The sequence below is a fragment of the Leuresthes tenuis genome, unplaced genomic scaffold (assembly GCF_036924035.1).
Source record: "Leuresthes tenuis unplaced genomic scaffold, fLeuTen1.0.hap1 SCAF_20, whole genome shotgun sequence".
NCBI classification, from domain to species: domain Eukaryota; kingdom Metazoa; phylum Chordata; class Actinopteri; order Atheriniformes; family Atherinopsidae; genus Leuresthes; species Leuresthes tenuis.
Window position 1 is genome coordinate 19,033,149 of NW_027325374.1, and position 288,358 is coordinate 19,321,506.

Here is a 288,358-nt window from a genome sequence, read left to right on the forward strand (position 1 = left end):
GTAGGTGTGATTGTTGTCCATATCTAGCAGAAATGACGTATCCATTCTACCTCAGTTCAACCACTGAAAATCAATAGAAAAAGTAGAACAAAAAGGGGACAAAAAAGCCTCAGTGACAGTGGCAGCTCAGAAGGAATTCCTCTGTGTGCAGAGTCACCCCTCGCTTCCTTGTCTTGGAGGTAAAAAGTTCTCAGAAGAGATGTGTAAACAACTCAACTGAAAAACCTGAAAATCTAACCAGGCTTTCCAGGATTCAGCAACTCATCAACTCCAGTGCATCCAGTCAATCGTGACTTCCCTTTATCCTAAAAAAAAAGTTTATCCCTCTGTGGAGGACACAGCACGTTTCTCTCTGATACACATCTGCGCTCTCTTGCACACACACTCAAACACTTGCATAAAATAGCAGGGTGGAGAAGAGCAGGACAGCCGCTCGGACGCTTGCCTGGCTGCTGTTTCTCCTCGGGAGTCCTTTTATATCTCTTCCCCCCTCGATGTGTGAGGAGTGTGTCGGCTGCTGTATGTGTGGGACACCCTCCCTTGCACCTCCCTCCTCTTGTTCATCAGTCTCAGAAGACTGTGATAAACTCCAGCTTAGCTCACGCCTGTCTGTGTTGGGGTTTCCAAGGTAAACCCTGGCCCCTTCTGCCGTAACACTGTTATTTCCATAACTTTTTCCTCTTTCCCCTTCATTTCTATTTACCTCACCCCTCCTCTTCTACCATCCATTTTGTGTCACCTCCCTCCACCCCTCTGTCCTTCTTTTCTGCCCCCTGTGTTCCTTCACAGTTCAGTAGGGGGTCACACAACTAAACTTGAACAGATAATATCCCTATCTCATAGGTCTGGCCACCCACCTTTGCAGCTCAGACTGAGTAAATCTGCCGACAGGAAGGAGAAACCCGCTATCTATTTTCTCAGCGCTTTTGTTTTTTTGACATTTGACATGGGATGCTATTCTTTTTCCTTCCATCATCCTCCAGCCCTCCCACCTTGTTTTTCTTACCGGGATGAAAAAAGTGGCTAAGAAATATAGGATGAAGAGGAGAGGAAGGACAGAAAAAGATGGAGGAAAGTTTACAGAGGGAGAAGGGAAGGGGTTGAAGGGTGGTGAAGACTGGATGAGCGATGACCTCCGTCCTGTTGCTGCTCCGACACGCATAGCTGGAATACCCCAGGAGTGTCCACCAGACAGTCCTCCATCACGTTCCGCCACCTCCCATCAACACTCAGTTTAAACTAGCCCGTTTTTCCCTTCATCGCTTCAGCATTCATTCACTGATCTAATCTCATTTCAGCGACACTCATCGCTCATCATGAAATCTATCATCTCGTTCATCAGATTTCCACAAATGTTTCTCAAGACACATCATCTCTCTTACTTTTAACTGGTCTCAGTTGACTCGAGGAAAATTAATGTCTAATGTCTAAACTCCTGATAAGGCTGGGACCGACACCTCTACATCCCAGCCCGAGCCCCCCCATAAAACCACCGCTCTAAACACTTTGTTTCATGGTGTTAAATTTGGACACATTTGACAGCTTCATATTTCACAGGCAGTACTTCAACTGTGATGTTTCGGCAGACATGCTGGCATCCATGTCCACGTGCTGCAGAGCTGTCTGCAGCAAGCGGATAAGCTATGTGGAGATCAAATGTCAATTCTGACACTGGCAAACTCAAAGCTACTTCCCTATGTATCAGAAAAAAAGAAGCTTTTCAAAATAATAATTAAATAAATCCTCTGCTTTCAGGTCTTATTTTGCCCCCAAGGACTTTGCTTTCTCGCATGATCACTTTGTGTACATGAAAGGATCTTTACTTCCACTGGCTGCAGCTTTGAACTCCATCTGCATTCTTTGTGCTCACTTGTTGTGTTGATGCTTTAAAAAGAGATCAAATAAGCCTGGGATGATTCTGACAGTCTCAAACTCTAATGTCACTGTTGCTCAGCACGAGTGAGTGTGATATTCTGTCATTGCAGCTGTCCCCATATCGAAACAATTATCACATGTCCTCCTTCTCTATGCGAGCAGCTTTTTACTGCCCCTGTGAGAGAACAGAGGAACAGCTATAAATGCTTTTGCCTTACAACTAGGTTTAACAAAACAATCTGACCTTAAAAGAAAAATTTGTTTTCTCTTGTGTTCAGGTGTAAAATAGGATCAGCACTGAGCAAGAACATAAGGACAGACAACCTCTACATAGTTACAGCATAATAACACTGGGCAAACATGGCAACATGCTTTTATTTGGAACCGACAGGCTCAGATTGATGTCAGTGTCTGACAACATCATGGAACGGACCTTTTATTAAGAGTCTGACTGATCTCCTTTAAAAGTCTGACAGGAGTGCTTTCCCACACCGGACAGCACAGTATTTATAACTCTAGAACTAGCAACATTTCTCACACGCAGGGTTTGTTAAAAAAGACCCACTTGCTTATGATATACTCGATTATAGTACAGTTAACCAGCCATTTCAGCCATTTCATAGAGCTGTTGGAATCTTCAGCCGTGAATTTCAATGATTCAACAGTGCCATACACCATCCTAACAAGGCACACTGCATATAGTGTGCAGAAGCTGAGCAAAAAACTGCTCAGATGTTTTAGCGCCGGAACGCCGACCAGAACTTTGGTGGCTCAGTCTAAAGTGTAAATAAAACTCTCCGTGCAAAGATTTGTGTTTTATCTCAGTGTTGCGAGTTTCTGTCAGTCACAGGGACTCATGCAGAAAGCAGCTACATTGTTTTGTGCACCGCCTCTGAAGGGTTGCAGATGTTCTGATGTTTATGTGACAGAGATAACAATGTCTGATGCATAAATATGTAGCTGCGTTCCACCCAAATAGTATCCGCAATCTTCTGTGTAGTAAGCACTGTGGTATGTGAGTGAGCACATGAACAAGAAGGACATTTTCCCAAGAGAATAGAACGTAACTGTTGTGTGGTATGAGTGTTTGGGTAATTCTTTTTTCCTTTCTCTGTGCATCAAGTGCCTCAATAACATTTTATAGTATTCATTGTTAAGTAACTGATGGTGCTATTGATACCTTAACTATGACTTTATTCACATTGAAGCGTTTAGATAAATCCTAATAGTAGGATTTAGATCTAATGTGTTCTCAGAACCAACAATAGTCGAGTTTCTGTTTTTTCCACTAATGCGCAAAAGAAACATTATACACTCACAAGAGGTGCTTTTTTTGTTGTTTTTTTCTTTTGCCTGCTTCAAACAAGACTCGAGGAGCTTTAGTGGGAATGGATATACAATTTGTACATCACGGCAGATGTTATTCTTGAAGAGGAGCTCTTGGATGTCCGTTTCAGCGGTTAGCACAGCTGCTGCCTCGACTGAATCACAACCACTGGCAATGTAACCTATGTTGCCACCTGCTGATGATACTGCTCTAGTTTATAAAGCCAGCTAATGTGAAAATGTCTGATTCACATTTCTTTTTGACTGTTTTTTTTTTACAAATATTACTGCTTTGATAGTGAATTGAAACCTGGCCTCTGACAGCACTTATTTATATTTATAGCAACTACGATTTACATTGTCCTTTAACACTTGTGAGAAAACAAGTAATTTCTGGCTTTTGAGTACAATGGGAAAGTGTTAATCAGCATTTAGTCCTGTGTCAAATGATTGCTGTAATTGCAGATAATAATCGGCTTCATACGTCATTGATTGATGCGGATTTATTGTAATGCGAACACAACACTGAGGTGCACGTGCTGGCTTTCAACGACAGTTAGCATCTGGGCTACAAGAGTGGAAACAGCTCACTGCCTTTTTAGAAAAACTAAGCTAATGTTTACCAGGCTTATTGTCTCAGACTCTACATCTGACAAAAAGAGACCAGGGATTGATTTCACCGAACTGAACGCTTGTTTGCAGCACATTCTGTGTCTTGCTGTGTGGGGCTGATGTCCATGGTCCAGTCAAAAGTGATAAACTAGCATTATCATCTCAGAAAGTCAAGCTTTTCAAAAAACTGTTATCTCACGCAGCCTACAGGGTACAGCGCATAGTCATACCTTTATCTTGTAACTTAAAGGCTGGGAGGTAGTTGTAGTTCATGCATGTAGTTCCAGTTCTGTGCACACTGTAGCCCTCAGAACACTCAGGGTAAACATATTACGACCAGCGACTGGAAAGGATTTAATCAGCTTGTTTTAGTGGGTGTACCCACGCTTAAAACATACCTTTTAAACATGCGGTTTTTGGTGTTAAAAAGCATTACTTTACATTGTTAACTTGCCAAAGAACAGCTGATGACGTAAAGGGATTCAGTTAGAGTTTGTAGACCTTTCTTTCTTTGAACAATGCGATTTTTGACCCGCTAATGGTGCCCTAATGTGGTCACCAAAGTGATTACACTTTATCCTCCACTGACCAGGATCTCTGCTGAACTTTCACACTAATCCACCCAGTAGTTTGTCTCTCTGAGTGTTTCACTCTGAACCAAAGTCGTCAGCTACTACGGTGCAAGAATAAAAGTCAATAATCATTAGTATCTCTCAAAGATTTTGTCCACCATTCTTATAGAAGTCAAACATTTTAACTGAATAGGAGGGTATTTTGGCCAGCTCTTAGCCATTATGAAAAAAACATCAGATGAAGTAAAGCCATTTGATTTAATCCTTAGTGGACCTAAATATCTATGCTAGATGTAATATATTAAGTCTAAACTGTTGCAGCTAAACAACAATGCTAAAAGAAAAGGTCAGGGGATCCTTAAAGATGCTGACGTTCATCCTTTTTAGGTCAATAATGGCTGCACAAAATTTCAAGGTGACCCATCCAATTGTTTTTTAGTTGTTTCAGTCCATACCAAAGTGGTAAAGCAACAGTCTAAATGTTTCACAGAGACAAGCTGCTGGTGTTACTAATAAAAGACTTAAACGAAATGCAGGGACCATCTGTAGCTTGCATGTGGTGCAACAATTATTCCAGCAAAATGTGAATCTGATAGTGTTACGAAGCTTTGGCTAAATGACTTCATATGTGAGCATTGCCAGTAAGATATCTTACGTGGAATGGAATGCTGCACATACTTTCAGCAAGCTGAAATCTGGAAAACATGCTTGTCTTGTTATGTTGTTCATTGTTTTGTTGGAACCGGGATATTTTCATCTTCCTATTGTTTCCCAGCAACACCGACTTTGTCGCTTGTGTGTGATGTAAATGTGGATTTAGTTGCCACACAAAGGAATGTTGCACTTGCATCAGTGCTTCATTATTAAGATAAAGCTTCCATGGTGTAATCTGAATAGTTCACTTGATGGGTTTATTGTGTCCGGTGTGACTTATTAACTCCTATGTTCTCTGAATTATTTTTAACAAGATCATTTAAAAAGGTAAAAATACAACACTTATTATGAACTGTGAGTGGAGATCCAGAATAGCATATCTGTGTGAGACAAATAAGTTTGTAAAACTTTACTTTCTGGTGTGACCCCAGTGTGCAATTGCTAACCATAACTAAATGTCTCCTTCAACTACTGGAACTGGTTTTGCCTCAATCCTCTGTAGAGCTTCAACTCTGGCATGTTTGTGGATTCCCTCACACACACTGCAAACTTCAGGTCCTTCCTCCACATTCCTTGTGTCGTAATATCGGGACTTTGATGTATAAAAACATATCTTGTACTTCTTCTACCACTTTATGAGAGTGACGTGTGTGCTTGGTGATTGTTGCCTTGCTGCATGACCTTCTCTTTCTTTAGATTCAGTTTGTAACTGATATAATCCAGAATTTAGTGTTGCATCAATGATGGAAAGCCATCCCGACTACCGCCATGTCTCACAAACCTGGGATGCAGTGTTTTCAATGTATCAAACGGTGTAGTCTGTGATATTGTGGTTTTCTAACCCCAACCGTATATTAGTGAATATGTAAACCTAACCTTGTATGTTAATTGTAACTCCAAGGATTAGCAGGTGGGAGCATGACCTTTTCTGAGGTTCTCTGTAAACTCCTTTGTTTTTTCCCATGATACACTTCCAAAAACATCTTGTGAGAATCAGACAAAATTTAAAAAAGGGGGGCGGGGACACCAAAAGCTTAAAAAAGCAACACTAATTATCAAGATTGCCCCTCTGGGATATTTTAGATGCAATGGTTTTGAAGTTGTATTTGCATAAAACAACAGGGCTCAAACACGTCATATGTCCAGATTCGTATTTGATGTCAGCTCCTCTTGATCAAAGGATGAGGACTAGTTTCTTCAGTTGCCCTTTTGGACAAGTGGTTCATAATCCTGTTTTGACAGAAATCCATTGAGGAATAGGCAGAAAGACTTTCATAGAAAACAAAAAAAAATGCAACATAGTTATTGAACAGTTGCATTTCAAGTTTATACCATTTATTCTACTACATTCTACTAGTTATTTGAATTTTTAGCCCGTTGTTAAATCAACTTGAGCTCTTGTCTTATTAGGCCACATAGTGGATCATCAAGTATTGGAGAAAATTACCCTGCTATTCAAATCTAAGTGCCAGGTAGTGATGATAATGAAGGTCATATGGACCAAAAGTTCATCAGGGCCGCCACAACTTACAAGAAAGAGCAACAATAATGATGCATTCAGATATGTATCCACAATCCAATATCCATCAACAGTTAGATGTTCGGGTGCAATTCAAGCATCTCAAGCTCGAAACAGAAAGCAGGGACAGAAATTCTCCTTGAATGGTTTGAATTTCAAATCTCTAGCTGATGGTGTCCAGCACTGTGGAGGTTTTTTTCTCTCAACCCCCTGCTGCGTCACTGAAGCACTTACTGGAACATTTTGAGTGATTTCTTTTAAATTAAAGAGTATCCCGGGACAAACATGATGAGTCAACTTTCTGTGGAAACAAAATAGTTTTTGCTTTAAATAACTGAATACAATAAATCCCACATTGGCAGTTTTATAAAGAAAAACAAGACTTCCAAACAAAGCCCCGTTAATTGGCTGGTATGATGGGTATGTCGCCTCTAACAGCCAGACTGATGACTGAACCCCCTAATAACTCATGTCAGATGTGTTAAAGGTCGGTGCTGTGGCGCTGTCAGGATATTCCAGGTTTGGGAAACAGGAAATTCTGAGCGAGGAGTAAAGCTCAAAATGTGTCTGATCAGTCTACAGGTCAGGGGTCAAGATACCCAGGAATTTCCTTGGAGAGATAAATGACAGCAGCAACTATGGAAATTTCTATAATAGTGAAAGAAAATTCCCCAGCGACGTCCTCAAAATCTGGTCCTCATCAAAGCACGGCAAACAGTTCAAACATTCATGTGCACTTGCAAAAGGAGTGGGAAAGTATTCACATCCTATTGAAAGAGAAAGGAAAATCTATTACAAGTAAAGTCCTCGATTGAGAATAGTACAGCAAACTACTACTTTAGGTGTAAAAAAGGAAGAAGGATATTACTAAGTGATTCATGTGTGATGTTTCAATGATCAGGTCATATTAGGTCTTGTTCTGCTGGAATGCTTATTATGAGCACATCACATGGTTTAATTGTAGAATGTTTATTAATTAGGTAACAAGGCTTCAAATAAAGATGGTGCAGTTTAAAGGACACTAGTTCCCTTTTAACTAAAGGGCTAAGTTTGAGTATCTCTCATTTATACTGACAGCAATATATCCCATCATGACCACTGACACACACATTTACTTTTTTATATATAATGACAGGTTTGCAAAAAATGTCCCCTGAAGTGGTCAGCATTTGCTCTTTATCAACGCCCCAAAAGTAACATAAACATTTATTTAATTGAACTGAATAGGTTAATTAATAGAACTGGGGTAGGTTCCAGTCCGCCCCCCCCCCCCCCCCCGCGACCCGACCGATGGATGAATAGAAAATTGATGGATGGATGGATGGATGAATTGAATTGTGTCCTGATTGAAAGCTTCCCCCACTGCTGCTTCTCGCCAAAGGATGGACCAATAGGCTGCGAGTAGAGGCGGGGCTTCGACTGTCATTGACACGTGTTCCTGGAAGCAGGAAGTAAATACACAGCAGTTACTGGAGCCACTGGGAACAAGTGAGTAGACCTGAAACTAATGGCAAACACTGCCTATAACGTAAACCAAAGATAAAATGTATCTGTGTCGAATTCATTTATATTGTTTCACGATAACACAAACCGCGTTTGAGTAAAATATTCCGCTAATGTAGTACCCTGCGGCCAAGAATTTAAAGTTAGCCGGCTGGCCCTCTCCTGTCTGAGCTCCTGCACACTGTGTATGTGTCAGTAGTATTTATGAGCCGACATTCACGAAGGTGTACGGAAACAAATTCTGTCAGACAGTGGAGCTTTAATGAAGTCATGTTTTAGCTGTAGATGCGACTCGTTTTGATGAAGAAAAAAAATACAAAAACAAAAACGCCTGAAATCTGTAATTTGATTGAATTTCATTAAATTGATATCATCAAATGCAACCTCGGACCACGTACACAAGAAGTATATGTAGCTTAGCGTCCCAAATTTATTCCAAGTATAATAAAGTAATGTCTAATGTACAAAATGCTTCCACAGCTGCTGAGTGGTAAATATTACCATTGCATGTTTTTTTTATTGTCACATATGCTCGTGAAAGTGACTTTTATGTGGAAAGATGAATTTCATAGGCAGTCGAAACAGGTTCCTGCTTATTTTGATACACAACAAGTTTGTTGTGGCTCTGTTACACCCAGTTACATCATTTTTGATCCTCTTATTGTAAGTAGACATTTAAGAAGTTGCTTTTGGCAAGTTTCTTGTGCTCGATTTAAAACAAGAGTGATCTGTACACACAATTTAGTTCAGGATGCACTAAACGAACAGGAATATTTAACAAACGAATACAGTTTATTTAGTAAAGCTGTATGAGTGCCAGAGAGACACGTACAATGTATTTACATGCTGAACATGTGTGCTGATGGATGACTAAGAGGAATAAAGCAACGGGGCAGCCCCATTGGATCTGGCCACAGAGATAGAAATGAAGAGGTCCAGGATATTACAATCCAGAGCAAACAGGATTTGATGCTCATTTGCAAAGTGGGAGTGAGCAAGATAGTTTAAGGTTTAAGGGTTTAAGAGGAGCCAGTATAAGTGTGTTTAGTCTTCTTTTCTTTTCTTTTGCCTGTGCACTTTGTCAGTCTTGAAGATACTTGGCCATCAAAGACAGAAACTGTCTGAAGGTGTTGCAGCTAAGGCTTTTATTATGGTGGGAGCGCTCCAAAGTGCTAAAGTTGCTGGAACGTTTAAAGCCACTCGCCCATAACACTATTCGTCCTGAAAGAAGGAAGAAAGATATCCTCTGCCTCTTCCTCAAGTACAGTGTTAGTCTGCCGTGTCTTTCTTCTAGGTCTGGCACCATGCTGGAAGGCTACAGCCCTGTGACCCAGGCCCTGCTGGGGACTCTGTTCACCTGGGCTCTGACCGCTGCTGGAGCTGCCCTCGTGTTCATCTTCTCCAGCCGACAGGTACGCACTCTTGCTCTTATCTCAAGTAACCAATTCAGACGTTGTTTGACAGGAATAGTTTTGAAATGCCTGATGTGAAATCCACACTCGTAAACATGTAGCTGGAGTCGGAAGCACTTAAGCCTAAAGCTCAACATAAAGGCTGGATGCAGAAGAAATGCCGTGTCTGGCTCTGTCCGAAGGAGGCGAAATCCTCCTGCCAGCATCTCTGAAGCTCCCTGATTGGCACGTTAGATCTGGGTGTTTGTGTACTATAAACAAAAAAAACTTTCAGTTTTGAAACAACAAGTTTAGATTCATCAGGTCACTCAAAACTCCTTCAATGCTTCAAGGAATTCCTTTCAATGTTGACGTCAGGATATTACAGCGCAACTTCAAGTGGTACAAATAAACGAGAAAATGTACGATTTTCAGGGTTTGAAAGTCAGCTTGAAGTGGATTCAGCTCATTCTTTAGCCATCATAAACTAAAGGTTTCAGGGAGAAGCTCATCGGGCCTTTAAGGTAGCGTGGCCACACTGAAGCCACTCATCGCTGAAATCTGCATGACAATGTTGGGACTTTGCCAAAAGGCACCGGATCCGATGACACAAAGATTATTTGGAGTATGGAGCATCACTGAATTCATATCATGGGCTGTTTTAATCGTAGAAACCGAAGCTATCTATCAGTTAATCTCATTCCCATTCTATAAAATAGATAAGTATCTTATTATTTCTATAAATACAATGGATAAAATCAAGGTGTCAAGGTCTACTTTAACTGAATGCCGACGAGGAAAGTTGGGTCTTCAGTTACGTCTGGAATATTTCTAAAGTCAGTTCTTATATGAATTGCTAAGTTGTTCCACAGATTACGAGGGGCAGCTGAAAGGGCATGTTTTCCTTTATTTTTGTGTTTAGATCAGAGGAAAAGTGATTAGTTGGCCTCGGCGTCTTAGCTTGAACACAATGATGCAAGAGTACCTCTTGAAGGAATGGAGCCAGACCATCTGGGCCCTTAAAGACTAGTGAATACATTTTGAAATCAGACAAACAGGAAGCCAATAAAGAGAAGCCAGTGCTGGTGTTATACAGAATGAAAGACTTTTTGTCTATGTCAAAGAAAAAAATAAAAAGCATGATTAGCTGCACTTTGAACCAGTTACAGGCAATGGAGAGATGACCGATCTATACCGATCTAAGGAATTACAATAATCTGGCCGAGTTTAAATAAGAGTACGCGTTACTGTCTTCCAAATCTCTGAGGGAGAGAAAGAGGTACCTGTTGGACTTAACCTTGGCTAAAAGTTTTATCTGACAGGATTTCTCAGTGAGGCTGTTACGGGGGAGAGAAAATATGGATGCTTAGTGTTGCATATTGGTACATCAGTGTCACCGCTTGTCATGTCAGCCTCCTCTGCAGATGGAGCTGTAGACACGGGCCTTTAATGTACTTTTGCGAGACAAGCTGCAGTTCCATCACTACCCTAATAATTAATGCATTATGCTGTTGGTGTGCTTTCCAACTTTTTCCTGTCTTTGAGTTGGGTGAATTTTTCCGACAGACGTTTTGCCCTGCAGAGAGTGCTGGGCCTACATACAGCACACCGAGTTCCTTGTAATACCTCAGCTGATTAGATTGTATGAGGCGTTCCTGTCAGGAAGGGTTCCTTGTATTATCCTCATAAAATATTTGTTACCGCCCTGCCGTAGGAAGTTCAAGTAAATCATCTCTACGAGTAATGGAGGAAAAAGTAACGGGCAGAGCTCAGCAGTCTGAGATTTGCGATCCTGGCAGGACTCCACCTTGCAACATCCTGAATTTTTGTCCCGATGATATCATCCACCATTCATCGTCGCTCAGCAGAGTAAGGTGTGAGAGAAGCAGGCAGCAAAGGGTGACAGAGAACGTTACGGGTTGGGCGTCAGACTCTGATTTGGGGGGAATTGGTGGAAAAGAGAAGGTCTCAGACTCGTTTCCACTTGGCTGCCCATCCAGCTGTGAAATGTGTCACGTCGCATGTGGATTCAGTGACACTGTGAAACATCAGTGGCCCGGTTCTGCCAGTTAAAAGAGCAGCTGAAAGATGACACCGCACACATGGCTCACAACTTTCTGTACCGTGCGTTCGTTACATTTTATTGACAGTTTAAACTTTTTTCCGGGTCAGCAGACACCTTTTTAAGGCAGATGGAGTTTGCCTGAAACGGGTCGCTGATAAAAACTCAAACGCGCTTTACTCCCTACATCAGTCACCGTTCACTCTGCCAAGGACAAGATAAAAGCGGATTTGCAGGAGGAGGACGAGATGACTCAATGCAGCAGAAAACCTTGAAGGAGAGCCGTTTCAGCCCCAGCCTGTGAGGAAAATCTTCCACCTCCCCAGCAACTGCAGCTGTCCAGGAGCCGGCGTCCCTGCCCTCCCAACTGAAACCCAGGTCACCGTCCTCCCACATCATGGAGTTGATCGAGTAGATGACAGAGCTGGTCACAGCTGGGACAAAACTTGCCCCATGCCCCTTTTCCCAGCCTGCATCCCTTTATCTTCTGACATATCCCCCCTCACTGTGAACCTTCGAAACCTGCATTAAATCTTAGAAAACAGGCTTACAGAAACCTCACCCTCGCCTTAGTGAAACTACAGTTCATAAGAAAGAGGGCGGACTTACTCTTCTGTTTAATGATTCCTTCGACTATAGGAAGATAATTTATGGAAACTTCACATCCCTTATATATGTATATACATATATATATATATATCTACCACTTTATCTGTACTATAGACCAACAAAATACACAGCAGTCTGAGTGTGTAGCTCTTGTTGTTATTGTTGACTTTAACATCCATGCTGATAATTCCCAGGACAAACCAACCAAATGTTACTTTGTGTTCTTGATAACTATGGATTGATTCAGCATGTTTCTGAGCCAACACACAACAAAAGCCACGCTCTAGATTCGGTTGTCTCCAAGGGCGTAAACATCTCTAAGGTTGCGGTGACTTATGTTGCTCATTTCTGTGTATTCTCTGAGGGTAATATCTGTGTACACGTAAATGATTCAGAAGAAACCCTTTTGAATTGGCATATTACTGAAAAGAACAATTAATTATTTATTCAGGCTCTCTCTTCCACAGCCTCCCGCTCCTTGGGGTTGTAGAAGTTCTCATTTCTAAAATTACAAAGGTTATTTATGCCACCGCACTCATTGAAGCGATGGTGATTTCTGGTAAGAAAAGGCAAAACACTGCCTCAGTCAGACTGGAAGAAGGAGAGTGATGCTGGGATGACTAAAACCTAAATCCAGATACACTGTGAGATCTACAAAGACGGTCCTTCTTTGCTGACATCATCACCAAGAGCAACAACCATGCGCACACCTTCCTTGCTAATGTTGACAGATTATCAAATCCAGTAGCCTCTGAATTTCAGTCTACCTGCAATGACCTTTCTGCCTTTTCACGGTCATAATCTTCACAGTCAATTCATGCTTGTTTTCCTTTTTACAGCTACTGAACCGTCCCAGTGTCCACAGGTCATGACAGTCCAATTTTAATTAAAATGATAAACCACCGCAGAGCCTCAGCTTGCTGGCTCGACATTTTGACGACAAACTTTCTCGAGAATGTTTCCAGACCTCCTGGATATTGTTAACTCATCTCTCCCATCAGGCGTTTGGTCCACAGGCTCTAAAGACAGCGATCTTTACTGGCCGATATCAAACCTTACTTTTTTTAGTTCAAATCAGAAAAAAACATGTGACACACAGTGAATGTTTTGGTGTCTTCCAGTCAGAGTTCCGTCCACACCGCAGTACTGAGACCACTCTTGTTAAAGTTATGAACAGCATCTAATTAAACACGACAATAGCACTGTATTAGTTTTCTTAGTTTTACTGGATCTCTGCTGGATTTGATCCAGTCGACCACAACATATTGCTCCCCAGACTGGATAACTGGGTGGGACTTTCTGCCACAGCGCTTAACTGGTTTAAATCTTCCTTAGAATACAGAGACTGGTAATAACGTATCTGAACAGGCCTTTTTTATTCATTTGATTTGCTAATTCTGATTATGCAAAGCAACGAGGTAAGTGACCACACTAATGCAGATGACGCATAAATCTACTACACCAGATTGCTTAGGGATAATAATCCTTAACACAGTCTCACCAGGTGAACCAAATAAAAACCGGTTGATTGAGAATTTAACTTCGGTCTCTCATGTCAGAAACCACAAACCAAGTCAGAAATCTGGATGTTACTCGGACCGGAAATTAGACATGAAGTCAGTTATGAAGGCGCCATGAAAGGACTAATGTGCCTTAGAAAAGCTGCTCCATGCATTTCTCCGCAGCAGACTTGATTACTACAACAGTGCATTTACTGGTCTGCATAAAGGTTCGATCAGACTGGAGCTGTTTCCGAACGCTGCTGCTCGAGTCCTCACCGAGACAGACTTTCTGTCCGCCAAAGAGCTGATTCACCTTCAAAACCTCCCAGGTCTTCAGGCACGGGTTTGCTTTGTGTTCCCAGAGTTAAAAACTACAGTTTTTACGCACTATAAATGCGAAACAAACTACCAGATAACTGCAGGTTTGCGTCTACCATCTAAGGTTGGATCTGACACAGGAACCAGACTTTTTAGAATTGGGGTTTGTGCTTTACAAAACCCTTAAGAAGGTTAACAGCCATATGAAAAGACAGCATTTGCTATTCGTTTTTCAGTGTCAGTAAGAATTCTTGAGACTGTGTTTCAGTTCTTCACATGAAATATTGATAGGACTGCATATTTATTTTGCTTTGCTACTAAGTTCTGCCACTTAAGTCGACAAAAAGGGGTTAATGGAATGTTTGCTCATATACTGTCAGGGTTTGAGGATATTGATTCAACTGACCTGCGTGCGTTCTGTTTTCTTTTTCTGCCCTTTTCAGAAGCGCATCTTGGATGGAAGTTTGGGCTTTGCAGCTGGGGTGAGTTTGATTTCTTCTGAACTGAGCAGTGCAGGTGGGAGGATGCTGCAATATGATGGTGTTCTGGATGTTTCATTGCAGACTCAGATAAAGTGTGACAGTTAACGATTCCACTTTATTTTGTTTAATTTGAGATAGGTGTTCCCCCGAGGAAGGACTCGGCCTTATCGCGTCTAAAGAGGCATTATGCTGCAATTGGAAACGCATCCTGCAAACCCCATCCATCTTTGATTTCCTGCAGGGGATGAGCAATAGTTTTTAAGTGTCTCAAAGCAGGAATCTAAAGTGGTAATCTGAACTGGCGCGGAAGCCTGAGGTTAAAGAACGATGATTAAAAAGATCAGGGATGAAAATTAGAATAACTTAATAAACTTGTTAAACCTATGAAAGTGATCTCGTACACGCTAAACTCACTCTAAACGGATTTAGAGGAGTTACATAACTGCTTCAACTTAGTGAAAGTTGATAGAGGAGGGATTGGACAAAAGTTTACACCCACCAAACCCAAAAACATTAAAGCTGTTTTTTTCTGTCACTGTCACACAAAGACATCCGAACACTTTACTTCTTCAACAAGTGCTCCCACTAAAAAGTGAACAAAACAGTCCTGGATCAGCAATGCCAGCACAGGTTTTTAACCATTTGGACCACATATACATTATTCAGTTTGCCTCTGTGTGTGAGTGTGTTCCTTGTTTGTAATACAGTCACACGACTTCTACGCATCGTGATTAGTGTCTTTTCCTTCCTCATCAAAGATGTTGATTTACCTTCAGCGGTTTTCGACATTCAGGCACTTGTGTGCGCTTTCACCTTTCAAATATGTTGCGACATAGTAGTAGCTTTAGTATTTTTAAGCAAAATATCCACAATTTAAAAACATATACGTACAGAGAGAAAATCAACTAAATGAAAACTAAATGAAAAAATACCTTTTTAATCCCAAAGAGAAATTATTTTGTAGCAGTTTTTATTTATTTATTGATATAATAACCATTATAAGGTTTGAATGGTTATGGCTGACAAGAATGACCTCATGTATCACTCTGTGTTCTAGCAGAACTGAAGAAGCCTCTGACTGAACATACTTTGTTGTTTCAATAGATCACAGAGCCAGCCTTTCTTCAGCAGTTTATTCAGTTATTTTGAGTCACTGGCTCTGATGCTGCTGCCCTAACATGTGGCTGAAAAGCGGATTGCACTCTCCACCGCAGACTTATAGAAAATATGTAACATCTTAGTCAAATGGTTTTTAATCAATGTTTCTGGTTTATTTAGAGGCTGAGAGATGAAATATTTAATGTCCCCTTTCATTTATTAAAAGACAGATTTTTATAGACGCTATTAACATAATGGCTGAGGATTTCGGCTTTGAATTTTCAAGAATAGTTTCAGAAAAGCAAGATATCAGACAGTATGTCTGTTCTACATGGCAGGATTGAAATAACCAGTTTTGACCACTGCAGGCTGTGTACAGTACAGCTATTTAAGCATGTGCAGTAAAGAACTGATTAAATGAGAAGCTAGCGCTAGCCTCTAGCTCCTGGAACTGGACCCAGACACGTTAGCAAGTGGACCCAAACCGTCGGGACTTGGCCTTAACTGCCAGGACTCAAATCTGGGTCAACCAGTTGCTAACTCACACTAGCCCCTTCTAACGATCTAACTTCTCCTCATAGTTTGAGCTAGCTTCTCATTTAATGGGCGCCAGAGATGAAAGCAGGACCAGATAAGTGTATTCATAGATCCCGATTAGCTGAATGAGGGAAAAGGGGGTAGAATCATACTCGGTTCACTTATTGTTAGATATGCTGTTGTTATCGATGATAACACAATAAAAATCAGTTGAGGTGTAGCAAAGAGAGGTGTGGTTGGAATCTTCAGAGATAGCCATGAATGGATTGAGGTGTTGTTTTTGTACCTCGCATGCGCAGCAGTTACACAGGGGAACAGCATGGGCAGGAACCCATAGCCATCAGCTCAACAACATCTGGGTTCCAGAGTAGCAACATGTTCAGGATTACATCATCAACTGCCAACAAGCACTGTATTCCCTCATCCTTCACTGTTACCTCTCTGTCTGTTGTCTCTAGTAGAGGTGTTCCTGCAGCCAGGTGTCCGTAAAGAAAAAGTAATATCGCTTCCCTGAGAATTCCTGCTCTGTTCTTGTCAGGGCTCTTAGCTCATCCATTATGTCTGCCAGTTATACCAAAGTGATACTAAAGTCATTTTAAGCCATTAGAAGTCTTTTTCACCCCCCTTTTTTTTTCGGTTAAAAACTTTAAAAATGTGCAGTTTTAGGGGGAACACAGATGAGTTTATAGGGGATCGATAACTGCCAGGGTGGTGAGGCTTTAAGTAGACCAGAAAAACAAAAGTTTTGGTTTTCAGGGGTTAATATTCGACGCAGCGAGCGCCGCATGGCCTCCATCTTAAAATAAAAGGTGATGCAGTTTATGAATCTGACTCAAGCTTTAGAAATAACTACCATACACTGGATCTGCTACTCTGTATTATATAAATCTTGGTCCTGAACATGTTGACAATTACAGACGGACATAATTGAGGCTGGAAAACTTAAAGCCAAATTACAAGAGCCCACGCTTCTTTGGGGGGGGGGGGAGAAAAGCTGGCAGGCATCTAATCTCAGCTCTCACCTCCATTATCTCTATTTTGGTCTTAACAGCTAATCAATTGCATCCCCAGCGTTGCTGTTGCTTTTCGACATTGTTATGAACAGAAAAGTGCTCCGACATTCCTGCCAAACTTATGCTGAATTGCTTTCCAATTTTCTGTGTTGGACGTCTTTCTGAAATGTATTTTTCATTAGTTTATCCACTCAGCACGGCTGTTGTGAATTATTGATGGAAACCGGCAGAGCCTCTCTAACTTTACAGCCTTACGTTGGCGCGATTTGCTTTTCAGTCATTTATGTAGAATGAATCAAACTCAGATGTTTAACGCTCCTCACAAATTGTAGCCTTTATATGTTTTTTGCCCTGATCGTCCCTAAACGGTCTTGGAAAATTAGTTTCAGCTTTCACAACAGAATTTGCCACTGTAGCTGTCAGAAGTACTTTTCCCACCCCAGTTTTGTCAAATTATCACCGCCTCGGCTCTGACTGAGCGTTCTGTACTTCAATTAAAAATGATTTGGGGCTTTTCAGAAAATGAGAGCATTTTTTTCAGAAGAAAATTCAGAAATGGAAGTCGGTGCGTGGGTTTTTAAACTGTGCCAACATTTGACGGATATATGGATGGAGATAGACGAAGTACTGCCACTGGAAGCTATCAACTTTGATTTTGTCCAGCTGTGTTGAACAAATCCAGTCATTCAGCCATATCGTGAAGGGTGTTGAGTGGAGATGAGGAAAAAAAAAAAAAGGAACAAAATCAGATTGCTCCTGATGTTACTTTCAAAGATTGACATCCTTTCCAGCAAGTGATTGCTTTTTGACTGCAGATGGAGAGTTGAAGAAGGTCAGGCGGGTCCGTCAGTTAAAAGACGGGAGGGAGATGTCGTGGGAGGGAGTGTAACACGGTCACTTCATCAGCCCTGGATAATAGACCGCAGGGAAATAAACACCTGTTGTCACTTTAAGCAATTCTCCCTGCTCTTTTGCTCTGTAACTTTCTCCTCGTTGGTGCAGAGTGGCTATTTGTTTGTCTCTGTGTTTGCCCTGGGATGGACTGGCGATGTGCCGAGGCCTCAGTGGAGGCTGGTGTAGACTGCACCCCCTCATCGCCCTGCATAGGTTAAAACAATACAAATTAAATACCATACATATGGTAAGCGAAGAATTCATCAGTCAGGCGACATTGATGTTGTGATTATATTTCATAGAAAGTAGTATAATGACACTGTAACGCAACTCCAAATCAGGAATAAATTGTGCTGCTACGAATGCCAGATAAAGTTGGGAGAGTAAAGCTTTTTACCGCTCTGTAATGTTGCCATTCCTTCTCAGCACTCACAGGATGTTCTGCCATTGAGGATACAATGGTCAAACAGTGGGAAGAATGTACCATTATTCTTGGAAACGTGTCTTAAGGTGTGCGACAGTTGCGTTTTTCATTTAAAAATTCTTCACACATTCTCTGTGTGAAGGGAATGTTTCCCTACAGTGCCCAGGCTCTTCCTCAGCCATGCCTCTGCAATGTGTGCTGAACGTGGGTTTGGAATGCCATGTTTAAAACTGTATGAGCAGGTTTCCTGCTTTAATCTCTCGCCCATGTGGTTGAATCAGAGATAGATGATGGATCTTGAGGCAGTGCTGTCTGAAGGGTCGGTGATCAGGAATGTACGCCTTTGCCCTTTTTGCACTTTAATCATTTAATGACATTATAAGGCGGCACGTCCGTCTGGTCTGCTCTTGGCTCTGTAAAAAGCTGATAACAAAAAAAACATCTTTCTATAAATGCACCGTGTCGTGCACCTCGACAGCAGTTGTTTTTGTTGCCACTGAAGAGGAGAACAATTATATAAATACGTTGGAATGGAATTGAATTCTAAATGCCTCTTTCCAAGTTTCCAATGAAATGTCAGAGTCCCGTTTATCTCTCAGTCACCACTTCCTTGAAAATCGTGAAAACTATTACCTCCATGAAAAAGATGATAATAGATAATGGACAAAGAACTGCAGCTGTTTGCACAAAGACACTTTATCCTTAGGAGCTCGGCTGAAGAATTTTAACTTCAGCACGCACTTTTAATACTTGCCTTCGTTCCAGCTTTTCTTTTTGGAAATGTGTCGAAGGCGTTAAATGCAGACATGGTGAAACAGTATATGAACAAATTAAACGGATTTAACAAGACAAAACATGATTTATCTTGAATTCTCACACCCTGCAACACCAAAGGATGGGATGGGCTTGAATCCTCTCAGCCGGGGCTCTGCTCAGTGAAGGTCTGCGTGTGTCATACTTTGTACATCTTGTGATTCAGATGCCATCGTGTTCCCATGCTTTACAGCTGATGTTCCCCCAACTCACACGTCCAACACATGCGACACACACACACACACACACGCAGATTTGGGTACAGATGGACACGCACGCACAAACCCACAGAATCCAGCCTTTGTCAGCCTATGGCGTCATGCTGTTTCAGAGCTCAGCATCTCTCAGCTGCGATTGTCGGTGAAGGATCACAACAACTTGCGCTTCTTTAATTATATATGTAACTATATAATTTCTTTCTTCATCCGGCTGCACTTCTGTTGGCACGCTGTCAAGCTAACGACGCTCTTCATTCTTGGATAGTAGCGTTAAGAGAAAGCATTTGCAGCCGGTGACGTTAATGGACACAGTTTGAGCCCAGGCCTTTGCCTCTTTAAGTCAGCAACCACAACAGTTTAAATAAACGTCCTTTTTCTCTTCAAGGCTCATTTGATACCGAACACATCGTGGCAAGTCTTTTGCTGCGTTCATAGACTAATAATTTTCATTGGCTGTGAGATTTCACTGCTGTGTACGAACGTCACACCACCTGCTGCATTGGAACACGCTGCTGCCAGTGAACAAAATACAAGCAGTCTAACATTTCCTTCAAGAAGTATTGGCCAGTGTCGACTCGTTGCATAGAGTGTGAGCGGAATTTGTTGGAGACATGGTACCGTAGGGTGTTCTGTGTCCTGGGGGTTGGAAAAAAACCCAAAAAAACCCCACTGTCCTGTGTTTTGTTAGTTGAAGACAGAAATACACCAATATAGCAAAGGATACACACTCCATCTTTAGAGAAAAAAACATGTTTCTTCGCACTTTGCTCCTACTTAACAAGTCTACCGAGTTGTAAAAAAACATACTAATTTCCTATTTCTACTTAGCACTTGCAACATAAAAATTTCAGTAGAAAATCATTTATTTACTATTTCATTTGAAATGAGATCACATATGTCACAACAGTGTGTTTAATGCACGTCAGAGCTCTTGCTTATTCAAAGAGCTTTCCATGAAATGTGCTTTAAAAACAAATTTTGGCTTCCCGGCCTTTATCACAAATAGTCTGATGTTTGGCGTTGGGCATAAAATGAGGACACAATCTAAATGAATGAGTGCCACTGCCTAAACTTACGTAATTCCTTATGTATGCATGATTTCCGACGTCGAAGCTAGATGCCCCGAATTCACATGACACACCGATGTGCCAGGATTATGAGAGCAGAAACGGCAGCACCAGAGCATCACGCAGACTCACACTGATTGTCTTTTGATACATCCAAATTCATCGTCATACCAGCTAAGCTGGGAAGGCCGAAGCACACCAAGCCGACGATCAGCTCTCGGGAAGAAACGCCGACTTTCTGTCGTCCTTTTTATTTCTGTCGGACCTGTTGAGGTTCTATTCAGCTGATTCAACACGTTGAATTTGAATTCGATCAGTTTGATTGGCTTTCAGGTAAATGCCTGAAAAAAGCGCAAATGCACACAATCGACATGATGGGGGAAGCACAGGCTCTTGAGTTATTCAAACACATTTCAGCTAGTCTTTGTCGATTATTCAGAGCTGTGTTTGACACAAAAAAATGAACTTTTAACCTACATGTTCGTGGCTGTAACACCGTGCTTGTAATGATAGTTTTTAGACAGAATGAACTTTTACAACTATGGTTACGCTCTGCCTGAGTCAGCAGCGACAGTGCCTGCTGCCTCTGGTGAGAGTGCGTCAGACATCGGTGGAGTAACACAGTTTTCTGCTGTGCATTTCGTGTAACTCCGTCTATGCCATCAGCTTAGGGCAAAGCTTCTCAGTGTGGGAGGCGGGCCTCCCCATGGGGCCTGCAAACACTTTCAGGGGAGGCTCGGTGACTGGAAGTGAAGAAATATTTCATTAGTTACCACATTATTTATTAAAGGGAGAACACATAGAATAACAGTGTGTTTGACATGGTCAACAAGTTAGCAGACAGACTTTAATTATGCGTTTGAAAGTGCTTTGGGGAGGAGTGGGGTAGGAGTTATTTGTTTACCATCTGCATAAGGCATTAGATGATTTATTTACATTAGAGAGGCTCTGTGTGTGTGTGTGTGTGTGTGCGTGCATGCGTGTCGAACTAAAGAAACATTTTAGTATCTTAGAATAATTTGTTTATACTTGAGAAAGAATGCTAATCATTCTCTTATGAGGACAAATGAAGTGATACATGTGTGAACTATGTTCTTTGTTAATCTATTCTAAATAACTATATTAGGTTGGCTGATAAACACACCCAGGCCGAGAAGGACAGAAATGTTTTTGTAGCCTAATTGCATCTGCACGGTGCTTCTGCTGAGGTCCTGTAATGTGTTGCAATGGCTTTTGGAAAGGTTTTTAGGCCAGACTATGTTCAGCCTTTACTGTGAATATTTTACTTTGCATGTTCAAAAAAACTACCACTGTTTTCAGATTTAGTTTGTCTGGTATTTTGACTTAGTCAGAGCCAAGCCCACATTCTCAGATAAATAAATGCAGAAATTGTGTGAATACCCACTGATTCATAGGGTACGTCATGCTACTTTAAGTACTGAATTTCATATCTTGTGAAAACAGATGGTCACATAAAGTTGTTTGAAGAACAACCTTTGCCTGGAGAACTATTTCTGAAGACTACTTAAAGAAATGCTCAAGACTTTTGCACATTACAGTATAGATTCAGTGATTCATCTGAATGTTTTTAATTGTTTTCCAATGAGTGGTGGTTGACAGCTCCATCTTCTCTATGCACTAACAATATAAATTGTCATTTAAACTAGAGACATTTCATATCCGGACTAAATCAATTCACACATGTGAATAAAGTAAATGAACATGGAACTCTGTTGCAGATAATGTCAGCGAAAACTACTGCACGACTACTGTCTGAATGGGGGAAAAATGCAATGAAACTTCTGAAAGCACCCAGCCAAGAGGAAACTTTACATGCATCCCCCTAAAAAGGAAAGGGAGGACCGAAACCTTTCGAACAGTTCTCATCGAGGTCAACATTTATTGGCGTGTCCTAACATTTGCATGGTGCTATTTAATCTTTGACATGTTGTCCTTTTGGATATCGGGTCACTCTTTACAGTCATGGACAGTTTGTTCTGGAGAGACCAGACTTATATGTGTCACTGTAACTCTCATCCTCAGGTCATCACAGAAAAGAAAACCGCAGAGTTCTCTCAGCCAGAAACAAAATAATTTCTTTCACAGCTCTGCTCAGTTAACTTTGGTTGCCAGTGCAAATACAGTAAAATGGTTTGTTTGACCCACTGATGTAAGCGATCTCAGGGCGACTGCTGAATGTGGTGTCGGGTGAGCTCTCATATGCTGGACTTGTGTTTGACTGCGCACTAAAACTACCGCTGATTGCCAACACTAAGATGTTTTTTTTTTTTATTATTTGATTCATTTGCTGAAACACAGTGAGGAGATTTATCACGGTGCAAAGCCTTTAGGATTTACCAGAAAACAACATTCTTCGTAATGTGGGTTTTCTGCCACATGGATGTGTTTATGACATGACTGAGAATGGCCATCCTGAGTCGTAGACATTACTTATCAGTAATGAGTATACTCAGCGTGAGTGGCAAGTAGTTTTTCTAAAGATGTGGACACACTAAATATAGATGCTTGAGTGTGTTGCAACTAAAATGATAAATGAGTCAAAATGACGATGAATAATTGTGGGACACTGAGTTGTTTCTATTTTGAAACTGGCTAATTGAAAGTGTGGAAACATGGATGACGCCGCGCTGATGCAGTAACAGACCGAGAGATACGCTGACTGCATTTTTCTCCTCCCGTTCTGATTTCCACATTTTGTCAAAGGTCTGGTTGGCCAGCTGAGAATGCTTGTCAGCCAGTTCATCAAGGTTTTCTTCCACAGTCCAAAAACATGCAGTGTCCCCGGGCAAGACATTGAACCCCACTTTTCCTCTGATGCATTCACTGACGAGTGAGTATGATACAGAAAAAAGAAGCCTGTAGCACTGCATAGACTGAGAAGTGCCGTGAGAGAGTGTGTGTGAATGGGTGAAGCTGGCCTGTAGTGTATAGTATGATATAAACGCAGTCCATTTACTATTTAAACTGAAGAGTCAGTAATGCATCGTTGCATTGAGATGTATGCTTGTTGGAAGAGACGTGGGTCTGAAGTCTATGCAAACTACCGATAGAAGATCAGTATTTCCCATACTGTGGCTGCTGTGTGCTTGGCTGTGTGGTGTGGTGTGGAGTATCAGTTGCAGGGTCAGCTTCAAGGCTTGGGCTGTATCGTGACATTCATAAATCCCCAAGGTAGAATCTTAAGTAATATCCAAAACATATGCTCCCTTTCTATTAAACTGACATTGAGATATTTAAATACTGTAATCTATCGCTGAGCTGGGTTGGAGGGTTCTTGCCAGTGGAGACACAGGACACCATCTTTGGGAATATTTGTGTTCAAATTCGGTAATACAGATGAGCAAGCTAACATGGAAAAAGCCGTGTGCCTTATTTATTTCAAGACAGTTGAAAGAAACTGGATATAACGTCAGCTTGTTGTTGTTCAGTGTGGCATGCGGATCCCTCTGGTCACAGTGACGCTGCCAAAGATGACAAAAGTCTCTTTGTAGCACAATTACTGGCTTCGATTAAGCCAATAATGATTCAGTGTAATGCCAACTTTGGATTTGTAGCTTATGTTCAGTCAGTAAGTTTCATGTGGCAGAAAAGGACAAACGTGATAAAAGATGATACGATTTTTGTATTGGAAATGTTAATGATGCATTTGCTGCTTTACGAACAGCGCATGTGATTTTCAGTGACCTTATTTTCACCTGGTCATCGCAGACGTCTTAATTTTTTGGGTTTTTCACACATTCTGTTGTAGATTTGCTGCTGTGTTTGGGATCGTCGTCGTGTTGACGACCCACTTTTAGCCAAGCTTCAGCTGTCAAACAGATGGCCCTAAATCTAGAATACTTTGGTATACAGAGGAGCTCGTGGTCACCACAATGACTGCCACCCAGGTCTTCTGGCCCAGATCATCAGCCCTCCACCACCGTGCTTGACAGTTGGTTTGAGGTGCTTTGTGCTGAAATGCTGTGTTTGGTTCTCACTAAACATAGTGCAGTGTGTGAATATTTTCCTCTTGTGAATACTCAGGTGATTTTAAAGTCTTGATTAATGTCCTGATTCCAGTTCTAAAAAAAGAATAATTAAAGGATGATTTCTCACTGACAAAAATACGTTTTAAGACTTTTTTCTTTAAGGATAGAGCAGTGCAGTCTCTGTGCATCTTACAGCATACCTGTGCACATCTTCTGCTTTATGAAAACAGGAAATGCTGAAACCACTTGCTGAATGTTAAAGATCAAATTAGTATTCAAAGATGGAGATTGTATTTAAAGGCTATGAACAGCATTGTCTGAAAATGGTGTAATGTAGCTGCTGCAGACTGTTGTGTGGGCTGTTAGATGTGTTTTTCTCTTCCCATCTCCTTTGTTCAGGCTCCTTGTTCATTTTTACAATCTTCTTTCACCGATGCGCCGCTGGATGGGCTTTTTCAGTGCTTTAACTCTTCGTTTGGCTCTCTGAATGCCAGCAGGACTGCACAACTTTGAGATGAGAATATGTGAAACTCTATATATTCATATGGTCAAGGGAACAAGAAAAGTTGAACATTTATTGGGACATTTCAGTGTTTCACAGTCTGACATATATTCAGGCAAGTATGCCATAAACATTTGTTCTAAAATACATTTATTTATGTCCCAGAGACTCAGTCAGGACCCTGATGAGAAAAGCGAAAATCAGGCCAAATAACAACTTTGTTCCTGTAAACTGCATTTTGCTCCAGTTTCTTTCATTTCTTTTGGGGAATTAATCCTAAATTTAGACAACACTTTCATTTCAAAATGACAAGTTACGCTTCGAAGGCCATGGGAACATTTTTGCAATGTCCACGACCTAAGCGGATTTGTCCGTGTTTTCCGGAGACCCTTGAAGCATCGTGTAGGCACGGCTTTCTAATTCTCAGTTGAATGAAAAGTATTACTGCTGCCTTCAGCTTTGTTGCGTGATGCTTTGCAGCCGCATGCTTTGAATACAAATGAATTTCATCAACACATTCTTTTATTTGACCAGAGCAGGAAGAGGCATTTTGAGATGCCATTGCTGAGGCTACATGATAACACAGAAAACGTGCCGTCTCACTGGCATTGAAACTTTATGGAACTGCAGGTCTAGAATGTGTTTGGGTTTGAGATGATGCAGGCAGACAGATGGTCTCAGACAGATCTTCTTTGAATATATATTCCGCATTCATGTATTCTGGAAGAGTTCCTTCGTCTCTCTAAATTCTAGTAGTTTTCTTCATTGATCTGTGAAAAACCTACTGTGGGCTTTGATGATTGGCTTCACAGTGCTGTTGGAATACAAAGTCAAGCTTCATCTGCGGCAGGCTTCGACATGCAGAGTGAACGCCACTTTCTGTTCAGCCGGGCTCTCGATGCGATCTCGTACTTTTCTATTTGATCTTACCTCAAAAGCCAAACAGGCGATCGAGTCTCACATTTTATTCCACTTCACTTAGTTTCTACGTTTTTAAAGGACATGCGGAGGGAAAAGATGACGCTGGCTGGAATATTCATGTTTCCCATGGTACAGTGCTTGGTGGAAGCTAATCTGTGCAGCTTGTGATTGTTTTATTCATCGCTCATTTCCGGGTACATTGATTATGTTCCTGTCTGTTGAAGGGTGTACTGTTCCTGCACAAAAAACAGAATTTTCTTTAAAGATAGAAGAAGATTTGAATCGTTCTTGCTCAGAATACATAGCATCTAAACACAGATGTTGAAACAGTAAAAGGCCTGCTTTTACAGTGTGAGCTCAACAAACAACTAAGTGATTAGAGATATGATGAAATTAGAGTTCTGAATAAATTTGAACATTATCCAGGTTGTAATAAACAGATAAAATCGTGTATAAGGTCATTATAGCTTTTATGGCGCACTGACTAAAATGAGAGCCAACAAATTCTTATCTTCTACTGCAGGTGGAAGCGAGCAGTCTTCATCAGATCACTATCTTGGCGGAGTTGTAATGGCTCAAGCTGCGTTAATGGCTCATGCACATTAGCTTGGACCAGTTAGTGATCGTTATTAGCAGCTGCAGGCAAGTTCTATGTGTGACGGTAGTCAATAACGACAGCTCCTAAACAGATAATATTAAAAGAGGGGAGTATTTCTTCATTTAAAGAAAAGCAAATAACGACTCAAGGCTTTTTTTCAATTGGAAACATAGGCCTTTTCCCCACAGGCCTCAACAAGGGCTGATTGCACTTATTCCATTCTATTTGATTAAACAGAGCATCTATTTGGTTAAGGGAGAAAATTTCCAAACAATTATATGCTTTGCTTTCAGCATGAAGTAATTCAGTTTAGTCCTAGTATGTATAGCTTGGGTCACCAGAACTGAGTGACTTATATCGGTGTTGAAACAAGAGGAATTGTAACCCCACAAAACCTGTGCTTGGTCGTTCAACAGCTAAAGTAAAACTTGTTCAACCCACGAAAAGATAAAAAATAAACCCGAATTGGATTTGTTCACCTAATGGAAACGAATTAATTCGACACAACAGAAGTACTTCCTTTATATTGAAAGAAAAACATTTATATTTTCAATGTTAACTGAACAAGTTATCACTTGGCAAACCTTTCTGGAGTGCAAATACCACTGTGTAAAAAACTCGATCCACTTTTTGTTGCCTGGCTTTGTATGAGTCAGGAAAAGCCAAAAGTCCCAATGTACAGCAGCTAAAATTAAAGCTAAGGAGAGCACACAGAGCCAGCAACCTCCTCTTTCTACCACCGGTGTCAGCTATGAAATAAGTAAAACCATTACCTGGAAAAGCCTGGAATTGCTGGCGCTGGATCACCAGCAGTTTTTCGGCAGTCAGGGATAGAGGATTTCACAATTTGACACATCCACGCATTTTAAGTTGAAGGGTTGCGAGGGAGAAAAAGAAAGCTGTTGAGTTATGTGAGGCCAGTTATTTTGAGATGTTTGGAAATGGGAAAAAGGATTCTAGCAATCTGGTGGAAGATATGAAATAACTCCCTTTCAGTTGAATTTCATCTGTACCAATACTTCAGTTGGGTAAGCTGGAAGACTATTTTTAGACTGCGGAGAGGGAACTCTAACCCAGTGCAGGGTCACAAAGTAAAAGTTTGTTTTACTAAGAACTTACTGTTGCATTTTCAGTTAAAAAAAAAACCCAAAACAAAACGATTTTTGTACTGTTATTTACTATTATGGTCCAAATTGCTTGGTCAAATCTTTAGAGAGAGAGAAGAAAAAAGGAATCAGTCAATGAAAAGATTAGAAGATCAAAACGCCTGTTCTCTGTTGAGAACTTCTATTTTCTTTACCATTGAAGCACTGGGGTTGGGCAGAGGAATGCAGATGTTCATTTGTGATTTAAAGGTAAATGTTGTGACTCAACTGACAAATTATTACAGCTTTGTTTGTTGCAGTCAATCGCTCTCCTTTTAAGCGTACAGATATCTGGGGTTCTATTCACTCGTGAAGCAAACCTGAAAAGATCTTTTGAAAAGCCCCAAAAGAAATGGGAATCGGAGGCGTTTTCATTGATTGGTTTGAGGAAAATTGTTGTAAGCTGTGTATTATCTCCGCAGGTTTCTTGTGGTAGAAATAGATGTCCGAACTGGAAACAAACCCTGAGGAATGAAACAAACAACAACTGCGGCAGAGAGCTCTTCTTCAGGATGTGCTTTAATCTCTAAGAATTTTTGACCTCATCTGGGATGTCATCAAGTCCTTTTCAAAACTGGCAAGAATCGTCTCAATATAGCGTGTAGACTTTTTGTATGTTGTTGCGCATTGGTAGAAAAATGACTATGAAAATCAAGCCGCTGTCAAGCCCCTGTTCCAATGTGATCGACTGTCAGACTGCTCTGAAACCAGTTCTTATTCTATGCATGTACCATAGTTTTACTGTGCAATTACTGTGGAAAACAGCTAAATATCCAGCACTGTGAAATTTTCCCTCGATGACTATGTACTAGAAAAAAAAAGAGAATGAGTCCTGTTAAAGACAATGGCTCCATCATGGTTGAAGCACAAAATGAAAGAAGATTAGCTGAGAGATAATGATAGATGAATGCAGGAACCGAGAAATGTGTCTGATTAAGGTTGGAAGAGAGCAGTGACGTGGGACAAAGTGGATTGCTCTAACATTAGTAGCTCTTGAAACAACAGAGGCTGGATGGATAGAATTGACAATAATCTCAGGAGGGAACATGCAATGTTCAGAGGGAAAACTAGAGAGAAGCGCTTTCTCTTCTGTGGGGGATTCTTCCCTGATGTGGCAATGCAGGCCCTTTAAATGAGACCCATGATAAGAGAACTGTCTATGCAGCGCCCCTCTCATGTTCAGTAAAGTTGAATCTACATCTGGAAAGATACTGGTACATAGAGTGTAAAATAGTATAGATGGCAAGATTAAAAATTTGATGATACCATCTGTTTTGCCCTTTTATATGTGAAGGGTGCGCATGCCTCAAGGTGCTTTTAATGTTTACTTTTTAAAATAGGTCTTCTATGTGGCAGCAATCAACCTAATTCATGTTAATCAGATCAGTCAAACTATCTAGATTTGCCATACAAAGACCGTGATTAGATGAGACACTATCTGCTGCAGGCAAAAAAAAATAGCCTGTTTTTTTTTTTTAGAGAGACCAGAAGAATTTAAGCGTTTAATAGGCAATGAATCACCTACATTACTGGGTCCACACAGCGGATTGACAGCACTCAGCTGCGAGTTCGATGAAGCTCAATTCAGCATGTACTTTTACAGTAATTGTGTCATATAGCTCACAGTATGTCGAACTGAGGCACAATACATGTAAGTTTTCTGTTTTCAAGGAGATGAAAATGAGCTAATATTGTATTGTTTAGAAAAATTTGCTCATTGTGCCCCATTGCTCTAATGTAAGTACCCATTAAAGGGAAAAAAAATTAAGTTAAGCTTATATTTGGTTGTCTGAAGCGATTACCTACTCAAAAAGTTTAAGTTCAAACATTTATTGTCCAACAGGGGGAAAATTGGTTTGCATCAGTGGTTAAAAAGACACAAAACAAGACTTAACATAGACATGTGACATGTTTGTTTGTTTCCATTTTTCCGGTTCAAAGGACAGATCACCAGTCCAATCAGCGACGATTCATGTCAAATCACACTGTCCCTTTAAAATCTTTCAGAAAATGATGTGTATTAAATCGTATTGAATCAAATCATATAAAATCGTATCGTATCGCTGAATGCCGTGTATCGTATCGTATCGTGAGATTAGTGTATCACTACAGCCCTACTCTTCATATATAATGGGTACGGTATTGTCACAGACCCATGTGCTGATAATGCTCTCAATCTAGGACAGATACGACGCAACAGTGAAGGCTGAGTCCGAGCAGGGACCTACGCAAACAGCAGCTATCACAGTACATGTATATATATTTCTAAAGTTAAGCTCAGCGATTATCAATCAGTTGCACCTGCATTCTCCCACATTATGTACAAAATATACAAGCAAATACAACAACAAAAAGGCAGCCATCAGTGTGTGTGCGAGAGAGGAGAAACTAAAAGGAACTACAAAACAAAATGGCAGCTGTACCAGGTGAGGTCTCGTGACAGAACAGAAATTCTAGACGAAGGACGGCCTGTTGGGCCTGCAGGTTTGGTAGCATCTGCAAGCTGCGGCACACGCACAACATGAAGCTAGATGAAGTTGTTTTTTCTATGTGTCTAGCTCAGGTTGATTAGCCAATTCAAACATTTGTGGGTGGCTGGAGGATGGATTAGCTTGCATGTTAGATTACAGCTAACATTAACCCAGCTGAAATGAACCTTACTATTTAGACATGATCACAAAACCAACTTTAAGGAACAAATTAAAACAGTACATGTACAGCACGGTTGCCAGTGTTGATGATACAGTGTGGTTCTAATGCTAATGCCCAACCCGTCTTTAAGAGACATCTCTCTCCTCTCGCCTCTTCAACGCTGTTCTCACTTCTGGAAGACAGAGTTGGAGATGGTCCGATTTCGCGTGAATGTCGAGTCTTTGCTGCTCAGTCTGTGTGTGCGGAAGAAGCTTTCAGTTTATCTGAGATTTACCACTCGTGCTAACGCTCTGTCATCTCTCTTTGAAGATTATAATCTGATCTTTGGAGAGTTGAAGAGTTGAAGAATTCAGCGGAGAAAGAGATAGAATAGTCAGAGCTCTGGGGGTGTCTCTGTTGAGTCGGGGTTGTGGCGACCTGGAAAGAAAGCTGCTGTGGCTAAACTGGCTTTCAGAAAGACAAAAATCTAGTTTGGCCAGTTTGAATGAATGATTTAAAGATTTCATCCCTGCCATATAGAACATGCACCAGAGATTTCATTAAAATTCTGTGATAAAGCTCTATTTGCCATCACTTTTACTGAACATTGCGTTTAGAACTTAACTTAAGTTAATTATAAGACGTCTAAATAAGGCATTGTTATTTACTGAGCCTGACTCGTATCGCTCACATAGAATCTCCCACTCAGCAGATTACGCTGATTACGGCATTGATTGTGCTGCATTCAGGTGATTGCTTCGAAGTATTGCAGGACCAAAGCGCCCCATTGTGTCTCGATGAGAGGCATTAATAATGAGAGCAACGATTGAACTACTTTGGGTTGTCTTTCTTTTCTCCTGTCTTAAAATGATTCACTAGGTGAAAAATAGAAAAAAGTGCCGCTGTGTTTTGCAAGAGATCACAGACCACACATTGGAAAATACCCTGCTGGTAATTGGGATGGCATTTTGCAACAGATGAAACAATGTTTCAAATATACACTTGGCAGGTTTATCAAGTATCTGGGGAAACACAGATTTCCTTTCTACTGCTTCATTTGATGAGAGGTGTTTTGAAAGTGACCCTTTTCTCAGCAGCCATGGATATACAGTTGGACCTGATACACTCAAGAGACTTGATCAATTCATTCTGTTTCCAAAGAGAGACAAGGCACAGCCTGCGGGCAGCCACTGACTGGCACACTGGAGAACCAGCTCCAAACCCACTGCTGTGTAAAAGGAATGAAAGCTGTCTGCTTCCTGATTGCCACTGATCAACTTTCTGGTGTTGCAATATTCATTTTCGCCTCCTCCTCTTTCTGTGGTTCCTCCATACGTTCCTCACTTATCGCAGCAGTATGCAAATTTCATGCCCAGAGCCACGGAGATAACGAGGGGGTGTCTGATTTATGGATGGAGTTGATATATATATATATATACGTGTATATGTTTAAAATTTGATGGCTTTTTGAGTGCATTTGGTGGTGTTTGTTTCTCTGATGTAGTCCAGCCCGCTCTGCCTCCAGCAGTGTCACATTCCCCTGTTTTGCCAGGACCCCTTGGCGTCACCAATCAGCACAGATGGAGGCTGTTGACATCAGCTGTCAACACGCCGAATAAAATGAAAATGAAACAAGGATGTGGAAACATAACTGTACTAAACTGATGTCAAGCTTGGGTCTACAGCCTGTAACAAGCTTGTTGCTTGTTTATGAGCAGATACTCATCGGTGACATCAGCTTTTGCTCTTGGCATCTAATATCGTCACATGTGGCGCACAAGGCCACGAACACTGTGGGGCAAAATGTCCTTATCTCACACATGCCATGTGCTTTGAAAAATTGCACTATTTAATGCTATGAATGTTTTCTTTTATAGTTTTTATAGTATAGCAAAGCTGTCACTCTGAGCCACATTTTAAGATTGTTTAAAAAAAAAAAGTTGCTTTAATTACCTTTGGCCTTGCCGAGCTGCGTTTTAGTTGTGGTCTTCAACTGGCCGTGTGTTTATCTTGTGTGTCAAGCTCGTGTTAACTGTGTTAGCATCCAGGGATTCACGCTGGCATCCCAAAAGGCGAGTGTTCTGATCAGTTGTGCTATGACAGCGCTCATCGACGCTCTGCAAACTCTTGTTTCTTATAAGATCCAAATGATTTTAGATTTTAGACACGTTCTCGTAATGCCTGACAACCCTCTCCGGGGCAAACACTTGCTGAGATATTTCAGCCTTGTCCAAAATGGGCTGACGAATCCACACATTATCTGGTATCATCTCTAGCATGACAAAAAAGATGCATTAAAAGGTTTCTGCTTTTCATTATAATGCGTTTGAATAAATGTACAGTGGAACACATGTTTGGGTCGAAGGCAGTGGAAGGAGAGTCCATCTGCAAAATTTCACCATGCCTCCTGACATGCATCCAGATGAATGCCAGCTCTACCTTTTATATGTACCTTGTATAATGTCTGAAATACAAAAAGCTTTATGTTTGGCAAGGAAAGGCATAAAGGGAAACTGGTAATTGGGTGCTAGCATCAGTGTTTGACAGGTTTTCCAGTAGCCTTGAGGGACTGTTTAATTCAGGCTTAATGAGTGAGCGTAGAGCCTGTGAAATTGACCTGTGTTTTAGCTGCGGCAAATCAAAGAGCAGGCATAGAGGGAGATGGAACAGAAAGTTTAGGCCGATAATAGGAAGGGGAAAACAAAAAGGATAATTGGAAATAAATTTGCAGAAAAAGTAGAGAGGATTTATTTTTCCACCCTTTTTGACTCGGGTGAATTTTTGCAGATCTAAGATTTAAATCAGATTTCTATCTATATACGTCTGTCTCCACTTATGTCTTTTTGAAATAGCAGCCATCAGGATAAGTTTCAGATGAGGCTATTGTCAGTTGAATTGGACATTGTGTCTCTTTCTGCCCTCTGCTGTCACAGATCACACAAATGAATGCATGTGTTCTCTGTGAGGTGAAGTGATGCCACGTTACCTCCCCCTCTCTGGCTTTTTAAGCTATATATTATTTATTAAAGGTATTTCATTTTGTTTGCTCTCACTATCATTTGTGCTGTCCCGTCGGCCAGCATCGCGGGGAGTCTGGATTCTATCCCAGCTGTGATTGGAACGAGTGGCGGGACTGATTGCCAACACGGAGACGAACAAGCGTTGCTCATATGGTCTATTCAGGACCAGTTAATCACCTGTTAACCTAACATGCTCGTCTTTGGGCGGTGGGAGGACACCAGAGAGATGCCTGAGCATGCACGGGGAGAACGTTCAAACTTCACACAGGAAGGTTGCTGCCGAGGTCTGTTGCTGTGAGATGAAATGCTAACCACCGCGCAACCGCTACTTGTATGGGGGTGGAACAAATAAGGAAATTACAATCTTTGGTTTGCCTTTCCATTGCTTGTGCAACAGGCTTTTGATTATGGTGCGCTCCACTTTGGCAGTATGTGCAGGCCTGTCTGATGAGTCCATTTCTTTCCTTGTTTTTGTGCCCTCACACGAGCACTGTTAGAATTTTAGGAGTTCTTATGGACTTTGACTTTAGATTTAACAAGCAAATGAGCGCCGTTGTACGGAAAAGTTTCTTCCAATTAAGACGAGTTCTGACATGGCAAGACTTCCTACAATGGTCTTTATGATGGGGTTAGCCAGGCTTCCCTTTCACGCCTCCAGCTTGTCCAGAATGCGACGGCTCGCCCTTTAACCGGAGCGCACAGGCGTGAGCATATTTCACCAATTCTGCGTGCTCTTCTTTAGCTTTCTGTGTGCTATAGGATTGATTTTTAGAATTCTCCCTCTGGCATACAAATGTCTGAAGGGTCTTACTCCACCCTGCCACTCTGATCTGCTTGAAGTTGTTTTCAGATGTTAGGCAGGCTCCTTCTCTTCCTGCTTTACAGTCATACGTGAAATTACACTTTTCAAATAATAAAGCAGTGAGCTGTCTGAGACACGTTTGTAAGACAAGTTGAGTGTAAATAAGGAGGTGTCAGTTTCCCTGATAGTGAAGATGAATGAATAAATAAGTAACTGCAAAGTCCATAAGCTGAATTCCATCTAAATCTACGAGCTCCAACCTCTTTCTTTATGGCTCTATCTGTAGTCATCCGAACATATCTCTGTGTGTGCATCTGACAGTAGTAATGGGAAATTTAATCGGTTAAACAATCCTGTAGCTGGTTTGCACACCCTGAAGGTTTAGCATCTTCAACAACGGTGTGTTAAATTGTCGATTATTGAATGTAGATATTTCCTCACCTCATCTCAAGGTTCCCCAGATTGCAGAAGTGCGCCTTTGATTGTCAGACGGCGGAAAGTGGATGTGAAGAGAGCCAGAGTGGGAAAAATAAAACCGCTTTTTCTGTGTGTTCAGGCTTATGCCACCTGTGTGGTCTGAGGTTCAAGTAGCAAGTTTCCCAGTTAACACACAAGCATGCACAGCAATGATAATGTGTTAGGCCAACACATTACGCTGAGGTGAAGCTGTCTGCTATGATAGAAAACAAATTGAAGAGGAACAGCATGGAGTGGGGGTCAACTTTGTGACCATTAGGCTACAAAATGGGCCTTCCTAACCAGTGGTTCCCTCAAATAGTTGTATGTATGATGGGTAAAAATCCATATCTAATCCTTTTCTGATGGCCTTACATCACATACGATGGCTGTTTATGTCCATTTTGCTTGACTCGCACAACAACAGATTCTAGAATGTTTGTCTTTATACCGACACTGTTATAAAAAAAAAAAAAAAGGGAGCCTATCCCAGCTGTCATCGGGCAAGGGGCACGATACACCCTGGACAGGTCGCCAGTCCATCACAGCGATTACTTAATGAAAAGTTATATTTTTTAAGTTTCAGGACATAATAGAATAAAATATTATGGTAAATATAACCTCATATAAACAACCCCACATGAACCATTACACTCTTATTATTTGTTGAACAAAAAGAAGCAATCGTTGGTGCCCATTGATCTGGGAAGGGTTATAAGTCCATCATTCCAGAGTGACAATGGTTGTCCACCGGTGGAAAAACATTCACGACCGTTGTCAGCCTTCCTGGTAGTGGACATCCCTGCAAGTTCACCTAAGGTCAGAGCGTGCAGTAATCCGAGAAATTACATCTCAGACTCTACAGGCCTCAATTAGCATGTTAAATGTTAAAGTTCATGACAGCACAATCAGAAAGAGACTGAACAAGTATGGCTTGTTTGGAAGGGTTGCAGGAGAAAGCCTCTTCTCTCTAAAAAGAACATGGCCGCACAGCTTCGGTTTGCAACGTTGCATCAGAAGAGACTTTTGGAACAATGTCCTCCGGACAGACGAGACCAACATCTAACGCCTCCAAACTATTCATTCATTTGGTGCTCTTGATTATAGACCTGGTAAAGACAATTTTTTTTAATTTCCTGACACATTGAACCTTTGACTTAAAAGAGGATATGCTCTCATTTTCAGATGACTAGTATTACATTTCATGGGGGTACAGGCTTGAAAGTGGCAGCGAATGACATCTCAGTAAATGGATAAAAGACTGTTTGAGGAGGGGCCAGAAAAGGGAGATGAAAACAGGATGGCAGCACCCTTGAAGGTGTCGGATCTTTAGGGGCGTAGAATCACGGTGAGAATTTGGTTGCTGCCAAGCTTTGACAATTTGACACAAATCAGACAGGAATAAAGTTTTTCTTTGCTCCTACAGTTCCATTCTGAGCCAAACTAAACAAGTTGCAATCAGCTTTTGTGTCGTTATGCTAAACTGAAAGCCTGCTGCTACCTAACAGTATGCTTCAATTTCCTCCTTTCTTTTGTCAGGTTGCTGCTCTGAGAGAAGGAGCAAGAGTCGAAATTGGCTGAAAAAATGGCATGGAGCAACATATGAATGGAGGTCAATGGAGGCAACAGAGTTCACAACAAAGCTCTGAAAAGCATTTTAATCACAGAGATTCAAAACTGCTCTCTGTCTGTTTGGACTTTGACAGCTCTTAGACTTTCAGGATAAATGACTTAAGGGGGAATCAAATACATCGAACACTTGCAGACAAAGAAACATCTCCCATAGTAGCACGCAAGTCAAGTGGGAGATGGCAACGCAGTCCACCTGCTGTCAAAGTCAAAGTGTTTAATCCATATTAGTGGGCTGAATTACCTTTTGAGTACATAACAAGCTACTTTGACCACTCCAAAGATGGAAGTTCTTCATTAGCAGCTTTCATCTGGAAACAGCCGCTCTAAATGTTTATTCTTATTTTGGACCTTCTCTACCCTGAATTTGTTTTTGCTCCTTTGACAAATTGATTCTCACCCTTCTTGCTTGTTTTTGCATCGTGCAGTAGGTGTGACCCTTAAAGGATGTTAAAAAAGTTGGAAATAACCGTACAAACACATCAAACCTTTTTGTCATTTAGATCAGCTATTCATTTGATTTGCTTTTGTCTCAAACCGCCACTAACTGCTACCTTGGTTTTCGAGCACTTCTCTAGATATTACTCGTTAACTGCTTACCTTATACAGGATCTTAACAATAGGATCTTAAATATCAACACATCTTTAGGCAGCTAGAGGATTTTGTGATATATACCAATATTACCAATAAACATATTAAATATTGATTTTATAATACATATGTTGTCATAGATTAACTTGTAATGTAATGTAAGATGGAACATGATATGATAACGGATTCATTTGGTGATTTCCTCATGAATCTTGTAATAATATTGTTTCGTGTGAACACTTTTGGGCATAATTAGCGAGTAGTGAAAATCTTGCACCTATGTATTAATTTGTATTTTTTCTTTTCAAAGGAATCCCTTCAAATACATGTCTTGCTTCTTGTAATGATGATTAATAATGGCATATCTTTCTGTCTGAAGGCATATCAGTTAATACATCTGTAAAACACCTGCACTGTTAAAGTCTGTTAGACTTTAGCTCTAACCGCAACAGCTTCCTGTATGTTTGGACCAGCGACCATCTAATATTTATCGCTTTTCTTACCTTTGCCTGTCTCTCTGTTTCCTGTGCATCTCAGGTAATGCTGGCCGCTTCCTATTGGTCGTTGCTGGCGCCGGCAATCAACATGGCGGAGGATTCCGGGAAGTACGGCTCATTTGCTTTCATGCCTGTGGCCGTGGGGTTCACACTCGGAGCAGCTTTTGTTTACTTCGCTGACCTGGCCTTGCCCCTGCTGGTAAGGAACTCTCACACATACCATAGAGTTCTGCGTATTGGCAGAAAAACAGAAGAATGACCTTGTTTGTGATTTCAGCAAGATGGTGAAGAGTTTTATAAAATGCAGTTTAAATGTATGGTTGGATGGATGGAGACGCCACTCATTCTCATAAAACCACCACAGTCTTCCATCCATCCATCCATTCATTTTCTATACCCGCTTAATCCGTCGGTCGGGTCACGGGGGGGGGGGGGGGGGGGGGGGGGGGCTGGAGCCTATCCCAGCGGTCATCAGGCGAGAGGCGGGGTACACCCTGGACAGGCCGCCAGTCCATCACAGGGCCACACAGAGACAAACGACACACACACCACCACCACAGTCTTTTCAGTCAAATTAGAAGCTTCCTATTAAAGTCGGTTTCTCTTTTTTCGAGAATTACATACTTTTTTTTTTTTTTTTTTTTTTTAAAAGCTCAGAAATCATTTTCAGAGAAGATGTTAAAAAGTGGTCACAAAATATCTTTTGATTAATGAAGGCGTTTAAAAGGGGAAAAGAAGTTAGTTTCTGAGATCGAACGCATCCCGTAGCAAAGTGTTTTAGATGGATCTATGTGCGCATGCCTCCAGGATTGTGCTATAGCCTCAAAAAACCTTTTTTCCACTCGGAGGATCATTTTGAAGTCTTTGTCTGACCTTGTATTTAGTCTTTCTTTCAGAATATGTGGCTTTGGCTCTCTGTCTGTGTCGCTGTATTTTCTTTAAGATCGGTGCAAGTGGCACAGTTTGCTTGCTGTTCGTGTGTCGTCGCTACAGAGATTGTTATACGGACCCGGTCCACGGCGCTGTCTGATGCCGAAGTGAAGCAGTGTGGAATTCCATATTACAGCATCGCTCAAAAGGAAAAATTTGATCTTCTCATGGCGTAGCTGTTAGCTTAGCTCTCCTGTTAGCGTTGGGAGTGCTCTAACTGTTGCCTTCTCATTTCTCATTTGTAACCTGCATAACCCCTCTTCAAAAAATGAAAATAATAGAAAAAAAACAACTGAATGACTTCCACTTAACTGAAGATCAACATTAGATCAGAGTAATCGCGAAAAAGAAGAAAACTGTTTCCGAACTGTTCACATGATGATGATTCTTTCTCTGGGACGTCAGACGCTCTCAGTGTGTCACTGCACATATTTACTGTCCGAATAGGACCTCTCCCTTATAAATGCTAGCTTCAACACTGTGATCATTTTCATTGAAACATGCCTTCATCTGATTTGAATTTAACACAACAGAGATGAAGATACATGGACTGAGAATGACAGAAATGTGTCGATACAGCTGGAGAAAACAGCTGTTGCCTTAAGCACCTGCAATCACACCAGGACAGCAGCAATGACACGAATTACTTATGAGGTATTATATATATATGTATATTATATATGTATTATATATATATATATATATGTATTATTATGTATATATATATGTATTATTATTATTATTATATATGTATTATAATATATACGATATTGCCGTCATTCACACACACACACACACATTCTTAAATGTAGCCTTTCAATTTGGGACCAATTTTACTGTTGGAAAAACCTTCCCCAAGTTACCATCAAGGAAATTGGACTTATTAAGCCGCTTTTCTTAATTGGAGATCAAAAACTCAGTTTGGCGTTACCAAGGAATGCAGTGTGACAGGAGAACATTTTAAGGGATTGAGACACAGACTATTAAGTCCACTTTTTGCGGATGGAGCATGTTAATATGCATGTAACGGCAGCTTGAATTTATCACAGTTATGTTTTTCACCCTATTATCTTCTGTCCCATTTATCCCCATCTCACCCTAATCCGATCTACCGCAAATTTTGCATCTTTGTTTCTTGGGACCTGAGTAACTGCTGGGTTGAATTTGGCAGTTGAGCTCATTCTGACAGCCTTCTCTCCTGTTGTATAGGTTGAGATTAGGATTTCAAATCTTTTTTTTGTTTGTTTACTTACACCAACACTCTCTGTGACATCAAGAACTCTGTAGTTGCCAGGCTACAAACACAACTGACTACTGTGTTTATGGCAATTTCTGGAGATTTCAACCTTGTTTATCTCCCTGTGGCACCTTACACCATTAAACAGCTCGTCAATTGCTCCACCAGATGAAATAAAAAGTTGGATTTATTCTATGCAAGCTCCTCTGCCCATCCTGCCTCCTGTGATCATATGGACTTTTATAAAGTGGTCTCAGAAGGATGGAGAAGACCTGCTGAGATATTTTGAGGCCACAGACGAGACTGCACTCAGTGAGCCCCACATGGAAGTGACATTAATGCCATGCGTGAGTGTGTGACAGACTACATTAACTTCTGTGGGAAGAGTACTATTCCCACAGGGATAGTGATGTTTTTCCCCAATAACAAACCCCCGGACCACTGTTACCTGAAAATGCTGCTGAAAAATGAAGAGGAAAGCCTTCAGGGAGGGAGATGGAAAGTTAAAAGAGTTGTTAAAAAACAGCTGAAAAAGAAGAGAGAAGAGAGAGCCGAGGTACAGAAAAAAGTGAGAAGAGAGCAAACTCAAGAAGGAGAGCCTAACACTGTTTCCATAGTGGAGGAAGAGGTGGATGACTGCAGTTACGTGAGAGCTAAATCTCAACAACAGAGGAGACTGGAAAGTGAACACTGAGCGGACAGAACAGGCTGTACTTACTGAGGAAGCTGCACCAAGATGTTGCATATCTTCAAAAAATCTGTGGTGGAGAGTGCAGTGTGCTCTGCAGATACCTGTGTTGCAGCAGCATCAGAGCCAATGACTCAAAGAAACTGAACAAACTGATGAACAAAGCTGACTCTGGGCCAGATCTGGAGAACTGATTGTCAAAGAAGAATGCTGCAAACGTACAGGAGGGAATTCCTACCAGCAGCAATAGCCATACTCTACAACTGCTTAGAGTTCAGAGAGGAAAACATGATAATTTCCCTTTAGCATTTATAAAGTGGTTTTTTTATCGTTTGATTTAATCCTCATTTAATTTCTTTATTTCAGTTTTGTTGGCAGAGTATCAGGGATCGCCCCAAGCAACATTCTTACAGGAACTATGACTTCATCATCAGACCAGATTAAAAAAAGAGCAGCATGTTATCAAGTAAGCTCACTGCAGATGAGATGCAACATGCGAGAAACGGAAAGAAAAAAGCGGCAGTGTGGTCGAGGGCTGCGTTAGCAATGGGATCCCTCAGGTTCTGACACCCGGGTCTCACAGAAGCAGTCGCTGCCATGGGTCAGAATAGGTGGTCAAAAAACAGGAATGAACAAATGAAGGTGATAGAAAGATTAAAGCAGGACATTCCAGTGCAAACTTTGAAGCTTAGTGGGTCTGTTAGAGGGACTAAGGATGATAAAAAGAGGTTGTTGCAATGTCTGTCCTTGTTTTGGTGTGCGTGTTAGATGTTGTTTTTGCAGATGCATTACCTTACATCTCTTTCTTTTTTCTGTGCTACTTGCGACACTTATACTTCTTTCTAATTGTAACTTTGTGCTTCTACTCTGCCAGGGTGTCATTAAACCTAATTATGTACATACTAATTGTTTGGGGCCTTCCTTTATCACCTCTGCATCTTGTTTCCATAAATAGCTGTGCTTTTGTTGGCTAATTAACACAGTAAGGTGCTATGATGGTCAGTGCATGTGCTCGTGTTGAGATCATTTTGCCCAGATAATTGCTATCACGGTGTCTTTGTTTGTGACATGCACATATATTCTTAATGGCTGTCAAAGGATCAACATTCAAATTAAGAAAACCTAAACGGTCTGATTCTCTGGCCAGAATCCACTGTCCATATTTACAGCCAGTGTTAGGTACATGGGTAAGCTTTACTATTTATCCGACAAAAACATGTTAAACACACCGAACATTTGGTAAAAGCCAAAAAAAAATCAATGGAACGATTGTATAAAACGTCAGAATGTGTGGGAGCGACTGGTCACGGTCTGCAAATCCAGCAGGAATTGAATTAAGAAAAGAAAAAATCCCATGCAGGGCTCGTTATAGAGCACAGTGTAAAATAATCATCATTAACCTGGCATTTATTTAAGCATTAGGATTAAGACAGGAATGAGAAAAGAAGTTATTGGTTTTTCCCAGGAAATGAATATCAGCCACAGTGGCTAAATGTCGCGGTCTTGCTGGTGACAATAATACATATTTCCCACTAAACACATACAGGAGAAAAAGTCTCAGCAGCAGCTAATGTCAGTTTAGCCTGTGAGGATCTAACTTTTGTTTCTTCCTGTCCTCTCACCTAAGTAAGCGCTCATTAGATGCATGACCTTCCTGTCCTCTATGCTTCCATGGAGTACCAACCCTCTATTGGTAGTAGAGTGAAGGCGATCCCTATCAGCAGTGATGGGCAAACAAGTTACACTTCCAGAGTATAGGCCTGCCATCCAATTGTGTTCAAAATGGGCCTCATTTCAGCAGATTTTAAAGCCTTACTTTAAGGGCTCAGGAGTAAAAGGCTTCACAGCTGGAAAGCACTTCACTCGTATACCACACTGTCTGATATGTCTTATGTGACCGCAACCTACTCTCATTTCAAGGCTGTGAAATAACTGCTGTTTTGTGGCAATCACGATTATCTCTTGCTTTCTTCTTGTATGTTCTCATGTTCTGTTCGCAAACTGCCATGAAACTTTTGAGGTTTGATTTATTCTTTTAGTGGCGGCTAGCTTGGCTCCCCCTTTAGGAGTGCTCCAAACAGAGAGTGCTCTGAGCGCTGCCTGCTGCAGATAAGGTACTGTCTACTCACAACTGTCACTCAACTGTCCCCTTCAGAGAAACCCAAACTATCCCCTGAAATACGCCTTTGCCCAACATGTACCCGGATCATTGAAATCTGGTTTTAAAAGGTGCTCTGTGTGTACAGTTGGAATGTTAACATATCCTGACCGAGGCTGTATGGGACAAACTGGGAGTGAGACGTAGGACTGCCTGTTGGCTCAGGTGTGGCTGTGCATTTTTGTTTGTGTTTTCCATGTGAATGAGCTCAGGCTTCATGTCACGTTTCAGACATCTACCATCTTACAGCTCTTCATCACAAGGTATTACTCTCGAAGCTGCTGCGTGGGACATTTTTCCAGCAGATTGCTCTTCTCTTCCCTCCTTCTTGTTTGCTGAATCCAAAGTTATACTCCTGAAATCTTCTCCTTTTTTATTCACATTTGATCTATGCATTTCTGAAACATTTCTAAAAACTATGCGTGAATGTACTTTTTCAAAGGCACTTATATTTGTGCTCTGTTTAAAGCTGGAGATGAATGCTTGCTGGCTTATGCTACACATCCTCCTTGACTCCTGTTTTCTTGCCACATCACATCATTTATGCCATTTTATCTTCCACGCTCCTTTCATTTCTGCCTCATGCCCCTCTCTCCTGGTTCCTCCTCAGCACCCTACAGCCTTCTTTTATTTTCATTTCACAAAATATTCCACCGCTCCTCTGTTGTCCTTTTTCTCCTGCCCTTTCTTTCCCTGGTGCCATGGTGACAGTAGTGGAAACGCTGGGCTGTGATAATAGATAGCTCAAAATCAACTGGGAACACGGTGGTGGTAAGAATGAGGCGTGGAGGGGGACTGATGGCCCCCCGCACACACTGTGGGGGGCCATCAGTGTTTGGACAGCTGCTGGTACCACTTTTACGGGCTCCTCGGCAAACACTGAGGCTGAATGAGAAGAACGATGGTGGAAGGACAAGATGGACAGAGAGTGGGAGCTGAGGTTGACAGGGAGAGAAGGACGAGGGCGATAAGGCAACAGATGGAGTAAGGGGGAGGATGAGAGAGGGAGAGGTGCCGAGGTTGGTAAAGAGTAGGAAGAAGCCGGGAGAGCCTTTAAGCTGGGTGATGGAATCAGGTAACCAAGTTACTGTGTGACTCTGTTCCAGTAAGACATTTTTATCACCACTCCTCCACTATTTCCATTTTACTTCCCACACATCTCAGTATTGTGCCCTTCCTGAAAAAGAGAATCTAAAGGTCGGGAAAGGCCAATTTAGGTGACTTACAAAAGCAAAAATTAATTTGGAACTTTTCTTTCCATTCTGAAGCCAGCTCCTGTCAGTGGGTGGTTATTTCTTCCAGAACAAAGCCCGAGCAGGAATACTGAAAGCAATCAGTCTCCACACCTGCAAAGTAATTGGTGAGCAATTAGTTTCTGTTTTAAAGAAAAAGAAAAACAAAAAGGAGGTGGAGTTTGTATATCATCGCAAATGTCCCGAAACCAATTTGTCTTCAGCATTTCTGCTTTTGTGATTTATTTATTTTCTCTTCATTTCATGGTACTTTTTCTCTGCTCTAAATGTCTTGTTTTTAGCGCCAGAAACGGCTGCAATCTAACGATGAGCACCCAACAGACTAATTGTTCCTCCGCGGTGAGAGCGAACCAAAGAGCTCACATTATATGTGCTGCTTTGCAACGTGCTGTGGAATGTAAATCAGATGTTTTTACATTTCATTATATCCTGAGCCAAGCTCTTTTTTTCTTGACACCTGTGCCATTTGCACACCAACACGTGTTTTTTTTTTTTTTTTTTTTTAATGTTAAGCAACATGGCATGTTAATCACAATAGTTGCACTGAACTTTTGCCTTGTTCTGGCTTCTGTCTTATGCCCTTTAACATTATCATGCTCTTCATTCAGCTCATAAACCTGCCAAGAAAGATGCGTAGCTGTACTCTAGTAGGGTTTCGCACTACTGTGAAAATTGCTGTATCTTTGAAAGAAATATTCAGTCCCCCTTGGTGACAGAAATTCAAGATACGTTTATATTTTTTTATTATTTTGATACAAAAGGGCACCCTGTAGAAACCCCGCTCGCACCTGCTGTCGGTTTAGAATCAATGGTTAACCAAACATGCATATTTTCAGACTTGAGGAGGAAGCTGAGGTAGCTGGAGAAAACTTAAAAAGGATATCAGTCATTTCAGCCTTTCATTTGTCCCTTGTTTGAAACCTGTGAGAGGACAGATGATATTAGAAGAGAATATTTGGGATCAGGGGTGGCAAAGTGCACAGGAGGAGGACTGACAGGTAGGGCAGACGGCTCCACTCTTCCATTTGCACTTACTGTTGAAACTCTGACTTGTGCTCTTCACATGATATGTGTGAAATTTGTGCTGCATGTATTCGTCGTGACTCAGATGTCTCCGCACACCTTTCACCCTATTATCTTCTGTCTCCCATCCCTCCGACCATCGCCATAACAACATGTAGTCATCAGAGGAAAGGGAAGTTCTGGCAGCCTGTGGCAGGAGCATTGCATCATGATGTACAGTAAATCACTTGATTTGTGTTCCGTGTTCTCGGTATACACGGGGCACTTAGCCAAGGGTAAAGCAGCAACAATGACCAAAAGCACAGCAAACACATGACATCTTCAGTGTTTACTGTGTCTGGGCAATAGCTGGTAACCCGGAGTTCTTCACCACTAAGACTGAGTAACTAGGATACTTGTACTGTAAAATGCCGCCTCAACTCCAAATAAAGTTGGCATCAAATCTCGTAAAGTGATACTTTATTCACAATAGAACAAAAAGAAACATATCTGAAAGGGTGAAATTTTACTAGTTCACAAAAAATATGAACTCATCTTATATGAACAACACATCTCAGAAAAGCTGGGATGGGGCAACAAAAGTCTAGAAAAGCACGCAGTGCTGCTAAAAGCTACGGCTGGAGAAATATGTTGCAACGAATTAGGTTAATTGGCAACAGGTCAGTAACATCACTGGGTATAAAAAGAGCACCGTAGAGAGTTGAAAAACTTTTTGGAAAACATGAACCTCACATCCTCCAAACCAACGGGGAGAGAAACCGTCGAGCTTGTTATCAGCGCTCAGTTCAGAAGCCTGTATCTCTGGTGTTGTTTCATTAGTGTATGTGGAACAGGCAACTTGTACAGGCTGTAGAGCAACACCAGCTCCCATCCAGGGGAAGCCTTTGCATATTTCAGCAAGACGATGCTAAATTTGCAGACTGCATCTGCCACAACATGACTTCGCAGTAGAAGCGTCCAGGTGCTGGACGGACCTTCCCGCAGTGCCGACCTTTCACCAACCCACATTTGACGCATCATGAAGCAAAAAAGATGACAAAGAAGACCCAAACCTGTTGAGCTACTAGAATCCTACATTAGACAACAATGAGATAACATTTCTCTCCCTATGGTCCAGCTGGGAAACATGACCCAGTCCCAACTCTTTTGAGACATGTGGCTGCCATCCAATTTGAGATGAGGTCATATTTGTCATGAAATAGTAAAATGTCTCACTTTCAACATTACATGATTTTATGAGAGAGATTTTATGAGAATTTCAAAGAATTTCTTTCTGTTCTACGCTTCCTATTTATTAACATTTTATACAGTGTCCCAACTTTTCTTGTAATTGGGATTGTACCAACAGAGCTTTGAGCAATTTCTTTTTAACTTTGCAACCTATTAGTTTTACTGACCAAGTCAGGGCAATGAAATCCATACTCCGTATCACAGAGACGGTCTCCTCCACAAAACGAGCAGTTCCAGTCAGTTCAACAAAATGATTTTGTTTTATGTGATACCGACCGAGTCCTCTAACAGCCATAAAGTCAAAGAAGCATTAAGTACAGGGAAGCGAATAATAGTTTCATCTTTGATCTGAGGATGGTGCCAAGGGATCTCTTCATGGTCACCAGACAGTATTTTATTAGGATAAACTTATGAAATTACCTGAATCTATCAGGCTTTCATAAATGTTAGTTGCAGAGCATCGTCGATTACATGTTTCACTCAGATGAAATCAAGCCATGACCAGGTTTCTTCCTCAGTCTGAGTTATAATGCAAATCCTTTTTGGCCTCTAACAGGCTGAACTTGTCTGAAAAGTTGATATATTAGCAACAACGTCACTAAATTGGCAACTGTTGTGATTGAGAAGAATGACGAGAATTTTTCTCAGTCCAAAAATTGGGAAACTAATTACCTATCCAAGTAACATTTGGATCCAGTTGCAATGTTAGGGACCATTAAAGAATATGTCTGGGATGCCACAGCAGATAACTTGGATGGATCTGTCATATATGAAAAGGGTTCATATGTGTTTAGTTGAGTGCCCTTTGGTGCTATACAGAAATAGACACAAGGCTTATCTCATGGATTAAGAAGTGTCACTGCAGGTTACAGCCATCTGTGAAGCCAGGATCAGGGCCAGAAAAACATGCTTCCCTTCCCTGTCTGCCATCAAACAGGGTCTCTCGGTGTCAGAGACTCCTCGTGATGTTATTTCTCTCACCGAATGCCACATCTTTCGAGGAGCGCCACACACTCGACTAAGCTGACTTTATTACATTGATTTGAATACAGAATGACATATTATGGAAATCAGCTAATTGCTTGCTCACATTACACTACTGTGCCACTTATTAAAGTAAGCATTATTGGTGGAACATTTAGAATACCCTTTCCATCTTTTTTTTTTTTTATCACTAGCAATTGTTTCAGGCAAAAAAGTACGAGTCTGTATGAGTCAGATTGTTATTTTAAGTTGGGTATAAAAACCTAACAATCTCTTTATGTGTGAGATTACTGTGAAGTTGTTTTTTGGAAGGAATGAAATGTATTTGCAGACATTAAGTCAATCCTCTCGTTGTATGGAGACTCTATTAGTCTGTTAGTAAAAGTAGCACAGAAAGGTCACAGCAATGTCTCAGGAGAGATATTTCTGCATCCATCCAAATTCACTATTTAAGCAGGCAAGGGGTGTGTTAATTCCCTCCTAGTGCGGCATTTGCATTTGGACATCATTGCTATGAATCCAAAGTAAACAGTCAAAGCAGTAGAAGTGAAACCTCCAAACAAAACAAAGCAAAATTCATGACAGACATAGCAAACACAGCAGGAGCGCACAAATCCGATTTGGAAAGCACCGCGGTGGTCACAACAGCCGTGGAAATAACTAACGAACAGCAACATCTCTACCTGTGCAGTAAACAAAAAAAAAAAAAAAATAGAAAATGTTCCGATGAAAGGAACATGCTAAGAGAACAAGCACCAAGCAGCGGCACATGTGGTTCTGTGAAGTAATGAGTAAAACACAGCTGAATCTGGTTCTTTACTATCAAATGCTTAATGTTTTATGTCTTTTGAGTTGTCTACCTTTAGGGGGGCGGCTCGCTCTGTTTTGCTTCTGTAAGAAAACTGTAAGAACAGCTTCAAGAGACACTTGGAAAAGCAATATTTTAACTGAAGGAGTTGTTCCAAGTAACGCTGACAACCCTTGACCTGAAGGGAGTCATATAGGGATCACCGCCTGGGTTTTTAATAAACTTGTTCTTTCCCACAAAGACAGCGCTGACAGGCTCTCCTGTGTCCTATCAGACCGTCAAAAGACAGACACTGGGAGTCATACACTGTGATAGATAAGAATGAAAACAGACACTGCAGTTAGGTGAATGGCTGATGTGTCTGACTTGCTATTAGACCAAAGTGGGCTTTGATAATGTGGCATATGCAGTTTTATGAGCTCTGTTCTCCACAAAGCCTTACAGTATTGAGGATGTGCATATTTAACAAGGGTGGGCCCAGTGGTAGTCCAGGACTCGTACCTTCTTGTAATCAGCGAGGTAGTTGGAACTGCTTTCAGCACTTGCACCCTTTTATTTCTGTGCATCTGCGTTAGTGAAATTTAGTCGGCGTTGCATAGAAACAGAGAATGGATTGGGAAACATCCATGTATAACACACGAAATGTATTATACTTGCTTAACAAGTAAGTATAATACATTTTGCATGATACGTCTTTTTTTATCTTCTCTCTTTTTAAATTTTTTTTATTAAGTGTCTTGATGATTTATATGATGCAAGGTACCCACTGTGAGAAATTTAAGAAATTCTTCAGGAAAAAAGCCCTGTGTCTTTCGTTTGAACAAACGCCTTGATGGCCGTTTCGAGCCAGTAAAATAATCTCTGCTGTTGCCTTGTTTTCTCATATCATTGTTGGATTCTTTTGGTTATGATGACAATCGTTCCATTCGACAATTTACAGTTTAATGTGTTTGTCATTACATTTTATATGTCATAATTGGCCAGATCAAAATGAGGAGTGTGAAAACTATCACAGGTGCATAGATATCTCATATCTGCAGGCAAGTTTTGGTGCTTTTATGACTCTCATTCTCTCGTTATTACAGACATATCCCACCCTCATCGATTATTAAACTAACAGTAATGTATTGTGTGGTGCCAGGTTCACTGACAGTGGTTGAGATTTCAGTTGATTCTCTGAATCTTGAGATAACAATAAGTACTATTAATGATGAAATCTCCAAATTCTTTGTAATTTTACATGGGCATCTTTCACATATGCCCTTTCAAGCCAGGACTGAAAGCCAATGTCATGTCAGGTGTGAATGCACTGAAGTGGAAGAGGGGGTCGAAGTTTACCCCCCTTGTGTGTGCTGACACATCATGCTGACATCCTGGAACTCGCCACCTAAACCGACAGTGCTTTTGTCGGCTTAATGTCTCTAAGGACGCGGCGATACTGGGCTGATCCGCCTCAGTTTGGCATGAGAAACCGCGGTAGATTAACAAGGACATCTATTTCTTTTGCTTATAAGGCGCAACCAATGTGTGACAGGCTACTGAGTAACAAATTCTTAAATAGCTGAACTATTTGCCCACAGTTTTTCCCAAATTAGTGACCTCAACATGTTTACTTCTGTACAACTAAATCTCTCTGAGCTGCTCTTTATAGACCCCATCATGTTACAGACAGTAAATGGCAATGGGTCAGTAATATTTGACTGATTCAAAGCATCTCTTGTAGCAAACTCCAGGTGTCTTACACCTGTCCACCCGTAGTTTCTTAAACTCACTCAATTATACAGGAGTTAATTTTGCAATATAAGATTTAAGCTTTCTCCAAGAGTTTGCAATAGGATACACAAGTCATTGCAAGCCACCTGAGTGTCTTTAACTTTCATTGTAACTATTTTTGGTGCTGCTCCAAATGGGCCTGCTTCAAGTGACAAGATTTTCCCCTTAAACCTAGTTTTTTTACACTGCGTAAAACTTTTCTCTCTCAAGTGCCTCTGTAACAATCTGTTTTCATCCTTCCTGGGATACATTTGAAGACTCTAGTGTCAGAGACATCACAAGCAGCCCTGCAACATGATAGAACTGTCTCCATGTTTTCCTGTAGCTACCTACAAGATACTTCTCTTCTTAGATTCAATAGGTTGCCAAAGAATGACATTGGCTAATCTGTGAAAGTGTTTCCAAACTTTTTCTTTTCTTTATTTAACCTGAAGGAGAATTCTGAAAATGTTTGTTCTTCTTCTTCCTTTTTGAGTTCTTGCTTTTCGTCTTTTTGTCATTATTATTATTATTGCGCAAGGCTTTTTGTTGTTTTGATCGCTTTTGCAAATATCATTGAAAAGAGTGTTCCAGGAGATATTTGAAGTTCTTTGCTTTTGATAAGGATTGCCAGTAGTTGTGACCAGCACTGCATTTTAACCCCAAAGCAACATTTTTCTGTAGCCTTAATTGTGTCTTTTTGGGCTTGGATCCAACCTTTGATCACAAAAAAAACTTCTTTTTTTTTTCACGCACTGAAACCGTATGTATTTTGCCAGTGAAGAATGAAACTATCTGTCCTAGTGTTAATTATTACCCAGACTTTCTCGTGCTTAGGGGTTCCTTTGGACATATTTGTTTTTAATGAAGATTGAAGCAGCTTTTGTTCTTTTTACAGAATTGAGCTTCTGAAGTTCTTGAATGCTAATGCAAACATCCAACCCATTTGCATAATTCTATTAGTCAGATTAATTTACATCGACAGTTCTTAAGCAAGAAGAATGGCACCATCTGTAAACCCCTGAGTGCACCTGTCATAAACCTGTTACCACTAATATTCCAATTAATCACCTTGTTGTTTAAGTTTATATTTAGAACGCAGTTCAGACAGTTATTTGCTCACACACATAAAGCGGCATTAACACCTTGAACGCTCTGTTTTTTTTGTTCTCATTTATTACTTTGTTGTTTATTTTCCATTCTTTTGTGCTAGAGGCCACATTTATTCTCTCTTTGATTGGCCATAGAGGCTTTTATCTGTTTTATCTTTTCACACTTCCATTCATCAAGGTCCTCTTCATCACTTGCTCTTTGACTCTCTCTTCCACCTTCCTTTTTGAAGTTGAACTGTCCCTGATATAATATTGTCTTGCTTCCAGTCTGGCGTGCAGTGGTTCACAGCGGTGGTTTAATGAGTGCACATCGTCTCGCTTGGCTCCATCTAATTCATATGTAATCTCCTCTCTGTGGTGGAGCTTTATGTTGGCCTTTGAATAAACAATGTCTCTCTATCTGTGGTGTCGGGCTGGTCTGTAGAGCACTTCTCTGGGCTTTTGTTTAGCGAATGACATCGGCGAATCACTGATATGCTATGTTGTCAATGTCTGGAGTGATTGGGCTGCCAAATGTTCATTGGATGCATTTTATAGCACCTGAAAACACTGGAAGTGGAAATTGGACTTACTTTGGCTACATGTCCATTGGGGACATTGATTTTTGTCTGAGGGAAGAATGCCTTTATGCTTCAAATGACAAAACGTAAAAATCAATCAATTTTCACTCACACAGAAGCGAACTGGGATGCCATGACTCAGCTCATTGCTTTGGTTATCACAAAAAAAGCACTAAAGGCAATATTTTCTTTGTTGAATTAAATTATATAGATTGAATTGTTACATTGAATTTCAGGAATTTGGAATTATCACTGCAAACATCCAACAGTTTATCAAAACTGATGGATTTCATCCAAATGACATCACATTAGAGAGCGCACTTCCTTGGGCTCCCAACATTCCAAGAACAGCAGAGGGCCACCGAGAATAACAAAGAACAGAAACACCAACATTAGCCTTGAACTTTTAGACTTAAATCTGTCATTTTTCAAACCAGACGTAAAATCAGATACCATCAATACTGTTTGTTCAGGTATTATCTGAAGCTAACTGTTCTCGGCAGGAAGGGGAGAGGAAAGAAAAAAACAAAGCATTGCTGTTATATAACCATGCTTTTTTTTTTTCAACAATTTTGTTTTACTTAAAAAGCATTTGTTAAAGTGACTGTTTATTTGCTTTAATTCTAAACCACTCTGCATCGGTTCCGTGAGCTGTTGCATGCAATGGGGATGAACGTCTTTCACAATAAAGCCCTGCTGAGAGCAGGGATGTTTTCTATCCCGGTTTCAGTTTGATATGGCGCCGAAAGTGTGTCGTCAGAGTTTGTCAGGCTAATAGTTCATTGTAAACAACAACAACTTCCATGTAAACACAAAGAGTTTATGTGCACTGTGCCAGATTTTGTCATTTAGAGAAGGCATTGGAGAAAAGGCCTTCCTCTGATAGATGCCTGGTACCCTAACCTCTTGAATTATAAAAAAGCCTCTATTAGAGGAAATATTTCCCCTCACTCACAGCACAGCCTCACCCCTGATTTTCCTCCATATTTATCAGCAACAAGATGAGCAGCAGGCTGTCTTACAGCATCTTCTCACCGTTGCCTAATTTGTCTGCACATTTTTTCTAAAAAGCTTCTTGTATTTAATGTAGCAACGTATTGGCTAAACTCCATTGAAGAGTGTCCCAAGAGCAGTCCTGTTTTCCTCCCTCATCTCTGCCTGCATGTTCACATGTGAATTAACATTCTTAGGCCAGCAATATACTTGCTTTTAATTATGGATACACGAAACAAGCTTGCAGAGGAAGTCCATAATTATCTATATCTTTACAATGTATCTTTGCCACTGCTCAGTGACAAATATCCTTGTTTATCAATGATATTTTTCACTGTCAATTTCACTCATTGGCAGAACACCATTGCTATGCCAACCTCACATGCCAACCAAATGCTGACTTCCTCTTCTGACGCCATTTTTGCCATTTATATCCTGCAAACCTGACAGATTGAGTCATCAGTTGTGCCCCCTAGTGGAATCCTCCGGTAACAAGCTTTACAATTTGCTTTTTCGTGAACGTGTGATTACAAAACAAGTGTATTCCTGGCCATAGAGCAATTTTACATTTCATTACAACTGAAATCAAAACAGATGTTGTCGAGCAATTTTACCAGACTATTTTGCGATTATAAAATCGGTGATTGCTGATTGAAGAGTAGTCTTAATGTAAAGAAGGTAAGTAAAATGTATATGTAAACAAATATTTGACAGCTTACAAAAATAAAACCTTATGGCGCAGTAAAAGAGCCAAAAATTAAGATTATACAACAGTCGGCAGAGGCTACATACTTGCTGTAGGAGGCTATATCCATGCCAAACCTATGGATCAGACACCAAAGATGGCAGCCATTACACTAAAAGGATGAATTCACTTTTATGTTTTTTTTTTTTTGTTTATTTTACCAGAAAGTGTCACTGAGATTCAATGTATCTTTTACAACAGACTTTGCAGCAAACGATTTCTAGTTTATGGCAGCTACTATTGACTGCAGGCACACCCACGCTAACAGTAGGTGGCAGTAGTGTACCACACAATCTGCTGCTAAATACAAGAGCCGACTCAGCAGTTAATCATGTTTGCTTTGGCAACCTAGTAACTAGGAATACACCGATACCACATTTTTTTTAGACCGAGTACAAGTACATGTACTTACCTTTTAGTAATTGCTGATACCGAGTACCGATATGACTACTAATCAAGGCCATTACAGTTCTTACAATTAAAGACGTTTTTTTTTTCTTTAGGCATATTCAACCCAAATACAACTTCACTTTGTGCATTTTAGTAATATAAAACTACTCTTAGTGCAACATATTGTTTTAACATTTTAACACAAACGCATTGCAGGAAAATTAAGCTCCTGTCACACTGGTACCAGGTCTGTAGTATGGGAACACTTTAATGGATACTGAGTACGAGTACATGCACATGGTATCACATGGCACCTCCTAGTAACCAAAGCAATAGAGGAATTAGTAGGTCATCAGCCTCACTGTGACGGTTAGCGGCCCGAGAAATGCTGATTGCTAGCCTCTCTATGCTAATGCTCAGCATCTAATGACTAGCTGCGTTAGATGCACAAGTTACTGACCAGAAATGAGTTACTATTTCATCCTTGGCCACTACTGGCCTCTCTGTTACCAGGGCCGACTTATCATTGGTCATATCAGTGGCTGGCTTGGCAGTGACATAGCCTCATTCTTCAAGTGCGTAGCCTCTGCCCAGTGCTCGATAGTCTTAATTTTAGCCCCATTACGATATTACGATCCCATACATTTTAAACTTATTTAGGCTCTACAGTGTACTCATTTTCACTATCATCAGTACTGTAATAGTTATTGTAGTTATAACATTTATGGAAATAATTAATATGTACTGTGTATCGCCATTCTGTATGAAAATACTGCATTATATACTATTTTGGCTCCCAGCCCTAACCCTCTGCATACAGAGAGCAGGCTACATGTATTGACCTTGATTTACATACATAGTTTACACATATAATAATTGTTTAATTGCAAACAAATTACAGGGCAGAACCTTTTGGAACTACGTCAATGATGATTCAGTCTGTGTTGGTGAAGACAAAATTGGATCCTCAGTTTTAATGCCCCGCTTCAAAATGCCAAAATGAGGGCATTAGGGATTTGTTTACAATTTTTGCACAACTGGCAAACTGCTTGATTAAAATTGAATCCAAGGATATTGTACACTCACGCATTGACTACCATGCTTAGTCATATCGAGCTAATCCTTTCATTTTGTGTGTGTGAAGGGGGCAGTTATTCCCTATTGCTGTGTCTGTATTGATTTGTCAGTCCCGGGCCACCTCTTTCACCTCTTCTGTGATGTTTCTATGTTGATACTTTCATACTTTTGCACTCATCCTCTTTCCTACACTCTTGGTTTGTCAAGCATCATATTCATTTCAGGATCTGAATTACTCTGCAGCTAAAGCTTGTTAACATAAATTGAGAATTTTCTGTCTGTCTTTGTGGTCTTCATGAGACCCTAACAGCACCTGGGAGGGAGGTATTCCCTGGGAACTCTGTTTAATTATGCAGCTTTTCTACATGGATAGAAGGAGGGCTGAAACATTAATCTTAATGAAGTTGAGATTTTCAGTCATAGCTCTGTGCAATCTCATTTGTTCACATAATGCTGTTGTTGTATTTATATCAGCTGAGGTGGCTGCTTGGATCAGACCAAACATTATATTCTCCCTGAGGTGCAATGCACAGTGAAACACAACAAATTTATACTGTACAGCTACATGGAAATGTACACAAGGGTCTAATTTGATAAGCCTGCCAGGCCAAATCTATGCTGCTTCAGCATACTTGAAGATTTACAACCTTAATCCATTCATCATAGTAATACATGATACACTCGGGTGCAGGAAGGTGAGTGCCGGGTTAGCGGTGACTTCTTCCTGTGCATGAAAATGCAACATTGCAACCTGCGTGTGCAGGCCTGTCCTCGAGAGCACGACTGCCACTGTGGTCCGGATGAAAGTACAAGAAATGACAGTGCCTTTCATGAAGTTTGAACTTAATCTGCATATGATTAACATCTGATTTTCTGCAGCAATTATGCAATCAGTGACTGGAGCTGCCTGTGCTACAGGCTGATTATGGAGTCTTTAAACTGTATTTTAGTCACAGTTGTCAGCCTGCTCAGAATAGCCTCGGTTCTTGCAAGGCAGCGTACGCATCATATGCAAATATCACATCACTCCATGGACTATATTAAGAGCTTGTTTTTCTTCAGAAGTATGACATTTGGCTAATGTGTTATCTACTTAAAGACATAGAATAATACATCTGTTTAAGGGGAAAATGTATCGCCTGGAAGTTGTAACTTTGATAGTATTGTCTCATTGGATCTATAGGAAAGGCATATTTTTAGCATTTCGAGCAGTAAGAACAGCACATTTCTTATATTTTAGAGAAAGATTATTTTGGATTCTAGTTGCATTGAATTTGATGTGATCTTATTAAACGTGCATGGAACTTTTCGTGGCTTGTTTGTGTTGTGCCCTGTTGTGAAGTGGCGCTGTATGAGTGAATGAATTGAATTGAATGAATTTTTTTTTCTTTTTCCGCCAAAGTAGAATCATTTTTAAATTTTGCAAAGAGCGAAACTTTATTTTCAAGCAAAAATTCCAAATATTTGCAGGTTTGATCTCCATCATTTCACCAGTATGTTTTGCTTACCTGGATGCCTTTGAGCTTATGGATGATGAGATTATTTTTTTTTTTTAGAGATGGGAGATCCACAAAGAAATTCTTAGCTACGTCATCGGTCTGAAACCAAAAGATTAATGAAGCATGACTGAAGTCCACGTCATGCTTGACCCTTTGGCCCCCCATTTTCTGCTGTTTACTCTTTGTTTGTGATCTATGCTTTATGACATTATGACACAAGACCGGTGAAAACCATGAGCAGATGCAGTCTTTAGTGAAACGTGACCTGCTGCTGTCATCAGCAGCAGATGATGATGCTACAGGTGATGCATTATTAACGACCCTTTTAACCACATCATGACCTCCTCTGCCGAGTGTGTGTGTGTGCACACGCATGATGCACTGTAGTTTAGCTTCTAAAGATCAGCCTGCCATTTCTTTACTTCACAATATCATCATTTCTCATTCATAATCATTTTGTATTCCAATATATTGCTCTGCTAATTGGTTAGAATTGTAATTAAAATACCTCCCTGGTGTCTCACATATGAAAATGTAAAGGAAACTGCTCCGTATAATCATGATGAAACGTTGGTTCCTTTAATTACAATCATTTAATGTTAGTGGGATAATACTGCACATCAAGCTGAACTGAGTGACAGTGTGTTTTGTCATGGCTTGTGTGAGGAAAGACAACAGGATGCTAACAGCGCTCTGTCTTTGTATTATTCATGTAAGAGGTAAGGAAATCCCAGCTTGAATTTTAGAGCGAGTTTCTGGAGTCAGACACAGAATGATGAATCCATCCCTCGCCTCTGTGTGGGGAGAAAGTGTGTAAATGGGCAGCTGTGTGGGAGCACTGATTGGGTTGTAGGTGGACATACTTGAACAATCAAATCACTAATGAGGTGCTTCACTTCAATTTGTGGTATTTTTGAATGCACATGTAATTTTATTCAAAGCAAAAAAACAAACAAAAAAACAATGAATGGGAGAATAATATGTGATACGATGACACTGTGGAGGATGATTTATTGTATTTAGTGTAATTCTCAAAGCTTAAGTGTTGCATTCCTGCTTTTCAGGGGATTCATCACTCTGTGACTGTATTCTGCTGAGTCACAGGATAAAGAAGCGATCCAGTCAAAATTAAATACAGGGCCTGTGCCAAGTGTATCTCTACAGGTCATCATCTCTACATGTCTGTAGGGACGGTTTTATCCGGAACAATTGAGTTTAGAGCTCAGTTCATCAAACAGAGACAGACATTCTGAAAAGAAGTAAGAAATGCTGATAATTGCTCTGTGACATAAGCCTGTCCATTTCTTGTCTAAGTACATTGGTTGTATCAGGTATTTCAGTTACTTGCCCCAGTACATTCAGTTTGTCAATGGGAGGGCCTCTTTCAGAGTCTCATTGGCACTGTTTCAGCTTTAATCTTTAGTTATTCACATCTCACTGTGTGAAAAGTAGTTGGGAGTGGTTTATACATCTGTCCCTGCAGCGTCTCACTGCTTTCTACACATCTGTGCATTACTTTACTATCATAAATCAACCAAAGGTATTGCATCGAGGCCTCGTTGAAAGTACAACTGTTAAATTAATCATCAGTCTGTTTCAGATATCCATGTACATTACACTTTATTGTGTGATGTGGTTGATATTTGACTTAATTAGAATTTTCGCACATTTAGACGTTACCCTTCTCTGCTAGCAACAGGATACATGTAGTCAAATACTGAATAAGTAAACACTTGATCAAAGCACTGCTTTTATACAGTTGATTACCCGGTTCATTTTAACATGTTTAATTCTACCCTCTCCTCTTGTGTTTTCGATCACCTTGCTGTACTGCAGGGATACCCACATCGGGTCCTGGAGGGCCGCTGTCCTGCAGGTTTCAGATGTTTCTCTGCTTCAACACACCTGATTCAGATTAAATGGATCTCTTCAAAAGATTATTAACTTCTGCACAAGCCTGCTAGTGATTCATTGATCTGAATCAGGTGGTTTGAAGCAGAGAAACTTCTAAAACATGTATGACAGCAGCCCCTCGATGACCGGATGTGGGTATCCCTGCTGTATTGCTTCGTTGCACTGATGATTTCACGTTCTTCTTCAAGATTTACAGTCAGTGAGTCAAAAGTCGTTTTCCCGCAGTGGTTGGACGTTGTCCTAACTTACTCCACATGATCATACTGCCACCAACATGCTTGACCAGTTCAGGATGATTTTTGTGGAATTTTTTGTTGAGTCTATGCCAGATGTAACGAAGCAGCCGTTTTCCAAAGAGTTCAACGTTCAACTCACCAGTACATCAGACCAACCGAAAGGGTTGGAGGGTAATTAAGAGGTAGACAAAGCTAGTTAAGAACATTAAGTCTTGGCTGCCATTTTTGCCCAGCGTCACCACTTTCTTACGGCTTCCATTTTTGCTTAGCATTTTCCAGAGAGCGGAGTCATGAAAACTGACCTTAACTGTTGCAGGATCTCCCTGAATAAGTTGTTGTGTTGGTCCTTGTAATTGGGAAGGTTGGCGCTTTCTGGGGGAGGGTTTACTTATTATTTTAATACTGGGCTTGCTGGTAATCGGTCAGATTCACTATTGGTTTGTGCCAGCACATACTCTATTTAGTGTTAGACAAAAACCATCATGGATTTACAGAAAATTGTATATCAATAAGCTAGCACCTGTAAGGTGACTTCAGCAAAGGTAAGGCAGATATAATGATCTTCTTTCTGTTAGAACAGCCTTAAATCTTCTTGTATTTCTACTTATTTATGTAGACTTTCACAGTCACTATTTCCACCTGATTTTTTTCCTCGTCCTTGTGTAGGTTTCACAGATTTTTACAATGCCCTAATTTTCCATTTTAACACTCAACATAGCCTTGTAACCCCCTCCAGAGTTCAATCCTAGTTTTATTCAGCTATTCTTGAATTTCTTTTGAATTTCAGCATGTGATAATGAGACCTTTTAGCTATCTGATGCTGTTGAAAAATGTTCTAATCAGGGAAAGATTTGATTGAACATGGCCGGTTTTACACAGACCTTTTTTCTTTTCAAAGGGTCTTTAGCTTCATTGGATACAGTTATCATCTCATTTAAAGCTTTTGTTTCTTGTTAGATTTGGTGTTTTAAGATTTGGCAGGGTTTATGAGATACTCACAAAATGGGTAAAATCAGAAATTGTTTGTTTTTTTACTGCACTGTAGACCAAGGAATCACAAAAACGATGTCTTTTACATTTTCTGACTAGTTTGGAAAGCCTTCAAAGCAACCGAAAAGGATTTAGCCAAGCACCAAAATAACTTGTGGGATTCCCTAAGGATTGATTTTGGGGCAGCTAATATAATTTAGAGGTAAGCCACGATGGTATCATCTGGAGACACGGCATAATGCAGTCCCAGGCAGAATGTTTTTGTTGAAATCCCGTCTCATCATGGTGCTGAAGAAAAACATCCTCCTTTGTGGTATGAGAGCTGCCCTGCATGAGCCCACAGACTGGAATACTTTAGATGGGCATTGGCTTATCAGCTCGCATGGGTGGACCAGCTTCCAGTGACCTATGTGAGTCAGTGCTTAAGAAAAGCAGCAAACTTTGCTCTTACTTTTTGGCACATACTGTTTGTCGAATGTAAGACAGCGATAGGTAATGAATGGTGTCGTTTAAAGGTTCTATACATCCACACAGAATTTTTTTATCTCCTTAACAAGTGGTTTAAACTCTTTTGCTGAGGTTTAACAGCTTTACATAGTTCAAGGAATTGTGGAGAATATTTAGCCATCAGCCAGTGTCAGATTAATTTCTGATCACTTCAGTATTCTCCATGCAGATATGCCAACTATGCCTCATCAACCTTGCAACTAAAGTAGCCTTGACTGATTGTAGAGGTTGCTCCCAGTAGATGATAGCTACACTGAATGTGTTTGTCTCGCTGTGTGTGCTTTGAAGCAGCAGTGTTTTCCCAGCAGTTAGTACCTGACAAGCTTTGCAGGTAGCAAAGGTCCAGCAGAGCTCCATGATTCATGCAGCCAACAGCAGTTCTCCACCTCATTTATTCACCGAATGGACACATAGCTCATGCTCCATACTGAATATCACATGACAAAAGACACGCAAGACACTGGATGTGTGTGCTTGTCTGTGTGCGTAGGTGGGTGTGTTTTTTTTCCCTACCGCCATGGCTGCTGTCCGGCTAACCTATGAATAATCATCCCCCTTTGAAATGTCACCTTCCAAACTCAGTGGCCCCAAACGGATCACACTGGAGGGTTTAGTGTGTCTGTGTGTGTGTTTGTGTCTGCGATCCATACCAGTGGAAACTATAATAAAGAGCAAGAAAAGCCATGTTCATAAGTGAAAACTCTTGAGATATACAAATGAGTCATACTTCTTAAGTGTATGCGTGCCACTTGTGTGTGAGTGTGCATGTGGAAACAAGGTGATAGCAACTCTATAGTCCTTGTTACAATCTCTGTCTCCGCACTCATGCCTCCGAGGGGACTTTGTTGCCATGGAAACATCGTTTAAAAGTCCTTCTCTGGTGTTGGACTGTTTGTGCCGAGAGGATGCCCTTTATTTTCATCCGACCAATAAAGAAACAATGCGTTTTGCCATCCTGCCAACCAGTTTGTACTGCGGTATGCTAGATGTCTAAAGCTTTTCTGTCATGGAATAATTGCTTTTATTCAAAGACAAATAATTACTTAGTTATAATTGAGAACATACCCGGGAGGGACCTTGCTTGTCTCAAGTTCTTTCACATTTAAAAGGATTATTTGAGCAGTTAATAGTGTGTAGGTGCAATTGTAACAACTCTGTAGCAGAAGTTGCAAGAAAGTTCTAAATTGTCTTTATTCTTGGTTATGTCTATTTTCGCTTTCAGTGGAATTCATGGTTGCAGTTTTAGTTATCTCTGGCCACTTCAGATCTCGAAGAACATCCATGTTACTCTGCTTCATTACAAACACTTTGGCTCCCGAACGTATATCCTGCTCCTTGGAGAGCTGACTGCCAGGCATTACTTTTGCCTATAAGTACTGCTTTTCTGGGCTTTTTATTCACTTTTACTGTCTTGTACCTGGTGTAAAATGAACAGATGTACAGGTGAAAAATAACGAGTCACTGATTAACAACAGGATATGTAGGCCTCGCCATGACATTGAGCAACATGGACGTTCTTTTGGATGAGAAAATAGCGACAATATGAACAACTATCTGATGCCAAAGGTTTTCTCAAACTGCCATTTTTGAGGCAAAAATTCACTCCTCTGTGCTCCTGTTCTGAGAAGCTCTTAGCTTAGGTCCCCTTTGAGTCCCTCCCTGGCTTTCCAAACTGAGAGCAATCTGACTGCTGAGTACTGCAGGTAAGAGGCTGACTGCTCATCAGTGCCTCACACAACAACTTCAAAGAAATAAGAAATAGAAATATGAATCGAGAGGAGCCGGATGAGGTGAGTTTGTGTTTATGCCCTATCTGGTTAGGATGCCTCCTGGTGAGGTGTTCTGGGCACGTCCCACTGGAGAGGAGACCCCGGGGAAGACCCAGGACACGTTGGAGAGACTATGTCTCTCGGCTGGCCTGATTGATTATGATTAAGGTTGAGGAGGGAAGTGTCCACTCATGTCACAATAATCAAGTTAACGTGTTCCAACACCAGGTGAATCCACACAACAAATCCAATTGTTATTGGTGACAAATCTTATTTCTTCACCTGACCAGAAAACATTCTGTGGGAAGTACAAAGCAACATATTAATTTAGAGTGCCGTTTCCAGAAAAAGCACCTTCCCATTTCCTGGCATAGTTGGAATTAAAAAGGAGCCGTAGATTTCAATCCATTCTTTTCAGTCTCACCCTGGACATGAAATACCCTTCTGAAAAAAAAAGCACTTTTCTGTTTCATTATATCACCCATCGTTGTAATTCTGGGGAGCTCAGACCCATTTCAATCATGTCGATTTTCTTGCAGTTAGCTATTTTCAAGAATGTGAAATTAATTTCAGGCCTTTCTATGAATAATGGAAAGGAGAACTGAAGAAAATGACTTTTGTTAAATGAGTTTAAAAGCCAAAACCTTTTTAAAAGTGAAAATATCTTATTCAGTTTGGCACTTTGTCATGCTGGAGATGCAGTATTGTTAGTCCAGAGCAGAGACATTTGCAGATCAAATGTGACTGAACTGTGTCTGAAAAATATGGAACTAATATAGAGACGTAAGTTTTTAGAATTGGTTTATATTGTGGGACTCCTTTCGCTATATTTGAATGTGTGTAAACAAGCACAAGTAAAAGCCAAATCTACATATCTGCAAGTACAGATCAAGTTCACAAGAACGGATCAGTTCTATAAGTCTGAGCATGCAAGTCCCCTCTGAAGGTACAAGGCTTTTGTCCTGCCCTTTGAATGTCGATCTAAATACCCAGAGGTGTTTACTTGGACTCGCCAGCCAGTTGTATGTAATCACCTTCCAATCATAGAGATGGGGGCGAGCCCTCTGTGTCTGCAATCACACCTTACACCGTGTGGAAAAGCACCGCTACAGTCATGGGTCAGATGGGTGATTGATTAGTGATTAGATAAATCTAATTGGCCAGTCAAACTGAGGATATTCAGTCAGGCGTGTAAAAGACTGAAGAAAAGCTTTGCACTTGCAGAGGTGAATTGTATGTTCAGACTTGTAGAATCGATTTGTATTTGAAGATGTGATCTTTGCTTGTACGTGTAATCAGTACCCACAGATGCATCGATTTGATTTGTGAGCCTGTTTTTTACTCACGCAAATAGGGTGACGCACATTACAGACACGTGTACATCTTACAAAACAAATGTCTCTATCGTAGCTCCATAGAAAATCTTAAAATGCCAAAAAAAAACAAACCCTGGATTTAAAGCTTTATTATAAGTACATAAGTGAAAAGTTTTCTCTCTAATGGCCCAAACATTTGACAACTCATTTGCCTCTTGTGACTCAGAGCACCATTAAGCTCTTCATTAGCTTCAAAGTGTTGGGCGGACTTGACAGCTATGCTCCTATCACAAATTCTGCACTCAGCTTCGTCGCTGTCAATTCAGTACACTGCTTATGCAAAACATGTTTACTCCCAGACATCCAGGAGATTAAAAGCACGTCGACTTTTGGACGGGATTGTTTTTCTTGCCTGTAGCAAGCAGCTACTTAGCGTAGCATTTAAGTATCAAAAGTGAGCATCCGGCCCATGTCTTCACATCATATATTAGTTGGCGGTATCTGTGTGACTCAACACTTCTGTGAGCCTGTTTGCACACTTTAAAGACTACCCTACACTGCGCAGCGGGAGCGAAGATGCCTCTGTTAGATAGTTTTTCATGGGCGAGGGAGGGGACCCTCTCAGCCCACACAGCCACATGCATTCACACCCACATAGATATTTGTGGTGGATGCTCTTGGCAGTGAATGGATGAAAAGGTATTGTCAGATCAAAGCTTTTCGCTCAGGGAATGCTTGCCCCGGTCCCCTCAGCGACACCTTATCTTTGAACAGACTAAATGGCCAGCAGGTTACTGAGTGGGTTAGTAAAGCCACCAAAGAGTGTAACTAAGAGCTTAGTGCAGGGGATGATGGAGCAGGCTCTGTAAGAGAGTGCCACACCTGATAAGCTCATGGTTTACTGTGAGCGTATGAAGGAAACAGCTAAACACACAGGAGGTTTATGATATTCATTCAGTTATAGTTCCCTACAGGTGAGATTTTTGACATCTAATTCCTCCGCTGTCAAAGATTTTACTAAGCCTTTGTAAAACCAACAAGGCTGCATAATTTGACATCACTTTTTTTTTTTTTTTTTTTCATGTTTTAATAGCGTTTGTCAACACCGCAGATAAATGTGAAGAGGCCAAACTGAATGCTAAGCTGTGTTACACGTCTTTCTCCTTTTATGCTTCATGGTCATTCCAGAAAAGGCGTGACAAATGTTTCGTATCCATTTCTTGTTCTTGACGTTGATCTGTTTAACGACTGTTAAACACATGTTTACACAATATTTCCAGAAAAAGTAGGCACATTTAGAAAAAGATAAAAACTATATAAACTTGTTTAGTTTGTTTATTAATCTGGACTTTCATTGAAAGCAGTCGCACATATGTTTTTCAACCTCCAAACTACGTGCTTTTGGCTGATTTTGAAGCGCTCTCACCATCGTGATGCACATTCCCAGGCCTGAAGGTGGCCTGGAGCCCCTGGGGACCGGGATACCGCAGTTTACAACAATGGTTCCCAGCACCTTATCGTTTTGCTTTACGGTTACTTGACATTTTTTGGGGGATTTTTATGTGGCCTTTGTGGCCTTTTCAACATGACAAAGAAGTGTTACTTTAACAGATGCAATTTCCTATACCCACTTAATGCAGGTGTGAGTTACGGAAGGGCTGGAGCTTATCCCAGTGACCACTGGATGAGGGGGGGGCGGGTGCTCTCTGGACAGGGCACCAGTCCATCACATTGTAACTGTTAACAGGCAATGGTGTCAGGATTGGCTATAAAAGAAAATGACAGTTACTAAAAATCTTCGTCTGTCTGTCAACATCTACATTGCGTAGGACGGCAGAACTTCTCAGGAGGTCTGGGGAGATCTCAGTCCGTTAAGGCTAAGGCCAGATGCCACTGCTGGATGCTCCTGACCTTGGAGCCCTCAGGCTGCACTACATGAGTTCTTTCGACACATTTGATGAGCAGAGAGACAGTAGACACGTGTTTCTGTGGTCAGATGACTCCACATTTCAGCTGCTTTTTGGGGGAAAAAAAGCACAGTTCCACATGCCAAAGATGAGAAAGAACCCTTTTTTTGGTGTTGCTGGCATCAAATGTTAACATTTGTTTCTTATCTCTAAATGCAATTTAATAGGTCAGCGAACAAATTGAAAACTCTTTCATGATATGTATTTGTGTCTGTTAACTAAAAGGTCAGTCGGATAAAGAATGAGCTAATCTTGTTTCGCGAAATGAAGTTTGTATGTAAAATGAGAAAAAAAATGAAATTGTAAAAGCTTGCAAATGCTTGATCATAAAGTCTTCAGCTGTATTTAAATCAGAATAATGCCAATAGAGTTTTACAACAATTATCTGTGATAGAGTTTCAAATACTTTAACGTTTAAATCCATGCTTGCAGTAAGACAGCTCGCGTTACCTTTTACTCTGCGAGCTCAGTTCACTTTTCGTCGCTCTCACATCTTCGACATGGTTCCACGTGGTTGACGGGCGTAAAAAGCACGAGATACTGATGGGAGACGGTAAAGGAGAGGGCTCTGACTGAAGGGGATCAACTCAGAACAGATTAAACAGAGATCTCTGATGGCTTCATTGCCTCCACTTGCGGGATAAACATTAATTATACCAAGTGTATGACCACAGAGAGACTAACACCTGCTTCTTCTCCGTCTTATTCACAGATTAGTATGGAAGATTAGATGAAGAAGAAAAAACACATCTGTCTCTCCATTTGAACCGTCACAACCTTTAATGCAGTGTTTTACACAACCGATTACTGCTGCAGTTTGTCTATTTTTGTGCAAAGTTTGATTTACTTTTGAATCAGCGTTTATCCCCTTGTGGTGTCCCCTTGGCATTCAAATTTCCTTTATTTCTATGGCACTTACTTTGCACATGGATAGTTCCCTCTATTATTGTTGTTCTGGTATTTTGGGAGCAGTGTGACCAAATGTGAGCAAAATTTGTATGCATGGCGAGCAACAAATGTAGCACGTTGGGTGCCATGTGTTGGTTTGAATGGCAGAGCCAGAGAGACATAAGAGGAAACGATATTTGGGGCTTTGGGGTCATAAAATCATTAGAGAAGGATTACTGTTGATAGATTAAGCTACTTTGTTGCATTTCTTTGTGATCGCTTGACACAACATGAGCTGTCTCTATCCAGAAAATGAGGGTGTGAGGTATTCTGAGTGCGCTTAGGGATGTTTTCCTTGTTTCCTTCAAATCAAAGAAGACGTGCATCACGACTCGCTAACAGGGCTGTGCAAAAATAGAGATAACGAAAAGGCTGAAAAAAATGGCCTTGTCTGTCTGCAGAAATAGAAGAACTGCTCTAAAATACATAAAGGGAGCTGTCATATTTACATGGTGGAAAGACTCAAAAATAAGTTTGAGTCCCTTGGACATATTTGTCACCCACAGCAAATGTTGCTTCAGGTTCTCTTATTTTCCACTTACATTGTTAACTGAGCCTCATATTTAGAAAAATACACATGCTTTAACAGAGAAAAATGACTAGAATGACTAAAATGACTGTTTAGAATTTAAGCAGGTCACGAAATGCAAATGTCATTTCCAGAAAAGTTCCAGTTTTTCTAAAACGCAATCAAGTACTTTGTCAATTGGTTTGAACCTTTATTTAACAGGCGCAAGCACAAAGAAGGATTTTCACCGACTCACTTTGTTGTCTTTAGAAAATGAAACAAAAACAAAATGTGATGCCAGAAACACACTTAAAATTCAGACGGGGACTGTTGAGGGTGTCAGGATTGGGTATAAAAGGAGGTGCTCCCAAAGAGGGATGGGTTTGTTGTAAACTCTGTTGTGAATCATCGTCAAATTGCAAAGAACTGTGGTCATTTTAACATCCACAGTGCATTGATTCAGGGAGTCTGGGGAAATCTCATTCTGCTGCTGCATCCAACAATGTCACCTGAGATTGTATTACTCAAGGAGGAAACCACGTGTCAACCCTCTGCAGAAACACCTTTGGGTTCTCTGGACACGAGCTCATCTCAGATAAACAGAAGGACGAGCGGACATGTGTTCTGATGTCGGACGAGCCCACGTTTCAGATGCTTTTGAGAGCAACAGACATCTGGTTCTACTGCATATTATAACAGATGTAGTTTGTCTTTCAAAAGTTAGGTTGAACAACAGTTCCTGCCTGTGAGGGCACCTGATTGAATTTTATTTATCCTAAATTAGTATTAGCTGAACTGTTAGAGTGAGTCCTGCGGTCCTCGGTAACAACGACTGCATACAGTACTGTGCAAAACTCTTAAGCCGCACCTTAACCCTTACTTGTTGAAATACGTACCAGCAGAAATGGAAATGTAATATGAGGCAAAAACAGAACAGACTTCTAACAGAGTTCAGAAGTCAATATTTGATGCTGGATCTTTCCCAATTTCTTAAGCAGATCAACTGCTATGTTTTCTTTGTTTTTTTTGGTCTGATGCTTCTTTTGTCCTTCACTTTTCATCAGTATCGAAGGACACGCTGCACATCATGCTGAGTTATGTTAAACATAGTGATGTGGCTCATATGCCATACAAGATGTTTGTATGTCTTATTTTTTCCCCTTTAATGTGAGAAAAAACATGACATTTGCAGTATTTTACATACGTATATATGCAACTTTCAAGAATAAATGTAGAAAAGTTGTTTTTAGGTGCAGCCATGACCTTGACGTGGATGACTTCACATGAAGGTAGCATTGGTGCGGAAGGGGTAGATTAGAATTTTGAAGAGACATATGCTCCCATCAAGAAGTAATTTTTTCCCAGGAGCTCTGTGGTTATTTAATCAGGACAACGTCAGAACTCATTCTACATCGTTCATAGCCTCAACACAGTGTGTGTTTGACTGGCCCGCCTGCAGTCCACATCTGTCTCCTCTTGAAAATGAATGGAACATCATAAAGAGGAGAATCAGGCTACAGCAACTACAGACTGTTGAGCAGCTGTGTCCATTCTTGCTGAATACAAGAGTGGACACAGATGCCTCTGAGAATGTGTACCAATTAGCATCCTCAGTTCCCAAACCATTAAAAAGTGTCATTGAAAAGAAGGCTGATGTAACACAATGGAAAACGTGACTCTATCCCAGCTTTTGTTCCGTCTTTTGCTGGCGTCAAATGTTCTAAATACAGTGCAGTGTAGTGAAGATACCAAAATCATGTCTTATGGTCTTAATCATGGTTAACTTGTTTTGGTTAAAATAAACACAGTGAAAATGTGTTTTTTTCCACTCGAATTATAAAATAAGTCCTATATGATATTGATACACATCCGTATTCTAGAAAATTTCCCAACTTTTCCGACATTGGGGGTTGTTTCTGGATAGGTTGACTGAAAATTCTATCAATCTTCACACATTCCCCCTTTTGATGTGTGCGGTGACTTTGCACTGCAGTGGACTCGAACCCTTTTCAGACGGAAAGCCTCGGCTAATCTTCCCTGCAACAGGATGAACGAGCAGAAATGTCTTCCTTGACTTTTTACTCGCAAGTTTCTCAGATGCATGTCGTGTGTTTGAAATGGCTAAAACCTCACATCAGCTCAGACAGCCAGCGTTTTGACAGTCTGCTCTCGGGGTAAATGGGGAAATGTAATTTTATTCACCCGCAGATTTAAAGATCCTGGAAGCTGTGAAGGGTTTAAACCGGCTTTAAGTTTAAGCTTGAAACTATCTGTTTTTGCCTTGGATTTGATTCCGTTCATCATACAGATTTTTTTCTTTCATTTCACGCCACATTTTTCTATGATTTACTGCTCTTCCGTGTGTGTTTGCCGTTTTCAGGTTGTTTTGTTGTCTTCCTGCCTGGGAACAGCAGACACTAAATTAACTCGGGTGCAATTAGTTTTAATTTCCTCGCTGTCCCTGCCAAAATAAAGAGCCTAAGTGACAGTGTTGCTGCCCTCTGAGCTTTCCATCAGAAGAAGGCGGGAATTGGTTGCATAATGTTAATTGTGCCATACTGACTTTGGTGGACTCGCATCTCGGGCAGAGAAATTCTCGTTTGAGTTAGAGCTGAGGTTCGGTTAATAACTACAAGTCGACTTCATGAATTTAGGGAACTTGTTCGTACGTAAGAGAAGTAATGCAGACAAAGCATGTTTGTAAGTAGTTTTAAGATTGACTACCGATGCTTTATCCACTTCTCTACCACTCCGAAGTTGTTGCCCTGTAACCTGGAGCCTTCCATCCCCTGAACTGTGTGACTGCTACCTTCAGAAGAACGAAGAGAGGACTATTGAATCTATGGGATTTTAGTTTTTTTTCTCCTTGTTAAAAGCAAAAGGAAATTTTGGACCATACAGATAAAGTCGAAGAACTTTTTGTGATTTTGGAATGAACTCTTAAGGTTGAGCACGATCCTTCACTACGACGTTATCTTTATAATAGCAGGTCTGTGCCTGAATCCATGCGGCCACAGGATGTGGGGCTCTCCAAAGATCCGGGGAATCAGGGACACTCACTATACTGTGGGAAGTGACTCCTTTGGACTCCATTGAGGAAACTCTTTAAAGAGACTGAAATGCTGAAGGCCCTACGTTGCTCGAGGGGAAACTACTGTAAACTTTGCACTCCTCAAGGTTTTTCTTTCACATGTTAGCTGGGTTCCAGTTGGTTGCATGAGTATTTATTTTAATATTCAGTAGAATCTTGTTGACATTTTTTGTTTGTTTATATTTCAAAAGTTAGGTTTAACATCAGTTCCTGCCTGTGAGGGCACCTGATTGAATTTTATTTATCCTAAATTAGTATCAATATTACAGTATCAGTATTACATTGGCTTGGTTGGGGAAATCTGGGCTGATACCAAAAAACAATGTTAAACATAGTAATGTGGCTCATATGCCATACAAGATGTTTGTATGTCTTATTTTGTCCCCTTTAATGTGAGAAAAAACATGACATTTACAGTATTTACTTATGTATGTGTGTAACTTTGTCATGTTGGTCAGTACGGATAAACGTGCGTCAGTATGAGATTTGCCAAGCTTAAAGCTAATAAGTCGTTGGGAATCATTTTGCAGAAGGTTGTCTGAAAGTGATCAGATACAAGACTAAATTAAACAACAAAAAAAAAAGGTGAAATAGCTGCCGATGTCCAAAGAAAATGTTGAAAGACCTTCAGAAAGCCTGAAGAACTTCTGCCTAAGACCACTTTGAAAGATCAGAAGGAAGCCCGGGCTGCTTGGAAGTGAAAAATAAAGAAATCAAGGCTGGATCAAGACTTTTGCACAGTACTGTCAATGTTGTACTGTAACATAGTAGGAGTAAGAGAAGGAGTAGACTGGAAGAACAAAATAGATAAAGACTAAATTATTTTGAGTTATAGGTTTGGATTATTAAATCCAACGATCTATATGATTTCATGTTGTTTGAGTTGTTTTGGGGTAGAAAAAAAACAGGAAACATTTCTTATTATCTGCATACTGCACCAAGAGTCAGTCGAGCTCGAAGGAAAAGCCGAGGACACTCAGAGAATATTTAGACTGCATGTTTACGGATGACTGCATGATAAATGAGGCACATGACCCTGAGCCAAGTCCCTTCTTCACATTCAGGAATACAAACAGCCATAACAGTGAACAAACTGCCTGTAACGAGGGGGAAATATGTCACCCACGCTTGCATGTTTATCCCTGTTTGCAGCGCATATATATACATGAAATGACGACAGCGTGTTTATAAGGAAAAGACAAGAAGTTAAGTGGCTAAGATGTTGGACCCCCAAGATTTGTTGCCACATACTGTCCAAACTCACTTTAATTAAAGTGATTAAGTATTCCAGCTGGCATTCTGCTTATTACGCTTGTCAGGCTGGTTCCCAGTGCATGTTTTTAAGGCTGTACTGCCTTTGATTTCATCATTATGGTCTCAAGCCTTCTATTTAAGTCACCAAAATCTCTGGTTGCATTTGGCATGGAAGCCTCAGATCAAAGATATGTCCAATAAGTGCTAATAGAAGTGCAATTCATCCTTTTATTTTTAACCTTCTGTCATTGTCTTTTTCCTCTTGTTGTACTTTTCCTGCTGACTTATCAGCTTAAGGTTTTTTCGCCTGTCTTGGACTCGACCAGGTTGAAATATATATGAGCTCCGTGGTGCATCGCTTTTGTGCATTCAGTGTCAGGATTTGAGTGACTTTGACAAGGCTGGGTCATTGAACCATTAAAACCGCAGCTCTTGTGGGATGTTCCCAGTCTGCGTCGGTCAGGACCAACCGATAGTTGTGAAGGAAAACCGGTGAAGTAGCAACAGGGTCATAGATGGCCAAGGCTCATTGATGCTGGATTGTGTTGTCCGAACCAATAGAGAAGCTGTTGTGGCTCAAATTGCTGTAAAAGTTCCCATGGAAAGGTGTCAGAACACACTGTGCATTGCATGTGTTGTGTATGGGGCTGTGAGGCTGCAGACAGATCACGGCCCCCTCGTTGCATCGTGTGTGCTGCTAAAAACACCCACACTGGACATGTGAGCATCAGAACACGACCACAGAGCAATTAGAGACGCTGGACCGGTCTGATGCACACATCTTACTCTACATCACATGGGTGGCAGGGTCTGTGTGGCACACTGTTACACATTTTCATGGAAACAATACTTCTGTCACGATTTCCGTTCTGTTTCATGTCTTGTCTCATCATTTTATTTTATTTCATTTTTATTTTTAGGGTATCTTGCCCTTCCTCCCGTGTCAAGCGTCTGATCGTCTTCCCTGATTCCCAAGTGTTTCCACCTGTTCCCCTTGGTCCCTCATGTGTTCAAATAGTTTGCGTCTCCCTTTGTCCAGTGCCAGTATGTTGCGTTCTGTTTCGACCTACATAACTCGCCTCACGATCCACAGTCAAAGTCTTGCCTCGAGCCTGCAGTCGAGCGACTCTCCTGCAGAGCATATTTATTTGTAAATTATTCATAGTCATACTTTATGTATTTATTAAATCCACGGTAAGTGTTTCATAGCTTTGTTTTGTTTGTTTTTGGAGAGTCTTGATTTGTAACTTTCATAGTTCCTCCCCTAGCGGAGCGGTTTTGTGTTTTCGCTTTTTGAAAGATCTTGTGCGCCACCGTTAAAGGTGCGTTTTTCGTTTACAGTTAAAGTTTCACAGTGCCTGTTTATTCAAACCGCGTCCTTTGTTTAAATCCGCCTCATTAGGAGAGTGTGAGAGTTTATTTTGTAATCATTCATAGCTCTTTGTTTTCCTCCCAGTGTGGATAGTTTTTTTGTTTGTTAACTTTCATAGCTGCACTCATTCTCAGACATATTTACTGAGAAGAGTGTTTAGGATTTTCACAGCCCTGATCATTTGCTCTGTGAGGAGATCCTCAACCTGCCCTGCCTTGCCTTGCTTTGTTTATTTAATAATCTTTGCATCTGAACCGACCCTGCACTTGTACCCGTGACAATTTCCTGGAAGCAGTGGCCTCTTTAAGTGGAATAAAGCTCTTTGCCACACTGAATAATTGAATAAAGATGTGGTTCAAAGAACACGACAATGGCTTTGAGGTGTTGACTTGGCGTCCAAATTCTTTGGAATTTTGGTCCGATTGAGCATCCGTAGGATGTGCTGGACAAACAAGTTTGATCTGTGGAGGCCCAACCTCGTAACGTAGAAGAGGTTAAAGATTTGCTACTAGCTGCTTGGCACCAGATACCACAGCATTCCCTCCCAGGTTCAATAGACTCCATGCCTCAATGATTCAGAGCTGTTCTGGGAGTAAAAAGGGTTAGGGTTAGGGAAGTCCTCTGTTAGGGTTAGGGAAGTCCTCTGTTAGGGTTAGGGAAGTCCTCTGTTAGGGTTAGGCAAGTTCTCAACATGTTGCGGCTGATATGTCGAACTATGTAACGAAGGAGTTTTTTCACTTTATCCCTAATGATTGCTAAAATGTCACACTGCTCCTCTTACACATCGTGAATCTCCTTCCAAACGCTTAGAATACCCCCCAATAAAGGTGAAAATGTTGCTTTATTTCTAAGCTTGGATTAGAAAATATGTCTGATGAAACATGCCTGTAATTCATCATGTTTCCACGCCTGTGGAGAGGATTTTTACAGGATGTCAGTTTGACGACATAATCCTCATTATCACCATACCCACTCAGATGTCAACAGGATTCACACCTTGTTACACACATTAGTGCGTATGTGTGTGTTTTTGCCCGTGTGTGCTGGCATATGTGTGTTTGGTGTTGCTGATGTCAAAACAATACTTCAGTCTCCACTGGTCTAATAGCTCATCAATTAAGAGCTGGGTGCCAAAGCTGACAGGATGTCAGCCCACTTGCACAATCATACACACACACACAGTCAGTGTCGCGTTTACTTCACTTTAGTGTCTGTGTGTGTTTACATGCATGTAGGTCACAGCAAATTGACCAATATACACTGATAGCTCAATGCACTACAATTCATACCACTGTTGAAGTGATTTTTAGCTTTCATTTGGCCATTTGGAATTTTTAAATTCTCCCACTGATGCTCCTCAAGCTGTTGCATTGTTACAAGTACTCTAGAATAGCAACGAATAACTCTATATTTGTAATCGTCTAAAGTGATTTAGGAAAGGGAAGTATATTCCATTGCGTTATATTGTGTCGCATCACGACTTTTTTCATTTCAGAGTTTAGATTCATTAACAGTTTAATTCCCATGTCAATCACCCTTCACATCAGAAGCACTTTGTATCATATGACAGTGTTACCTGGTTAGTTTTAGGCCCTAAAAGTAATCGGTTAAGTTTGGGAATAAACACTGTCAGGTTTAGTGTTTGTGAAATATAATTTTTTTGGTGATGAAATACATAAATTCTGACTGATATTATAACGGCACACGACACCGTTTTGCTGGTTGTGATGCAGCAGTCACACAGTGGAGCATTTGATCCACCATATACTCTACACGGGAAGACAATGCTGTAATAACATCCGACAGAATCAGTGGACTGAGCCTCTACATGGACATAAAAACTGAAATTTAACTTTAGTTTTTGGGAGTAAAGAAAAAACCTAATTCATGCTCAAGCACCAAAGATATTCCCAAAAGACAGCTATCCTACAGTATGTGTGTAAGTGTGTTCTACTTACAGTTGTAAATAGGGAAACTTTGTTACTTTGAATGTGTGTGTGTGTAAAACTGCTTTTCTATTGATATGGTTCTCTAGTTGTGCAGTTGGATATTTCTGTACTCCGTCAAGGGCCGAGAATAATCAACTGACCTTTTAACTAATTTATGGAGATGCTTCAAATTCTGTTTGGTTTCTTTGGTATGTTCAATTGAAAAAGAAGAACTCAGACAGTACATGTAGCCGCAGTGTTCGACTATTTATGACATTCTTCTTTTTTTTTATGTGATTCTTTCGACCTGAATGTCTGAAAGCTGAAAATTAAGTTGGGTGAAGTGATTGGACGTTGGCTCCCGTCGATGAACTGGCGGCCGTGGCTCAGTGGTGAGAGTGGGTTGGCGGTTCGATTCCCACTCACTGCTCAAAAAGCTTGGTGAACTGACAGCAGCTGGAGGGGTGACAATCGTGCATGTGTGTGTTCAACAGGTGCCAACCTGGATGGGTTAAATACGAAGTAGTTTTGTGTATTTCGTGTGACAATGACTACATGACAATAAAATAATCTTAATCTTAATGAACAGATTAGATGAATGATGAGCAAAGACACCCTTGCTGTTTGGTAGCTCTTGCTGCTTTCTCAGCATTCCACTAACCGATTCAAAGAGATGTGCCGAGCCACCTGGGGCTGTAGGAGAGACACACTTGTCGTCCTTGTCAGACACTTGCTGCTCTGTTTTTGCGTTGTTATTCTAAGCCACCAAACAAAGGCTTTACGTCTCAATTTGAAGCTTTACTTTACCACTTTTTGTTCACCTGGGTAAAGCTTAATAGAGTCATGTATAAGAGACCACAAGTGTGTTTTAATTGTTTTGCAATGTGATCAAAAAATATCTCGATCTGAAGCCCTCATAGTCTCATGTATTTACATATTAATGCGCATACTGCAATCTAAGGTTTAATGGGATGTTATGGAAAAGGCCTCCTGTCTCATTGTGTCCCTCCATTGATTATTTCTAAATGTCAGTGAGGGCAGAAAAGGCCATTGAACAGGCGTCGTTAGCTAAAGTGTTCATCTGTGAGGAGGATGACAGAGCGATTGGTAATTGGTTGAAAACAAAGCACTGGTCTACATTTATTTAAATGCAAATCAACTTTTTAAAAGAGGGAAATGAAAGAGAGAATGCATTACTGCTCTCTGCTCCTAATACATGTGTGATGCGGGGTGCATTTATTTTCACGGCTATGTGAATGAAGAGTGGAATTTTTGTGATGATTACAGTGTCGGGGCCTCTCTAATAACAGTCCTCTTGACCGGTCTGTCAGCTGAAAGGTGAATTTGAACCACGGGAGCTTTCTTCAGACTCTTCCATTCATAATTAGTAGAGAAATTGGTTTGAAAAGTCCAGTCTGAGCAGGGCTGTTACTGGATAAAATGCGCAAAATTACTTTGTAACTTAGTTCAGCTTGAATAGAAAGCTAACTACGGTCCATTTCAAAGGCAGGAAAACCAGATTTTTTTAAAGTCTGCCAGTCGTACTGGCAGATATGGCATCTAGAACTTTGTACGGTTGGCAAGTGAAAGGTCTGGCACCCTCTGTGGTTTTTTTGGAGGCTCTCAGCTGGTTACATTTTAAACCATTCAATCCAGCAAATTACACATGATTAGATATAGTTAGCTTCCGCAGCTGTTTCCCACCATTTGTGCTTGTTGCTCTGCACCTGAAAAGTGTCGATGGAACTGTACGGTCCTTTTTTGAGAAAAATACTTCTGCTTTGTTCATAAGTCATGACCAGGGACAGTAAAACGGTGCACCTACTATTGATTTTAGAGTTTTACATTTCTGAACATATCATCAGATCCTCGCCAGGTCCGAAATTCGGGTGCTAAAACCTCATATGAAAAAATACACGTCACATATTACATAGTGTTATTACCTATTGAACAAAAATGAAACAAAAATGCAGCGTGTTAAGAACTAAGTCCACCGCCAGTGCTTATATAGGAAATTCAGGAGGTATGTAGCAGTCAGATGGTGCTAAACAGTTAATGATTAACTGATCATCAGTAAGTGTGAGCACCTCTGGAAAATCCAAAGTTTTATCAGTTTGCTGGTCTGGAGCATTCAGGTGTGTGTTAACACAATGCCAAGGAGGAAAGACATCAGCAGTGATTAGAGAAGCAACTGTTGCTGCCCATCAACCTGGGAACAATTTGGCAAGTCCATCATTCTACTGTCAGAAAGATTATTCATAAGTGGAAAAACAACAGGTGTCCCTGTTCACCTCTAATTTACCTCAAGGTCTGATTGTGCAAAAAATCCAAGAGCTACATCTCAGACTCTACATGCCTCAGTTAGCATGTTAAATGTTAAAGTCGCTGACAGTACAGACACAGTCCAAACACAGCATATCAGCACAAACACCTCATACCAGCTGTCAAGCATGGTGGTGGAGGGCTGATGATCTGGGCTTGTTTTGCAGCCACAGGACCTGGACACCTTGCAGTCATTGAGTCCACCATGGACTCCTCTGTATACCAAAGTATGCTTAGAGTCAGATGTGAGGCGATTCATCATTTGTTCATCAACAGGACAATGATCCCAAACACAGCAGCGAATCTACAACAGAATGTCTGAAAAAGAAAAGAATCAAGGTGATGCAACGGTCCAGTCAAAGTCCAGACTCTAACCTGATTGAAATGCTGTGGTGGGACTTGAGAGCTGTGGATGAACAAATGCTGCAGATCTCAATGAACCGAAACAATACTGTAAAGATGCATGGACCAAAGTTCCTCCACAATGATGTGAGAGATGTCAGAAAACGGCCACTTGAAGTTATTGGTGGCAAAGATGATCCTACAAATATAGAATCTTGTGCGAAATTATTATTTCACTCACAATGTCTGCATTTTGGCTTTGCTTTGATAAATAAACGATACCACGGTTGTAATATGTCATGTTTTTGGTCATCTGAGGTTGTATTTATCCCATTATAGGACGGGATTACTTCTTTCTTATTTTGTCCTGGTACATAAAACCTTCCGACACTGACATTTTAACTTGACAGTTAACCGATCTTGCTAACTTTTACAGATGAAGCTCTTAAATGCAGGGATGTAGTCAGTCTTATGTCTAAGCCGCTGTTCTCCCTGCTGCCAAGAAACAGGCTGACGCTCACACTGTGATTGCAGCTGTGGCCACACATTTGTCACAGCTGTCACTCATTTCCACTTGCATCATATGGCCCACTTTGCATTTTTGCATTGACTTGTAATGTTTGAGCCTTTGATAGCCTTTACCATCTTTTTTTCGTCTTCATCCTTAGAGCCAGTGGCGCTTTTTCCGAAGAGGATGTGGAAACTTTTGAAGCCCAACGTTGGCTAAACCTTTATCTTTCAAACGTTTCGGGATGCAAGCAGTTTATTGAAATGTGTTTTTATGCTCAAGCCTCTCCAAACTTTACATTCGGATCTGGTGCTTGTGTAAGAAAAAGGAAACCGTTTGAAAGCATGTTCATGGATGTCATGAATAATTCAAAGGAGGGTCATCAACGTATGTTTTTTTTAAAAGCCTGACTTTAAAGACTCTCTCTTTAACTCTTTTTGTGCTGTGATAAATTGGACTTTGGGATCATGTCAAGTTCAACTCGAAAGCTTTTTTTTTTTAAGGAACGGAAAATTCCGTATGCACGATTTTAATGGATCCTATTGAGAAATTGTCAGTGTATCAGAATGATGCATGTAGTCTTCCATGTGGGCTCTTCTTCCGCTGCAAATGAAATCTCTAAGGAGGAGAGTAATCTGTTTTCCTGGAAAACTCCTTAAACTTTTCCTGCTGAGGTTCAGCTGTGTTGCAAAAAGTTGGATCTCCGTGATCAAATAGGCTGGCTTTGGACAGTAGTCTGAGGCGGAGATAGCACAAGTTTTCACAAGGCATCAAGCGGAGTGTCACTGTGTGTGTTCCTGTGTGCCTGGAGTGTGTGTAAATACAGTGTGTGTTGTTGGGTTTTTAATAGAAACGGGGCAGTTGCAGCTTTGACTTTTTTCCCTTTCACTTTCTCGACTCCTGCTTTTCTCATCAAACTGTGTGACAAGTCCTCAGAGACAACTCTCCGGCTTTCACACAGAATACATCATATAAACATCAGATAGCTGGACTGCTTTCATATATGCTGCTGCTCCAGTGCATGGGGATCAGTGGGCTCCTCTCAGTTCAACAACGAGTGGGTGAAATCGCCAAGCTGGCAAGCGAAACAGCAAAGCACACTTAAATTCTCTTAGATGTGCAGTTATATATACATGTATTTTAACCCTGCCCCTTCCCCCCTTTTTTTTATCAGCTATTTGAAATACTGAATCAGGCTGCAAATGAAAATACATTCCCTTTTTAGCCAGAAAGGACGAAGGAATTGTGCATTTACTGCGAGCCTGAAGAATCAGATGAGAGGTGTGTGGAATTATTTTGTGCTACTAAAAAAGTTCAACTCAGCCAGGCTTTCCCACTGTGTCAGCTGGCTTGACCAAACCTGAAGTGCCACTCGGAGAGAACGAACAATGGCGGTAGGACCCCGTAAGTTAAGCAGGCTTTCCTCCTCAGACTCTGACCGCGTCAACGGGCGATGTGCACCGATTACCTGACAATAATCAGAAAAGCAGGTTATACAAATGGAGAGGTGTGGAGAATCGCAAGAGCAAGAAGCAGCAATGTTGTTTCGATCGAGACGAATGCGGTCAGAAAGTTGCTGCTATGCAGAGTACTAAAAACTCAAGATACACATTCAGCTGTGACGCAGACAAAATGCATTTTTGAGAAGTAAATTTAACCGATTTGATATTGATATATAAAAAAAAAAAAACCTCTACTGCCCTGTCACCATGGTAACATGCCACCAAGCCTCCGGTTTGTTTTACTTTAACGTCAAAGGCTCTTTGGCGGGATAAGTAAAGCCCAGCGGGTTTCATATGGGGCATTTTCCCTCTGCTGAGAATCATCCCAAGCGGTCAAAAGGGTTCATTTTTTAGTCCAAGTTGTCAGCTATTTAACAGATTAAAGCAGAGAATCTGTCATTTTTATTGTGAATACATTTCTGCAATTAGAGAGCCTTTTAAGACGAGGGTTTTAATGATGGATTTACTGTCAGTTTTTGACACTGTGACGTTCATTCAGCCCTCAGTGGAACACTTCCAACACATACAGTAGTTCTGCGTGACAACATTGAAACATTTTCACAGTTTGATTTCGCTGCCTGGGAAAGGATGAAGATTTTTTTTCTTTTTTTTTTTTTTTTTATTGGGTGCTTTCATCTGAAACTCTGAGTATAAAAGGCTCAGGTTATGTGCTGCCGGTGAGCTGGCCAGGTCAAGAGAGATACCCGACACTAACTCCGACTTAAAGCTCAACGTATCTCACTCATTTCTGGATCGAGTTGTCACACACATTCGTACACCTATCTTGGTATTTTGTTTCGATATAGTTGATGGCACTGAAATACAGCAGAAATACTACTCAGTATGGCATAACACTGCGTTGTTATGAATACTTTTTTTTTTTCAATTTTTACTCCAAAATCTGCTTTTTTTCCCCCGTTTGTATTTATGACAAAACAGAAATATTGATGAATCCTATTGTAAGTAATCAACAACATGTATGAAATTGCTTTTAAAACCCGTTATTATGCTATCTAAAGCACAAGGAATTTAAGAATGCCAGCGTCTACGATTTCCCAGTGATCGCTGCGTGTCGAACAGTAGGCGTCACTTGATAAATGACGCTCTGTCACACACAGTCCAGGCTTACAAAGCGATGTCACCATGTGACACGTTTGCATAATGCCTGCGTAGTGCCTGGTTTTGCACGACTGCCTTGCTTTTCACATTCTTTGACCAATCAGAGCAGGCTAGCTCTTTATGGAGAATTAAAGAAGCATGAGCTATAACAGAAAGTTTCTGGCAGAAAGTAAGAAAATGTACTGTAATGGTGTGAATTTTATTCTCTTTTTTCTTTCACATTAAATCATATGCACTGCACCTATTCCACCCAGAATAAATTCAGATCACGTCAAGGACAACGATGTGAGCCCTTGAAACTAAATAAACATGGCAGTTTGGCGTCAAGGAGTTCTGTCAAGAAAATAAATTTTAAAAAATCCTACAAGCTAGTTAAGTGCTCACAGATCAAAAAAGATCAAATAGTGCACTGCTAGTTCACAAGGATGATTTTTTCGTTTCGTTTCTTATTTTTCAGTCACTTACAATGAACCCTCAGTTTAGTTCCTGTGGTTCCAGAATGGCAAAAACTGTGAGCAAATCTCAACTTTTTACCAAGTCTCATCAGGCTTATTCTTATTGGCTATTGTGTAAAGAAATTATGGCCTGGACATCGGTTAAAAATATTGCCCAAGTAAGCAGCAGTCTATTAAATTTTATGTTGTTTTAAGATCCCAGAGTACCCTTTAACTCCTTCAGGGTCCTGCCTCACATCCCTCTTCCTCGCTGTACCGGTGACAGACTTTTTGCTTCTTATTTGGTACACCAACCGTTACACACGCTTGGATGGTGTTCTGCCACCTTCACCTGCACATTTTGTGTCAAAGTAAACCCATTAAACCTGTCTGATCTAAACGAACAGTTACAGACAACAGAAGAAGAAGAAGAAGAGAGAGAGAGGTGACTTTTTTTTGCTGATGAGCCCACTGAGACTGCTGCTGCTGCTGGATGAGTCTTAATGGTGAGCCAGGACCTACTGATGAGATTGTATCATGGGTTGTCACCAAAGGTCACTGTAGGTTAATGACGTTCTCTGAGATGCTGCGTGAACTGATGTGTGATGTCGCGCACACGCAGCCTCTCTTTCAGCTTAACACACACTTACTCACTTGCCCTCACACATATCAGCACACAGGACTGTTATCACAGCAGCGGGAAGCATTCTGGAGATTTTCAGATCACAGATCAATCCAACAAATATAATTTGCCTGGTAGCACCTCAATATGGAAACAATGGACGACGGTTTCAGAATTAGATCAAATATATTACTGTGAAAGTCATTTACAGTAGATCATCCGCATTGTTTAAGTAGTTTGCGATTTCAGGAAAACTTGCCTGCTTTGTAAAGGTGCTTTCTTCTGGTGAAACAACTGTCTAATTGCACATGACTCTATGTGACTGAGACGATGAATACACACTCAGCAGCCATTTGTGCCTGTTGTTCATGCTACAGTCTGTGTTTTCAGCCTAACAGTGACACACGATGTCTAAATGCCACGCACCAGCTCTCTCTATTTTATTCTGTATACTATTTTTTTCTGAATATAAAAGATGGAAAGAAAGGAGGAGGAAGCTGATGTGAAGTGAACACCCAGTTCCTACACGAAATGTGGACATGTGACAGCGGGCACCCACGGATCAAGTCATTACACCTGAAGCATGCGATGTGTGCGGTGAACGGATTAAAAGAGGAAGCAGATGAAATCATCACATTTGTGAGGACTAACAAGGACACATGAAACAAAGTTTAACTCGGCGTCCCCATCGTGTTTGCCAGCTGTCCTGTTTTCCGCTACGTTAAGTTTGGCTGCAGTTTCTTTTCTTGATTATGCCATCTCACTCCACCGTCCTCTCCCAAAGTGGTCTAATGGCACCCAGTTACAGACTGAGCACTTTCAGCTGCTCAGCTGATGCCCTCAACTTCACATGCATACCTAATTTCCACAATTGTTTGGAGCTTTTCTAGAATGCAGTAGAACATTAAAACTGTACTTGTTAATTCATGACAAAGTTCACCATGTTTAGAAACGATTTGTTGTCCGTGGTTGTTGTTGACTGATGCTCTCTTCTATGATGCTCGATAGATTTTCAACAGGAGACACATGTCCACTGTCCTCCTGTCCATCCGGGATGAGCTCATGTCCAGAGAACTTAGCGTGTTTTTGCACAGCGTTGATTTACAGCTTCCTCCTGGTGTAATTCAGTTTCAGGTTGCATTGCTGGACTCAACTCACTTGCAGAGGTGACAACCAACCACGGCCCAAGACCTACCGAACCTTTTCACAGTATTCTTCTCCGTAGATGTTTCAAGACTAACATTTTTGCTATTTAGCAGTGGTCATTTTTTTAACTCACTGACGATTGGTTGAGGCACAAATGGTGAGCCTTTCCTTTTATGCCCAATCCTGGCACCCTCACCCGTCACCAGTTGATCTGCTTATTGTAGAATGTTCCAGAACAGTGTTACTTATAACTCTTTGAACTTTTCTTTTTGTTTTTCCTTTCAGTTTGCCATAAAATATGAAATTCCTTGGTCAGTGAAGACACAGAAAATCAGATGTTTGGACTTGTTGTTTCTGTTTTTGTTCGGTTCAAACGTCACTCGGCCCTAGATTGTTGCTCACCAAAGTATTCATGATTGTAAACGGGAAAAACACGGAAGCACATTCAGTTCCATTTGTGCCTTTTGTTCAAGCCACAGTCTGTGCAGATAGAACGAAGCTCTCTCATCGTTCTAGCTGCTTTTTACCCAGCTGAGACAAACACTGCAGGACTGTGTGCTGCAGAGACAAAGGGGAGGAAATATGGATTCAAGTGGACTTTTTTTTTCTTTCAGCCTTCTCTTTTAGACATTACTCACCTAATGGTTTACTAATGAATATGTGGGCTCTGTGTTTATCAAATTGGTCATGTTTTTAAAAACCCACTCAATTAAGCCCCCATCTTTCTGCAGTGCTGATTCATTGCGCAGTCTGGTATGCATTTATTTATCTCTGAAATTGAATTAGGGGTCAATTTTTAATGGGTTTTATGTTCAAGTTTTTTAATCATTGTTTTGAAATCAGTGGAATGTACTGAAAGCCTGTTGTAACTGATCATCCACCAGATTGATTGGTTTTTCCTTTTACAAGCGAATCAAACAAACTTTTGAAACAACCTAAGGCAAGCAAAGAAAACAAATCTCACCAGCCGGTCTGGCTGTCTCCTCTAAGTAATTTTTCGCCGCCCTTCCATTTTCAGAGTCATCAGCATGTTCAAACATTGGCTGTGTTCAGAAACACTAATGATTAGCAGCAAGTTCTTAATCGCCCTCATTTGCCCATGATTGTGGCCTGTCTCAGTCACAGTTTTTCAAGTTAACTGCAACTCAGTCACTTATTAATTCCCTAAAAACTCATTTGTGTTCCTCAAAAGATACATTAGGAAGTTTTTGCCAGAGAAAGACATCTAATTGTATATTAGAGGCGGGACCCTTAAGCCGAGACTGACGGCCAGCATTGGCTTAAAAATAAATTTATTTGCATGGTTGCAAAATAATGAAAGGCAATCGCTTCTCTCAGAGGAGTGATGATGATTCACTTGGATGATCACACCCTCAGCCTAAAGGTTGCAATCCAAAATGTCCCAAACTCAGCTAAATAAAGAGGAATAAACTATAAGTATCCAAAAACTCATCCGCCCAACCACAAAGTACGATTGAGAGGGGTTACATAACTGAGTCCTCTTTTTTTAATCCGTAATCTGTTTATTAAAACTTTGATTTTGAATTTTTACTTTTGTGAAAAATTCCAGTTGAATGAATTCTGCAGAAGAGATGTGAGAACATCCCTCTTCATCTTTGATATGATTCAGTGAAAAAGAAATGTCTGATAGTTGGTAGGTAGCGCAGGCTGAGTGGGAGCTCACAGCAGGCTGAATTCATCTTTTCTTTATGAGTTCAGTCAGGAAAGTTCTCACTTATTTCCCATACATTTCTGACCATTGGATATTTGACTAACCATACTGCGAAGGTACAAATCTGGCAGCTGATTTATGCGAGGTTATACCGAGGGCTTTTGCCATCACTGCGGTGCAGAGGGGAACCGAACACACTGACAGTTACGGTGAAATCAGATGTTTGGGTTAATCAGCTGTGCTCCTTCCAACAGATGGAGGTAGTGTGAAGGCCAGCAGGATAAGATGCGGTGAACATAAGCAACGAGTGCAATGTTAGCAAAGGCTGACACACGAACAAGGAATGATTATTAAAGAAATCCTTGACTTTACTCTCACAGCGAGAGGCAGAGAGAGACTGGTGAGCCCGATAGATGAACAGCAGGAGAGAAACTGATGAAGCACAGGTGGGAATGCTTGATTGAAGAGGAGTCTGCAGAGATGCAGGAGGTGCCAGATCTTCACTCGCACACATACAAAGCCATCGGAGGCATAGTTAATAAAGGAAAGGAAAGGAAAAGGGAAAAAAAGAGACACACATTACTGTGTAAAAAGTTTAATTTGGGTGAACAAGCAAAGTAGGCCCACCAATGATGACTGTATTTTTAGCATTTAGGTACTTTTATGGGATCTTCTGGGCAGATTTTTCATTAAAAGACCCAGACACTAATACCTTTGTACAGAAACTTCAATGTAATATTTTTCAGACTTGAAGATAACATATTATGCCCTTTCTGAAGAAGGCTATACAATTTCCTGTGGTCTCATTGAAATGTATGAGGCAGGCTTTTGGTAAAAATATCTGTAGGTTTAAGCTTCGTGGTCCCTCTCTCACCACTACCGGTACGGTACCGTTCATCAGAGCTAGTGTATCTGTTGTGCAATTTAACGCAGTCAACTTAAACACGATGGCATAACAATAATGTTAATCTTTCAAAAAGTAACAGCAATAACTCCTTAGAAGTTGGTGTACGTCATCTTTATTACCTAAGCTGTTAGCATTAGCTACTGCTAAATGATAAAATCTTTCAGCTGAAAGCTAAAAATAGATAAATATAGCATGAAGAAGTTTTTCTCAGATACTTCCATTTCCCACATCTGAAGTTCAGGCACAGAGTTGGAACTAGTTCTCGGTTTCTTCAGTCCAGCGTTAAAACGATGAAAAGTAGTTGCTGCTCAGACAGTCTTTAGCTAACTCTTGCTGGAACATTACCCTCAAATATACTTTATCCACTGGTGGTAGATGTTAATGCATGCTCCTCAGTACCGCCGACAGCAGAACTTTTCCACGAGAAGCTGTTTAACGGGGTGGATGTGAGAGGGCAGGGCTCAGCGGACAAGGCTTAGCAGAGGAGGTGAAGTAGAATCGAGGAGTGACATAAATTGGAAATGAAAATCAGACAGGCTTGTTTAGTGAGGATCTTTCAAACAAAGCAGGCTGTAAAACAAGTTCCAGGGTTGTTTTTCATTTGTTGGTAAGTTTAGACACCCAAACATCTTCTTTCAAGGACTAAAAAAAGGGATTTTCCCATAATGTGTCCCTTTAACTGGGAACCAAAAGCTGAGATAAGTTAGAAATCACTAATATAAACCTGGCTAAGGTCCAGTTGTCTTTCGATTTTCTCATAGAAAAATGGAAAAACACACTCCCTGTCTGTCAAAAATTGAAAGCAATGCGATAACTTATCCTCTAAAATGCTCCCTAAAGCTTACTGGCTTGATATGAGTCGAAGCCCTTAAGCCCGAGGCTATTATGTTAAAGGGCTATTATTTCAGTCATCTCCTGACTGAAAGGAAACAGCCTCACATTCTGTTTGCTATTCTTTCACATCTGAAAAGCAAAGTGCTTGGGAGAATCGAACGGTGGCACCTTTATTTCCACCTAATTTAAACTAAATCAGGGAGTGGAAAAGCACCCCATAGCAATGAGTCAGTGATAGTGAAGTTATTGAACCTGTTTTTAAAATTCTCAACTCGAGGTCCACAGACGTTGTTGCAGCACAACAAATAGTCGATCCAGTTTCATCACACGCAGGTTGCATCCTTTACAAACACGCTGCTTTAAAACCTGTCAGTCTTGATGCAACAACAATGTCTTTTGGAGATTTTTCTTTGACGCTGAATCATAAGATTCAGTGTCTTGCAGGCAAATCGGCTCAACTTTCCTGCCAAGACACTCCACGTCCTCAAGGCTGGAAATATAGATTGGCAAAGCGAGAATAAACATTGGTAAAGTGAGAGTTTCCTCTTGAAGCACGTGCACATACTGATGGAGAGTAGATGAGTGCACAAATTGGTGCGTAAATACACACACACACACTCTCACTTTGTTTATGGGGAGTCTCTTTCTCATGCTCAGTGTTCCATTCAGAACCCTGTATCTGCTTGTTGGAGACTCCAGTTTCCCAGTCAATGCTTTATGAGTTTGTACAACCTCTGTGGAGCAAATTCCTCACGCATTCCCATTGGTCGCATTGGTCTTTTGGGCCACCCTCCTTTGCCATATAAAAATCTACCAATGACCACCTGAATAAGAATGGGTCTGCAGTTCCTCATCTGACCATTGTTGAATAATTATTTTCCAGTTTGTGGGCATTTAAAGAAATGAGTTCTTCAAAGTGTGTATTATATGATAAGCCATTTTTAATTAGACTTTTGTAATACCGTAACCAAGTCAACACACTGCTAAGTCTGTTCTTAAGCGATGGCCTGTGGGGTTGCAGCTAATCTGGCTAAACAGCATGCAATACACTTTTGTCACATGCTGTTCTTTTAGAAGAACACACATTTGCAAAGATCTATAAATCAGTCTATTAGACTTTGTTCTGAACACCTGACTGGACTGGAACTATCCTCACTCAGTCTCTGGGCTCTTTTCTGTGAATAGGCTGTAACGCTTCAATCTGCTGTGTGTCAAATGGATTTGATAGAAACTGTCTTTCTCTATCATCGTCAGGGTGTCGGCGTTGACCCCCACATCGCTTTGGCGCTTCCCCCTGACTCCAAGCTGGCCAAAGAGAAAGAGGAGGCGCCCTCGTTCCAGCCCGCGGACTCCGATGAGATGACCATCAGGATAGGTAGAGCTGGACCTCTTTCAGGCAAGCCTTCCCTTCATATACCCACACCAGCTATTTAGTGCTTGAATTCAGAAAACAGATAGTTTCCCACTTCTTTTGTTTTTGGCCCTACAAGCAAAATGAATGATTTTGTACTGACACTGCATTAGCTGGCACTGAGACTTCTGTAACTTCTCTGATGGCTACTTTTCATCTATCTTTTTTCTCCCATCTACCTCATCTATCCTGCTGCTCACCTCCTTGGGTGTTTTCCTGACTGTCTCTTGGGAAATTATCTGGGTTTGTTACTCTAATCACTTCACAAGCCGCTGTCTGACACAGTATAGAAAATAACCAGCGTACTTAATGTAGAGCTCCACGCTATTAATGCAGTCACACTTTGGCTGGATTAAAACACAAATTACATTCCTTAGTGTCCATGACGACGGAGCGGTCTCGATTGTTGTGAAGGTAATAAACGCATCCCTTAACAAATCAAAGTAAGATTCTGGCATAGTGAGCAATTCCTCTCTTATTGTATAACCGACTCCACAAGTTTAACAAGGGGAAAAACGTCGGCAGAAATGAACGCAGGCTGATAAACAAGAGCTGCAGGAGCTCTTTTTGATTTCAAACCACTCTGGGCCAGCAGATGAGAGGGGTCATGAAGGAGGCTCCAGGTCTGATGTGCTTATTTAACCTCTCTGTTGTCATGAATGTCTGATAAAGAAGACGTCGGCGCCCATGAGCATTATTAGCCGAGGATGTTATTCATGAATAGCGATGGCCAGGTGGCAACGGGAGGAAAACAAGTCCTCTTTCATCATAATTACTCTCAAAGGAGTTGTTGCTACGTTTCAGCGACTTTTAATGAGGTTATGCAAAGGCGCACCGAGTCGGCCGCCAGCTCAGTACACCTCCTTCAGAACGGGTTTGGATTTAGGCTAAAAAAAAGATTTTTGAAAAAACATGATTTGCGTCCAGGTCGAAGCACACTGAGACCACCTGAGAAGGAGGGCAGTTATTTAGTCAGATTTTTTAATTAACAGTTTCTTTACCAGCTCCAATAACCCCCGAAAATTGTGAAGCGCAAGTCAATTGAAAATTGAGAAATGCCTGTCATAGAAGATTAAAATTAATTGTCGTTACACAATGTATATTTGCATAATGAGTCAGTCGCTGAGACGAAAAACAGCTCAATAAAAACATCATGATGGTAAATTGGTTGGAGAAGTTTGGAAACTTAACCCAACTGAACAAAAACAATACGGGGGGGGGCTTCGTAGCCTGTCAGAGGTGTCCAGGTGAGACCTGCCTGTTGAGTCATGTGACTGGTTCAGTTCCTTTAGGGCATTTTTTCTTTTAACATCAGTGACAAATTTACTTCTGAATTCTATCGCAAAAAATTACATGGCTGACATTCCAGCATGAACCGTGCACCGTCAGAGAGACCCCCAACGTCGGGCAGGGCAGAACCGGTCAGTCTGAATTTTCTGTTTTTACAGTCCTGGCTGGCTGGAAAAAGTAGCTTTCACACCAAAATCTGTGTTGAAACAGTTTCAGCCTGCATTCAGGATAGGTCCAATGAACTACAACTTCTTTCCAGGAGACGAATCTCTCACTATGACAACGTGAAGGGACGGCTTTACATTACGTTTGTCTTTCTTTTACCAGGCTGCGTAACACAGGGAGGTCCAGGGTCAGAGCAGGAGGTGCACTGGCCCGTGCTGAAATCTGATTGGCCCCTGAGTAAAAGTTACTGAGGCACTTGAAGCCCGAACTACAACTACAGTGATGCTGTGTTTAAATGCTGTGGGAATTAACAAATTGGAAAAAGAGGCTCCCCTTTGGCTCTGGTTTTGTCTAACGTGGCTCCATATGGCCCCTGACTTAGATCCACCATTGCTGTGGACATCGGCAGCACAGCAGGACTGAGAGCGAGCTGCTAGCTGTCTTACTGTCAGGTAAAATTGATTAATCTCGTCTATTTTTATCAGCGAGTTGGTGCTGTCAGTTTCAGAGCCTCCATGTGAGATGTTATGTTGTATGTTGTATGTCTGTAGCAGAAAAGCCCTGACTGCATCCCTCTAGCATGCACACAACAACTTTACTTGTGAACCGACTGCCTTTTTTTTCTTTCCTATGCCACTTACTCCACTAGCAGTGATGTTTGGCAGGACGGGGCCAACCACGATCTGCTGGTCTGTGTCACCATTTCCTGATCAGACGCTGGTTAGTGTATATTTTTCTCTAGTAATCATAAGAGCTAACCAGTGGCACTACCATGGTGTCTAAGTCTAATTCTGAAGAGTCTAAACGGTTACATTGTTGAAAAGTAGGAATAAAGATGCATTGGACAAAGGAGGTAACATATTTTTTTAGAATGTCAGCTCAGCCTGAAATAGCATTTTACCATATAAAGCAGTATGTACCCACATGGAAACTGGATGCTCACTAAGGGATCCAGTCCTGCACCTTTAAACTTTAGCTTCTACAAAAAGTTTATTTATTTTTTTGCTTGTAAAACAAAAAGCAAGATGATTCGAACACTGCGGGATACTCAAAGCGTTGCTTTCCATCAAACCTCATCGGACTTGCATGCCAGCAGAACTAACAATCTCTGTCAACAAACATCTCCCCTGGAGTATCCCATCAGTGGTTAATTAACAATAGAAAATTAAGGGGAAAATGTCACTGCCAGCAGGCATTGATTGTTTATTTAAAAGACGCCACTCTGAAGCTGTATGTTTTCTTTCTCATCTATTCTCTGAAGACGATGGACATATACGGTTGGAAATCGTGTGTGCTTTTCTTAAAGGTTCCCTTCTCGTTAATCATACGATGTAGCAGAGTTTTCTCACGGCACATGCGTTGACCTGTCGCAGCTGAAGAAGCACGAATGGAACTAATCTCATTAGTTCCAATCAGGTGTCCAGTAAAACACCATTCCCAGAGGCAGACACCTCTGAAAGTTCCGCCGAAATGGAATGCAGCCGTTATTAATGTAATTAATTATACACCTTCATTTGCTGCCGACATGCTGAACTGCCTGTTAGAAGGAGGCTTCTTGCTAAATTAATCTGCGCAGACACACTGAAGCTGGCTGGCAACCTAAAACTTGTTAATTAATCCAAACAGCTGAAAGATTTTTTTCTTTTTTGTGGCCGTAAATGCACTTCTAACTGAGTCATTTTTTATCTGACTCACTTACTGTCATCTGCTTCGTTATTGTCATGTTGACCTCACATTTAAGCTGAGATTTCATCGTGACGGTACTATTTATTTATGTTTTCCAGTTTTAAACCTGAAAGAGAGATTGACTTGCCGCTCACATCAGTCCTAATGGCAGGAACAGCTGCTGATTGTTGTAGTTAACAGAGGTGCTTTGAAAAGTTTTGAGTTATTTCCCCGAGCAAGTCGCAGTCACAGGCGGTCGTCTGGCAAATAGGCCAAAAGAGAGGGAGAAGTCTTTGAAAGTTGGAAAGCTTGAAGACAAAAGGAGAAAAATGATAACAGGAATCGGATTTATGAGCATGTGTAAACTACAACTTAGGGTTTTCACACTCCTCTAAAACCATTTATTTTTCGAGCGAGCTATTATTCCTGTGCTGTCAGGCGTGGCGATGAATTCCAGCTTGATTTTGACATGTTCGACAGCTCCTCAGATTCATTCAATGTATTTTCAGACGAGCTGGTAAAGATTACAGATCTGTTACAAGTTCATTGCATCCCTGTGGGTTGCCCGAGGGCAACCAAAGCCCACACAGTAAGCAAAATAGAGCGCATGAAGTTTTATTCCCATTCTTTGTTTGGGGATCACGTTGTGTTGGAAGTCACTGCACGTTTGACCAAGCTGTCCATAATTCAGCGTTTTCAGTTCTGCCATAACTGACTGACGTTTCCTGCTGCCTCAGTAGTCATTTATTCAGCAGTTTCATACATCAAAAAGACTGAGTGATTCATTTCAGGAATGCTAAATGATCAAACTGGTGCTGAATACAGTGTTCTCCAGTGACTCCGGCAGAACAGCTGGAAGTTAACTGACTGTAGTTAGTCCTAATACAGTCATGCGAAAAAGAAAGTACTCTCTCTTTTGATTCCGTATGAGGGCAACAGAATGTCATGTGTTCCTTACCAGATTTTAAGATTATTACATTCTAGATTATTACATCAACAACACATGACATATTACACAGTTTCATTAATTTAACTAAAACTATGCCAAACTGCTTCCACAGGAGGTAAGAGTAAGAAGCAGCCAGATGCTACCGATCAAATGCACTTGATTAGTAGATCATCAGTAAGTGTGAGCACCTCTATAAAAGCATAACAGAGAGATTTTGACTGTTTACTTGTCTGGAGCATTCAGGTGTGTGTGCCAAGGAGGAAAGACATCAGCAGTGCTTACAGAAGCAATTGCTGCTGCCCATCAATATAGGAAAAGTTTGGAGTCCATGATTCTACAGCAAGAAAGATTATCCACAAGTGGAAAACAGTTGAGACGTCAATCTTCTCAGGAGTGGAGGTCCCCTCAAGCTGATCCCAAGGTCAGACCATGCGATGCTCAGAGAAACTGCAAACAAACCCAAGAGCTACATCTCAGACTCTACAGGCCTCAGTTAGCATGTTAAATGTTAAAGTTCACGACAGTTCAATTGAAGGCCGAGGCCCCAAAATTGTATTAAGCGGGTATAGAAAATGGATGGATGGATGGAAGTATGGCTTGTTTGGAAGGGTTGCAGGAGAAAGCCTTTCCTTTCTAAACAGAACATGGCAGCACAGCTTAGGTTTGTGAAGTTGCATCAGAAAAGACTTCTGGAACAATGTCCTTTGGACAGGCGAGACTACAGTGAGATGTTTGGTGATAATAAACAGGCCAACACAGCATATCAGCACAAATACCTCATACCAACCGTTAAGCCCGGTGGTGGAGGGCTGATGATCTGGGCTTGTTCTGCAGACACAGGACCTGGACACCTTGCAATAATTGCATCCATCATGAACTCCTCTGTGTACCAAAGTATTCTAGAGTCAGATATGGGGCCATCTGTCCGACAGCTTCAGTTTGGCTGAAATATCCCCAACCACCTTTCACATAGTGGAGAAATACTTACAAAATATATCTGCTATGGTGAACTGGACGTTTTACAAGAATAACCTGAAACTCGCCAAAAATATGATGGTGTTAAATGCTGCAAGCTGTGGAAGTGCCTCCAGGTCAGCTTATTGTGATAGGGAGTGGGCTGGTTAGCTTGATTAATGTTTTCAACTCATATTAGAGCAAATCAGTATGTATTATTAAACCCCAGGTTCCAATTTAATTCAATTTAGATTCTGTTCCATTAACCAAAAAACCAAAGGCTCACGTTGCCACTTAAAACTAAGGAAGATCATCACCTCCACTGAAAAAGGTGTATCATTATTGAATTTTATGAATTTATGTGGGGTCAAACAAAGAGAGATTACTGTGCTTCAGGAAAATGTCAAATTTGTTTTCAGATGCAGTTCTGTTTGACCCCTTTCTTTCACTGGTTTGTTCCTAGATTTTTAGTTTTTGTGATAGTAAAGGGAAACATCTGGACATTTGTTGCACACCAAGCCTTTCTATTTATTTTAGCTTTTTTTGTTGTGGATGTTTTCATTATGAGGAAAGCTGCTGCCATTAAGCTGCAAGAAAAAGTTAATACTGGGTCCATCGGATCAGGTTCCTCTTGCTCAGAGAACAGCTGTGGAATTGTCCCAGTAATTTCCAGGTGTATTTCACTTTTTCTGCGGTTCATTTCGATACTCTGCTGGCGATACTGAAGCGACGCATTAAAATGACGACCACCAGTTTCCGTGCTCGGTTCATTTAAGCCTGTATTCTTTATGTTGTTTGTCACGAAGTGCTAGGAGCTGGAAAATTAAGCACTGGATGAGAAACACAGACTCGGTGTGCAAAGGCCTTTAGTATCAGAATTGCTCCAACACCATCCACGCAGGCTGAAAAAACGCCGGTCTGCTGTGCTTCATAAAAAGCTATAATTGGACCATTTTCGTCACTGTAAGGGGTTTGTCGAATTGTCAGTTGCATCTCACTTAGATGGGATGACTCGCCGTCAGTTCTAACGCAATATACTGCGATCCTGACATATGTTCACTGCGAAAACTGATTCTGATTCATGTGTGAAAACAGTATTTCAGTCACGGCTCATCAGTGTTGGTGTCGCAGCCCCCGTCTTCCTATGCGGTACGACCACAGTCACAGAGGAGAGGCTGATGAGAGAAGTTCAAACCCGAAAACTGAATTACCTCGCCCTGCTGGAGAGAAGAAGTTTATGAGATGAAAGAAATTACACCACGCTGAGCTCAGCTGACCACTTAGTACTGTAATAGTCCAGGATTGGACTTTCTATTTGTGTGAGGCTCGGTCTTGATGTTCAAGGCCTGTGTTGAAAATATTATATGTTCTTTAACCTACCGAGACCTGAAGGGTCAGTTGAACACGGACGCAGGTGTGCTCATGTGTTTCATGGAGTCTTTATGGGTTAATGGGTGTCGGTGGTTTATGTCTTCATCTGTGGTTGAGCTTGAATTGGGTTATGAGAGGAAGAGTCCTCAGACCGATGGTGCTGAATGGTAAAATATCCCTTTGGACCGTGTGTTTGGCCAGTCTGGGGTTAAAGATTCAAATTATAAATTAATTTCAGTATAAGTACTTGAAATGCACTTGACACCAAACCGGAAGTTCAAATTAGTGCAGGAATGTAACAGTGGTGCATAAGAATGGGATGGTATTCATATTATGCTTGGCATATTACACAGTTGTATTAGCATATAGTAACATAGTAAGTTTGAGTAAAATGTTTGGATGTGTTTAAAACAAAGATATAGATGAAAGAATTTGTACAAATTTGCTTGTGTATTTGTGCAGACATAATACAGTGTAATGTGCATATGAGCACTGTGGGTAAGTCCAACAGTTTCATTTAGTTCAGTGGAGCAACAGCAGAAGGGAAAAAGCTGTTCCTCAGCCTACTGTTATGAGTGTACCGCCTCCCTGAGGGTAGTTTTGTGTGCAGTTTATCATTGAGATGGGAATTGTCTTTTCATGCTCAGTGCCCTCTGCATCCGTTGTTTACAGTGGATGCCCCCAGTGGAGTAAATTGCTATCAGTGATGGATTGGTCAGTTATTACCACCCACTAAAGGCCTTTCTTTTGGCAACAGAGCTGTTCCAACATCGTATTGTAATACAGTGTGTCAAAATGCTCTCAACAGAGAGCAGGAGGGGGCTGAGAACACAGCCCAGTGGGACCCCAGTTCTTGGAGTTAGGACGCTGGAGGTTCGTTTGTCCAACCTGACCAACTCTGGCCTCAAGTCCAGAAGCCAGTTACAGATCGAGGGACTTGGGCCAAAGTCATGGAGTTTAGTGACCGGCATATATTGGGTTGAATGGCTGGACAGTGTTGAATGCTGAGCTAAAGTCAGGGAAGAGCATTCTGGTTTGGGGAGTCCAGGTAAGTCGAAGAGTGTAAAACAGATTTATTTGTACGGTGGGCAAACTGACAGGGGTCCAGTTGGGGGAGTAAAAGGTTCCTATAAACAATGCAAGTTAGGTGGGTGTCATTAATTGCTTAGCGAAAGATCTTTGTGACGCTGTTTACACACATACACACACATTTTCGTGTAATATCTCTTGTTTGCCATATCTAGAAATGAATATTTTCCATTAAAAACTGTCACGCACCCTCATGACCTCCCTCTTTATCTTTCTGTATCCTTGAATGATTTTAAAAATCTTTCTACCTTTGAATTATTCAGTACGTTTGGTGGCTGGTTTCACTTTTCAATCTGATAAAGTTTAATTAATTCTGTGGCTACTTTGTCAACTTTTTCGTCTTCGTCTTCATTCAGATCGGGTATTTTTTCGAAACAACTCCTTGGTTTCAAAGAATCTCTGCGAAATAGCAATCAAAACCTTTTCAGCCATCACAGAAGATGAACTAAAAGCTCCATCTGGTCCTTTAGATGTGTGGTATATGAATGTGGATGGTATATATTGCCTTTTTCATTCTTTTTTCCATTCTAATCTCCTAAGCAGAACGATAACCACTTCGAAACCATGATTGAATTACTCCTTCACTTGATGACAGACATCTGCTCAAAGATGCGAAAAGCTCGGGGAAAAAAAAACCCTGTCATTGAAACACAAAGACTCAACACTATTTGAATTTCCTTTTCGAAAACAGGTATGTTTCTCACTCCCGAAATGCAGCAGAATTGGGAAAATACGTCCACTGACAGGATCAAATTTTCAAGGAGGTGCATTCCGCCCTTTTTTCACAAGCTTAGTCCTCGTGTTCATGCTCAAATTACACAGAGAGAAGGTACAGTAGCTTCTTTTTCAACTATTAATTTACACCTCTATCCAAGTGGATAATTTTAGGGCCTGGACTGACCTACTCGACTCCACTCTGCTCCTCTCTGCTCCTCTCTTCCTCAGGGTCTGCCTCTCTTGAGATCTGTAGTGCTTAATAACCCCTGGAGCACATTATTATGGTATGAAAGAGCATACAGTGACTACCTTGAAATTAGATCACACACCAAATTGATGATTAATACTTTTTATTCTCAAATACTTACATTTCCCTCACCTGCATTTGGATCATGAACAGCTGGTAGGCTAATGATGCCTCTGTTAGGCACAGTCTTGTCACGGGTCATGTGTTGAACAGCCAAAATTGGTAAGACATGTACCACAGAATGTAACGGCCACTGGCCAGTTAATGACAGCATTGAGTAGTTATTCCTTCTGGACTTCACTGTTGTTCCGTTTATTCTGTATTTTGGTTTTTAGAGGCTAACATTCAGAGATGTTGCAACTGGTTCATTTCTGAGATATCAGTTCCCAGCGCTGTGCTGACATTCTATGACCTCTGACCGGTGAAAAGAAGAACGCCATTTAGAAGTGACATTCTCTCGTCGGGATATAAAACATCAGATAAAGTATCATAAGAGCATCATGAGCTCATTTATTTCTTAGGTATAGTTAACTTAAAAAAAGGTGTCTCCGTTTCCTGTCTCTGAGGGACAGCAAACGAAACGCATCATCTGATGTTAGAGCTACGTGGAGACAGAAGAAGCAGGAGAACAGAGTGGCTAAATTTCTGAACAGTGCACTGACAGACACATTTTCAGGTATATGGGGCCCAAAATAAAATGCCAGCATTGTGTCATTTCTGAGGTTTTTTTAAGCTGGTAGTGACTTCAGACAACCGATGGTATGCTCCGTGGCACGCCATAATTCTCCATAATTTGTCCCTTTCAAAGCTTTTTTGAATTAAAAATTTTGCTTCATTAAACTTGATTCAAGATGTTAAGTTGTTCTATTTTGAATAAATGAACTAAGCCATCCATACACGCACACCTGCCAAAAAGTAGGAAACCCCAAGACATTTATTTTTGTTAAAAGTTTAAATAACTTTAAGCTTATTAAAGAAGAGAGGCTGAGTGATCAAACCTGCAGCTCGGTGCCTACGGCTGTGAGCGGGATACGTAGCTCCCCAATCAATGTTGCAATACGTAAGGTACAAATAGATTCAGCTGTTATAAAGAGTGCTAATGGTGGCCATAGAGTCTGATACTTTATTACAAACAAAGTAAAACAAATGTGACTCTTCCACTCTGATTGTTTCCAGTTGAAAGAAAGAGAGTTGCTTTGGCCGTGAATACAGAAAGATATAAGTTGGTGTCATCCACTAAAGATATTGGAGAAGAAAAGGATAGTCAGGCAGCTAAGTCATTAATATTTATAAGAAATAGCAGTGGTCCCAGTATAGATCTGGGCCATGTTTATCTTGAATTTATGGATTGAGATGCTGAAACTAGATGTAACCTAATGTATGAGTAAAATCCATCCGTTGCGAACTTCATGAATACCTGTTACCTCTTTATCTGCAGCCACAGATAAAAGGTAGAGGGAGGAAAAAGGGTCAGAGACATAATCTAGTCAGTTTTGTTTAGATTCAGAGACAGTTTCACACAGTGAAGAGACAAATATTCATTCTGAAGATGTTTTTTGTCTGACTGGTTTGATCAATGCGGTATGCCTGTACAAGAGAAACAGACGGTTACAAGTAACACAGCAGGTCGACAACAGCAAAGAAGCAATAAAAAAACTGAGCCCCGGATTACACACAGTGTGAAAAAAATGGACAGAATGCAGGGTGCATCAATTCAATTTCATTAAACACATATTCAATCTAGTAAAAGGTGGAGGGAAAATGGTGAGCTAGTGATATAATGCTCAAAGGACTAATGAAGGAGGTGGGTAGAGATGCACAGGAGGTGAGGAAGATCAGGTGATTAATTGGCATGGCAGGTGGGAGGGGCCTGGTTTGAGACGACAGAAGGGTTAGTGCCTTGAAAAAGAAAAGAGTGTGAGTGGAATGAAAGCCCTTCAGAAGGTCTGTAAACCTTCACACGTTTTGTTGTTGACATTCCATTATCATTATACACATTCATCACATGTGACTGTATGGCATAGGGCACTTTTGATGAACTGAACATTGTTTTGATATCATTGTTTGTGAGTGTTTTTCGTGAAGTGCGACGAGTGATTCTGATGATTTCTAGATGAATGATTCCTGCACCAGTGGGAATGCATAACGGTGGCAGCTCTCGTGCCGTTTAAGAAACACGCTGTGACACATGCTGGTAAAGCCTCACCTCTTCTACAAAAAAGATAATGAGATATGGAAGTCAACCTCTTCTACAGAAAAGATAATGAGATATGGAAGTCATCTGTTGCCCAAAAGTGTCGCATAAATCAGTCGAAATCGGTGGGGAACCGGGAGACTTTGGCTTGCCAACCACTGATTGACAATGTTGCCACTATGGTATAGTCCCAGTGGGTTGGTGTTGTTTGGAAACCCTTTACTTTGTTGAAAAAAAGTGTAATTTCATGATTGATTAGGAAGTTATTTATATTCGTTGTAGCAGTGCACTCTGCACGCTGTTATCTGTCTTAATGGGAGTCATTTTTTTCTGTCAATGCCAAATGATTAGAGCAGATGATAATTAGATTCATTGCAGTCACAGAAATGCTGACAGAGGCCCGAGACCATGTAATGCTTTCCTGTCTGAACAGATTAAACTGAATTTGGACTTGGATGCTGACCAGCTTTGTTCCACGTTAAGGTCTTGATTATGGGATAAGTGAACAGTCCGGTGAAGACCGCAGGTGGCGTTTAAATTATGGCATGTTTTAAAACGTAATTCAAGTTTTTGTTGCAGAAACTTTTTTGAATAATTCTAATCGATATGTGATGTAAAAGACATTGTTAAAAGTCCTGAGTCGCCCCTCATATAGAAAATGGGAAATAGATGCAGCAAACTACTGAAAATTGCACATATAATTGTAAATAGAGTATACACAAGAAAAACAGGGTTTATACCATTCTAACAAGCTTGAAAGTCAATATTTGATCTGATAACCTTTATTCTTCAACACATTCCTGTTAGAGAAGCTTTCTGTAATTTATTCAAGACATCTTCAGGAATAGTTCTCCAGGCTTCTTGAAGGTCATCCCAAAGCTCTTCTTTGAATGTTTTCTGCCTTTTGTTCTGTTCTCTGTCAGATGATCCCACACTGCTTCAATAATGTTGAGGTCCAGGCTCTGGGGAGGATTCATCCCTCCATAAGACCTGCTGCCACTGATTTTCAGTCCACTTCTTGTGTCGTCTGGCATAGCTCCGCCTTCTCTCCCTGTTTCCCTTCCTTAAGAATGGCTTCTTGACAGCCACCCTTCCATGGAGACCATTTCTGATATAGCACACCATGGTGAAATACGCCAAGTTCTCAGGTAGTAGCTCTTTGGGAATCAACTTTTTGACACAAAATTACTATTTCATATCTGCCTAACTATATTATCTCTTGAATATTTCATTTATGCTGAAAAAAATGGGAGCAATTAGGTGTCTTTGTAATAGGCTGCGGGTTACAAAGGGGACAAACTGACAAGTCGTGTCAAAGTGCCAATTTAAAGGTGGTTCTTTTGTGAGTTGTCTGTTATGTGTTTACAAGATGTCTGTTCATTCTTTGAGCTAGGTGCCTTTTTTTTTAGGAATAATTTATTCATAGCTCAGTGTTAAGTGGTTCAACAAACCAACAACAAAAAAATAAAAAATAAAAAATGGGGGAAAAATCTTTCCAAATAAAATGGCCATTGTAAGAATCTCCTGCTTCTTGGAAAGAAAATGGAAAGAAATGTGAGGTGGCTCAGATTTTTGCACAGAGCTGTAAATTATAGTGTTATTGTGCTCAGGGCAACATCATTCCTGGAATTTATTGCCGGATAGTGAATAATTGTGATAAATTTCAGAGCAACCCTATGTAATGCAATGATATTGTGCTTTGGCAGCTTTCGTAGGTATTTATGTGACCATACAAGCGGTGAAGCATGCTTGATAGATCACTCTCTCCGTGTATTTGAAGTGGCAAGGAGCCCCTTGTAAGCATGTACTCACTCAAGAATGCATGTGTTCTCACGTACACAAGCAAAGTCACAAAACTATTCCAGTTCTTTCTCATGGTTAATGCATTTCCCCCTAAATAATTCAGACAGCATTAGGAGGAATCAAACTGTGCCCGATGGTTTTCCTGTTTGTTTGGCTCTTCCAACTGAATCTCAGTGTGCGTTCTAAAATGACAAATGGGAATGGATCTGAATTTCACTGTGCATAATAAACAGGAAATACTATGAAATATGACTCTCTATAAGTACTCTATATAAGTACTTACATTTCTGAGGGTAATATTCTTTCCATTTAAAAGTATGCACACTTGTTACATGCAGGCATGGAGGTTACACACACAAATGCAATATATAATATAATATGAAAATATACGACAATTAAAATGTCAAATTCAGATTTATTTTTTTTAACCCAAATGAACTTTTGAATGCTACTGCTGATATGATGCTAATGCAAATAAAAGGTTGCCTCATGTTTTTTGTTTTTAAATTGAAAGAATGACTGATTAGCCAGTAATAGATGGGATCCACTGGAGAGAAATGCGTGCTGACAGGAGGAGTTTTACTCTGTTTTCAGCATGTGAAAGGTGGAAATGAAGTCTGTCATCAGTTACCAGTAAAAACCTGGACAACAATAAAGAAGCCCTACTATGGTTAAGCCAAGTTCAGACTACAAGATTTCCAGCATCATCGGTTCATTGCATTATACGTGATCGTGTGTTTTTAAGTCATAATTGGCCCACTTTACACGAGGGATCAGTGGCAGGGGTCACACACTACAAGATGTACCCCAAACCTAACCACTGACTTGTCCAGCTTATCTTTATCAAGCAGTTCCAGCTGTCGTGCAAACAAGGCATCCTCTCTTGTCATCATCATTCCACTGTGCACGACACACATTCGCTCGTGATGATTCCTTCTGTTTCCTCACTGGATGTTGAAGAGAACTATCAGTTCTTCTTCATGGCTTTTGTCACGATATTGCACGTCTTCGAAGAGGCACTGGTGTTCTTGCTGAATTTCACCAGCTCAGTTTCCTGAACAGAACTTAGACTCTTCACCATACTCTTCGTCATGCTTAGATTTTTTTCCAGGTTCTTCCCCTGTCGTGTCTCCTTACCTCCTTCTCTGAAGCTCGCATTGGCTGCAGCTCCTCTTTAATCAGTTCCTCCCCTGTCGACTTTTCCAGAATGTCAATTTTATTGTTCACACACACAGCAGTTGATGACTGCCGATCGGCCATTCGTCTTTCACCTCCAACATGTGCCTGAGGTGTGAAAACCTGGCTCAAAATCTTGTGATATTCAGAAGTCGTTATTTCTGGGAAGAATACAGTACTAAACACTACAAAAAAACTGGAACACTTCACACAATAATTTGCTGGATGTTGAAGTTATTTTTTACCTGACAATGTGAAGCAGGTTTCTTACTTGAAATCAGGCATTACAATATTTTTGTGAGATGTGTGGTAGGCTGGCATGTACAATTGTTAGCTGGATGTATCGCAGTGGTGACTAAAATCACAAACTCAAAGTGTGGAGAACGATTCCTTCGTCCTGATTTTCAGGGGAGTTGGCAACCAGCGCTGTGATGAATTAAAACTGTCAGCTGTAATGGAGGGTCGATAAGGATTCAAATTAAACTTGCAAATTAAAAATTAAGAATACTCATTTCCTTAATGTTATAGTGAGATTGCATTAATGTGTTAGACGTTTGACGACAGAAAACTCCCCCAATCAAAAACAGTTACCAACACCAAGGCAGCCATCCAACAGCAAGCTTCAGACATGAAGCTGCACCAGGAGCTTCATCCATAGAAATGTTTGTGCATCTGTGCATATTTCACCCTTTGCAAAATTAAGGACTTTGGGTATATTCAACCACTACAAACAGATTTGCATGCAGCCCTCCGAGAAGACACAAATGCTGATTGGTTGACATTTACCTTGTGCCAAGAGGTGTCAAAAACAATTTAAAAAAAGCGAAGAAGCGCAGTTGAAAAGCATTTTTTAAAATCATTTTAACACCTTGTTTTGCTCCATTACATGACTTTTTTCTGTCCTACAACAGAGCAAAGCAGAAGGAACAGCAACACTATAGCATGTCTACATGTTTGCATTCCTGAAACCCCAATGAGAGTGGTTACAAAACTGTGTTTAAGCTGCAAAAAGTGCAGCACCTGTCTCCCCACAACACGGAACCTCCTCTTAAGCATTATAGCAGCTAACTTTCGTAGGCTAGTGGTTGAATCGCCCAGTAATCTAAGATCAGACCAAATCTGACCAGGTCTGGCCAAACTTTGAACTGTCTGATGGGACATACAGAAAACTTGCTTCTCAATGCTTCACGTGTGGTTGCTGGAATTCATTTGTCCATCCATTATCTTCCGCTTCTCCAAGGTTGGGTCACAGAGGCAACAGGTTTGGTAGGGAAATCCCTCTCCCCAGCAACACTCTCCAGCACTACCTGGGAGATCCCAGGTGCCCAGTCCAGAGCGGATATACTATCCATCCAGTGAGTTCTGGGTCTGACCCGAGGCCTTCTCCCAGTTGAGATGTACTCCAAAGGGAGTTTACCAGGAGGCATCCTAACCAGATGCCTGAACCAACTCACCTGACTGCTTTTAATGCGGAGGAGCAGTGGCTTTACTCCAAGTTCCCTCGTGATGATAAAGCTCCTCACCCTATCTCTAAGACTGAGCTCAGCCACCTTTAGAAGAAGACCCATTTCAGCCACTTGTATCCGCAACTTCATTCTTTCGGTCACTCCCCAGATCTCATGACCATAGGTGAGGGTTGGAACAAAGATGGAGCAGTAAACTGAAAGGTTTGCATTCCGGCTCAGCTCCCTTTTTACTACGACGGACCGGAGCAGCGTCCTCCTAACTGCTCACGCAGCCCCACTCCCTCTGTCCATCCCTTACTCCAACACTTGTGAAGAAGATCCAGAGATACTTAAACTCCTGCTGGATGGTGCTGGAATGCTTAGCACAAAACAAGGCTAACAACAGGCATTGCAAACTTTAACCAAGAACAGGAAGTCAACTCCAGGGCAAACTCAAAAGTTACTGTCATGAACAGAAGATACCAAGGGGATGCACTGGTCCTCGCTACTCGTTTGTTCAATTTTTCTATCATCACAAAGAAAGAATGTGGCTACAAATTCAGAAGTGGAGATACAAGGGATTAGACATAAAAGGCAGGTACAAGTACCTGGGAATACCCTCAAGACATGAGGCAGAAAATCAGCAACAAACAAATACTGCAGCTCCAGAGGGTCAGAGAGGTGCTGAGAAGCCTGCTCAGTGTTGGGAGTAAGATCCAAGCCATCGACATGTAACACACACACTCAAACACGCTCATTTTTACAGGCCTCGAGGCACAAGATGCTGTCAACTGCATGACCTACCTTTCTAATGAGGAGGAGGGGGTGCCAGTAGCTGCTATCAGATTAATGTATTAATGCATATGACCATGCAGATCATAAATCTGTTCTCTGGAAATATCCTGACAAGATGAAACACAAAACGCACCCATTTGCATTCCTTTCAAACCCTAAAAAACAATCCCAACGAGATTTATCCGTGTAGGGCAAGTCAGTCCTCATCAGAACGTGCAGCAGAGGTACAGAAGGATGTTTTTTTTTTTTTTTAAAGGTCTGAAAAGAACAACAATTAAAAAAAAAAAAGACCATAAGATTACCAAACAGCTACTGCAGTGAGTCAGAGGTTTGGTTGATAGATAATTGCATTAACCGTTTGGCGTTGTATTAATTAACCGGTTGGATAGTAAAGCAAAAAAATTATTTTTATGTTGCATGAATTTGACATCTGCAATCAGTTTTTAGTGACTAGAGTTCTTACTCTTTGCCTTTCATGGTGTATTACAGCATTTCTCGTCAGATTTTTTTACCACCATGTGTCAATCGGAGGAATAGCTGGAGATCGTTTGCCACGGAATGAAACGGAGGCCTTCTCTAAAAAATATTGTTGCATTTCACTAGCTGGGTGTGCATGGATTGGAACTGAAATCATATTGATGAGAGATTCAAACACTAGTGTGTACACGGGCACAAAATAAAAAGATTGCATAACAAAGTGGGACTTTTTCAATTAGATCTCGAAGGTATTCCATGATGCAGGATGGAGTGATATCTGTGTTGGCTGAGCATGCCTTGAATTCAGCAAATATCGCTGTTCTTAACGATGGATGTGTAGCACATAGAAATTGTGCTTTCATCTCCTCAATAGCAAACTTAAACTCAACAGGCTGAGTCAGATATCTCAAACTCTGACTCATCTCTTCATAAGACTCTGGTCCAGTCAGCTTTTGTCTCGTCTTATTAGTTTGGGGTCATAGGAACTGTTTCCTTTTCGAAAAACTCTATATCTGTAACTGTCTCATGAGAGCTGATGTGGCAATGATGTCGTATTTTGGGATTTTGAGTTGAGCTGTGTGTGGAAGAACAGTTCAGCATCTGCTGTACCAGACAGATACATAGATACAAGTTACGGTAGGTCTGCCATTAAGGGTCATGACAGACTGTGTCCCAGAGAGATGATGCTGAGTGAGTAACTTCAGAACTGTATCTTCAAATATTTGCCAGTAATTCTTGGGTTTATACCCTCTTGGCACAAAACCTTGACTAACTGTCTTGTTTCATACGAAAATTCCTTTCCGTTTCTTCATTTCTTTTAAAGAATTGTTCAGGCCTGATTGCACCTTGTGGTGAACCCTCTGAATTTGACTTGGTGGAATATGAATGAAAGGTTTACCTCCCAGGGAGTGATTCCCGCTTGGCTTGAAGTTGTGAAAGTTCTTTTTTTTTGGCGACCGTGGAAGGAAACCTGTCATCCACCGCCACTGTTGTATTCTGCTGACGTTCAGGACTTTTTAATAATTCAGAACAGTAGGAGCTTCCGAATGCAAATGCCACACTCGGAGTCACCTCCAGGCCGGAGGAGGGAATCATGCAGAACGGATGAGGGAATCATGAAGGAATAGTCCCCACCTGCTTAGAGTTATGTGTCTATTTTTTTGTCCTTTGGAAAGGAGAGCCCTGCTTATTAAAGTGCTGTAATGCCTGATTCCCACCTTAGATTTTAATGTGAAAACTCGAAAATGAAAGTGACTGCGCATCAGTGTCCACATATATCCAGATTTAACATGTTAAATATGTTGAACACAGTAAACATGTCAGTGCTGGAAGGATGTGCTGTTGTATGTAATGAATCAGATTTTCTACAAGATTCCTATTTTCTTCCACATATTATTCTGGCTGGCTCCCTCCACAGTGAGCCTGTAATTATTTATCTGAATATGCATTCTCCAGTGTTTCTTCTGACCTACGACACAAACCATTCATTATGCTTTGAAATGGAAAGTGAGAATGTTCTCTGCATCAGAACGACAGTGAGAATCTTATTAAAGGTCTTTTAAAAAGATGGCTGTAGTACAGTCATGCATAACAAAACGCAGCTCTCTTGACTTTCTCCTCACTCTCACGCAAACTGTGCAGATGGAGCGTTTTTGTTGTCAAAAGCACATTTTTCCTCACATGTATTGCAACAAAGCACATAATTGTGTCTTCTGAGACCACAACTTTTTTTTTCACAACTAAAGCTTTTGATAGTAAAAGGCACAAATCTTGTTTTCTTTTCAACTAAAGTGGAGATTTCCCCATGCATGCTGTTTACATTAGTGTTCCAGTGCAGCCAGCGGAGTTATAACATCTGACTATAATGAAATTCTTGTTTTCAGTTAGACCTGATGGGCCATTCAAAACGAGTGGATCCGATATTACGAGTATATAAGCTCTGATCATTTAACAGACCATCTCCAACACAGCCTGAACCCTCTTAGACAAGCTTTCTCGTAATTTCTTTAAGCAGTCTTCAGGAATAGTTCTCCAGGCTCCTTGAATTCCAAAGCTCTTCTTTGGATGATGGCTGCCTCTCTAGCTGAATGCTACTTTAAAGCTCGCAGGCAGAGAAAAGTCGCTAAAATGTAAGTATTTATCAGAAAACAGAGCCAATTAGTTTGTCGCTAGTTTCAGAATGAACAACCCTGGCCAAAGGCTTCTTCCTCTAATCTCTGCTTCAGCTGCTGAATTGCCTGCAGGAGTAATTTACACCATCAGTGAGGAACACTAATACTTAGACTAATACCAGCCCCTCAGACAGAAGAAAAAAATAGTTTTTTTTTTTAACAAAGATCATAGAGATATTGATATTTCGTGTTGAGTGAGCTCACCGAGGTAAACGCTCAACACACGCATCTCTCTTCTTTTGCCATTTGTGTTGTTATTCATCTACTCCTGTCTTTCTCTGTTTTGCTTTCTCCGGGTGCCTCCCTCAGGCTGTCGCACACACTTATTAAGGAGAATCAACTTAGCTGGTTCTTGTTTTCATTCCTGTCCTCTTTCCAGTGTGTCCGTTTTGAAGTTTTAAGGAAATGGAAACAGTAGCAGGTGATTAGCTGAGGAAATCTTTGTGAAATCGTTCCATGTCTGTCTTAGCTCCTCAGTTCACCGTCAGCAGAACTCTTGGCAGCCACTGAATCAGCAGGCTGTCCAACATGAAAAAAACTTTGGCTCCGCAACTTTTCTATCACCAAGAGGCCAATTGATCTAATCTTTTTCTTCTTCTTCCCCACTTGTTTCCTCAAAAAGCTGCAGAAATCAAGTTTATAACTTGCCTCTGACAAGAGACATTTTCAGTACAGATGATTGTGCAAGGGTAGTGAAGTAAAACTCTGGATTTAGCCAAGCTCTTAAAATAAAAAGTTTGAAATTACATGACACAATAAAATAGAACCTAGAAACAGTCCCTAATATCTGTCTATCTTTGCATATCTCTCTGCGTTTGTAATTCTTCATGCTTTATCAGCTATAAATGGTTTAATACTGTATTGTTTCTCTATTTTTCACTGAAACTTTCTTTTTTTTTTATGATACCGTTTTCTGATAATTGCTCCTCACTTGAGCTGATATCACGATCACCAGAACAGAGGAGCAAATGGCATTTAGTTAGCTTTTAGTTTTTACACTGTGACACAACACTAGTTTAGGCCATTTATATGCTAATTGCAACATGTAGGCAGCACTGACAGGGAAAAAGATTAAAAAACAAAAAAAATTGTGGTGAACTAAATTAGAGTCATCTAATGAACCAATTTCCAATTAAATATCACAAGTCACACTGTTAAACTTTATGTTCTAATGTTGCTTGTTATCTCTCCATTAATTTAAGAGAGGGTGGTGGAAGATAACAATCAAGTTTGCCCAGCAGGTTCTTTTCAATCCCTCTTCCTGAAGAGCAAACTCTGCCTATTTAAATGTACTAATCTGTGTGACGGCTGTTTTATGCTGATAAGGTATAATTGAGCTCTATTCAGTTTATTTATATAGTGCTAATTGACAATGAAAGTTCTCTCAGGGTACTTTACAGAGAATCAAACAAGTGCAAATCAAGTCCAATTGAATATAGTCCAATTCAGTTATGTTATGAACCAAGTCGAATTCAAATCCACTTCAGTCCCATTGATGCCAATTCATTTCATTTCAGTGCCGTTCAGTGCAGTAGGATTTTTAAATTCAATACTAATTTGTAAAAACTAGCTTAGATAAGACGGAATTGAGTTGAATATTTACTTCAGTTCCGTCCCCCTGAATATGCATGGGATGATGTGCAACAATGGAGAGGAAAAACTCAATTTTAACTGAAGAAAACTTCCAGCAGAACCAGATTCAGGAAGGGCGGACGTTTGCCTCAAGAGGTTGAGGGATGAGAGGAAAAACGCAAAAGGACCAAGCCGGAGATACCTGCTACAAGAAAAAAAAAGAGGAACACAAAGTGAACAACACCAGTTCTTCACTGTTATCTATTTTTTTTGGGGGGGGGGGTTTCACCCTCTTGTCATGGCGGCAGAATTATAAAATGAATACCGTGTTTTGTCAAAAACTTTTGCTTTGCCAAGGGAAGCTTTATGTATGATTCTCAAGTACTGCTTATTTATTTATTTTAGTTACAATACTTTATATATCATAGTGTCGAACCTGACAGGGAAGGAGGGAGAGCAAAGAAAGGGAAACAAGACAGAGATAGAAAGAAATGATCAGAGAAGACAATGAAAGCAAGACAAAACCAGACAACGAGCTGCTATGTCTGCAGAAACCAAACAGAAAACAACCCACGGCCTCTGTGCGGAAACCAGGCAGAGAACCATCAGGAGCACCGGCAAGTAGACAAACAGAGAAGGAAAAAAACACAAGCAGCAACAACACCAGCAGCAAGTACATATAACATAACTGTGAATACGGATGGTTTGAAACCACAGGATGACATAGCAACTGTATGATAAGCATGTGACTGGGTGAATGAATGCGTGTGTGTGTGTGTGTGTGTGCATGAACATGCAAAATATATGGTACAGGTTTATGTAGATTTATATAAATCTAATACGGTAGCTATGGCAACTGAATACAGTAGGATGCTTGAATTTACTGCAGTTTGCAGTGGTTTCTCACAGTTTTAACTGTTCGGAGAATCTTTGGTTCAGATTGATGTGTTGGTGCTATCATCTGATTGGTGTTGTGGGTCTCTTGCTGTGACTCCACACAACAGTCGGTTGGTCCAGATTGAAACTATCAAAGTCAGTGAATTAATATGGGATGTTGCACACATATTCATAATATCTCTGGGATTTATTCAAAGGAACTATTTTTAAAGTTAATTTCTTGTTTATTAAGTTTTTGATTGTATAAATTTAGTCCAGATTTGGGACCATTTCATCTTGCCCCATTATCTGGTCATAATTACAGGTTATTCAATTTATGACTTAATGTCATGTTCTTTACAACTTCAGCTGTACTTGTCCTTATGGTACTAGTTACGAAATGTTAAGATTTTGGTGATCATAATCGAATTTTACACTTACTTTTCACCATCATGTTGGCATTGAATTATTAGAGGGCTGTTTATAACACACAGTAATGCCTCACATCTGACTTTCACATCTTTTAATACCCTTCAGATAAAATGCTAAATGCTTGCAAAGCATTACCTGACAGCCTGGAACAAAAGCAGCTTGTAGCTTCATCAGTTTTCCTTTTCTGTCTTTGTGTCTCCATGTCTTCTAATTGGCATTTTCTATCTGCTCCTTTTCTCTTTTTTTTTTTTTTCAAACCGACTGAAAACAGAGCTAGAGTGCTAGACTTGGAGAAAAACAGAGGCAGATGGACAGGCAGGCAGTAATACACTGAAAATGAGCACCTCTGTGACACTGCTGGAAAAAACTCTAATGACACACTGAGATGCTGGTTCATATTTTGTGCTTTTGTACTTCGGGCTCTAGGAACCAAATACTGTCTTCAGTTTTTGGTAATTTTTATGTGTTCAAGCAGTTATTTGACATTGGGATTATGGGTAATATGGAGAAAAAACGCTAGGTAATGGCTTTTAGTAAATGTCTCGACAGTTGAAAAGTGAACAGGAGACCCACTGCTAATAACACTTGTTCCCATGTATCATGGTACCTAACCACTTTGTCATCATGTTACTATCAATACACACTTTTTGAATTGAGTGCAGTTCGGTGAAGTACAAAAAAAAAACAGCCGACAACACAGCGAGCCCACACAAAAAGTTTGATTTAGGCCTAACAGCAACACATGCTCCTTTGTTCTCAGAAAGTTTGGTATGGAAGGTGTACTTATTTTAAACAAACCTTATTTACATAGAGCAAAATTACTCAACTGCAGCTGAATTGATAATGCCTCACTCGTATCCAAAACCAGGAAAATAAGGGCAGACTAAGTAACGACTGCCATCAGTTTGCAAACTCAGCAAAGCGTTGTTCAATTGAGCTGGAGAAAAGGAAAGTAAAAGTGAGCCGGAGGGTTGTCTCTGCAGTGAATACTCCACCACACACCTCTGAAGGGTTTAGGATACATGACTGAGAGGATATCCTTTGTACGAATCTGTGGCCTCTTTCACACATGCGTTGCACTTTATCAACACAAAAAACACTTTGTTAGCGCGCTGTTGTCCCTCCTTGTAATTCACACATGCCAAACAAGGGCGGATCAGCCCCGCATCACTGTGTCCTCTTATACATCGAGTGAGTGTCACAGAATAAGCTGAGATGACAGCACCACTGGTTAGAATGGCAGTGTCGGGTTTATGTGTGAAGGCGGGATCACTTTGCCTCTGTTACTACGGCACAGAGGTGGAACAGCGTTGGACTTCTACCCCCTGTTTTGCCTCTGTTCTTTCACACATGACACAATGTGGAACAGAGGCACATCAGTCCCAGCTTGAAAAGGTACAGCTTATGTGTTGTTTTCAGAGCTGTCAATTGACCATATTAAGATTTAAACATTCCTTCCTCATCGCTGTTGACAAATTTAGCATTGTTTTCTTAACAAGTTTTACAGAAGAATGCAACCTGAATTCAGAGCTTTAATTTTAACCAGCGCTTACTGCACGCTACATCCAACACACACATAGACAACCCTTATTCACACTCATGTTTGGACCAACTGAAGTATTTTTCTTTCAGCTTCTGAGACACTGAACATGGTGGGCAAAACAACATTTAGAAGAAATTATTCTGAACCCGCCTCCATCTACAAACTGATTATTAGGACCTAATTGTATCTGTGCTGTGAGTCTGCATTAGCATCAGTTGTGCCAATTCCTTCTCCCATTTTTTCCCCACTTTTTTGTATTTAGAAGCCTATTACTTAGGTAAATTCTCAACAGATCGATTTCACAAGTTTTATTCATCAAGACTAAAAATGCCATTTGCTTTGCTGGTGCAGTTATGTTTTCTAGGGATATTTAAGATTAATCTGCCTTCAGCTGTGTGCTCTCAGCTCTTGCCTTCCAGTAGAATCATATTTATGTGTTTGTCCACACTACTGGCTTGGACAGTAAGTGCAACACTGTCTCTGTTGATAATATGGAAGTCACACTTTCTTTTGTCCTGTAAAAAACCCATCTAGTAAAAATAAATGGAAAACCAGTCAAACTGGATACATTTCCCAAATTACTTGGCAACCCAACCCAAATCTTAACCAAAATGATAAACTGACAGACCATTTGCCTGGAAATAAATAAATAAACATCCAAATCTGGCCTCAGAATAGGAATTGATAGATATATTACATCCTCCACCTAAACTGAATATTCAGTTGGGTTGTTTTTAAAGAGACAACAGTGATTATAAAACAGAGTGAGGTTGTCATTTTAGTCCTAATTGGATCAATGGTCTCTGGTGAGAGATGTGCCGTCACACTTTGTTTCTGTGTCTCTACCGCTCACTGTGTTCATGATCACTTTTAACGAGAGAAGACATTTTGTCTCAACGGAGGCGTGGATGGCCTTATCATTGTGGCATAGTTAATTTTAGTTTTCTGTGTGTGTGTGTGTGCGTGCGTGCCTATTCACACACATGCATAATATTCACATCAGGGTCAAGCGGTTGCCTGGCAACAATGGCCAATGAACACATGAGAGTCTAGCTGTTTTTTTCTATCTGTGTGTGTGTGTATGTCGCTCACCATCACTCCATCTCTTTCTCCCTCGTACCACTCTCTTGTGTTTTCTTACTGTTGCCATCCCCAACATGCTGCTGTCTGTCACCCAAACCCTCTTGTGTTCCAGTTCTAAGTCAGTGGTTGTGACTGGTGTGAATTACAAGAAGTACGGCAACAAGGATATTCTGAGTGTCACTGCAAACGTAACAAATGTCTTGGGTCTCATATAGCTGCTGGAGCAAAGAACGCAGCACACAGACAAACTTGTCAAATGTGTAAGAAATCTGAAAAATATCAACAAGAAAATTCAATTCAAATAGTTATCTGGAAGAACTGACAAAGCTCTTAAGTCTGAAGATGTATGAAGACTTTCAAGCCTCTATTAGCCAATTTCTTGGTTTTCACATTCACCTGCTGTATGGCTGAGTCTTGCTTTTTAACGGGAGCAGCCAGCTTTTCTCTGCAAAGAAAGGACTGATGAACCAACCTTATTTGACATGCCTTGCACTGGGGGGGGGGGGGGGGGGGGGGGGGGGGGTAGAGGTTTTGTTGATGTTGAAAACTTCTCGTAGCGCTCTGTGTCGGGTGGTCATGGCCACAATATAAGAGGTATATTTGTAGGAAGTGACAATATCAAAGTGATGCACCATGTAAATACTGTAGCATTTGAAAAAGTCAGTAGCCATAATGAAATTGCAGTCCATGTCCACTCTGGACGAACTTTATATCCATGACTCAGTCTCACCCTTGGTCTTAACGTGGTGTCAATCGTTGGGATACAGTTAAAACATGGCCTCACATGTCTTTTTCTAAACAATTTTCCTTGATCTCAATGGATAGCACCATAACTGAGCATAGGACTGCCTCATCTTTCCTATTGTAAAGGCTGGTATAGTGCATCTTATGCTAAAGGAGGTAATGAAGGAAGCGAAACTCCTGGAGAATTAGGCTAGCTGTGATTGTAGCTACTCTAAGATTGTTCCAGGTCATTTCACTCACATCGGAATGTCCAAAGCACAAGTGACTGTTTGACTAGACCCTTTCGGTCTTAATACACTCTGGTCTTGGTCTTTACTTGATTTTGGTTTCAGAGATCATGACTAAACACTTTTTTAGACTGTTCACTACCTTCCAGAAATGCTGATACAGCTTTGTGTGGCTTTGACGATCAATCACATGACCAACAAACCCAGATAAATTATTGCATGTTTACATTCATTTGGACTCATACTTGTCTGAGAGGTGTTTACATGTTCCACCGTGTCTGTCCAGGCCGTTTGACCTGTAAGCAACAGAAAAAGCCGTACACGGCAGAGGTAACAACAAAGAAGAACCGCAAGGGCCGTCGTAAATCTTATTTGTCAAAAATAAATTAATTCAACAAGAAAAGTTCACCAAAAACTAAATGTACAGGGCTGTAAAGCTCCTGAGCAACTTTATAGGGGGTTTGGCTTTATTTAAGTACTCCTTAGCATTACTGTTTTTACAGATGGACGCAAAAAAAGAAACTTAGGTGCATTCACAATTTACCAATTTGAGTCTAATTGATCTCCACCTGCATTGTCAGGATGTTTTAGTTCGGTTTTGAAAAGCTTGACTTTGAGCAAATGTAATTGGACACGTTTTTTTTCCTGTCATTAAAACATGTTTGCTGTCCAGCGGTGTTTTCTGCTGCAAACTGGGAGCGTTTTTGTTGCTGTGTACTCCAGGTAGACATTGACTTCTTTAGTGTAGAAAACACTAACTGTCGCCAGGAGGTACTGTTTGAAAATCTGCACCGGTGTACCTTTTATTCCACAAATGTTCTGATACAATTCTACAATCCTAAACCTTCAGAAATGAATGAACCAAACCGTAGCCTAACCAAGCCACCCAAATCAGCAACATTCAAAAATGCCACCCGACCAGTCACCTAACAAAAAGGGAAAATTTGATGAACGCTCTAACCCTAGTCTAGAAGACCAAACCAAATGAGCAAAACACCCCCTGGAAACAAAACTGGAACTCCAGCACAACCACCAGACAAGCTCATAAATCCAACAGCAGTACAAAAACCCATTCCAACCCCAACTGAGGATGTACTTAATCACTATTAGTTACTTATATTTCCTGTATGCCAGTGAGCCGTCATACACAACACAAGCTACTGGAGCTGGAACGCCCAAATGGAATCCACCATAACTCATATTATAACCCCATATTCATATTCATATTCATATTTATATCCCACTCCAACAGGCGATCAAGCTTATGGAGAATCGGCCGAGTATTACATTCTCGGAACTCGCAATGTCCTTTTTTCCCCACTGGCTGCACTTGTTTTCTTTTAATTGCATTATTCTGACTTGATTCTGCTCATAGAGAGCTGTGATTTTGAAAAATGAGTTAACTGAATTAACTGCAAATGTCCTCTATAAGGTAATGAAATGTGCACACTAGCGGGGGAGCACTGAAAGTACTTTCTGCTCATTGCAGTAGTTGTAAAAAAAAAAAAAAAAAAAGCCAGGAGTTGGATCAGCGTGTTTACTTTGGACAGAAGACTGAGAAATTGGAACAAAAAAGACAACGAAAAAGCTTTAGCCGAAGACAGAAGATGACCCCTAAGTGTACAAAGGGCCCTTCAGAAACAGCAAGGGTCAGTCTTTGTCCAGCTGCTGTTCCCTTCAGCTGCTAGATGGAGGAGTGCTTTGTGCTCACACTTAGTAATTAGTGGATATTCATGCCCGGCTGAAATAATTTGTGGCCGCTGGTATATTGGCTGTTCCGTTCGGCAGTTTATCAGCTCAGTGAGGGACTTTGTCTCAGGCTGTTTCTCATTTCCACCCACCTCTCTTCAGCTCCTTCAGTATTTCTGTCCACACAGTCCCAAGGGAACATTCAAGCATCATATTTTCAGATTTGGGCCTATAGCTACTTGCCTGTGTGATCCAGGAATCAAATCCATATCCCTTTCTGATGCTAAATATTTTTTTTTTCCATTATCTCAATTTCCCGCTCTTTCTCCCATCACTTCTTACTCTAACCCTCTCCGCCCCCTAATTTCCTCTCTTTGTCACAGTTTATCATAATTTTCCTTTCACATAAATCCATTTTCTTCACACCTCCAACTCCTTAGTATACCTATTCTAAGAATTTCACGAATGTCTCCATTCTCATCTGTCTGAGCTGTCTTTATACGTGACTGACTAAATAATGCATTGCCGCCATTCATACAATGTAAAGCACCATTAGCTTCCCTACCGCCGATAATGTCAGCAATCAGTGTCTTTCTCCTGCCGACTAACAATAGAAAATGGAGGTTGTCAAAAATAAATCCTGCCGTGATTTATTTTACCCCATTTCCTCCCTCTTATCTCTCAATATTCTAGTCCACACAATGTTTGGTTCCCAGATTCTTTAGTTCTACTTTCATAACAAATAATGATAGCAGCTTCTTTGTGAAAAGAGAGTCAGAGCTGAGATTGAACATTGGGAACATTCCACTGCTTTGGACATTGTAGGTGAGAAAACTGGATGAGAAATGACCTTAAACATGGCTCCTGTGCCCCGAGCTGTTCAGTGGCCAGAAGTGGAACATTCTGATTACACTGGGCAGCTACCAGGGAGCTGCTGGCAGGTGGTTGGTGTTACTGGCTGAAGCTGGCGCCACCATTGCAGGTGAAAGAGAGCAAGTGTGCTCTCTCAGTTTGGCCAAGTTGAATAAGCTGCAGTGCCATTCATCAGGTATGACTAAACATCCAGATACTCTCTTTTAATCCATCTTATGATGTATGGACAAATGCGTTACGACTGTCATTTTTGTTTCCATGAGAAAAATCAGTAACATGACGACAGAATATCCAGCAGGGCTGCCCTCTGATTTGACCTGTATGTAGGTGTTTCACTGTGGATGGGCAGTGCTTCATCACACACACAGCACACAGTAGTCCGCAGGTAGTTTTTTGCCTTCGTGTATGAAAAATCTGGGAATTATGCTTTGTTCATGAACGCTGAATGAACTCCACCTCACGCGGAGGCCCATGAGATACCTTTGTTGGCTTTGAAACACTCAGCCACCTTAATTCGAAGGCTGCTTTGGCTCTGATCAGTTCCCACAGAAGCAGAGAAATAGCACATTGATTTCCTTATAAATCAGAGGTTCATCCCATAACTAATAAAACGCACCCTTGCTCACTTATGCATTTCTGGTCTGATATGTCATGCAGCTCCAGTTAATGAAATTTGACGGTCATCTTGTAAAACGTTGGCTCAGCTCTGTCTGTCATCTGGCTTCCACTGCAGCAGCCAGTCAGGATATATGGATACATGGATGGTGGTTAATGATTAGCACGAACACTGTATTCTTTCGGTTTTTGATAGAAAAACTAATTTCTGATGAAAGAAACATGAAGCCGTTGTGGCCATTAAAACATTGTAATGTTGCAAAATCTTGTTTTCAGCTACTTCAAACGACTGGACGTCTCTTGGCAGCAGATACTTTATAAGCATGGATCTGATTTTCTCCTAAAACTGCACAGACAACTATTGCAATCAGATTTGGCAGTCAGCTGATTAAGGCTTGTCAAACGTAGAAGAAGTAAAGCAGGATCAATGATAAGGATGGAGTTTGCTGGGCTTCATGACTGGGTTTTGGCTGCAAATTCCACACACAGAAAGGCCCCTGCCGGGAATCAAGCCAGGAACTTTGTTGCTGTGAGGCGACGGTGCTAACCACCACACCACAGTATCTATGATAGAATAAAACCCTACTAAAAGGTTTGTAGGGAAAAAAAGAGAGGGTCTGAATACTCTGAAGTGATTGTACTCCACAACAGTTGCCGTCAGGCAGACAAACGCCTACCTACGTGTATATCTGGACTTTTGTCGCTGGCCGCCTCTTAAATGCAGGTTACATATACTTGCTAACTCCAAGAGCTGCAAATTACTCCTCAGTTTTCACCTGCCTCTGCACAGTATAATGCAGTGAGGGTATCGGAGTTAATTGCTGGAAAAAGTGGCGAAACTGAACTCAAGTGGTCAAGTTGAAGTACGTGAAAGCAAAACCCTGACTTAAAGAACCCAATCAAGCTCTGAATATCTCAGCGGCAAAGTTGGCTGATAAGTCTCCGTCTGCCATCATAATGACCTCTTTGATGTGTGTCCTATTTGGTCATTTAAGTGCAGTTCTAAAAATAATCTTCTTTTGGCTGAGTTTTGAATGCGCTTGATCAGGTAACAACGGACATAAGCGAGCAGACAAATTGGATTAAGAAAGGCAGCGAGGTATGCCCCATAATGAAAGTGGACGCTGCAGTAATGCACTAACGTGAGGTCTGTGAAAAGTCAGGTAGCTGTGGAAAAAAAAAAGAAAAATGGTACGAACTGATCCTCTCTGTGTTTGATGTTAAAGTCACCGCAGCCTGTGTGAGTGGCTGGCACATTAGTGCAGGGCACATTTGTGGGATTTTGGTCATAAATCACTCGGTGTCGCACTGTTTGTTGTTAATTAGGAGAATGACGTTGCAGAAGGCTGCTCGGGCTGCTGTTGCTAATGGCGACTCGGGTGATGACGGGTGACAGGTGGGAATCGCCGCTGTGCCAGAGATGGGTGCAAGGTCTGGTGTGTTAGTGCGAGGGAGCACGTACACACTGAGGGGTTGCAGATGACCTAGAAAATGACAGCCTGCTCTCTAAATGTATTTATTCCTTTGAAAACATGTTGATCCTAACTGATCAAATCAGCAACAAACACATCAGAGTTTGAAGGGTGTAAATTCGGTTTTAATTGGTGATTCCAAGTTGGTTTGAAATATGGTGCAAAGTTTAGAAGTGCATAAAATGCTTAATGTTAAACCCGCTAATCTGCTGAGTCCTCTGTATTGGGCACTGAGCTTCTCTACATATCTCCTCATTCCTGTCAGCAGTCACCGCAAAAGGATTTCTAGTCCACTCCTCTTAACCACAGTGCTTTTTCAAATCAATACTCACAGAACTGCATTTGCATATCACTAAAATTAACCCTGTTGATAAGCCGCAAGTCGGAATTTGACACGATGTCCTCGTTCTGAAAGTTCTCCGACGACAGGGAACTGTCAAAGTCATCATTGTCCAGATTACTACCCCACAATGGCAGCTTTCTGATCCGTGCTTCCGTTTTGTCAGTCAAGTGCTGATGAACGATGCACTTTCATTCCGGAGTCCTTTTATTCAGATTGTTAAATCTGCAGGAGGGCAAACTATCACTCTCCAGACACAAAACATGTTTTGTTTTCCCCATAATGCCGAGTGTCATTTCCTCTTGGAGTGTGAAAAGACGACTGAGAACTTTTTCTCCTGGAAAACAAAGCAGCTGGTGGTGTGTGTGGCCCCACGCCGCTTCATGTGTGAGTCAAGCTACTGACTCGTCTCTCTTTTTATTTTTTATTGAAGTTTTACTCTCCTAAATCAAATATGACAATAGAAATTCATGTCTTGCTAGAAAAACAAAAAGTCGCTTAAGAAGTTAAGTTGGCAGTGAGTTATCTATGCGGAACCGATGCAGCGAGTGGCTCCTTGTTCCTTAAACAGGCATGTGACAGCACACATCTTGTGGTTGTTAGAAAGATGTTGCTCTGTTTCAGAGGGGTTTCGATTTTTGGTCTTAATGGAGCAAACGAAACAAACTAAGAATATTGCTGAAACTGCTAAAACTGGGTTAAGAAACCAAGTCCGACGTGTTATTCAAATCCTATTTGAGGAACAAATGTGCTTGCAAGGAAATCTTGATCAAAGAGCAAAAAAAGAAAAAATGTAAAACGAAGGAATATTCATCACTGAAGGTAACAGAATTTTTACAGGTGCAATGCACATAGAACTCAAGGTATTGGGACTAAAAGGCTGTGTAGCCTTTAGAGAGCCACTTGGGAGAAAAAAGGCTATTGTTTTCTTGTGCGTATGAAGATTGGACTTTGGAGCGTTGGCTAAAGGTCATGTGTTCCCTAGGAGCTCAGATTTAGCCTGTTCTACAGTAACTGGCACATCAGGGGAAGAAGAGTGTGACCCTCAACTAAACCTAAACCACTTATCTTATCTTGTGGCTGAATGATTAATTACCTCGAGGTTTTATTCATTCAGATGTTATGCAAATAGTGTATATTTCGAAACTTTTGGACCCGGCCTCATTTCACCTTAGCCAGTAAGATTGTTTGTGCCACCTTTTTACTTGTTTTGGTTATGCTCATGAACGTGAGAACAGTGTGAACTGACACTGAAGATGCACCGATTGTGATACTGATAATTTACCGTTATCGATCGTCCTTGCCGTTTTTTTGCTTCCTCTGATATCAACGAAACTGTAGAATATGCCTTAGAAAGAAAGAACAAAACAATTTCATTACGCCATCTTTGAATGAGCACACATTCTTTCATAAAAATGTATTCACAAAGCTTTTATTAAAACTTTTCACAGGAAAAATTCTTTGTGTGAAATAATTATCTACTCAGTTATTTTAGTACGACCGACCCGACAAAATGTTCTCGTGAAAAACAAATTGCCTGCTATGCAATTAGGTTGCGACCTGTTGGGTATGTGCTGAAGTTAATCCAGGCGGTTTCTGGTCAAAGTCGACGTTTTATGGGTTTTTATTGCTGATAGGCCGATTGGAGTCAACAAGGTGATCATCGACCAATATATCTGTGCATTGCTACTAGACACTCATTGTTCCAGCCTGAAAACAAAGGACTTAGCTCAATTGTTTTGTCCACGCGTGGTGTTTCTGCTCTAGTCAAGTTTTTTTTGTCACTGTTGGAATCTGGAATATCAGAGCCCCAGAGAGTGACACTAGATCCTTCTGCTTTTAAGGCTTTGTAGAGTACTTTCCACCTAATGGATGGTGAGCCACTGCTTGTATGGAATCTAATCGGATTGCCTTCATTCCTTCATACCCACCAGCTTCAGACTGAGCAAGCGGTTGAGCTGGAGAGACTGGAGACATTTAGAGACACGAGTCTTATAAAGACTGTACAACAGTGTGTTTTATTCTAGTTACTCACCTTCTTGGCTCCTGGCATTACTAAAGTCCTTTGAATCTGGCTAGTTATAGTTTGTACTTCCAATAGGTAGCTCATCATCTTAAATTCTCAATCGAAGCTGTATAAAATAACTGAGTAAAGTGCTCCTAGAGCAGTGGATGAAGTGCTGCCGCCTTCATGTCTTGTACCTGCCGTACAAACCTGTGGTGGCAGTGTTATCCTCTGGGGTTGCTTCAGTTGGTCGGGTCTAGGTTCAGTCACAGTTTGTGCAGGTGACACCCCCTTTCCTTCAGTTAGGCACTTGCTTGTTGCCTGAAAAAACACTGATGGTAAGTAGTAAAAACAATGTTTTTGCATGTGTCAAAATAGAAATAAGTAGAATGAGAACACAAGGCATGCACACATAATTTGTAGCCTGATTGTGGCATAATGAGACACATCTTTCAGGCAGCTGGGTTGTTGAAATTACAGAGTCAAACATGCAAGGGATTTAAGCAATCAGGGGTTTTTCTCACAAAGCTGCACAAAGTCATCCAAAATGTTTGAATTGACTTTTATGTACTTTTTTTTAACTTGCATTCCTTTATCTTCTATTCGCTCTCCCTTGGCCGTAGGATGTGTTTTCAGTTTATATAGTTTTATTTCCTCATATGTGCCAGTTATTCCTCCTTATCGCTGCTTACCTTCCAGTCAGACACTGACTGCAGGACCATATCGATGACGAAGTGCAGAAATGATCCGAACAAGGTGCATAATCTCTGTTGATCTAACTTTGTATTCTACTGGGGTACAAGCAAGGCCCCTGAAACGTTTTGTTTAACCGTCTCATCTGTACCTCTGATAGAACAATTCTAAACCCGCAGTGACTAAAATGTATCTTTATGTCCTCGCTCAGAAATGTGTCCATTTGAAAGAGCCGTCACACGTGCAGTTCATTCAGGATCACCAGTAAACCCAGCGTGTTTTGAACTATTGGAAGCATCAGTTCCCAACAGCATTTACCTTTATTACTGAAACTTACAGGGTACTTTTCTAAAAATTAAACCCTTCTTTCTTTAAATCGGTTGCCTGAAGTGGGTAATCTGTGTCATTTTATTGGACCTGTAACTCTGATAGAGATTAGGAATAACAGCGTTCGATTGCACTTTTGTTGGAACCACAACTGTTGTTCACGAAGGCAGTGCTGCCAAGCACTCAGGCAGAGCTGTGTAGGTGACACAGGAGGAGGATGATTACTCACTCATGTGCACTGGACTGAGAAAAAGGATGATTTAGGGTCAGAAGGCCAATGCAAGAGAGAGGCGTGAGTTGGACTCAAGTTTTAGAAGTGGGAAACAATCAGAATGGACAGTCGGTAGAGGTTGCTGACACGTATCAGATTATATGGCTGCAGAGTAGAGGGCTGCATTAGGGTTGGGTCCCGCCGGGTCCCAACTCAAATCTCGCAGGAGCGGGCGTTATGAACTTTGCTGCGGGCGGCTAAAAAAAACCACTGCGGGATTGGGATGCAGTGTTGCCAGGTCACGTATACGATAATTATCGTATTTGTACGATAATTTTGCCGTGTGTACGATGTACGATCAATAATCCCAAAAAAGGCCACATATGATAATTTGACCATTCTGTGAATGTGTGGTTGTAATCGGTTGTAATAAGCCTGTCGCAACTGTCTGTCGGATTTTTTTGTGAACCCTGAAGGCATTTCCATTTCCATGTGACGAGTTTCAAGCCAATCGTGCTTTTCTATGTGAGCTACGAGTGACGTGCATGCGTTTGCCTCAGAAGTTCCTAACAGTAGGTGGCCTCCAGGCCTCATGATTTGGCTCATTAGTTCCCACTCGTCATTGTTTACGGAGGACATTTAGCCTAAAGCAATTGCTGATGCAAAGCCGTGAGTGCCTGTTAGACGCTATTCAACACTAGAGGGACTATAGCGCATTAATAGACCTGTTATTTTAGTTATGACAGGTGTATGATAATTTCCCTCAAAAGGTGATCATTGTATGTCTCTGGTACAATAATACTAAATTTCCCACCTGGCAACACTGTCGGGATGTATCCTAGCGACAGGATGTCAATAAATGATGTGGAAAGGAAGCTCAAAGAAGGTCTTTACAGCACAAAGACAAAGCAAGGCAAGTCTGACATTTGGAGAAGTTTTCCAATTGTCCATGAATCTCTTCATTAATAGTCTATAATTACGTGTTTTCTCCTGCGGGATGGGAGAAGACACAAAATCAATGCATTTCTTTTATTGTGCGGGCATAAATTCTCAAAGTTTTGCGGGTGCAGGCAGGAGTGGACAAACACATTGCGAGAGCGGGCGGGAATGATCAGAAATTTAGTGGGAGCGGGATGAAGAAAACAGTCCCGCAGGGCTCTACTGCAGAGTTTGGGTAACAAAATGGTTTTAATTCATTTCAAGTCAAACACAAGTAAGAACTATCACACAAATTCAGAAGAAAAGTGAATGTGAAGTTCTGCTATGAAAGACTATGTGTGTCAGTGAGTTTTTCAAGGTCAGAGTGACTACTCAATGCTACGGAGTGCTAATCATCTTAGTGAAGTGTTTCAATCCTGCTGTCAATCAGAGTAACTGGTCTCCCAACTTGAAGGAGACTGGAAAATATGCTCTAATCAGATATGTGTGTGTACAGCAGGGCGTACCACACCGTGTTTTTGAGGCAACCCAAGGCAGCTGCCCCTCACGGGAAAACCAAAAGTGTAAGTCACCATTTGGGAGGCAGAGTTTGGATGCATGGGGATTCTTTAATTTTTTTCTTCCTCTTCCTCTGTCTAATTTTACGTCACATTGATATACCAACAGAAGTAGTCAGTACTGCCTGGATCAAGGAAATTAATCAAGCCATTCTTCATGAGAAGCACCTGCAAAAACACACAATCTGGAAAACAGAGCTCCGTGGCAAGTGTTAGCGGCGAGGTTGCCATAACGACGCACAACTGTGTATGCTACTTGAACACCAGAGAGCAGCACAAGCCACCGACTTGAAGTCGTCTTTTGCAAGTGTTCGATGCAAAGCTGGACAAAAATCCATGCTATACTGACCAGGGATGTGAAGGCGGTCAGCCAGCATCTGGAGGCTAAGTGCTTTTATCTGCAAAATGACAACAGGTGGCTGTAGTCTAAACTGTCCCATTTTGAGGGATGGAGCAGGAGACAGAATGTTAGCAGAGTCTGTCTGAGAATGTGCGCCCTACCATCTTCTTTGTATTTGTATTTCAGATAAACATTTATAAGATATTATGGTTAAACTGCTTTTTAACCAAGCCCACCACTCTTAGCAAACCTGCAAGTTATATCAAAGAATTCCTGAAGATTTATGTCTTCCTGATCATAGGCAGTTCTTGTATCCTGTTACAAGAATAGTAACAATAGTCGGTTGTCAGTTGTATAGATTCTTTTCAGTAAATGCTTCATCAAATTGAAATATTTTTGAATAACAGCAGATATATCCAATAAAACAATCTACGAGGCCCTGAAAGCATCTTGAAGAGTTTCGAGCAGTCAGCTGCCAGGTTGGAGAGCAAACCAGCTTACTGTCGGAGTCCGAACTATTATTTTAGATCCAAAGGCAGTCAGTGAGAGGTTTAGAGATTTCCATTCATATTGATGTTCCCCAGATTGTAAGACAGACCGAAACATTAGGGCAAATTTCTTTAATAAGTTTGACATAAAGTTCATCCTTGTATGACCTTAAGGCTCCCATTACTCAGGAGGAAATCTCTGCAACAATATCATCAGTGCAGTCTCCGACTCCCGACTCGCATCAGTTTGTTTGAAGACTGTTTTTGCTGAACTGATTCCTTTTTTATTGTCAAGTGTTTTCAGACTCTTAACTGATGTGCACTCCCTGCCTCATTTAATGAGGCCGGTTGTTAAAAGAAAACCCACCCAAGATCCCCCGGACTGTGCTTCTTATTATTACTTATTATAGATGTGAAAATCCTTCCTAAAGTCCTGATCCACCGAATGGAAAACACTATCCCCTCTGTTTTATCCATTGATCAAAGTGGATTTATTAAGAAAAAACAAAAACGCCATTAATTTTACAATATCCTTAGGTTATTTGACATTTTTGTACACCCCAAAATATGGGGAATCTGAACACCTTATCTCTTTGGAGTCTTAATAGGCATTATAGCGAGTGAGTTACTTTTTTAGAACCCTTAAAAAGAAATTTGTTTTTCGTCCTATCTTTTCCTTTTGCATTAAACTGTTGTATAAGACTTTGTGAAGATAATTGGCACAGTGTACCATTTTATCCTCTCCCAAAATCATCATGGGGTTAAAGTGAATGGGATAATGGGGAAATAAAGAACCGCTAACTCTATCCACAGGACCTGGCTGAGAAAAGAGTTGGTTTCCATCGTTGTATGGATTTAAAAAATGACATTAGAGAAACTGCCCGGATGTCATGTTAGATGTCGTTGTTTGGTGCTTTTGACGATTCTTTACCGTTGGAACTTTAATTCCAAAATGAATGTGAAGATGCAGATCAGAAGGAAAAGGAGAAAATATTGTATGCGGCTAAAATAGGAACCTGCCAGAAAATAAATTGCCATTTTGTCTTGGTAATTACAAAGACTCCAGTGTAAGCAATTTCTATAGAAAACATCAATGGAGTCGTCTTTTAAAAGCCCTCCAGACTGAGCAGAGGAGGATCTAAACAAACAAAAGGAATTTCAATGAAAAGCAACTCTGCAGTAAAATACTGTACTGAAGTGTGCAGTGCGTCATACTTTCTAACCTCTTCAAGCTGCCTGACCTTGTGTTTTGCTCACACAATGAAGGGCCATTAAAATACATCACAGATAACTCCACTTCTGCTTGCTCTTCTGACTGAAAAAATTCTCAGCTCTGGTGTTGGCCACCTAATAGCTTTTAGTGACCCGTATTCACCCTTCCCAGCTTTACATTTAACCTCTATGAATACAAACAATGCGTGATTATCACTTTGCAAGAATCAAAGTATATTTCTCAGACAAACACTGCTGAAAGGTAGTGTGGGTCAAATTAACCATGAAAGATGCCGAAGCAGGCGGCCATTTCCCTTCATTTGATTTAGAAAATTAAAGTTGAAATTCAGCCACCCTAAGTTAAAAAAAAAACCTGGTTTATCAACAACAATAGGTTGTTTTTATTATTCAAAAGCTTTTTTTAAACAGTCAATGGAAAAATTTGAATATTTTTAATATCTGTATATTCAGGAACATTGAGTTGCAGCTTCAACAAAAAAAAATGAAGAAGAGTTTATTCTAAGGTGAGCAGATTTCTGAAATGAATATCGGGGACATTTTCATTGCAGTGGTGAAAAATCATCAACTATTATGAAATAAAAAAACAGGGACAAGTACTTTTTCATGTATCTTAACCAGCTTTTATGACACAAAAGGTGGAAATTTAAAAAAAATGAGTGACATTACAGTTATCTCCTCATTCATCCACCTCCACCTCAGGAGCCTGGGTAGAATAAGAGCAGAGGAGAACATGAGAAAAACATGTCATCACCTGGTAATCTCATACTAATGTTAACGTTACAGCTTCACATGCCATGTGACCATGTGCTCTGCTTGGGCCACAGCAAGCAGTCTGAGGGGGTTTTACTGTGAGAATCAGGCAGAGTGGCTACCTGGAAAGGAAGCCAAGGACTTTCAGGGTAAAAAACAATTTCCTCAACGGATGAATGACTTCAGTTGGGCAGGTCCCCATCAACCTGATACTGGAGGTTGTTACATCAACCCCAATTTCAAGCATAACAGATCAGCTTCATGGTGTAACACCCACAGTTTCAGGCAGCCTTAAACAAAGTAACATAGTTATGTTATGACATTTAATCAGTTGATAGTCACTTCAGATAACCATATATGTAGAAAGAATAAGATATTAGCACCCTATAGCTTTCCCTAAAGAAAGTATGAACCTGCTACATAAAGAACTGTTTAAGTCCCAAACAGCTTGATTAAACAGTTTCAAAGAATCCTTCTGGATACACTATGGGAGCTAGGGGGGTTCACTTGGCCAAGTATAGATGGAATCAAAGAAAACTAACTTCTTCTTCTTGTCAGTAGAAAATGGATTTGCACTTTCCCCAATAGACTATACTCATAGAAATACAAAGTCAGAAACCATTAGAAACAAGAACTATACTTGAAGGAAAATCTCTTTGCAACAAAGCCAACAAAAAATGAAATAAAAAGACTAAACACAACAATGATTCTGATTCCACTAACACGTATTACTTATTTGTCAAAGAATAAGACGTCTTATTTCTTTGTGTTGTAGAGCTCAGTTACTGTCATAAAGCTTCTGAAATCCAATAAGTTAGGCAGCAAGTGAGTCCACAGTTCACCTCTCAGCTGGCCTGATCTCTGCTGCATGTATTAATCCTCTCTGTCCCCACAGACATGTCTGTCTTTACTGAACCTCTCCAGTTCAATTATTTTTAATCACTATGCAACGTTTCTAACGCATGTCGATGGCAGATGAGAAACCGGCACTCCAAGCTCTAAAAACCTTTTGGTCTGTAGTCGGAACACTAGTGACATTCCTGTGTTTCTTAAAAGGTTACTGGTCGTTAGAGAGAGTCTTCTGCGAGAAACATCTTGTAAAATGAAAAATCTGAAATTGGGCATGTGCTTTTTCAACACAAAGCTGCTTCAAAAGGAGAAAAGAAGAAGAGGAAAGAAAAGGGAAACAATCAATTTACATTTGTCCGCTGGGTACAAAATGGACTTGAACAATAGACAGATTCATTAGAAAAAATAAATAATTGCTGTCTGCTGTTGTGTAAAAGCTTTCAGAATGTTAGCAGAGGGGGTCTTTGCTTCAAGTCATGTAGCACCTCTCAGATGCAGTTTGGATGACTACAATCTTTTTTTCTTTTCTTTTCTTTTTAAAAAAAAATTTAATTTCAAAGTTACTTCCGGCTCACCTTTGAGGCCACGAACATGCAGATTTCTCGGAGAAGCTTTACACAGAAGACAATAATTATGTTACGCCCATAGCTCACCAGGAGCTGTTCAGGCTGCAGCCCATCTCAAACCCTAGAAAGAATCGGCAATGAGGTAGAGAGGAACTGAAGGAATACATATTTTGAGATATAGATATTTTCCGTCATTAAAACAAATATATGCATGTACAGTCAAAGCTGCAATTGCATGGACCCATATGTACCTAGAGGGCTTTAGAAATTCCTTTTATGTGGGCTGTATCATAACCTGATATTTTCTTGTCAGCAGCTTTGTATTTTCACCAATGTAATGATAAAATTGCCTCTTGAAAAATTAATCAGTTAATCTCAGTTAATTATATGCTGTCTGTCAAGTTTCTACAATCCTTCTGATAGTTATTTTTAGGTTAATTCGTGTGGTGGGTTCCCCCCGATATAATACATCCCTGACAGCTATGACGGCTTTTCCTAGTGAGTACAATGTCCATAAACCGATATTTTACTCGCAATGAAACACAGAAAACATGTTAAATGTTCAAATGTTAAAGTCAAACATTTTACCAATTTTTGCCCATCTTGAATTGGATGGTCGCAAAACATCTTAAAGAAATGAGACTGAAGCAACAATTGGAGGAACATGTTGCAACTAATTAGGCTAATTGGCACCAGGACAGTAACAGGATTGGCTATAAAAAGAGTACATTAGAGAGGCTGTAAAGCTGAGCAGTGCAAAAAACCGAATCTAAAAATGGTGGCGTAATTGTAAGTTTATATTTTTTACTGCATACATTGTGAATATCTTACCATCTAAAGTGCACAATATCATCAAACGTTTCAAAGTTTCCCCTCTGTGTCTGTGAACACGGCTCACTGTGCCATCCACAAATGCAGCTTAAGGCTGGGCCGTGTAAAGAAGAAGCCACGTGTGAACATGACCCAGAAAGGCAGCCGTCTTCTCTGGACCAAAGCTTATTTAAAAATGGACTGAAGCAAAGTGGGAAAACTAGTTCTCTGGTCAGACAAAGCAAATGTTGAAATAGCTTTTTGAAGTCACGGAATACCACGTTCTCTAGAGTAAAAAGAGGGGCCATCGAGCTTGCTATCAGCGCTCAGTTGAAAAGCCTGCATGTCTGGTGACACCGTGGTGCATTAGTGCCTATGAAACTGGCAGCTTGCTCATCTGGAAAGGCACCATCAATGCTGAAAGGTATGGTCAGGTTGAAGAGCAACATATGCTCCCATCCAGACAATGTCTTTTTCAGGAAGGGCCTTTCATACTATTCTGAACCACATGCTGCATCGACCACTGTAGCATGGCTCTGCAGTAGAAGAGTCTGCCTGCCATCCAGACCTTTCACCTACAGAAAACATTTGGACATTTCTTGAAACCCAAATTGCACCAAAGAAGACCCAGGACTGCTGGGCTGCTTGAATCCTATACCAGATAAGAATGGGACAACATTCATCTCAAAAAAGGTCCAGCAGCTGCTCTCTTTAGTTCAGACATTTATAAACTGTTGCTAATGTCTCTTAAAACATTTGATATGTTTTCTATTGTGAAAAAGCCATTGGTTAATGAAATTTACAGATCATTTAATTCTGTTTTGGGCTGCATGGTGGTGTGGTGGAACTTCCTTTAGGACACTCCTGCTAACTATAGCTGCCTCAGCTTGGACTTTGCACGATTGTTCCCACAGATCAAATTTATACTCTGAGCTATGCTAGCAACATGGCTGAAGACGTGGCGGAATAGTTCCATTACTATACAATAAATATCCATGAAATTTTGTTCAGATACTGAATCTCCAAAGGACTAATAGTTGTGTTTCTACCTCATGACATCTCATCTGTGTCAACATGAGGTTGCATTTGGTTTATGATGAAATATCTTCAGCATCTTCAAACCGCTATGAGTGAAATACATCTGCAGGATTGCATTCAGCATTCAGCAAATGGCTGGTCGTTGTGAGTTTGGAGAACTCAGAGAACTGTGTCTGCGCGGATAAAATGAACACCATGGCAAAGTTTGTTTTCTTGAATGTCTAGCTGTTCTTTAACCACTCTTTCATCTTCCAATCTATTTCCAATCTATCTATGCAAATGGCAAATTATGATCTGGCAGACTCTTGTTCGAACTAAATGGCTCTTGCTGTGCTTTGGCTGTAGAGCTTGACTGTTGTGGTAACATTTTGCAATAAAAGTGCCTTGAAGAATAGAAGAATCCTCAAGATAGAAGTTCTTGCTGTGGTTTCTCCTATATACAGTAGGACAACATATACTAAAGTACTGCTTCAAGGCACTCACTGCCCTGATGAAAAGTTCATTCTCATTCAACCTCTGAGGTTTGCCACCATTTTCTGCAAGTCTATTTCTAGCCCCTGAGGGAAATAGTATCCACGTTACATCGATCCCCAGCCTCAGAGGATGGACTCTATTTTTAGGGCACAGTTCCAGCAACGCTGTAAAATCCTGTTAGTGTGTCCCAGTCACTTTCTGTCTGACCAGTTTATTAATTTCAGTGAGTTCAAGGCATGGCTTGGGAAAAGATGGTGCCTAAAGGGGACATATTGGAAAAAAAAGAAAACTTTCTCTGAGCTTCAGAGCACATATTTGGGTGTCTGAAGTCACTAACAACAAGAGAATCTCTGAAAAAGCAGCAACCTGGCACTTTTTTGTGCCCCTTGGGTTTGAAAGTGTCTCATTCAGTGACCTGTTCTGACATCTAGTGAAAACTTACATCCATTGTGTAAATTCACCCCCCCTCTCTCTATCTCTGCTTTACCTCAACCTTTGAGTCCAATTCTCATTTTCTTGCTAGTATTCAGCCTGCTCAAACTATTTGTCCAACCTCCAAATACAGGCTTGTTTGGAAGTTGATCAGGAACACACTCGTACATGTTGCAGGAGTTCTTCAACAGATTTTGAATACTTTTTATTTACATGGTCAATAAATAAAAACTAGCCAGGAATTCCATGTATTGTATTTACCAGGAATTCCATATATTCCACATTATACAGACTTGTTTTGCTGCTTGCTTGGCCTTGACCTCCATACAAAAAAGATTTTTTTCTCTCATCAACATAATTTCTTTCCTGGTCAGATAAAGGTTTTAAAAATATATAAGTTTACAACCTCATTGTGGCAACAAATTGCGGCTGTGCAGCATGGCGTTATGAATTGCAACCTTTCTTAATGCAATTAACGCAGATCAATACGATTTGCCACCACCTTCATTTGTTACTCAAGCATGTAAGACGTTTGAAACGGGAAAACGATGCCATCAAACTTGGGATTAAAGCTCGTTTGAAGAGCAGATATAAAGATATAAAATATATAAACAGATGATACTAATGAAAAAATGACAAGCAATAAAACTCAGATGGGTTGGTCTTCATGTCATTTTCATTCCGACCACTGGGTGTCGCTGTGTGTATAAGTTACTGTTTGTGACGTGTCAGGGTTTTTTTTTTTTTGCTCTTTATGACAAGCATTGCTTCATCTGCTTATTGGACAAACTGCCCCTGCTTGAGATAAACGTGTCGTCATAAAAGTATTGAAATTACAATGTCGCCGCCGCCGTCTGACTCTCCGCCTACGTTAATCACCAAGTTCTAAACAACACAATGTAGAAAACAGAGGATAGAAATCATGCCCAACGGCCCCTCTGCAATCATTAGCAGCGAGAAAGAGACGGCGATGTGCTCACAGGGTATGTACACACAACCATTTGTTAAGGTTTAATGGTTTGGGGAGTTCAATTGGAGAGAAATTAACTGTTTTTTGTTTTCTTCCTTTAAAAGCACCCACTGACTGAGGGTGTAACCCGAGCACCCAGAGCAAAAACTCCACATCTTTTGACCTTTACAAGCCAGATAATTCCTGTTTACTGCTGCCTACGTGGCAAAACTGAGACACTTGAAATGCTCTAATAGAGGTCAATTGCCTGTGTTCGAGAATGTTTCTGAGAGAGACAAATGGAGGGATGGGAGGAGGAGTGAGAGGTAGAGGACAGTAGGGAGGATGAACAGGTTGTACCGGGATGAGAAAGGGGTTCTTATTATGGTTAAAGCCAGGAAAATAAACGTTTAATGCACAGTAACTTGTTTCAAATGATTCCCAATGCTTTGCATATAATCTGAACGAGTCACAGACATGTCAAAAGAGCAGTTTGAGAGATTGTGTACTTTTCTGAAGTAACAAAAACTTGCTCATTTTGAATCTGATGGCAGCATCACATTTCAGAAAACTTGGCACCGTCTCTGCCGCATCACGTTTTCTCATAACACGACATACACGGCTCGGAGCAAGTGAGCTGCAGAGACTCGCTGGTGGAGTTTTGAAAGGTAAACATCATTAGCCTGGTCTCTGTCTTCACATGATGTAGAAAAAGTGAATGGAAATGGTAAAAATCAGAAAAGCTTCAACTAATCCACAAAAGTTTCTGCACTTGCGTGAGGTTTGGGAATTTCCCTCTGATTAAAATGAATAACCAGTTGAAATGGGGCATTTTAAACTGGTTATTCCCAGAGGTTGAAATAGTTCCCAAAGGAGACCTCTTTTTACCTCTTGTGGATGTCCACCGCAGTTATTGTTCCTTTTTTTTTTCTCTTAAACTTTTGTTTCCAGTTTGGACAATTACTTATTTTCCTGAAATTAAAACTACTTACAGTATATTGTCCACACCACCACCCTCTGGCAGTGATGCACAGCCTGGTTTATTTACTTCAAACAAGTACCAAGATAAAGGATTAGGCACTCAGCAGTTCAGGGCTTACTTTGTCATAGCTTTTGTTTCATAATGGGCTAAATCTGGGGGTGGACTCGAGTTTAGCAGGCCAGTTTAGCACCTTAAGCGATTTGCTATGGAGACATATTGTTATATTCGAATGTTTTCATCATCAAAAACAAATCATCTGTCCTCAAATGATGTTCCAAAATCTGTATTTATTATTCAGCATCAAAGGTGCTATATCAAGACGATTCCCAAAAAAATGTACATGTTGTGATGCTTATCTCGTTTTATATAACTGCTGAATGAACGTCAGTAATGTCTGAAAACCCCAAAACTAAAGCAGAGTCCACACAGCCAAACTTCCAGACCACTACAAATATAGTATAATGTGTCAATAAGTCTGTTTTCTGAATCGTTGACATTGATTGCAATTAAAGTTAAAACAATAGCTTTTCCTCATGCGATTTAAAAGTTGGTTCCTGGAAGTGAATTTTTGAGAGTTGGAAGGATGTGGTGCCTTCAACTAACTTTCTTTCCTCTTCTGTTTAATGAGAGATAACAGCTGCTCATAGCGCCTCCAGTCATAGTAACAAACAGTTCAAAGAGCGCACCCTAACGTAGGCACACAGAAATCAAGTCAGGAGCTTAAAGTAAACTTCCATCACACTTACTTCTAATGACAGAAAAGCAGATGGCGACACACAAGATAAATTGATGTGGAGAAAGCAAAGCGACCGGGTCAACGGAACGATGACAGTGGGGAAAGAGCAAGCCCAAGAAACACAGGAAACATTCCCATACCGACTGACGAGAGACGGCACGAGTCTGTAAATACACTCACGACTAATTACCCAGGTGGAACCACTGAGAGCCACTCAGAGATTCACAGGGCTGGAAAAGCAAATGAAGAAAGGAAGCCAAACTACTAAAAAGATACTCAAGGAAAGTGAAAGAAAAAAAGACAGAACAGTGCAACAGAACAGAGTTATTATTGATGCTTTTTCCTTTTTTTTTAAATTCTCTCCATCAGGCCAGTACCTGTACCCTCAGAGAGCTTTTCTGAATGAATCTTTCAGCCATCTTTGCAACTCGATGCCTTTAGTATCTACAGTTCTGTACCAAATCATGACAACAGCCACCTGTTGACATCGCCTTGATGAAATAACCCTTTAATCTCGCCATAAATTGGCCCTGTCACAACAACACATCTTTTTTTGGGTGCGTAACCTTTGATAACCTAAGTGGCGTCGAAGTTTTTCCTCTTTTACTGGGTATGTTTCATGCTCAGCCAATATGATATTCACACTAATATTGCAATAGCCTAATTATTATGATTTTGAGTGTTTCTGTAGGAAGCGTCTTTTAAAACATTTGTTCTGATGCAGTCAGGGATCCTCTTTGACGCACTTGCATCCAACTGATTAAGTGTACTCTGCATATTAATAAAGCTCTAATTCATTTAATCTGTGACTACTGTCTACTTGGAGAAAGCCGTGAAAGTTGACTTACACTTTTCCCCTTGAGCCGCAGTGCCTACTAAGGGTTTGGAAATTGTCAGAACAAAACGTAATTATGCGTCTAAAAGCAAAAAGAAAAAAAAAAGAGGGAGAGAGAAAATGTTAATGCCTTTCCTGAATGGTCAGGGTCAAACCCTGCTGTCAGAGGCTTTTTCCATAGTGAAAGGTTAGTCACGCTGAGTCATTCCCTGCACGGCGGTGACTGCGGTCCATGCTGCTGCAAGCTGAGGCGGTAGGATGATGAAACAAATGAGAACAAGTTAGATAGAGGATGAATATTGACTGAGTGGAGTTGAAACCCTTTCTGGTTGCACACCTCCACACACCTGGCCAACTGCCGCATAGAATTAGCATATTGTTTGAGGGACTTAAAAGAACAAAATATGGAGGTCAAATGCGGGGTTAAATGGAGTGAGCACTGGACTTTTACAACATAAAAGGAATCTTAATGTTGTTATATATGTTAGAGTGTTCCTGCTGAATGTGTAAAAGCAGCTGATTGTGAACTCCGTTAGTTTAAAAGAGACATATTTTGTTCTTTTTTCACAGGTCGACCTGATTTCTGGAGGTCTGAATGAAATGTCAATGACACATTCTGGTCAAAATAACAGAGAGAGACAGTACAGCGGCCCCTTTTTTTCCAATTACTTACACCTCGATTCGAGTGGATAATTCTAGGTTTTGGAGTGATCCACTCCACTGTATTGCACCCCTCTTTTCCTCAGGGTCTGCCTCTCTTGAGATCTGTAGTACTTAATAACCCTGAGAGCATGTGATTACAGTATGAGAGATAATACAGTAAATAGCCCAGGAGCTGAGACCACACACCAAACTGATGTGTAAATAATAAAACTTACAGTTCTCTTCTCAAGTACTTACATTACACTCATCCGCAGTCGGAGCAGCAACGACCACCAATCCCTCTTCTAGAGATAAACTTGCCATGAGTCATGTGTTGAACCGGTTGTTAACACACGTACCGCAGAACATAACAGCAGCTGGTTGGTTGATGATATCATTATTAACTCATTTATTTCTTCAGTTAGATGAAATATATAACTAATCTTAATGGTTCACTGACATATTTTCAGATCTAGGCACAGAAAATCACCAAGCACAGAATTTTCCCAAAAAGTCTTTTATATAGATATTTTCAGGACACACTGCTGCTGTCAAAAGGGAATTTTTGTTTGGCTTTTGTAAAGCAGCGATTGAGTCTGCTGCAGTGGTCTTTGCACAACTGAATTGTGATGTAAACACTGCTGGTATGTATGGATTTGGCTCACTGCAGTGAGCTGAGACTGTTCTCCTCTCAAAAGAGAGGTCATGCTGCTAAAAAGGTCTATAAATACGTTGGAATAGCATGCGACCTCCGGTGGGTGTGACAGCAACTGAATATGAACTGTGAAATGCTTTTTTTTTCTTTTCACAGGCTTTTGAAACTACAATCATTTTAGAATAAATTAAATAATAATATAAATGGCTTACTAAATAAACTGATATGCCAAAGAAAAAGAAAAATGTTATGAAACTACTATTGAAATTTGGCAAAAAAAAAATCCTTTATGCAGTAATTATACTAACAAAAACATAACTACACCGTCTAACTTGTCTGTTTTACTGTACATTTTGGAAGATCTGCAATAACTGTACCCTCTGGGGTTCCTCTGGGGTTAGGTTTAGGGTTAATTAAGAGATGCATGACTGGCTAAAACGACGCCAAAGCCTCAGGCCTATGATTCAACTGTTTTAAGAAGGAACACTTAATAGCAAAGTGCTGAAATCTTTTTACATCTTGGCTTAACTGTATGTAGGTGTATGCGTCAAACAGGTTTTTCCTTAAAGCATTTTTTGTTCGTAAAGAAAGGTGAAAAAAGAGCCTTTGACAGACAAGTCCAAACTCTGATTACTGTCCCATGCTCGCTTGCGTGATTTTTTTATTTTGGGAGGTGATAAACATTGTTGGTGGCAGCTTGCAGTGTGCAAGTTTCCAGGCATTCAGGCCTTGTTCAGGGAAGCTTCAGTTAGAGCAGAGCTTTCAGACTCAAGAAAAGCCTGAGTCTGTGGATGTTGTAGAACGTTGGTAACAGTTTTAATCACTATCCTCTTTTTTTTTTTCTTTTTAAAAACACAGATAAACTCGAGAACGGTGATGTCTACCAGAGAAGGAGAGGACCTCATTCGGGCCATTTAGATGGACAGGAAACGTGCAACAAACAGCAGGAGGGGGCTGGGCAGACGGGTAGCAGCTGGCGGCGAATTCTTCTCCTCATCCTTGCCATCACCATCCATAACATTCCAGGTGAGAACAGGCTAAGAGACATGAAAGTTAGCAAAGGAAGGCAATTCGAATTCCCAAATTACGACACAAACTGTGCCTCTGCTGTTCAGAGAGAAGCAGTGATATTTGTATTTAATTGTTTAGGGTCACAAATGTAACGGTGGTTATTCTTTCTTTTGGTATGAGTCTGTCAGTGGCCCATCAGAAATATGTGAATGAACAAGTTGAGTTCTGATGTTGCTAAAAAGCTTCACAAGAAAGCATAGATTAGCTTCTTCTGTCTTCTTCATGTTGATCTTCAGTGATGGTAAAGTTCTGATTTAGAGATTAGTGATACAATATCACACCTTTTACACAATGTTTTCACAGCTCTGTTTATAGCAGTTAGTTTTAATTACACTGAATAACCCTATACTCAATAAGTGAGAGTATATAGTAAATAGACTCAACAGCTCACACTAGCACACAACAAATTGAGCTCAGACTCGCACACACAAACCTGATACTGGACTAGCCATTTTATTCTCAAACACTTACATTTCCCTGCAGTTGAGTCACAGACAATTGGTACCAATCTCTCTCTCAGGCCCAGTGTTGTTGCCAGTAATGTGTTGAACTGACCCTACGAGGGAAAACACGCTAATGCAGACAGGAAAGCTAAAATAACACGGCCAGCTCAAAGGTGTTCATGTTGTAATTCCTCTGTTAATTATGCATCACCTGAATCAGTTTGAGAGCTAACTTTCTAAATAATAAAACTAGATTTGTTAATGTTTATGCCCGAGGCACAAAACAGGAGATGGGCACAATTATTTATTGTGCAGATACTTCAAAATCTCTACTGAATATAGCTTCACTGAGTTTACAATTCACTAAAAAACACTCAACAATGAAGCTGCTCCTTTCACATTAAGCTCTATTTCTTCATACCAGTCCAGGTTGTTTTGTACTGAGTGGGATCTGCGAAGCTCCCAGAATTTGAATTCTTCCTTTCTTCCTCAATTCAAATAAGCTGTTTGAATATTTATGACGCAAAGATCTCAGCGAATGGACAGCTTTCCCCAGGAATTGACCTTGCTTTATTGAACACGTAGGCAAGCAAGTCATTCTTCTGTCTAACAAGCTAATTAGACTGACTGTCTGTCAGTCACACTTCTTTTTTTTTTTTTTTACTTTCTGACAGCTCCAAACCAAACATGAAAAATTAAGATAATACAATTCGTGATTTTAAAAAAAAGCAATTAACTGCAAGGCCATGAACATAATGACCACCGGCTTACCTGGAATTTTCTTTTTGGCTGATATAGACCTTTAAATCCCTCTCAGTCATTTTGTATGAAATTGGCAAGAGGAGTAGTCGTGACTTGAATTTCCACATGCTTTAAACCCACAAGTATTTAGCCTCATATTTATTATCCCACTCCCTTTGCTACATCATTGTCAAGAATTGTAAGGTGTTCCTGAGAAGCTATTATGTCTTTCATCACAGCACCTGGCTCAGTTTTTGATAGCCAGTTCCAGTGTTCAAAGAACTGAACTGATTTGTTGCACGCTGACTTAAAAACCCAAAAACCCACACAGTACCAAAAATTTAATTAAACATTCTGTAATTGCAGCAATAGTTGTGTCTGTGATTAGTCATGGTTGTGTGAGCACAAGTGTAAACGTGCACGAAAAGCAAATCCCTGCGGCAGAAGATGTGCTGCAAAGAGTCCTCAGTCAAGAGAGCTAAATCAATAACTGAAATTGAAACGCACAAATCCAAGTGGGGTGTACCAATGGGTCACTGTGTAAAGTAATTACAATCAGAAGGCATTGATTTGAAATCCGGTCAAACCAATATTTTATACACAGCAGAACACAGATATTATTTGAAATGTTAAATAGTTGGAATGGGGCCAGTACAAGGCTGGAAAAGCAACAGAGAAACAGCTTAAGGAACATGTTGCAACTGATTAGGTTAACCGACACCTGGTAAATAACATAACTAGGTATGACAGAACACCTTACAGAAGCAGAGTCTCTCAGAAGTAAAGATGGAAAGAGGCTACACAGAAAACAGCTAGGATTCTTTCGTTGAAATCACTTCATGAGCTCAGTAACACTACCAGTGAACACAGCTCAATGTGCCATCCACAAATGCAGGTTAAAGTTCTATCATGTAAAGAAGAAGCCATATGTGAACATGGTCCTTCTCCTGGACTGAGGCAAAGAGGAACATTGTTCTGTCGTCAGACCAGTGGAAATTTTGAATTCTTTTTGGAAATCATCAGCACGGGATTCTCTGGTCTAAAGAGGAGAGGGACAATCTTGTTAGCAGCACTCAGTTCAAAAGCCTGCATCTCTGATGGAATGGGGGTGCATTAGTGCCAATAGAATTGTCAACTTGCACATCTAGAAAGTCTCCATCAATGCTGAAATATGTACAAGTTTCAGAGCAACATATACTCCCACCCCATCCCGACAACGTCTTTCCATATTTCAGTCAGAGTGAAATGTGTATATGAAACCACACACTGCATCTGTGACAACAGCACGGCTTTGTAGAAGTACAGCCCAGGTGCTGGACCGGCACTGCCTGCAGTCCCGAGCATTTCAAACAGCAGCCCGACTTTTTGGGGGGGGGGGTTTTTGCTTTAATTGGGGATTTAAATAAAGTTTTGGGGTAGCAGGTATTGCATTGGAACATTTCTTCCATTTTATGAAGAATAATGTGGCTTGGCAGTTGATACTTTCTAAAAACATCGTCTCCTGGCATTTTTTCTGAATTTATATGAATGGAATAATCCCCTTTCTCCACACACTGTCTGTTGCCACCTGTGCCTCTTTTGGCAAGTACAAACTTTTAAGACATGTCATGTTTTGGCTGGAAGTAATGAAGCCAATGGCAGTCATTTTCTAAAAGCTTTTGAAATGAGTCTGCAGAGTTCTACAGAATAATCTCCTCCTAGAATTTTAGAATGTTGCCCTCCAAAGGTAAATGCCCATAAATATATACATTATGCAACAGGGCCAGCGACAAAAATCACTGTGTACAATTCAGGTGCCCAGTAGTAACTTTTTAACATCAAAACGAGGTTTGCGCTGGGCTCAAAGCCATTGTAAGTCTGGGCCTAAGAGTTCAGCTATTTGCAGTCATAGATCAGAACAGACTGAATGTTCTTTGGTGACTTTAATCAGAAATAATATGAAAAGAAATTTAATCAGGTTAGAAGCACTCGTATGTCAATTCACATCTCAGAGTGGAGTTTACTCTCCATAATTACAGTAATAAAGTGCTTTGCCTGTATGGTGTTAGTCTATCTTCTCTGTTCATATAATTGGTAAATGAAATTGTTCAAGATTTAAAACACTATCTAATGAAAAAAGCACACTTGACACAGATAACCCCGTCTCTTATCATTGATTGTATAAGTGAGAATGTCCTTTATTGGATTTATAAATGTGGCTGCTGCCACATTTGTGAAAGATGTCACTCTTCATTTCCAACCAGAAACCAGTTATTTTTGTCGCTGTGTGGAATTATTCGTTCGAGCGATTTATCTTCCAGATGTCAGCGTAAAACACGGGGCTGTACGTGTCAGCATTTCTGTGTGCTTGATGGCACTGACGTGACTTTTGACAATGTTTGAAGTTTGTAAAGTTGGCAGCTAGAGAGGCAAATTCAAACTAGGAATTAGGGATAACATATCCCTCCTGGCCTAAAACAATATTTTAAAAATCATTTAGTTTGGCAGCGTTGCAAGCCCAGCAGTTAGTGTGACCACAGGGTTTGATAAAAAGCAGCAGTGATTAAGATGCACAGGTTTCACAGAGCTGTTTCTCCAGGATAACTGAAAGGCTACTCAAGTTAAATTAAATGTAATGAGAGTCTTACTTCTGATTTTACTAGTTAAGCTTGGAAACTGATGCATTACTTACATTATAAATTTGGAATTGTTAGAGATTTGCTCAAACCAGAGCACAAAGTAATTAATGGAAAAACAGCCTCGCTCTGTTTGAAGCCTTTTCCGCATCAGACTTGATTGATTTCCATTTGTTTGATAAGTAGCAGCAATATCCTAATTCTAGCATAAAATTATTGTTTGCCTCATTGTTTGTGGATAAGAAGCACTTTAGGGAAAAATGTTTAATGTGTTTACAGCGGGAGGTCAATGCATCGTGGAGGCTGTTATCAGGTGTTGAAAGGCAGGTTCATTAAAGAATAAAACTGTTTACTGCTTGATGCCTTCAGCTTTATCTCCATATTGGTGCATGCACATGCAAAACATGTCTTGTACAATTACACAGTGATGGACTGACTAGATGAATTTCTTTAAAGAACTAAACAAACTGTGCAGCATAAATGGTGAACATATATTGTTTTTGTGTATAAATGTATGTGATGTGTGTGCATAAACCGTGGATTCATGTGCCACAGACATACACTCTATACTCTAAACAGAAACCTCTCTGGTTTAGCTTAAGGAACACGAAGAAGAGCTCAAGGCATTGACCTGGCAGAACAAGCCCAATCTACAAAGACCTCACTCTATGACGAACTGGACCCGAAGGATCCTCTGACAGTGTCCCAATGCCAGGCATCACAGGATGTCACTAAAGGGCCAGGTCCATGTCCTAACAAATATTACAGTGTAATATTCATCAGTGTATGTTGGGAACTTATTGGGGTGAATGAAGACGTGGAGATGTTCTGATAATCCATGTTTCAGATGGGAATCGCTAGCATAACAGGAGACAAAGGCCCAATCCCTGTCCCCCACTTTAGGCCTAATCTTCCATTTGGCCGAGGTAAGGTTCCCTGTTTCTTTTGGGGATCAAGGAGTAGTGGTCATCCAGCCATCTATATGGCATCCAAAGCCCAGTTGAAGTTAAAGGGCTAGATTACCACTTCTCTGAGATCCCTAAAAGAAAAGAGGGCCTGCAAAAGGGAGGGGTATGATCAAAGGGGGGAACAGGTAATCAGCATAAAACTTGTTTCTGAACATCTGTGTGTGCATGTTTTAAGATTATGGTGAAGTGACTCCAGTTCTATTCACTCCCACAAAAGCCCCCTACTGAAATAATGTAGTTTGAAAGTAAAATCTGTTGTCACACTACTTGTTTCCTATGTTTCCTGACAATGACAATGCTTACCGCGCATTTTGATTTACCAAAAAGTTCTGTAAATATGACACATAACAGATAGAAAGGCATTATAAGAATGCTTTCTAGCAAGCAGGAGGACCATCAACCATAAACAGATGAAGTTTCATTTATGTAAAATGTTATTTATGGTAATTGTAGTAATAATTGAATAAAATATAGAGCATGTGTAAGTAATGGTAATTTTTATCCTCTACCAGAAGCAGGATGTGTTCTTTTTAAATTACAGCTATGTGTCCTGTTGCTGGTGTTGTGTTCACTTTTGCAATCCCCAGTTTGCAAAAGAAATACCTCCTTGGCTTCTTTGAAGTTCTTCTTCACTAAGTAATCATGTATTTCACATCAGCTACAAACACCAAGAGCCTTAGTCTCTAATTACCCCATTTAGTGTTTTCAAGCTGATGAAAGAGATCTATTTTACATAGAAATCTGGGTTCAGCTTTAATAGTGATGTTGAACATGAATTTGTTGCTGTGTTTGGTGCTGAAAAAATCAGCCATTTAGTGGGTGCCTTTTACCTGACTTTGATAAGTGCCCTTATTTTTCAACTCCCGTCTGTCCACGAGGGGAAGGGAGCCTTCCTTCTTGAAGCACCAGCTTCCCCTTCAACAACACAAAAACGCAGCTGCATAATAACATGATCTGATCCTCAAAGAGGCTCTGAACACTTAATGGCTCTGAGAGCTGGAGATGGATGGCTGTCCTTTCTGTCCATCGAACCATTAGGGTTGATCCCAGTTAGAATGGTGGTCGAGGTAGGTTCATTCACAGCCACTACTGGCAGTTGGACTGAGCAAAATTAGTCAGCCGGAAATGACATACCACCAGATATACCAAAAATATAAATCGGGGAAGGGCAAGATTTCTTTGTAGGGATTAAAAAAAAAAGAGTTTAGTCACAACTCGTTCTCTGGTTCCAGCTAGTCTCGTGTGATGATTTGCACCATCACCTGCAGTACCCTGAAATCTTGGACCATTGGTCAGACAAAATGGCCAGTGGAGGTGTATTAGCGTTAGGCACAGTGAAAAAAGGAGTGTGTCAATGGGTGATGAGAGGAGCTTAAAGGAAGATGGAATGGGATAAATGACTACTGTGACATAATGGCCTGTCAGCAGAGGTATTGTCAGTGCTGAAAAGAGCGTAGAACATTAAGAGGTAATGGGACAGGACCGGCTGCTGTACACACCCAGACATACACAGCAGAGACATTGACGTATCCAAATAAATTCAAACACATGTTGTCCAAAACCAGCAAGAATTTCTTCCGGGACATGGTAAAAAGGTCAAACATTTATCATTTGTTCCAACTAGTCATCAGTTTATTCAGACTTGTGTTCCTGCTCTTACACAGGAGCAACATTTTATGTCTTCACGGCTCATTATTCCTCTCAGTTTTCCTCATATCAGACAGATTTGTCACTTATTACATTCTGCTCTCAGCTTCACCCTGTTGCTGCCTCCATGCAATTTTATTTCTGTTGTCTTCCTTAGCAAACAATAGAAACTCTCTTATTTCCCTAAATGCTTGGCAAAGAGCTTAGAATGTTGCAGAGTAGAAACAGTTTAGCCTGTTCCCTCATTTGTCATTTAGCAGGCATGCATCAGGAGAGCCGAATAATGCGTGCACGGAACATTAAGAATGTCTGCGCTGCAGCTGTGAAAAGGTGTTCATCCTGCCCATGGCACTCATTGGTTAATCATCCATTCTTCCAATGCTCATTGGACTGATTGACTGGCTGGAAAACACAGAAAACACGTAAACAGAAGAAGAGCTATTGTGCCATCAGCTGCACCGACAGATTCATTAAGAAGAAATGTTTTTACAGACATCTGAAAAGTTAAAAGAAGAAGCCAATTCACAGAGGCAACCGGAACTCAAGCCCGAAAACATGAATTTGCAGTGAATACTCTGGGTCCAATATGTTACATGCGGAACAGATAGGTACATAGAATATTAGCATATTAGAAAAAGCTCATTTATGGCCATACATACTGTCCATGGTCCCCAAGTTCTTTGGTAGGCTCCCTGTCGAGACTATGTCCTATGTCGTGTTTGATGATGGGGGTCGGGGGGGGAGTGTTTGCCCACTGTTTCTTAAGCTTTTGAGGAAGGTTTCATCAACAAAGAATGTCGATTAAAAAGTTGATGAAAGTTGATTTGCGCGAGCCACCACCTCATCTACCGTCTACATATCCGTGAGTTGGAGTAGTTGAAGCCAGGTACAGGTTTGGTTTCCTCTGAACTTTTATATTAGCCTCAGGAGTACAGCTTGACATGTTTGTTGGGGTTTAGTGCTCTTAACACTGAACTCAGTTTCAGAAGAGGAACTTCCAGCGTAGTCCAATTGCAAAACACTCTCAAACCTTCAGCTCACATTTGCAGCTGCGTGAGCAGCTGTTGTCAGAAAACGCTTTCTTTGGCCAAAAAAGCCGATAACACAAAGATTCTTGTTACCTGACCTTTTCCAGATGTTCCGCAGATAACAGCATTAGTGACTTAATTGATAAAAAGAGTATAATCTCATTTAACTTATTTTTTACTCAGTAGAAGGTTATTCAGTGCACGTACAATAGTTTCTACTGACCCTATGGCATTTCAGACAGCTCCAGGATTGAGATGGATAGTAAAGGGACCCACAGTATGCCTAAGGGTGTGTATCCCAGTGCAGTGCAACAATTTGTCTGCCTATAGTGGGCCGACGGCAAGTGGATTGGAAGTGTATATTCTTATCAGAGGGAATCGCAGACTTTAGATTATGATGAAGTGTTCCCTCGACTCTTCAAAGCTGTAGCTGTAGGGGCATCTGGAACTTGATTTCTCACCCTCTTATCTTTGCTTCTTCCTTCCACTCATTCCTTTATCTCGGCTTCTTTTTGCTGCCCTCATTGTTTGAGTTTTTTGTTATTATCTTTGTGCCTTTTTCTTGGTTCAAGGCAGGTATGTTTTTTCATTTGAAAAAAAAAAGCCTAAACCCAGAAGGTAAATGTATTCATTGAATGGATATTCTAGATGTACCTTTAACCATTATGGATCAGCAATTACTCAGAAAGGTACACTGCTAATGCCATTTTCCAGGATATGTAGTTGCTGAGATGATTAGCCACAACACTAGATTATAACAGAAGCATCTGAGAAGTAGTGGGAAGACACAAAAGGCACTGTCAAAAGGTTACTGGCAGCTGATTGGATGAAGCATCTATCTGTCACCACATTGATCATTGATTTATTTCATTAAATCAACATAGGGCGACCAGCTGAGCCAGTCAACCAACAGGATACTCCATTGTTTTCATACTTAAAACCCACCCCTGAATACCAGCACAGAACACCTGTTCCAGCGTTTTGACCACAAATAGATAGCTTGTTGCTTGTCCAGATCTTGGTCTTGTAAGTCTCACAGCAATCCAGCTGGATCCAATGAATGTTTCGAGGATTGTGTTGTCCCCTTCAGAACTGATGGTAACAAAATACTGCCTGTCCATATTGTCAAGCTTGGACAAAGTTGCCGAGAAAGTTCCTTTTGTCATTTCCGGAACTTATTATGCTTCTTTCTCCTTCTTCTTTCCCCCTATATGAGTAACTATTACATTCTGAGATGGCATATATACATATGTATAAAAAATAGTCACCTGGGTCCTTCTGTTGAAGAGTGCACCCAGCGGGGTTAACCACTGGCTTCCAGAAGCATCTGAGCAGAACATGGCGTCTTGAGATAAGCTGTGGCTGTATCCTTACATTAACATGACAGGTTTATCCTTTTTTTTTTTTTTTTGATTGAGAACAATTTAGGCTCAACTCTACAGCTGTGGAAAAGTGATCAAATTTGATGTCTGTTTACATGGCAACAAGCAGGGATTAAAAAGTTCATATGTCATGTGGGCCGCTCAGTACCTGATTGAGCATGCACGCCATGCATGAAGTACAGTTCCACCCTGGCCCCTTTGCCTCACGTCATTCCCCTTCTCTCCTCGCTCTTTATCCAAAAGTTCAAGCAATTGCAGATGCAGGTGCCTAAACCGCTGTGGATACAATTTATTCCCTGTTGTTTACACCTAATTTGTTGTTTCATTTTTGTTTGTGTGATTTTATTAGATTTTTTTTCATCTTATGTATTTGTGATGATCACTTGTGAATTAGGATGCTTAAAAAACCTTGTGGTATGTGGCAGTGAACAACGAGTCAAACAATTCAAACTTTATTTCACCACAGCTTCTAGAGTTTTGGGACTGAATAGAGTTTTTGGGACAGAATTGGGGATGACTATAGGTTTACCTCAAGGACTTCTTAGCATTTTAGGCTTTCCATTCCCGACACTGCAATGGAATTACAATCTTTGAGACTAAAGACATGTAAATATGGTAGCCATATTTACGTACAATGTTGGGGTCAACATTGTACGAAGTCGAGCTTCTCAAAATCAGACTAACACACCCAGATAGTCCAGTTGGGGTTCCAATCTGTTGCATGTATATGCTCAACTAAAATCAGATAGAAAAGAATAACCTCAAAGGAGAGCAACAGTAAAGTGTAAGTGCATATTAGTGCAGCCAAACTCCCGATAAGGCTGCTCCCATGCACATATTTTTCTTTTTCTTCTGACATACTGCTGAGCACATCAGAAGTTGGGATTGAAAATCAGACCATTAGGACTACATGCCAATTTACAGTTGCTTAAAGCTTTTTTCGACTGACGCTCTGCTCTAATAAAAATCCTGATTTTATAACTGCGGCTTTATCTGACAAAATCCCAAAACTATCTGTGCTGTGAATTTGGCTATAGTTACATATATGATGATCTACCCAAGGGAAAGTTAAAGGCAGCAGAATGTCTTGAACATTTTGTCACCCAGTCTACAGATATGGACGCAGTTCGGTCAGTTACAGTGTTGTTTTTTTGATTATTTAACTGCACAGCCAGTCTGATTTTCAGTCTGAAACATTACATGACCAAGTAATTCCAGTACATGTCTGTCTATTCATGTGACCACACGAGGTTCAGACAGGCAAGTATATGTTGCCAGGCTCAACCTAACAAGATTGATCTCATTTGTCAGAGAAAAGCAGCACACGATTAAGCTGACATGTTCGGTTGCCGTGAGATTAATGGGAAAGTGTGTCAGAAAAAAGGCTTAAACCCACCTGGATATCTCTCCTGTACATCACAGTCATGACTCTCTGATGTTATATCAGGATATCTCAGCATTTGACCCACCCACACCTGTCCTCAAGCCTGACAGCCAGTAATCAGTGTGGAGAGGTGTCGTGACAGCGTGAAATGCAAAACAACCTTAGACCTGCCTTCACGCACACAGCCAAACACGCCCAAACCTCCCAAACACACAAACGCACTCATAGATGCATCGCTCTCAGTGACCTTTTCACTTTCAGTCTGAATGAAGAGTACTTAAAATATACGTGACAGGCATAATAAAATAGACAAACAGAACATAAGGGGAGAGATGCTGCTCAGGTTGTGCAGAGTGCTCAGAGAGGGAAAAGAAGCAGGCTCAAAGCAATGGTCACAACTATGGAAATCCCTCATAATACAGCTTTACGGTTTTAATCCCCTAAGCAGTTGCAGTTGAGAAGCCGAGGCTTCCAAAGTGTAAAATTACCATAACATCAACATAAAATCTCAAGCAAACAATTCTCAGGAGCTTACAGTAAAAAATATATATGTATATGTAATTTCTTGTTGCTACACTCATGAATACTTTAATAGTTTGGCAAAGTATTCTGATATAGATATATATCATATATTCTGATATATGTTACATGGGCTGTCTGTGCAGGATAGAATATTTCATCCATCAAAACCTGACAGTAGACAGTAAGTGAAAGAAGGCAATTAATGCTCTTGACTGGAAACCCTCTCAGACCTGCAGACCTTGTTGTGGACCGAAATGAAAAAGCCCACAGGATTTCTTTTCAGTCCATCCATCCAGTATCTTTTGTACCCAGAATACGGAGTGGCTCAGCGGTTTTCCAACATTTTTAAATGTATCCCTTCTCTTTCCTAAAGTGCTCTTTTTGCTATGTGACAGGGAAAACATAGGACACAAACTATCAATCATCTGCTCATGTTTTTCTCTCCGCAGAGGGCTTGGCTGTAGGGGTCGGTTTCGGAGCCATAGGAAAGACTAGCTGTGCTACCTTTGAAAGTGCCAGGTAAGGCCAATATCAAAAGCTCAGACGCACTCACAGAACTTCTGCTTATTCAAAACGCCCCCTTTGTGAGAATTTTATACTTAATTGGTTGATTTATCTGGCAATTTTAGGGATTGAATATGGAAGAAAAACATACAGTGTAACAATAGTCTCAATAAAAAGTTGAAATGGACAGGTTTGGTTGAAGTTTAAAGGTGTTTTTGATTACTTTCGTGTGTTACTGGCCACTGTGAGAATATGGTGGTTTTCTAATGAGGGTTTAACGTTGTAGCTTGCGTGCTGTTGACATCTTGTGGTTGGATCAGGGTACTGTCAGTACAGATCTGACTCAAAGACTGATCTTATGAGCAAGCAGTTGATCATGGATTCTAAATGGCGCTACACGTTTCTACAAGGTGGTGCGCTGAATAGTGAAACAAAATGAAAGCGTTTCTAATGTGTTTTAGATTAATTTCATAAAGATTTCTCACTCTGCTGCTGTACTCACAAAGATAAAACACCATTTGGGTGCTAAGCAGACATTATGTTGAAAGATCAACTTCAGCAGTTATTAATCCCCCTAAAAGCTCATCTTGCCATTTAAAAAAAACAAAAAAAAGTTTAAAATGGTTTTGTTATGACTCCACACCCTTTCACTCATTCATGAATGGAAATCTATGAATGTGCTGATCTGGTTTTCACCATCAGCAGCTCGCGACGAGCTGCTTGCAAGCTTCTCATCTCAAAATGACTGCACAGCTCCTCCCAGCATGCGATCAGAATCGGTTCCTCTGATCGTCTGTGTAGAATTACAGGCAGTCTGACCTCGTTTTTCTGACACTATAGGTTGTGCTCCTCAGATTCAGCAAAGATCTGTTGCTGTGTTGAGTTCTGCTGACATCGAGTGGTTGTAAGTTAGTACTGCAACGTTACAGTTTGTTCGCAGGTTCTGTCTGTCAAAAAAAAAAGAAAAGAAAAAAGGTGATTTGTTTTATAATAAGGCTCGTTATGGTCTGCATGTCCCTGCGTTGTGGTGAATAATCTCTAAAGAGTTCAATATTCAGCGTAACACCACCAGGCCACTGAACTCAGCCCAGCTTGGAGACAGAGTAAAAACACGGAAGGCTAACAGCACTAGCTGCTAGCTTAACTTGAAGTCTGAACAATGGCCAAAAAAGACAGAAAAGTCAGCAATTAAGCATAGTTTGGTTCAAACTCAATAAAGAACGATACTGGAAGTAGATTTGTTAGTGACCGAATAGGGTTCTTGCATTGTTGCTCCCTGACAATGAATTTATTTCAGATTATAACCGTTTCAGTTCTCCATACTAAATCACTTGAGAAAACACCTGCAAAACTATTAAAGGGTCCTTAAACCGATGAAGCTGCCATCGTACTTAAAATTCTCTCTGGTTTCTTTGCTTGTTCGGGTCAGGGAGGAAAACTCCACCCTTACACACCAACTGATGCATTCAACTTTTTGTGTTCCTTCAGAAACTTGGCCATCGGTATTGGCATCCAGAATTTCCCAGAAGGCTTGGCAGTGAGCCTGCCACTGCGGGGTTCAGGGGTCTCAACATGGACGGCGTTCTGGTAGGGATTCCAAACAGCTCAGTGGAACGCCTGGTCTGAGAACGCATACTTAAAGTTTGAATTGTTCCCCTTCAGGTACGGCCAGCTCAGCGGCATGGTCGAACCCATTGCCGGCCTGCTGGGTGCCCTCGCTGTTGTTGTGGCAGAACCTCTGCTGCCGTACGCGTTGGCGTTCGCTGCTGGGGCCATGGTCTACGTGGTGGTGGATGACATCATACCTGAGGCTCAACTCAGGTAAGAGGGAGGCCTTTCAGTTGGAGTCTTTAAAATCCTTCCTCCACTGATCTAATGTTTCTTTGCTCCAACCTGGTGTCTTCAGTGGCAACGGGAGGCTGGCATCCTGGACCTCCATCTTGGGCTTCGTCGTGATGATGTCACTAGACGTGGGCCTTGGCTGATGTCGCCGTGTCAGCAGCGGCGGGGACTTCAGTGGCCATTAAAAGCGACGCCAACCTCAAGTTTTAAAAAGGGGACCAAGTGAAGTGTTTCGTTGTGAAACAGTTTGTTGGAATGAATGCTACTTGAAGTTCACCTGATTACAGAAACACTAAACTTTAAAAAAAAAAAAAGACCATACTTGAATAATTATCTTTTCCATGCGGCTAGCAGTCATTTTCTACGAGCAGCTGAATCTTTCCCCGAAATTTCAGATGAATTTTGATACATTTCAGGATTATAATTCTGATCCCAGACAAGTGGATGTTTTGTTGAAATGGATTTTTTTCGGAACCCTATATATATATATATATATATATATATATATATATATAACACAACTCAAATTAAGAGTAATAAAAGCTAAATTAATGCTTTTTTTTTTCCTTTTTATCATCATTGTGATTCATTTGATCATTTAAGGGACTTCTAAGAAGGGATTACGTCTTGCTCTCTGCATTCCTGCGTTTTACTGTAAAGCTTATTTCCGCGTGATGGCATAAAAATTTCCAAAGAGCCATTCTTTACGCTCAACTTTCTGTTTTTGTGTCCGCCCCAGAGTTGTAACGTCATTGCAGATGTCGAACTTTATCTTCCGCTATGACAGAACTGAGGGGAAACTATTGGGGCGTTTGGCTTCCACGTGCAGTGCCTTCTCCTTTCAGGGCTCCGTCCGGCTCCTGCCTCCTGCAGGTCAAGTCTGAGGAATCACGTGTTTCTGTCCCGTGTGTAACTGTTGACATAAGTTTAGCCAAATCAGAATAACATGTGAAGTATTTATATCATTAAACAACCAAGTGAATTTCAGCTGTTTATCTGTCTGCCTTTGTTAATGGTTATCCACAACAAATCCTGCCAAGCTTTAAATTCACATGCGATTCCAGGAGAACACATGAATGAAACCGGCTGTTTATTCACACATTTAATCCTTTGACTGAACATCAGTCTGAGCAGAAAAGCACATGAAGGGACAGAAGCCACTTTAAGACAAATGTTGAAAAAGCTGGAACTGAGATAAAAATGTCATAAAACAACAGAGACGCTTGCTTTCTTTACAGAACAGTGACAGGGACTGGTTTATATTGCAGGAAGTTTAGGAGGCTTGTTGGCATTTCCAGCTGGTCGATACGGTGGATCTTGTTGATCTGTTTGAGGTATCTGCGCACAGCAAGTCGGCACTGTGAGGTCAAGGCTTTGGGATTTCCTGGAGGTGACAAGAGGGGGAAAAAAAAACAGTTATTAAGGGGATGTGCTGGAGTTGAAGGGGGGAGCTGAACTGGGGGGGGGGGGGGGGGCATCAAGCTCCCGAAAAAATGTGCTAATTACGGATCCTCTGGGAAGTGGGATGTGTGCAGGATAAATTGAGGATGGTCCATAGCAGCTGCAACAAAAGGTCACGCTGGGAAGGAAAATTGATAAATAACTCCATCAAACAGTTCTAACTTCATGTTTCTAATGCAGGCCATTTTTAAACTGACCCAGCTGCATGTCTGCATGTGTCTGACTATGGTAACACTGTCATATTAATAATAACACTTCTCTAACTATAGTACTGTGAAGAAGTCTGGATCCACCCCTCCTTTCTTTATATTTAGCTTCCAAAGAGCCAGACCTTCTTTAAAGTGGTCGACACAGAAGGTCTCTCTGTGTTCCTGATGGTGTTGGCTGCCTTTTCACTTCTTTCCAGTCCAGTTCTTTAACCAGACCACTTTCAGAGGAATGTTTGCTTTTTCCTTTTCTTTTTTTGTCGAGCCATTTAACACGGAGGTACGAATCCTTCATGCACAGAACTCGACACCCTTAGCAAAGTACCAATTTTAAAATGTATCTTTAGGCACTTTGTAACCAGCTGACTGTCACAAAGACGCGTCGTGTTCCCGTTTCTTTACCCGCATCTATGAAACATTCCAAAGACAACACAGTTTGACAGACATAAGAACTATTTTTGTTCCATCAAGTTTATTCCCAAACATTGGCGTATCTCAGCAAGGTGTGCAGAGTGAAATTTGAGAGGAAACTGCATAAATCGATGTCATATGCCAAATGACACAAGAAAAGGATTGAAAATCAGTGGCAGCAGGTCTTATGGAGGGATGAATCCTCCCCAGAGCCCGGACCTCAACATTACATCCTGACAGAGAATGGAACAAAAGGCAGCCGACATCCAAAGAAGAGCTTTGGGATGTCCTTCAAGAAGCCTGAAGAACTATTCCTGAATACTACTTAAAGAAATGACAGAAAGCTTGTCTGAAGGTTCAGGCTGTGTTGAAGAATAAAGGAGCTCAGACAAAAGACAGACACTCAAGCTTGTTAGAATTGGGAACAGTATTTTCATTTATGTTTGGACATGTTTCAGTAAATCACACCTATTTCCTGTTTTCTCAGACATGTATATGAAGAACTGAGGGGTGGCTTAAGACCTTTGCACAGTACTCTTGGCTTTTATGGAATCCAGGTAGCATCCCATTGGGCAGCGTTTTTAAATTTGAAACGTGTCCCTGCTTCAACACACTAGGCTTAAGTTAATTGGTCACTGGCAGGCTTGCGCAAACCTTGGGGACAAACTATTGTGGGGAACCATTTAGTTTTGAATCAGATGTGCTGCTCAAGGGTGAACGGCTATTCTGAATGCGTAAAACATGCAGGATCAGGGGTGTGGGGTGTAATAACTGAAAGGACCAATCAGTAAAGAGTCTTTTCAGTACCTCTCTCGCGCAGAAGCAGCTCTACAGCCTCGTTCTGCTTTGTGGACTTCTCGATGATCAGCGTGGGGAGGTATACGTTCGCTCCAAAGTCGATCAGCAGCTGGATGTACTCCACGCCGCAGCCGTGCCTGAGGCACATCTCCAGCACAGTTTTGGGCTGCTTGACAGAACTCAGCAGCTTTGGGTCTGTGCAGTTGTAATCCGGGTCAGCACCGAAGAGGAGAAGCAGTTTGAAGCACTCCATGTGTCCATAAACAGCAGCCAGGTACAGCGGCCCGCTGGACACCCTGGCACTGGAGGTCCAGAGCAGGACCTTGGAGCGGGAGTTCACCTCTGCGCCATGTATCAGCAGTTGCCTCAGTATCTCCGCATCACCCTCCCGTGCTGCTGTGAGGACGGGGGAGCAGTTATTGGACGAGCTTCCATTGGGGTTGGCACCGGCTCTGAGGAGAGTTAAGACACAGTCCAGGTATTTCCCACGAACAGCAGTGAACAGAGGCGTCTGCGCCTTGACATCCACGCAGTCTACAAGCGCACCGTGGGCTAGCAGAACCTGCAGGCAGCTGAGGTGACCTTTAGACACAGCGGCGTGCAGGGGCGTGCCTGCAATGCCCCAGCCCCCTCTGCAGTTGATGACTTTCTTGTAGATCTCTTGACAGAGCATCTCGTCCAGACACCTGTCATTGTTTTGTGACACTGCCTGTCTGAGCTGGCAAATTTCAAAATGGCTTTCTTCTTCCTCAGAAGTCCTTAACTGGAGCATAGAACCTGCTGGAAAACCAGAACAAAGCCAGAGAACCGTTGACAAGATTTTCAACATACCACTTCAACTTTAGATTCACTAACAACTGTCATTTCTTCTTTATGCTGCAAAATGATTTCCCCTTTTAGGATCAATAAAGTGTTATTCGATTCAATTCCTGCAAAATACTTCATACCAAACATCAATGAAAATAGTTCAAATATAACTCTTGATAACGTATGACCTTAAAGTTATATCAGATTACTCACTCAGGAATAAAAGAAGTCTTCCAGAAAATTCGGCAATCAAGTAACCAATAAACAACCATATCATTGGAAAAAAATACAAATGTTCCAAGTGTTAGATTCTTCTAAGTGTCATTGAGTAGGATGAATAATACTGAAAAACGTGGTTTTACTTCATTTCGGTGCGCTGCATTCATGCCGAATTGTGTTCCTTATTTCACAGTAGTTACCCATCACATGCTCAGACAGTTCGCTACTGCAACTACAGAACGTGAGGTATAGCAGCTAATACGCGGATCATAACAATAACAACGCCGCTCCTATTCAGCTACAGCAACCGTCGACACGTACAATTAGATGTAACACTTCAAAATTTACATCGACATAAAATTATTTACTTTTGAATGAGCTGTGTCAACAAAGAAGAGGCTATTCGATTTGTTGTTTTCTATTAACATTACCTTTGATGTGTCACCATCGGCTGCCTTCTTCTTCTCTGCGTTTCCTCCGCTTCCTTGTTTTGTTTATGGGAAGGGTCAATGCTGCCCTCTGGTGTTCAGTAGCCGCTATAGCGAATGAGCCGGGAGCACGTGCAAGAACATAAAATGTCTAATCATAAACTGAACTTCGTTGTGGTGACTTGTTTGATTAATAATGTTTTGCTAAATTAATCAAAACACTTTTATCAACCGATACATTAAGAATAACAATGTCAGTAATTTAAATGTACTCATATTGAGGGTTCAAAACCGTTAGCATGTCAAAATTTAAAAACAACAGAAGTGTGGAATTTCAAATATATGCTGTGTTCATAGTATTATTCATAGTATGTTTGCATACTAACAGGCTAGGTTAAAATGAGAATTGTTCTAAATATATATCCTATATAAATAGGATTAGTATGTCAGCAATTTCCTCATAAGCACTTTAGCACATAGCATTAACACAGAGCGGTTCTTTTTCAGGTTCACAGAGTTGTTAGCATAGCAGTAAACTTTTAAGAAGGTGAACGCGTATATGTTTAGCATGTAAAAGTTCCACTTAGATATTATGTATAGAAAAAAAACCTCATCTATCCTCCTTTTTTATTCCAACATGAATAAAGGGGATAGCAGAGTTATTGACCCAATCTTTTAAGATGACACTCAGCACAGTGAAGGAGGTGTAGAGAAAATGGTTCAATACTTTAAGTTGTAGTATTGGTTCTCCAGTCATTGAAATCAAATCAGTTAGCTGCCTCTTGCTGAACCTTCTGCTCTTGAAGGCAAAAGTGCCTAATGAAAAATAAAATGGATAATAGTTTCTATAGTAACGGACAAACAATTCAAAGCCTTATCACTGCCTTCAGCTTTATCTGTTCCCCAGGCAACCCAGACGGCATCCTCTCTTTTGAGAACTTCGGTCTATTCTTTGCACGTGCGTCACAAACCCTTTGTCTGACTGGTGATGAGGTCTCTGTGTTAGCGCTGGAACAACAGAATGTGAACACAGTTCAGCAGCCCGATACCCAGAAGATGCTTATTCATTTAACAATAGTCATCAAAAATGTGCTCCCAGCGAGCACTGATACGATAACTCCTGTTTGTACTCGGTGTCTTGTTTCTGCCAGCACCCTCGGTTGTGTGCTTCCTTTAGTGAGTTTGTCTGTTTCCTTTAAGTGCCAGGGGTTTTACAACATGTTAATGAGCAGTGCTGGCCTCCTCTGTCCACTCTGCTTCTATGGCCGTTGCTGAGAGACACGCTAGAAGTCACCCAGACGCTCACTGAAAGCAGAGAAGAGGCCTTTAAAACAATGATCCAACCATAACTCATGTGTGTCTGCACGGTGAGGGAAGGAGGTGTAAGTGGAGAAAAGTGTGAGCCCGAGTAGAAGGAGCTGAGTAGGGTTTAAGATAAGGCAGTAAGACACAGACAGTAAGGGGGTGGTCTTGTGGCAGTGGCAAGAAAAAGATGATTAGAATCCACCCGTTCAGTGCAGCACTTGGAGGGTATTGATTTCCACATTGGTGTTGATCCTTAGAAGAATATGACTGTGTCTCTGCAAGATGACAGGTACAACTGCATCACACAAATGGGCAACACTCTGGAGTCTTTGTGTGGTTTTGATCACCACGTCGCAAGGTGAGAAATTTAACTTTGTACTCAGTCAAAACTAAATAAAATCGGAATGCATTGTTTCGGAAAATGTTGGTTTTGCATCATTCAGAGAGGCGAAGGTTCAAAGAATTTACAAATACAGCAGCGGTGTGGAAAAAAGCTGCGTAAACGCCTGAAACTCCTCCAGCCGAGGCTTACATTTCTTTATATTTTCCGTTGCGTTTGAATTTTCAGGTGTTATGGTTGTGTGTGCAGCAGGTAACATATCAGAAACCCACTTACTCAGAGGCGGTCAGCCTGCTCCCAGACAGTATTTCAAAGGTGTTCCATTGGAAGATGGCAGGTTGCAGTTTAAAACTTCTCTTTCTTCTTTAAAATTAGTTCAAATTATTGTCACGTTGGAAAATTCTTCTCCGGCCTGGTATCTAAAGATGGCATTAGGATGCATTCATATGTGCATGAACATCAAAATGTCATCTTTTGCCTTCTGCAGGGATGCAGACCCCTATTTGATTCGAGTTCAGGATATTTTGGTTTCAGTGAACTAAAAGGTGGTCTGCCAGTATTCATCTGGCAGCTTTTGCTCTTGGCAAAGTTTAATCTTGCCATTTTCTGCAGTTTTGTCGGCTGGTTCTCCTTTTGGACACCATCCACAGAGAACAGCTTCATGCAATGTCCTTGGCACTGTCTGAGCATCACTGAAACGCCAGTTTTCAACTGCCAAGTCAGACACACATAATCATTTGTTTTACCATAAAGAAGTGTGCATGTCATCATTTTTTATTTTTTTTTTTGGAGAACGGCCTCTGCATCTTCTCTTAATCATATCGTGGCTCTTTCTGTTCATCCGAACCACTGCTGCAGTCATGTTTGACTTTTGCTCCACTGAAACTCTTCCTGTCCATACCTCCAACTTGACGAAGTCGCACAGTCTTGCTTCTAGCTTTTCAAAACAATTTCTACCATGTGGAGTCATAGAGCACAACCCAATTCCAGAGTGTGGAGGGTTCTTTTGTAACAGTATTTGACAGAGAACAGTATTTGTAACAGTATAGTATGTAACATTGACTGCATTTGTATCTTAACCTTTTACCAAAACATATTCTTTTGAGAGTTAGAGAAAATAGTCTGAACTTAAAGCCATAATCTATTTATAACTGTAACATCAGAGTGTTTTGATGAACAAGCAAAAATAACAACTATAGTGATGGTCTCCAAATATTTCCAGATATGACTGGATTTGTTGACAAAGCCACTGTTCAATTTCCAGAGTATATATAGAGTCCAGTACCCTTTAATTCTGAATTAATACAATTATTGTAGTTGCTGGTTTTAATCACATGTACATTTGTAGTTCATGTTTGCACCTCTTCACTGCAACCACCTTTAAAGGGGAGAGCTGTGCTGGCAACAATACATTTATACTGAGCAAGCTTCTGGCTGAAAATGAAATAGGTTACAATGTAATTGGCTGAAGATGACGTAACTTTGTATATACTTTGTAGATCATTAATTTTAAATAAAAAAAGCTATTGCTTCAGCTACTTTTAACATTTCAGATTTATATTGTAGATAGTTACATTTACAGTAAATCTAGAAAGTATTCAAATGAATAAGAATCCAATAGAATAACAGTCAAAGCAGGCAATCCCTACTTTTAAACTTTTAAAATTCTACGATTAGTACATTTTACGAAATGTTTTTCTGTTTAGTTTGTGGGTATGCGTTTGGCTTTTTATAGCAAATCATTTCATTTTATGTATTTTACTTTTACCCAAATTAAAGATGGGAACATTTCCTCCAGCACATGTTTTAAAAAAGCAATAAAAAAATGATTTGAAGATACCGAATCGTATTGGACATGGTACCCTAATATTTGACTTTTCTCGGGGGATTAAGCAAGCACAAAGCACTGCAGAGCAGGAGTTTCAGGAAAAAGCAAACTTCAAAACAAGACTCTAAACAAGATGAGGAAAGTGGCAGAAACTGGACCAGCAGGAATGAAACACATGTGCAGACAATGATCAAGGAAATCCAAGTAGAATATGTACTAAGGGAAACTAATGTTCGATTTTTGCCTTATAGGGGATATTCCCTGTCCAAAAGGAAGTCGGATCGACCTGGCCAGCCAGCAATGCTATTGGCTCTCTGACATAGCATCATCGTGGTTTGAGGCGCAGGTCTCATGCAGAGAGACTTGGGGAGGAGATTTAGCATCTGCTGAGAGCCAAGAGCTACTGAATTTCATCCACTCCTCTTTTTCAGAGTGAGTTTACCAAAAAATATCTATCTATGTTAAATCTTGCTTTCGTCTTAGAGGTCTGAAACAGATATACTGTCACATTTCTAATTTTGTTCAGAGAAACCACTGTGTGGGTATGGCTGCGTGGACTAGGTGGAGAAGGACCTGACCAATTTGGGTTAATGGAACCACAAAACCACCAGAGAGACAGTGCAAGTCAGGGGCTGTGCCCTCAGATGGCTTTGGGTACACCAGGAAGGTGGAGGAGGGTTCAGTGTGCTGGGCGACACAGCTTCATCTGTAAAAATCAGCTCATTGGTAAGTTTACTCCTGAACATCAGGAACCCAGACATGAACCCGGAAGGAGGGAGCAATAAGGCAGGTTGTCAGGTGGAGTGTAGAGACACAAAACCAGAGAGAAAGGATAGAATAAAGTTATGAAAACAAGGCAAGAAATCAGAACAAGTACAAAGGAGACAGAACAAACCAGGCTGGAATGATCTAAATATAAAAGACTGAATCTTGGGAACTGTTAGGTCTGTATCACAGAGCTGAATGTTGAAGTAAATCAGATAAACTGATCAGAGACGTGGGAGGAGGTGAGGTGGGTGTGATAAGAGACTGGATAGAGCATGGACTTATTAGCTGAGGGCATCTGGTGGGTGGATGGGTGACGCGTGAAAGATAAGTTCAACCGAAACTGTAATTCAATTACTTTTGATTTCTTCTAAAGTGTAGATATTGTAATTGGAAATGTGCCCTCTCCAATGACTTGATTTTTATTTTGTTTATTCGTCTTCTTGCAGACTCTTTACCATCTGTAGACAATTACCTTACTGGGTTGCTTCTAATGACTGGTGTCTACACTGAGACTCGCATACATCCACTTCCCAGTGCACCAGACATCGGACAACGCACAGTGGAGGTTAGTCATGTGTCAGGCAACAATACCAGAGATCTTAAGGCTTTGTCATGACATTACTATTCTTGAATTTAACATCATTATTGGTCAGTTAGAAATTATCAAAAGCAAATTAGTATTCTAAAACATTACCCGAGTTGTGCCCTAACAGGTATCTTTTCAACAACCAAAATTATTATTCATATTATAAATTAAAAGCCTTAACTCACCCAATAAGAAAAAGTTTGTTGGATTTAACATAATCTGAAATGATATGCATTCTGAGTCAGTTGCAACATCTAGCTCCTAAACTAAACTGTGAGTCCAAACTAGCATCACATTACATTTCAGAAATGCATGAAATAGCTAGCTTAATGTATTCGATAAATGGTTGAGATACTTAGCCAAAGCCAACAAAATAAACTGTTTAGTTTGTTGGCTAATATGGGTACTGAAAAGCTAAACCGAATCAATAAACAGTTGATATTTGCTTAACACATTGAGCCAATGTAAAAAGCTCAAAGTAAGAAATACTTTTTTTTTTTCCAAGAATGAATTTAGAAATGGTGAGAATAGTGTGCTTAAAGTAAAAGATAAATAATTGAAGAACCTAGCTGAAATTAATGCATAAATAGTCAAAATTGCTAGCTAGCCAAAAATATTGGATAAGTAATTAAGATAGTTAGCTTAAGATGTCTGGTCAGCAATGAAAAGTTATATTGCAAAGACGAATGCTTGAAATATTTTTGGTAATTTTTGGTGAATTGTTCAAGTTTAATGTTGATTTGTTAAAGTGGCTAATTTGGCTAAGTGCTTGAAACCTAAATGCCTGAAAGAGATAAATTGTCACAACCGGTGGAGAGAGGACCCAGATGCAGATTTAAAGGAATAAACTTGATTTATTAAATAACAGAACAAAAAGCGCTGCCGAGCCGGATAACAAGTTATCTCGACTGTGGGAAAGAATAAAACGAGACTATGGCTGTGGAAAAACGAGAGGCAAAAACCTGACCTGACAAAACCTGAAGAACATGAAAGTCATGGCATAAAGTGAGGAAAGGAGAGGTGTGGATTTTTGCACAGAACTGAGGGAACCTGGAAACTCAAGTACTGTGGGGAGGTGATTGGGGATGAAGTGCAGCTGTGAAAACAAAGACAGGTGACTTGAATGAACCTAATGACGTGACAAGGAAAAAACATGGCAAAAAACATGAGTACAAATAAACTTAAAAACTTAAAACAAAATCCAAGACAAAAAAAAAAAAACAAGACATGACATAAACGTATTTAATTCATTTAGCCAATGGTAAAATGAGTAAAAGTAGTAGATAAATCGCTGGGATAATGAGTTAATGGTTTAAACGATGAAAAGATGGCTCAATTAAATCTATTTGATTTTGGTATAATCTACACAGGTGCTGCTTTTCCCAGGCATGTGGTTCAGTCATGCAGGTCAGTTGGTATCAGTAGAACTTGTGGTGCACCCCAGCCCCGTGTTCTCTCTGGCACGTGTCCAGATCCTTCGACCCTACTGCAGGCCCACCCACCACTTGGTACCTCCAGGTAGGGATCAACTCTTCCCACTGATGTTACTGTAAGCGAGATACTGTGCAGTTGGTAATAATACCTTCCTTACTTGTCAGGTTGCAGCTCTCTCCTTAATCCATACAGCTGCTGCTCCACTGTACCACTCTGTAACACCACAGGGGGCTGCAGCATGGGCCAATACTGGTGCCATCTGCTGGAAGGCTGTGTGCCCACCACCAGACCATGCAGCACTTATGACAGTGCAGCTGGAGGCCGCAGCTTCACTCTACCTCCGAGATACTCAGCATTTCCTCCCTTCTACCATTTGGTAGCAGACCTGCCCCTGAGGATAAACCCAAGCTCTGAACTGAAAACTTTTAGTGTGAGTTGACTTTTATTCCACCAAAACCTCTTTAGGAGCCATTGTTGACCTAATGCTATAATTCCAAAAAATTTCTTTTTTTTTTCTGCAACAGGTGATTCTTCCAGAGCGAGCAATTATGGTCTACCCTGATGATGTTGTGGCTGTGCAACACACTCTTGACTCTGGGACATTTCTGCACTGCCTTGATAGTGATGCCTCACTAAACTCTCCTTGGCGCCAAAGTTACCTGTCCCTTAGGGGGGCAGAGTGGGGAGGCTGGTGGGAGGGAGGTCTTACTTTAGCGCCTCAAGAAAGCAATTGGGTGGATGAGGCGGTGTGTGATCTGAGAATCCTATATGTTGACAACCTTCACAGGGCAACTGAACATGAAGACATCTTTGACTATACTCACACAGAGACAACCACAGTTCCTGATATTAGGCCCCAGACTGCAGGTAACATTCAGAGACCTAAATTCAGACTTCATATCATCCACCCCATTCCAGATGAAAAGAACCAGATTCATGTCCAAATCAATGTCCCAACTCTTATTGTTGTCAAGGCCCAGTTTGGGCAAAAAGCCAGGAGCTCATGGTCAGCCCCAGTGCTACGGACTGGCGTCCCCTTTCATCAGTCTTGCCCTGAAGAGGTGGATCAGTCTGCACCTGACTGTAAAACTCAGTCCCATAACGACTGGTTTTCTTCTGTGGCTCTTGTATTGCCATTATCAGGGGTTCAGACACTCAACATCAGTGTGATGGATGCAGACAGCTTTCAGAGTGTGAGTGTGGAGGTTCATGGCTACGAGCCAGTGATAGGGCTTACTGTAGAGCCACGGAAATGCCTAAGGATTCTCATACACACATCACAGGTAAGAGCAGAAATAAATCATCTGACCCTGCATTTTTATTTACCAAGCTAGTGTAAATTAGAACGTGGCAGTTCACGCGTGTCAGTCAACCCATTTGTTTTAGACTTAAATTTCTTGGTATTTGAGCACTCATGGCATTGAAAGGTTGGCATTTGCAGTTATCAGTTATTAAGTGCTTTAAAGTTTGACAATTCTTTCAGAATTTTCTATGCATCTGCTTGAATATGACCCAAATCAGTCTAAAAGGTAGATAAAGAGAACCAAATCAAACAAACAGAATTAAAATGATATAGTTGATCATTTATTTATCAAGAGAAATGAGCATCTGGGAATGGCTGCAGCCTCTGCCATGACCCTAAACAGAATGTAGCAGGTGTGGAAGATGGATGAATGGATGGATAGATGGGAGGCAAATTAGCCAGTTTTATTTGTTTGTGGCAGGAAAAAGTTAACTAGGAATCACTCAGATAGTTATTAGATATTTTAAAAAAGCAGATTATTGATGAGGTGAGTCCAAGTTCCCAGTTTAAACTCCAGGAGGAAGGATTTGTCAAGGTCTGCAAAAGATAGCTTTTTGTGCCACAATCACAGGAGAATTCTTTGGACTTCAGAACTTTGGACTTTAAACAACAGCTAATTGAAAAAAGGCGAACTTGATGATGGGATTGATTTCTGACTGAAAAGATAGGGGGAATCCAGGATGACCCCTAGGTTGTGAATTTCATGAGATGGTGAGATGAAACAGCTGTCGACATGTCACAGGAGGTCTCCCAACTTCTGGAGCAACGCCTTGGGGGCCACAACCAAGAGCTCTGTCTTATTGCTGTTGAGTTTGAGCATGTTAACTGTCATCCAGGTTTTTATGTCTTGAAGAAAGTTGACCAGAGACTGTAGAGATCTGGGTTGATGGTGAGGTGCTGAGATACAGCTAAGTGTCATTAGCGTAGCAATGAAAGTTGAGGCTTTGTTGATGAATGATCTGACTCAGGGGGAACATGTAGATTGTGAAAAGTAGGGATTGAACATGAAACCTTGAGAAACTCCTTGTTTGACTATGGCAGGAGATTGAGAGGAACCATTTATACTGACAAACTGTGTTCGGTTAGAGAGTTAGGACAGAAATTAAGAGAGGACTGTACCAGTGATGCCAAGCTCGTTGGATAGGCATTTGAGGAGGATGGAATGGGAAACTGTGTCAAAAGCTGTAGAGAGGTCCAGAAGGATGATTATACGAATGTAACTGGAGTCTGTGGCCATAAGGAGTGTCGTTGGTGATCTTGATTAGAACGGTTTCAACCGTGTCGTGGGCATGGGGCCCAGGGAGCAGGAAGAGGATTTGGTGACCGATCTAGATATAAGTGGAGCATCCACTTAAAAGAATGAAGAGAGAGAGCGCTGAGGAAGGAGGGTTGGGGGTCTGTCCAGTGTGTGGGGCACATGAAAAGGAGAAAGGGTGAGCGTCAGTAGTTGATGGGTCTCCACCTTCGCCTGGAAGAAATCCAGGAACTTAGAGCAGAGGTCAGTGTCAGTGTCCATCCCAGTTTGTTAGGTAGCAAGAAGCTGGAGCAGACGGTTGATGGTGGAGAGTGTTTCGGAATAGTTTTGCTGTGAGGTAATCAGGGTAAATAAGTAGTCGGTCTTAGTCCTCCTCATAAGACTTCACATGGTCTGCAAAGGCCAGACAGTGGACTGTGGACATTGGCGACATCTGATGGTAGTAGACTGGCACTGTGGTCATCACTGCTGAATGTTTGTTATTCATACTTACTATTCAGTACCTCAGGGTAAAATGTGTTTTTCGTGTGTTCTACATGTCATTCAAGAGGACCATACACTTCATGTTCAACCTGTGAGGCTGCTGGACTAACATTTTGAGGATGAATAAGACCAAAATAGAGCTTTTCCTTTTACAGCTATTAGGTTTGTCGTAAGAAAAACCCTACATCCTTGTGTAAGAACCACCCTTTACCATCTGAGACACATGGTGAGGGCAGTATCATGGTTTGGACCTGGGCCATCTTGGCCAGGACAGCTTTTCATTATGAATGGAACAATGATTTTAAAACTATAGCAGTTAGTCTATGAACTCAATATCAAGAAAAAGGGGGTAATGGAGCAAGACAAGTAAAACTGATGTACAGTGTGATTAAAAGCAACTGGATGCAAATGGTTTTCTGAAGCACAAAGGAGTCAAACCAGAGACCGAAATCAAATGTTCACATACTTATGATATATGATATTTGATATTAGATACAATATTGGGCTTTTTCCTCAATAAGTAAATGATTAAGTATAACTTTTTTCTCAATTGTTCAATTTGGCTCTCTTCATCTACTCTCAGGATCTGATTTAATATATTTGCACAGAAATATAGAGTACTGGTTTACCAGTAGTTTGTCAAATAATGTGAATTTATGAGCATCAAATCACCTTTCAGTTTTATGATAGGATATGTCTTTACAATAGCACGCTCCTTATGTTTTACGCCATAGTTATTCAAAGCCAAGGTGGAGAGTGGTTCTTCAGTAAAATTCACTTGGGTGATTGACAGTCTGGAGAAGTTTGCCTATGAAGGGGAATCTTACAGTGTAATGTTCAAGCAACCTGCTGAGTATCAGCTCCGGGTAAGCAGTTTTGTCTTAATGATGTAACATTTATGAAGGACTGTATTTATTATCACTATGTGTTTTATATTAAGGTTTCATATGCATGTTGATGTGCTACCTTATTTAGATTCCCTATGTTTGATGCTTGCCATGTGCAGAAAACAAAATTCTTTAAAAAGGTAATGCTCTCCTAACCTTTTCCCAGGTGACAGCATCGAACCCGGTGAGCTCGCAGAGTCAGCAGATTCTGCTGACCGCAGATGAAGTGACACCACAGGGTCAGCCAGAGTTTATGTCTGTCTGGGACGTTGTAGCTGTAGATGCTCCACACCTCTTCGCCATAAAAGTCAATGTGGATATCTCTCTTCCTGTTACATTTAAGTAAGGCCCTTAAGTAAGGTCTGTTACTTGTCAATAAATATGTCTTAAATATGTTTTTGTCATAAATACCCATTAGAATAGAATAGAAAAGAAAAGAAAAATACTATTTATCCCCCTGTGGGGGACAATTTTTTCTTTTTACATTTTTTTAACAATGATTGTTTATGAGAACAATAATAATAATTTTCATGATCATCATCATCATTATTATTATTATTATTATTATTATTATCATCATTATTATTATTATTGTTAATAAATAAATACATAAATAAATCAATTTGAGAAAAACATGTCAGCAGCCACTGTTAAAAAGCCTTATGACTGTGGGGACAAAGGACCTCCTGAACCTCTCAGTCCTGCAGCGCAGCTGCTCCTCTGTCCTGGCAGGATGCTGTAGAGAGGATGTTTATTTTTCTCCTAAACAGAATATAATTTCCTCCTCATCCGTTGCTCCACCAAAGCACTGAGAGGGTCGAGCCTTCTGCCTACTACAGAACCAGCCTTTTTCACCAGTTTGTCCAGACGCAGACAGTTTTTGTCTGTCGTGCAACTCCCCCAGCAGACAACAGCATAGAACAGTGCACTCTCAGTGACAGTGTGATAAAACATGCACATCATGTCACTGATGTAATCCTCTGTTTATTGTAAATTTCAATGCTCATCTTGTCATGTAGGTGGGATTTTGGAGATGGCAGTAGTGATGTCATCCAAACACAGTCTGCTCCATGTCAGACCATGGAAGGACTCCTGGAGAGACAAGTGTATGTCCAGGACTCAGTGAATCACACTTATTCCACCCCAGGTAAACACACTCATTAAAACTCAAACTATTAAAACTGGACAAAAGCAACACTTAAAGAGCAACCATTTTACAAATACTACCTGGATTATACTGGGTGAAACCACAAAAAAATGTAACGTGACTCTGTAGTAACCCCCCATCTCTTCTGAGTGTTTTTCATAGTTCTGAATCACACAATCGCAGTGTTTTAGATTACGCTCGCCTCCCAAAAACAAGATTCCAGCAGCAGAAAGTTGCTGTTTTGTGGGTGAATACATGTTTCGGACTTTAAGTTGTTGTGTGGCAAGACATACAGCTCCTGCTAAATGTAAACGTTGTTCCAATTGCTCACAAATTGCACAGCATCAACTTCATACAGCTTGCCTCTGCTGCTTAAAGTGCCCAACATTTCCATTACTGTCAAGTTAATGGTGCTTTAAAGATACAGCCAATTTAGCAAATGTCAATTTAACTTTCAGTTAATATTTCTAAACGGATGCTTTAATTGTCCGTTTAATGGTCCATACATGACTTGGACATGTTTTTTAGCCTAAGTCTCTTTCAATTTCCTTTATTTAACCTATTACAAACAAAGGCTTTTTAAGAAAAACTGAGGGGTTTTCTGGAAACCCTTAAACCTTTTGTTTCTCAGCCTCTGAAGAAATAAGAAATCTTTAATAAAGTTACCTGATAGATTAAACATGCTGCGTGTTTATACTGTGAATGATCAACTTTTCAGCCAAGTTTGGCAATATTTGAAAAATAGATATCATAGTTAGCGGGTCTTAAAAATATTGATGCAACTTGTGCACTTCTCCAGGCTTGAAGGGTAAAGACATGCATATGTCACATCAGATCATAATGAATTTAAGGGAAATTTCTTCTTTTTTTTTAAGTGGAGTTGTATGAAATATTTTAGGGTAAGCAGGGTCATTCTTGCAGTAGACAGCGATCAGAGTGCTCTCTGTTTGGAATACTAGAAGCTTTCCTGAAGGGCTAGCTAAAGCTAAAAGCTATGCAGATCGGGCAAGCCAGAAGAAGGGATTTATTGCCATCTGATTCAACTTCAATCTTAAACATTTCATGGCGTTTTTAGCAAGAGCCATGCTATGGATATTTCCGCTGTGTCCCTTCTGCGTCGTTGAACGTTGTTTACACTTCCTCCAAGTCAGAATTTTTTAAGTAGCAACATTGTCCGCGGTGCTCTGGGTTGAAACACCGTGTAGCAGTATGGACCTTGTTTCACAGACCCATTCTGTGGAACCTTTTGGTATAAAGGTTCCGTGATGTAAATATCCATAATATGTAGCTCCAGTTCAAACCAGAGTGAAAGTTTGTTTTGGTCACTTTAGCTTTTGATACTATTGATTTAAATTTTCTGGAGAGGCTGTCCTTGTACTGCAAGTAAGACACTGACTACTCATAAGCACCTCACACAACCCCACTTCCAAAAAAATTATACATCCAGGTAAAAGTCACTAGATTCATGATTTACAAACTCTGTACATTGGTGAGATCTGATGGTAGTAGACTGGCACTGTGGTTACCTCTGCTGAATGTTTGTTATTCATACTCACTATTCAGTGCCTCAGGGTAAAATGTGTTTTTTTGTGTGTTCTACATGTCATTCAAGAGGACTATACACTTCATGTTCAAGTCTCCAATCAATATGGCAACACAGACATATCTATGAAGGTCAGCGTCCGCCCTCCGTTGAGCAGCCTCGTCATTTCCTCCTCAACTTTGAAATTCCTTGTCAGAGACACCCTCCATCTAGAAGCGTCCGTCGAGCCCTTCACTTTTGGTATTCTCTACACCTGGGATTTTGATGATGGTTCCATAGCTGTCCAAGGAATGCAGCACAAAGTCAGCCACAGCTTTGGATCTGCAGGAGTTTATAACATCACGGCATGTGCCAACAACACTGTTACTTCGCTGACTGCCTCGCTTGTTGTGATAGCCATGGAGAAAATATCTGGTTTGGCTGTTACATACAGTGGACCGAATGAAGCTGGATCTCCTACAGATTTTAGAGCTAAAGTTGCCTCTGGTACCAGTCTCATCTGGGATTACAACTTTGGTGATGGGTCTTTGCAGGAAAATGTTACCAATGGTTCAGTCTCCCATGTCTATATTTTTCCAGGGAACTATAGCGTTGGTGTAACTGTTTCTAACTCTGTCAGTCAGGCTTATCAGTCTATCACAGTTGAGGTGTACAGTTTGATTATCAGGGGAGTTCTTCCAGTGGAATGTGTCGCAAGTGGAAAAGACGTACAACTTACCGCTGTGGTGAATGGAAACGCTTCCACGCTGACTTTCCACTGGATGTTTGAAGAGGATCCATCCTCAACCGTAGTAGTTGGACAGTCCACAGCCATGCACACGTTTCCAATCCATGGGATTTTTCATGTTAACCTGACTGTGTGTAGTTCTGTTAGTTCTGTATCATTTAGTACAAGCATCTGTGTTGAAAGTCCAATAACAGACATTGCAGTGCAGTCATCGCAGAATGTAGCAGCGGTCGGAGATGAGGTATGCATCACAGTGCTAGTTTCCCCTGAACAAGCTACAGGTTACCGATTCAGGTGGTTTCTTATCTCCTCTGGTCAGGCTGCCATGACAGAAAACTCTCAGAGGTGTTTTGTCTTCAGAGATGACGGCGTTGAAGAGGTTTCTGTAATGGCTAGTAATACAGTCAGCAACAAAACTGCCAAAGTTGAAATCACTGTTCAAAACCCAGTGAGTAGGCTCTCTGTTGCACATGATTGTCAAAGTGACACACTTATAGTCAATACGTCGGCGTCATTTTGGGTTGCCAGTTGCGCTGGCAGCAATGTATCAGTGCTGTGGGACTTTGGAGATGGGTCTCCTATGGAGCAAAAGCTTAATGTGTCACATGTCTTTACCTCGAGCGGTAAATTCACAGTCACAGCCAAAGCATTTAACGCTGTCAGCCAAGACTCCGCAACCCTTACAGTCAATGTTTTACTTCCTTTTTCAGACCTTTCACTTCACACCAGTCGGCCTTATGCTGTAGTAGGAGAGGAAACTCTTTTCACAGCGAAAAGCAGTGGCATTAGCGCCCGTAACTACTACTGGGAAGTGCAAGGTGTGAGCATAACCAAACAAGGCACTTATCAGTTTAGATTTACTTTTTCCAAACCAGGAGTGCACCAAGTGAGGGTGATGGCACAAAATTTCGTCAGTAAAAGGGAGGCAGCTATTTTAATTGAGGTGTTCGAAAGAGTAGAGGGTCTTCAAATTGAATGTCAAAGCCTATTCAACAGGAAATATATACCAACTCATGAGGAAATACTGCTTATTGCATCAGTCACTAAGGGATCCAACATCACCTATCACTGGCTGGCTACACAGAGCGGAATAAACCAACAATTAAAAGGTGAAGGAGAAATTTTTCATGTTATGGTTAAAACTCCTGGCAGGACTTCAGTTCAGCTTACAGCCTCCAACATCTTGGGCGAGGCCACCACTGATGTTTCTTTTGTAGCAGTAGAACGTGTAACAAGTGCGCACATAGCAAGCCAATCAAACACGGTGACCCTGGGAACAGCAGTGAACATATCTGTGTTTGTGGATACAGGCTCAGACCTACAGTACCTTTGGTATGTGAATGGTGATGTTACACCCCTGCGGACACTTGTGCCCTTTTTACTCTACACTTTCACAAGCCTGGGTCAGAACTTTGTCCAAGTTTCAGTGCAGAATATCCTAAGTCAGAGTAATGACTCCAAACAGTTTCTGGTTCAGGAAGAGGTCCAAATGGCGGACTTTGTAATTGATGGAAAGAAACGTCCATTTTTCGTCAATGCTAGTGCTGCTCTGTTTTTTAAAGGGTTGGCCCTCAAAGGTAACGATCTGCACTGGGACTGGAAAGTTAGAAGTACCGAAGAGACCGTTTTTACCTCTACCAATCCAACCTTTATCTTCACATTTCCAAAAGCAGGCATCTATCTGGTGTATCTGAATGTCTCCAATCAGATAAACTGGCAGGGGGTTTCACACGGTGTCACAGTCCAGGAAGCGATTGAAGGTCTTTTGCTGAACATCAGCATGACTTCTTTCTGCACTGAGGAACAAGTTACGTTTATACCAGTAATATCCAAAGGAAGTAATGCAAGCTTTGCTATAACATTCCAAAATGAAGAATGGATTAAAAGTCAGGGTGTTTTTGGCGGCCAGCTCACCATGTCAGGCCTTCCAGCTGGCAAACACCTAGTTACGCTCAAAGCCATGAACCAAGTCAGTGATGCAGAAACGTCATCTAACATTCTAGTTACTGAGAGTATCCAAGGCCTGCGACTCGTAAACTGTTGTTTAACTGTGCTAGAGGCTCTTAAAGGAATCCAGTTCAAGGCAGAGATTCAAAGAGGGTTTCATGTCAATTATACATGGAAATTTCACTTGGAAGGGTCTCATTCAGCATGGCTAATGGGGCGAGAGGTAACCTTTACTCCACCAGAGAGTGGTTTGTTGTCTGTAAGCGTGCGAGCCAGCAACGGAGTCTGCTCTCAGACAATTACTGAAACTGCAACCATTGAGTGGCCTGTTAAAAACGTCAAACTTTTCTGTCATGTGCAGAGAATATTTGTCGGACATGCATTCAGGCTGTCTGTAACAGTTGATGAAGGGATCGATGTCAAGTACATTTGGGACTTTGGAGATTCCACTAAATTATTGGTGACAAACTCAAGTATTGTCAGTCATACTTATCACTATAAAGGAAAGTACAGTGTTGTGGTCAAAGCTCTCAACAATGTCAGTCTTGTGTCCGCACAACTACAAGTGGATGTGGAGCGACTTCTGTGTTCAAACCCAAAAGCCTCCCTGGTCCAGACTCAGTCTATTATCCTCAGATCTAGAACAAGCTTCTTTGAAGCAAGTGTGGACCTAAACTGCTCTACTTACAAGACCAGATACCTCTGGGAAATCTTTGGGGAGTCATGTTCTACCAAAGGGGACAAAGTCAATCTTCGAAACCGGGGGAATGCAGATTCACCTCTTTTTGTACTTCCAAAGCATGCTCTCAGTGTAGGATGCTATTGCTTGGTATTCACGGTTTCATTCCAGGGAACTCCACTACTTGTTCAACAGAGGGCCAACTTTACTGTAGTCCACTCCCCATTAGTGGCTGTGATCGAGGGAGGCTCACATAGACTGTGGTCCAGTGTCAGCGATCTTGTCCTGGACGGATGTGAATCTCATGATCCTGATGTGGAGCCTGGAGTGGAGGATATACTGCAGTATCACTGGGCATGCTCAATACTGGTAAATTTTTATATGAAAGCGCACATGTCATATAAACGTCATGTAAATTGAAACACTTTTTGTCCATTTGAATTACAACCCCAATTCCAAAAGAGTTGTGACACTGTGTATAATGTGCCAGACCTCTATAAGAAATATGATTTGTCATATTTTCCTAGAATACCTTATTGCACCTCGTTTCCACATACCTGTGTTTTCATATGACGGTCAACCGGCAATCCGTTCATTCCAAGGTGGAGCTTTGTTATCAGGACTATGATATGAAACACAGTGTATTGTGGAGAGAGACTGCACTGTCTGCCATAAAGTTGAAGCGAACAGGCTAACGAATCATCAGACAGACCATGTTCTTAGCAGGACTGTATTGTGAAAGTGGGATCCCTACCACATGCAACAATTCCTCTCCCAGAGATAAAGATGGGCAGAGTGTTCTCTTGCGAATGAATCTTTTGAATTCTGTTTTCATTTCACACAGTGTCCCAACTTGTTTGAATTGGGATGCAAAATGTAAAAGCTTTAAAGGTAGGAAAAGTAGGGTGTAACTTAAGTTCACGTATCTCACCATAGTATAACATGCATTTGCAGAGCTCCACAGAGTCTTCTTATTTAAGGGAGCACATTGGAAGTGACAGTAGGAGGATGACTGTAGTCAGCAATCAGCTGCAACCTGACACAGTTTACATTTTCACCCTCACTGTGCACAAGAAAGGGAGGAGACCCGTCTCTGTCAATCAAACGGTGAATATTACCCATCATCCCACTTGTCGAAACCAAAACTTTATTACTATAAACAGATTTTAATAGCATTTTTTTTCTTTATCTGCATTTTGAATGTATTGAAGATTTGAACCAATGTGGAACAACTTGTCTCTGAAGTAGAAAGTTGCTTAGCTGAACGACTTCAAAATATGATTTATTTATTTATTTCATTCCTATCTATTCTTAGGTTACTGTGACTGCAGCTCCAGTGCTTCCTGTGGCTGTAACATGTGAATCCTGTTCTCTCATTTCCTCTGTTCGACGCATCAGTTATCACAAGCCTGTTATACTTGCTGGACAATGTGGACATTGTGATGACCGGGCTCAGGTAATTATAGTGACCCCAACATGCAGGAAACGAGATGATAAATGTAAATCCTAAAATCACAGCATGATGCTAAACAGCTCTTAAAAACTGTGACATGCAAACAGAATGTGCCAGTGGAAAGAAAATTGATCCCTGCTCTTTGCACCTTCTGTCTCTGATGTTGATTTTTAAGTTTATCTCGAGGATGTATTTGTCATTGAACATTGTAAGACATTCAGTATTACTGGGATTCATATATGTCTTCACACAGTACAAATGGACAGCTGAGGACCACAGTGGCCTGACCCTTGACCTCAATGATGTCACTACCTCAACAGGAAGATTTTCTCCTAACTTAGTGGTGCGTTCAGGTGTCCTGCAGCCAGGCCGGAGTTATTCCTTTTCCCTAAATGTATCCCAGCCTGGCAGTGTGCAGCAGGGCAGTGCCAGTTTGACGATACAGTCTAACAGTCCACCGCGTGATGGCCTATGTGATCTCAGTCCTGAAGCAGATATACATCTGCTGGAGACAACGGTCACCTACAACTGTTCAGGTAAACACTGTGATGATAGCAAAGGTGCTGAAAAGTATTCATGAATATTTTTGTGGTTATGGATACTTTTATGGTAAGAGTACAAACTTTTTCCACCATTTGGTTTCTTAAAAAAACAATACAAGCTCTTGTTGTCAGATGCAATCAGTTTTACACCAAACTGTAAGTTGCAAGGTTAGGCCTTACTCGATCGTTCAGAACATCCCATGGATGCTTGATCGCATTCAAATCTGGCCAAGTCAACACCTGAAACTTGTTGTATTCCTCAGACCAGCAGGGTTTATGTGTTTGTCAAAGTAATATCTGTGCCAATGGCGGGACCCAAAGTTTGGCCAAAGCATAACACTTTCCCTTGCCTTCTTCCCACAGTGCATCTCGGTCATAGATTAGTTGCTCTGCCACTTTTTTGTCCCGGCAACAAAATCACCACTCATTATATGGTTGAATAAACACATCTGCAGTAAAGCAGTACTCCCCAACCTTTTTGTCCAACGTGGACGGGTTGTCATACTGACTATATGTTGCTGATAGGTGGTGGTGGTGGTGGTGCTTGGTGGTGAGGTGGAGGGATTTGGACAGCAGCTGGCAATGTTAGGTAATGACCATTTAGCATATTGACAGATCTGTGCATCACCAGAGCTATTTCTCAACCAATTTTGGTATATTTGTGGTCTGTTCACCAAGTGAGGGTCGGTGGGAGACAGTGACACATGTCCCAGTGAAGCACGAGGGAGCAAACTTAAGGCTAAAGTTTTTTTTCGTTTTTTTAAATTATCATTCTTTTTTATGAAAGTGAAAGTGTGACTTATAGTTCTGCAAAAGTGTGATAATCAAGTTTTGATGTAGCTTTTTGTGATTGTGACAAGTTGGGGTGCCTAATGCAATACATTTCATAATTTTGTGGGCAATAATATATGTACAGTATATATATGTAAACTTGCCACCACAGACACAGTGCTTGCAAAACACATGCGTGTGTCTGCACCTAGCATGCATGTTCGGTGTATGTGCGTTCCAGTAGGAGCGTTCCACTTCTTTGACAAATAGAATAGAAATTTGAATTTAATTGAACCCAAGATCCTTTGCCATATCTCAACCAAGTGAACATGGACCTGGCCATCCACATGATGTAAATGAAAATGGGATTCATCAAGCCAAGCCACCTTTTTCCATTTACCCATTGTAATACTCCCTTGTCCATTAAAGGTGCTTTTGGCAGTGGGCGCGGGTCGGCATTTGGACCCTGACCAGTCTGCAGCTACGCTACCCCATTCACAACTAACTGGGATGCACTGTGTGTTCTAACTCCTTTATATCAGAGCCATCATGAACATTTTTAGCAATTCTTGCTACCGTAGCTCTTTCATTGGATTAGACAACACTTGCCAGCCTTCACTCTGGCTTCCTTCAAAGAGCCTTGGGTGCCCACAAATCTGTACCTATTTTCTTCCCTTGGACAAGTTTTTGTAGATCCTGACAACTGCAGTGAGAACGTCCCACAAGAGCTGCAGTTGTGCAGATGCTATCAGCCAGCTTTGCCAAAGTCACCCTCATGTATGTCAATTTTTTTCTTTTGCTTCCAACACCTCTACTTCAAGGACAGAATGCTCACTTGCTACCTAATATATCCCAACCACTGCCAGGTGCCACTGTAATGTGATAATCAATGTTTTTAACTTCACTTGTCAGTGTTCATAATGTTGCGAATGATGAGTGTATATTAAATTCATATAGTGTCATATCTAACTGCATCTAATAAACTTTGGCAGGATGGCAAGATAATGAAAGCAGGGCCTCTCAGCTGATTTATACCTTCCAGGTGGCATCATGCCAGCCCATTAGCACTGTGTGTCCTTTGCTCACTCTCTACAGGTGAACAGAGCCATCATTCTACAAATATACTGTGTCATTACTGCACATGAATACGTTCAGAATTGAGGTTTGCATTTTTTTCTCTTCAAGGGGTACTCGCTCAACTTTCAGCAGCTTGGTCCCAATGGGGAGTCCAGGCCATCAAAGCAACATGTCAGTCATCACGGTTACTCTGCTGATAGAAGACCATATGGGAACAAAGTTCATTGCTCTGAACAGGTCATTTTAGCAGTAGTTTTGAGGGAACTTGATTCAAACGAAACATCATTAGCCACAACACTGGCACAAAGTCTGCATCCAGTTTTCATTTACTTTCACACAGTCCTAATTTCTTCATTCCTCAGAACACTGACAGTTAAAAATCCTGCAAGGGACAAAGTTGCCAGTGAGTGGCTCAAAAACAAGATCCGGACAGAGCTGTGGGCTTTTGTCCAACATGGCAACCCTCAGGAGATCATTCCTTATTCCATTGCCCTCACCAGCAAACTCAATCAGGTAAGGTGCCTTGTTTTCATGTTCCACAGACCGTCACTGAAGTGACCTTTGACCTTGTTAACAAGCCTTCTCAACATGTTTTATACTCATCAGCAGGAGGAGTTTGGAAGGACTGCAGAGAATCTCATGGAAAGGAGAGAGATCCGGGAAAATGTAACCCAAGCTCTCACCTCTCTCCCTCTGTCCTCATTGGAGGATGTTGACCAGCTCATCTCAGCACTAATGCTTTCTGTTGTAAGAAGGCACAGTCCAGTATTTTACCTCTTGATTCTCAACTGTATTATTTACATCTTCATATCATGATGCCATACAGTGGTGGCAGATTTTTTAAAATTTCATCTTGGAATCATATCTTTGCTCTGTATTACAGGCTGATCCTGGTGAGCTGCTATGTGAGAGCTGTCAGAAGGGAGTTCTGGAAGTTGTTGGGAAAATGATACATGTGATAGAGCAACAAAAAAGTCCTGCCGATTTGCCAGCTGTTGACACAGGAAGAAACATCCTCAGTGTTATAGGTGCAGGACAACCACCCACCATCTCTAATATAAAACAGTTACTGCTGATCAGCCACTGCTGATTTAAAAATTTCCACTGCTGCTCTCTGTTTCTCCAGATAGCATCCTGGCGGCTGTGTCAGAGTCGGTCAGTGAGTCCAGTTCTCATCCAGCTTACACAAGCAATCTGCAGGCAGCTTCAGAAATTGCCCTCTCAGCACTTGGCCACGCGGGAGCACTCATGCACAGTCTGATGCATTCGTATGTTCATGGCAAAGCACCACTTTTGCTTTCCAGCAATTATATCAGGACTGTTGGTTTTCTTGGAGACCCTGTTGACCTCCTATGCACTCAGCAGTCAAACCAGTCCTATAGACGCCAGGTTGCCCCCTCAGAGTCATCCCCAGCTGACGGATCTAAGAGCTCTCATCACTGTCAGTTTCATATCCCTACCTCTTTAAGTGCTCACTTGAAGAGCCAGAGCTCAGAGGTGGTGCAGGTGTTGTATGATGTCGATGGAGCATTGAATTCTAACCCCTTGATGACTGCAGCCAATCCTCCCATATCCACCAATGTGGTTGCAATGGAGCTCACCACTCCTCAAGGTCAGCCAATACCCATCCAGGATCTAGATCCTGAACAAGCCATACGAGTTACCCTGCCCAACAAGTACCCTATGGCACCGGGTGCTGGAGCTGGAAATGGGAGAGTAAGGGAAGCTGAGAATGGGACGTGTCTTACTGTAACTCTCCCTACCAAAGGACAGTTGAACTTCACAGTAAAAGCTCTGGACGACCTGGAGGTCAATGCTGGTTTATACATCTCTTTCAACTTCACCCTGGCTCCAGGTAAAAATGTTATCACACACTCTGCAGCTTTATCAACTACTTAACTGTAGACCCGCTCCTTCTTGGTGCCTTGTTGAAGTTTCCTGTAAACAAAAGATTTTGTAAAAATATTAACAACGGATCCCCTCTCAAAGCAATGTTGAAAGTCTGATGTACGTATTCTAAACTCTTTCCAAACGGTTGTTACTTCTTCTCCTTCCCTGTTTTTGCTGGATATTATGACAGGTTACCACCACTTGTTGATCAGTGCAGTAATAATAACTATTTGCAGGTGACCAGCTAGGTACCCAGTCAGAGTAAAACAGTTCCATAACTCTACTAGAAGTCGAGGAACCTTAAGAATCACCATTATTCTCAGCCTTTTTCTCATAGTGGTCAGGCCTTATGGGTTCAAAAGAGACATCCTCTTTAATGGAAATAATGTGAATGGACTGTGTGAAAAAGGCTTTCCCCTTTGTTTCCGGTGACAACATACACCTGCTTTCACCAACGATTCACAACCAGGCTTTAACCAAGTAGCAAAAAGTTTGCAATGAAATCCATCAGGAGGCCAGAAACATGGCTCAAAAGTGTGTTAACGGTGCTCTGCATCTGCTCTCTACCTAACACACTCTACAGAATGATGCCAAATGATGATGATACAACAAAATTGGCAAATTTGCTTTAAATGGCATTGATGTACTTTGTATGTAAATGTTTTAAAGCCATTCCCTGTAAAATAAAGTTCTCAGCCTGTGACTTTCACAACTTTGCAGTACAGCACTTGAGGGCATCAAAAATTGCAAACTTTACCTTTTTACATTTTCATAAAGCAGGCAAAAGTAGATAAATCCAATATCCTGTCCAAAAATGATAAATCCAAATCCATTCATAAATCCAATGTGTTTTGGCTGATTGTGGTTTCTTTGAGTACCTTAAAGGGAAAAATCTGGCTCATTAGCTTCTAAATGCTCTTCTGTATTCATAAGCAAGATGCTGACTTTTGTTTTTAGGTGCCATAGTATAATGTACAATAGGTTAAGCAGCGTTTTAATAGAAAACAATTACCAACATCGGTCACAAATCTCACTGACAGATGTTAGTGCTCTGGACAGCTAGTTCAGCAGCAGGTTGTTAACTTTATCCTCCACAGGCCTCAGTAAGCACTGCTCACTGCTTTACTGCTTTTCCTGTCCCAGCTTTACATGTGTTGTTTGTTTAAATTACAGAAATATGTATGTGAAGGGACATGAATATTGAAGAACGGGCTTTCTGGGTGCCGAATTTGTATACACCCCTGAATGCGGCATCATTTTCTCGTTTCCCATTTTCTTATTAATCACTAACTCTAATGCAGCCTATTCCAGTACAAATCTACTTCTACAGAAGCCAGAACACTTCCACATAGAGGCTTCATGTTTAATCATTTAGAATTACAACCACTGATCTTTGACACAATCGTTTATGTCAGAAATGTGACAAGAATGCTCTTGAAAAAAGGATCATCAGTTATCGTCAAGTTTGAAAAATGTTATTACATTACATTATACCACACTTAGCAATAAGTATGAATGCTTTTTTATGAATGAATAGTCAGAAGTTGTATATGAGCATTCATATGGCTTTTCAGAATGCCTAAAGTCTCTTAAAATGAGTCATGCAATATATGCATAATGATTATTTACGCTTACTGTGCATCTGTGTGTTTATACATAAATTACATGGTAAAAAGGCAGTTTTTAAAATGCATTATGCATTTCTAGGAGCTACTCCAGTGAGTCTGGGACATGTCAAGGCTGAAGTGATCGCTGCTGTGCCAGGGACTAATGCATCCCAGCATTCCCTGGTGAGAGAGTGGGCTCTCTCTCTCTCTGCTCCAACCACCTCCTCAGAGGAAACTATCTTTCTGTCTCCAATGTGAGTCATAGGCATTTGCTGCCTTGATTGCTCATTTTGAAGAATAAAGATGTGCTTCATGTGAATTTTCACCCAACTACAGATCGGATGGAGCAGATAAGCTTCTCTCTGTCAGTCTGACCTCATCTCTGGCCGACGGTGGGCCGGTTCGTGTATCGGCGTGTGTGTTCAGCTCTCTGTGCCAGTACTATAGTGTTAAGGAGAGGCGTTGGAGCAGTGATGGTCTTCGGCCACTGGAGGGCACTACACTACACACAGCACACTGTCTCACTCAACATCTCACCATGTTTGGGGCCAGTTTGTTTGTTCATCCTGGGGCCATTGTTCTGCTGCCGCCGGTATGTGAGAACGCAAACTACTAACTGTAGCTGTGTTAATATATTCCTTCGGTTTCCTGCACGCTCAAAAAGACAACTTTCCTCAATAAAATGTTGGGATATGAGGGATAGTCATGAACACGCTCTTTCCCTGTTTTCATGTCTTATGTCTGCAGTCAGGGCCCGTGCGCAACATAGTGGCGGGAATCGTGTGTGCTGTCCTGGTTCTTCTTCACCTGCTTGTGGGACTCATTTCACACAAGCTGGACCATTTAGACAGCCTGAGACTGAGCCAGGTCCCTCTGTGTGGCAGACCGGGATTGTACCACTACAGAGTGCTGGTGAAGACCGGTTGGAGGCCAGGGGCGGGTCAGCCATGACAACTTATTACAGATGTAGAAATGGCCAAAAATATCAGAAATAACTGCATTTTCACAACTGTGACTTTGTAAAACCTGTAACTGTGCATAATGCAAATGACTAATACTGCAGTATGAACCCCGTCAGGCACCACAGCACATGTTGGCGTAAGTCTGTATGGTGTGAGCAAGAGCGGCTCTCGCCATCTGCAGAGGGACGGAGCTTTTCAGCGAGGTAGCCTGGACCAGTTTCAGGTGGAGACAGATGACAACCTAGGAGAGATCTGGAAAATTCGCATCTGGCATGACAATACAGGTATTTGGTAACCTCCCAAAGACAAAAAAATGGAATTAAACTGATCAGCCACAACATTAGAAACATTAAGATGAGATAAATAACATCCCTTATCTTGTTCTGATGCTTTGATCTGCTCGGAAATCTAGAATAGCCTGGATGCACAGGATGAAACTGGAGGTTATAACATCCACACCAGACTAATATTGCCACATGAGAATCAGAAATCTTCACTGTCATTTCACTGGCTTCACCAGGTTGTGTGTGCTTCCAGGCATAAAACACTATTGAGAGTTTACAAGCAGGTGTGAGACATCTACAAATATGTTGGTGAACCCCAGTCATGTCAATGCAGGGTTGGATCCGTCGTGGTATGTTCAGCACGTGGCAGTATGGGACTCTCAGACCGATCACATGTTCTTCTTCCTGTTGGAGGACTGGCTCTCTGTGGAGAATGAGAGCAACAGCACAGTGGAGAGGGAAGTTCTAGCCTCATGTAAGCTTATACGAATCGCTGTCCACATACAAAGATACAAAACATCTCAATCTCCATGTTTCTCAAGTGGCTGCTGCTATGGCTCAAGACATAGTCCTAAAGAAATAAACACACGATGTGATATCTTCTTACTGGTATCTGTGCTGTTTTGTTTTCAGCACTGTTCACCTCTGGATTTGTCCTCTACAGGTCCAGAGGAGCTTAGTGAGTTTCGACGGGTCCTCACCTCCCAGCTCATGTTTGGGATGGTGGAGCGCCACTTGTGGCTGTCACTGTGGGAACTCCCCTCCCACAGCTGTTTCACCAGAGGTCAGAGGGTGACCTGTTGTGCCCTCCTGCTGCACCTCTACCTGGCGCTGGGGGCTCTGTGGTATGGGGCTGTTGGCATTGAAAGACACAGGTGAGACGGTATACCTGAGTAATCCAGTTCAATTGATATGCATGTTCTTCACTGGATGCAGAAAGCGGAATTTAAGATTGTCCACATGTAAATGAGTCATGTATCGTGGCAGGATGATAGTGATTTATTCTCCTTTTACATAAGTGTGCCTGTGTCAACTCACCTGCTGGTTAACATGGAGATGGTTGCTGTGGGGATGGGCATTGCCTTACTGGTTTTTCCTCTCCAGTGTTTCCTCTGTTTCTTGTTTAGAAGAGCTCACAGTCAGGTAACTCGACATTTTCTTTGAATTATTTTGTTTATTTGCGCTATTTTTCGGACCCAAATCTGTTTGTTGTGACTTAGAATGACAGATGAATGTGTAGATTTTTAATAATGGCACTCAGAGTTACTCAGGCAGCAGGCGTGTGTTTATGTGTGGCTGTAACCCAGGTTACTCTAGACATGTCAGTTCCTCCCTCTCCGGTTTGTCACTCTGTGGAGATGGACGTCTATCTCGGCCAATCAGAGATCTCCGGCCCCTCCTTCCTGTCTCTGCCAGAATCCTCTGGACTTGTCCAAGACAGTCCTTCATCTGTAAGCGCACACACATACAAACAGACATGCACTTCTGTTCTTCTGCTCATGTCTCATTTCTTGGAATCATATTTTTCTGACTGTCTCCAGTTGTTGGAGAGCAAGGTGTTAGACTCCAGTATTCTGGACTTCTGGGCTGCCTCTGGCCTGGTCCCCCAGACAGATGAAGCTTATCAAGAGGGTGTAACAGCATGGCCTTCATCTGACAGCCTCGTGACACTGCCTGCAGGCTTATGCCCTGCAAAGACAACCCTTTCCCCCGATCCTTGCGAGGCTTTCCCCAAGCAAGGCCCTACACGCCAGCTGAGGCGGAAAAAGGCCCTGATCAAGCTGCACCTGAGCTTGCCTACACCCTCTGTCTCCTCCACTGGTCCTGTTTCTTCCCCTCACTCACGTTCCCTTCCCCATGGCAGTTCCTGTTTTTCCAGCTCTTCTGTTCAGCCAGGCCAGATGTCTCTCCACGTGAACCCCAAACCAGTCCGGGTCCATAACCGCAACATGTCAACCCTTCTAACTCTTTCTGGTGAGTAACTGTTAAAACTCACTGGGTATAAAGTATAGCTTTTTATTAGCTTTCATCAGCGCTGTCACTTATCACAGAAATCAAGATTAAAGTACAAAGCGATTCTTTTAATAGAATTGAATGTCAGCATGTTAGACTGCACGGTGGTGTGGTGGAATGTGTGACTGCATGTTCCTGGTTCAAAACCTGGGGAGCTTTCTATGTTAACCCCAGCATGTTCACCCCATGCATGCTTGGATTGTCTGACTTCCTCCCACTGTCCAGACACATGCCAGTTAACTGGTGACCCCCCCTCACCACACTGATTTGGATTAAGCAGTTAAAGAAGATGAATGACTGTCAGCATGCTTTAGGTCAAACTGAAACCAGAGCATCATCTACTGGGTCGCAAGAAAAGTTACTGGTTTCTCTGATATATCAACATGGATGAAGGAATGTCATCTTCAACTAAGCCTCCCTTTAACCTTTGACCTACGACTGAGTTATTAGTCATCCCAATGTTGCTTCTGTCTCTCAGTCATGTCGCTTTGCACTCTGCAACATCAGAAAAACCAGACTGTGCCCAACTCGGTCTGCCACCCAGCTCTCGGTACTGGCCATGGTTATCTTTCGCCTCCACTACTGCAAAGCTCTTCTCGCAAGTCTTGCTTGCAGAGGGAAACCCCTACTTGTGATCTCGAAAGCCTGCCTTGTGTATGACCAGCCAAAAGGGCCACGTTACTCCAGGTATCACTGGATACCCTACATTCAAGAATCTCTTAAACACGCCAGGTAGCTCAACTGGTTGAGCGGGCGCCCTGTGTACAGAGACCAAAGCACAATAACAAAGCCAACTCGGGTTAAAGTACTCGCTTGGGCCCTTTACTGCATGTCATCTTCTCAATCTGTTCCCCCAGTTTTCTATCAAGAAAGACTAATCTCTTCTAAAAACACATAATCTGGACTCACTTGCATTTCTTTGTCTCTTTTACTTGTACTCTGTCTTTCAAATGAATTCTAATTAATGTAGTTCTTAGTATAGACCAGTGTTTTTTAAATGCCGTCAATTTTGAATCCAAACAGGTTACAGCCGTTTTCAAGTGACAGCCATAGTTTGCGTATATCCCCTCTACCTTGCTCTAGGTTTCTGTGCTGTTTTACCAAAGTTGGTACTGTTTGATTTCTTGAATGTAATGCTCAAAATGCTTCCAACTTGGTCTCCAACGATCGTTCTTAAAATGTTTCCTTTTGCATATGTTCTGTTCTTGGTTCCAGAGGAGGATCTGCTCATGTCTATAGCAGCAGCAGAGGACACATCAGACGTAATCAACAGCAACTCGGACAGCGGCTGGGATTCCCCGAGAACCACGTCATCATTCTCAGCCACGTGAGGAGCACCTCTATGCATCGGGGAGATACTCTTTCATACTGTTTTGTGTTGCAAAGAACACTCTCAGTTGCATTAATTTAGTCCTTTTTTTTAGGCAGAGCACCTCTTGGAGCAGCTGGTCGGAAGAACAGAGTGAAGATAAATTTCTGTATGGAGCAGAGCTCAGCCTACCAGACCTGCAGCCCAGCCCTGTAATCCATCCAACCAATGAGTGTTCCTCTGTGCTGTCCGTGGAGTCAGTGGCAAGCACCTTCCTGCCAGGCCCTCCTCATAGCTCCACACACTCCTCCTCTTCAACACGTATAGGTAACAGGCCAGACTTGCTCTGATATGGGCAACAAGGTGCAGTTGTTAGCTCTGCAGCTTTACATAAAAGAAGCCAGAGCCTTTCTCTGTTGAGTTTGCATGTTATACATGTGTCTGACAGGATTTATTACGGACCAGAAACGTGAATGTCAGGCTAATTGTTTATTCTAAATTGGATATAGGTGTCGGGACATACATGACTCTTCTGCCATTCTGTGTTAGTGCTGTGACTGACTAGCAGCGTGACTCGTGTGTGTGCTTTGCCTCTCACCTTATGTCAGTTAGTTTACGCTCCAGCCTTCTGGAACCCTGAGCAGGGTAAAGCAGCTATAGAATGTGAGTGGATGGATGCACGCCGCAAGCTGTGTCACAGGAAATTTAACATCCCCTCACTGACCATACCTGACAGTGTCTTAAAGAAAAAACCTTCAGCATGAATCTTCATCTTCAGCTCAGAAGACGGGGAAGAACTGTGGCCCTCTGTATGAAAATGATCCCAAGCCTGAACTGAAGCTTTACACAGTGATGGTTGCACCAAACGAAGATGACAGGGTTGGAATGGCCGAGCCCTAAATACCACTGAAAAGCGATGGGGTGGCCTAAAAGAGAGCTATGAGTAGGTGCAGATCTTCTGTATGATCTGGATGATTTTTGGCAAGGAATAGGGAGATGATATTGTCAAGTCAACATGTGCCAACTTCAACAAGCATTTCAACAAAGTATTAGTTTAGAGTTGAGTGCATATGTGCAAGCAGAATTTTCTCAGTAAGATTTAAAGGGGACATACTGCATGATAGCCTTTCATCACAAGTTGGCACAGTTTCTGGGGCTGCGTGAATTTTACCAATATGTTTCAGTCAGACATTTTGTGTGTCCAACACGATATTCTGTGCTTTGGTGAAGGGGTAAGCAATTTTGTGGCAAGCAATACGGGAAGAGGGTATTTTTACTGCAATAGGTTACTTATTCCGAACATTAGGTTTAGGAATAAGTAACCCAAATAGTTATGAAATACTGAAACTTAACCATGGAATTATCCATGTCAAACCATAACCATCAGATTTGTAAGTACAAACTGTAACACGGTAGTTTGTTTGTTACTTTAACATACTTTAACCCCCCCAACACCATTCAACACCCAAGGATATAGGATACAGCAAATATCGGGTCTGTTGATACTAATCAATACATTGAATTTAAGGGCTAGTTTCACACTTTGCTGCAAGAGTGAGTGAAATTTACAATCTTGTTCGTAGCAGCTGGCTTTAGAGGGTGGACTGAGCCACTGGACTCCATCCCACCTGTCTTTTCCTTGGGGTGTGCAAATTACAAAGAACAAATGACACTTTGATCACCCTTTAAACACAGTATTATCATATAAAACAAACAGCCAGGGAATTCGCACTAGCACACACTGAAAAACCAATCACAGACTACCAAACACCAATCTGATTGTACAAACACTGATTGTGAGACATGTGTTCAACTGGCAAACTGGTCTCAACTTCTCACTTCTGAAGCAGAGAAAATGCAGCATTAATTGAAGCTGTAGGTAAAGATATAGATGGAAAAGCTGAGAATTCGGGACTGATAATGCATTACTATTATGATTACTCTGCTAATTTGAACAGCTGACTGAATGAGAGATTTGGAGCTGGTCGTCACTTCAGACACTCAGTCTTTCTTTTCCTCCATAATGTCCTTTAAACTGTTACATAAACAGCTTTGGTACATATAATTGGTTATTGTTTCAGCTTTGCTTTCATGCAACTGGCTGTCGGTATTTACGGTACTTACAATATCTACACTACTGGCTATTTGTTACAAATATGTGTTATTTTCTTCAAGCAAACATCTTTCATCATCTGTGACCTGTTTCATGTAATCTCTGTATAAAATCATCTAGCTGGGGGATCAAGCTTATCTCATCCTCAACCAATTACTGTGGTTGAGCTCCTACAAAACCATTTCTTATGCTTGTGATCTTTTTTTTATGCTATCTGACAGAAAACGTTGTTTATCCAGATATCTGTTGGTCCACTCTCCCTCTGTAGGTGTTGCTCGAGGACAGCCCAGCTGGGTGCTCCCTCCCTGGGCGCTGTGTGTGATTTATCCTGTTGTGGCTGTGCTGCTGGGAGCCTGCCTTGCAGTGGTGGGACTGTATGGAAGTCTCTTCTCCAGAACGGTTTTACTCATGTGGCTGTTATCTGCTCTCTCGGCCTTTTTAACCTCTGTTGTGCTACTGGAACCAATCAAGGTGAATTCAAACATGAGGCCCAATTAGCTCATTTCTCGTAGAAATGTCAGTTTTGGAAAATCTTCATCTTCCGTGAGTAGGTTTGTGTACAAGCCTTGGTCTGCACAGCACTGTGGAGGCCTGTGGATCCAGAGGTGGAGGAGCTGCTGGATCAGGAGACCACCGTGGTCAGGGCAAGTGGAGGACCCAGTGGGAAGGTACGACCGCCATGTGGCTACGGGCTGCTGCAGGCGAAAGAGGAGGCCCGCAAAGTCCGAGCTCTGCGCTCTCTCATGAGGGTAAGAATAAAGCATAAGCATTTGATAGCTATTTGTCTTCAGAAGCATGTAATTATTTTTTAATTTCCTCTGCTGCTGTCCTGCAGCACTGCGTGTGCCAGCTGTTGTTTCTGTTGCTGGTGCTGATGGTGAACTACCAGGACAGATTGGAGCAGAGGCAGGGCAGGCTGCTGCACTCCACCGTCAGACAGCAGCTTCACACGGCACCCTTAGGGTCCCCTAACCTCACCTCACTCAGAGAGTAAGCACAACACTTGACTTCCTGCTGTCAAAGCAAGCACAACTCTGCACCACATGAAAGCTTCAGCCCCACAGAGCAGAGTGTTGCAAGACAATTCAAAGCAAACATCATTGCTTGTTAGAATCAAAACTCTAAATTTACATATTTTGACTAAGCTGCTCTTGTTGGGATTAAGCTTGAAATTAAGAATCACTGAGCAACCACATTAAGACAAAAACTGTCTGCAATTGTCTGCTTATGATGATGAATCCTTATGAATTAAAGATTTGTATCAGTTATTAATACTAAACAAAGTTCAGTTCTCCTCTATTCTACCCCACAAAATGGCATGAGACTGCAAAGCCATGTCCTTTCACAGGACAGGAAGAGCCATAACACTGGCCACATTCTTCAGGACACTTTAAGAAAGTGATTCATATTAGAAGGCCGGTGTTGCTTGAATTCACAACTGCTCTGGACCAGTGAGCCATACGTCTCCAGTAGCCTCCTACTCGAGGTGCATCCTCACAGAACTGTAATGCAAAATGTATGTCCAGTGCACTTCTTGGGATGCCGCCAACCACACGAAGAGGGGTTGCTCTTGGAGTCTCAGATGAGTTGCACATTTAATGGAGCGGTACGGTTTGTGGTTGAGATGTGGAAACGGATCCGGAGAGAGTGTCCCCGAATGTGTGCGTGGGTGCAGTCTATTGCACAGATGGTGCTGACTCAATCATTCCTTCCACCTCTTCAACAGTGCACTGTTGAAGAGGTGCAGAATCAAACAAGTGTTGAGAAAAATAAACACACCCCTGTGCAAGTAGACTTAGGATGCATAATCAGTCCTAATTCAAGCCTGCACGTAATGTTATCAAAAGATACTAAAAAGGTTTTTAGAAGTACCAAAATATTTCTAAAGAATATTAGTAATAATAAGACTGGGTCATGGGGGGCAACAGTCTCAGCAGAGATCCCCCAACCTCCCTGTTTCCAGTCACCTTGTCCAGCTCTTCCAGAGCATTCTTCTAAGGCATTCCTAAACCAGCTGAGAGATGTAGTCTCATTAAGAGTTCTGTCTGCCCTGAGGCCTCCTGCTGGTTGGACATGTCTGAAACACCTCTACTGGGAGGCGTTTGGAAGGCATCCTGGCCTGATGCCCTTACCACCTCAGCTGGCCTTCAGAGCTCCTCGCTAATGACTGAGTTCCTCACCCTATCCCATGGCCAGTTTCAGCAGTTAGGGATCAGACTGCCAAGGTTGTTACCTAAGTCTGCCACACAATCCTAATTGCACAAGAGACCCTTACAGCACCCCCTGCAGGTGGTGGATACCCATGCGTCTCACCTGGGCTATGTCCAGCAAGACCTCATGGGCAAAGGCCTGGCCACCAGGTGCTGGGCAAAGGCCTAGCTCATAATTGAGATCCCGGGTCTGGAATCCATGATTTTTCTCCATCAAAGCTTTTTTAGGTACACTTTGTCACCTGGGACCAACCCTAACAGGAGCGACGACAGGTGGCGATTCACAGGTGTGAGAATAATTAACACAAATATTAAAGCCTATATCAAAAGATCAAATTCCAAATAGGAGAAACTGTTGAATGTAGGGACTCTAATGAAAACAGAGTACAGTAAGTGGGTTATAGGAGGAAATTCCCTCTTAAAAAGGTTGCTCGATAAGGCCCATTGTTCTCATAACTCAGAAATTTAAAAAGAACGATATGCTTACACAATAAGATCCAGTACAGCATGTTTTTAAAGAGTGCAGTCTCTGTTTTTCTTACTTTCAACAAATCAGATATCTCACAACAAAACAGATATCTCCTACCTCATCTATCGCAACCACAAAAAAAGTCATTTCTGAAGGCACAAACTTACAGAAACACATTCAGTGCGCCAAATTATTTACAACTGCCGGACAGCGGTGTTGCGCAAGTTTGTACATTAAAATAACCATTTCAAAGTTAAGTTTATGGCGATTGAAATAAACCAGTTCACGTTCATTTCTCACTGTTTCATCAGCTTCTTTGAATTATTCTCCTTCCATGGTGCATAGTCCTGTGGAGCATGAAAGAGTACTGGGATATGGGCACTGGAACACAGCCAACTGAGCATTATATAGGTGTAGTCTGCACCCAACTCCAGGCCAACAGCGCAAAAGGAAAGGAGTCGTACTCTTTGGGAATGGCTTGTCGTTTTGATCAGTCATCCTCAGATATCTCCCAATACAGTGTCGATGCTTCAGCTCTATGTGGGGCCTAAAACTGGATGTTGATGAAGCTGATTTCTGTCAGGTGTGGTGGACATAGTTTGCATACAGTTGTTAGAATTTTTTTTGTCCCCATCAGAATCTGTGATGATGATCTTTGGTAGTACTGTAGTGTCCTCTGTTCCTCTCCCACACCTCACAGCAGCCATTCACTCTGGAAAAGAACATTCAGTGTTTTGAGTGCTGTTCACTTCAAGTTCTCATGTTAAAAAGAGTTGTTTGGTTCAAATTTAATAGAAAATATAAATGCTGTTCATGAACATATATATTTTAGCGTGAACAATGTATGTAGGATTGGGTAAAATGAAAGAAAAACTGTGTTTATAATGCAGACAAGCATGCTGCCCAAGGAGTGGTGCAAATGATCAACCCAGTCTCATGCAAATAGTCATGAAAACTTTTAATTTGTGTCCGCGGACACAATGTTCATTGTTTTTTTGTGCAGATGGACATGAAAATAACTCCATACTTCCTGTATGGAGTTATTTTCATAGTGTCCCCTCATCGTGTGAAATAATAGAATCTACTGCTGCATCCCATTTAAGAGGTGGAAAAGTCCACATTTAGTGGTCAGAGGGCTTGGAATAGGGAGCTTCACATGTTCAAATCTGGTCCCAACCAATTGAAATTTCATGTTAGGATTAGGTTGCTGTTCCATTGCACTTTCAGTTGCTGCACGAGCAATGGCACTTTATTGTAGAATTATTCTGTGATACCAGGCTGGTATTAATGATGCATTTCCCAAGATTTTCAGTCCCACTCTCAGGACCTTTCTCTCTTCATCCAGCTGGTCAGATACAGAGCAGTGGATCAATCACACCTTGGTGCCACACCTCCACCAGAACCCCACCATGCACCTTGTAGGCTTGCCACGGCTGCAGTGCACACGTGCGCGTGATGCTCCGGCAGTTGATTTTCTGGGGAATAACAGTGTGACAACACGCCAGCTCCTAGCTGACATGCTGCTGGCAGACAAGAGCAAGAGACAGTAAGTGGATTTGTTACAGCAGCTCGAGGCCATCCTCCAGACGTGCTGAGTGATGTGTTTATTAATATTGTTATTCTCTAATGTTGAATTCCTCTTTAAAACATTATGGAGCCTGTCACCCCATTAAAACTTGCCACAAACCACAAAATGTTTCTTCCAACAAAGTGCACTACGAGTTCATTAAAATCTGCATCGTCTGCAACCTTCCAAACTCTTTTTCACTCCAGGTTTAGAAGTCTTTCTACAGACTTCACACTCTACCACAGAGAGTCTGGTTTATTCATCTGCGTGTCTGTAGAGCTGAAGTCGACTCAGACACAAGGCATCACCTCCCTCCTCTCCATCCATCCACTCCTCATCCCCTCATCCTATTCAGGACTGGACCTTCATGTTGCTCTTGCGGTAACAAACCTGTTGTCCTTTGAAAGAATTCAGTTTGTTTCACAAAGAATTCAGCACTGTTTGTTTCATTCTCTGGCTTTGTACTGCAGATTCTTCTTCTCATCTCTGCTCTTCTCATCATGGTTGGGGAGCTGTGGTCCATGGTCATGGAGCGTGCTCAGTATATACATCAATGCCATCACTGGTTCCAGCTACTCTTGGCCTTCTTGTCACTGGTGACAGCTGTCCTCCAGCTTTGTTTCCTGTCTCTTGCTTCTTCATGTGTCTCAGAGGTACCAAATAGATTTCACAAACAGTTGGAATGACAATATTACACATATTGCTGTTACTAACTTTCAATATCCTGTATGAACCATTCAGCTGCGATCCAAGCCTGAGAACTTCATCAACTTCCACAGTGCTGCCTTTCTGGCAGTGAGGTCCTCTCAGAGTGCAGCTGTCCTGCTCACTCTACTAGTTCTGAAGGTAAATGGGAGCTCTGGTTCCTAATTATACACTATTCACAGAAACTACTTTAGCAAATGTCTGCTTGTCTCTGTTGCTGTGTGCTCTAGCTACTGGGAACCTTAGGGTTTGTGCGGAGGTGGGTAATGATAGGCAGAGTACTGCAGAGGGCCCGGAGGGAACTGTTGGCTGTGGCTGTCTTAATACTTCTACTGCTGGTGCTCTGCACTCACCTCGGAAACACGGTATGAGAAAAAAGAAAGTTGAGCTGACAGAAATATTCAGAAAGAAGAAGAGTGCTTGATATGGCTATGTCTTTGTTTCAGCTTTTTTCCCATTCAGTGGAAGATTTCCTGTCAGGACAGGAAACTGGGGTCTCAGTGCTGTCTGTCCTGCGGGGCCGGACAGTGCTCCAAAAGCTCTGCAGGGTTCACCCGGTTCTAGGACCTCTCTATGGGCTATTACTGATGGGCGGAAGTGTTTGGCTCTTGGCCAGACTCTGTGGAACTGTTCTCATCCGTACATATAGGTATACAACATTGCCTTTTAAAGGTGTAACAGGTAGAGAACCCTCTTTAGAAGTGGTTGCCATCGCTGAGCAGTGCTACTTTTTTTTGTAGTAAAACCCAATCCATGTGGCTGGAGGATAGGACATCATAAGAGAGCAGTGATTCATGTTCAGGCTGAAAAGAAACCTGAGTTAGCTGGCTCTCTGTGGGTCGCATGCCAAGAACTTCATTCACTGCTCAATTTAGCTTTTTATTTATTGATTTCTCCCTTAAGTTAATCTAAGTGAGTCACTATCACCTCGTATCATTATATGAAGTAATCCCACAGGACAGAAAGGGTAGCTGGCTGGTAGGCTAGCTGTTCAGCATGCATTGATATCTTTGACAACATATCAAATCTGTTATTTCATTCATTCTGGTGATAGGTTTGACTTGTTTTTAATGTTTTGATCTAAGTTTCCCATATTGCACCAAAATACTACTAATTTAAGATAAGGGTCCCTCTGTCATGAATATACAACTACATCTACCAGTCTCTCCAGCTTTCTCTCGCGCATTTAAAAAATTCAAATCAGGCCTTTGGGAATGGGATTAGCATGAATGTGATTACATTAACCTTAAATGTAGGCATATATAGGAATACAGAAATACAGGGATCAATCTTATTAATGCAGTTTTTCTGAGGGGAATGTATCTATATTCATGGTCATGTTTGAGAATGTAATCCTTATGGAAACATTTTATGGTGTTGCAAGAGGTGAAGTCAGAGAATTGCCAAACTGAATAGGATCTAGTATGAGGCTACTATAAATGTCCAAACAAAATGTTAGCCTTCCCCAATCTGTCTAAGTGAAGTTGGGATAAAATTGTGACCTGTTAAGAGATGCAAGATAAGATACATGTCACTTGTCTGTGCTCACAGTTAGGAAAATCAGGTTTTCCTGACAGAAGAACTATGCTTAAAGCTAATCAGTAAGAGGCTGCGAGAAGAGCAAATGTTTCCCCATCTTACACTTACCTCTGTATCCGACACTTACATGGACATGTAACACGATCCAGGTGCACTGTTGTGGTCTGTGGATACTTGTCTGTGGTTGAGAAAATGTGGTGACAAGGTAATCAGCTGTTGGATGGAGAAGTGACAGCGTGAAAATCCAGAATAAAGAACTACTTGGTTTGAGATTTGAGAAATTAGCTGTTCTCATGGCCTCCTTATCAGTAGCTATTAGCATGGCTCTTTTTCTTCTCCAAAAAACTAAACAAAAAAAAAAACTTCAGTGTGCACCGTAGCTTCTTTTTAGATATCCAGATTTTCAATGCTGAATGTAAATTAAGTCAACTTACTCCCTATATCAACTGGGACTGGCTTCCTGTTCCTCTGAGCCACAAAAAGTCTTCCGAAATGACATGTTGTATTGAATTTTATAATTATCTGAGTACCACAGAGTAGCTAAATTTTGCTGTGTCCTTAAGGGAAGAGCAGGCTGGGTTGTTCCATCCAACCATTGAACCTCAGGATTATGAAATGGTGGAGTTCTTGATCAAGAGACTCAAGCTGTGGATGGGAATCACCAAAGCTAAACAGGTAGACATAGCAATGCTGTGAAGCTTTTTCGTGGTAGCGCTGAGCAGTGGTTAGTTTGTGCTGCTGATTGTCCACCTTCCTTTCTTTTTGTTCTTCTAGTTCAGACACAGGGTGAAGTTTGAAGGCATGGACATCCCTCCCTCTAGAGCCTCACAAGAGTCTTGTTTCTCCATCCTGTCTTCCACCCTTCCCTCTTCCCGCTCCTCCTCTTTGTCATCCTCTTCATCACTGTCCCGTCCATTGTCTTCGGATATCTCTGTCAGTTCTGACGACTTGTCAGTCACCAAGCCAAAGTTTGAAGTTCAGCCTTACCTGGACAACCTGGAGCCCATCATCAATAATCTGCTGTATCGTTTTGATCGAGTAAACCAGTTAACTGAGGACATTCATGATCTGGAAATTCAACTAGAGGAAACTCAGGCCAGGAGAAGGAAAAGATGGATAAGTAACAGGGAGAAACAAGAAGGAATATTTGTGGAGTTAGGAAAGCCAAAGGAAGTGGGTGAAGACAGAACAAGAGAAGTAAGGCACAGAAAGGTGGGCCTTCTTTACCCAAGGCCACAAATTTCCCTTCCATCCTTGTTTCCATTCTCTCCCTCCATACCTCAGTCATACGGCTTTCCCCGAGTACGTAACTCCTACTCTGAATCGGAGTCGGTGCCAGTCTATCTGCAACTATCTTGCAGCAAGACTTCTTCTGAAACTGTTTCACCTCCATCCGATGTCTGTGGTTTGTCTGCAAGTTCCACCGGGTTTGGCCGGTTCCCCAGAAGAAGAGCATGGCATTCAGGGAGCTCTCATTCAGCTGATGTTGCTCAGAGGCCCTTCCAGCCCTCCGGAGTTACGCCATGTAGGAATGGAGGAGAAAATTTAGCACTCACAAATGCCAGGCCCAGAAGTGAAGAGGGGGTAAGAGGGTGTATCTGTGATGGGCTTCCACCGAAGAGGAAGGCCTGGATCTCTGAAGGACTAGAGACTGAGCAAGACTAACTCTCTGTTCACACAGGAAGTAAACGTAATCTATACTTCACCCTACTCTGAGTGACTTTGGCAGGCTTGATCTATTGTCATTTTCAGCAACAAAATGCCTTTATTTGTGCATTTCCGAAGCACTATGTTGCAAGATGCAACACTGTTTCAATCAGTTGACTTTGTTTGCTAACAGGTGCTGTTCAGGTAAAAAAGTCAAATGGGCACATCTCTGATTTACACATGTGAATTAATTCACTTATATAAAGAGATAAAACCGCTTTTGGGGTTCTGACAAATTTCTGCAAAGATCTATAACCCATGATAGCGTCCTAAACTGATGTTTTTTGTTGTTTTTTCCACATATAACTGTACCTTATAGTGACAATTCTAAACGACACTGTAGGTATTCTGATCTACAGACGAATAAAGATGTGGCCATTTGGTCCAGAAGTCTGAGGTTGTTTCATTTTTGTTTTCATAAAAACAAAAAAAACACAAAAATATACCGTGACAATTTTTCTGTGTCCATGTCCATGGGCTTTAAGTTTAAGTTAGAACATGGCACTGTGAATATTGGACTCAATTTGACCAATTCAAAGGAAAATACCTTCATACACTGTTTGGGACAGTGCCATATGAGAGAAGAAAATTGGTGGAGGCTTTCAAAACTTCTGTCTAACCTCTTAACCATGTAATATATTTGACTGCATGCAGTCAAACTGCAGTACAAAAAGCTACCAGGCTGCGTAATGCCTACTTTGATATAATACCTTTTCCTCTCAAAGGTCCTTATGGTTCCTGGCTGGACTGATACTAATCTGTTGCTTATCTTTCCCATCATCTCACTTTGAACTTGTGTGAGGCACCTGTATAAAACAGGGTGCGTACATGTGTGTGGATGCTCATGATTTTGACCTATTAAGCAGTAGAATTTTAGTTTGAATGGTTTTATAATATAATCGATCTTCACAACATCAGCTTGATTTGTTGTTTCCCCTCGACCATAGCAGCTAAAAATACTGTGGCACTCTGCACTCAGTCAGCCTTACCGATCTAACAAATTCCTTCCTTCCTCTTCCATTAGCTCTTTTGAAACCACATACGCCTGTGACATTTGAATTGCAAGTTTGTAATAACAGCACCTATGAACAAGTACTTCTAAATAGGTTGATAAAAAGTCTGTGTACTCAAGTTAAAGGAGTACAGATTGCACTCGTTTGCTTTGGACACCTGGGATATCTCTCTGAATAAAAGGTAAGACTGATCTAGGTATATTTTGAAACTAACAGTTAATGCTGAGGTCAAAAGTGGCATTTATATAGTTCTAAATATCATACCTGTTGTAATGACAGCATGTCAATGTCAAAGTACTTTTTTTTTTTCAGTCGTTCGTAAGAGCATGGGAAGTATTTCTTTTCACAGCCTGCATAAAGTGAGAGTTTATGACCTTTAGCAAGAATCCCAATCCTGACCTAATTATGGAAATGTCACCTGACAGCGGGTGGTCATTATGGTGGGCGAGACTATAACCACTTTATTTTTTTTTTCAAAGAAGTATTCCACAACAGTTTAGCAACTGTACTTTTTCTTTATTCTATTTTTTATTCTTCCAAGAAAGCATGGAAATGTGAGTGATTTTTACCCACCAGAATGCACATAGGTGAAGGGGAATTATGTCTTTAAAAGTGAGGTGAAAGAATGTGACTTATACAGAACTAACAAAGGCAACCCAGTCACAGAGATGCGTTGCGAGCACAAATAATAGATTGTCTTAATCAGTATGAATACACGGTTTTCAGTTATGTGGGAAAGTCACGTTTTCTCTGTGAGTTTGGGCCTTCCAATTACAATAAGTTTCCTTTGTTCCCGCAGCTACTTATTAGTTTCACGATGTTCTCTAAAATAATGGGTTTAAGTTCTTCTTCGGTGACCGGGACACCGCCTCCTTCATAATGCTGGCCTGTTAGTGCGCTATTGTGTGCCATGTGACAGTATTGCATTAAACGTGTGCAACCCATGTCTGCAGGGAAGTTTAAACTCCCAATCTGTATCAACAAAGTAGCTGACGTTAGCCTCCCAAAGTAACACACACGGTGGATTAGGATGTTAAGACTAGCATGGCGTCGCTCGGCGTCTAAAAAGAGCTTAGCAAAGCCTGCCCGCCTTTTAACAGCAGCCTTCCTAAGAGCGGACAATCCACAGCAAAGCTCAGAGAATAACATTAGGTGTTTTAGACAAATTCCCCACCCACCAAGGGACAGGTCACCGCTCCTCCAGCCCCAGCCGGCCTGCTACCTCAGGTAAAGCCTCGGCTAATAGGTAGTTAACGCTAGCTCGAAGTTAACCTTGCTTTGATGTATTACAGCAAGCACACTTGACTTAACAGTGCCAATTGGTGGTACATTTTCATACGTATGATGTTGCTCGTAGCATGGTAACAGTGAATGTGAGCGTGCTATGCTATTGGTTAAGATACTCCATTAAAAAAGCATACATTTTTACATTCACCAACATTAACTATTGCCAGAAAATATTCCCCAGTGAGCACAGACAATGAACATAGGTCGAAATGGCTTGTGTTTTAGTTCGGTGTAGCTACACAAGCCACTAAGCTACATTTTACTATAATAATGTATTGCCCTTTGTAACGGTTAACTTGATAACTGCACGGCTGCCCTCTGCTAACGGTGCACTTTAAGGACGTCCTTACGATATATTTGCCACAAATACAAACTTATTTTGCCGTGTACTTCTTAGACATGTCGCCCGAATTTACAGAAATGATCTTATCTTTCCTAAACATTTCACTCGTATTTTCTGAAGCATAACATTCCTACCCGTAAGCCAAGTCTGTAAATTAGACAGTATTCAAATGAAATTCGACGTGCGAATCGGTTTGCTAGTTGCTACAGTGTCAGAGAGCCTGCGCGTGTAGCAGAGCGCCTTGGTTATAACAGGTGACAGAGAGGTGGAAAAAATGTAGTGTCAATGTAATATGTGCTGCTTAAAACAACTTTAAACTAGCAGACCAATGAAAAAAGCCAACGGTTAAATTCCATACTGTTTAGACGAGGTCATTTTTATTCTAGTACAATGTAAAATGTTGTGCATTGTTATCTTTTTATAATAAATATTGTCTCTGTCCTCATCAGTAGGGGAGCTGAACAATTAGAACTGAACAATTAAGCCATTGTGTGTATTTTTTTTTTTTTGCAATTAGCAATGACTGTGAATACATTTTTGTGAATATGCTATGTCATGCATCTAGTCCGTCTGTCCTTATGAGCATGGCATCAGGGGGTGAAGGGTCAGCGTCCACTTCACACAGACATACCAACAGATTGGCCAAGGAGAAGTCACCCTACCTGCTACAACATGCACACAACCCTGTTGACTGGTAAGTCCCTTAAAACCACAGTTTGATACATTTCACGGGAGTTGATAATACATCGTCAAACATAATGTTTCTATTGCAGGTATCCATGGGGACAAGATGCTTTTGAGAAGGCAAAAAATGAAGACAAACCCATCTTTTTATCAGGCAGAAACTCTTTTCAGTCCTACTGTGTTATCAACATGCTTTAAATACTGACACTTTTTTCCATTTTAATGTAAAAAAATAAAAAAGACACGACTCAGTATAAATCATACCCAAATTTCTTATATGACAGGACTTTAAGTTGTGGACATAGTTGTGCTTCTGTAGCAGCAGATCTACCAGTAAACATGTGTTTTCTGAAACTCTGTTTGTATCTGACCACCAGTGGGCTATTCGACGTGCCATTGGTGCCATGTTATGGAGAGGGAGTCTTTTGAGGATGAGGAAATTGGTAAAATCCTCAGCGACAACTTTGTCTGCATTAAACTAGATAGAGAGGAGAGACCTGACGTGGACAAGGTCTACATGACTTTTGTGCAGGTGTGTACTTCCTTGTAGGTTCTCACAACAAAAGCTTCTGTCAGCTGTTCTTTGTTTATTCTTATTTCTTTTTACTTTTGCTTGCTGACGTTTCCAGGCAACAAGTGGAGGTGGAGGTTGGCCCATGAGTGTCTGGTTAACTCCCGATCTCCGTCCTTTCATTGGAGGCACTTATTTCCCCCCCAGAGATCAAAGAGGACGACCTGGCTTCAAGACAGTCCTCACCAGAATCATTGAACAAGTAATGATATTTTTCTCTACTGCAGCTTCTAGTGTTTGATAAAAACATCCAAATTTAAGCAATGTTGGTAAGAAGGAGCAGTAATTTACACAAAATGCTGTGACACTGTGACAGGGATGTGGCTGCATATGAACGTGTTAAAGAATGCCTTTCACTCCTCAGTGGCAAAACAACCGTGCTGCTTTGGAGTCCAGTGGTGACAGGATCCTTGAGGCTCTCAAGAAAGGCACAGCCATCACTGCAAACCCAGGAGAAAGCCCTCCATTGGCGCCAGATGTTGCTAATCGCTGCTTCCAGCAGTTGGCCCATTCCTATGAGGAGGAGTACGGAGGCTTTAGAGATGCCCCAAAGTTCCCCTCACCAGGTAGGCTCAGCAGGAGCAAGAGCGGTCAACTCAAGCTGCCCTTTGACTGCAGACACCTCAGGGATCAGGCTCTTTGGAGGGTCCTTGCATTTCCAACACAGGGACCAGCAAATAAATCACTGGGGATATAGTTAACCTCCTAACACAGCCTCAGTTGGAAGGTTGTACCTCGAAAAGTTCTTTCTGGGTTGGGTTTATGGTAAAAAAAAAAAAAACAGCTGTAATTGGTTGAGTACCGGAGTATCAGCTTCTTATTTCCATCTGACTGTCTCAGTCATCTCATGTTGAATCTCAAATATGACAAAAGTTATCTGCATGAATTGTTCTTACTATTTTCAAACACAAACAGCACGTACTGTTTACAAACAGATTTAGCTGTTTACAAACAGCGTTTACTGTTTACAAACAGCATATACTGTTTACAAACAGATGTGTACTGGTTACAAACACATTTTTACTGTTTACAAACAATTTTTAACTGTTTTACAAACAAATCTTACTATTTACAAGCAGCTTTTACTGTTTACAAACAGTGCTAACTGGTGTGCAAACAGCGTTTACTGTCTACAAACAGATTGCACTGTTTTACAAACACAGTGCTTACTGTCTACAAACAGTGCTTACTGTTTTACAAACAGTGTTTACTGTTTACAAATAGTGCTTACTGGTTTACAAACAGTGTTTACTGTTTACAAACAGATTTCACTGTTTTACAAACATTGCTTGCTGTTTACAAACACGGTGCTTACTGTTTACAAACAGTGCTTACTGGTTTACAGTTTTGAAAAGGTGTTTACTGTGTACAAACAGATTTTACGGTTTACAAACAGATTTCACTGTTTACAAGCAGTGCTCACTGGTTTACTGTTTTTTAAAAAGCGTTTACTGTTTTTAAATGCAATTTTGTGTCTACAAATAGTGTTTGAAAAAAGTATCTGGGGTAATAACTGCTGCATGTGTTTACTGTTTGGAAACACCAGGTTTAAACTCAGCCATTTAAGCGAGAGGAAGAGGGCAAGATGATGAGCAGTCACTCAGAAAAATAAACCACTGTTTCCCGATTATTTCACAGTGGTTACATTCCAAACATCAGCACAACTCACTAAGCAGGTGCCACATTACCTTTTTGTTTGACTGCAGCTAAAGTGCAGGTCTTCCTTTTCACTTTTGGTTCCTGTTGAAAAAAAATGTACTGTAGTTCAGATCTACTCCTCAGTCATAAGGAGAGACATATTTTCACATGTCAGCTGATAAATTCATCTAATCTTTGCAGGACTCTGGACCACAGTGGAAACGCAGACAGCTGCACACTGAAGGAATCATTTTAATTCCTTGATAAAACTCTCTGGGACCATAACTGAGCAATGCTTGTGGTCTAAATGCTTCTTCCAACTTTTTCTGCTCTGATGGACCATTTGAATTCTCCTCATCTGACAGGATTTCTCTTATTTTTTCTCTTTCTGTCCCTTCCCAGTGAATCTTATGTTCCTTATGTCTTACTGGTCTGTGAATCGCTCCACATCAGAAGGGATTGAGGCTCTTGAGATGGCCATGCACACGCTCCGCATGATGGCACTGGGAGGCATCCATGACCACGTAGCACAGGTTCATACCGGAGTTGTAAATGGTTGAAATTTTTGACAAATTAGTACTTGCAGATTTTTTTGGATCTCATGCAGTACTCAGGATGTTTAGTTTTTTCAGTTAGTTTATCAGAGCCTTGATTTTATAGCTATAAAAGCTGACAAGACACCGCAAAGGATTAGAAGCAGATTGGATGTACATCTAAAAACTAAACAAAAGAAAAAGACACACAGCAAAGAGAGCTGAGGGATAAAGAGAGCTGGTGCATAAAGCTTAAATGTTTGTAAAATAATCCATATTATGTGTTCATTTAAATTGAGACACTGGCTTTTGAGTATAAACTCATTAAAACAGCATATAACTGAGCTAGAAGCATGTTGGATGATAAAAACTCAACTGGCGATGACCTTATTTTATACAAACGTTGTCTTTTATGCAACATACATTGTACATTGGATTTGGCAGCTTGAGGTCTGGTGTTTAAGAGCATTTTTTCCCCCCGTTGCTGCCAAAGCAGGCAGAAGGCCGTCCCCGCTTGTTCTTGGTGTTGGTTCGGTGTGTAAGAGCCCTCAGACACAGATGCAATGGACATGCTGCTCTTTCCTTTGCTCTCATGCAGTGCTGACATTTTTAGTGCGTTAGCCTCTGGAAAACTAAATATTTTGGAGCTTTTGATTTCTCACAATTTTGGCATTTCATTGACTAAATCAATAACTAGTTAACAAAGACTATGAGGGGAGGCGTTAGTGAAAGTTATTTGCTGTTGTTAATATAAGCTGTTCTCACAAACACACCGACCCTTATCAGAGCTGGTATTAATATGCATCCTGGGTAATCCTCTTGTAATCGCATGAGCCAGGATGCCTGATAACACCATGACTGAACAGGGCTGTACATCTTACATTTGTCACACTTGTTCTTTCAGTTCAGGTCAGATTTCTAAGTTGGACAATATCAGCTAAGCTTCTGTTTTCCAGGCTATGTAGCATTTTACCTGATTATTGATATCAGAGTACAGTCATCTCTGTGTTTGTGTCCGTTTCACAGGGGTTTCATCGTTACTCCACAGATTCCTCCTGGCATGTTCCTCACTTTGAAAAGATGCTGTATGACCAGGCTCAGCTGGCTGTGGCCTACATAACAGCTTTCCAGGTGTGTGTGATGGTCTCGGGTGCATGTGGGTTGCTGTTCTTGATGTGTCGCATCTCTTGTCACATATTACCCATCCAGGAAAAGTCCCTTTACGTGTCAGAGTGAACGTGTGTTTGATCTGCTCCCGTAGTTTAGGGGGCAGCGTTGAATTAAGATGAAGCAGATACCAGTTGAATCTGCGTACAACAGGTTTTCGCCTGTGTAAACAGAGACTGAAAAACAACAACCTCATGGGGACACAAACGCATGCAGTGCTTGTGTTTAATGAAGACATAGAGGCTGCCTCAGCATTGTCATCGGATGCTGCAAATGAATCGCATGATGCTATCTATCTTTAAAGTTATGCTCTGGTTAAGTCACGACCCTCATGCAGGTGTTTTCCATGTGCTTCTACAGGTATCAGATGAGCAGTTCTATGCAGATGTGGCCAAGGACATTCTGCTCTACGCCTCCAGAGACCTGAGCGACAAGGTGAGTCATTTACTCTGCGGTTACCACCATCTCCGTGTGTAATTGTCTCGTGTGCACTTGTGTACCTACGCTGTGTTCACACATCCTCGAGGGCTAAAGCTGGGACCTTGTTGACACAAAGCCTTTGCACCTTTTTTTTTTTCACCTCCACAGGTCATCTTTTTATTTCTTTTGATTAATGAGGTGATGGCAGAGAACAGCGAACACAATTAAAACTGCACTCATGGTTGCTGATTTATCCTTTAAGATTTATTAAGTAATTACAGGCTAATCTTTCCTCAGAGAGGCGGAATCCTTGAGTTCTCATCATGACTGTGAACATGTTAACTGTTGTTTTCAGGGGCTGAGAGACAGCTTCAGCTTCAGCTTCAGCTTGATTGTTGAACCCAAACCAGACTTTTAAAATACTTGTAGGCTGACTGAAATTGTACAAAGTCTAGTTTCTCAAAGCCCGACTAATGCTGAAGGGGTCCAGATCACTCCTGTATGTATACGCTCAACTCGACTCAAATAAGCCGGGATGATCTGGCCGGGCTCCGAAGTTTCATCTTTCTGTGAAAACACTAAAGTGTATGTGTGTGTTAATCCAACAGAATTCCCAATCAACCTGCTCTCATTCACAAATGTCTCTATTTCTTTTGTCAGACAGCGAAACGTGTCAGAAGTTTATCTTGAAATGCAGCCCAGAAAGACTTAAAAGCTTAAATCGCTGAAAGCCTTCCCAGAGTGTTGCTCTGCTCTAATAAAACCCTTATCCACGGTTTCCTTTCGCACAGCTTCATCAGGAACTACGATGGAAACTCGCCTGCTTTCTGACTTAAGTTTTCATAAAGAATGATCAGTTCCCAACAGTTTCCTCATGTTCCAGTGGATCAGTCTCAAAGGAAAAGTTCAGTTTCATTAAGATCTTCTTGTGTAAACCTTTTTATCATGACGTCACGTTGTTTGTTTTCAATCAGAAACAGATTAATTTGGCTCCATTTGTCCAAAATGTTTGGAATGATTCTTTTAAGCCTTTAAATTGCAGTAAAATGACAGTCAGATGTCTTTCTCCTCTGCAATATGAGCGATATCCAGTTACTAATCCATTCAATGTGAAGACTGGGCTGCTTAACGAGGACGTGGCAGATATAGTGATGTGATACAGGGAAACAGATGACTGATAAATCCACAATCTTTAGTTCAGGGAGAGGATCAGAGTTCAATCAGTTAATTACTTCTCATTTCACTGTGCTCCTTTAATGCCAACAGAGCACATGTACTGCAAACATTCAGTAAGCTGTGACATTAAGGCATCAGCAGTCAAATGTATGATTCAATAAAATATGGAGTTGCATCATGAGAAATGGGGGCTGTTTGGTGCTTGAGCTTCACCTGTTTGTGAACTAAAACTTGGCATATTTCAGCCTTGGCTGCTGTGTCTTTTAAAGTTGTCCTAAAGACCCGTCGACTCTGACAGAGTGAGAACAAGCTGGTTGAGCACCTTTTTATCCATTCATACGGATGGTTTCCTCCTACTGCTGCGCATATCCAATTCATCAATCCATAAATAAAAGAGTCTTTTATTTAGATTGAACGTCTTTGCTTTGACGTGTGTTTTATACGGTACGGTTGGTCTGTCATAACTGCTTGTCAAACTTTGACCGATGGTTATGTAGAAATAGGAACTATATTAAGAGTTTGCTTTTGTTTAGTTGCCAACAATAGGCCAGGTATTAGCTTAGAGATGGAAAGCTAACACAGTGCAGCGTTTTATTCCTTATCTGATAAACTCGTCACGCTGTCTTCCTCCCAGCCAAGTGTCATGCTGATTATCTTAGTTTAAAAGCTCGACTTGCAAAATATACGACCTCTCCAGGTTTAATGTCTTTGCTGAAAGTCATACAGCTTCCTCAATAATTCTGGTATTTTCTTAAACTGGAGCCCATTGTCCTGCACAGCAGGATGCTTCCAGTAGAATCTGATGGATGAAGAGTATCCCGCGGTAATAGCCCTCTTTCTCTTCTCATCTTGCTCTGCAGTCTGGAGGCTTCTACAGTGCAGAGGATGCAGACTCTGTCCCAGCATCGGGGGGGGAGGAAAAGCGAGAGGGAGCCTTCTGCGTCTGGACGGCGTCAGAAATCCGGGAGCTCCTGCCAGACGTGGTAGAGGGCGCCACAGCAGCTGCCACACAGGCGGACATCTTCACGCACCACTATGGCGTCAAGGAGCAAGGAAACGTTGCACCAGAACAGGTGCTTTTTTTTTTTTTAAGAGTCGCTTTTATTGCAGTTTGAGGTAAAAGCCTCGGGAAGATTGACATTTGGTTTAGTTAATTCAGACTTTAATTCAAGCTTTCAAGGTGTTAGAGGCTGCCCATCGAGGCGCTGCTATGACTTGTATAAGAAAAGGTTTACTTCCTGTGTTTAATGTTGCCAGGACCCTCACGGGGAGCTGCAGGGCCAGAATGTGCTGATCGTGCGTTACTCTGTCGAGCTAACAGCTGCTCGCTTTGGCATCACGGTTGAGAAAGCCAACAAAGTCCTGGCCTCCGCCAGAGCCAAGCTGGCAGACGTGAGGAGGATTCGGCCACGCCCACACCTGGACACCAAGATGTTGGCCTCCTGGAACGGTAAAGTTTCCACAAATTTCCCTTCTTTGCCCTTCGTTTGGCTCACTTTCGAAATAGGCGGAGATTACTTGTCATTCTGCATGAATACGATGCCAAATTCGACGCTCCTAAACATCGTTTGTCGAGCACATTGTCTCCGATCTTTCTAATTACTGAAGCACACGCATAAGTCGCACACATATACACACCCACAAACTTGGCTCAACAGCCGACGTCTCGAGACGGTGTGTCAGTGAGGTAATGAGGCTCTGCGATCCCAAGAAGCTTCCAATTAAACCCGAGCCTCTTTCTCCTCTCTAATGAACAAACCCCCCCGTTAATCACCTGTCCTCTGCTGCAGCACTTTGAAGACCAGGCTGTGCACCAGTGGCTTTGATACGCTACATGAAAGAGGAGCGCAGGGATGGATGTAGAGAGGGACGAGGGAAGGAATGAGAGCGAACATGGGAACTTCAAAGAGAGGGGAAAGTAACTAGGCTGATTCTGCGGCTCGGTCGCACGTCGCCACCTTGGCAGAAAGAGCTGCGATGTTTTAAGAATTGTGACTTTTTTTCTTTTGAACCTAATCACCACAACGAGCGTCACCTCCACTGCTTCCTCCCTGTCAGGCCTGATGCTGTCGGCCTACGCTCGCGTTGGAGCTGTGCTGGAGGACGAGGCCCTGCTGGAGAGAGCGGTGCAGGCAGCCGGCTTCCTAAGGGAGCACCTGTGGGATGCTGAGCAGCAGACCTTACTCCGATCTTGTTACCGCGGAGACCAGTTGGAGGTGCAACAGATGTAAGAGAGAGAGAGATATTTTTGATGAAAGATGGCAGTGTTGTTATTTTTTCATAAACAGCATCTTTTTATGTTATTGATATCATAAAAAGATGTAAGAATCTAATGGCAGTGGGTTGAGTGTCGAAGGATAATTTGGATTTTTTTTGTTTTGCCTTTAAGTTTGAGCATCAGAGAGCATGGTTAAATGCATTTATTTTTGTAGATGAAAGTAAACTTTCTGTAAAAAAGCTACCTGACAGGAAGGGGCGCGGGGGGGGGGGGGTGACGTGACGTGACATGCAGCAACGGGCCCGAGCCGAGGCTCAAACCCAGCTTCAGCTTCTGAACATGCTCATTTCTGAAATGTTGTAAATCTTTCTGGGTGGAATAGTGGTGCAGATATTAGCACCATAGCCTCTTTGGCTGCATTTGCATGCTGAGACTGAGAGCTTGGTATATAAACAGTATACTCAGGATATCTTAGCTGATCTGACTTGCACATTCTTGACATGTAAACACCTTAATAGCGTTTTCACAGCATTCGGCAACACACTTGGGCTCCAGTTTCCAGGCTCACTTATTATGAGCGACTTTGAGCCCTCTTTCTTTTAGGAAGCCAGCCCCGCGTTTTGGACTCGTTTTCATCGGACAACTTGCTTATTTTCGTCACTCTCGCAGCAGACTCAGAGCAGAACGGGATGGCTCTCCTATTCTGTTATCACTGGAAAAAGACTTTGTCGCACCTGTCTTGCTGTTTAAAAGATAGATTTGGCTGACTGTGCAGAGAAGGTTTTCACTTTTAGGTACAGGAGCAATAAACAGATGCACTTCTAGGAAGGTTAACAGGAAACCATGTCTGGGTAAATCAGGTTACAGTCAGAAATCAGAAAACATGCTCTCATGCGCCGCAGTAACCTGGTTACGGTAAATCTGCAATCCTCTGTCATGGTGCTTATTTGAAAGGAGATTGAGCATCTTTTAACTGGATTATAGAGGCCTGTTGAATGACCTGTGATGCTGAAGAGGTTTTTAATTTATTTGTTTGTTGTTGTTCCCGGTCAGAGATGACAGTGCAGTGAGAGGAGGCTCTTACCCCAGCCAGCTATGTGAGCTCAGAGGTCTTTTTTTCCTTTTGAACAAAACAGAAACGGCACAATGCTCTTGGTTAAAATGGTAAAAAAGATAGTTTAATCTCAAACTCGGTGCCTTTTGGAGGTCAGTACGTCCTTTGCTCAACTCATGAAAGACTCAAAGCCAGAAACGATCAAAGCAAGCATTAAACAAGCGGAGAAAGCAATATTTCACGTCATTTTTCGTCTTTTCGCTTTCTTCCCTCAGATTGTTGTCACTGGCAGCTGTGCCTCGTCTTTACGCATTCCTTCTTTATGGATGTGAAGATTCTTCAGTTTTAGAGGAGCTCTCAGCTTACTTTGGCTGTGCCGTGGACAGGCATTTTAGGCAGGGTAACCCGGGACGGGTCAAAGAGTCTAAGGGTTTTCTAAGTTAACATGAACTGGGTGAGTTGACCAGATTATTCCAAAAGGGGTTCATACACCTTTTTTTCCCCCCTTTCACCTAAGTTGTAAGGTTACTCCAAAAGTTCTGGAAGTCTCGTCCCTGAGTCAGTGGATGAGGTTGTTTTTGAATAACACCTCATAGCACCTCCACAGATACAGCGTCTCTTGTTGATTCAACACCACAGCTCCACTGTCCTCGTTCTCTTGGCTAGCCCTGTGCCCTAGTTACTGTGAATGAGTGTGAAATCAGCAGAAGAGTGTGCCAGAAGTCCCACCACATCATGATGAAATGCGTAGAAGTTTAAAGACCCACGTGAACAGCGGCACACTCTGGCCTTGTTCCACAGCTCTCGTCTCATTCGTTACTGTCCAGTTCAGGGCGGCGTCAACACTGAAAATGCTTACCGAGGCTCTTTTGTTGAGGTTTAGTTTCCATACATGTGTGAATCACTTTCTCATGCGTGGCACATATGGGCGGTGAGTTAATTTACCAGGAGGAATGGTAGGTGTAGGACCGAACTGGGTTAATAGGCTGTGGAGAGGCTATGAACTGATGTCGGAGACTTTCTGAGGCTCTTGCTTGGAAATGGATGATTCAGTGTCTTCCTACTGTCTTCAGGGAACACTGTGGGACTGGAAAGTAGTGCCTCCAAAAATGTCAACTCACTACTAATTGACTTGTCAACGTGTTTTTTTGCACTACATTTAGCCGTGATTACTTTCCAATGAATTCTTAATTCTGTATCTCTTTCTCCAGGCTTCTTGAAGGACATCCCAAAGCTCTTCTTTGGATGTCGGCTGCCTTTTGTTCCGTTCTCTGTCAGATGATCCCACACTGCTTCAATAATGTTGAGGTCCGGGCTCTGGGGAGGATTCATCCCTCCATAAGACCTGTTGCCACTGATTTTCAGTCCACTTCTTGTGTCATTTGGCATAGCTCAGCCATTTCTCCCTGTTTCCCTTCCTTAAGAATGGCTTCTTGACAGCCACCCTTCCATGGAGACTATTTCTGATGAGGCTTCAGAGGGCTGCCCTGGTACTTTTTTCCTCACTGCACACCATGCTGAGATATGCCAAGTTTTCAGCTAACAGATCTTTAGGAATCTTTTTATGTCTGTCAAACTGTGTCATCTATGGCATTTTTGTTGATGCAACTAAAGAAATGGGAACAAATGACATGTATTTGCAACAGGCTGCTAGTAACAAAGTGCTTAAAGATCCCATTTAATATCGTTGTCTTTTGTCCCTTATGTGTAGACACAACACTAGTTCTTCCTTTGAGTTAGTTTCTTGTTTTATAAGTGAATGCGTTGCATGTGTTGCTCAAAACCACAAAAAAGAGCACAAGAGGATCTGGCTCCTTGGAAGCAAAATACAAAGACATGAAGGGTGGCTCAAGATTTACTGTAAGTAAGAAGAAAACTAACAAAACAGCTCTGAAAGCAAAGGCATTAATGATTCATCACCACTGTCACTACCATTGTTCCAGGATTTTGAAACATGCCAGTTAAGATCTGTTTGCTGTCAGCCACAAGAGCTGAATCTTAACTAACGCTCATTCAGACATTTAGGCAGCAAATACACTCTGAGGTTTTTTTATCTGCCCGTTTGTTTTGGCTGATATTAGACGTCCACGTGCTGTCGGAGTTAACATGTTAATAGCACGCTGAGGCGGTCTCATTTTTATGGTGTGGATATGAACAAGTCCACTAGATTCTAACGGTGGAAATGCACCAGTGCAGCGAAACAAAGCAGAATGCAGTCGCTCTGAACACTCGGAATAATATTCATTTATCACAGGCGTGCATCAGCCAGGCACACGTGTAACTCAAACTGCGTTAGTATCGACCATACGTGACAGACCGCACTTGGCGCCGCACAGTGAAAAACAACAATCCATCAACCCTCCAGCACGTAGCCGTAGTTTCCCACTTCCAACTTTACAACCAGAAAGGACAGAGTGACGAATTAACTTTGCATCAACCGCGTCTTTATTTCCGCTCCCGAGACACTGAACGCAGGGAGCGGCGTTTAGACAACAGACGTGTTGGAATGTTTTACCTTCTAACGCACGCACTGGCTGCTCATATGTACTCACTTCTGCATCCGACTCACCACAGCGTCACCATAAAGCACATTACCCACAATGCCAAAGACATAGATTCAGCTTGTAGTTGTACGTGTTTGCATTGAAACATTCTTTATCTGACAGCGATGTTTAACCGATGACAAAATTCCATTGACATGCAATTAATTGAGATTAACTATGTAATTAAGCGAGTGATTAAAGCAGTCTGAAACAAGGGCTGCACAATATATTATTGCTATGCAGCTCTTCTACAAAATCACCCCAACAGTTGTTCATTCTTTGGTAATAAGATCAGTAAAGCTTGTGAAGTAACAGTGTGTTTCAGATGAGAAGAAAACGGTACCCCGGGCCTTAATAAAACAGCCTTGGAAAAGAAACAACCTGGTAGAACATGTCTCCACAAATCTGGTCTCAAATCATCGTTTTCAGTAACGCTGAACAAATCCCGATAAACCTGTTTCCGCACAAAGAAATGCAACCAAACACATTGGGTCAATTTGCATGAACAATTTAGACAGTAACACCATTTTCAAAGCACAAGTCTGTTGTCAAACTGACAGCAAATCACACAAACTTTTAGTAAAATGAAACTCTGGGCGCTTTGGGACTTTTCAGAAGGGGAAAAAAAAAGAAGCATCATCTTTTCTAAAGCACTTTTCCTTGATTTTGTTGAAAAATGTTTCTTCTTCCAGCCACAGAAGAACCAAGAAGAATCCCAACATTTGGGTGAATTATCTCCTTTCTGCCATAAAGAATGCTCAAACGCTCCAGTGATGAATAAAGCAAGGCCCGCTGCACCGTTCCTTGGCATTCAGAGACTACCACAGCTCTTACCACGGTTGCCACTCAGATACTTCTGGGTCATTTCACTCCATTAGGAACTTTCCGCGCTCAGTTGACAAACCAGTGCACCTGTGTGAATGGGCTTGGTTTAGCTTTAGCATATTTACGTGGGCAGATTCCACAAAATCTGTTTCTTTTTTAACATTTTGACACACTGTGGCACTTTGCTCATACTTGTAGTTGAAAGAAATATGTTGTGAACTATAAAAACTCTTACTCGGGCGGGGGGGTGGGGCACAAACAAACAAACAATCCAGCCGTAAGCCGCGCGTGAGAAGGTAAAAAAGCCCTGTTTTATTCTTGGAGCCAAACACTGAGCAGACCTGACACCTAATCCTGAGCCCACGCTGTGTTGTAACAGTGTCGTAAGCGTGCTCCTTGGTGCTCCCGCCCTGCCTTCCATGCACTGTTTTTGCCCAGAGTTATGAGTCAGGCGTAACGGTGCCTTTTAGAGTGCATCCTGTGGTCTTTTAGACGATGCAGTGGGTGGTTTGAGAACAGCGATACAGTCTCAGAAAGAAGAAAATAAAGGATTAGGTGTTCATGGGCTGGTGCACAAAGCAATTAGATGTGAAATACGGGCATGTGAAATGGATTGCAAGGGTATCAACATTATTACAGGACAACAAACACGAGCTGCGTCGTGTGATTCATGAATCGAACGTGGAAATCTCTCCCTTCTCTCCATATTTCCCTCTCATGTCTTTTATTTTCCTGCATGACATCATAATGTTGCAGTAGTTCTTGTTTTATTGCATATCGCGTTGCTCGGATCTTACATGCAGTCGCACAGAGAAGCATTTTAGATTAGTCTCGAGCATAAAGGTCAGCGTTGTAAAAAACCACGAGGCTCAGAGTGTCTGCATGAACTAAATTGCTGCAGTTAGTTTCTTGCTCTGAGGCTTATTCAGGGGGAAGTGAAGTGCTGTGCTATTGTATCAAAGAGCCATTAGAAAGCTATTATTCTAAAACGCTCCACTCGGGATATGATATGGTAGACTGACGTGGTGTTTTAACTTTGCTTTTAGGGAAATGACTCATTTAACACGCACCGTTGAATGTGTGAAGGGAAAAGGCGGTTGAGTTTTATGCTTTTGTGTTTGTCTGTTAGTGAGGTCCTCTTCAGGTCTCGTCTCAGGCTGCCACCCCGCAGCTGGAGCCCCCTCCCAGCCAGATGACTCGTCTCTGTAGGACAGAAGAGGGCATTCTTTAGTTTTAAAGCACTTGGCTGAAGCATGTTGCTTCGTTGGAAGCGCCAGCATTTAAACGTTGGTTACCTAAACCTCTGTGGAGTCTGCATGCATGTTGCGCCAGGCTGTTATCAGCTGGGACCTGAAGGGAGTTTATTGTTTTTCACTTTTTTCTTTTCACCATCAGTGAATAATGAGGCCCGATGAAGGCTGACGTGGCATTAAACACAACGGCTTATAATGTGAACGGTTGGATACTAAGGGCGTACTTATGAAAATACTTTGAACCAACTTTGAACTTTCAATTTAGTTTCTGTTACAGTGAACACTGGAGCCTCGGGGGATCAGAGAGATCTGTTTAAGATTTGGAGAAGGACATTAAACCCAGCCCGTCATCTCCAGTCCAAAAGTGCTCTCTGTCTCCTTTTGACTTATGTGTCACCCTCTCTCTTGTCTGTCTGAGGAAGATAGGCTGAGATATGACTCCTCACCTCTTAGTGACCTCTCAAAGTCATGCACTTCATCTCCTCCAAAGCCCTCTCCTGTTTTCAGCCTCTTGACCATCAGCCTCTCCTGACACAGCACTATCTGGCTTCCTGTCACTGCCTGTCCCCCTGCACTCACTCACACGGCGTGCCAATGGTGAGAATTTGAAAGGGGAGAGCAGTGCTGCGTGGAATAAGGTAGCATATTAAAGAAAGTTGTACTCATGGCCAGAGTTTTGGGACTCAGTCCCCACACCGGGAAGGGCATGCCTTGGACGATAAATCACTTTCAACATCAGTGGTGGTGAAGGGATTTGGAAAGTGACAAGGACTGATGTAGGCAAACGCCTCCATGTGTGGAGAGGATTTTAAAGTTAGAAAGAATGAGAGGCAATTAAAAAAAAAAGGGGATGTATTTGCCTTTGCTACAGAGAGAAGGCGTAATTTCCCAGGGATGAAAAAGCTTTATGGAGAGATTACACTCTCCCTGTTCTGTGTGGTGAAGTCTAACGCTGTACTGTTCCACAAAAGGCCTTCAGGCTCTTTGTCGTCTTAGATTTTAAATCATTTCTTTTGAAATTCTATTCTGCCTTGACAGAAGTCGAGGCTTTACCCTCTTCAGGCGGAATAAGCATAGGCATTTTCTGTCGAAAAGATGAAGGGGAAAGAAACAAGATGCTGAACTAGTTCACCAGCAGTTATTCATCTCAGTGCTTCCCACACTGCCCCGTTGATAAATTCTGCATGAGAAATGCTCTCATTCTTCTCTACATTTTCATTCCCCCTCTGTGTTCTCCAGATCTCCGCCCATCTCTGGCTTCCTGGCCGACTATGCCTTCATCACTGGGGGCCTGCTGGACCTGTACGAGGCCACGCTGCAGGCGGAGTGGCTGCAGTGGGCCGAGGAGCTGCAGCTCAGGCAGGACGCGCTGCTCTGGGACGATCAGGGCGGAGGCTACTTCTGCAGTGACCCCAGCGACAGCGCGGTCCTGCTGCAGCTGAAAGAGGGTGAGTTAGGATGTGAGGCCTTTGGGTGCTGCAGACAGTTAGCTGATATCAGCCTAGTTTCCCCACAGCAGAGGCATGAATGGTTACTGTAATGTTCTATCACGAAAAAGGCATGAATGGACGGTTGTAGTCGCTAACTTTCTCATCAGTTCTTCCATCATCAATCTTTTTCTCCCCTGCCTTCATCCTTCACCTCATCGATTAAAGCAGAACTTAACAAGGAAATTTCAGCTTTAATAATCCCGCCAGTTTCACTCCGCTGCCACAGTTAAACCCCAAGAGAAGAGGGAGTGAGGATAGATGGACAGGTTGATAGATGGAGGACAGAAGTGGTGAGTAGAGCAACACTGACCTCTCTCCATCTACCCTCAGAACAGTGCAACCCTCCCTCATTTAAGTCCAGCCTCTTCCACCATGAAAGTGCTTAAAGACAGACGCTCTGATTCCTGAGCTGCTCGAATCATCAGACCTGTCAAAATGTCTCCATTCCGTGCCTCAGCTTCTGGCAGTTGGAACAGCAACTCGAAGTACAGTGGGAGTCTGAAATCCTCTGTCTGACTCACCTTATCACATCTCTTCTCGCTTACTGTATCTCAGTTATTTTCTTTCCGTTGCATCTTCCTTCCTTGTTGCCTTCAAATCTGAATTTGGCCTCAGGTTAACAGACAATAAAATAAATGATCCGGCACATACAAGTTATTTTCTATATATGGGACAAATGATAAATAACTAGAGATATTTAATGAAGACCAGGGACTCACGGTACTGTTGCCAAGCATTTGGCAGTTCTTGTTTCTCCAGATTTCCCACTTTAAGAGACACGTCTGACACACGTCTGTCAGTGAGAGACTTTGGTATCTTTAACCACAGCCTCACTGTTTGTATGGGACCATGTCACCAAAGCAGTCGCTCTCAACCACAATCAAAGTTTCTAAATCTTTAGGAATAAATTCGACCGGACATGCTGTGATTACAGTTGAACTCACCCAAGTTGTGGTAGCAGAAAGTGTTTATCTTATGTCGTGTCGGTGCTCGTTCGAGCATCCAGTGATTCAGCATCCCGTCTCAGCAGATGAGAGTTCAGATCTGTCATGTTGCCGCGGCACCCAGTCGTTGCTCTCCAGACTTTTGTCCAGTGTTTCTTTCTTCTGACATCCAAAAGATTTCCAGACGTTAAACGTGACGGTGCATTGTATACTGTGCTGGTGTTGTTCCGATGTTATTGCATCGGTTTAGCAATGCTGTGCTTTGAACCAGATTTTAATGGTTGAACTGCGCCATCACTGGTTTCTGGCTCACTGTAGTCGATCCAGGGGTTTGACACCAGTGTAATCGCAACTTTAATGTAAAAGTCAGCTTCTAAAATATTATATTATATAACAAAACATTCCATTAATTAGCAGGTTAGTGGGACCTCCCTGAGGACACTGTTTTCATTTCCACTGTTATGTATGTCAATATTATTCTAGTTCTAAGCTGAATTTAGCCAATCACATACCCACATATAAACATAGAAATGCATGATTGTGCAATGTTTAATGTAAAAGAGATTGAATTTCGAAAAACAGCCCATTTTACGAGGTATTAATTTTGATATTGTAAGTCAGTGCTTATAAGAACTAATGAGGTTTAGATGTGAATGGGTCTGACCCTGATTTGCTCTCCAGCCTGTCTTCAGCTGCCAGCGCACCTCTGTGGCTGACATCTGCGGGCGGGTCGGAGGGGCTAACACCTTGTAGACATGCACACAATTACCTTTGATCAGTCGGAACTGTTCGGATCTAATTTCTAGTCTTTGTTGTCAGGCTTCACCGTGTCTCGGCGGCCATCTTTTTTAACCTCCTTGACTTTTCTTCCTTTGTCAGCTCCTCTCAGGTGAATGTTTTCTTTGCTGTAAATCATGCCCTCAGTGGGGGGCCTCGGTCTTTGCTCCATCCAAATCCACCTCATGTTTTGTGTTTTCTCCGTTCCTACAGAAGAGGATTTGGGATTTTTCTGTTGACTGGTTGGTGTTTTTTGCTTTGTAAATAATGTTTTCGTGTGCGCTCAGTTTCGCAGCAGCTATCTGGAACTTGCTTTAAGCCAGTTTCCATGTGTTGCCATTTAACATCTGAGTTAAAAAAAAAGAACTGGAGCACCTTAAAGGTAGTAGTTCAGGCAGGAGCGACGTTCCACTGTCGGGTCTAAGCTAATAGTTATTATCACTGTGATTGCTGTCAGGGAGAGTAACTGTCCCTGCGCCGCCACACCTGCATCCCTGCGTGTTTATCAGAGGTGACACGTGAGAGCTTTCTCATCTTGGAGGACTGACGGCGCCATTATGGCGTCTGTGCTGCGTGGGCTGAAGCCCATTAGTGATGCTACAGTATGGACGCCGATCCCAGCAGTGCGGCCCGTCATTGCCAGACAGATTACCCCCCCCCCCCCCCCCCCCCCCCCCCCACGCTGCCACTCAGCACCTCAGAGCCCCTGTTTGTGTCCTTTTTTTCTTTCTTTCCTTTTTGATTACCTATGTTTTTATATCTGATAAAAGTGTGTGTGTTTTGGTGCAGCAGGTGTGTGTTCTTTACGTTTGACTGCATGGATCCAGCGTGTGTGTGTGTGGCCTCCTTCTATGCAGCTCTTTAGGAGACATGTGGAAAGTGGCAGAGTGGAATCTGTGTGCATGTGTACTTGTGTGTACGCTGAAACATCCTCGCCTCAGGACTCGGGAACAGTTGAAACGTACTGCATGACAGAATCAAATTACTTCAGCATTACAGGCATGCGTGTGTGTTCACGTGTCGCGTTGCAGTGAATTTACGCTCGTCGTAGAAAACATTGAACATGCGGTGGACCTATAGTTTGTATGGACCTGCATTTATGGACTTGTTGGTTTATCGTTGCCGTTTAGTTGTTCTGTTTTTAACCAATAATTGCAATTAGACTTGACATCATGTGTGTGTCAGCTGCCGGCCCTGAAGCGTGGTCTTGCTCACACACACCCCTTCAGAAACACAAGGCGTCGCGGCGTTGCTGAGAAGCAGCCGTGCGGAGCGGTCAGAGGTTATGAGAAGCTCACCTACAGGCTCTCACTGGACACTGATTAAAGATAAGGACCAATCACTTAACGGCGCTAAGTCATGAGGTCACCCTTCTGTTCCAGCACAGCACACCAAACACACACACACACACACACACACACACACACCAGTTACAACCTGCATGTTCAAAACAGACCGCTTCCTACAGCCCTCAGAATCATCCACCAACTCGCTCATCCAAACGACTTCACGCTTGATTTCATGAAGATAATATCTAATTCTCAGTGACTGATAATGACCAATATCACAATTAATTTCCCCCCAGTTAAATATAATTGTCCAATTTCCACTTCACTGCTCTGTTGTGATACAGAAAACCCCATTTGTGATCAGTGAAATGATGATAAATCACAGTCAGCCCTTTCATCAACATAGAACTGAGGTTATTAATGTTGTTTCGTGACTGCCGTAATAAATTTTGGACTTAACTGTCAGCAAATCGGCTGCTGCGTGTAGGCAGAATGAGGAGGAGCACTGAAACCGTCTGCAGACTGACACTTTGAAGCTGTTTTCTTCCTCCCACATCATGATGGTCCAAAGCAAGCGAAACAGTAGGAGAGCAGAAGATGCGATTTTCAGAGGGACATGAATAAAGATTATTAGAAAAGAAGGAGGGAAAAACTCCATTTGGAGCGAGTACTGCTTATACACCTTTAAATTTAAAATGAAATACATGAAATATGTTTTTACAGAAAGTGCACAATGACTTTAATCACAGTGTAAACAAAATAAATGTCATCTATTTAGACGGTCGACCTTCGGGTGGCACTGCGGGAGTAACGCTGCGACATCTCAAATGGAAAGATAAAATAAGCGGATACTGCCAAAGTTTCTGGGCTGGCTTTGAACGCAGCTGACAGGGCTGCTGTGATGTGCTGCCCTGGAACATGCTGCTGTGGCCGTCTCCCATTGATTCGCTGATTTATGTGACTTTTATTCACGGAAGGAAAATACATGCTGCATTCACATAATCAATGACATTATTGGTCAGCTCTTTTGCTAATGCTAATAACGCTTTATTGATGTGCTAATTTGCCTTGTGCTTATAACATTGAATTCCTCTGTCGATGCTGATGTAGAAAAACAGTGTTTAGTGACCCTAACAGAAAAAGAAAAAAGAGTAAGACCTCTCATCTCTGGTCAAATGTATGACTAATGTGATAAAGTATCTGTTGAATATACCATCCAGTGACTCAGTCTGTTTGGATGCATAATAGAAGGCTATTTCAGCCCACAACAATTCAAGCCTGTTGTGTATCTGTGTGTCTCAGACCAGGATGGAGCAGAGCCCAGTGCTAACTCAGTGTCAGCTTCCAATCTTCTGCGTCTGTCCCAATATACTGGAAGAAAGGAGTGGCTCCAGAAGTCCCAGCAGCTGCTGGCGGCGTTCTCCGACCGCCTGACCAGGGTTCCCATCGCCCTGCCTGAAATGGTCCGAGCTCTTATGGCTCAGCACTACACGCTTAAACAGGTAAATCAACCCTCATTAATCGATTGATGCCCAGCTTACTGAAGTTGTTTCTTGGTTTTCACTCCTGCTTTTTACTTGGAGACGATACCTCTGCATGGGCTGCTGTTAATGACGGAGGAGGGGGACGTAGATGGTCCACAACACTTTTCTGTCATGAGCCCTGAGAGCCAGCTCAGCTTGGTTAGTGGGCGTGTTTACTCGGGTGTTTGCCGGAACTCGTTTTCATTGTCCGCCTACTGTAAGTTGTTTCTGCTTACATGACAAATGGTGTGAGCGTGATCGGTTTTACTGATGAACAACAACAGAACAAAGAGCTGAAGGAAAGAACATCTGCATATGTGGCAGATGAATGAAGCTGCATCAGCAGGCTACAGCACGACCACAAGAATCTTTCAGTCTTTTCTGGTTCATTTTCCACGACACTCATTTAGCTTTAAATGCACCAAATACAACCAATTCCACGGTCAGTGTTGTTAACGTGTATGGATTGATAAACTCTTTCCCTTAAACCGTCAGAATGGCAACAGGTGCTCCAACTTAACCAGAGGCTGCTGCCTTCACTCTCACTGACTGCCTGCTTTTAGCGACATGGAGCACAGTTTGCCTCCGAGCTGCCTCAGTTCTTCACGGTGTGTGATGTCAAATTTAAAAGACTGCACCCATAAAAAGTAAAAAGTAAAAGGTCTACTCCACTCAGAGGTTGCAATCCCCTTTAAAGTCTGCAGAGCGCCGATGGGTGTGAAAGAATCATCAGCTGTGGGCTTGAACCGCACGCCGACACACTTCCTTATTCCATGAAGTCGTAAATAAACATAAATCTCAGACATCTCATTAGTGTGCAAGGCTCGCATGCTGTCTGCACGACTGACGAATGAACGAGCCTGTTTATTAATTGCCAGTATAGATTTACTGATGGATCTCTGTTTGGCTGCTGACTGAAGCTGAGCTCCGTTGTGCTCAGCCGTTATCGTCACTTCTAAAAGATAATCAAACCTTCCGACCCAAAAGCCTGTCGCACACTCATTCACCGCAGTATCTCTTCTGTTCATCGAGCATCGCTTTGGATAAAAGCGGCTGCCAGATCTGGGCAGTAAACACAGAAAGGCAGCGTGTCTCATCTGTGTTGCCACGGTTTTCTACATGCTGCGTCAGCCACAGTGAGGGAAACTGTCTGTAGTGGAAAACGAAGCAGTGTGAGCCGTGTCGAGTCCAACGGTAACGTGTTGTGTACCTTTCCTATCAGGTTGAGGTCTGGACTTTAATTGGGCCATTGCAACACTTCGACTCTTTTCTCTTTTTTAGCCATTTATACTTTGGTATACAGAGGAGTTCATGGCTCATGGTTGTGCAGGTCCTGTGGCTGCACAACAAGCCCAGATCATCATCCCTCCACCACCGTGCTTGACAGTTGGTTTGAGGTGTTTGTGCTGATATGCTGTGTTTTGCTGCTGTGCATTATGACCAAACATCTCCACTTTGGTCTGGTCTGTCCAAAGGACATTGTTCCAGAAGCCTTGTGGTTTGTTCAGATTTAACATTTAACATGCTAACTGAGGCCCGTAGAGTCTGAGATGTAGCTCTTTGGTTTTTTTTGGGTCTGATCTTCAGGTGAACTGAGAAATCCACTCCTGGGAAGAACTCATCAATGAACATGTCTTTCCTCTTACGCTGTGTTAAATAATTCAGCGCTACGCTCTTGTGAAGTTGAAACTTTTGTCAATCTATGTTAGAATAATGGTCCAATGTATGGTAAGTGTTACATGGTATGAAAACGTCTATTTTAGCTTGAGTGCACCAGACTCAAAAATAAGATGAGATAAGATAGCCCTTTATGGCTGAAACCTTCCAAAGACTCTTCTTGGTCTAGATTATATAATATATCTGTAATTTGCCAACTCCAGAAAAGTGGATTTAATGCGTTGATCTGCATTTTTCCACCTCATTTTAACTTTAGGAAGTCTTCTGAGGATGCAACTTTCCACTTAGATGCTCATTTAATCCCTGGACACACAACATCTTTCCCTGTTTATACGGCCCCCCTTTGCATTTAATGGGTTTTGAGTCGTTGAGCATCGGGTTATATAATCACTGTTGAAATTTTAACGCCCTCAGTTTCGGCCGAAACAACTGAAACCAGCGCACGAGCAGAAGAAAGTTTCCAGGTCGCCTGGAGAAAGGATGCTGTGCGAAAGCGTGTGTGTGAAATCAAAGAAACAGAGAAAGAAATAAGAGGAGTCGTAACGGAGTGTTAGTTGGCTTCCTGGACGTCAGATGTGACCTGCAGAGGATGAGTCAGGGCGGCGGGGCGGCGGTAACAAGCAAGGAAAGAGACAAGGCGAGGCGGTTTGAGAGAAAACACCTGCCTCCCTTGTTACTGCTACAAATACAGTACTGACCTGTATCCCTTTCTCCCCATCTTCCCTCCTCTTATGTGTCACCTTTCCCCTCTTACTTCACTCTATTCATACTCGCCCGTCTCATTATTTTTTCTCCTCCTTGTTCCCCCACACGTGCTTTTTCAGATTGTGATCTGTGGCCAGCGGGACGCCTCGGACACCGGGAGTCTTCTAGCAGCAGTCAACTCCCTCTTCCTTCCGTATAAGGTAAATATTCCACATCTTGTTGTTGTGAGAGCGCTGCGTCATCTTGGCAAATTTGTCAAACGTGTCATCAATTCCTAAAGGGAGCATGCACTGATCTACGGAAACATCAGTACCTTTAAAGAGGCGGCAGATTTTCAATAACCTTTCAAACTTGCACAGATACAGAGTGAGACTGACCTAGAACAGTGCCTGAGGTGTTGGCTGGTTTAAGTGCAGCTCTTTAAAGGTCAGCCTGTGCTTCTTTTCTTCCCTCTCCTCGGTGTAATAACTTCCCAGCTATCTCCTTTCAGGCATTAGTTGACCTGAAAGCCCATTCCTGACATCTGAATGCCTCACGGGACCAACTGGAGCTCAGTGAGTGAGAGTTTCCCCACTGGCCCTGACAGGGGGTCTTTGTTAAAAACTGGACAGCTGTCAGTCTGACTTAAATTCTTCAGAGATGGAGTTTTCGATGGCCACATTTTACTGGGATTTTGACCTTGTGCTCTAAAGCTTCTTTGCATCTCGTGCTAAATGTAGAAAAGTTCCACGAAGGGTTAGCTCAAAATCCAAATCATTCCATCAGAGGATTTTGCTGAGGAGGAGCCACTGATGGCTGCTGCAGCAGCAGCAGTGATCTTGGCCAGGTTGAGGTGTGATGATCCAGTACCATACGTCTCTAAACACACACATGCACTCATGCTTTGGGCGTGAGACACTGCCGTCCTGGTGGAGTAGCACAGCCTCCTGCAGCAGATGTGAATCACACTCCGTCTGATGCGGCACGCTCAGACGGTGGTAGATGCAACACAGAGGCTTCAGTTACATATGCACACATGCATATGCAAATCACAAGATGTCACACGTACATGCTTTGAATCCACAGGAAGGCAGAAGGGACGAGGTGAGAGAATCAGACAAATAAAAAAAACATGACTTGCTTTAATCTGAATTATTAATCAGTTTAACCCATTTTTTCACATTACCTCAGCTTCTCTCCATTTGACAAACCTGTTTGATTTATTATTGTAGTCTCTGGATCATTTTGAAACGTGAATCTTGTAAAATGTCTTTAAGGGTTATTTTGGCTTCTTTTGAGGGGGCTTGGGTCGGAGCACTCTCTCAGTCTCTTTGACGTAGATGACAGCTTCAGCTTATAACGCTGTGCTGCATAAACTTTCCTGTTATGCCACTTTTTGCTCTTGGTTTGTGGAAAGGTTTAAAAAAAAAACATTGTTCCTTTTTTTTTTAGCATCAAATATTCATTGGCAGCAGTGCCAGCTAAACACCGGGACGGTTATATCATGCGTAAGATTAAAAGGGACAAACCCAGTCGCATGAACGGGGATCGGTGGGAAAAAGATAGTGGATACGGTGTGCTCTGGCGTAAGGGGGGGGGGTATTTGAGCCGTAAAAGTGAGGAGGTGCAGGTGCTCCACGCAACATCAGGTAGCCGTGAGCAGTCAACATGTTGAATTTAAATCCAATTACTGCTTCCCTGCTTTTAGGTTGGCACAAACTAATTGTGGAGAGTGAGTGCAGGAGCCAACTCATGTTAATCATAACACACACACACACACACACACACATTTTCACTTCATTTGATTCATTTACTGTTTTAATTCACCACAAGCCCTCTGAGGTTCCTCTCCGCTCGTTGGAATCAGTCACAGTCCTCGGCCACACAGGAACATCGCTCCTGATTGTAATTGCAGCAATAAACTGCGGTTAATTTTTCTATTACACAGAAACGTATCTTGATTGGAAACGGGTCGGGGTTTATTGTTAGTAAGGCTGATGGAATTGCATAAGGATAAGAATTGGAAAACAAATAGAGATGCGGTCTCTCTAGCAATTAGCCCCATCCACACTCTTCCCCGTGCGTCCTCCTCCTCCAGCCTGCGTGTGTTCCTAGCCTATTCTGGAACTTGAATCTGTTGCTTTTCTACACTCTGTCTCCCTCCGATGGAAGCTGACAAAGGTTTTGATAGAAAGAGGAACAAGGCACAGCTGGTTAGCAGGAAGCGCTGCCACCGAATTCATCAGTTCATCTCTTGGTTGCTTTTAGCTGTTGTTGGTGTTAAAGAGCAAAATGTCTGTTTTGTATAAGATGTGTGGAAAACTCCCATTTCCAATTAAAAAAAGAAAGAAATGCGGCCGGAGACACAACCCCAGTATCTGTTGAACGCTTGAGGAAATTTTTGAGAATTTGGTCCAAACATACATTATGAATGAAGGATGGGCTGATGGGATTGTTTACCATTTTAGATGTGGTTTTATTTTGTCCAGCAGTAAAAATGACAGCAAAAAAGGTTCAGATTATGGTCCTAAGTTTCATGATAGATGCTGTTGGGATTGTTTGAATAATTAGCTGTTTATAAATTGCTTATCTCGCTGATCTTTTGTTGTTTATTTCATCAGCGTCTCTGAGAGATCACCTGACTGAAACCAATGCTTCAGGCCTGTTTTACCCAACGCCAAACATACCTGCTCATAAATGGTTCACTTTCATGGATGAGATGAAAAGGGGGCTCTGAATTTACGGCTCGTGTCTTGTCATTTTTAAACTAAAGTGCACACATGTGGTTTCACAGTGTGCAGGAACGTGAGCAGAAGCACTGGACCAGGGTCAGGAATCCAGGCCAGCATTCGGATCTGCGTTGGCACCGTTTTTCAGTTTCTCTGAGCGAGCTTCCGTTTCCCACCTCCATCTCATCTTGTCCATCCATCTTGTGATCAGTTTGACCAAAAAAAAGGAGGGGGAGTTGTGCCCATCAGAAACAAACTTGTCGTCTAATCCATCAGTGTGTTTTTCTGTCATACTGCTGGATGCGTGGTGTCATACAACACCGTGTTGTTCAGCTGACAAGTAATAGAGGGATGAAGAGTTTCTTCGAAAGTTTTTTTTTCACGTGTCAGAGCAAGAACTACCAGTGGAACTCCCATTGCTGTTGGCTTGACGTTACTTTAATCGAACCAGGCGACTGCAGAGCAGTCACTCGGGTTCGCTCGCCTCCACTGGAGTGTATTTAGGTAAGAAAACTGAGAGATACGTGTGGGATCCTGGCGGTTGTGTCTGTGCCAGGTGTTAAGGAGTACCACAAAACGTGAGTGAAAGAAGGAGCTAAAAGTATTACAGGGATTTTGTAGGATTTAAGAAACAAGATGTAAGAGTTTCACGGCTGAGATAGCTATTAGTAGACTTGTTTCACATTGCCCCTTCAGAGAGGATAGAGACGACAGAGGAAGGGAGAAACATGGCCTTTTAAGAGAAGAGAGTCCTTTTAAAAAAACATCTGTGGAGGGAAACAACTTGGAATCCCTAACAAGACCTTAGAGACTTGGGGAAGAGTTTGCAGGGTGACACGGAGTGCAAGCAGAGGGAAGGAATGATTGAGTCGGGTGGAGCTGCAGAGCCTGGTCTGAGGCTAACTAGCGCTGCTACACCACGGTGCAGAGGAGGATTAGAGCTCAGCAGTCTGGCAGTGATCTCTGAGCTCCCTTTGCTTCGATCTGCTGCCTTCGTGTCCTTCTTCTTCTTTTCCCCTCCATAACATTCCCTCTGGTCAGTCTTCAAAGCCCCTTGTAAGACCCTGTGTGTGTGTGCGTGTGTTTGTTTGGGTTTATTTTGATTTTACGCTGAGAACTGATCCTTCTGTTCTCTGGTAATTACCTTCGAAGCTCAATAACCAGCAACAGAGCCAAACCCAGGTTGACTGACAGCTGTGAGAAAGTGTATTGACAATCAGATAGCCTCTCAATCCCTCTGCCCTGCTCTTTCACTCTTTTATTGCACACCATCATGCCACGGATTTCCCTTCACCACGTCATCGTATCCGTTCTGCTTAGACTTGTTAATCTGAAACGATACACACTCTTCATTCCGATACATCCGATATATCCGTCTTTTTCCAGATGCAGTCTGGGATGAAGTGCAGGTTAACAAACATCTAACTTCAGTTTAACCAGCTGTTTTGGGGTTTTTTGTCGGTGGTAAAGGACTTTTTTTGGAAGTGAACGTATCATATGTATGCTTTTACATGTTAAAACTCCCCAAAATTGATTTTAACTTTTAAAAGAGATGGCTGAGAACTACTATTGATGAACTAAACCGTTTGTACAAATACTTGGAAGAGCTCTAAGCCTGAATCTCATTGGCAGTCAGAGGAAGGAAAGCAGCTTTGAGCCTTTTGTCCATTATCAATGCCAGGAATCAATTTTCATTTGCACGCAGTGGACAGTTTTTTTTTTGCATCCACATTTCTGTCGTCTACAGGCACAGATACTCTACGAGCAGCTCGGTCAGCACGGTCGAACTATCTTAAATAATCTATCAGTTTGGATTGTGTTCTCTATGATCTTCCTGTTCCTTCCTGCATCATCATCCTGCTCGTCGTTAAATTCAGTAGCAGCGCTGTCAGTGTGGCTCACAAAGCTCACTCTCCTCGTCCTCCTCACTTGGAACCTTCATCGGAATTAATGAGGATAAACCTGTTTCTGGGGCTCTCTCATTCATCTGTGAAAGACGGTGATGAACAACAAACTCATCGACTCACAAAGCAGTTTTAAATGATGTTTGATTTATCACTGAAGAATAAAGACAACTTTTAGAAAACTTTTAGAAAAAAAAGGGTTGTGGATTTAGATTCAATTGGTTTTCTATTTAAAAGACCTTAACAACAGTCACTTGAGTCAGTTTTGGCCCCGACATCACAGTCGAGACTAAAAGCATGTTACAGTCTGTATGATACATGCTTCTTGGCTTATTACTAACAAACCACATTTCTGGGATGTTTCACATGTGAAATCAAGTATGAAAGTAAGGAAATTATTCTCCAGTGTGTTCGCTGGCCAACATCATTGTATTTACAAAATATGAACTATTTAAATTTCAGCAACACGCTCCAAAACGTTGGCATTTAGGCACATTTACTGTTATCAGCCTTCCTTTTAATGACATTTTATGAAAATGGTTTCTGAGTGACGACACCAGTTGTTTCAGCTTTGTTTGAATCAATGGTTCCTTCACTCATAACGCATCCGTTGGATGGGCTTTTATCGCCACCCCACACCATCGCAGACATTGGCTGTTGCACATGGGAGGATAACGGCCCGGATGGTCTTTCCCCTCTTTGGCACGTAGAACCAGATGTCACGTTTTTTTTCAGGTACAGAGAACTCTGCACAGCATTGATTACATGGCTTCCTCCTTGGGTAATACAGTCTCCGGTTACATTTCAGGATGCAGACTGTTTCAATGTGGGGAGAAAATGCTTTTCTAAGGCACTCCTGAGCCCACGTGACGACATTGATCATAGTTTCTCATGCAGTGCTGCCTGAGGGGTTGAAGGTCACGCACACCCAGCAGTGGTTCTGGCCTTGACCTTTAGAGATTTCTCCTGTATCCTCTATCTTTTCACTGTCGTATGCTCTGGAGATGCTAAAACACCTAAGGTCTTTGCAATCTCGCATTAAGAAATGTTCTTTGGAACTTATTAATGAGTCTTTGGGGGACTTTAACACATAGCAGAGCCATGATACATTCTTTTGGTGGAAGCTCCTTTTATACCCAATCCTGACACCCATACCTGCTGACTCCTCCAGAGAGCTGTGACTTTTATTTTATATGAACAGATTGGAGTTCTTTTTGCATTTTATCTGGCTATTAGGTTTGCACTTGAAAGCATTCTGTATCATATTATGTATGTGTTATATTGTATACCAGGAAAGTTTCGGGTCGGTGCACAGATTTCCTTCACAGTGTGATGTCACGGCCCGTATGTTCTATCTGGTAGTGACACAACGAACAATTCCTCTACACATGCCGAACTTCTCAGTTTCCTGTGATGAGATTGAAAAGCTGAATTTAATTGTTCTCTCTGATTCTGGCTCGCTGTGCGACTGAGAGCTAATGAAACACCTCCGCTGGAGTCCGGCAGTCTCTTCATCTCACACTTGAAGACAGTCGCTATTGTTGCTCAGGAGTCATTACAGTTCGTCTGTCTTTCAGCCGAGACACCCAGACTGTAAAGCTGTGAAAAGATGAAACAGGAGCCGTTGTCTTTGGCAAAGGAGTGAATTAGTACATGTATATTTACTGCAGTCATTTCCAAAGAGGACTTTCTTTTTTGGTGCTTTTGTTTTTAATGGTACAGTATAAAATATTCAGTGTGTTGAAGTATGAGCATGCATAATAGATGATGTAGTTTGGTATAATATAACCATAATGTGATGTCCCATTTACTTCAGCACATGAAAAGGAGATCTGTAGCTCATAAAGTTGCCTTATATTTTCTTATCAAACCAAAATGTGTGCTCAGCAGATAAGAGATCAGCACTGGTTGACATTAACTGTCCCTCTCATGGGTATCGTTGTGATGGCCAATTACAAAGTCGAAACACACAGCCGCATGTAGTCCTCTAACCTCGGCTCCATTCTTTACCCTATTCTTTTTCCTTTATCCTCCATGGAGCACTTATATAGACGACATAGCCGTGGAAGGGCTCAGATTTGGACTCATCAGACCACAGCACAGATTTCCACTGGTCTAATGTCCTTTCCCAAGCAGTTTTTATCTGCGTACCTCACTCATAGTTTCTTTGTTGCAATGCAACCACAAAGGCCCGATTCACTTCGTCTCCTCTGAACGGTTAATATTTAGGTTTGTCTGCCACCTGAACCCAGTGAAGCATTCGTGTAAATCTCGTCTATGCTGTCGTTACCGGCCGATTGCTGAGAAGGATAATCCTGATGATCTTGGATATCAGTCTTCCTTAATACCAAGACAACACGCCCCCACCAAACGCACCGTTTGTATCTCTTCTCTTGGATCTGTCCCTTTGACGCTGACTCAGCTCAAAGGTGAGCGAGCGCATCATCCCAGCAGAGATGTTTTCCTTGTCCTCATTGAGCTCCAACACGCGATTCCTTTGACGAGTGCACGTCAGCATCAGTAAAACAGCTATTTTCCTCCTGAACCTGAGCTAACTGCTTTCTCGGCACCCCCGGACGGTTCCATCTGCTGGGGAAATTGTTGCTTCTTTTGGATATTTTTTTAAGTCTGTTCAACAGTTTTTGCATGAAAACATATGAAGTGATTGTATAGGCCACGATTTTAGTCGCAGGACACTGTATGTGCTTGATGGTTTAAGTAAGAGAATGTATCATTTGGCTTTTTGTGGGTCTGCTCTTTAAGTAATGCTTTTATTTCCTCTATACAGCGCACAATTTAATTTATTTATTTCATTCATCCCTGTAATTAATTAATGATAAATATCTTACAACGTGTTGTTATAGCCAGATAAAAAGTCAGTTTAGTGCAGCAGAGACAGGGGTTAGAATGAAATTTTAGATGATTACTATGAACGTACTGGGCTGTTTTTCCTGAAGGTTGGTAACAACTGAGCTGATGATGTTGCATGCGGTGATGGCAGGTATCCCAGATGAATTCCTTCTCTGCTACATGTCCACAATTCCACCTTCTGTATTTAACAAGCACTTCTTTACTGTTAGCTTTCTGTCTGCAGTCTCTGTCCACCGTGTAAGAGTCGTTTCTCCAGCCATGTCTTTGTGAAACGAATGACATCGCCTCTCATCAGGCCTCCAAGCTTATTTTATTTGCTTGCGCTCTCATGACAGTTAAGGGAAGAAACAGTTTAAACTTCGTCCTCCTTTCTCCCTGTTTTGCTTCTGCCCTGTACCTTCATGTCTACCCTTGAACTCATCTGGATTTTGGGTCCTATTCTAAGCATCCAATGCATCAGAGGATGCTTCACAGGATTTCTACAGTATAAATCTTGCGTAGCCTCATCCTTGTAACCCTAACATGTCGGATTTGATCACTATTCCGTTTTAACGTGACTTTTATGACATGAACAAATGAGAGTTCCCGTCCTTCTTTTACGCAGCGTAAGCTGATGAAGTATGCCGTAGGTGTCAGGGTCTGATGGAGGAGAGGAGCTGTTAATTCTGCTGCGACACCAAGGTGTCCTCACATTTCGCTGCAGACGCCACTGATTTAGTGAAGAGGGTCTTGTAGAGGCTGTCAGCAGCTGAGAACTGACAAAGGACAGAAGCGCAGTGCCGGAACACTCTCCACCACTCGTTCTTACTCATGTCGAGAGGCTGACAAGCATGTGTGTGCGTATTGTGTTTTTCTGGCGTGAGTCAAATTGTTTTTCTAATTGAAATGGCACATGAGCAGACATTTTAAACTATTTGATGGTTTTTCTCCCCCCTCACAGTAACATGGATTAATGTTTCATTTAGTAGCTAAATGTCACTGAATGTGAGTTATTTCAGTGTTGTATGACAGGAATTGATTTACTGGTTATATTACATATGATGTCATGTCAGTGTGTGTGTGTGTGTTTGTGTGTGTGAGAGCAGGTTTTCTTTTAAAATTACTGCCTTGTTGGGCAGTGTTAGCGCTGCTGATCTTACTGCGTATTCAAGTAATGTTTATATCAACATTTCGGCATTGAATAAACTGGAGATCCATCCATCCATCCATTTTTCTACATCTCTTTCATCCGATTCAGGGTTGCGGGTGGGCAGGAGCTCATCCCAGCTCCCACCAGATGGCTCGCCAATTCTTCACAGAGCTACAAACGAGACCAATAACAATGTACGCTCACAACTGGCGTTCACTCCTCACAGGGAGATGGTGCAAACTCCACACACGATTCAGCCAGGATTTGAACCAGGAACCGGCGGCAGTGCTCGCCTGTTCATCTGCGCTGTAAAAATCCTGCTTTAACTCGTGCATCCTGTGGAAAATGCAGTCTAGCGTCCACAGTTGTGACTTGCACAGCATCTGTTTACACGGGGAATCCCTGCACAGTTTTGACTTTTCACTTTTGTTGTAAAGATCTTGGAACATGCTCCAAAATGTGCAATGTGGTCGCAGGTTTTTAACTGGGTTAAGATCAGGTAGTAGCTGCTCATCTCTATAAAAGCAGAAGTTTTGTCACTTTGCTGGTCTGGAGTGCTGGTCAGGTGTGTGTCAACATGAAAGACATCAGCAATGGTCTTGGAGAAGCAATTGTTGCTGACACCTTGCAGTCATTAACTTCTTCTTGTGTCAAATTCAAGGCCAACAGCCTCAATCAAAGTGTTGCAATAGTTTAGTCAAAGCCTACATCTCATCCGGATTGAAGTGCTGTGGTGGAACCTGTGCATGAACAAGTGCCCTCAAACTCCCCGATGATGTCAGAGACTGATGACGTCATACAGAAAATTATGAATCAAGTTATTGTTGCTAGTTATAGTTATATGTAAAGAGTTATAGTTCCACAGGTTATTGAATCATGGGATGTTCACAGACTGCTTCTGCGTTTTGGTTTAGTTTTTCACCCAGTGTAATATGTCATGTGTCGTATTTACCTCATTTTAAGATGTGTTCAGGAACAGGACCAGGATTTTTTTTTATCTTGTCTCGCTGCGTAAAACGCTCTATTTGACTAAATCCTGCTCGTTACCCGCTGTAATCATGCTGCTGGTATTGTGTCAAGGCAAAGTGTGATCCCACAGAGGCAGAGTGTAGTGTGTGAGCAAGTCTGTGGACAAATTCCCAACTCTTTCAATTCATGTTTGGACCCTTTAAGTACTGAGTGATCGTGGCTAAGAATGAAGACATGTGGGCAGGCTTTGTTGCAGTTAAATCCGTAAATCTCCCAAGTTATTTTCCTGCCCCGTTTTTTTTTTTTCCCACTTGGCCCTCCTCACTTGGTGAAAAATTCAGATGAGCAAATAAACCTGATGGTAAACTTTGCATCAACGGTTGACTGATAATGCATGCGGCACATGTGGCCCCTGCTGGACCGACTCCCTCTGCAGCCAGATTTCATGTCCGAGTGTGAATGTGTGTGTCTGTTCTTGTCCCGGGGCGGCGGTCCAGATGCCAGGTTGTTATGATAACCGAGCAGGTCCTTTCATATGTGTGTGTCTTTGTGATGCAAGCAGTAAATGTCCCGATGCTTGGCTGCAGCAGTGCGTTTGTGGTCACCGTCATTACTTTTCTGCAGGTTTGACAGCGGCTCTCACAAGTGTGTTTGGTGTGTTCGCGCTGTTTCTCTACCTCGCTGACAGAGGTCGGCCCGAGAGCCGCGTCCATGCTCGCTGGGTCATAAGTTAAAATGATTCCTGAAGTTGAGCGGCTTTGTGGGTAACTGTCAGCAGCGCAGGTACACAGTGTTCTTTTTAAGTGTCTGAGCTGAGCTGATTTGGCAGGATGAGAGAGGGAGAGTGGGAGGGAGCTGTCAGCGCAGGGACATTCACTGGGTGGGAGTTGTGTGTGTGTTGATGTGTGTTTGCATCAGGGGTGCCCAGTATGAGGGGATTAACCCTGTGGGAGTTTGACTGTGCTCTCATGTGAAGCCAACTGTGCTGTCTGCTGCAGCTTCGCACACAGACTCGCACATTTTGCGCTACACAGGATACAAGGCAACACGCTTTGCTTTCAGTTCATCACATTCACAGGTCTTGTGTATACATTCACACATAATCTGTTTCCCTGTCTGTCTCTGTTGGTCTCGGTCTCCATCACTCGCTCTCTCTCTCTCACACACACACACACACACACACACACACACACACACACTACAGCATAACCTTTAAGTTGAGGGCATGCTGCTGGATGTGGTCGGGGGCTTGGGAGAGTCTGCATGAAGCTGACAGCAAAAAGAAGTCGAGATAAAGAGGAAAAGATTCGGCTTGGCAGGGAAATCCTCCCCCAGTCTCCATAGCAACGGTCACACAGTTATTACCACATTCCATCGCACTCCTTACCAGTCTTCCCCAGTTTGTGCTTGTATGCGCTCGGTGTGAGACCACAGCTCCCTGTGTTGAGTAAAACAGTTGTTTATGCTCTGAGCTGTATCTAACAGGTTCGCTGGCATCACTGCTGAGATCAGAATAAGATGAGGAAGAACAGAATCCCTTCAACATCCCCTGAGGGGGGAGTTTATTTGCCGCACAGCACAATTAGTTTAAGAAACAGAAATATATCACTACTGATTGGACAGCCCTCATTAACAGCAAATGAGCATTGGTGGTTTCTTAGCATCAGACGTGCAGGTGGCTACCAGCACAAACGAGTGTCTAAGTGGCTGATTAGAGCACCTGGGGCACACGAAGACAGCCGCTGAATGACAGCACGAGGCTCATAGAGACAGACAGGTGGCCTGGTTAAATACTGTCTGGCAGCCCGACTGGAGACAGGGGGGAAGTGTCTCCTCTAATGGACAACTTCATCTCATGACCAGGGAAAGAAGAAAAGATGTAAACAGGCCTGTTATGCTTAACTCATCCGTATGAATGCAACAAACTTAACTATTTTAAAAGTGTCAGACACTACGATAAAAGACCCGGAGAACTTTGTTGTTCTGAATTCTGGAGTTGGAGTGGTAAACAGTTTTGCGTTGATGTTGTTTTGTTTCTTTGTTGTTTTTTGCAGAATTTTTAGGAACAGTCTGAAAGCAGACTTCCATGACGCAGTGGAGCCGCCCCTTACGCTTTAATGTTATGAACAGGCTTACTACAATGCATTCACCGCAAACTAACTAACCGTGCTACCTGAGTGCGTATGCAACGTCGAACTCGCTAACTGTTCTGCCTTCAAACAGGAATGTTTCCTCACGTCACAACCAGAATTCACAGAACTTGGGCTGCTGACAGAAACTCCAAGTGACCCCAACTGGTTGTTACTTGGTGATAGAGTTGAGGATCACCACCAGCACCCGTCTAACTTTTCGCCTGACAGTCTCACAACCTTTGACCAGAGACGGTTCAGATTTTCTACACTGATACACCGCTGCTACTGCTGAAATAATTCTCTCCCTATCGCACTGTGGTGCTAACATTTCACCAAGGTCTTTGCTGACTCCTCAGCAGGACATACCTGTCATGAGGAAGTTTTATAGTGTTGGTAATAGGTAATAGGGACCGAAATATGAAGTATCTGCAGTGTGTGTGCTTTTCAAAGCTTTTAAATGGTTAGCACATTTTTCTGTGATGTAACAAAAGCAGAACGTAGATTTCTCTCTGCTTTACATGGACTTAAGAAGTTCCTTTTGACCCTCAAAACACTGATTTACGTACAAGTGAAATTGAGTTTGAAATGTTTTTCTCAAAGATTCAGATTCACAGTAAAAAGGCAAACTAATTGCATACTTAAGATTGAAAAACATATTGAAACTTGGCAAGATAATCTTTCTGTCTCTTCATATCATCTCAACAAAAAAAAAAAAACTCAGTTCTGGTGTTTGTGTCCAAAACAGTTTTTTCTCCAACGTTTTGAATAAGGAAGTTAAAACAAAAAAAGAGTTTTAGTGCAGCAGCTGCCATAAAGTTAGACGCTGATCGATTGGGAGAGCTCCACCCTGCAGTCACGAGTGGTGGTTCGGTCACAGGGCTCCACTGTGCGAGTGTTTCACTCTGATTTGTTGATGTAATTAGAAGCATACGGACAAATAGATCATTCTGTAGTAATTTGGCCCACGCTTCCTTTCTTTTCTTTTGTCTTTTTCCCAACAGAGTGGCAGTGAGGTCCAACGTTTTTGTAGACTTGACAGTCACCTTCGTCGTCATTGGTGGAATAACACCTTTCTGAGTAAGAATCCGAGTGGAGTTCTTTATCCCACCACCTGTTCAACAAGCAGAAAAACTAAGGAAAGCGATATTTGCATTGGTACATTTTACACAATAACAAAGGACTCGTTAAGTTAGGCGTGGTTACAGGTTAATGGAGATCAGATTAGTCATAAATGTAAATGTCTTAACTTTGAAAGCAGTCGGCTCCTCTCTGCAGCAGAGGTGCCTGCAGGCTGAGGATGCACTTCCACAGCAGGAGGACGGCCCGATGAGCATGTTATTTCATGTCAAGAATATTTATTCAGTTTATTGACATTTTCTCTGTTCTTATTGACTTTGCACAGTGAGCAGAGCTCCTGAAGGAACAGAACAAACCACAGGTCAGTTTTATGCACCCGACCCACTTGGGGGAGTTAAGGCTGCGTATCGCTACTGATTTCCTCAATCGATTGAGTTCCAATTCAGAGCGTTGCGAATCAATTTGATTTCAGTATCGATTGAAACAATTCGGTTTCAGGACACATTTGGCTGAGCTATACAAGTGGTTTTCACAAATGTAATTGCGAAAAATAAAGAAATAGAAGAAGAAAATAGACTTTCGGCCGAAACTAGCGTATAATAAAAATGGATTCAAGGAGTCGATAGTGGATTTTTCTCATGAAAATTAGTTTGAATTGGAAAATGGATGTGTTTTTAAACCCAACCTCAGTGAGATTATGTGTGTCTGTGATCCTCTTCCTCTTGGAGGACTGCGCGTGGCTGCTGGTTTGGTTCGGTGGTGCTGATCATATGGGAGGAGCATCCTCTGGTGCATATGTGTGTTAAGAACTGCTAATCCCAGACAAACTTGTGGAACACGTTTCTCTAAACTGTTCATAACTCAGTTAGAACCCTGGTTTGTCGTGGTTTCACTCAACCAGCCTGAAGCTGGGATGTTTTCTGAGTTTAGGATGTACCTGTGCATCACATTTATCTGTCCATCTATAGGCACGACAGTCTTTTCTCCAAACTCCGCCTGATATGCCTTTCTCCTCGTGTGGTTTTCCTTTCCCCTGCATTCATCTCCCTTCTTTTAACATGTTTCATCTTTGCACATTGTTTATTTTATCATCTCTTCATCTGCTGTGGACCTGAGGGGGATGCCAGGCCAGGAGGAAGTGACACGTGTTTGACAGGAAGCAGCTGAAGGCACAGACAGGGCAGCCCTCACATGAGCAGAAACGGGGACAGGCCACCTCTCTTATTCTGTGTTTTGTGATCTTGAGTCTCACCCACATTATTGTCAGTGGTTTTGGGTATTTAAGTCATTTCCTGGTTGTGGCAGGAGCCGCTCGTGCTGCAGGCGGACACGTGAACCACCTCATCCGCCCACACAGGCCATTCTCTTTATTGAATTGTGTGCATGAGACCATGGCAGTCAATGACCCACAATTGAATGTACCAGTTTGGGAGGGTCATTTTGGGTCAGTGTGTAGAAGTGTGTGAATTACATTTTCTGGCTGTATTAAGAAATGAAATGGAAATGGATCAAAAATGCCCTCTGATCAAACAATCCACAGACAGAGAAATGATTTAGATTGCACCAGAAATCTTTCACACAGCAAAAGGTAACCTGATGATGGTTTTAGAACTTGACCAGCTTACAGGGATAGTGTTTGGTTGACTGATTATTGCATATCTGCAGCTGCTGCACATGTTTATTTACCTTCTTTTAAACTCCCTGGCAGATAGACCCCTCCAACAGCAGCTGTGTGCAGTCATGTAAAGAGCACCTGCTTTCGATTAGAAGGTTCTGCGTATCAGGACAAAATTGAATCCGGTCTTAAAATTAGACATAAACAACTTCAGATGAACAACAAAACCTGATACATTACACAGTGTCTTTGTTTAGTTATCAAAAAATATGTCAAAAATGCAGAAACAACTCACTGCTTTCATGGGACATTAAGAGGGGAAGTAGCAGCCAGGAGCTGACATCCCAGCAAGTTCAGATCAGACTGCAGAAAAGCCTAAGAGCTACATCTCAGACTCTTCATCTTCATCTTCATCTTCATTAGAGATCACAGGTTTGGGCACTTTTTTTAAAGCTCGTAGGATTTCTCCATGCATCAGATTCAAATTATTATTGATGTAACACAGAGTTTGTGTCGGCTCTATAGAAAAGTAGAATAAATGTCTTTTATTTATTTTATGTATTTTCCTCGATGGGTGAAGGCCTTTGAACTCGGTCAGTCAAGGACTGAAACCGCCTCTGTGGTTGTTTGGCAGCTGGCATTTATTAAAGCTCATTTTTGAACGATGTTTTTCAGAGCACTGGTCAGTTTATTTTTGTTTTGACCCAACAGTGAAGTCTAACCTTTTTTTTTTAATGTGTCCGTGGATGTAAAGTGCGGCCTGTATTTGTCAGGCAGCTCGAGCCAACCTTCTGGCATTAAACACTCTGTTTTTTCTTTCTTTCTCTCCCCTGACAGGTCTTGATGCTCACTGATGGGAATCCAGAGAGTTTCCTGTGCCAGCGCCTGCCCGTCCTCTCCTCCATGTCCCAGCTGGGTGGTGTCGCCACAGCCTACGTCTGTCAGGACTTCACATGCTCTCTGCCCATCAAGGACCCCCAGGAACTACGCCGGCTGCTCCTGGATGGGACCACGGACTTGCAGACAGAATGAGACCTGAAGAACTGACGATGTTTAGCGATAAGACTGCAAAAACAGCCAAATGCAGCTTTTTTTTTTTTTTTTATTCGTAGCTGTTTTTGGCAGATTCTGGCTTTAACCTGAACGAATGCCAGGACTTTAAAAGCTGATGAGCTCTATTGACTGAAGCAGGCATCATGAGGGCATCCTCCAAAGCTACAGCCTATTCCACATTAGCAGCTAAGTGTCACCTCAGCTGTCAGCTCCAGTTTTATTATTTATCAGGCGTTGATAGACGGTCTGTCAGTCATGTTGAAATTCAGGTGTATAATGTCCTGAGGAGGAAGCAGCACAGGCAGCCAGCACTTGCGCAAAATGTTATGGCTTCACTTTTAGCCCAGAAGTAAACTTCAGACTCCTAATGGAGCATAGCCGAGGAGCACTTAGATGAACTGGACCGATGATCTGGGATCTGACCGTGGAAGTCTTGGAAGTTTTGTTTTGAGTGTGTTTTAAGAAAGAAAAACTAAAAAAACAAGAAAGGCTGGTTCGCAGGTGTGTACTGTTCTGATCTCAGATTCATCACAGCGCTGAGGATACTCCTGGGATTTTTGATCTTGAGGCTCAGAGATCAGGAATACGCAGCATGTATACGCATGACTTCATTAAATCTATGCCTCTCACAAGCAGTGTCCCTCTGTTTTCTTTTCTTCAACCTTGAGACAGAGCGCACACGAAGTAAGACGTTTGATATTTTTAGGACATTCTTGCGATGCGTGTGAGCCGGCTCTTGTTGGGAAAACTCCACGAGGAGGGAAGAGCATGTGTCCCAGCAGTCATGCTTTTCGCTTCTTTTCTTTGGTCTCATGAAGAGAAAAACCTGCGTTTTTCTGTTCTTTTCCCTCATCTCTCCCCCCTGCAGACTGGATGAAGGTATTGGAGGCTGCAGGAAGAGGAGGCAGATGGGAGTGTGTGTGTGTGTGTGTGTGCAGACAGAGAGGCAGATGGCCTGCTGATGTTTAGGCGAGGCGGTTTGCCTCGGAGGGTCGTGCTGTGGGCTGTGGGAGCGAAAGGGAAGAAAAGATGGGAGGTGGTTTCCACCGTGTCCCCCTAACGTCTGAGAGGTGAAAGGAATCGCCCTGCGAGAACACGTTCGCCATCTGCACTTGTTTACTTTTGCTTCTTTTTTTTTCTCTTTCTAAGTTTGTCAGCCAATCCCTGCTCATTCCACTCCTTCCTCTCAGATCTGGCGAAGGCCGTGTCGCCTCAGGAACAAGTGGTGGGACTTTGGCAGGCGGTCTCTTCTGCGAGAGAACAAGAAATGGCCAAGAGAGGAGAAGGGTTTCAGTTTAGTTTGCAGTTCTATTTATAGAACAGAATGCAAGGCACTTCCAAAACATAGTCCATTTTAAAGCAGTTATGATCCAGCCCAGTGTGATACAGTCATAATCCAATCAAGGCAAACCCTGAGCATGCACATTGCACATGGCGACGCTGGAAAGTAGAAACTCCCTTTTAACAGGAAGAACTGGCAGCTGGTTCCACAGAGAGGGGCCTGATAACTGAAGGCTCTGCCTCCTAGTCTACGTTAAGAAACTCTGGGAACCACAAGGAAACCGAAGTGCTCTGTTGGGGAAATAAAGCACTATGACATCTTTAAGATATGATGGAGCTCGGTCATTAAGAGCTTTTTATGTGAGGAGAAGAATTATTCTGAATTTTATTCTGAATTCAACAGGGAGCCAATGAAGAGAAGCTAAAACTGGAGAAACATGATCTCTCCTGTTAGTTCTCATCAGAACTCTGGCTGCAGCATTTTGGATCAGCTGGAGGCTTTTCAGAGAATATGTGGGACAGCCCAATAATAAGGAATTACAGTAGTCCAGTCTTGAAGCAACAAATGCATGAAGTAGTTTCTCTGCATCACCCTGAGACAGGATGTTCCTGATTTTGGCAATATTACGAAAGTGAAAGAAGGCAGTCCTAGAAACCAGTTTTATATGTGCGTGAGGGCAGATCCTGGTAAAAAAAAAAACTCCAAGGTTCCTCACTGTAGTACTCGAAGCCAAGGTAATGCCGTCTAGAGTAACAGCTGTATATAGAGAGTTTCTTCCTGGAGTGCTCAGGTCCAAAGAGAACAACTTCAGTTTATTCTTAATTTAGAAGCAGAAAAAACTCATCATCCAGGTCTTTATGTCTTTAAAATGTGCTTGCTGTGTGCTTGGAGCATCATCTCGATAGCAATGTAAATTTATGCCATGCTGTCTCATAGTATTACCAACGAGGAGCAGCAATATGAATAACAAGGATAGAAGAGAAAAAGAGGAAACCACGCTGTTCCATTTTAGCTCCAAAGTGTCCCAACCTCACTCTTCCAGACCTGTCAGACTGAGAGCAGTTGGGCTTTTCGTCACTTTGGGGCTCCCGCACATGTTCTTCCACCAGATCCCCTCACAGTGGTCTTCCTCCTTCCCTCCCTCTGTGTCTCAGCCTGTCATCTTCCATCAGGTTGGGACCTCGCTGGCGGCTCTCCGTCTTCATACGTCTGCTGTGCTGCAGCCCTGCGAGCACGTTTGAACCGCTGGCTCCTCATTTATTCTTCCCTCCCTCCACTCTCTCTCACACACACACACACACACACACATATGGATACACAACATTTATCCCCCCTCCCGCCTCGAATTCCATTAGTCCTCTCATTCTTTTTCTCCACTAATTGTTTTGATGAGCTGCGCAAGCTAGATTTTAATTAGCACAGAGATTAGCGGTTGACCCCAGCTGACCTGTGGGCCCTGCTGATTATGAAGCTGGCTACATGGCTCCGATATGATAAGATAGTAATATTAACTTTGGTTTATTGTTTTTTTGGAGACCATATAGTGCTGACAAGTCGTAGCGACCAAATGATCGACGTGACACAGTTATAGGATCATGCAACAGTGAAATCATTTCAGTCAGCCATTTTTAAAATGTTATTAGCTGTTGAAATAAGAAATAATGAGACCTTTCAGGTTGGGTCTCAGATCCTCTCAGATGCTTTGGTTGCAAATCAAAATGGCAACTCTTCTCAAGTGCTCCTCAATATGCATTTAACATCTTTAGCTACTAGTCAGAATGAGCTTTTCAGCCAACGGATGATATAACACAACACGTTTACAAAGATTAAACCACCACAATTTCAGGCTTTCTCGATTCTTCAGCCAAGTTCAGACAAACTTTCTTCAGTGCAATGTGTTTCTTTTGTGTTTTGGGAGTTCTGAAGCGCGCTTTGTGCTCACTCTACACAGCAAATCTGAGGCAGGGGGTCACACACTACAAGATTTTATTTATGGTCCAGACTCGTCTGGCTGGACTTCGTCAAACTGTCCCTGCTCCAGTTTCTTGTCACTAACGTTAGAATGTGACACAAGGAGCTAACGGAGATTCGGTCTGTTTTGCTCACCTGACTGTTGAAGAGAAAGTGGAAGTTTCTCTCCATGGCTTCTCTGTCTCGAGTCTGTTATGTCGTATGCTGGCAACATCAGAGGCATGGAAGGCTTTTCCAGCATTCAATTAAATTCTTCTCATTTTCCTCACAATACTCTAACACATGCTTGTTGTATGTTTGTTTGTTATTTATCTTTTCTGGACCGTTTCGAGCCTCACAAATCCTCAGAATGTTAACGCATAGTAACTGGTGACAGACCCCAGATTTGCCTCAGATCTTGGCCATTTGTCTTGGACTTGAAAAAATTGTGAACTAAGTTTTACAAAAAAATTCACATGGTTTCATTTAAATAAATGTTCAAATGGTCCAATATCTCACCCTGAATCAAAGAAATCAGTCTTAAAAATCCTCCCTCAGGTTCATCTGGTGTCCTTTTATATTAAACTGTATTAGTAACTCCATCGCCATGATGAACTTGCTGCTCACACACTGATACTTCAGAGTTAACAATCTTATACACAGTGATATAAAGAGATAAAGAAAAACCGTACCATGATGATGACGTCTTTATTCAAATTACATTTTGCTTGAGATATAGTATTTTTGCTTGGTTGACATGGCACTTTTTACTTAAATACGCAGGTGCAGAAAAGGTCCTGAATAGTTAAATTTGCTTCTTCGCTCCACCTGTACCCTGGTGGGGTACAAGCACTGCCCCTTGAATATTGGTACATTCTTTAATAGAACAACTTTGTACCCATGTGTGACAAAAATGGATCTTATAGGATGAAAAAAACAGACCCTTAGACTAACCCTCTAACTACCTTAAGGACCCAATTTCAGCACCTTCCGCAGAACTTTCCTGATCTGTGAAGCTACCTTTGGGTACAGAAATGAGACCCTGACTTCTTCCTTCTCTGTATCTTAGGATGTCTCCATTGGAATCCAGTGAAGTTATGCTGGAATTTGACTAATTCTCCCACATGTTTGCATAAAAGAAAGTGATGCAATAATTTGGACCAAGTTAAAACATTTTTGTTCAGATCCGATCTAAATGAGGCGAAAAAGAACTCCTGGCCAGTTGAAGACAGAAGGGCTTGTTTTGCTGGTCCTCTACCGTATGATAAGGCCAAACACATTCTGTCTCTTGAGCTTCCACTGCCACAGGGTTCGCTGCTTTCTCCATCTGAATCCAAACTGCTCCCAGGCTTTTTAACTCTCACCAAGCTTTGGCTTTTTGGTTACAAACCGAAGTGTTTGAAAGTTTGATGTGATTGAGATGCTGGAGGGCAGCACGCAGTCTGAGCAGCAGATAGCTTCACCTGCTAAGAGAAGCCAGACTGGAAATTCCCATATAAAATGTTTTTTGCGTAATTTGGAAGTTCCGAAATTTTGGAACAAATTGGCAGTCCGAGGTGCATTTTTGTGTGAGGGTGGGAGTGTGTGTTCAGTGTAAGTTTAAACTTCAGTGTTGTGTTTACAGGACATAGCTTTATTATTCACCACGTCTTTTGGATTCCCATTATTTAGTCATGTCATTGTGTGTGTAAGAGCAACAGTCTGCGTTTTGGATGAAAGCAAAGGCTATCTTAGGGTGTGTGTGTGTGTGTGTGTGTGTGTGTGTGCTGTTGTCTGTGCTATCAGAGATGGCTGCTGCATCTCAGTCTGAGTGATAATGAGGCCACAGGGGGCTGAGAACAGGAGCACACTGGAGAGAGGAGGAACACTCAGAAGCGGGGGAGATAAATGTGTGTGTGTGTGTGACGGGGTGAAGATGTGATGCTTTTATTTTGCTCTTCTGTCACAGAACTGAAGAACCAGATGTGTCTCATGATTTCTCCCCACTCCGATGTGATCTGTCAGAGCGTGTCGCGGAGCGCTTTAGGCAGCTTCATTTAGAAAACTCCGAGATTTCAACTTTCACCACAGTGGAAAACTTTTTTTTTGTTACTTGTAGAAATGTGATTTGTTAAAGTGCATTATGACTGAGGTAAGTAATCTACTCCATGAGTAGGTGTGTGTGTGTGAGCGAGTCAGAAATAAGTATTCAACACCTGATGCCTGTCTGATAAACACAACAACTCCCAAAGACAATCAGAACTGCTTCTCATCAACCCAGGGAAGGACCTTTTTGAAAACAAACAACACTGCATGAAAAGAAGGTGCAATAGGGTCATACTATCCTGATACACTGGAGTTTTCCAGTGTAAGGAACCAGGATGCGGTATTGTTGCATAATATGACATGTTATGTAGTATGGTGTAATTCTTCACCTTGGGGTCTCCATAAAGCCTCAATAATTGTGTTTTTTAATTAAGACCTGGTTCTTCCTTAAAGTCTGAGTTTAGGCCTGTGAATACATGTATTTCTTCTTTATCTGCTCCACAATGTTACCTTTCGTTCACAAACTTCATTTCCCTTGCTTTGGGTTATCTTCTCTTCTTGATAACCTGAAATTAAATCAGCCACCAAAGATTAAACCGGAGCAGCTGACGGATGCTAAAGAATGATGCAGATTATACGAACCCAGGATATTTATGGTTTCCTTCATTTCATTTGTTGATGTACATCCTTTTTTCCCATTTCAGGCTTGCTGCAGATTTTGAATTATGCTCATAAATAAATTAAATAAAATCTTCTTCCTTGAAGGTGATTGTGCTTTTCTTTTTTTTAACTAAAGCTGGGTTCATGAGAGGCTGACTCACTAATTTACAGTGTTGGTTTACTCTGCTATTTCCCTGAACATTTTGCATTGTATAGCACATTGAATATAGAATATTGAATATTGAATATAGCACAGACATTAATATTATCATTAATATATTTGGGGAAAAAGGCTGCATTTCATCATTGAAACATGAACATTTCATAAAAATTCTATAATCCAAGATGGCTGCCATCTTATGACGTCACAATATGCAAATTAGGTGTGTACATTTGCTTCCTACATAAACTTTGAGTCATCCTTAACATTTCTCTAATTTAATAAAGTCTCTATGTCTTATCATTTTTAAGATATAGCCTTTTGAAATTTATTTGTCAAAATCAAGGATTTTAGAAAAAAACCTCTGGCGCCTAAAGGGTTAAGCAAAGATGGACAGAAGAGCTTCAGTTCCTTAACTTGTCAGAAAATTATTGATATGTTTTATCCTCAATGGAAGATTGGAAGGGATTTGCATATATGCCCCCTCTAAAGTGCATGATATCATTAAATGATTCAAGGAACTTGGAGGAATTTCTGTGTAAAGGGCAAGTGTGTGAGCCTAAGATGCACACCTCTGATCGCCCTGCGTGAAGAACCATCATATGCTTATAGTCAGGATTACTGTGGGAAATAGCACAATAAATGTAAGAATAAGTTTTTATGTTTATCATATCTCAACTTTTTCCAGTTTAGGGTTGTCCTGCTCGTGTCACAGAGTCGACTCTGGCAGCTTTAAGCAGACATATCGCAGTCAAGTGATTTTTCGCCCATAAATCCTCTGCTATTCTATTTATTCATTAAGCTGTGATTGAAATGAAGAACTCTCTGTCATGTGGTCTGACTCCTGTGGTCTCGGAGGGTCTGATCACAGTGGTTGTTGACTCTCAGAAGTCTGTCTGTTGCACATTCCTTCTTGGTCACCTTTGGTCACTATACCTAATCAGTATGTCATGACAAGCCATGATGGACCTCCCGGTTTGTCATGCTGTTTTCACTTCATTTTGATTATTAAACTTTTTGAAACTGAGCTATTACCCCCAAATACCCAAAACCCATCACAAGGAAACATTCCATCTTCCCCGATGCCATCCAACGAATGATCAAGTAACTTATAGTTCTGAGAGGTGGGAATGAAGCAGATTTCAATGGGAGAAACAGGTTTAAAAAACACTGAAATCATACACTGTCATGGCTTGCATGAGAACATTTTACCATATTTATCTCTGTAACACTTTTACCTCTTGTATCTGCCACTTTATGTTTTATCAGTGCCATAGTTTAGCCTGTGCTATGCGCATGACAAATTTGGCGTAGACAGGAGTGTCGGATCATGGCTTAAACTTTGGATGCAGCAGCAGCAAGCCAAAAGCAGTCAGGAGCAGCAAAGTGCATCCAGCCAGACAGTGTCAGGCCGGGTGAAGGTGGAGAGATGATAGAGTCACAGCTGTAGAGGAAATGGAAAAACACTGAGTTTGAGCCTTAAGTGTCGGTTGCACATATTTACTTTTTGTCTGTTATGGCAGCACAGGAACGATCTTTTTTTTAGGTTTTCTTGCAGTACAAAGAGAGACATGATGTCAACATAATACTCTGAAAGACAAAGACCATTACACTGGCCTAATGTAACACAAAAAGATGACCAATAAGAGACATATAGATTTTATTTAGACAGTAGCTACACAACAGCAATTGCAAAAAAAAAAGATATTGAGTAGAAAGGAGTTCTTCCTGCAGTCGAGTTTGATAAAAAAAATTGCCTTATTGCCTCCTTGATACTCCTGCTCCTCAATCTGGGCTCCAAGAAGTCCATTTTATCCACCAATGGTCTAACACTTCCATGATGATCAATAGAAGAAATGGTTTAAACTTCTTCCTCCTTTGTCTCCATTTAGTTTTATTCTTTGCATCCTTGACATCTCCTCTTCAACTCATTGGTATTTGGGGTCTATTTTCAGGCCTAACTTGGGCTTTGGAAAGCTCAATCAACTGCTCCAACATGCAGACAACTTTCTTGTGGTAATGGTTTAGCATAATCATAACAGCAGAAATCCTCCAGCAGCACAGCAGCCAAAAAGAAATCCCATTTTAAAGATTTAAAGATGTAAAGGAAGACACAATATGCCCAGAGCTACTGCAGCAGGCTGTTACCATACTATAAATACTGTATTATAATTAATATAACTATCATCATTAAGTACATTTTGCCTAGAAAAGAAATGAGTCACATAATTCTTCTTCTTGCTGTGTTGATTTGGCATGTGTGTGTAATCATGTCTGTTCCATGTGTTGCCAGTTACCAGTAGTGAATAATTGAATAATAATGATTGGAAAGAGTGTATTTCAACCCATCAGCACTGGACAAGATGAGGTACGAGGATGCCAGGAGGAAGTGTTCTTCTAGTTTACCGTAAGTGATTAGTTTCACTTATTTAGTTTCTATGAGTGGTGACATGCATTTTGAGTCGTCCTCAGACCCAGGCAAAAGAAAGCTGGCCCACCACGTGGTCCTTACCAAGACCGCCCTTAAGAGGAAGGCAGTCTATTAGGCTTCTAGCATCAAAGTGATGATTTTCTCTTACTTTCCTTCCTTCCTTTTCCCCCCTCACTCCTTTTAGTAATGAAGAGGATTAAAACTGAGATCCAGCCTTCTCCCTCCTCCTGATTATTCAAGTATAATACTCCAAATACCTGAAACCCATCACAAGAAAACATCCTGTCTTACCCATTGTCATTTGGGGAATCACACACACAGTCAAACCAGTCCAACCACTTCTTCTTTGTAGCCTCGTGACTCTAGCTCTCTGTTTCGTGACTATTTCGTGTTTTGCTTTTAGGCCACATTGTCTTCTTCAGTGGTTGTTTTGAGAGACAGTAGTTCAAAATAAACATGTTAAAAGAAAGGATAAAGATAGTGAAACACAACATGAAATACTCTAGGCAAAGAGGGACGTGGAGGAGTATGAAGTGAGGTGAAGCGCATTATCACACAAACTGCTCTCCAGTTATATTTGCAGAAGGTGGGAAGGCAGCGAGGATGGCGAGATAGTGAGGTTATGGGGCAAGTGAAGGGCCGAAGTGTCATAGGGTCAGTTATTTAAGAGCAGCACAAAGATATGATATGAGATACGAGTTGTGTGCCACAGATAGCATAAGACTATATGGATTTTTATTAATGTACCCTATGTTTATGTTTGTGGTAATGTGTTGGATTCTGCCTGGTAGGTGGGAGGGCCACTAACTTGTTTTACTGCTCCCATTCAGTCACTTTGTGTGAACGTTATCGCAGATTTTCTTCTGTTGCCTTTTATCAGCTGTTCTACTGCACCAGAAGGCTTCCCAATGGATACACTCTGGGGCACCAGTAGAGATTAAACAACGCCAATAAAGATTCTTTTTTTCCCCTGAGAGAGAGAGAGAGAGAGAGAAAGCATCTCAGATTCTAAATCTCCTGAATCATATTGTACCTCATATGTCTTCTATGTTCAGTTATGAATATTGCACGATGACATTAAAACAAACTATGATGCTAAATAAAAAAGGGAACTAATAATCTTAATGGCTGGAGACAACACCTTGAAGACAACAGCATGAAAGAGTTGGTGAATGAAACAATAAGTGAATGCAGAGTCTCTATATATAGTCTATATATAGTTATATAATATATATATATATATACTATATAAATATATAATGAAAGGTTTCTTTGAAATTACTCAGCTGGAGAAAGCCTATCATCTTTGATCGGTTCTTTGCAATCACAGCCAGACAAGTCAAATTAGAGCTGCTACTGATGACGTTGCTTCCATTGATAAATGAATCGTGCTTTTGCTATTGAAGTTTAAGTGGTGGAACTTCTCCTGAACTTTTCTTTGAATTTGAGTTGGCTTCTTAGAGTGTATTCAGGAGTTTCGAAACAGGCATTAACGAGAGGGGAAATGGATCTCCTGTTTTTTTTTTTTCTTCATTCACCGCGAGACAGAAATGCATCAGTCTGTGTTTTATTTTCGCTGGATGAAAACAACAGGGCTTTGACTCAAGCCGCAGCAGTCGGTCATCCAAGTTTTTCCAGTAAAAACAAATGTCACATGGATCCACTCATGGCTACCGGTGGGCTTAGAAATGGAGAAAAAAAAAGAAAAAGAAAAGTGGAGCGAAGAGGAAACACGAGAGAAGTAATCAGCGTTTCATGAGCCCTGCAGAGCGAACACATGCTCTCCATCTCCCTCTCACCTGCTCTTCCCATAGATTTATCATGAGTTGCCAGGCTCAGAGGTTCGGTGTGCAGGGAGTTAACTCGAGCGAAGGAGGATAAGGGAAGAGCGGGGCAACTAGTTCATCATGTTAGCCTAGTTAGATGAAAGCGGAAAGAGCGAGATGCTCATTAAATCCCTTCTGCCCGACTCCATGTTTCCCTGTTTTCCTCCCTAGTTCTTCCTAACTTCCTTCTGCTCAGTGTCACAGTTTTGCATCATGCTGGGTGAGAAGAACAAAAGCTGTTGCGCAAGACAGCCTGATAATTACATGCTGCTCATTTTGTCCCCTTAAAAATCACTGTCAATCCTTCTGAAAAGTAAAGTCTGTCATCATCAATGCTCAATGGTCTTTACTCACTTTGGCATTTGTTGAACCAATCTGCCACCGACTGGCACATGGGTCATTTCACACAAGTTAAGATGGCGGCTGACAGAGTGAGTCAGTGTCGTGTCTAACTGCTTTGTTATGTCACCAGTGGCAGCTTTGTATAATTTTTACAGAGAATTTTACCTGATAAAATAAGAATTAAAAGAAGCACTGTGAACTCAAGTCAGTGTTGTAGCAGGCGACACATGCACTCGCACAAACTCGAGTATCTGTGCCCGTCTTAATGTCGGAGCCGTTGACATTTTCCCGACATTTGCTGACATTTGTGAACACGTGTAAACTGCAGGATTTGAGATTTTATCAAAAACTGAAGGAGAATACTGATGGTCAAATGTCACCAGGCTCCGGCCATCTGTCATTTGTGGTGGCATCAATGAGATGAAGTACACCGTGGGACAGTGTGACACTGGTCACTTCTGCTGTGCCATGGCTCCTCGTCCAGACACTGCACTGAGGGACAGCTAATGAGGGGGAATTAGCTGTGCCAGATCTCAGTAATTGCCTTGGTAAGAAATATATTGATATGACAAGTACATTTAAATGCTAAAAAGCTTAAAAATAAGCATTATTTGTCCCGGTTTGCCAAACTGGGTCCATATTATTAATGAAGATTTCCAGTCTGGAATCTCAGTGACACTGGCTCCTTTGCTCGCGGTGCAGTGACTCCTGTTGCAGTGCAGTGCAAAAGTGAGACAAAATAAACACTGATTACTTCTGTGTGTGCAGACAGGATAGTTGGAATGGGGTATGAAGTCAATAAATGTTTATGTTTATGCATTTGGCAGACAAAGCGACTTACAGGTAGGCAGATAGGGAAAGGGGGTATTGCCTAAGGACCCCTACTGAAAGTAGTAAGGGAATTTGAACCCAGGTCTCCCACATAGAAGGTGGCAATTATACCACTACACTATCCAGTTCATATTGTCTTGTGAAAATAAAGTAATTATGATACTAGAACATACTAAAAATATATATAATCTAGTCCTTACCAGGTATATACTGTGTATATTAGTCTCTCACATCATTGTGGAGGACTTTTGGCCCACGTTTCTTCACAGCTTATTGAGGTTTATGCACAGCTTGCATAAGGTCCCAATACTGCATTTCAGTCAGGTTGAGGTCCGAAGTTTTAGTGTTTCATTGCTACACCTTGATTATTTCCTCTTCTAGATTTGCTGCTGTGTTTGGGATCATTGTCCTGTTGATGATCCAGTTTCAGCCAAACTTCAGCGGTCGGACAGATGGCCTCACATTTGACTCTAGAATACTTTGCTATATAGAGGAGTTATGGTGGACTCAATGACTGCAAGGTGTCCAGGTCCTGTGGCTGCAGAACAAGCCCAGATCATCATCCCTCCACCACCGTGCATGACAGTTGGTATGAGGTGTTTGTGATAGGCTGATAGGCTGTGTTTAGTTTTCACCAAACATGCTGCTGAACATCTCCACTTTGGTCTCGTCTCTGTTACAACATCATTTTGTTCTTGTGTAGGTGCCATATTTTGGTATAGAAATATGGGTAGAGAAAGGCTCAGCAAGAGCAAGACAGGTTACATTTAGACTATAACCATTTAGGAAAACACAGACTAGTCAATAAGTTGTTGACATGTATTGTTGGACAAGAACTGATGACGATCATGTATCTGCTCTGTCTCAACCCAAGCTGCTTGCTCATATTTGTGCGTCCTGATTGAAGTTTCATGTTGTATTCTTTTCTCTCTCTTTAGAAAAGAATCATCCTTGAATATCCTCACAAATTGGATGAATATCGTCTTCTCAGTGCTGTCACAAATAATACAAAATTCCTCTTTTCACTGTCCAGAGGATATTGCTCCAGAAGTGTTGTGGTTTGTTCACATGTAACTTTGTAAACCTAAGCTGTGCTGCCATGTTATTTTTAGAGAGAAGAGGCTTTCTCCTGCAACCCTTCCAAAGAAGCCATACTTGTTCAGTCTTTTTCTAATTGTACTGTCACGAACTTTAACATTTAACATGCTAACTGAGGCCTGTAGAGATCATTGCTGATGTCTTTCCTCGTTGGCATTGTGTTAACACACACCTGGATGCTCCAGACCAGCAAAGTGACAACACTTCAGCTTTTATAGAGGTGCTCACACTGATGACAGCTCACAAGAGGACAGAAGACATGAAGAAACTTAAGTGTGAGTAATGACCTGGCTGCTACTTCCCATCTTAATTCCTATGAAAGCAGTAAGGGTGGACTTTGATCTTCACAGGCTGCTTCTGCATTTTGGCCCAGTTTTAGTCCAATAAACAATGACACAGTGTAATGTAATAACTGTTGTTGCTCATCTGAGGTTGTCTTTACCTGGTTTTAAGACCTGTAAGGTCTAGATTATTTTTTTCTGTCCTGATACGTAAAATCTTCAAATCGAACGTGCGTGTGTTTTCTCTTTCACATGACTATATATAACACTTACATGTGTGCATGCATATGGCCTGAAATCATTGTCTAACTTCTGATTGTGTTAGTAATTTTAACCGTAGCGAAGTTAATGTACCATAGCCTTACATGCAAGCTCCATAAAAGATTGCTTATCAGCAGAAAATCGCCTCACAGCAGCATTCCTTGCAAAAGTTCTTTCTACGCTGTCCATGAAATTACAACCAGCTAAGCCTGTGTGATGCAGAAGATATTTGGTCATTTTTTGTGGGACAGATGCTGCAGTTATTGTTAACATATGGCTCTTCATGTTTCAGTCCTCACCTCACTGTGTCATAGACCAGTATAGACTCCACCATTACCACACTCTAAGCCCCAATTCTTCCCCAAGATGGGGAGATGGGCAGAGATGCAGCAGTCTGCAAAAAACTGTCGACTCATTGAAATATTGCTAAGACTTTGCATATTCCATTGCATACTGTACATATCATCAAAAGATTTAGAAAATCTGGTGACATCTCAGCTTTATCATGCAAAGACAAAGACATGTGAACATGATCCAGAAACACTGCTCTTTTCTGGACCGAAGCCTCTAGAGACTTTTTTTTAAAAAGACTGGGGTTGTATAAAACATGATAAACAGTGCTCATTACAACGGAAAATGATGTCAACATTAGACAATATTCAAATCAAAGTACGTGAAGCACAAACCAGAAAACAGTCAGAGATCCACACTGTTTGTAATGCTGACTGAAATCAGTCTCAAAGGTGAACATCCTAAATTTCTCCATACTCACAAGAGACATTGATACAAGGCCTTAGGAGTACACCCTGAGGAGTATTATAACCTTTCTACAGTTAAACAATCACTGAATAATTGGCATTTGTTTGCCTGGATAAGTGTCTTCTGCATGGGCAAACTTCAAGCAGACCTATGGCTCTTCAGCCAGCTGTGGCATTGTGTATGTGAAAGAGTTTCTGCTCCTTTGCATTGCAATAAACAACATTTATCAGTGTGTTCAGAGGGTTTTTAAACCAACTTCTTTCATTTCGGTGAAGCTGAATAGTAGAAATATCTTTCCATTTTTCAGCTTTTTCCTTCAGTGAACAAATCAAAACATGAGAAATAAACTTGAAACAAATGTGAACCAATATGTCTTGAATTTGGAAAATGAAGAACACTGCATTCACAAATTATTTTAGGTTTGCATTGTCTGCAACCAATGTACAACACATATAACAACAACATAACTATAATGTTAAACGTATGAAGGATATTTTCCAAACCTGAACATGATAGCATTATAATTGTGTGCATTTCAAAATGCTGACATCATCTTTGGTTCAAGCATCTCTGTGCCACAAAAACCGCTGGCTGTGTACCTGCAACAACATAAGAAGTTAACTGAGGAAACTGAAAAGTCAGCTGTGAAAGCAATCCCATAATCCATCAGTGTAAGTGCTAATCATTACGTTAGTGCAGCGTTTTTATATCTTTTACAGAGCAGTTGGCCTTGCATTACTTAGAATACAAACACATAGTTTCTGATTAAATCTGAAGGCCTGTGTTATTTATACTCACAGCTTTGATACTCTGCGAGCGCCCCACAGTGTATTGATGATTTGATTACTGTTGCATTTCCATTGACTGGCTACAGCTGGAAAGGCTTCTGTAAAGAGGGCACACAAACTATAGCTCATCAGGATGAATTCACTTTATTGGCTGAATGTTGGGGGTTTGACTCTCAGCATCAACAAGACATCATATTTCAGACCTTATAGAAAATACCAATTTGAATGCATGTTTTAGAAAATGTGCTTTTGTGTGGTTATAAGTTTGTCACTGTGCAGAGAGGAAACGTTCAAGTCAAGTGAAAAAGGATAGAGGTGGTTACCATGAAAAAATCGGCTTTAGGTTGACAATTACTAGGATTCTTAAGATTGTTTTTAATGCCTAATCCTGATCTCTACGTTAAATAGAGACCATGATAAAGTGGCACAACCATTTAAACTGTCTTATAACTGTGCTCTTATAAGACATGGATTGTACAGTCGATTCTACACTATAATTCCATCCATGCTAACACTTTGCATTACAAAAGTTTGAAAAAAATTATAGATTTTAGAATAAACCTGTCTGGATACAACCACACTTTCAAATGGGATGTTCACCACCTTAATTTCATTGACACACTGTGTGTGTCAAGGCTTAACACTCAAATTAGAACCAGGACAAAATGCCTAAAATTCTGTCACTTTTGTGATTTCCTTCTTCGGATTGCTAGCTCTCTGCTAGCATGAGAACTTAGCGTATGTAGCATTCTTACATTTTAAGATGTACAATCAATCACACAACACGAATACAGATGTCCAGCCAACCTTAATATGTGACAATCACCTGCCAAGGACTCTGATTAGGTCTGGCATGCTACAAGTACAAACTAAAACCAGAACAATGTGCTGAGAGATACTAAAACATTCAAAGGCGATGAGGGGAGTGTGTTTTTGGTTAAATGTTCAAAGATTGCTGTTATTTCAAAAGTATCCATTCGATCCATTGTTTATATGCACATGTATGAAATTTTATATCTCTGGTTTGTCATAACTTGCTTCTTGAGGGTATTTTGACCTGACAGGAAGATGGGTGGACAATCATCAGACAGACATCAAGAGAACTTTTAAACAGGTATAGCTGAGAATAACTTACAATAACAGACAGACAGAAGAAAACTTAGATTAATAAACTGGCTTCTCTCTCTAACAACAATTTATCTAACCAAAAACGCAGCATTTCCTGTGCCAGTGTTATGATGAACGCTTCAGGGACGATATGCTTTTCAGCAGGGACTTATTAAAGCACATGTCAAACATACAAATCTTCCAAATTATATTTAAAAAAAAGTAATAGGGTGAGTAAAAAGGCCTAGAATAAAAACGAATGAAGCAGAAATACCCTTTAAATTTATCTGGGTGAGTGGGATTTTCCACTGTTTTACAAAGTTACACAAACTTTAAATTTCACTCGCAAACCATCACATAATATCTGCTATATTTAATGACCAAACCAAGACTTAAACCACAGTAGGCATGACACATCTGCAAGCTACTTCACAGGCTCCCGGCCTCTTGAAATAAGATTGATAAAGTGGAAGTGGAATTCCTTTTTGATGAGACATTTAAACTCCAAACAGTGCTGTGACCACAAAGAACATGGATAAAAGCTGCAGATCATTTTTCTTCTGGATATGTTGCAGAAGAGAGCAAACACTTGCGTGGCTTCTCGCTATTGTGGCTGTAACTCTCTCCAGACTATTTAAAATAAAGCCGAAGGCCAGACAAACTGCGGGCAGACACAAGCACACAGACACACACACACACACACATTCTTGTCACCCTCTCTGACAGGGTAATGACGTGTGACTGTTCTAACAGAAGAGACCCGTTCAGAAAACTTTCTGATAAGCAGGTTGCACCCTTCACATTTCTAAGGAAAACACACAGAGACACATATGCATCTAGCATTACTTTATATTAGTCTTGATATTGCATTGCATCTGTGCTATGCATGCTTAGTCGTGTGTGTGTTACAGGACCATATTTTCAGGGGCTTATGGAAATATTCTCCCACCTTCGATACCACATCTGTTCCCCTGGTACCACTCCCCTCCTTGCCTCTGATCTGTGTCCAGATGACATTCCTTCTTGGCCAGCTTCATCACAATCTCATTATGAATGAGATGACCTAATTTCCATAGTTAACTGCTGGAGCTGGAGACGTAGAAACGAAAACAAAACTGCATGAACTGTGGACGCCTGTCTGAACTCTGAGACACCTTTTGTTTGTTTTTTGGGGAGAAAAAACAAAGTTTGCTGCACAGTAAATTACTTTGTTTTAGGATATTTGTTTTTATTCTGGAAATAGAGTTCGGGATCAATGGATATTTATAACTAGACATGCATTTATCTCACCATCTCTGTGAAGTAGATGGGAAAGTAGTTTTCCGTCAGTGATGACTAGCCAACACATTCTCAATCCCAACTCATCACACAAACAAAGCTTGATCAAGAGCCCTTTGCATCAGTTTTCAATGCTTATGACAACCATCCCTTTTTGATGCAGTTTTACAGTGCTTGTTTGTCAACAGCTGCATAAAGAACTTGGAGGGGAGGTGGTGGGAAAGTCACTGGATAGACTCCGAAGCAAGGGACTTATGTTCAACACCTCGATAATACTGGTCCCCCCCCCACACACACTTTTTTCTTTGTTGTTACATTATTTTGACATGACCTTCTTTCTATTACTACTTTGTTACATATTAAAAGTACTTGCTTGAGGTTCGGTGATAAAAGTCCCAGTTTAAGGCTGGTCATGAAAAATACGTGGTTAAAGTTAGGCATTAAAAAGTACTTGTTTAATGTTTGAATGACATCGTTTTCAAATATACAATGAAGTAAATTTTACTGAAGAGGGCTTTGCCAACATTTTCCAGGTTCCCATGGCAAAGTGTCCCACAGCTGTTTCATCAACAGCTGATGAGCCTGTATGTCCAAAAAAGACACTGTAGTAGTGTCCTTCATGTTGAAAACTGACACATCAGCTCCTGCCTGTCATGGGGTGACGGCCAAAACAAAGGTCTCAATTGCAGGATTTAAATGGATAAAAGATTTTATTTTGACAGAAGTGGGATCTTGACAAGCAGCGCTGAATCTGTGGCCTTGGAAACGCTGGAGAACGGCAGGAGCAAATGAATGTAGAGAGGTTATTCAGCGTGAGAGTCCAAGTGGGTAAATGTTCCAAAATGTTATTACGAGGCTACCTTACTGTGATCTGATGAAAACGTGGCTGGAGGGAGAGGTAGCGACTGACTGGCTGGAGGGTGTTTTCCAGGAGTTTTGTGGTGGGTGAGCAGGCAGGTGGTGAGGCAGATCCAGGTAAGGCAGAAAAGCAGGTGAGATGAGAAGGGAAGCCAGGGGATCCGTCAGACAGAAGGAATGAGGCTGGGATAAGGCTGGAACGAGGAGACAAGGTAAATGCACAGTACGTTTCTTAGATGACCAAAACCTCTGGTAAGAGCAGGCCAAGTTTCCACAAAGATGGCAAAATGATCTGGCAAAGACTGGTGCTACTGCTGCTCCTTAAGAAGGGCTCTTGATGATGGTAGATGCACAACAGGTGTGCCAGCAGACAGCCATCAGACTCCGCCCAGGTAACCAGCGAAACCTGCTCACCCAGCCTGAAACTCAAAACACACCTCCAAACTAAGTCAGATCATGACACTGACCAAGTTTCAGCAGATGTCAAGGTGAAAAAAAAACTGATGTCAAAGTGGTGTAGAGGTTAGGGCTTAGAAAGCTCTGGATTCAAACCTAATGAGGTTTAGGCCTGTTGGGTATTTCACTGTACTTTACTGTTTATCTGGTTTCCTGATAAACAGAGTCCAAAACATTTGAGTTAGCTAAACTAGCACGGCAAGTTTGGCAAGGCTGAATTTAGCTGCAATGGGAAAGGGCTGTCATTGATCTCAGCAACATGCTTTCAGTGAAAGTCTGAAGAAGCAAATATTTAGCTGGTGTAAGTATCACATGGTCATTAGTTTAGCATGTCGTATGCTAACTTTGGCTAATTAGCACGAAACAAAGTCATCTGTTATTACTCTTTTAGGTTTTTATTCTATATTCTATCTGGAAACATCTTTTCAAATGTGAAAGAAAATAAACATTTAACGTCTCAGAAGAAATTACAATTCATACTGAAAGGGAGCGTCAGTGTGTGTGCGTTTCCCACAAGAAAGTTCAGAAAGTCTAGAACTTTTTGTTTTTCACACCCAAAATTGAATTCAAAATATAAATTCCAGTGATCTGTACAGCTTCCCAAATTAAATTAGAGATTGGATAAAAAGTGGTTGTTGTTGTGAAAACAATGCTTTTGTTCATTTATCAAAACTACTGTTTAGATCATCCATTTGGTACTTGGTAAAAGCATCTTAGGCAGCAATGAATGATGCTGCCATCACCATGTTTGACTGAAACAGAAACGATACAATCGATACAAATGAAGTGATGGTCAGTGTCTGGTTTAGTTCATGCATGTCATTGAGATTTATGGTCGTATAGTTGAATAGTCAAATTTAGCTTTTCACAGCCTGAAAGTCATCCCATCCCTATTATTTTGAGTGGGAAGATCTAGGAAGTCTGTTTGTCTGGGTCCAGGCAAGCTGGGCTGTTTTTTTTCTGTTTTCTCAGCTGTAAGTGGATTGGTGGGCAGACCTCATCTGGGGCCTCATGTACAAAGACTTGCGTGGATTTCCTACTTAAACATGGCGTACGCTCAAACCAAAATGCCCTCCAACGTACAAAAATATCGGGGGGGGGGGCTATAACAGCCACCCTTCTGGTTATTGGGCGACCCACTCTAATCCCTGAGCCACGGCTATATATGGGCCATAACTGCCAGTTTTTGGTCTGTCAGCTTATTTGGGTCAGATTTGGTTAGAATAAAACATGCTTATATAAGGGTAAAGTCTATTTTTATTTGGGTCGTGTATGGGTGAATGACAGTAAGCCAGTTTTTGAGTAACTTCTGGTTTGCAGCATGTGCGCCATGCGATGATGTGGATCAAATTGGTTTGAGGGTAAGTCGTATGAACTGTACAGTCTATTACTAAACCATTCTCAGTTTTTAGCTCTGCCATTTTACAGTGAAAGTGGGCCATCACACATCATTCACCGAATGGTAATCAAAGATCTTCTGTAGAAAGAAACCCACTGAAATACAGTGAAATTTATGTTCATTCTTAATCTTTTTCATGGTAGTTCTGTTAGTGTAGATGAACAGAGAAGAAAATGATGGCGATAATTGGATGATTTAAACCAATGCATCCATTTCTCTGCTCAGGTTTCACACAAAGATCTGCTAGATGATTTAACAAAGTCAATTACAGTGGTGCCACTGTACGATTTATTCACAGAAGAAAACAGGTTCCCATATTACAAAACTGTGTGTGGCAAAGGTATGTGAACCTCAAGTATGAGTCAGAGCGCACAAAGCACAGGAATCTAAAGAGTTTGGATGGCACAAGTCCGTAGTCAGACAGCTTGCTTATAACCATTTTTAGCCTGCAAATGAGTGATCAACCAGCAAAGATCACTCTAAAAGCAATGCGTGACTGTCTTCCCCCCAAAATGTGCCTATAAGTTGTCCGTTCATGCAGGCAGGTACGATCTGTGACCTCAGGCTATGACTGTACGATTGTAAGAAATAATGTATATTTAGCCCTAACCATGATTGTTTTCTAACCCTGAACAAGTAATGTTATTGCTTAAAGCCATCCACAGCCCTTTTTCATCCTTATTAGAACTTTATGGCTTCTTAAACGAAAGAACGTCTTTAAGGATACAAACAAATGACCTGTATCCATGTACTGATTGTAGGATTTGTTGGCAATAGTCTACAATGTAATTAAGAAACCCAGGTTAACTTAAAAGCAGAGAAAGGTCTCACTAGCATTGATTATTATCAATTGTCCACCATCAGGAAAACACCGAACAAAAATTCTTTACATGGCGGGACTGCAAAGAGAAAGCCTTGGCTCTTCAAAATGAACAATGTAGCTCATTTGTATTCTGCTAAAGAAGTGGAAAAGCCAGAATGTTGCCAAAAACTGACACAAGAATGAAACCAAAATGCAATTTGCTGCATTTGCGTGTCAGCATCTGTGAAACATGTCGGTGTAGTATCATGGTTTTGGACCACATTGTCCAGAACAGCTTGTGATGATTGATAGAACAGTGAACTCTGAATTAAACCAGCAAATCAATTACTTTTCTTCAAATAACAGAAACTTCAAGAGATCTTTCCAGTAGTTGAATCTCAAGAGAAAATGCAGGATCCTGCGTGACAACAACCCTAACTGCCATAGTTGAAGAATGAATTTAATGCTTTGGAACGGCCAAGTCAAAGTCCCGACATGAAAGAGTCGTGGAAGGAGCTGACAGCAACATTTCCTGTGAGGAAACCCACCAACGTCCTTGAGTTGAAGCTCAGAAAAGGAATTTATTTTCTTCAATAAATGACCAAGCATCAAATCTGTCATGTTATATATATTCATACATTCTGAAGCCTTCACTGTGCCCTTGTCTGTTTTTACTTGAGGCAAAAGGGAAAATGTTTGAAGGTAGTAACTTGGACTAAATTGAAAGCTTATCAAAGTGGTCAACCAGAATTTTGAAATTTGATTAGAACTCTTAAGCTAATTGCTAATAGTATTGGCATTAACAGGTATAAATGATTACATTGAACAGATATGGTAAACGTAAAAAACTGGCAGCTAAACTGTTGTTGCTCTGGTCAAAACAATCAGATCTCTACTTCATTAATAACTGGTGCATCGTATGATTTCATATGTGAAAATACAGTGGACATCACAATTAATTCATTGTCATTAGCTGAAGGACTCAAACATCATTGGGGTAGTTCATTTTTTTAGGAATACGTGCCTGTCTTAAAAAACACCAATCTCTCCCCCTTTCTTTTGATGTGCCTCTCTCTCTCTCTCTCTCTCTCTCTCTCTCTCTCTCTCACGCACACACACATCTTTTTAACTTCTACAGGTTTCCATCATTCAAATAATTCATAACACACTCGAGCCATAACTCAAATGGAAATATGGATCTCCCTTTCAGCTGCCGATTTAGGCTGGAGAGAAAAGGGCTCAGGACAAAATGTGTGAGGCCCCAGTCTTTTTTTAAATTAAATCTTCGCTGAACTGCATGTATGCATAAAAAAAAAGCTGCTGTTTCTGTGAGATGGAAAACACAAGCGTCCGGTCAAACGAGGCACTGAAAGGAAAGCTGTAAAGATGCTTTTTAGTCATGTGTAGGACACAAAGACCTTCATCTGTTTCACTTCCTTTGATGATAACGAGGAACTGGTCTGCTTCTGCGGCGGAAAAGAAAGTTTTCCCATATTTGTTACTGTACTAGTTACTGTCTCTATTTCGGTGCCCCTGCTTTGACATCTGGTATCCATGTATCTGCTTAGCTCTTCAGACGTGTCTGTACATCTGATGGGCAGCTGAGAGCACTGTTTGTCAGTTGGAATTGGCAGGTAGCAGCTGTGGATCATATCTTAGGTCAGACAATGAGAACGCACACAGAATTTGAGGCCACCTTGTTAGTACTGTCCCAATAATAAAGGCATCAAATGAGACTCAAAAGTAGAAAACTGGATGGTGGGAAGTATTCCGAGTCATAAAAGTTTGAGGGCTTTTGTGGGTGATAGGAAGGGGAAAAGAAGTTAAAGTGTCAACTGGACAAACTCTAATGATAGGTTCACACCAACCACAGTCTCCATTACCATGAGACAAAGCAAAAACAGAAGTACCTAATACCAATTGCTACAATATTACATAAGCACCCACACTTATGGGTTGGAGCCCTCTTTGTACAAGGTATTAACTTTGTGTAGACACCAGAGCAATATGAATGCAGAATAAAGACATTGTATGCATAGAGTCATAAAAAATAGACAGGAAAAACCCATTCAATTCTAAGGGTTATAATAAATCATAAATTAAAATGATATGAATACAATCTCAGATGAACAACAACACAACACATTACACGTGTCATTGTTTTCTTGGGAGGATTGGCAACTGTCTTGATTATTTTCCACTTGTGGATAATCTTTCTCACTGTAGAATGATGGACTCCAAATAGTTTTGGAAATTACATTTTAACTGTTCCCAGATTAATGGGCAGCAACAATTGCTTCTCTCAGATCATTGCTGATGTCTTTCTTCCTTGACGTTGTGTTAACACACAGCTGAATCCTCCGGAGCAGCAAACTGCCAAAACTTGTGCTTTTATAGAGGTGCTCACACCTGCTGATGATCAAATAAATTAGGGACTTTGTTTCGCAGGACTCGGTTGCTACTTGCCCTCTTAATTCCTATGGAAGCAGTAAGAATGCACACAGGCTGTCACACGCTGCTTCTGCCTTAGTTTGTGCTCGATAAAAAATGACACAGTGTAATATGTCATGTGTTGTTGTTGAATAAAACCTTATAATTGAAAAAGTGTGTCCTTTCTTTTTCACATGACGGTATATGGAACATATATGTATAAAATATATATAAAATCAATGAAAAAAGCGCACACAGAAAAGTTTATTTGTCTGTCAATATATTCCCCCTGTGGAAGTGATCGATCGCTGCCTTTGCTCTTCCCTCTTCTGTGTGCAATGTTCCAGTCAGCTTTTAACCCACATAGCTGTGACCATCACTGTTGATGCCAACAGTAACTAGCCGCCTTAGGACCAGAATGGTTTGTGATGCATTACGTCATCCGCTGATGACGAGTTTACATGTGCATTAACAGCACTAACATTTAGATGTTGTTCTCCTGACGTTGCCTTTGTGACTTGATGCACTACAGCCTCAATGAATGCACTGTAGTGCTGCGAAACTTGTGGAGATGGCATTGCTGATTATTCCCTCTGTCTGACTCCCACCACAGTCCATAACCAGGGGTGGGTGATCTATCCAGAAGATCATATGATAATATTCTGGGGTAGAATCACAGTCTGTCCTCCGATCACGGTTCTCCCCGCAGAGAAGTTGACATTATGTCTTTACCTGTTAAGACATACAGCTGTCTAAAGCTGAGTTCTAAACAAAGGTTGTGATTCATGACCCTCCCGTTGTGACACAAAAGTGAAAGTTTCTGAAATTAAAACACTTAGAAAAAGTCCTATTTGAGTATTTAAGGACCAACATGCTCACTTTACCAATGTACAATATAAATCATTTAATTCAAAGTGGTCTTTACTGACACCACACACTGCATCAGGCATCACCTAGAATGGCAGCAAAAAATTCCTTATCTTCAAGACAGTTATTCAAGCAAAGTGAGACGACCATAACAAGGACACCATTAACCAGACCAGGTTTTTGCTTAGCTTAGATTAGATAGAAAAGTTTGGAGAGCACTACTATTTATTTGCTAAATAACACAATGTGGTCTATTCCTCTGAAGAGCCGATCAGATGCCAAGATCATCCATGAAATACTATCACTGCCCCAAAGTCCAGGCTGAAATATTTCGTTTCCCAGAGAACTTTTCCCAGATTATTTTCAAATTACTTTAACCCAAATAAGGTCATATTTACAGTAAGCAATCATTGAATCAAGCTATGCAGATATTTAGACCTTTATCGTACTGACACGTCCTCCCCTTATTTTCATGGCATCTTGTAACACCCACTGCAGCTTTACAAGGTACACCCTAAAAGGACGTCGTCAGGGGAAAAGAAGACTCTGCTTGGGCCCATGGAGAAGAAAAAAAATTCAAATGGAACATCCTGCAACTAGTGTAAACGGCATCCTCTGAAAACTGTCTGATATGGAATAAATGACGTAGATGGAATATTGCTGTAAACCTCGTCTTTAAAAAAAAATCCAATGCAAAGTTATGAAAAAAACTACCGTATTGCAAATCTAGTGATAGAATGGCATTCATATGTGTTAAAGGGGTAAAAATTCCCTCATAACCTTTCCTCATAGCATTTTTTTTATTCTATTGTGTGCATGTTAGAATGCTGACATTAGCATTTAGCAAACATCATCAGTGTTCTCTAATAACTTCACTGGAAGAGTGGCTGTAGACTCTTAGGCCTCTTAAACTCATGATCACATCTGCAATTAGCTCCATTGCTGGCATAATTGTTTACGTAACGACCTGTATGCTATATCTGGTACAGCAGAAAACCACTAGGGGGCACACCATTCAACTTCCAGATTGGTAAAATGAACATGAAAGAAACATAGGGCATTAGAATATGGCAGATGTTAAAATCACATAAGAAAAAGCAATAGCAGTTGACTTGCAGAAGGTATTAAAGGAATATTTCCTGTTTTTTTTCTCTAAGTGGGTCTGTATGAAGTTCTTATGAGTACTCTGTGTCGTACCTGCAATAGTGAGCGGTTGGTGTTTCTGCCCAATGAGCTAAGCAGAGTACTGTGCAAGCAATTTGTTGATTTAATCATCCAAAATGAATGTGAAAACCAGGGAGTAAACAGAAAGCCAGCAGCCTCTTTCAATGAACCAGCAGGCAGCTCTCTACATCCTCTGCTGCTGGCAGAGTTTAAACACCTCCACCTAACAGGGGCGGTTCCACTTTACAACACAATTTTGCTATACAATTTTTAATGTTTCCTGCAAGCAGAAATGTCCACAACATTCCGAATCATAAAAGTTTACAAAACCATGCTATATTCCTAAAAACCCTAAAACCAGACCAATCCAACTCCCCAAACCAACACACTCTTAACCCATGGCCTCTCCTCAAACCTTTCACACCTGTTTCCTTTACAGGCATCTGACACTCAACTAACCCAGCAGCTGTGTTGTGTCTGGAGAAGAGAACTTCATACAGTTTGTTGAAATATTCTATAAATATATGAAAAATAAATCAATTGAGACATCTTGTGTGTAAATGTTTATCTGGGTGCAAATCGCTTCAAACTTAAAGTGCAGTGTGTTAGTTCAAGTGCAAATGGGACTGAGTGAACTGCGTAAAGTGCTGTAAGTATTTACATGTTTCATATTTCAAGTTGTGTTACACGCAGTCGTCTTTGCCTGGAATCTCTGTGCTGCATTCTGCCACTGATCAGCTGTGACTGACAGCTCTGATAGTCTAATCCCAGAAGAACTACAGGAGAGCAAAAATTAGGGACAGCGTGTAATGTAATTTCAGGTTTTGGTAACTCACCTGAGAGGTAAAAATTGCAATACTCTTCATTATTAGCCAATCTTATTCACTCACATCTGGTTTTACATAATCCTCATCTGAAAAATGCACATGGCAAAGCCACGATTTTCAGAGGTCTCTGTCAATGGTGTGGAGTGGCTGCGACAGGAGCCTCCATACATGGGCCGCATGCTCATCCCAGTGAGCTAAACGGCGGCCCCAAATTGTGCATACTTCACACAACCCAACCTCCATCAACGGTGTTGGGTGTTTGGTCACATTTGCCCCTACACTGCCTCTTTCGGTCAACTCTACCATGCATCTTGTGTACCTGTAGCTTTCATTTCTGAGGATGTACATACATACATAAAAAGCAGCCGTATTCCTGGCCTAAGTCTTGCAATCATAAGGCACCTCAGGAAAAAAATGTTGATCGTCAGTTAGAGCCTTGATGATTGTGTTTACATGTGAAGAGCGGTGTTTTTTGTGTGTAAGCAGCTCCTCTGTGACTTGGTACATGTTCTGTAAGCAGTGCATACATAATGGAGTAACTGTTTGAGGCCAAATTATTCGAGCTGGGTACTAAGACACATGCTTCTTTAATTTATTTTCTTGGACATTAGCTATTTATGTATTCACTCCAAAAATATTATTTTATTTATGTATGCACTAATATTTACAATGAACCACAACGTGACCCAATATCTGTTCACAAACACTCATTTCCATATACCCTTAATACACATCAACAGGGCTTGTAATTCTGCATAGATTAGATGCACACATGGAACGTTTGATGAACACACATGACAAACTGAACTCTACCAATGTATGATTTACCCCCTGATGATTTTAATGTAGTTTTTCCACTCCAGCATCATGGGACTGTCTCAGTGTTTTTGCCTGTAGCTAGAGGGGGCCCGAGTTCCAGAGCATGGGCCACACATAGTCCTGTCTCACTCCAGGGACAACAGCTCGTCCTGAGTTGACTCTCTAAGACACCCAGCGGGAGTGCAGAGCTCCGTGGGAGCTGACACTAACAGAGCTGGAGGACGCTCAAAGAGGAACTAGATGAAAGGCAGAGAGGGAAGTGCTGAGGGCCCCTTCAGTGTCTCCCTCTCATTCGTCTGAACTTTTTCCTCACTTCTGTCCCTGTTTTGTCATGTTGTAATACCAACTTTGTGTTAGCAATTTAGGTTAGAAAAAAGAGACAGGAATAGAAGTTTTTTGTTTTTTGTTTTGTTCAGATTGGGGAAGGAGTAGGGAATCAAAGAGAAAACAAAAGCAGGGTATGGAATTCCTGTCTCGGCTCTCATCTATTAGTCATGACAGAACATCACAGCCTTGCAAAAGTATTTCTTTTTCAACTGTGATGTGTAGTCTTGAACTTGTTCACCTCTCCTTACTCCTCATGGTCCATCTACAGCTGCCTACTTCCACATCCCACATCTACATCTCCTTCTGCAGACTCTTTCTCCTTCATTACTTCTGTTTGGCTTTCTTTCCTCCAGCATTCTGTCTCATCTCATTCTTTTTGTTTATCCCCTCAACCTCTTCCCTCATCGTTCCTCATACACCATCTCCTCTGTTGGTGCCTTTCGTTCGCTTTCTTTTTTTCTCCAATTCCTCCATATTTTAATTTACCTGCGTAAATTTTTCATCTCCCTCTTGCCCGTTCAGTCTCCTCTCTCTCCTATTCTTTTGCCGTCATGTCATCATTACAGCCATTTAATTTATGAAGTGACGAAAATGTCCCTCTCCGCTGCAGTGCTCTGTAACCAAGGTTACCAACATGAGAATCAGTTTCACTGATATCATGTGTGATATCTATTAAGGTGGGCAAGCAGGAATGAAAAGGCCTCAGTTGCAGTTTTGTATAGTCTGGAGTCTTGTGTTTAGCATTTTTCAATTGAAAGGGATTTTTGTTTCAAAATAACTGATATTGCAGTCGACCCTCTTCAGGCTCCCATAACACGCCCACACACATGCATGGGCACATTGCATGAGTCACCCAGAGTGCATGATATTACTGTATTGTTTGAATGTGGGCTAAAATAAACTGACATGCTCATTTTCTTTTATTTATCATTCAGCAAGTAAATAGAAATGTGAGACCAGAGCAATCACGTCTTTCCCCCTTTTTGCAAGCCTTGTCCTGCTCTCTCCTTTACAGCAGACTCGTCCAGTTGTGATAGTGTGCTTATGAGTGTGTGTGGCAGTCAGTTCAACCATAGTTCAGAAACAACAAAAAGAATGTGCTGTTTCTGATGGAGTAATTTGACTATTTAGAGAGTTAGCTTTCAGTAAGAAAAGCTAAGAAAGCTAACTCTTAAAGAGCTAACCCTCTCCAGACTCCCATGCTAACCTAAATGAAGCAGCAACCAGTAGTCTGTAGCTTAGCTTAGCATAAAGTTGTTAGGAAATTTTGCCTCTCTATACAGGCAAACACACAAGTTAAAATGGGAGCTTTAGAAGTGCTGACAGCTGGATGCTGTTATTCTATAGAGAACCGGTCAAACTAAAACTATATTTAAATGGTGTACAAAGCCAAACTGTCACCAGCAGTTTGTGAACTGCCATTTTGAAGTTCCGCTGTTGTTTCAATAGGTTTTTAATAGAATTACAGAAAGAACAACCACAGTGATAAGAAGAAGTGAATTTAGCCAATAAAATCATAATGACTTGTGCGACAAATCTAATGACTTTATACTTCACAGGAGTATTGATCGTTTTTGTATTGAAGTCTATTGGAGCCAGCATCGAGCAGCCATGATTACTCCAGGCTCATATTTATGTAGGCCCAATCATGGGATTTCATGGCAGATTGTGAAATACCTATGTTGGTCCACATCTCAATGCATTTCAAGAATAAAGTCTCAAAAGATGTACAATTGCTACGTTTTCCCTTTCTCAGTTCTCAACTGCGATTCAGCTCCTGTTTCGCTACCGATGATGTTTCCTCTAAAAACTATATTGCTTCCTAACCCTCATCAAAAGCTTTGGAGCCTTAACAAAACTAGTGATTGACAACTAAAAAAGACAGTCTCACAGGATATTTAAAAGAGACTCAAACTCCTGTGAAAGTCTCACAACTTATTCCCCTCCTTATTAAGTCTGTCTCTCATTCAGGCAGACACGTCTGTATGAGGCCAAGGTGTTTACTCCCTTCTGTAAAAATTGCTGCTTCAGTACTAGCACCAGAAGACAGCTTGTGTGTATCTCCGAGATTCCACTGACTCGGCCAAAATAGCAGTATTTAATGCCGTGTGAATGATTGTGGGTTGATTGACTCTTTGCAGAGGTGAGTTCAGTGTAGTTCGGAAAACTTTGTGATGTGTGTCAGTTGTCCTTGCCAGGCACCTCTCATCCAATACCTGCCAAAACAATTAATGAATTTTACACAAAATGTCAAACCCATACCTCAATGTCTTTTTTCATTAATTTTTTTCTTTTTTTTTTGCTTTTATTTGCTTTATTGATGATACAGAACCATTTGATTTGTCACCTCACCTCACAAATACACACTCATTTTCAAAAGTCAGTCTGTAAGATGCTGTATCACACTGAGCCAACTCCAGGGTTGTCCGGTGCAACACAAGTTGTAGATTTGTTGAATATTGCAAGAATTAATGATGTATTTTTTGTGTTTTTATTTGAATACAGACTTTCTTAAAGGTCTCTTACAACCTTGTTTCCAAAAATGTTGGGATGCTGTATGATCTGTCAATAAAAACAGAGTGAAATGTTTTTGCAAATCACATAAATACCACATTTAATCAAAACATCAAAATGTAAACATTTTGAAACTTGAATGTGAAATCTGCTCCGTTTGGAAAGATACATGCTTATTATGGATTCAAGGCAACAGCCCATTTTTAAGTTTAAGAAATAACGCTGACGAAAACAAGCTGGACTCACAACTAAGTGTGTTTTTTCCAGCAGGCCAGTATCTGTTGGGTATATAAAGAGCTTCCAACAGCTAAAGAATTTGAGGATCATAATGCTGTAATATATGAAAAGCCATGATAATATATGAAAAGATTTAAAGCATCCTGACAAATCTGTCTGAGCTGAAAAGGGGAGGGATGACCCAGCTTGTTATCAGCACACAGTTCAACAATCAGCAACTTTAATGATATGGGGTATGCATTAATCTGCATAGCACGGGTAACTTCCATCTGTGAAGAAACTATATGACATGTAAAGGTTTTGGAGTAACCTTTTCTGCCATCCAGATTACGTTTTCTTCAGGGAAGATCTTGCTTATTTCAGCAAGACAATACCAGACCACATTGTTCTTGTATCACAGCAGCATGGCTCTGTAGTAAGAATGTGGCTGATAAACTGGCCTCACTGTTACTTACTGAAAACATGTATGAAACAAGACAAAAGAGGCCCAGAACTGTTGAGCTGCTTAAATGTTAAGAAAGAACAGGAAAACGTTTCACTTTCAAAACTATAGGCTCTATATAGTCTCCTCAGTTCATAAAAACTATTCTTAATGTTTTCATGTCATTTCGTTCGTTTTTTTTTTTTTTTTTTTTTTTACAATTTACACAGCATCTGTCCTGTTCTGGAAAAGGAGTTGAAATTACTCGCTGTGGTTTTCGTGATACAGTCGCAACATTTTCTGTTGAAGTTTGGATTGTTTTGGTTATTTCACCAGCTTTCCCGAGAGAGTTGTTAGAATCGTTGTTTTTGTCCCCGCTGTTTTCTCACTGTTGGTGAAAGATTGTTTAAAAAAAGAGGTGATGTCACCTATTTCCCTGAACTAATCAGAATATATATATACAGTTGAATTAAAACGTGTTGACAGGATTTTCTCTTTTCTTGTCCTGCCAACACTGTCAAAGTCACAGTCAAATCGGATGATGAAAGCACACCCACATAGTCCTGTTATGACAGATCTGCTAAGTTCTTCAGTGTTGAGTACTCAATAAGTAGCTGAGAATTTGTTTTTCTGTGATTCTTGACTGTGATTGTTTTCCTATTTAAACATGAAAATAATGTAAAAGGCCAATAGTTAGTATTTAGAATTGAGTTTTCATGCGTTTGAAATGTCTTTTTATCAAAATATTATCTTGTGCTAGTTCTAAATGAGTGCAGGCTTGCTGGCTCTAAGTACAAGAGTGGGCTGCTTGGCTCTAAGATGAATACCACTGAGTTAAACAGCATAAGCAAATAACAACTTCCTGGATTTTACAGCAACCACAGACATCATATTCAACTTCAGTTGATTTTAGTGATTAAAAAGAAACGGCTTGACACATTTCAACATACTGCCAGTTAAATTAAACTGTTTTTGTTCTTTCCATTTTGGTTTGTTGACGTCTCCTTCGGCCCAGGAAAGTGGAGTCATAGATTTCTCATGACAGAACAGACCATACAACATGCTGTTTTCCATAATAATCTTTACATGTATTTTGTATCAGTGGATACTCTGCAGAGCAAAGTGAAACATAAATATTGCTTGAGCGTTGACAGTTTTGGCTTCGTTATTGTACATCCTAACTACTGGGGGCCATGCTGAGATTCAACCACAAAATGTATTTTTGTGTCTTTGGGAGTTTGAACAAATGATTCTGGTTAGTCTGACACTGATATTCCAAACTGATTATGATCTCAGTTCCGTGCGTGTCTCAGTCGGGGTGGTAGTCGGTTGTTCTTGGTGCCATACTAACCCTGAACCAACCCCTGTACCAGCTTCTTTGCAAGCTTTTTTTGTAAACAAAATCACAATAAAGTATTGAGTGATTGGATGGCCTGCTGTCAGCAGTGCAAAGGTTTTACAGTAAGATAAACAACAAGGCAGGAACACAGGATGACTCCATGATCTATATTGTAATTACTTCCTTTAGACAACTGTCACTCTTGGAGACTGCAGGGAGGGGACTAATGGGAAGGCAATAACATGGATGCAGTGCCATACACAACAACACACACAAAAGTGCACATTGTGTGATCTACGATAATCAGATATGAAGATTAGGGGATATTTTAGGACTAACCCTGCTGCCTTCAAGCGATTACATGAGCAAAAGATCAGTGACAATGAGGAAACAATAGCAAGAGCATATAATGTTCCAGATGTAGACTCTTATATGATGACTGTGCTGGATGTAACATATTTACCAGTTTATTAAAAGCATCCTCCTATAGTCTAACTGTACAGACTTTTCAGTTACAAAACAAACACAAGAATACCTCAAACATCAAAGCTTAGCTGATTATAAAACTCATTATAATCTTCGGGCACATTGGGCACAAAGAATATTAGTGCAAAATGTCAGTTTTGTGCTAGAAGTCTTCCATATTGTGTGACAGATAAATAAACATATTCTTTACTGTTAAAGGAGAATTCCGGTATTTTTAAACCTAGACCTTATTTCTGGCATGAAATACGTTTATCTACTCACCGAGAACAGTTTGGTGAAAGTCAGCGTCCTTCGGAAGCTGTGGAGCTTTTTGTCTTAAGAAAACGGGACCAATACAAGTAATAAGGACTGTGAACTTATCACGTTCACATAATATTATGTGAGTTCATTCTCAGTACACACCCGTCATTCATCAAAATTGTTTGTTGCTGTATAACTCAGTCAAAGAGGTCTGGGGTAAGTCTTTTTCTTATCATAATGTTGCCATAATGTCGTAGTCTTTAAAGTTATGCAAACAGTGAAGTTCAAACCCATGAATGTTGTCAACAACCAATGCATTGACTACTTAAGAGCACCAAACGGGAAGCAAGCATCAAGTGAGATTCCCTTAACAGCTGAGAAGAAGAAGACATGTCCAATTGTTCTGTCAACCAGGCTTGTGTCCATATATGTCTAAAGTGTTTGCTCTTTTCTAAGCATTTTTTTTTCATTTCCAATATAAGTATGATGGGAAGTGTATGACTAAAATGATGGCACATTATCTTTAGATGTGAGAGGAAGTTTTTTTCAGTCTTTCCAAACTCTGCATAAAGACCTCTACCTGTTTGTGCTGCCCTATTTTTTTTCCTTGCCAAATGTTTCCACTTAGCCTGCCCATTGTTCACCCAGTTCAGTCCTAAAACTACCAATATCGTCTCCATGGTTTTGTTCTTAGTCTTCACAAAAAAAATATGCTTTTCTGCCAACCTGCTCCCTGCCCCCTGTTTTGTGTGCATTTGGGTCTTACTTCAACAATGAATCACGACAGTATGGACAAGCCATAACACAGACTTGGCATACGTGACTCTGTGAATGCCACCAGGTCTGCAGACATCCAGTCCAAAACAAATTATGTATCAGACTCCTCCACAAAAAGGAGGAGTCACCTTTCGTGGAGGACCCATGTAGCCCATCTTACATCCCTCCAGCCACCTCCGAGAAAACATGGCTGCTTTTTGTGCACGTCATTGATGTGATTTTAGAGCTTGTGACTGACTCACCAGTCTGTTAACAGCCAGAGCTACACACAATGGGACCTGCTCGAAGCATGGCCTCACCTTGCTGCCCAGCATTGTAGAGGTTCTACAGTCCTACAGTCTCTCCAGTCATTGGGTCGGTTGACATCCAGGCTGTTTCAAGACCAGCTCCACTGCACCTAAGCCTGTTCCACATTCAGCTAAGTTTGAGACTGAGAGCCCTAGAGAACAGGTTCTCGATTCCCATCCCCAGAGCCATGATAGGTTGTTGATGGACTGAAAGTTATGGAACATCTTATTTTGGATCAATTTGTTTTTCAGAGCCATGTCTGCACTTTTTTCTTGTTGTTTTTAGTTTAGATTCGAATGTTATTTTCTTTCTTTCTCCAGTTATTAAGTGCATGTATTTACTCATAGATCTTTAATTTATCTATACATTTTCCTGTTTAAAATAAGGTACATGGAAAAGGGAAAGGGAAAAGACTCTTTGAAAACTGCCAGAAATTAATCCTGATCTAAATCCCATCAAAATCTTTCATTAAGATCTGAACTCTTTGAATTCTTTGATTCCTCAACTTGACACTAATATAGCTGCACCACCCAACCCCACCAACCTCCGAATGTAGGGTTAGGGTTAGAGCCACTTTTTCTTGCCTTTTAAATGTGGTTTAACAGTCGCTTTATGAGCACATCATGACAAAGGTGACACTGTGTTCCTCCAAAGGAAATGATAATCAAATCTGTGGATGAGAATAAATGGATTCCACTTTTCATGACTATTGCAGAGTGCAATCCAATCTTAAGAATCAGTTTGTGAAAGAGACTAACACCATTGATATGACCATGTGGAACACATCCAATGAAGTGTAACCGATTGTTTACTTTTTTTTAACCTCTTCTGTATGAGGAGATCTGCCATCGCAGTCACCTAAAGGTGAGCAGTGATGGATGGGTTGTGAATCTGTGCAAAACGATGCTCCGGGTCAGCAGGACCCTTGGAGTGTTGTATTGATGAGATAAAGTTCTTTCCGGAGAATTGCGATCCCTCACTCTGATAGATCGGGGTCTTAGCTCGAAGTGGTCGCCACGAACAAGCATCACTCATCAAGCACTTATAAAGGCTCGCCTTAGGAGGTGTTCATGGGCACCCAGTGCTGAATTGTCAAGGCTTGATTCCATTAAATGAGTAATGAAATAATAATTATTTTGTGCTCATTATTAATTCATGTTGTTTTTATACTTTCAGGTCTGCTCCACCTAAACGTTTTCCCACTGTGGATCCATTGGTGTTTAGAGCAGCAGCTCATTCCTGCTTATTAGACACAAGCGCTGCTGGTTCAGTGTGTCTGATTGGTTTCTCTGTTAGGAAAGTAACAGATATGCTCATATGCAGGTGTTTTTATAGGTCAAGTGCCTACGAGGGATTATCAGTGTTTACACTTTCACAATGGGCTGCATGTGAGCATCCCAGCTGATTGTTATCTGCCGCTACGTGATAGCTGCAACAAATGCTATGACAAAGAAATTGGTCCTCCTCCTCATTGATTTGCTCCTGCCTGCTCAAAGATCAATGATCATACAGACTAATGAAAATAAAGAACCCTGCTGCTATGTAGTGAATAATTCTGCTGTATGGCCGGGAGCATGTGTGTGTATGGGCATGTGCAGCGGGGTTTTAGAAAGGAAAAAAAAAAATTGATGCAAAGTAGAGAGAAGCATTGTAACTGCCTGCTCTGCCTCAGGCTGTATTACTTCCTAAACCAGCTGTGGGTACTCAATGTGTGTATGAGACAGACAGACGGCCTAGGGAAACAACTTCCTCTAGTGGCCACCAGCGTACAGTGTGTGCCAGAGCTCTCCTCCAAGGCTCAGGGCCCCCAGATCTGGAAACACAAAGGAATCTCATTAGTATTCAAATTAGTTTTCATTTCTTCTCTGAAAGAATGACAGATTTATTTATTTATTTTTTCTTGTTCTTGTGTTATATTTCTATCATTTTTGGAAACAAGATAATTGTTCATCATTCTCTGGAACCTGGAGATACGCTTCTGGACTAGGCTAGAGGGTCTTCCTGTGGTCTCCTTCCTGCACACTGAAGAATGATTTTAACACAATTTGCACGAGAACTTAGACTGTGCCAAATTCTTCACCCACCTTTCATGTTTTTATATATTGCTGAGAAAGTACGTGCAAAGCAGAGTTCATACAATTCGGATAAGCTTCAAAGTCAATATTTGGTAGGAGCACCTTTATTCTTCAACAAAGTCTGAACCCTCTTAGACAAGCTTTCTGTCATTTCTTTAAGTAGTCCTCAGTAAATTGTTCTCCAGGCTTCTTGAAGGACATCCCAAAGCTCTTCCCTGGATGTCGGCTGCCTTTTGTTCCGTTCTCTGTCAGATGATCCCACACTGCTTCAATAATGTTGAGGTCCAGGCTCTGGGGAGGATTCATCCCTCCATAAGACCTGTTGCCACTGATTTTCAGTCCACTTCTTGTGTCGTGTGGCATAGCTCAGCCTTTTCTCCCTGTTTCCCTTCCTTAAGAATGGCTTCTTGACAGCCACCCTTCCATGGAGACCATTCTTCAGTGAACAGTAGATGGATTGACTGAAGGTCCAGATGCATCTCTCAGGTCCTGTCAAGTCTTTGCTGGATTTCTTCCTCTTTGTTTGCTGTAGATAGTTTTTAAAACCTGACACTTTTCTTTAACAGATCTTTGAAAATCAACTTGTTGTTGTGAAAATTCTACTTTATGTCTGTCAAACTGTTATTTTTGGTATTTTCTGTAGAAGCAACTAAAGGTTTGGGTACAAACTGCATGTCTTTTGTGTAGTGCTACTGGTAACAACATGCCTAGATATACTATTCAAAATCTATTCTTTAATAACATTGCAAGTTATATAATCCAGCGATTCATAATAACACGAAACATAACAGACAAGAAATTAAAAAAACGAATTCCTTTGAATATGGTCACGTATGTCTTTATTGAAAATGAGTGATAAGGAGCCAATATCTAAATAAAAACCGTGAAAGTAAGAAATAAGAAAGCGAGGAGAACTGTTGCTGGAGATCTGTAAAAGATTACAAAAGTTTGCCTCGTGAGAGGCAAAATATCAAGAAATGAAGAGTGACTGAAGCTTGCACAGCACGCTGTTTCATTCTTTACGAACAAAAATGCTTTTTGATTCGAGTTTTCAAACAAAATCATCGGATGTTTGTTTGTGGTTTGACTGTGATCCACGGCTACACGTTTCATCCTTCATCCTCATTTTCACAGGCAGTCGGAGTCCCACTGCACGTGCAGCAACTTTTCCTCCTCAAACTTCCCCGTAAAAAAGCTCTGCACCAATCACACAGTAGCGCTCCCTGGATGCCGTTACTCCCTTGTTTCTCATTGGCTGGCAACTGACATTAAGATTCCAGCTGTTTTACCTCCTCCTCCTCTTCCTCCCCCCCTGAGCAACTTAAACTGACATCAAACTCAACCATTTGAGAGGGGAGCGCCGAGTCAGGTCGCGCTCTGATTGGTGCAGAGTGGGCGTTCGCTGGGCGGGGAGTAAGAAGTTAGGATCCCCCATCCAGCTGTGAGAGCTCCGCTGATGGACGGAACCGAGCGGATGCAGTCCTGAGGAGACAGGAACGAGAGCAGGAGCGCCGGTTCTTTCATGTGTGCGGCAGCAGAGGGGAGAGGAGTGGTGTTTGAGATATTCACGGTGTCTCTTTGACGCCCGTTTGTGCACAGCAGCAGGATGCGCAGCATCTGTCTGGATCTTTGAAAAGAAAAGAAAAAACAACTGGGAATATGCGCTGAAAACCGCCTGTGGATGCAACGAAAAGTAGTAGATTTTCTCACTTGACTGAAGAGAAACAGCGGGGACATCGTAGGGGGAAGCGATTCAGCATCAATTGTTCTTCCTCCCTTTTTTTAAGGCTTTTCCCATCGCCTCTGTGGAGAAGCAGGATTCTGAAAGAAGTTTGTGCGCTGGCAAAACTCTCTCCGCTCCAGTTTTATTTTTTATTCCTCACGGGAGATGCTTGTGAAGTGTGGCTGAGGCCCCCGGAGAGGCTTCTTAAAGACCGGGGGGAGGGTGGGGGGACACCGGGGCCTGGGCGCACGGTGTCTGCCGCGAGCGCACCACCTGGAAACTATACGGTCCGCAAGACGCACCAAACCAACAAGGAGAGGGTCTGCTCCTTTCTCCCACTGCTCCCCTCTGCTTTTTAAAAAAAAAAAAAAATATATATATATATATATCTCCTCTCGCCGCTTCTTCTTCCCATCAGTCAGGCATTTCTTTCTTTCTAAAGGCTCGTGTGGACTTTATAGCCCCGACAAAAACTGATCATGCGATGACTGAGCGCGCTTTGGGCACATCTACAGAGTCCATTATAGGTAATTAATCTAACACAAAGATGCCACAGCCTTGTTTTTTTGAAAAATACCCTCTTCATTTGGAATGTTTTGTCAGGAGATGGGAGATGCTGCTGAACTTCGAACATGATGAGTCGCAGGCGGTGATTGCGAGCTTTTTTTGTGAGGGGGGGGGGTTTTGTTTCTGCTGAAAAGGAATGCAGCCCCGCTTGGATGTTTTTTTTTTTTTTAAGGCTCATTAGAAGCTCCATTCTGCTTCCCTGCGTGGAGCAGTAAATATGGACCAGTCCGTCAAAACAAATCACTTACGTATGGCACAATGATTATATAAACATTTTTAAGCGATCATTTTTTGGATCACGTGTGCGCTTATTCTCCCCCCTCAGAAAAAAAAGAACGCTATCACAACCTGGCCGATCCAGACTTCAAATGTTTAGGTTTAATTCTTATCATATGTGCAGCAGGCTGTTTTTAATAAATACAAAACTGGTAGATTTTTCTTTAAAGAAAACAAATTAAGTCAGCAGATTGAAAAAAAATTAAACATTTTCCAGACTCTTAATAGTGACTTTGCGCCAAGTTCGCGCTCTCCTCTGGCTGCTGCAGCTCCAACATTCCCATGCTTGTGTTTACTGTCTCTGATCATGTGGCCGCTTGCAGGAGGTGAATGATGGCTGAGGATGGGGGAAATCTCTCCGGGGACCCCAACGCCAGGGGCTCGGAGGGTCGCTGCTCTTTGCCGAGGACCTTCATCCGGCTCAACGACCTGTCCGGACTCGGGACAGGAGGAGGGGAGCGCGGCGAGCCGGTGATGGAGCCGGTGTCCCCGGCGCCTGACGGGATCTCTACTGGCGGGGACGAGGGCTCAGCGAACGGCGGGGAGAGCCTGCCCTACCCTACGATGGCCCCTGTGGTCTTCTTCTATCTGAAACAAACCACCCGGCCTCGGAGCTGGTGTCTCAAAATGGTCAGCAATCCATATCCTTTTTCTTTATTTGTGAAATGGAGGTGAGCACACGCGCAGGCGTGCACAGCACCTGTGGCAGGTAAGAAACTCCTGCTCCCAGCTGACTTCAGGTGTTAAGGGACTTTTTAAAAATATATATGTATGCGTGTTAAAAAAAAAACTTATTTTTGTATTTAATTGTTGGAGCTGCATCCACGCTCATGTGATTTGTGTGCACGTGTGAACGCCTTGGGCCTCCAGCTTTTGTTCCCACGTTTGTGCTCTCATCCATCCTTCCAGCCTGTAACTGTGCCCACAGAACAGTGAGGGGCTGCTTGTGTCAGGTTGCTGTATTGGTACACACCTGCAGTGGCCGTTTGTTGAGCCTGTCTTTGGGCTTAATGGCAGCAGAGAGATGGAGTGTGTTCATGCCTCTGAGGGTTATTGAAGCAGCCCTGCTGCTGAGGAGGTTTATTGATTCATAAGTGTTCAGACCTGCAGTGGAGACGCAGGAGGAGAAGGAGAAAGGAGGCACACAGATTTTGCTCCGTCTCTCTTTTAGTGTTCAGGCGGCATGTGTGTGTGTGTGTGTGTGTGTGTGTGTGAGACCTGAGTGTGTCCTTGGCAGATTCAGCTCTGAAGCTTTTGGACCACCTTTGCTTTCAAAGTCCAGTGTCTGCCCCACCTTACCCCTCCTCCTTTCTCTCCATCCATCCATCCCTTCTCCCTTGTTTTCTGCCTCACATCCAAACACCCCTTCTTCCCTTATTTGTCACAATTGAGATGCACCCAGCCTGTCCTCCTCCTCCTCCTCCTCTTCATCATCTTCTGTCCCCCAGAGGAATGTTGTCCCCGTCGCTGATCATACTTGTCACTCTTCCTCATTTCCCTCCACCCTCCTCCTCTCATCTTTGTTTCTCTTCTTTACTCTGGCTCAGTCTCCCAGTGATCACAGCAGATTTCCATGTCTGTAAATGTCAAATCTTAAAAGGTCTTACAAGCAGAATTTTTTTTAGCAGCAGAGGCATACGAGTCCCCCGTGTCTCCACAGGGAGCAAAGGCGATCTATGGTATGATTATCCATTTCAGGAGTTCTCAAACATTTACTTTCGCAGACCTCCCACAGAGGCTGTTGTGTTGAGGCTTTTTCCAAGCTGTTTGATAAAGAGCTCATCCGACGCCTTGCACCTTTAGATTACACACGTGAGTGAAACTAATTGGGAATTAGAATGATGGACACAACCACTTAGAGTGACAATTTCTTCTCTTGCAAAAATGGTTTAATTTGAATTGTTCAGCCATTTGAAACCAGTTATTCCCATATGAATGTGTGCTTACACAGTTTTAAAGTGAAGTTAAAGCTGTTGCCGGGTGGTTAGTTTATTTTCACAAGGCAAAGGAAAGCCGGAAATTATTGTACGAAAGTCTTGAGCCACCCCTCATTTCCTAAAATTTTGCTTCCACACAAAAGATGCCACAGTTTGACAGTCATGAACTGGTATTTTTGCACCAACAAGATGATTCATAAAGAGCTATTAGCCATAAATTGGAATCTCTCACCATTGTGTGTAGTGTATTGTTAAATATGTTGAGGGAACTGGACAGGTGTAGGACAATAGGAACCTACAAAATATTGAGAGCAGATGAACAGTATCTGAAAGGGATGTCAAGGGAAAGGGAAAACAACAAAGACAGGACCTGAGAGATGCATCTGGACCTTCAGTTGATCCATCTACTGTTCACTGAAGCCTCATCAGAAATGGTCTCCATGGAAGGGTGGCTGTCAAGAAGCCGGAAAAGGCTGAGTTATGCCAAATGACACAGGAAGTGGACTGAAAATCAGTGGCAACAGGTCTTATGGAGGGATGAATCCTCCCCAGAGCCCGGACCTCAACATTATTGAAGCAGTGTGGGATCATCTGACAGAGAACGGAACTAAAAGCAGCTGACATCCAAAGACCACTTTAAGAAATTACAAGAAAGCTTGTCCAAGAGGGTTCAGACTGTGTTGAAAAATAAAGGTTTCCATGCTAAATAGTTGTAGTTGATGTATCAACAGATTGCTGCAACTATTTTCTGTTACCATATACAGAGACATGTGGGCTGGCTCAATACTTTTGTGCCGTAGTGTTTGAGAAACTTGAGCAAGGTAATGTTAGGTGTCTTTGACATTTGCTGTCATAATATTCAAAAACTCTCTTCATCTCTTGGAAAACCTTCCCAATTAGCTGCAAAGCACCAGGAATGCTTCAGTCAGTCTGTCACATATCTGCTGATGTGTTGTGAGGAAGCCTCTGCAACCACTCACAGCCTCTTATCAGTCGTTTGGGATCATATTTGACAGCTTTTCTGAAGCACCTGCCCACCAATGCTTTGTGTGTCGGATCCCGCTCTATAAAAGTAGACCTGTAGGCGGAGCCCACGGACGCTCTAAACTGTGTCACAGATCACAGAAATCGGATACTGTTATCAAGTTCTCGTTTCGTGATGGTGGTTTATTCTTGTTGTTTGACTTGAATCTTGTTTGGCAGGCCCTGATTTAAGATGCAGTATGGATTTTTCAGGTGTTGAAAGGACTGTTGGGTGCATTGCAATGATACTTAAGTGTTCCTGTGTGTGTGTGTGTGTACAGGTGGCCCTTGGGCTGACCATCTCTGTCTTCTAATTTGGCCTTTAATGTGTATCTATGCTAATTTAGGAAAAGGTCGCTGATTTTCTAATGTGTTGTAACACTGATCAATCTGTCTCCAAGCACCTTGTGTGTGTGCGTGTGTGTGTGTGTACACTGACGCTTTGTATCCAAGAGAACAGATGTAGCTTAAGCTATATTTTCAGCTCTTCCTCACTTGATCTGTGGCCCTCCTCTGCCTCTGCCTCCCCACATTGTGTCTCTCTGCTTGGAGAATTAATCCTGCAGTAGTCGCTCTCCCTCCTGCTATAAATACATCCATAGCACACCAGCAGGAGTAGCAAGCTCTGATGCACAGAGACCACTTCCTCTGTCTGAAGCCGTAGACCAACAACACAGGAATACCCGACTGATGTCGGGTCCAGAATCTATTCTAAACAGGCGTTTCCTCAGTAAGCCCACGGCTTCAGCCGGCCCCCGGCCATTCTCAACAGTCTGGGGTAATTAGGACCCCTGGATGCTCGCTGAGGTATTTAGGGTCTAATTGAAGACCCCTGGGGTGCACGCTCTGAGTGATGTTTTGCCCAACACATTGCCTGTGTGAAATTCCCTCTGCTGGTTTTGCTAATGATTCCTGCTGAATCTGTGTATGATAAAGAGCTAAAGCTTTTATGTGAGTGTGAGTGAGCTTGTGTAAGCGGCACACACACACACACACACACACACACACACACACACACTTCCACAGGACTCCCGTTGGTGTCTCCTCACTGGCGGGGAACTGGGTGTTGTGCCAACTTGGAGGAGAAGGAGGGGAGTTTGGGAGCTAGTCCAGTGCTTTCTATGCTCGGCTCACACTGATTTAAGCAGAGGATTACACAGCCCAGAGCAGTGAGGGTGGACACCTGGCCAGGTTGGGTGGAAACAGCTTCACTGGAAGGCCAATAAACCACTTGCGCTCAAGGGAGTGGGGCGATTTTTGACAAAATGTGCTGGTAATTTGTTTTTGTCTTTGTTTCCCTCTCCCGCTCTGTATATCAGGAAATCAGACGTTCACATTTGTTGCTCATGGCTCTGATGCGTCTTTCAAATAATGGAGGCCGAAGCGAACACTTACTCAATCAGCAGAATATGTCCCCCGCCCTCCCCCTTCTTGTCTTCTCTTGCCTCCCATTTTTTTTAAAGCTCTTGCTCTTGAAAGCTGAACGTTGGCTAGAGAGCCAAAGGGTGAGTGTGTGTATGTGTGAGTGTGTGTGTGTGTGAGTGTGTGTGTGCCATCTCTGACAGCCTCCAAAACCAGCGGAGGAAGAAGAAGTAGGAGAAAAAAGAGCACCCGAGTGGTTGGGGGGGGGGTAAAATATAAGCAGAGCCTCAGTCAGAGAGCCGAGTGGGATTTCAGAGAGCATTTTTTAAGAGGTGAGAAAGTAGAACTTCACACGCCAAAAACTTAACTTTCAGACTTTCTCCCCCTCTGCTAGTTCAGAGGTTTCCAACGCAGTGCAGTGTGATCTCTATCTGAAATCCTATCACAGCTTTTATCAGAGGTGTTCAGGATCATGTGTCTACATACTAGACAAGCTCTACGAGCTCTGTATGTGTGCCTTTCCCGTATTCTCCTTAAAACTGAATATATGTTCTCTTGAACTCACCGGGCGGCTGACACGAACCCTGCCTATGTGCTGAAAGATTTTGTTTGATGAAGTATTCATTTGCCCAACCTCAAGGCCCTTTTTTAGCGTGTGTAAGAGTGGATGGTTTTTAGTCTTGGATTCACGTGTCTCGCTGAGTGACGTGACTTGCATGTATTTTGCATGGAAAGTGCCTCTAACAAGGCATATGTGTGTGCTGAAGAGTGTATATTTAGAGCTGCAGACAATCATATTAAAATGTAAGCAGTGCATTTAACATATGGCTCAGCTCTCTAACTAAGCTTTTATGTGAAAGCATTTAGTCAAACAGAGCTGGCAGAGTTCACGTGAGGTGGATGTGATGCAGATTTTTTTTTTGCCAGACTAACTGATTGATGAATGACTGTTGGGCAACAACAGATCGGCTTAGAGATGTTCCAATCGAACAATATGTAATACAACAAGCTCTGATCCCCAAAGAGCACATCAATTGGTGTACATGTTGTTTAAAAACACACACAATTTTCCTCATTATGTACACTCTGGCTGAATGTCATAATCCGCACAGGGGTCAGATCTTTAGGTAGAATAAAGATGTTGATTAGTGCAACTTGACAATTTGAAATACACAAAACATTAATTTTATTGAACGTTTTGCACCAATGGAGTGTCATACAAGTGGAAATCTAAGGACCTGTTGCGTTTTTCTTACCTGGGCAACTTTTTACTGTTCCGATACTATTGTTTTTTTTAAGCTTGTCACTCCACGAGGTGTTATTCTCCGAAAATGAACAAAAAGCGCAGAAAGTCATTATCAGGTTGACAGGCAAAAGAAATAACGGGTACAGTTAGGTTTGACACCTCTCTTTGAACTGTTGGATTTGTCGAAGCTCACTGTCATACCGTCGATATATCCTTTGAAGATTTGAATGAGTGGTGGAAATACAACTCACATAGCGAAGAATTTTAATGACAACAGTCAGAATTCAACAGTGTAGCTGGTGTTTATGTAGGTGCATGCATGTGGGTGTAGGGCTGTGTTGTTGTGGCTGAAAATTCTTATTACGTTCAGAGTTTAACGATAATTGGAAGGAATCTGTCACAGTTTAGCTCTCAGCAGAAGGAAATGACAGGGCGTTTATCATATTTTCCGAATCATTTTAAGAACGTTTTGTTACCCATATTGTGCAGCCTCCTTGTGCTTGCCCTAAACAGTACTAACAACTCCTGCACACACGGCTAATGCACATCATTGGCACCAAGGTTGCTTGCAGTAAGTGATGGATCCTTTAACGTAATGTGTTGAACCCAATCCAAACACTGCTACTCTGGAAACAGCCAGAGATCGGTTTACTGGCATGTGATTCAGCCTCCGCTACACTGAAAGTGCCAATTACTGAGGAATAAGAGAGGTGACAATCAGACAGAGATGGCAGCAGAGCAGAGAGAGAGGACACGAGTGAAAGGGAATGAGGCAGAGGCAGCCGCTCAGACTGCAGAAAGGTGCGAGCAGACGACTCAGTGTGAGGTCTGTACTTTACGAGGAACTTTGTTTAAGCTTTGTTAAGTTGTTAAACACAAAGAAAACCCTCATTGTGGTCAGTCTGTTTCTCTGTTGCAGATTGATACAACACTATAGTTTCATTATACAGTTGGAGCTGCTGCTCATTCTTTGCTGCACACCTGGTGTTCGGTATTTTTTTTTTTCCAAGAAAATCTTTTTTTTTCCTTTTCTTCTTTTTTCTCTCTTTTTAAAACAGCTTCCAAACGAAACTGATCTGTATAGGTTTATGTTTTATTGTGCGGAACACTAGTGCTCCTATATGTCACAGCTACATTTAGTCTCCTCTCAGGAATGGTTTACTTTCAGCCGCAGCACACTCAATCACCAAACCGCCCAACCTAACGGAGCAGAAAGTCCTGAGGAGAAGGAAGGCGTCTCTCAGGTCCTCCTCACACTGGACGGCCCAAAATGCAGCAAACTGTAGTGTTGTGTTGGATCACTCCTCAGATTTGTAACACAGGGTTTGCTCACAATACAAACTGAGAATACTGAGAACACATCGTTTCACGGCTTGATTGTCGACTTCATGGGGAGTTAACTGTCTGTATTTGTCTGTAAAATCAATACAGCTCCCTTTTAGTAGGAATGTGCTGGTACTAAACTTGGTCCATGTTGTTTGGAACAAATGTTTTAGGTTCATAAATTCTGATGTTGCCTTTAAATTACCTCACAGATAGAGCAAATTTGGCTTTGCTCAGGTTCCACCGGCTCATGGAAAAGCCAAACATTCCCGTGCTTTCAGTGGATAGTCTTCCAACATGCCCTTGTCTGATAGGTTTTAGAGATGAAAGTATAGGACATGTTGGGTTAAAGCAGAAGTTTGACAGTGACTGAGGAAAAAAAAATGAAAAAAGTGGAATTAGTAAATAAAAGTGTGCTCGGGTCTATTACTGTTCTGAATGACACTGAATGTATCATGTGATTAATCATGCTTACTCCCTAGCAGACTACAGGAAGTCCAACATGCAAGGGGCAGGAGCGACAAAAATTCAATCTTATCACTGAACATGAAATTGCTGCTCTGTGTAGGATTTTTATGCCTTCCTCACCATCTCCATACATGCTCCTACCTGATTGGCACATTGGCAGGTCAGAGGTGATGGCAAAAGGTGCTGTTCCACAGACTTTTGTGAACCAGTGGTATCTTTGTACAGGACATTGCTATCATTTCTACTTTCCCCATGCACTCTCACTGGCAATCATTTACTTTTCTGCTGGACTCTCACTGCGAATGGTTAAGTTTAGTCATTTAAAGTATGTGTTCAAGTTAAGTTAGGATTTTTCTCCCCATGCCTTGCCATTTCCCTCAAATCATGTGACTGCAGCTCTACAGAAAACCTCAGCCTAGGGATGTGTAACTATCTCACAATTTGCAACCATGGATTGCGACTTTACTAGTTTGTGGGGAAGTGGATAAATGTATGGGTTGCCTGATTTCTGGTGAGACTGGTCTGAAAAATATCGAAAAAAATAACACTAATCGACGAGTCAACAAAAAACACATTCTGAGTGGAAAGTGTGTGTCTGAGGTGTGCGTCTGTCAAAGTTCTGCATTTAGTAAGAAACCATGACATCCTAATATAAACATCAGAGTTTCTGAGTACCTTGGACACATTGAGGAGCTCTGTCCACTGATGCTGAGGTTAGGACATTCTCTGGTAGAAACATTCTCCAGTTGCCCTTGTAACCTGGTTTCTCTGTGTGACCCGGTTATTTGAGAGTGTGTGAAAGGACTGAGGGTGTTTGTGGGCCTGGTCTGGCAGCTTCCTGTGTGTGTGTGTGTGTGTGTGTGTTGGCAGCTGAGGACCAGCTAACCTGCTACACACCTGGTGAGACTATGAGACTAAGTGGTTGAGGGGCAAACCACAAACTCCACCTCAGACTGCCAGACAGCAGCAGGAAGCACTCTCAATGTCTGTCTCTGTGTGTGTAATTGTATGGACATGTTTGCTATTTCTCACCTTTTTATGGATTCATTTATCAGTTTGTGTGAACATGAGCAGTAGAAAGTGGATTTATTTTTAAAGTGTTGTCATTGTTGCCAACGAGCTTCCTATCTCTATGTATGCACAGAGATCTTTTAAGACTCTTTGATTCACTGGTATTTTCATTTAGTTTTTTGGCTTAATTTGCCTCGTACTCTCCCGCCCCTGGGATTCCGGAGGCCTAGCTAACAGATTAGTGTGACTCCTGTAAAATCTGAGACTAGCTCAACAGTGAAAGAAAAAAGAAGAATGGGTTCTGATAACAGGAGGGATGGAGTTTAGATTCTAACTTTTAAGTTTAGATTCTAAGTCTACTGAAGTCCTGTCTTCAGTAATTTGTTTGCATTGTGTAAGAATCACTTCACAGTGTGTGTGTAGTTCACCTGCTGGTAATCTTTCTTTTTGGCCCAAGCAACAGTATCTTCCCCCTCAAGTTGTCTTTAGTTTTAGATGCCCAGCCACAAGTGTTTGTTTGTCCCCAGACAGCAAATTTGTCCCTGATTTTCAATCAATTATTTGTGCAGGGAGAACAATTAGTGCAGATAAGCCCAGCAGTTAATCACAGCTGCTTCAGAAAACAGCTTGTCACGATTAAGATGCATGAAAAACAAAGCTATTCTTACACTGTCATCTGCAGTTAATCATCATGCATGGTTTGTTTGGATAGGCAGTGCGTGGGGTGGTTGACTGGTTGGTTTGTTGTGTATTTTACTGTTTAAGTTGTTGCTTTGTTGGCTGGTTATTTGATTTCTTAGGTGGTTAACTGGTTGTCCATTTTACTAGCCAGTTGCTTGATTAATTGGTTGATAGATGAACAACTAGGGCTGTGGCTAAACACCACTATTACAGAACAGGTTACTGTCTCCATTCATCTATCAGAAAGAACTAGGGCTGGCACTCGATTAAAAAAATGCATCTAATTAATTCGAGGCTTTATAATTAATTGATCAAAATGAATCACATTTTTAATTCCATATAAATATTTGACCTGAAAACAGTGAAAAGTATTTCTTTTCACATGGATTTTAGTGTACCATTGAATAATGACTGAATACATAAGCTTAATCAACAAAATGTTTTTTTTTTCAAGATGGTACTTAACCAACCATGCAACCATTCCATCCATCTGTCCATCTGTTTTTTTTCTCGTTTTTTTATGCTTTTTATTTGGACAGAACAGATAAAAAGAGACAAAAAGCAGAGAGAGGGTGAATGACATGCAGTAAAAGGCCGTCCAATGCGGGATTCGAACCAGGGCCAACTGCAGTGAGGACTCTAGCCTCTATATGCGGGGCTCCCAACCAAGCCCTACCCTGGCACCGCCTGTCTCTGAAGTTATGAACGTTAGTTGGTGCTCCAGTATAATCGGTATGCCTGAAACTCATCCAGTGAGAAATGTTCTGCTGTGCAAAAATAAGTGTGATTAAAATGCGTTAATTTTTAACGCATTAATGTTTGTGTAATTAATTCATCTTAATTAACGCGTTAAAGTCCCGGCCCTAGATATAACCTATAAAATGACTGAAAATAGTGAAAGTTCCAACCACAGCTTCTTCAAAGCTGGATAGAATTAATAAGATATTGTTTAACTGATAACATGCATACTCACTGTTTGTGCCATTTGGCACTTAGTCATAGCACTGGCAAGGGTTGTGGGGCCCACTTGTCAAAGGCTTGCTTTGACATTTAAGTTAAAGGCCCAAAGAAGATGCAGATTTGGGTAATGTTTTGTGGAATTCTGACTGAGCTTTGGCAGCCACACTTACCATAGTTCAATACCGTCAATCAAGGCCAGATATGGGTCATAGGAAGGTCACGTTTGGGGAAAAATAACATTAAACATTTAAACATTTCCCATTAATTAAGTTGGAACTGGGAGCTTTACATTTTGCCTCTGCTGTTGACAGTTATGTGATCGATGCAGCTCTTGTTGACTAGCTTTGGTTTCGGTTGATTGGTTGGTTTACTGATGAAGTAAATGCGTGGCCAGTTCAGCAACTGGCTGGATGGTTGGCTGGATGGGTAATTGTCCAGTTGCTTTGGTGCTGGATGAGGATTATTTTGATGGATAGATGGTCATTGTTTAATCACGGGACCTCAACTGAAATAATATGTATGTAAATGCATGTTTGGGTGGTTTGGTTAATTCATCTTACCCAAAACATAAAGCAAATGTGTTAACTTGAACTTTCAAATTCGTGGTCTATAGGAAATGAGCGTGGTGGCTGGTAGTTTACACCTAAAATTGTTGATATACTTGATTTAGCATTTGTCTAAGGCATTAGCTGTACTCAGATCCTTATGTGTAATATATAGACTATCCTACGTGAATATAGACATGTCCTTTCTAAATTTGTCGTATTAGACTCTATTTCTTTTAGTTTTTTCTTCTTTCCCAGCCCCCCTCTCCTTTGCGCTGTTCCGTGAGATGGCTGTAAGTTTATGTAGGACTCGGTCCAGGATTTTCCTACCAGCTTGTTCTCATTAGGGTCTAGTAGACTTTAGCTTTGCAGCACAGAGTGGCAACAGAAGGGAGTGGGAGTACAGATGAAGGATGGGGAAGCTATACACTTATTCTTACACAGCAATTTCTCATAGGGATCCAAATCAGGTTATCTTAAAGCATTCAACCACGGCTGCAATCAAAAGCCAATCCTTCAATCTCCTCTTCCTCCTTAATCTCATTACCTGCCTCGGTTTACATATACTGTTCATATCTATAGACCTATTCACTTCCTAACTTTCACAACCAGCCCTTCTTCTCAACAGTGGAAGTAATTTGTTTTATAGTCTCTTTTGTTATATTCATTTTTACGCATCCATGCTCCATCATCTGCTCAAAGTTCTTGTGATAAGTGCACCCCCCCCCCAATTTCAGTTGGATTTTCCTCAGACTGGTTGACATGTTGGTGAGCAGCTTGTCTGATAGTAGTGCCCTTTTTAGGCCGTGTGACTGGCGAAGGACCCAGGCGGCAGTGACACGCACCAGACCTAACCTCTGGTTTTATCTCCACTGACACAAACGCACTTGCGCACACTTTTCAAGGGACAAACATGAGCGGTGCCAAATCAGCTGACAGTCATATCACTTTGCAATTATTGTCAATAATTCACGCGCAGAGAAATACATCTTTGTCATTTTCCGCCCTCTTTTGTCTTCCACTCCACCTCTCCCCGCCATCCTCTCTGAATCTGGATCTCTATTTCGATCGCTCTCTGTCAAGTCATCAGGGCACTAATCAGGATTCGTACAGCAGGACCGTGGAGTCTGGTGAAGGGCAGAAAAAAAAGAGGAAAAAGGAGAGATGTCTTATTATAGATAATAAACGAGGGATATAAATACCTCAGGGGTCGGGGAACTTATATAAGAGTCATGATATGTCTGTTGGTATCTCAGCCGAGTGTGTGTGCGAGATCCTGTGTGCACATCTGTATCTATGTGGCCTGTCCATACCCTCAATGATCTACAGCTCTACCTTCAGCAGTAATAAAACTCCCGCGTTAATGTAAGCATTACACAACATAATTTCACAACAGCAGATTACATGATCGTGATTCACTCAGTTCGCGCTCTGTACTGTGCTGAAAGCTTTGCTGTGCCAGAACACGTGCAATAAACCTGGTTTAACCCGGTAAATACAGATAAAGTGGAAGCTAATAAATTTCAACACCCATGTCTGCACTGGGGGCTGACCACCAGCGGGGACCAGCATATGTACAGTATTAGTTTTGTTACAAATCCCCCTGTGGTGTTCGCAATTAAGAAGCAGCTACAGAAGGCAGAAACATAGTGTCGTATTGATGAGGATATGTGGTGTGTAAGCATGAGTGAGTGCTCTGTCATGGCAATTGACCATTTCCTAAACCCCTCCCCCAACAGCTTCTGTCCAGTGATAGCTTTGGAACTGAGTATTGTTTTTTATCTTTACAAATATACAAATTTGGATACTCCATCTGTATGTGGACACATAATCCATGATAGTACTGTCACATTTTTCCAAAAATCACACAACTTTAGAAAAAACACATTATTCATCCGGTGTTCTGCCTTTGCTTTACTACAGGAAGTGATTTTCGTGGTTATCATTGCTTTATATAGATCCATCATAGGTCGCTAAAATTCTGAAACAAAACAGATGGGTGGCATATCTTTGCATATAAATCTTGCTATCCTGTTGGTGATGGGATTTTTACGAGTTTCTGGCTCGAGACCAGCTGTGATTAACTGTGCCTCCTGTCCTCTTGTTGATATGTGGAACCTTTGCTTCCTCGCTTGGGTGGACAGCAACCTAACTAACTGGACAGCTGCTTCGTACAAAGTCATGGAACAACCTTTACAGTGTAAAATCCAAAAGACTGCCTCTTAGATCATTTTTTTGTGTTGTTTTTTTCCCGAGGACTACTTTGCTTGTTAATTTCGTCCATTTTTTGTAGCATCTCAGCAAACATGACATTATCAACATTAGCTTCAGTTACTGAGACGTTACCAGGAAATACATTAGGATTATAGAGCAGGAGTTTACTTTATTCAACCGCCTAAGACCACAGCTTTGACTTTGTATGCATTCTTAATTTCTCCTGGCTATATTGGATGAGTAGACCCTGATAAGTATAAAATAGGAAGTGCTTTCTGAAGATAAACATATCCTCGTATTAGGACCATATGTGGTCCCCATATATCATGTTATAAGAATCAGGTTGTGATAAACAGGTCCAAGCATACGCTTTAGGCAGCCTTAAAGCAGGAATGTGCAAATTTTTATGTTACTGTAAATTTTTTGACAGATTGGCTAAGATAAAGTAGACAAAGGGCTATACAATTGTCCAACTGAATTAAAACACAGGTGCAGTATGCAATGCTAGCTGCCTCAGTTATGATTCTTTAAAAAATTCAGAGAAAGATTCCCTCAGTTTCTCAACCTTGTATTACACTTGAAAACAAACTCTTATTGGTAATTCATAGATGGCTGACTGCTTTGGAGAGATATTCTGCCTTTAAATCAAGCTGAAACACAGTTTCAGTGCTATTTTCCATCAGTGACATGTTTAAACCATAGTTAACCATACCATAGTTAACATGTTATACACACCAAACATACTGACATTGAATCAAAACTTGTGAAAGAATATGTATACGTCAACTTTTAGCTAAAAACTAGAATTTTTCTTTTTTCATGGCATCACAAGCTTAGGTATCTGTCTGGATACAGCTGATAAAATCTGTGAATGATCTGTCTCTGTCTGAGATCAAGCCCCACATTTTGAAAAAGGAAGCCCAGAGTGGCCACAGGTGTCCAATGCAAAGCTTTTGGGATCTTATAAATGAAGGTTAAGTTTGTGCATTTGACATATTCTGGTGTGCTCTTAGGAAACTAATGAATGGGGGTAAAAGGCCTGATATGTGTGCATTTCATCTGTCAAACTATAATTACTTCGCTTCACTTCAGTGCCCTTTCACTGTGATCTGTTTTTTCGCTGCCTGTGGCATTGACATGACAATAAACTCACGCACACACATATACACAAACACATATGCATGCAAACACACTATTACTCTCTCCCTTTTGGCGCTCGGCCCAAATCACAGTGACATTTACAGTTTCGCAGCCATTAGAGCTTAATGTCCCAGGGGTGCCTGTGTGATGGCTGCTCCAGAATCAGATCGCTGCATTTTCTTAGATTGCTGAGCCTCGGTATCCTTTTAAGAGCTACACCTGCGCTGGGATCAGCTGAGGAATGAATGGGATCAAGTCCCATGAGCCTGAAGATTACCCGATTTAAAGGGGGTTTTAAGGTCATGTGAAACAGGTGTAATCTGTTAGACTGACAAATGGAGAATGTAACAGAACAGTGCATTAGCACCTGATGATAAAGTCACCCTTGTGAATGTGTTGATACAGCTGTACTTCACTTAAGTAGTATTAGTCATTTGAGTTTTGCATAAAATGATATGAGGATATGTATGAGTCTCCAGTTAGTGGAAGTAATGTTTAATGTTAGAAATATTCTATATTTAGTGGTGTTAGGTGTATTTTGAGCTGTGTACCGTAAAAGGTTAGCAAAGAATTAGGTTAACAAGTCATTGACCATGAGCTTGATAACGTGTAAGTAAAAACATTAATAATGACTGCAGTTATCTAGGTGTTCTACTTTGTGGGTAATGGTATTGAGCACTGGCATTGCTTACTGGGACACTGAAATAGAACACAGGCTTTATTATGTTATAAGTTGCACATGTGCTTTGCTCTCTTAGAATAGTCAAATCATCTATCAATATATATATATATATATATATATATATATATATATATATATATATATATATATATATATATATATAAATTCAGATCAAAGTGCCTTTTGATTTACAAAGAAAGCAACCAGTTAGAAAATTTTAAGCAGGGCTGACTGATTGCACCATCTTTTTATAATGATCTATGCTGTGCTGAGCTTCTATTCTGAAGTGCACAACCTTTTCATATCATATTCACTTATAATAATAAGCCCAGTTGATCGTATGAAACATATACTGATTCAAAACAGAACTAACGGAGGTCAGCTAGATGGACTGATACCACTCTCCGCGCTGTACAATAAATATGAAAGAAGTACACGACAAATCATATAATTATGTAAAAGGTTTATATTTTCTTGTATATTTATGTTTCTAATCTTGAAGAGAACTGATACTTTGATTCCTAGGACATCAAATACTGCTTCTGAAATGTAATTCTTGAGTGACAAGGCTTTTAATCAGGCAGCTGAAGAACAGGTTTGGGGAAAATGACAGGATCTACACCCCTAGAATGTGAGTTCAATGCCACCTTGGGCTATTATTTTTTCATGTCCTTGTTGTTTATTTACTTTCTATTTAATTTTTCTTGCTGTTAGGTTAGGCTGAGACGTTGTTCTTGATTGTTAGGTTTCAGGAACATAATTTTCCCGGTAAGGTTTAGGATCCAAAACATCTTAGTTAGGTTTAGGAAAAAAATATTTTAGTCTGGTTTAACGTTTATCATTAACGTTTATTCATTTAAGGTTAATCCAGAAATGTTGGTGATCATGCAGAAATGCACTGTTTCACACTATGTTCTCACCGCATTAAAAATTAACACTAAATGCTTCCCTCTTAATGAGTCTGTTTCCAGGAGTCCTGAGGAAATGCCACAGTATGAGACTGTCGGGATGAGAAAGGGATGGACGCATTTACTTGTATACAAACCTATATAGTTTGTTTGTCTTTTTCTCCTGTTCTTTTCTAGCTCAGAATACTTGATAGTACATAAAATATAGTATTATAAATAAATATATTCCTTGGGTCTGTCAAATGAAGCCAAAGGGGAAGTGCAACCTGCACTTTCTCCAGTGGTCAGATGAGGGTGACTTCTGGTTTAAGAATAAGTGTAATTATAGAAGAAAGTGATTACTTTTCTCACTCGATTTGTGACCAAGCATTTTCTTGATAAGTTTTTACTTAAACTTAAATTTCAAGTCCTCTTCTGTAAAATGAGATGCTCAATTTTTTTTTTAAACATGCTCGCAATAGAAATAGTAATAGATACATTAATTTAGGATATGGCTACCTTATAATAGGTAGATGCAATCTCATGATTATGTGAAATTTCCACAGTTCAATCAGGATGAGATTTCCAACAGTTCCAACAAAGCCAACTTCTATATAAGTCACTTTGAGAACAGAGATGAGTGTTGAGGGGTTTACTACCAAGAGTGAGGGTAAGTAGCTTAGCTAAGCTTAGTTAAGCTTAGTTAAGCTTAGTTAAGCTTAGCTTAGCATAACAAGTGGGATCGGCGAGCCTGAATCTGAACTAAAACAATAAGATACACCAAATAAAACACAAAGGCCAGCAGAAGATTATGAAACAGTAACTGCTATCAGCATGCACACTCACTTGATGTGAGTTCTCCAGAGTATACCTGCCGTACTGCCACATGGGCTTGTAATCTGAATCGGACATTGTGTTTTGGTAACGCATGCAGCCCCTAAAAAATGGCTTTGGAAATATGCTTCTGTAAATGTAAGTTTAATACTCAGTCTCTTTTGACAGGATATGTCTTGAGAAAAAAAAAGTACTATCTTGTTGTAAACGTTGTCTTTATGCTGCTTTGTGCTGTGTGATTGAAAAACGGTGGGGCTTTCTTTATGTTTTAGAATGGTTTTACTCTTGAAAACAGCTGCATGCTGCAACTGGACATGTGGTCATTGACTGGAGGTGAAACAAGCATACTATACATTTGGTGGTTAATAAACAAACATTTGAGCAGAAAGATGACTACATTACCAGTACTGAATTCTGCAATGACCTCTTTCACATCATACATAGTAATTTGACCTATTTCTAACATGAGAATATTCACATCTGCTCTTTTAATGTCATGAAAAGTAAAAATGTCTTGAATGATTCAGGTCAGTTCATCTACAGTCATGTTCAAATTTGTTAACTTTGCATTAGCTCTAAGGGTAAAAAATTACACTGTATTATGATATTCCATTTTGAGCTATAGTACTGTATATTGTATCGGTTGAAATGTTTGCAGATTTTTTAAAAAGTGAAGGAAATGTAATAAAAGAATTATATCCAATTAAAGCCTACCACCTGGCACTGCCACTGAGGAACAACAGCTCAGTAGAATCAGCCAAAACTCCATCACATTGACAACCTCGCACAGATACAAATGACACCAACATGCAAACAGTTAACCCTCTCCTTCCATGTCACATATTGCATTCTGAGGCTCTCACACTTCTATAAATGTGACAGTATCATTTCTGGGAGAAAAATACACGTGTGCTACATCTAAGGGTGCAGATCGTCCCACGTGCAGGACGAGAAAGAGAGTGAGATCAGCTTTTTTGTCTTAATTAATATTTCAAATGTATCATCCTCCATGTCCTCACACTTCCACTTTCACTCTGACTGTATGCACATGTGTGTACAAAGTGTTGTGTACTATTCTATAAGATCTGGTCCTTATTAGTTCTTATATTATCACAGATCAACACAGCATTGTTTCATCTTATATACAAGCACTCAGGGAGGTCTCTCTGCTCATTTGTTTTGGTGTGTGTGTGTATATTGCAATCAAGAAAAATCATACAATTTGGGAAGAGGGAAACCCTGTCTGGTCCCTTAAGAGGTGTGCCCCTGATTTCTGCATGTACATGCATCTGCTGGTGATGCAATACAAGTTTGTATTGTTTTGTCTCTTTAAAGAGTTTTTTTTTTTTTACCATAACACCATATGTACTCAAGATTCTAAATGACAGTTTAACAAATGGGGTTGTACCTACGAGTTTTAAACATGCAGTGGTGACACCACTAATCAAGAAGCCTAACTTAGACCCAATGCACTTTCTAAATTTAGGCCCATCTCTAAGCTTCCTTTCCTTTCTAAGGTCTTGGAGAAAATTGTTTATTGCCAGTTGAAACCATTTTTAGATCAGGTGTAACATCTTAGAAGTTTTCCAATCTGGGTTTAAAACCCATCACAATACCGAATCAGCACTATTAAGAGTTCTTAATGATGTTTTTTTAGCCACAGACTCTGGTCGCTGTGTTGTTTTGGTTCTGTTGGATCTAACATCTACCTTTGATACAGTGGACCATCAGATACTTCTGTCTCGTCTGGAGAGTTGGGTGGGTAATTCAGTGTGGTGTTTTAGAGTGGTTTGGGTCCTACTTATCAGGAAGAAATTTTTGTATCTGTGTTAGAACTGCTGAGTTCTCTCCCGCGCCTCTCACGAGTGGAGTGCCTCAAGGTTCTATTCTTGGGCCTCTTCTCTTCTGCCTGTACTTACTTCCTCTTGGATCAATTCTTCAGAAATTTGGTATTGCGTTCCATTTTTATGCCGATGATAGTCAGATTTATATGCCACTGAACCAAGAAAATGGATATTCTGCAGATCCACTATTCGAGTGCATTTCAGAAGTTAAGGCATGGATGTCAATGCATTTTCTGCACTTGAAATATGATAAGACTGAGGTTATGTTGTTTGGGCCTTCAGATGGCTCCACAGTACTTGCTGACTTTGGCTTGTTAAGTCAACATTTGACACCACTTACAACAAACCTCTGTGTAAAGCTTGACGGCAATCTCAAATTTGATGCACAGGTTAGTGGTCATGTCCAGCTTTTTTCAACAGAGACAGCTTACTAAAGCTAAAAGATTTTTTTCTTTGCATCACTTTGAGATTTCAATCCATGCTTTTAGCACAACTCGTTCAGACTACTGCAATGTACTTTATTCTGGGTTAAGTCAAGCATCACTTGCTCGTCTACAGCTGGTTCAGAATGCTGCTGCTCGACTCCTAACTGGTACAAAAAACCTGAGCACATTACTCCAGTTCTAGCATCACTTCATCGGCTTCCAGTTAGTTTTAGAGTTGATTTTTGTTTTTAAATGTCTTCATGGCCTTGCCTCACAGTATCTGTTTAACCTGCTTCAGCCGTACGCTCCTTCACGTTCTCTCAGGTTAGAGGGGACCATGCCTTCTCAATCACTGCCCCTAAAACAGTGGAATGAATTACCTTTGCACATCAGGCAGGCTGACTCACTTCTTAAGGCTCCTCTCTTAAAACAAATTTTTTTTCTCATTGACTTTTAATTCAATTCGAGGTGTTTTTACTGTGACTTTTTATTGTTTTGTTTTTATGTTTCACTTGTAAGTATATGTGTACAGCACTTTGACCAACTATGTTGTTTTTAAAGCGCTATATAGATAAAGTTGGATTGGACTGTAAGTTTGTAATATGTGTCTTTATGTATTCATATGTTGTTTAGTTTACTAACTTTTCCCTGTGTTTATGCATGAAACCTTTCTCCTTTTCAAACAGTACTGGCTGTGTGGGGACATATGTGAGGATGCGTATTGTACTCTCTGATACACATACACATACACACTGAGTGCAGGAAGGGGAGTCCTGGCGCTCGCGGTTTTGGTGTCCCTCGTTAACTCACTCTGTACAGGATTTCCTACAAGATGTGGCTACAAAACCAGTTCCAGACTCCTCCGTCTCTCTCTTCTTCCCTCTCCCTTCGCTTCCTCCACGCCTCTTTGTCTTTTGGGAAAGAGAGGTAGACACAGACAGAGAGAGAGAAAGAGGCAGAAGTCTGCTTCTAATTTAAAGCGCTCCCTGGCCGTCCTCTGCTGGGTCCTAACTCCCCTCTGTGTCAAGGCATGCAGCCAAGTGCCTCTTAAAGAAAAACACAAATTAAATTCATAAATAAAACTGTGCTCTGTGGCTCGCAGAGGAGCCCTGGCTGTTTGCCTTAATCTTTCTTATGTGCTTATGGGCATTGAACAAAAGCTACTCTTGTGGAGCTCCGTCTTGATTGAACACCACATCTCTAAACGTGGTCATTATTCACAAGTCCCAGTAACTTTGATGATCTTCTTTGTAATGGGCAGTTTTACATGCCTTTGTGGCAGAGTACCATCTTATGCTTCTATGGTACATGTTATATTGCTTTATCAATACTTATTAGCCTGCACTTGTAAATCTACAGGGACTTCATGGGGGAATTTGTTTATAGATAAAATAACAGATTGCAATGTCTGTCTCTGACTAATTTAAATGCCTGACAAATCAAGGTAATTCATCACATTGATGCAATAATCCTTTA

At 41.4% G+C, this 288,358-nt stretch overlaps 5 protein-coding genes across 7 annotated transcripts in view; 3 read left to right on the forward strand and 2 right to left on the reverse strand.

The window, feature by feature from the left end:
* Nucleotides 1-117, reverse strand: part of LOC140278324 (somatostatin receptor type 2) — a 1,455-nt gene extending 1,338 nt beyond the window's left edge. The window contains exon 1 of the mRNA XM_072373309.1: nt 1-117. This exon is cut by the window's left edge and continues 1,338 nt beyond it. Coding sequence (XP_072229410.1) covers nt 1-45 — 45 coding nt within the window. The 5' untranslated portion in view covers nt 46-117.
* Nucleotides 118-7,991: 7,874 nt separating this feature from the next.
* On the forward strand, nt 7,992-147,948 carry LOC140278227 (zinc transporter ZIP11-like). The gene is made up of 10 exons (XM_072373181.1): nt 7,992-8,046; nt 9,356-9,473; nt 14,387-14,425; nt 37,312-37,470; nt 86,173-86,293; nt 133,673-133,840; nt 145,065-145,134; nt 146,608-146,706; nt 146,782-146,940; nt 147,026-147,948. Exons 2-10 carry the CDS (start codon nt 9,366-9,368, stop codon nt 147,102-147,104), a joined length of 1,002 nt encoding a protein of 333 aa, XP_072229282.1. The 5' UTR covers nt 7,992-8,046; nt 9,356-9,365; the 3' UTR covers nt 147,105-147,948.
* Nucleotides 147,949-148,050: 102 nt separating this feature from the next.
* On the reverse strand, nt 148,051-151,349 carry LOC140278229 (ankyrin repeat and SOCS box protein 12-like). 2 transcript variants are annotated; one of them, XM_072373182.1, is made up of 3 exons: nt 151,295-151,349; nt 149,847-150,617; nt 148,051-148,345 (listed from the first exon to the last, which is right to left on the reverse strand). In XM_072373182.1, exons 2-3 carry the CDS (start codon nt 150,607-150,609, stop codon nt 148,194-148,196), a joined length of 915 nt encoding a protein of 304 aa, XP_072229283.1. In that variant the 5' UTR covers nt 150,610-150,617; nt 151,295-151,349; the 3' UTR covers nt 148,051-148,193. The 2 variants fall into 2 exon arrangements, with proteins under 2 accessions (XP_072229283.1, XP_072229284.1); XM_072373183.1 differs by having other exon boundaries at nt 149,847-150,614; nt 151,295-151,345.
* A 1,395-nt stretch (nt 151,350-152,744) lies between these two features.
* Nucleotides 152,745-190,029, forward strand: pkd1b (polycystic kidney disease 1b). The gene is made up of 42 exons (XM_072373951.1): nt 152,745-152,954; nt 155,016-155,196; nt 155,291-155,490; nt 155,979-156,097; nt 157,489-157,636; nt 157,717-157,982; nt 158,077-158,835; nt 161,328-161,459; nt 161,677-161,822; nt 162,500-162,627; nt 164,240-167,892; nt 168,839-168,979; nt 169,230-169,512; nt 171,282-171,384; nt 171,475-171,603; nt 171,729-171,879; nt 171,976-172,113; nt 172,250-172,394; nt 172,493-173,221; nt 174,964-175,117; nt 175,290-175,455; nt 175,611-175,803; nt 175,942-176,109; nt 176,444-176,584; nt 176,774-176,984; nt 177,129-177,252; nt 177,417-177,560; nt 177,651-178,083; nt 179,338-179,449; nt 179,547-179,758; nt 181,813-182,015; nt 182,096-182,293; nt 182,380-182,534; nt 185,569-185,769; nt 185,997-186,171; nt 186,261-186,443; nt 186,532-186,636; nt 186,726-186,860; nt 186,942-187,144; nt 188,598-188,709; nt 188,809-188,939; nt 188,973-190,029. The coding sequence occupies exons 1-42, from the start codon at nt 152,879-152,881 to the stop codon at nt 189,697-189,699; spliced, it is 12,213 nt and encodes a 4,070-aa protein (XP_072230052.1). The 5' UTR covers nt 152,745-152,878; the 3' UTR covers nt 189,700-190,029.
* A 1,645-nt stretch (nt 190,030-191,674) lies between these two features.
* spata20 (spermatogenesis associated 20) lies at nt 191,675-230,951 on the forward strand. 2 transcript variants are annotated; one of them, XM_072373481.1, is made up of 16 exons: nt 191,675-191,981; nt 192,950-193,078; nt 193,158-193,222; nt 193,446-193,600; nt 193,698-193,841; nt 194,004-194,205; nt 195,680-195,810; nt 196,837-196,941; nt 197,338-197,412; nt 199,434-199,646; nt 199,831-200,023; nt 200,632-200,800; nt 207,706-207,914; nt 212,269-212,468; nt 214,991-215,071; nt 230,114-230,951. In XM_072373481.1, the coding sequence occupies exons 1-16, from the start codon at nt 191,785-191,787 to the stop codon at nt 230,306-230,308; spliced, it is 2,463 nt and encodes an 820-aa protein (XP_072229582.1). In that variant the 5' UTR covers nt 191,675-191,784; the 3' UTR covers nt 230,309-230,951. The 2 variants fall into 2 exon arrangements, with proteins under 2 accessions (XP_072229582.1, XP_072229583.1); XM_072373482.1 differs by lacking the exons at nt 214,991-215,071; nt 230,114-230,951 and having other exon boundaries at nt 212,274-212,391.
* The last annotated feature ends 57,407 nt before the right edge of the window (nt 230,952-288,358 follow it).

Excerpts from the sequence above, each read along its gene's own strand:
- pkd1b (XM_072373951.1), top strand. The coding sequence starts at position 152,879 with ATGACAGGTACAACTGCATCACACAAATGGGCAACACTCTGGAGTCTT. Across the intron at positions 162,628-164,239 it reads TCACACTTATTCCACCCCAG|AGGACTATACACTTCATGTT; the intron begins GTAAACACACTC and ends ATGTCATTCAAG. Across the intron at positions 175,118-175,289 it reads ACTATCTTTCTGTCTCCAAT|CTCTCTGTGCCAGTACTATA; the intron begins GTGAGTCATAGG and ends GTGTGTGTTCAG.
- LOC140278227 (XM_072373181.1), top strand. The coding sequence starts at position 9,366 with ATGCTGGAAGGCTACAGCCCTGTGACCCAGGCCCTGCTGGGGACTCTG. Across the intron at positions 9,474-14,386 it reads TCATCTTCTCCAGCCGACAG|AAGCGCATCTTGGATGGAAG; the intron begins GTACGCACTCTT and ends TGCCCTTTTCAG. Across the intron at positions 14,426-37,311 it reads GTTTGGGCTTTGCAGCTGGG|GTAATGCTGGCCGCTTCCTA; the intron begins GTGAGTTTGATT and ends TGTGCATCTCAG.
- spata20 (XM_072373481.1), top strand. The coding sequence starts at position 191,785 with ATGTTAAGACTAGCATGGCGTCGCTCGGCGTCTAAAAAGAGCTTAGCA. Across the intron at positions 191,982-192,949 it reads CAGCCGGCCTGCTACCTCAG|TCCGTCTGTCCTTATGAGCA; the intron begins GTAAAGCCTCGG and ends TCATGCATCTAG. Across the intron at positions 197,413-199,433 it reads CCAGAGACCTGAGCGACAAG|TCTGGAGGCTTCTACAGTGC; the intron begins GTGAGTCATTTA and ends CTTGCTCTGCAG.
- LOC140278229 (XM_072373182.1), bottom strand. The coding sequence starts at position 150,609 with ATGCTCCAGTTAAGGACTTCTGAGGAAGAAGAAAGCCATTTTGAAATT. Across the intron at positions 148,346-149,846 it reads GCTGCTTCTGCGCGAGAGAG|GAAATCCCAAAGCCTTGACC; the intron begins GTACTGAAAAGA and ends TGTCACCTCCAG.